Here is a 288,358-nt window from a genome sequence, read left to right on the forward strand (position 1 = left end):
CAGCCAGCTCAGTCAGGTCTTTGTCAGCAGCTGGGGAGGACTGCAAGTACATAGCTACCAGTTCATTTAGGACCAAACTGTGGTTCACTTATTCACAATGAGCAGGAATGTACTCTCCCTGAATTAGTTTTAATAGGAATTCATTAGGAGAAAATGCTGCAAAAGTCTGGTGCCCAGTTGACAAATTGATACATTTACCAAATATCAAACAGGTCTGCAAAACGCAACTCCAAAACAAAAGTGTCATATTTCATTGCAGTAGCCAAGAAGGTAACATTTCCTGATCTCTTGAGAGGAATTCTCAGCATTGTATGCAACTAACTTTTTACCTAACAGTACCCTAGAAACTACAATATTCCAATTTGAATGAACAGAAAGAAAATAAAGTCATGACAAGGGAAGAGCTGAAGACTAGCTCTCTTCCCAGCAGAGAAATACCTCCTGTAATTCTATTTTACTTCAGCAATGACTTCCTAACAATCTTTTCTCTATATTTCTCTCATGTGTATAAAGAGGAAGATAGACATAAAGAGAAATGTTTTACAGAAAAATCACTTGACCCAGGCTGCTCCATGACACAGACCCTGGAGAACCTCCCTGGCAGTGAAACACAGGGAGGAAACAGGTGCGGGAATGAGCCACGCACACACTTCCCTCAACAGTGGCCACAAAATTCAGACACAACAGCCATACCCCACTCCTGAAGAAGCAACGTCTGTGACATAATATAAAGTAGTGTTTGTGGTAGAATAGCAATAGTGTGAGAAACCTTTGAAAAATAAGAGTAGTGGAAGCTGAAGCAGTATTCCCCTAGAAGAGAGATGGCTAGATGGTTTTTAAAATTGGAAAGGAGATGGACCTTCTACACAGATGGTAGTTTCTAAGCCATAACAAATTAATTGACCAAACTGTGTAATATTCTCTGCATTCACTCCCTACATGATGATATTCATCACCCACCCTCTTCCTTCCTCCACAGACTCTCAGAAGATTCACACTATATCCATTTCCAGTCCTCCTCTCAGATTCCCCAGGCAAATGCCAATCAAAGCTTCCTTTGTTGGTGATATGTACATTCCTCCATGAGCTATAAAGGGTAAGAATGTCCCAACTTTCTACAGGCTATCATAGGCACGTGCAATATTATTGTCCCATAGTTTATCTTACCATACCCCAGAGAAATCTCATCATCCTGTTTTCTTTATATGGACTACAGATGTCTTAGCCAAGCTTCCTCACCACTGAGTCACCGACCAGGATTGTTTACGTCTTCATAATGAGTCACCTTCAGGATTTGGCTCATTGTCAATACATGGGCTGACAGCTTCAGCTAGTCTCTGTTTTGTCTTATTCTCCTTCATGTTGTCAATGTAGTTGTACCTGTTGGGAGTATGAACACAAAATGGCTCCCTCCTACTTTTCCTTTTGCTTTCTTTATGCCACTTCATGTAGACTGATGTCACTTTCTATCTCTAGATTGACTGCTGTTCCAAAACGATGACTTTCATGTTGTTCCAAGTTCCTGTGCCGTAGGAAATCCAATTCAGATTTCTTTTTTGCATCCAAGAATATCAGTCGAGATGCAAAATTGCTATATCTTTGGTCAGATATCAGACTACATTTAATATGTGTCTTTCATCCTCCTCATTTATAAATAGGAATATTGTGAATATTGCAAATATCTAGGATGCTTTAGAAGTCATGTTGCCTTTTTCCATATGATATCTTTTCACTTATTGGAATGTGTAAATGACTAGGAATTCTGCTGGCCCAATTCTGCTGTTCCTTTTTGCACTATCCATCACCTTGAAGGTTGATTTTATGAATGTTCTGCATTTATTAATTCTTTCCTTTTCTAATCACTATGTTTAGTATGTCCACTCAGCACCTAACTCCCCCTTAGATCTAAACTCCTTGCAATCAGTTGTTGGCCGGGCTCCCAGAGTTAGTCAGATTCATTTTCTCTTTCACCTTCAGGCTTTCATGTACTACTTCACAGCTATTATAGTTATGTTTCCAAAACAACAGAGTCATATTAATATTTTCATTATCTCATTATTTTCTAAATTTATATTGTAAATATGTTCTTATATTAGTGCCTTTCCTTCAAAAGATTTAAAAAAAAAAAAAAAGATTAAAGTGCTTGCTAAGATCCCTTTAAGAGTCTTTCGCAATTCCTTTTTTCTAAAGTGGCATTTGCTTTGTTGCTCAAAAAACCTTACAGCAACTAAATTGGGGTGAGAGGTAAAATACTGCCATGAATTAGAAACAGGCTAAGAAACTAAAAACAAAGAGTCAGAATTAATAATCAGGTTTCAAGGGAAAAGGTTAACAGGAAGGTGACCAGAACTGAACCCAGCTTGCCAGGTGAGGGCAGAATATAAAAATGTGAGTAAAAACATTATTGTGGTTAATTACTACTATCAATATAAATAAATTGTAACTAAGTGTTTTGCAACTAAATCTGTGGAAATCACACGCAAAAAATCTCTTTTAAAGATTCAGTCAGTAACTTCCAACATAAACCTGATTTTTATTCAAAACCACAACTTTTGTGGATAGAAACATGCCCTTATCTTGTTTTCAAATACTAAAGTCATTGTGTGAAGGGCAGAATATCTTTGAAAAGCTCCAAATACTGTGTATACAAGACACAGCCATTCTAAAAAGTTAATCAGTTATAATTCTTCTACTTTGTCTACTGATCTTAGCTATAGTTTCCTAGACATACTGTTTAACAGACCCACCCACCCAGAAAAATGTTTTTTTGTAAAACAGTGTAATACTGTACCAGTTCAGACTAATGGCCAGCCCTACGATCCTGTTTATTTTTGAATCAATCTAGATAAACAAGTCCTTCCATTTGTCATTATCGTTTCTCTTTTTGTAATTAGTCCTCCAAGAAGTTACAAATTAAACAGCACTTACTCAACCAAAATGGAAACTTCGTATAGTAGTTTCTTTCATAAAGCACAGATCAAATACAAATTCACATTTTTTTAATATGGAAATACTCATAGTGATGAAAGTTATACTTAGTACATGTGGAATGTGTCCTTCATTTTTTAAGCATGTTTTTTTTTTTTTAAATAACAACGATGCCAGTGAGCTTCAAGATGATGAAGTTTAATGGGTTCTGGAGCCTGCTCAGATCTAGCTGCCTCAATCCAAATGCTAATGTGCATTCAGAACTGTGAGCAGAAACACTCAGAGTCTGAAAGACTCATTGCCCTGGTGGGAAATATTATTTGTGCCAGTGAGAGGAGCTGCTGGCTGGTTTATGTGACTGAAGGGTTGAGAACATTGGCCCACATGAAGTGTAACTTGGTTGTAGACGGGATTCCACTATGAAACTCTTCCTGATATTATGATTGGGTTTAGATGACACCAAGAATAGCACTGTTTGTATTGCTTGAGCTGCCTGGGGTACTAATAAGGAGCAATAGACACTGTGCTGGATTCTGGAGGTGAAGAATGATCTAATAAGAATTTTTTGTTTTCAGATGCTGGACCTCATTTTGATGCTTTTCCCAGTGTGGTGCTGGGTCAGAGACCTGCAGTTGCAGCCAGCTAGCTGTTTGCACACGCTGACACACACAGCAGTAAAAGAAAGCAGGCTCATTATGGGTGTGACAGAGACAATATCCCAAATTCTGGAGGTTTTCTATTAAACTGCTATTCAGTGAGGATCTTGACGCGCTCCTGCCTTAAAAGAAATGGAAACTTGTGAACTCATATTGTTAACGACCAAACAACAACAACAACAACGAAATTGTATTCAGAGTAAGGAAAACACAATTTCCCCTGGACTTGGTTCCTCTGACAATATAGGACAAGATAGTCTCAGTCTTGCAGTTTAGCTGAGTGTTATGCTATCCATCAAAATCTGGGATGATACATGACCAAAATGTGGAACATCTGTATATTGTTGAGAGCCTCAGCATAATTTTTAATTAGAAGATGCATTTTGAATGTTTTCTCACTTAGTGTGCTAAACAAACCAGCGATTTTATGAACACAGAACCCAAATTATTTATGGCAAACCAATGAAATCCCCATTCCAAAACCAAAACCAACCCAGCATGAATGCTGACCTCACCTCTGCTACTGCAGCTAATAGGAAAACTGATGCATGACTTAGGCTAGGCATAGTTAAGAAGATAAAAAGTCTTCTAATGGATTTTTCAATTATTTGCCAGAAATCTGCCAGGGAGAAAGATGCTGATCCAGATTCTATTCCCAGGCCCAGTAACAGACTGCAGTCTCTAAATAAAGCATATGTTAGCATGAAGCCCAATACGTAAAAATGGAGAGAACATAAAAATGGAGAGAGTAAAGTGTAAAATTGAAAGGAAGGGTCAGGCTGGAGATGAGTTTACAAACAGTTTTACAAGGAATTGATTTTGTTTACTATTTTGATTAATGCCCTGGCTCTAGAACATGGGAGTACACTGATGGAGTCTGCCAGCAACACAGGCATACATCAACAGACAAGAGGACAAGGAAAACCCACTGAAAGAACTGGATATTTGTGAACTGAAATGAGATGACACTCAGTAGTGAAAATAACAAAACATGCATCGAAGGTTAAGAACTAAAACTCTGATTTGGAAAAGACTCAGTAGAGTCTGCTCTGGAACTACTAGAAGACTACAGGAGGCTACAAAAGCAATGCTTTGTTAAAGTAACACTAGAGGAAGAGTAGCAATTTCTTAGTGTCCAACTGTGCAACCTTTGGGAGACCTCATCTGCAATACTGCATACAACTTATGTTCAAGGAAAATGAATTCATCACTAGAACAGGGGTAGAGGTGGCATACTGGGATAGCCGGAGGAGTTAATAATCTATCATGTGAGAGGAAACTAAGAAACTTCTGCTGGTGTAGCCTTATAAAATTAATTTGGGGCGGGCAAGTAAACATCAGGAAAGCAGAATAGTGATATAAGCCAACAGACAGCGCTGGCACAATAGTAAGTCAGCAAACACTGGTCATAAATTACATGAGGCTGGAAAATTAAAAGATAGTGTCTAGCCATTACAGCGATAACCTTCTGAAGGAAGATCTATTCCAGAGTATAAGAGGCGAAAAACAACTGCTCTTCAGAAAAACTATGACAATATGGGGTAGTTATATTAAAGAGCTTGAACAGATAACTCAAGATTTCACTTCCATTCCTATGTTTCTGTCTGATCAATTCACCTGGAAAGATAAAAGCCTAGCTGGACACAATTCTTGGTTCTAGAGACCCATCAGCTCTCTGAGGAGAAAAGCTATATTACACAAGCAGCTTTTTCATTGTGACAGTGAAGTCCTCTCTAAATTAGAGACAGGGGCAACAGAATAAATAGGCTGACCATTTTCTATGGGATAAGTGTGCAGCCTTGCACACCAAAGGATGCCATATTGCCATCTGACCCAGCTAAAAGTCCATTACCTCTCAGTCATTATAACCTGGCAAAAGGAACTCTCATGAAAGGTGTTCAAATCTGAGGACCAAAACTGTCCTCAGGCTGTCTAAAATAGTGCTTGCCTAGTCTGAAATGAAGGTGAACTCAACATTAAAGAATCATACTGGTATAACTGAAAAAGTATTGAATTAAGTGTTTTACTTTTCGTTCCATACACTTTTGGGCTCCTTAAAAGGCTCCTAAGGCTCCTTGTAAGCTAACAATATTTTTCTACTTAAGCTCCTCTGATAAACAGGTTTCTCGGGTAATTTAATGTCACATAAATGAATATGGCTATAGTTAAGCAGGCTCACAGAAAAGTCCTCTAGAAGCATTTTATTCCAAGTTTACTTGAGTCTGCATGGTGGGATATATGCAGGAAATCTCTTTGAAGAAAACAGACTAACAGCCATCATATCTACTGAAGAATATTGTTTAATGCAAAAAGATGCAGGAAAAAAGATACCAGGATAAAATTATGTTTATAATAGATTGCATCAATGATAGAAACCATAACACAAGTCTATTTTCTTAACATTGCTAAAGAAGGGAAGAAAGTCATTCTCATTCCATACATTTTAACATTTTTCTGTGTCATTAATTCATTACATTTAAGCAATAGATTCTGGCTGAAATGCCCATATTTTCATTTGAACTCCTGAAGAAATTCATCACAGAAGAGGCCTTAGATCTTACTTTGCTAAATTCAAGAAAAGTCAGGATTCCTTCAAAACCCACAGCTCTTTCATAAGCAGTGAATTAAAAATATAAACATTGGCTCATTTCTGATCCTTTCCACTGCAAAGATTTTGTCTTACATGCTCAGATCATTCATTCATTCAAAAAAATACATGCTTAGTAACTTTTCAAAAAGTGGATTAAATCCTTTAACACATTATTACTGCACTGCCTCAATAAGCCCTTAGTTTACCAAAAAGGATATTTACTGTAAATATGGTACTAGAACCAGCTGCATCACATTTACACAAAAAGAAAACATACTGGATTGTTTAGAAAAAGAGACATAATATAGTGGCAATTGCTTTCCCCTATACTTCTGAATTAAGAGTTTGAAATACTGCGCTTGAAGTCCCATAAAGCTTGGTATGCCTTGGGAACAGCACTCCTAGCTTAATTTGGGCCAGGCTCCTTTTTCCACTTTGAAGGAACAAAATGAGACTTTAACAGTTCCAGGAGCCTCTAGGTAGTTGCGAACTGAGGGCTCGAAAGCATGCACATGGGCAGATCTCAGCCCATAGTATAAAGCATATTTTAGGAAGACTGACTTTTAGAACAAGATTGGACCATCTCCCCTCCTACCAATGCAGAAATAAAACCAAATCACTTTATTCCCCTCTCTGTCTCCTACACATATTTTAAGAATTATGAGACCCTTCTTGAAGTAATATATGCAAGTGAATTGCAGTTGAGATTCATATCTCATTTAGGGATGCCCATGACTCACAAGTCAAAGAAGATAAGCATTTGGAAAACAAAGTGCAAGACAGCAAGAGTGCAAAGAGTAAGTTTCATCATAAATGTTGGGAGCTATGTAATATTTAGGTACAAAAAGTATTTAGGTACAAAAGGCATAGAAGCCACCCCTCCTCCTCACTCACCACCCAAAACAATAGGGTTCGAATCCCAGCATGGAGCAATTTGAGAGATTCATGTCATGCAGAACTATGTAGTTCAGGGCTTTTAGCCAGGAAATTCTGCAAATTTGTCCTCAGATTAAATAGTGCCATGCAACCCAATCATATTACAGCTTTATTTTGAATGCTTGCACTTGGCAATGCCTCTAGCTGAAGATGTCTTGTATTTTTTGGCTCCTGCAGAGTTTGTACTAGAAAAACTTTTTGGCACTATTGGCATCTACTGTTTAATCTCTTAAAAGGGTATGGAAAGAAAATCCCTTTAATTGGTCTTAGGTATGCACATGTCTTGAAAGGTTTAAGACTAATTTTTATAACATGAACTAAATATACAGCCTGAAATAACTTCCTATCCAGCCAGGATGATCTTTCTAGATCAAAGATGAGGATGCAGAAAGAATGCAATAAAATTGCATCAGAGAAGAAGCTTACTGTCTGGCATTGCTATGCAGGGGTTAAAGACATGTCTACATGGCAGTCAAGAAGTACGATTTAAAGCTTGTTTGAGGATGTGTGCACAAGCTGCAACTAGCTGGTCAAGCGATGAAAAACATAGCCTTACCAGAGCAAAGCGTGGCTTGAAAACTTAACCTGAAAATTTGGGCAACCTGCACTGAACTCCAAGCTGCCACAGCTACCACTTCAGTCGTAGCTAGTCACTATCTAGCCACAATGAGCAAAAAAAATCTGACAAGACTTTGTTCTAAATATATTATTAATTCAAACAGTGGGAGTGAAATGGGGAATGGCAGTGTTACTGGACCTTTTAATCTGAAACTCTCTTTCATCAATAAAACTAAACTGCTAAGTTTCTGCGATAGTGGTGCTTCTAGCAAAATCTCTACCTTCTCTGATTTCTTGTTGCAGTTGCTGAGCGGTATTTGGTAAGTGTTTCTGGACTGGGGTTTTTCATGAGAAATTTCAGAGGAGAGTTTAGACGTGCTCTTCCTTAAATGACTGGATCCACAGACTGAAAAACAACCTTGAAAACCTGGAATAATAGTGCCTGCTTGCTTCAACAGACCCACCCATGATTGTGTGCTTTAATTTTTCAACAAGATGTAGAGGTAGGGCCTGAGGAAACCCATAAAAATGTTTGGTTTGGCTTTCTGGCAGTTTTCCCCAGCTAGAGCGCATGAAAAGCACTGAGGATGCAAGATCCTGTTAAGTTTCCATAGAGCGCCTGACTCGAACACCACAGAACATTCTGTACATCCCGGAGCAGAGGATCGTATTGCTCTGCTCACCCTGGGGACAGCAACAAGCAGCAGCAGCAGCAGCAGCAGGTCATCAACTGGAAACTGGAAACCTGCCATCTTTTAATTAGTTGCTCTCTACTTCACAGTAATCCTATTTGAAATCCTATATAACGCAAGGTCAGATTTGCTGTACAAGCTCAGATAATGCCAAGCCAAATTTTTAATTATGTAATTAGCCAGCAACACCTTTTTAGGTGGAATAAATATCATCTCCTCATTAAAATTAGGGAGTATAATATATAGCCAGGTTCTGTTCTTTCCTATTCTTAATCATTGTCCAGATGAACAAAAATGTTTCCCAACTGACTCTGAATTCAAGAACCACTTTGTTTTAACTACAGACAACTGCTTTCCATAAAACTTAACTTGGATTTGGTCTCAAATTCCATGTAGATGGTCTTTCAGATACCAGAACCCAATTCTCATTCATCTTATACCTTATGCAAAGGTATTTTAAGCCACTCCAGTTTTCAGTAATTCTAACCAAACTGCTTTGTGAGCGATCACCAGATGCAGTTGAGGAGCAAATAATACAACCTCATACAAACTGTACACAAGAACTTAAAGCAAAGGACACTAAAAGCATCAAAGTCGTATCGTCATTTCACAGACTGTTGCAGAACTGAATGAGAAAGATTAAGTTTTCCTTAGTCACACAGCGAATCAATTCCTGATTCAGGAGCAGAACACGGGTTTCGTAACTACTAATCCAATAGCATGGAGGAAAATGTTGTCCTCATCTGGATCTAAAAGGAAGATTTCTCACATCTGGTCCCTTCCCCACGTCCACCATCATACCACTTTGCTACTTGTTCAGGATGCTTGGTTGAAATGTGCTCCTTGCAGTGGCATTTAAAAAAAGAAGCAGTAATTTACAGTGGGTGGGTTCATATTAATACAAATTAATAAGGTGCTTCTGTAAATATGCTGCAGTATATTGTGTAATAGAATATAATCCTAGTAATCTGAGCCCTTGCTACAGCTCTCTCCTATTAAATCATTGCCAACAAGTGGGGAAAAACTGCCAACCTTATGTGCAAATTATGAAGTGTGTAGATTCACAAGATTCTGCCTTATTGACAAAAGTAAACTCTTTTTGAAATAGGCTGATTTAGATAGCTGATTTCTTTAAATGCATATATTTTACCTTGCAGGCGTCATCCATTTGGGCAGGAAATTAACTTTTCAGCCAGTGGTCTTTTTCACACCACCTCTTAAAATGATATTTTTATAGGGAATGCTAGCAAGAATAGCTCTGTACGAACACACCCCAAGAATAAGTTTACAAATCCTGACAATACCCCAAATATTTCAGTAGGTCCAGAGCATACAAGGCCTTGGCATTGAGTCAGAACTCCAAGTCCCAACTCACAAAACAGCACAGAGCTGCATGCAGAATTTGGCAGGTCTGGGGCGTCAATCTCACTCCAAACGGGCAGACAGGCAAGCAGCCAACCTTTCAAGAGCTACCTCCGGCTGCTATAGATCTCCCAGCTCTCAGCCTGGATCTTTCGTCGACCACTGGATCATCCGTCCTCTCCAGAGGATTCTGTTCTAATGGGACGTCTTGGGGGATTCCTCTCAACATTCTTCTCTCTCTTTAAAGCTCACTCTTTGATTCCACTCCTCTCTGCAGGATCCTGCTCTCCCTCATTCACCCACTCTGGGGAAAAGACATGAGTTCAAGCCTTCCCAGTCTTACAACAGGAGATTTCTTTCTCAAACTTAGAACATTCAAACCTATTTATCTAACCTACTACAGCTTAACACCCATGACTTATAGCGTAAATGTTGCCAGGGATAAACAAGATTAGTAAACAGGGAGGAAAGGGAGCTTTTTCCTTATGCATTCTCAGACAGGGGGAAAGAGAAGCAGTTCTACACCTGGAAATGATCCCACACCAAGAGACTCTACTAGCTCATCATCATCTCAACTCTGCACTCAGTTTAAAGGATATTTCTCATTGCACAGGCTATTTCTGCGACAGGATCTTCTCAGTTTTGTAATGGAAGCATTCTCTGGAAAGAGTTGACTATTATTTTTCCAAAAAGTGACGGAACGGAATATGCTCATGAAAAGTCGTTCTAGTGAAATGCTCCCCCCCCTCTTCATTTGCCATAAAGCAGTACGGTTTTGGTAAATGCTGTCAGTTGTTTATTTTAGGAAAAAAAAAATAATTCTCCACAAGTCATTTGCAAAACCAAGACACAGTTCAGGTTTCAAAACTTGTGGGAAGTTTTTAGTAGTTATTTCCACACTTCCCATAAAAGCTTTGATACCTGTATACATTCTTCTCATTTCTTATTAATAAGCAAAAGCAATGACATAGGAAATTGTTAAAGATTCAGCACATAAGACCTTAAAGACTTCTATACATAAAGAAAGGGAAAAGGAATGTAAACATTGACAAAGTGAGAAAGCAGCTATAGTGTTTTACCAGTGTCAATCCTAACAGAGTTTTCACTCGTTCCACTGAGAAAAATAGATTTCCTCATCATCCTTTCTTAGTTTTAACACATTTGCCAAAAGGATTCTTTTCATACTAGAAAACCACCTTCATTTTTCTTATATAGTGTACTGTAAACCCACCTATATTTAGTATCCCTTAATCAGTCTGGATTCCATGAAAGAAACTCTAGTCTCTTGAGAAGGGTTTGGTGTTTGGGGTTGGGTTTGGCTTTTTTCTGCAGATTCCAAAAGATATAAGTACATCCTAAAATTTGTCTTACTAACAAGTGCAACAAACACACATGACAACACATCTGAACTGACACTGCTTATACCATGTGGTGACCAGACATTGCTAGATAAATAAAACAAGCCTAAAACAAACATAGGAATCTGAAAGAAGAGAGAAAAAATGAAATGCATGAGATGGCTGGCAGGCCAAGAATGAGACATAATGGCTATATCTACACTAGTAATTTAGGCATGCCAGAATGATCCTGGCTGCTGTAAACAACTGGCGTGTCCTGGACCATATTATTAAATTCTCTCACCCTGCAAGCATGGGGCTGCATGTGACATACAATGTGGAAATGGTCAGTGGTGCGTGCTGACTCCTGCACTGTGCCCAGAAATTGTCTGGCAGTACTAAGTGCCCCAGGCCTAAAACCATGCTGGGGCAGCTGTAGCAATGTAACTGTACAGTTGATCAAATCCCAGCACCCAGGAACATTGCCTTGACTTATGAGTATGGATGCAGCCAGTGAAGCCACACTGATCATTAATAATAGGCGCACAGAGTTACTCTTCTCTTTCTGTGGAAAACACTAGCGATGTTTCAGAAATACAGCCCGTTGCATTACTAGCTCTTTATTTTCTCTTTATTTACTAGATTAAGGAAAAGGGCAAGTTAGTGGAAAGTTGTCCTCTGAATTGATGGAATCATTAGAAAGGAAAAAATAAACAAATGAAGCAGAATTGAAATGCAAGCTAAAGATGTCACTTTTCAGTTTTCTCCAGAGCTGCCCTGGAAAAGGTTATTTTGGGGATTATCTTTGTAGTCCTAAGTAGTACTTGCATGCCTTTTCTGCCTTTGCAGTTATATATTAAATGCATAAATACAAAACCAAAATAGAGGTTTCTTAGGCATTCCTTTGTACTCAAGGTCATGAGTTTTCTTAGCTATCTCCAAAACTCATTTGATTTGGGATTATTATAGGAGTTGAGTAGAAATACCTTTTTTCCTTTTAAACTTATATCACAAGGTAGATTTAGCAAACATCATTTTACTGGTTAGCAAAAAAAAAGTAGTGATGGATTTTAACTTATGGTTATATCATTAGGAATATATATTTCAGGGCTGCGACCTTACAGCTGCAAAATACAGAACTAGTTTTACTTCACAAGCATTTGTCCAAACATTTTTCTTTCATTTTGATCCAAATAGTTTCACACCCACTGAGTTAGACTTTGACTTTCAGGTTCGAGCAAACTGAAAATTTCAATCAGCTCCTCAGCTAGAGTAAATTGGTGTAGCTCCGCAACGGAGCAAAATATTGACTTCAATGGAGCTACACCGATTAACACTGGGTGAGGATCAGACCCTGATCAAATTGAAACTCAATTGAAATTGCTGTGCTTCACCTGGTGTTTATTCGCACCTCACATCAAAACCATGCAAAGCTATGAGTCCTGCATGATTCTGATCCAAAGCCACACACCATATATGCTTAAAATTGAGTTCAGGTCATTCAGAAGTTCCACAATGCTAAGGAAATCTTTTGATAAATATGGTTTGCGTTACTAGTTTGTAACAAAACTCTGCACCAGGTGACTTTTGTGTGGTCTGGTGTTTCATTGTGAACATTTTGCACTGCTCTAATGAAACATGATTTCTAAGACAACTAAAGGATAAAGAAAGAGTTTCTATTCAGTGTTTTACCCACGAGTTCTGCAATATGCACACAAACTGTGACCGCAACATTAAACTCCTGATGTCTAAAATTTGAAACCTAATTCCTTATTAAAGTACCTAAATAATGCTGGTGTGATCTTCCTGCAATTCTGTGCAGTGGACTGCAGCTCTCATTATTGGTAGAACTGCAAGTCAAAGCACTTTGCCTTTGTTCTTTTCATAGTTTGAGATTTCATCAGAGCTTGTAAAGGGATTGAGATTAGCTTTTCAGAGGTATTTATGCAAAAAAGTACCTGAAAGTGCAGGTGGCCATGTAAGGCTAGATCCAGTGTAGGCGTTGGGCTCTTTAGGAAGGGATGGGAAAGGCCCTGTGTGCAGAGCTCACCCAGTACTGGCCAAGAAATAACATGCTGACAGGAGCCCTTTCGCTCTCTCTGGAGCTTTGGTGGCAGTCACAGCTGCGGGCATGTGGGATCACAAGCCTGGAACATAAGGTTGCTTAACCTAGACAAAAGTATTTGCATACGGTCACACATTTGTTGCATGTACATGAATCTGCTGCCTTGCCTTTTCCATGCAAGAAATGTGTATGCCACATGCACAGTAGGCCAGATGCCTCCAAGAAGCTTTGAACTTATTGTGTTTGCCCTGCACAGCTGATTTGTGCATGTGGGGTAGATTTGATATGCACAGGCAAAATGCATGTCTGGGATTTCTGGACTGCTCCAGACAAAGTTTTTGGTAGAAAAAGAAGATATATCAAGGGAAACTGTGACAAATGGCAGCCTTATGTTAGTGAGGTGTACAACAATGCTTACAACTGCTTTCACTGTCCTTAGTCTACAAAGGACAAAGACAAGACAAGGGCAAGTATTCCCATCCAGATGAGTCCACAGTATGGTGGGCAGCAAGAGATCCCTTCACGTGAGGTGAGTATAGCATGTGGGTGCTTCCCTGGGGGAGAGCACTCTAAGCTATAGGCTCCTATATGCAGCCCTGCATGCTGAGCCTTTCAGAAGAGATGAGAAAGGAATGTATTATTTGATGCTTCTGATGAAGCTTTGGAGGAAGAAGTGTACCCACCTGCTCAGAGTTAGGCAGATGCAGCAATACAGACAACCAAAATTCTAGCACACGGAAAAATTAAAGTCTAAGGTGAGAGGCCACCTGAACTTAGACAATTCTAGGGTTAGATGGCACTAAGACAACTTCCAGGTTTCATGTGGCTCAGTTCTGTGCAACAAATTCCCTAATCTTTTGCCTACAATACATTGCATAGGATTTAAGAAGAGGTATGATACAGACAACTTAAACAGGGAAGTTCCTTACACCCCTGCAGTGTTGTTACTGCACCTTTCCCAGAACGCTGCCATCTTAACATGGCCGAGCTGTGCAGGATCTGTTTGTACCTGCCCCTCACTAAGCCACTTCAACTCAGCATTGCTTTCTAAATCACACAATCTGGCACAAGCCTGTACTCCTCATAAGGCACAGAGCCAAGACCATCTTAAAAAGCCTTATTGTGAGAGGAAATGTTATATTTTATATATAGTTCAATGTTTATATCACTCCCAAAGTACAGGATGCCTGAGGGAAACCCTTTCCTAATCTGTAAAACCTTGGATTTATGTATTCTGTCTTTTAGCATAGTGACAAATTATGAAAATCCTGCACATTCCTATCTCTTCATTTAAAGATGTATCAACGTGAAGTTCATCAGATGAGAGCAGATGACCAAACAGCTGCATTACTCCCCAGCTACCAATAAAGATAAACTCCTGGGAAAGGGCAAACCAAGGGAAGGAGTCTGTGGACTTCTACTGTCCAAAGCCTTTCAAATAACCCATGTGTCTCCTTTAGTGAGATTTTCAGCTATGCTCTCTTGTATCTTTGAGAGTCTTGTCTTTAGCACCCAATTCCCATCACATCTTGGCATTCAGTGGGTTTAAACATAAGCATTCACATCCTGGCTTATACACTGATTGGTTCCGTATTACTAGAATACTTTGAAAATCTCCAATGGTGCTCTGACCATTAAGTCAAGCTGTAAATTAGATAGATTGGATTAGCACTTTCCTATAGGGAAATAGCATGCTTCTTTATTCAGTATAAGGGCTTACTGCTGGCATGATTCTTTAGTCATGAAGACAAAAATGTATTATACTCAACAATACTACAGAGGGAACAAAACATTACAATAAGTCACTCATTTCTCTTGGAAGCATCTTGTGCTCTTTGGATTGTAGCCATACTGGTACTTGACTCTAACATCCACTGTCTTTCACAGAAGAAAGTGATGCAGGAACTGGGATACGGTAAGATCAAAATAGCAAAGCTTTCTTCATTGAAATTTCAAAATGTAAGAGAATGGAGAGAACGCTTCCTCCGCCCCTTGGGAAAATTAGTCCTGTTATTGCCAGCACCAAAACCAACATCTTCTTCTGTGGTCTGGAATAAAATACTTGTCTGGGTCAAAATTACTTGATGAAAATGTCTATTTCCAAAGGCTTTCTTTTTTGGGTCTTCAGTGTGCCCATTTACAGCCCAGGAGAGCCCTATAAGTTTTGCATACAGTGTTTAATTTTACTTAGGCTACCATCCCTTCCTAGTCCCGTAAAAAGGTTTACATACAATAGATCACAGAGACCATAAACTAAAGACAAAGACCTACATAATGCTGTTGAGGTAATCCTTTGTGCTCTGCACATACCAGTGCTGTATAATATTTGAGGAAAAGCACAATAAACTATTTCAGACATCTGTTTTTAAGGTTGCAGAACACTACAATGTAAAAAGCAGACGCTACAAAGCACTCACATTTCCACCAACTTCAAATGATCCTGGATATTCAGTGGAGAGCACCAAACTGAGTAACTGCTCTCCCAACTGACAACAATAGTATGATGTTAAATGAGACAGATTCATGCTGCCAGTATGTTGTACTGTCATGATTTCTTTGCTCTCCATATGATGAAATAGGTGGGAAGCAGAGTTTGACAACCGTGCATTTGCCTTATCATATTCGCTGCTAATTCCACTATTAGGTACTGTATCAGATTTCAGTGCCCTGTTTCAGAGCCCAGCATCTGCTTATTAGAATTTACACCGCTATCTCTAGTCAACAGACAGATAAATTCTAAATAAAACTGCTTATTACAGCTATAGTTCTGTGATTTCTTCCAATATATTAAATACTGTATAAAAAAACAGTTCAGGGATTATCTCACAATGAAGCTGAAACAAAGCAGCTTTCAGGCCGCTGCTTAGCATTCCTCCTTCTGCCTTGTTTTCTTTTCCCTAAATGAAAGGAAACAAAGGTTCCTGTTTGTTCTGTAAACCTCCTGCCCATAGCACAGCATCCTCCATTGCAAGCCAAAAGCACAGCGTTCAACAGCAAAGCTGGGCTTTGGTGAAAGCAAATGCTTCACTAAAGTACATTGTTCCCTTCAGGCAAGTAACAAATGCATTATATCACCTCCACAACTTTTAATAGTCACTCAAATTCTCTGTCATCTCGAGTAGGATGTTTTAAAAGCCTTCTCAAAGTCCACATCTGCAAATTCTGGAGAACACACTGAGGTGAGGGTGACTTGCATATTTTTGATCCGAAGAGGTCTAATTTTCCCATAGTGAGGAGAACTCTAAAACCCTTCAGCTCCGAGACACTTGCACAGAATTCAAAAGTGCTTTTTTGTCTGCTACCACTTTCTGCCATCTTTTGTATGTTCTGCATCTTAAGTTTGTGTCTCATGACAAAGACTGCTGCAAAGTATTTCAGGATTTTGTGAAGGCACTCTACCACCTACAAAGCAAAGATAGCATTCATCTCTTTTGCAGTATATGGCTCAGTAGTGGGCTTCCTGCCACAGCTCTGCATAGTGATCTTGCAGCACTGCAGATCCCAATAGGAAAACATTTGGGAGGTTGTTGTTGTTAGTTTTTGGTTGGGTTTTGTTTTTTTTTTTTTTTCTTAAAGGCTTCTGAAGTATCTTCTTGAAAGAGGGCCTGGCTTATGTTTTCTATACACTTCTCACAAGAAGTGTATAGAAAAAAAGCAGCAAAAACTAGAAAAATAAAGCAGTAGCCACCATATACCTAATCAGATGAAAAACATATTGCATTTTCTTTTTCTTCTTTCTTTTAGCTATCAAAGAAAACCTGCCAGTGTCTCTGCTTGTGTTATAAGTTGTCAGTCAACAGCTGTTTGCAAGCTAGATCACAGGAAGCTAAGGCCCTTCATACTGTGTTCCTTCAGATGAGGATTATAGCATTTAACTACAGCCTAGGTAATAATGCTTGAAACCTTGGCTTAATTCACCTTTATTCTGGGGCAGGTAAGTGCAAACCTAAAATGAGCACAGGTTGTGGCCATACCCTAGGTAATTTGGTAGTGAATAAGAATGTACTTTACAGCCTGCTCTCAGGGCTTGTCTTCTGGACAATTAAATGACTTGGGACTTTATAAAAGACTTCCATATGAGTTTTGCTCTGAGAACATGCTTAATCCATCCATATTCTGATGACAGTACACCAGTATGGGGACAGATCTGGCTGCCACCCTGTCCCCCACCCTTCCTCCTATGCACATATTCCTGGTGAAGAGCAGCTTGGAGGCAAGGGAAGTATATAAAATTTTTCTGAGCAAACTTACCACCAGTGAGACCTGTTTTGATAAAAAAGTAAGAATAATCCAGACATCAGCTTAACACAGGGCTAGCCTGGAAGGGACCCAATGTCTTTATGACCAATTATGGTCAAAGAAGCTTTTGTTTTGATAATAGTGGGTTTGACGATATCTGTCTTCAGAAGGAGGATGTAATGTTTCCTACATGACATACCTTCTGTATTGTGTCTTGTTTTCCTGTGTTCTCTCTTTTCCAGGTTCTATTTGCCTCTCAAATCTTTTCTTGGGTGATATCCCATTTTTGTTTCATTGCTTTTTGTCCTTAGAATAGCAGATCATTTATATTATGTGTTGGAAAAATGCTGGCTTTATGGATGTTCTGTCTGTCTTCTGTGCGAAGTAGCACATGAATGAATTTAGCAAACTAACAAAACTGAGACTAAAATGTAAAGGACCCTCTTAAATATCCAACATAAGTGAAAAAAATCTATGAAAGAAACCTTAGATGTTTGGCAGTAGGGTTTTTCTTGCTCAGTGTAAGTATATCTAGCCCCCTGCATAGTTCATCATGAATATTCATTTATATGTGAAACAGGGCATTTCAATCTAGGTTTTTTTCTTGTTATCCATCCTAGGTATTTTATATTCATACAGGCTATACATACCCAGAGTGAAGACAGGGAAGAGGGGTGCTCACCTACATATTCTGGAGAAGAAAAGTCAAATATGCCCAACCGCTGCCAGCTGAAGCTACCTCTGCTGTGCCTAGAGGAGGTGCTGCAGGTTCATTGTGGCTGCTGAACAATCACTACCAGCTGGAAGGAGTTAGTTACTAAGTGTCACAACAAAAAGCAGAAGTTGTGCCCAGCAGCCAAAATGTGCCAAGCCATCAAAGGATCTCACTGCAGTTCTGTCTCTGCAGGGTACACTCCAGGTACACAGACACTTTGCAAGCAATGGAAGAAAATCTACATGCTGCAAGATGCATTTCAAAGTTCATGCATATTTTTGCCTTGGAAAAGAGTTGTTTTTTTCTTTACATTCCAAGCTCTTCAAAACAGGTAACCTTTTAATACTGCACAAGTATCAGAGCAGATACAGCCATTAACTGAGCAGAGAAAAGAGAAGAGCTGCACAGCCACATGGATGCAACCACGCCATGGGGAACAGTTGTGTATGCCATCCAGCCAGTGCTTATGGACGGACCTCTCTAGAATGTCTCTACACATGTCATTAAATCTGTACTTGGTACAGCATGGTCTGGACTGAGTAAGGATCCTCATCTCTACACAGTTAAAATCAGAGATGCTAATTCTTTTGGAGGCAAATAAGGAAATATCAGTAAAGAGAATGATTTGTTAACCAGTAAAGGTGAATGTATCCCTGTGACAGTAATCATTCGATATGGAGTAGACTTGCATGGATGGGAATTGTTAGCAGTTCAGTTCTGTTTGAGAACCTCAATTAGTCAAATAAAGCTGCAATAAGGCTTTTTGGTGCTCAGGCACCACTTCTCACCATTACCACAGGGCACTGCCCTCACTTTCTTCCCAGTGTGGCCAACTTGCCCTGGCATGCTCTCCCTCTTGAGCCACTGGCAACTTCTTCCAGATGTTTTGTCTATAGCTGTCACAGCCCAGAAACCTGGGCAGCACTGGTAGCACATGAGAATCAGGCATGTTTGTACCCATGTGGCATCCTTTTTTTATTGCTTTTATTGAACACTTCTATATAAAAAACATATTTGTAGGAATCGAGTTTCATTTCTGAATAATTACATATATGAAAATGAACTGAGTAATTGAATTCCAATGAACAATTCAAGCAGCTGTAATATTTGAATCTATAATCTGCCAGAGTGTTATATGATCTTATTTCCATTTGATTCCTGAGAGGAAGTGCGTTACAAGCACTGGTACATAAAGTTGTCTCTAAACACAGACACCATCCATCGTAAATGTTTAATGTCCAATCATGAATTACAGCACCTGTTTTAAGTGATCAGCTACTAAAGGATATATAAAAAAAAGAGGACGGAAATAGGGGTTTCTTTCAAGGAAGATTATTTCCTGCTGTTGAATTTCTACATCTCAATAAATTGCCAAATTCAGTCTTTGTTCTTGCAACATCTACTGTGCATATAGCTGAAAACTGAAACAAAGATCTTAGCATGGAATTTCAGCTACAACACCAAATATTTCAACCTCATTTTGCATGCACAATGATTTAAAGCCTTGGCTCTCTGTGTACATGTGATATACTACAAAACAGGGCCCACAACCTTTGTTCACTTTCTCAATGATTTTTTCATCAATCTTGTCTACTATTACAATTGGTTTTAGCATTCCTGATAATTTGTAAAATGTCATTTTTATTACACACACTCATATTCACCTGCAAAAAATATATTCCATGGATCCTCTATAAAAAATTCTTTCTAATCAGGATAATACCTTAAGAGTTAAGTGACATGCAATGAACAATGAAGAGTCAGCAATAAGTGGTAAAAGTCAGTGCCTTACTAAAAATAAATAAAATACAGAGGAAAGTAAAAATAATAAGATTTTACAAGGGGGGCGGGGGGGGGGGGAGAACGGGGACGGGGGGACCTCACAGACTGTTTTGGAATTATTCACATGCAGAAAAATGGGGAAAAATTACCAGTGGATCTGGTTCTCAGGGCGTTTGGTCCAAGTCTCACTGGCAAGAGTGAAGAGGCAGACTTCAAAAATATGAAGCAAGGAGAAAGACATAAAAAAATGGAGTGAGGGGAAGGACTTCGTGCCACTTTTTCCTTCTGGCCTTTATACTCTACACACATTTTCCTTACCCTTACTCATACTTGTTCGTCTGGGGGAAATGTTGGGATTGGGAAGTGATCCATGAGAATGAAGCAGCTTGAAAAGCATTATATTAGTCTGTGGAATAAGTAATACTTCAACCAAGTGAAGTAATGGAAACCGTTTCACCCAAGTCATTTAAAATTGGACTGAATAAGGCACTGGAGATTATGCTGAAGGGAACAATTCGGCATTGGCAGGAGCATGGACAAGATGACTTAATAGATCTAGTGTCCATGTGCCAAATGCTGAGATCCGGATCCAGTTTTTATTACTCTATCGTTACTAAAGTTGAACTTCCATTCACGTTATTGGGAGCTCACCCTGACACAAGGGAAAAATAACCAAGAGCTTTAGGATTTATGCATAAAAACATGAATAAATACTACTTCCGTATCATTTTAAAACTTAACTTGCTACATAATAATTATAAAGTTTGAGAGCAAAAATAATAGATCTATATAGAGTACTCCATGAATTATTCCTAACAGCCTGCCGAGAAAAGTTACAGAGTTTATCTAGTTTAACTGGTTAAGACTTTCCAGTACCTTTGATCAGTGAAAACCTTACTGCTTACTTGAAATAAGCCTCTGTGTGTATGCTATGCTGTTCCTGAAATGGATGAAAATAAATGTGAATAAAATACTGCAATGAAAAGTAAAGTTTGCTTTGCCATTTAAGCATGGGAACAGTATCAGAAGCTGTTATTAAAAAGCACATAATGTAAATATAAGCAACAGCATTGTCACCTTTTCTTCATTAAATATCAGCGGGGCATTTCAATGTAAATGATAGAAGAATCAGGCTAAATGGAGTCTGTTTTCCTCGGTGTAAAAATGTGTGTAAAATGATCAAGGCTCTTCAGAGATTGTGTTAAATTTTTATTTGTTTTAGTTTTATTTTAAAAACAAAATAGTACTAATTAAACCAAAATTATTCCAGAAATGCTATTAACACATTTAAAATGAGAGAGTTGAGAGTGCTCTGGGGACAGAGATCTGTATGTCCTTGCATGTACGCAAGGGTTGGTTTAGATGCAGTTAAATAGTTCCAATTTTCACTTCATTCCCATTCACACCAACACCCATTGCCCACTGACATGGTAAAGGTGAATCAGTTCCCTCTGGCACACAATAGAATGATCACAGACAGAAAAATCAAAGGCCACATTGTATAAAAAAAAAGCAGTCAGAAAGACAGCTGCTTTATTTTGTGATGTACAGAGATATACATTAGTTATACTAAAGTTAAATCTTCCTAATATGGGGGAGAGGATTGGGAACTGTAGGAAGAGTGCAATTTCTCCCCTTCTAATAAAAAAAAGCCACGTTAAAAAGTTTGTTGGAGTCTTATTAAAGATTTTTACACTATACTGGAAATTTTCAGAGAAACTTTCCAAAATTTGTCTTTTTTGATATTCTTATTTGTGCTTATACTGAGCACTAGTCTGCATGAAGATATGAGTTTTTTCTTCTGTCTTTCTGGAATAAGGTTATCGCCCAACACTATAAGGCCACAAGAAGTTATGTGTGTTCCCACATTGGGAAGAACAGAAATCTTATCTGATTCTTTCTTTTCTCTTTTTTTTTCTTTTTTTTTTCTAGATCTACACAGAGGCTTTAGGAAATCTGGCGTATCGTCTTTAAAAATATGACTAAATCAAAGTGAAACTCATCAGTGAGCACATCCAGATATGGGAAAAAGAGCTACCGCAAGGCAGCAGCTGGAGAAGAGATGATGGCGATGAATTAACCTTGGAGGGATTCACAGTTGGCCCCTGGGTGTGCAGACAGAACGATGTGTAGCCTGATCCTGACCCTGCCCCTGTCCAGATGAAGTCATAAGCAGGAGGTCCCCTTTTCTAGAAGGTAAGACTCAGCTGTCGCAGCCAGCTGTACGGCTCCTAGCCACACAGGTCAAAGAAGTTTCCAAGGCTAAATAAAAACAGGTAAATCTGTCAAGTCTGAGCCATCAGTGGGACTTAGGCACTGGCTCCTCCCTTGCGTGCACCTGCAAATGAGGACACATTTTATAGCACATTGCAGTGCTTTTTCCTTCATGATCCCACATGTCCACCTGTCAAGGGCACAGCATTACAGCTGCAACGTATCAAGAGAAAAGAGAAAGGAAGCAATGCCCCCTGCCATGTCCCAAACTCAGTAGAGGAAAACCCCTAGCTTCAACTTAGCCTCAGCTAAGTTAAATCCACCCACATGGGACACAGTTTCTGCTTTTCACTGGCACAAACCCATTTTGCCAGGTACTTTGCTGGACACATTGAAAAGCTATCACATACAAGAGACAAAAAGGTATCGAAGAGGCTGAGCAGAAAACACAAGTGGTCTGACACTGCTGCTCTGATAAAACAAGATTTAGGCAGCTAATACTGATTGCACAATTTTAGAGGAGCACAAGGGCTGCTTTAATTTGCACCACCTACCTAAGCAGCTGCGGTTGACCATGGGCATGGGGAACAAGGACAGAAGATACGCAGAGACAGATATTGTTAATATTGTATTATTCCATTAGTACTTCATGAACACCAAAGCATGCATCAGGTCTTCCCCACTAAGCCGTTCAAGCATGAGAAAAAAGAGTAATTGCTGCCTAGAGAGGTTATGATCTATACAATGACCAGAACTTGTGCAGTCCTCCTCAGTTTCAGCTATGCCCTGTAGATGCACCTGATTGCTTGGCCCATCATTATTTTTAAATCAAATAAAATGTCTTTCTGCTTCTTTGGGTATGGAAGGCATCACTTTCACAGTATGCTTCACCTGGAACTGCATTTAAGTAAACTCAAGAGAGCATATTCTATATAAGCAATACAAAATCATGTGTGATTTTTTTGTTGTTTCAATAAACAGGGCTTGAGTAATGTCAGGGTTTATGGCTTTTATTTTATTTGGAGGGACTACTTTTTAACGGAAGCAGGAAGCGGTCCTTGGACACAGTAAGTCACAATGTATAAATAGCTCTACTGAGAGTATAACAAAGGCTCTTTTGTGCTTTTTTACCAGGAGAGCCAATCATATATGCAACTTCTTAACATAAAAATACCTCATCCCTACTTATGACACCTCTACGTTATAAAAAATTATTAAGACATCCATTTAGAATTTCTACCAAAAGCACATTATTTTCTGTGTATTGCTTAGGAGAAGTCACACAGAAGTTGAAATTATTTTCTTTAATAATTGTAGAGAATTTCAAGAAAATTTGCTGTTGTCTGATTACTAAATAGAGCATACAGTTAATTAATCTTGAATTGGAACACATTTGCAGAAATATGCTTCTGCATATGGTTTCATATTTATTTCTGCAAGGTGAATACAGTGACAGGATTTTTTCAAATTAGACTGCACAATTTTTTTATTAGATCTAAACCAGTAGAGTTCCTACTTAGCAAGCATTCTGGACCTCATTTTAAGCCATTTTAGGAGGTCTGAAGTTTATTGGATTTTAAATACATCCTTTTCTCCATCAAGGGTCTTTTAAAGGATAGTTTAATCTGTCTAATTCACATTCAGGAGTTTAATTTTACATGCCAGGCTCTGGGACTGTCAAATCCTTCGACTTTTCATTCTTATCAAACATAATAAAGTGATCATATATAATAAGCAAGATATATTTTTTTTATTTTCATCCAAATGCCATTTTCAAATCCAATTTAGGTCATATAGGATGCCAATTTTGTACAGTTAAGAAGTTATACAGGTTTTCCAAAGAAAGATTATCAGTAGTAAGCATAAACATATGTCAGTTCATTAACTCCTTAAAAATATCCAGCACATCAGACTTCATTCACTCCTACATATTCAAATAATACAGTAGGTCCTACCTGAGGCTCTGTAAGGTCCTGATACAAAGACTCCCCAAACCAGTGGAAATCTATTGTTTTCCTAGTGGGGTTTGTACTTAGGCAAACTCCAATACATCCAAACATTTTACTGAGTGGGCTTGATCACATCTTGAGATTTGGGACAGATAAGAGCCCTGTGCAGCCTATTCCAGCCACTGGCTAGAATAGCTTCCAGTGAAATATTCTCCAGCTGCTCCATAACTTAAAGAGCTATTACACCCTACTTAAAACCAGAGACAGAAGCTAAATTTACCTATTGTCAGTCAATCATCCCCTCTTGCCCCTCTCTCCCGCAAATGTAATAGTCCATTTTTATCTGTCTAATAAGAGAAGCTTTTTCCCATTTGGTTAAAAAAAAATCAATACAGCTTCTATACAAGGTGTTGATTTACATTTCTTAATCACGAATATTTTTTTTCCAGTGTTATGATAGAGCTTAGGAAGTATTTTTTTTTCCCTGTACTTTGAGAAAGAAAGGTTCTTTTATTTCCAACTCTAGGAGCAACCAAATATAAATCCATGCTAATCCCTAAAGTCAAGTAAATTCTAACAACTCCTTAGAAGTAGTACTAACATTACCAATTACTTTCTTCCTCTGGTTAGCGTGATGCAAATTGATACAGACCAATGAAAGTGAGTTTGATTTCCCTGTGCAAATGTATTAGTTGGTACACCAAAAATCAGTAATATACCCAACTTGTCTTATGTGCTAAGCAACTTATTCCTTGTATACACAGAATATTTAAGATTAATGAAGTATTCATATATTTCTTACACTTGCTGAAGAAGTGAGTCTGTCTTTAGTGAAGCTTTGTACTCTAATGGGGATAGATGAGGACTCTGCCAAATCTAGTACACAAGTTTCACTAACATAAGCAAGGTGAAGTTTCACTGTTGGCTATTGTTAAATAAAAGTTATGAGGTAGAATTTCTTATCTCATGTACATGAATATGTTTGGACATACAGAAGGAGGACAATCACTCCTTTCTTCAGTTTTCAAACAGAAGGGTAAAGAGCTTGAGGAGTCCCTTACTGTTGGTTCTTCAATCAACGGCTACGTCATTAAATCAATCTTTTTTTTTTTTAAATCCCTTTTTTTGCAGACAGACAGCCATACAGTACTCATTTGCTCATGAGCCTAGTCGATCCCATGTCTTATGAAGATAATGAAAAATCTGTTAGAAGTCTACACCACTTATTTTAAATTCAAGGATAGCATAATTAATAAAACATGTAACAGCACTTCTCAGCACGCTTTCACAGGAATGGAGCACAATTTTCAGTCTCAAAAACATTCAGATCCAAACATTCAAAAGCTTTCAAGCAACCACTTCTGTGCTTGTGAATAATAACTCGGAGAGCTAAGCCTTTTCCTCTAGCATGGCTCTATGTGAGAGGCACCTCATAGCAACATTTTCCCTAGGGCAAGCGAGAAAAGGGAACAGGATTCAAAACATCTTCCTGCCTCCTTCCATGAGCAATTCATCTGCTCCCCCTTCAGCAGTCAGCACACTAATCTTCATGATAGCTCATTTATAGCAGCTGGTCACTATGGTTGTCCACTGAAATCTGTGCTCGCCTCCAATTGCTATAAGCCAACTCCGGCCTCTGCCGACAGAGAGATCAGGAAAGCAGGCACCCAGGTCATGCTCACCTTTAACTGCCTGGGCTTGCATGGAGGTAGGGACGGACTCAATATTTTTCCACCTCTGGATCTATCCCAGTTCAAAGGCTGTTAGGATAGCATAGCATCAAACTCCCTTCAGAGGCCATGGGCCAATATACATCAAAGGTATCACGGTAAGTAAAAATATGACCTGGACTCACATTCAGTGGTATGGAGTCATCAGCAAACATATAGGGCTAGAGAGAATGCTCTTCCCAAATATATAACCTATGACTTTTGTATTGCACCTCCTGGGTATAGAAGTGCTTGACAAGATCTATAAAACTGAATACATCAGAGAAAGAGAACATAAAGCTTTAATAGCTTCTGGTCATGAGCAGGTCAGAAAGACATGGAGACTTGCTTGCAATCTCAGGGTAGGTAGTATCTGTGGTTCCTAACTGTGTTTCTAGCAGCTATCATTTCAAAATTCTATGCCACCTCCACCAAAACAGAAAGTAAATATAAAAAAAACCACTCCAGTATCCCACAATATCCACACTTCCACCACCAAGTAAATAAGATTCACTTTACATTCACACTTGAATTATTGTTATACAGCCAATAAAAACAAAATATGAAGCCCTACAGAAGAGCAGTTTTAATTTGACAGCATTTCTGAAGCATCTAGGGAAATCTGGTGTCTATGAATGCTGCATAAATTCTGCCGTTGTTTTCTACAGTACTGCAAAAGGAGAACTTCCAAGTGTCGTTCACAGCAGGAAATGCCTTCAGCCTATTTCTACCCACAACCAATAATTCTTAAGTTAATATCTGGTGGGCCCCTCCAAGCATTTCCAAATAGTATGCTTTCTGCAGTGGTCTGGTAAGAACTGTATGACCTACAAAAATCGGTAGCATGAGTTGTGCCATCTCATAATGACATGTTCTTATGTCAGTTCTGTTTACTATGTGAGCGATGCAAGTTGTGATTAGAAAAGAAGTAGCATATAGTGATTAAAAGAGACTTTTTCTTTTTATGCCTTTTTCTTCTTTCTTTGCAAAAGAAAAAGAAAAAATTCTACTCAGATTCCTGCTATCCTATACTTACTCCATTCCTCCTCAAATCCCTCCATCATGAAGTGTTGATGGTATTTATCAAGGTTTAGAACATAAGAATGAGATTTTCCATTCCACTTATCACTGCATTAAGCTTGCTTCCCTTTCATAAGAAAGTTTCATCCTATGTATTTATCATGTTATATATTATACAAGACCAGACTTAAAATATTCCTGTATTTACAAACTTTTTATATGCCATAAGACTAAAAGAGCTGCTTATAGACTATGCTATCAGACCATAAGTCGTCATTCTATTAATAGTAGCTAATAAGGGATATCTACAAAGAAATACAAAAATCAAGGCATATGTAGCATGTTTATACATTCAAATTGATATCACGATCCACACAAATGATAATGAAAGCTGCACTGATCATCTCATTTTCATCTTGTCCACCAGCTTTTTGCACCTTGCAAGCTGGCCTGTTTCTATTACTTGTATAGCTAGAATTTAAAGTGACTTTATGGCTGTAACAACTTATGCCAGCTGAGGATCTGGTTCTAACACACCTATTTGATATTATGAAAAGTGTATTAGGAAACTAAATTAGGTAGTGTTTGCTTTTTTTTTTTTTCTTTAAAGAAAGGTGCATGCTGGAAGATAATATTATTTATTAAAGTGCATTTTTTCTATGAACGTTTTAAAGTTCAAAGAAATAACAACACAAAAACCACAGAGTAAGAGATAGAGCATTAAAATCTCATTGTGGTGTACACTAGAGTCATTTGGATGATTATGCGAAAAATGAATTTTCAAGCTACTGTCCTGTTCTTTACATTTTAATATTAGCTTCGGAATTATGCATTTCAGAAGCAGACAATACCTACTCAGATAGAAAGAGATTACTTTAAGTCTTCTTTATGAAAAACCAGGGAGAAGTAGGAACCTTAAGCTCATAGCTATGTCTGTTTTTACTGTGCTGACCCCATTTGTGTTTCACTGCATCAATGCTGAGAGCCTTGCTCAGCTTTGAAAGGTCAGAGATTTGAGGAGCTATTCCTTACAGACTGTGTTCTTGTTTCTGGCTATTTGATGACAGTACTTTTTAAATGTTCAACAAATAGACCTGGGTTTACATTTTTCAAATTCCATTCTTTAGAAAAGAAAAATCATCTTCTCCCAATTCATAAGGCTAAAAAAGTCAAGTCAAAGTACAAAAGTACAATTTCTCAGTGTGTTTGCTCTATCCTTATTTGTTCCATTTTGAGTGACTGAGTATTTGATTCAGCTCAGGCAGCCACCACTCCCAGTTCCTGAGCCCCAGCCAGGTCTCTCAGGCCCATTCACAATTCCAGCACTAACTTTCCATAATTATTTTATTTCCTTAATCTTCCCAATGGCTGCTTCAGCCCCAGGTGGGCCTCATTCCTCTCCAAGTTCAATAAGACAGTCTCTTACTCCCTCTGCTCTCCTGTCTCCTCCAATTTTGATTTTTGCTGGCAGCCTCACAGTATCTCCTCTCTCTCATTTACACACACAAACACACACATACATGCACATACAATAGCATGGGAAATGCCTCAACCATTTGGAGAGAAACAAAGGCAAATTGCAATTTTTCACTCCTAGAAAAGAAGGGAATGAAAGGATGACAAAAAAAAGAGAGTATGAGGGAGAAAGGACCACAAAACTTCAAAACTTTAAATAGAGAAAATGGAAGGAAAACCCAGAAGAGTTTAAATATAACAGTAGAAAAACAGTGGAAAAAAATGTTACTGATATATGAAAGGATGAGAAAAAAACATAAGAGATATTGGAGGTGAACAGAGAATGTAAACCCAGAAAACCCTTAAGCCCCAAATAACTCAAAGCTCAATGTAGCTGCTGCAATTTCTACCTATCTGCCCAAAATATCTATCTCTACAAGTGTTTAAAAAGATGCAAAAACCCCAACCCATGTAATCTTTTTGATTTATTATTGTCTCAGTCTTAGCTTATCACACAGTATTCTTGAAGTTGAAAATGTTAACTGCTGAAGCCTTCCTTCGGCTTTTTCCACAAGATGTTAACCTGGAGCGCAATACATATTATTATGCAAGTGTAATGCTGCGTGCTACACCCTGGTGTAGCATCTAACTGTAGTCTACAGAGACTAAGTCTTTCGGCTGCAGCTTAATAAACTATTTAAATACGTGGCTGATTTAAAGCTATGGCTATGTTTAACCTGTGGAATCCAGGCGTGCTTCCCAGCTCCTACAGCCGTGTGTGTGTGCGCGTGTGTGTGTGTGTGTGCCCCAGCTGCACCCTGGCTCCAAGCTAACTCCCTTCCACCCTCCGCCCCCACACCTCGGTTTCCGGCCCAACCAGGTCCCCCCCGGGATGATCAGGGACATGGCTATGCTGCACACCCCACAGTTAAGACAGAGCCTCTGGGAGTCATCTAGCATTATGTTTGCAGCAGCCTGACGCACAGCTTTGACTTGGGGTAATTATTTTGTGAGCTGAGCCTTGTATGAATATTGTTCACTGATAGTGATAGTTTTGCTGTGAAAGAGCATATCTTTTCTCACTCTCAAAAGCAGAAATAAGTTCAGTTCATTTTCTAAAGAAATTACTTTAACAGCTTGTGCCATATTTAGGCAAAGGAATAGGCTCATAAAGCAGGGCCAATCTGGTAATAAAGGACACGCTGGTTTGGTAACAGCAACCAGAGCATTCACATGGCCACAACACCATGCACTTCACTGAAGTATACTCCTAGGTGTCACTAGTTCATGCTTGGCCATCTGTATTTTGTCAACAATAGCAATTCACTTTTTAATGAATGTTTAAAGTCTCAATTCCCCCAGGAGTAACAGCTATAGAGAGCATCAGCTCTTGCTGAAAGAACACGGATTCTAGGAATAAACAGAATATTGTAGAATGGCAAACAGGAACTGGTGATCTCATTATTCTGGAAAATATCTCCTTTTGAACCACAAGGAACTCTGACAATTGTAAGGGTTTAGTCTTGAACAATGGAGTTTCACAGAGATAGAGTGAAAGCAAAACTGAGCTCCCTGTGTACTTATGGCAGTTCTTTATTATGTGCCATATATTATCATGTTGTGTTGTGTTTTGCTTTATCGTTGTTGCATCTTTATTAAAGATGGGCCAGAAATAAAACCCAGATGTAAACATACCTGCACTTCCAAGGCACTTGGCTTTAGCTAAGAAGGCGGCAGCTGAAAACCATCCTCAGCACACTTTGTTCTAGAAGGTTTATATTCTTCTTCTCTTAAAAACAAAACCCAAGGAAAACACTTAAAATAGCAAATAAAATCTCAGTGTTGTAAAATAATTATGTATTGTGGTTTTGCTGTGGTTTAAAGGAATCTGGTCATGCAGGTACAGGGAATGACTGACTTTAAAGAGAAATGAAGGAGGATAGCAATTTTGCTCTCTAGTCTGCAGAATACTTAAGAACACAGGACACATTCTTGTCCTAAAGTCAAGGGATTTCCTTTGTTTAGGCTTATTAGGTGAATTACAGACTGGTGTCTTGCAGTCAGACGCTGAGGTCTGTACTGGATTATTGAGCTGTAGGACACAAAACCATATAAAGCAAGAGATGTCATTATTCCAATGACAATGGAGGAGAAAAATATCCACTGCTGACAGGCCTACTCACTCACAAGTCCATTGGTGTCAACATACATAGCAGTAGAGCCAGAATAGCTTAGGAAAGAGTTTGTTACATCTGGTTAAAAGGGAAGTGTAAGAGCTAAAGGGGAGCAAAATACTATATGTCAATATTTGCCCTACTGAGGAACAGCAGACACATACTGGAACTGAAGGATACCATATATAAAGAAGTAAGTAACCACATGTATTATTTCAGCCCTGTGCCCCAGCTGTAAAACATTATTTGAAGTTATAAGGTTATAATAGTTGCACAGCTGTGGGAAGGTGGGGGTCATCCATTTTACATACATATTCAAATTAAGAATGCAGGTCTGCTGGCACAGTGCAACAGCAATGATATGGACTCAAAGGTAGGAATCCACAGAAAGACAGTCAAAAATCTCTTTTCGTTTTCTCTTTTGGAGATGGATGTGAACTTTTTCACTCCTCTCTCGGTTGTTCCCGGTTAGGCCTGAAGATGGAAAACGAAGAACAACCTGGGCACTTAAAGTACAGATTCACAGAAAATTCAGGAACCTAAGTAAAAAAAACACATCCAAAAAGGCCTGATTTACACCTAAATCAGGTGATGCCTAAATCCCCTAAGTGCTTTCTTTTGCAATATTCAAATGTGTTTCTTGAATCACACATCTGTTCATGGCTAGAGCTGCCCTGGCTAGACTTTCCCTAAGCCCCATCTGGATCCAGAAACTAGATGTTTTCTGCATATGAATATGCCTGCACAGCAATACACAGGTCACATGTACCTCAACTAGCTCTTAATGAACTAGTCTGGGCACCAGAAGCTCATAATGTATCACTCCCCACAGATTAATTTATCCTGTTTTGATATGTCTTCATGACCTTCCACTACGTCAAAGAAAAACAAAATTGCTGAGGTTGGAAGGGGCCTCTGAAGATCATCTACTATGAACCCCTGCTCAAACCAAGATCAACTAGAGCAGGTTGCTCAGGATCATGTTCAGATGCATTTTGAAATATCTCCAAGTATAGAGACTCCACAAACTTTCTGGGTGTCCTGTTCTAGTGTTTGACTACCCTGACCACAGTGAAAGAGTTTTTTCTTATGTTTAAATGGAATTTCTTCTGTTTGAGTGTGTTGATTGCCTCTTGTGTTGCTGGGGCTCAGGCTCAGCAAGCTCAGGTTCTGCAGACCTGAAGGCAGAGCAGGAGCCATTTTCCTGATGCCAGAAGTCAAAAGCTTGCAGCCAGCACCATCATGGGGGTCTCTGAAATCAATGCCTCTGCCTGCCCCTCCCTTCATACAGTTGGAGTTCAGGCTCTTGCAGCTACAAGGGCTTGGAGAAGCTCTCTTCAAACTCGTTTTCTTGTATCTGATTCTACTTAGTCTGTAGACCTCCTCCTGCAGCTCTTCTACCTTGTGACACAGATTCTTGATCAGTACACACCTCCTGCAGCCAAGGACACAATCTCCCCCAGCCTCAGCGAGGCATCCCTGTGCCCATGGACCTGCAGAGCTGCACCCTCTCTTGGGAGCTCAGGTTCAGTTGATGCCAGAGGAAGTTGCTTTAGTTGCTGCCCCGTGATGGGCCACCACTGTTGCTGAGCTCATGTACACCATTTTCAACAGAGTTTCTGGTGCCCTTCTGTGCACCCCTCTGCCCAAACTGGCACAGACTGCTGCATCTGCTGGTTGCCTCTGTTAGCTACACTCTGTTACACATTTGTGTCACACAGGTATGTGTAAATCTCCTGAGGTACATAACCCAGCTGGTTCTCTTAATACAGGACCAACAAGACGTCTCCCTAAAAGTAAAATAACAGATGCTGTCTTCAACAATGCCAACAGAAACACTGGAGAAGCAATTCTTCTCCCTGGGATTTCACATTATTTGCTGAATATTGGTACAGTTCTAGCCGTGTTTAAAAACCAGACACTGCTATCCTGTATTTTTACTCTGGAGTGGTTCAAAAGACTCAAGTAAGCTCTGCTCATAGCATTGAAAATAGTTTAGAGGCATCCTTCAACCTGCAGGAAATGGGTACTTCCTATTCATTTGCTCTGGGCAGTTCACCATTTTCCTTTTGACTTTAGATGCTTCCTTGCTAGTTAACTATTCTAGATCCTAGTTTGAAGCACCTATGTACTGGGAATCCAGTTACTTAACTTAGGGACTGGACAGTCTCATACATACAGATCAGAAGAAAAATACTTAAAAGTAATTATAGTTTTAACCTATTGGAGTTTCTGGAATTTAGATTCAAAAACAAAAGCAATATCCCTAAATACTACTGATGGTATGAGCCCAAGTCCTTAAAGTTAGGCATTGTGGTATCTAACTCATGTTTATATTATGTCTGAATCTCCAAGGACTAGACGTTCAGATACTCAACACATCTGCTCAATGGATAAATGAATGCAGAGTTCATTGTAATCCACAATGAATAAGAGTTAGGAAGCTATCTCCTGATAATGGATTCACAATTATTCAGCACTCTCCATGAAAGTAATTCTATATGTCTTTCATTCCTGTTCTAGCAAAGATAGGAAATCAGTAACTATTAGCCACAAAGAGGAAGGATTTAAGGCCTTTAAGGAGCAAATTCTACTTTTAATTATGGCAAAGTGAGAAGAGTAAATTGAACACCACCAACATATAATAACCTGCAGTCAACAAGGAATAAAGATAAACTAAGAGCAGTGTCAGGATCAGAAATTCAGTCATTCCTTCTGTATTGGGAATTGTGTGACCCTCAAAAATAGATCCACCAGAAATAAATTATATAATATTATATTATATATAATAAATTATAAAAATTGAATTGTTTTAGTTCCATCTGGTAAAAGATGTCAAAGTCTGTACAAGTAACATTTAACAGGCAAATGACCATTCTTTCCCATTAAGGCAAACAATATGGAATGGAGAGTGTATATACATTTAAATGCTCTTTACTTGCAAAACTGCCTAATGAGAATGAACCGTGGTCTCTGGTAGCTTCCAAATCATGCCCACCTGCTCTTTCAGAGGTCAGTAATTGTATTAGGACAAAAATTTGCAGGGGTCTGTTCCAACAGTCCAGCAATAGAGCCAACCCATTCAGGCACTCATAACATTCCCTAGAACTGTCTGATTTTGCAGTCCAGGCATGACCTTAGAAACTCCTAAATCTAATATAGATTTTACACTTAAAAAGAGGAAAATAAATAAATATAAAATCTAAATTAATTTGTTTCTTTTTGTTAGGAAATGGACTTAAGGACATATATTTTAAATGGAAAATTAATATTTTTAGTTTGATTTTCCAAATATAAAACATCTGTAATAGTGCTGTTTGCCTATCCATCTGTCTGTTCAACCTGCCTATCAGTTCTCCTCAAAATCTTGCAAGGAAGTAAGTGAACATAGAATACAAATCCAAGGAGCCAGACTTCATTAGTATTCAAAACAATCTGTATTCCTTAAAGTCAAGTAACTATGCAAGATGTGTTCATCTCTCAAAAGGTTTATTTCAAAGGATAATGCTAGAATTTGATGTAGGAATTGTAATTACACAGCAAGAGGTCATTTAAAAATTGTATCTGCATTCAAGGCTATAGTAAAAGCAATCACCCTGTAAAAATCACAAGTATCCAAACCAGTAACCTGTTTTGTCTCTTACAGAACACTGCGGTTCTCAGATGTACACAGAGTGAGGACAGGAAGCAACAGGCACAAGTTGGAACACAGGAAATTTTGTCGAAATGTAGGAAGAAAACATTTACCACGAGAATTGTTGCCCAGCAAGTCTATGAAGTCTCCATCCTTGGTGATAAACAAAACATGACTGGACCAGGCCCTGAACAGCTCTATTTAATTGGACCTACTCCAAGAAGGAGGTTAGACTACACAGTCTCCAGAGGCTCCTTCCAGCCTATACAATTTTATGGCTACTTAAAGAGAGTCTATGAGCAGAAAAGGAAGAGTTGGTGAGAGAACTTAAATCGGGTCCAATTAGCTCATAAAATAAAAGTGAATCTTGAAATTGATTCATATTTCATTGGTAATTAACGTGTTAAAGAATGTCTGTACATCTTACTGGCTCGCTTAGATACTCTTTGCCTCTGTTCAATTGCATTCATTTGACTCTCCTGTAATCTCTATTTTAGTAATCTCTGAATTAGGCTTTCGAGACTCTCATCAATAGCCTGTCACTAATCTATATAAAGTCTCCAGATTCATCAAGTTAAATGAAAGATAAATTTACATAGGGAGATACCTGGAAATAGCGGAAAACAATGCCCAAGAACACAGGAAGTTCTAACTAACAGGGGTAATGGCTTCAAACTGGAAGTAGGTAGATTTAGAATAGATATCAGGAAGAAATTTTTCACTATGAGGGTGGTGAGGCACTGGAACAGGTTGTCCAGAGAAGTTGTGGAGGGCCCATCCCTGGAAGTCTTCAAGACTAGGCTGAATGGGGCTTTAAGCAACCTGGTCTAGTGGGAGGTGTCCCTGGCCATGACAGGGGGGTTGGGACTAGGTGATCTTTAAGGTCCCTTGCAGCTCTAACCATTCTATGATTCTATGATTACCCTAGGCAAAGAAGTCAAATGGGCTTAGAGATTCCTTGAATCTAATGCAGGGTTGAACGATGGACAAGTGGTATGCCTTAAGGACATCAAAAGAAATAAGAAAACAGAAGTCTTCAGAGGAAACAGTCACAAGAGTGCAGACTTGAGAAGAAATGTGGAACTTTAACCTGAGTGCAGAAAACCACTTAGTGCAGGTAAGCTAGAAATGTTATTGGTTCTTTCTACTGTTTTCTTAGGAAACAGTATTTTGTGCGCATCCTTTACAAATAAGCAGAATTGTACCAAAGTGGGTGTTGTACCTGACTTGTACTATGCTACTCTAAATTGAAACAAATCTGCAGGGCACAGACAATGAGAACCATAATGAAAGAAATTTGGTTTTCAACACAACTGCCAAACATATATTTTGTGGTATTTGAAATCCCTGAAGATACCTCATCAGCACACTAGCTGTCACTCTAGAAAGACAAATTTTCTTTATCTGTCAGCCCCATATAGGTGTCCCAGGTACCCTATTGTATCTCAAATGGCACCCACTGTCTATGTTTAGGCAAGTGAATTGAACCCAAGTTGTTCAGACCGAACACATAATTTGTGTAATCTTGTCCCAATTGCCATTATGGAGGCTAGAGCTGACTGCAGTCCCATATTATATTTCTCTTCTTACCCTCCTGACCCCTCATGCTATGGTGGGACAAAGTAAGGGCCTTTCAAAGGGAAAAGTGAATCCTCATCTGTCGTTCCAGACAGAAAGAAATAACCTGGCAATTCAGGCAGCCCAGCCAGTCCTAAGATTTCTACTTCCAAGCCAAATGATTTTGGATACAGAGGTGATCTCAGACACTTCCCTCTTTCTCTTTGGGTATTAAATAATACTATTCTTTGTTTTAAATAATACCCACTGAAGCACTGGGAAGAAGAGACTGACCACATGTTCCGTGGTCCGTGCTCCACTGGAGCATTCACCTTTTCTGAAACCAGAGGGCAAACCTTGCTTCAGGTAATATTTAAGTCTTTATTGACCCAAAAAAAACCACTGTCGCCTGATGTTAGACCACGCACTTTCGATATGGTACATACAAAAGACTGTACTGGAATTGTTTCAGATAAATTTCAGTGAAGCAGAAAGGTGTGGAGTATTTTCTATATGAAGGTTGGGCAGATCAGAACTGCTCTGCTTGGAGAACAGACCACGGAAGCAGGAATAAAGGTCTAAAAGAACACTGAATGACAAGAAGGTGGTGAATAGAAATCACGGTTCATGGATTCTTCCCATATAAGAACTAGAGATTATCAAATAACAGTAGTGGTTGACTCCAATGTTCATTGGGACAGAAAATTTCAGTATATGTTTGACCTTAAGCAGAAATGTTCCTTAAGCCTGTATTACTGCCAGACAGGCTGCTGGGCTGGAGAGGCCTTTGGTCTGTCTGATGCGACCATTCATATATTCTTAAATCCCTTACCTGAATGAAACAGAGCTGCACTTTGCAATGAGGCTGCTTCCAAAGAGCGAATCAGAAGATAACATATGGCTCTGTGATCTTCAGCAGAAACACCATTCTGGAGTTCCAAAACTCCTTCTGAAACTTGTTCATATATTCCCAGCATTATCTGATGAAAAGAACAATAAAAAAGAACACTTTGCTTAAAAAGTCCCAACCAGCTCCTCTGTTATCCAAACCAAAGCTCCACACTTTCCTGAGGTTTCCCTGCCAGAACCACAAAAGACATTGGCACGTTCTATAGCTCAGGCACCAGTAAAATCCAATACGTATCTAAAGAAGACTGATTGCCTGTCCTTACTGCAATGATTTTAAAGCCCAGTGCTCCACAGGGAAGAGACACAAGACAGCCAGGAAAGACATCGTGAAAACAGACTGTGAGCATATAAATCACTGGTGAAATTCAGACATGGAAGCTAGGAAGATGACTCCTATTTGGAAGATTAACTACACTGTACATGCTAAGGCCGAGCAAGCAAATCTTTTGATATAGATAAAATGCAGGATACTGCAGGGACAAGAAAGGAATCATCCTTCTGCCCCCAATGAAAACATTGGCTTTATTGAGCCAGGAACTGGAAAGGGTTATTTTTTCCTTGTGCTGAAATATAACCTCCAGACCATAGCTGGGAGGAGGACTGGGCACTTGCCTACAATGATTCAATCTAGTATGGAAAAAATATATGTTCTTATGATGATTTTCTAACACCAAAGAATTTGTCTATTTTAATAAGCCCAGAGAACCTAGGTGTCTGGTGATTTCTTGTCATAAATCAGGAGCTCATTAAAAAGAAAAAAGTATGAAAAGAAGGCAAAGTTTCTGGCAGGAGTCTTGAGAAAACAACTGAAAAGCATTTTTGAAGTTTCATTCATTTTGGTGCAATATGTGCAAAGGCTACAGCTCTGAGCACTAGTAGTTCTGAAGTCTGCCAACTAAGTACCTAAAAGCTCCTGAATTTACTGAATTTTGTACCATGGATTCAGTTTTCCGCCCGTGTCTGGATATTGCCTGCTTAGAACAAAGCGCAAAGCTGTGGTTGTGGGAGGGAGGTACAGAAAGTCATGCTACCTGACCAACAGGAAATTCAAAGTGCATCAATTGTAAGAGTCCAAAGAGCTGTTGAAAAGTAAGATAAGGTTCAGAAGGGGATTACTGTGTCCTAAATGTGATATTTTTATTGAGAGGGCAGTGCTTAAATTACATTTTTATGAGCCAGCGTGGCATACCATCACTTTTTCATTTTACTGGGAAGCTTGCTGGGACTTCTCTGGTTCACAGCTGCAGAACGGATTAATTTTATCCTCCCCTGAGTGAGACCTTCAGTCCCACCGTAGCTTCTAACTTGGAAGCAGCGTGCAAGGATACTACAAGACCAAAATTATTACATCATCAGACAGAGTAGAAGAGAAACAGGAACAAAAATGAATAAAACGCTAAGACTTGATTCAGCAAAAACATTTATGTGCATGTTAGCCTTAAGCATCCCTGTTTAGTGAAGCACTAAAACATGTTCTTGGACTTAATTGAAGTTAATGAGATTTACACAGGTCCTGAAGGTAATCACATGCTTCACTGCTTCATTAAATCAGAATACAAGTATTATAGGGCAAGGTTTATCCTCAGGGAATTCCATTGAAATACAGGGTGATACAAACCTATAAATCATTTTAAAGGTATTTATTATTAAAATGCATGTACAAAAATGTGCTAAGAGGAGCACAGGTTGCATGAGAGCTGAGCCTCAGAATAGCACTTTGTTTAACAAGATATCTGAGACATAAGACCTGTTTAAGTGTAAAATCAGAAGTAACTACAGTGAAGCCAAGGCCAATGCAGCTGAGATCAATATTAAACCCCAGAGAAGGGGATTTTCTAAAAGTATTGGGGGAGGGGAGAAAAATGGAGAACAGGTCCCCAGAGAACATGATAAATGATGATGGGTTAGGCAATATAGTTCTGCTTCCAAAAGCCAGGCTTAATCCTCACTCAGGAGTAGACATTGTGCCACGTATTTAATCTATCCCTTAGAGAGAGTCAAAAGGATCAAAAGCATCACACAGATACTTAAAGGGAAAGGTCATATTCCCATTGAGGACTAATGACTATATCCCTTCCTGCAAGCATGGGGATTTCTGGTGAGGCAACTAAAACTGCAATGTTTCCAGCGCTAACGCTGCCTGTAGGATGTCTGCTGTCACATCAGCTTCTTGAACCCTTCCCCTTTACTCCAAACTACCCTCATGCTGTGAGCTTGCAGCTCCCCGTGTTTCTCCTACAGCTTTTCCATACCTTTCAGCAAAGGGATTTCTTTAACGAAACTGAGCTCTGTGATCAGATCACCCGAAGCCACTGCAATGTCTCAAAACTACCAAAGCCTTTGTGGCTACAGAAGAATTGTAGAGAGCTGCTATAATTTAAGAGCAGGGATTTTTTTTCCACTGTAGTGGTTCAATGTGTGTTGTGTGCACACATGTGCTTCAGCACAGATGGAGATTCAAATGAATATCAGACCCTTTGGTGTGAGTTCAAATTTCCTGAAGGTGTTGGAATGTCTGTAAAACATCAGATGCCCTTTTGGTTGTTTTTTTATAAATACATTTTAATTCTCTGCTGATTTGACATTTCACTTTATTTAGGAAAAATGGGGGAAAAAATGACAACATATTGAAAAAAGTTATTACGGAAAAAAAGAAGAGGGAAAGGGAAGGAGGCTTGTATGTCCCTGGCAGCTACCTGCCTTTCTTATACAAAGCCACCTATGATTCTTCTACAACCACAAACAAGCCAGGTTTTCTTTGTGCTCTGTCCAGAAAGGAAGTTAAAAATATGTACATCTACTCCAAAGCTATTAATCTTTTTTACAAGATTATTGAGGAGAGCAGAGAACCATTGTCATCTTTCCTAAAATAAATTTTCCCTGAAGCTTCAGGAATCTTTTAAGTACGGTTTAAAATATTCTTTCTTTTTTCTCTCATAACACATTTACCGCCTAAAAAATAGTTACTTTATGATTATATATAATTATATCTATTTCTCTGTTTCTTCAGAAAAAAAGGAAAACTTTCCCAGCCTGTTGCATTTGTAGCCCTGCATAGCTAGCTTTAGTTTCAGCTTGCTACTGTCAACCCTGACCCACAGGTCCAGAGAGGTTGTGCATCCTAAAAGGCTGAAGGATATGTTGCATGAAAGAGTTTCTAAACGGTCAGTAAGACCAAAGAAACAACAATCTCTGAACCTTTAGATTTTCCAAAATGGTTTCAATTGCATATTGAAAGTAACATAAGGCAAAACAGCAACAAAAATCAGAGTCAGGCCCCTAAGCAAATGTCATCACTGCTTAAACTTCAGTGAGGGTGTTAATTATTATCACAAAGTGAGGAAACCACAGAATTGTTGGACCAAACACACGTTTCATGTGGAGAAAGTAGTACAAACAAACCAAAAACATACATCATTTTTCATGGAGCACAGAGAAGATCCATCTATTTATTCAACAAGCCTTAGGGATCCTCCTCCTGTACAAACTATCTAACCTACTACAATACAACTTGTATCCCAAGGCTATTACAGCCTTCCATATGCCTGTAATTTATTAACTATCTCAGCTATGAGATTACAACTGGAATAATTCTGAGTGCCTTTAAGAAGGAGCTGGTTGTATAAAATCTACATACACAGTATTATGACACTAACACCAGAGAATCAACCTTCTCCCATACACTCACATTTGCAATTCTTTAAGAAGACTTTTAAACTAAACTTAAGATATGCAAATATTCCACCTGGCTATGGGACTACAGGAAAGAGAGTATAAGCTATACCCTGTGGCTGAGCCATGCACATGGTGAAAAACATGTACTTTTCAGTGCAATATGGCATAGGAAACAATGACGCATATAGTTCAGAAGTTATCCCAGAGAATGACAAATACCAAGGATTTCACATTAAGGCAGCAGAAAGGCCACAGTAAATAGTTTTTGAATGATCTGTCTAGAAGGTATCCTCTGTCCCCATTTAATCTCAAGGTGGTTTGTTACCTGAAGCTGAATAAAAAATAACATATCCTAGTCTGTATCTAATACAGGAACATGATCTACCCATACCACAAAGATCTTGTTATTTATGGACCGAGCTAGCAATAAAATTACTTACAATATTGAGGGCAAAACAGAGATTAGGCAGTTCACTGATCTGTACCCTCAGAATTAAGGAGGGCAGATCCTTTCCTGGTATGCACTCATCCCAATAAGCAATTTTTAGAGCATCTTCTTGCTATATACGGGTGTCATAGATGATTAAAAAGCTAAGCTGACAAACTCAGGTTATGTCTCTATTACCATATTTACCTGAATCATAGCCACGCTGCCAGATCTTATTTTCAGACTGATAACCAGCAACATTTTAGAGATCTGCACAATGGTTGTGCACTGGTTTCAACAGACAAAATCTAGGTTGAGAGAAGGCAAGAGAAAATCTGCAAGTGCCTTACAAAGGCGATAGAACAGATTTCACAAATCGAAACTTCAACTCAACCTTATTGAACCCCTGGAAACTCCTAACAACTAAGTCCTAAAACTGGTGTACTGAATACAGTTAAACTGCTTTAGTTAAAGTAACTTTTAACTGCGGCCACTCAACATTAGCAATTTGAACCAACTTATCTAGTTTATCTTAAATCAGGTTTAATATGGTCTATTGTTCAACTGACCCTAAACAATTCCATTCCTATATTTTCTAATTGATGTACGAATTAATTTTTTTTAAATGTCTCATACTTAAAAATTTGTGAGCAAAGCCACTGCTGCACAAACCACACCTTTCCTTGAATTTATTGCCATCTTTTTAGAAAGTTTATTTAAAAGAATATAACCCAAATATGTGCTTTTCTATGAAATGTACTTTTCAAGTTCATTTATGCCAGAGAAAATACTCATTTTCCAGAATGGCATATTTCATTTGCTACCAAAGAGGACTGACTGTAACATAAAGCTAGTGGCTCCTTTAGAAGAAAGAGAAACAATTTGACATGGTAGGTCTGATATCCTTCTGCAATATCAAATGAAGCCCTACATTTTCAAAATGATGCATGGGAATTTAACCACGTGGTGCCCATTAAAGTGAATGCCAGCTCTCATGGTTTATGAGGTCACCAGAAGTCCTTGATGGAATTACACTCCTGTCCCACACGGCTGATTCTCTTGTATTACAGACAGAGTCTGACCAAAGCCCATAAAGTCAACAAAAATGTCTGCAGTCAGTTCAGTCAGGTTTAGATCAGGTATTTCCACTGGAAAGAGAGAAGAGAGAAATAAATTACTGAACAATTGTTAGTTTAACAGCATGGCATGGGTCCTATGTTGATACATATTCCTGTATAGCAGGGGGGAAATAATGTCTTCCTGTGGTCGTGCTGGAGGAATCTGATGGAAAAGAGAAGCACTGGGGAATATTCCTTGGAAAAACAAAAGAATATCCTGTGATAATCCAATTACAAAGTAATTCTTTAAGCATACCTAACAGCTATCATACAACATATCAAGTACAATATATTTGAGGAATAAATATCCTGGGGTCTTTGCGCATCACCTGCAGTTTTAGAATTTACTGTACTGGTGCATGTCTGTCAGTTTTGTATTTACTAGACTAAATCTTTCAATATCCATCACAGACTAATAACATTCAACTTCTAAAAGTGAAATATGGTTCCCAATTTGCACAAAAACTTTGCACATTGTGGTGTTTTAAAGCACTGTAGTTGATAAAGACTGCGGTCCTGCTACAGTCTCCTGAATCTGTGTATGTAAGATATAATAATTTTATTCAGAAAGTAGGGGTTTATCAAGCCATATGATGATATTCAACATTAAAACATGGACCTGCAGTTTCCAGGGGTCTGTGTGCATATCTACCATAGTTGGGATTTCATCAGAGTACAAAGTGTCCTAAGCTAGTTAAGAATTTAGGGACCAATTTGTATGCACACATTCATTAATACGTGCATACCTTGCAAAAATGGTCTAGAAAAAAGCAGACATGCTTATTGAAGGAGACTTGCACTGAGCAAATAAATAATCTCTCTGAGAGAAGTAGCAAATTTTGGAAACATAATAGCAGTGAGGTTAGGATTATCGCCTGGTGTTTACATGGATGCATGGTGCCTGTGGTTAACTTCTTAGGTTTCTGTTATCCAGGGCTATATAACATGAGTGGGGTACCCTGGGCAGCAAAAAACATAGACAGTGCAACACTTATATGCAGGAACACAGGTCAGATAGGATGGAGAGGAAAAAAAGCTGATGTTTTAATATGGCACCTCTCTGAACTAGAGAATATAGATGATACAAATATAGCTGTACTGCTTCTGGAATCAGGTGTCTTCATACTTACTGCCCTGTCTGTCCACAAGCTGGATAGGTCACCTATCAAATAAGTGTGAATTAACCATACAGGGAATGCAGTGCTGTATCAAATGCATTTCTGTAGCAGCTGTGGAGGCTATGGCAAAGGTTCAGATCCTTTGAATAGCTGATCCCAGTGGTACCACAGCTTTTCATTTTCCAAGAAAGATTCTTTTAACACAGGCTGGAGTATATTTTCTCCTGTCTTTTGTTTTGGTCTCTGTTATTACTATTCTTCAAAAAGAATAAAAAAGTCAGGAAAGTTCAGAGTGGGGCAACTTTTTCATTACAGAGGATTGAATCACCCAGTAAAGGATAAAGTTTACAGCAGGAATCCCGTGAAAGAAGCATTGTGTACCTATGTTCACATCCAAACCTTATGATATAGCCTGTAATATTTTACCTTTTGCAGCCAGGCTGCTCTCCTTGCCTTTGCTTAAATGAGCAGTCAGAATATGCACAGCTGGCCTGGGTTATTCCCCTCTCCCATCATCTCTTCACCCCTCTGAACATCAAGCTCCAGCTAAATTTTACTGATAAAGACAACACTATGCAGAAGGAAAAACATGCATTCTTCATGCTGTACAGCTGAGTAGGGCTAACTGGCTAAAAAACAGTCCCGGGCATCAACTTAAAAGGGGGAAAAGAAAGGGCTGGTGCCGTGGGTGTAGCTGGGAGGGGAGGGAGGCTGACGTGGTGGGCTGTGGAGGAGGAGGTGTCAGTCCTTGAGCTGGAGCCAATGCCAGTCATACTACACGGTTTGAACAGCACTACCTCAAAAGTGCGTGTTTATTTCTGCAAAGTGTTTGACTTCCATCTGAGGGCATTTTGTGTGATCTGAGAGGAAAGCGATTTGAAATTTTTTTATAAACAACTTAACTTAGATAAGTATTTGACATGGATAAATACTTTGCAAGCAGCACAGAATTATTAATTAGGAATCTGCAATCTCTCAGTTTACACTTACGCTGCAGTGCCCTGTTTCTGAGGAAGTGTTCGCAACACTGGTACAAAGGTTGGAACTAGATGATCTTTAAGGTCCCTTCCAACCTAAACCATTCTATGATTCTATTACAGACATGCAAGCACGGAGCCTGGGCTTTTAATACGCTTTTTAGAATGAAAAGACAAAAATAAGTACTTTGGGACTGTCACTTAAACTAAACCTTCCACGTCCTTTTATCCCTCACCCGCTGCAGGGGCTGTGTAAGGATACCCCTGCCATAACCATTGGCATGCTCACCCGTCCAGAGCTCCTCTTTCCTTCTGCGCCACCTTCAGCAGGCTGAAGCACTGCAGGAGCCTCATTTTGCTAACAAACCCTCCATGTTTCTTCAGCACAGCCTCGGGGAAGAAACAGGCCACCGTTCCCCATAGCAGATGTGTGACAGTCCTGCGCCAAAACGAGGGAGAAAGCTGGGAAGGCAGAGCTTAGCCGAAGCCGGTGAATACAGGGTTAAAGGGCCGGCAGCTTGGGCGGCCGGTAGGCACAGGGCTGAGGAGCCGCTTGAGGAGCGCGGGCGCTAGGGGGCGCTGCCATTGCCGCCCGGCGCCGCCGCGCAGGCCGCCGGAGGGCGGGCGGACTGCGCGTGCGCAACGGCTGCCGCGCGGGGAGCGCGGGAAGGGGGCGGCCTGGCGCGCGGGCGGCCCTGCTGAGGGGGCCAATGTGGAAAGCGTTAGGGAACCTCAATGTGGAGGGCAGATTGGGCGCGGCTCAGGGCGAAGGGATATCAGGGCAAAATCCAACACTCAGCCGGCACGTTCTGGAGGAGAACGCAGAAACTTAGGAAAGCTGTTGCTGAGGGTATCGCATTTAAAAGCTAATTAAAACAACCCCTTCCGTGCAAAGCGTTCAGGTTGCAAATGGAGCGGCTATTAGGAACACTTGTGAGGAATTCAGCAGAGATCTAAAAGAAAAATGGCTTTGGAATTCACAAGTAAAGGAAAAATAGCTGAGGAAAGGCTGGCTTTTTTTTATTATTTTTTTTCTGCCATTCTAAACCCATGTTTCTTTCTGAAATCTATCCACCCTTTTCTTAATATTTTTAGGTTAGTTTTACTTTTTTCTGCTTCAAATAATTGATGCATAATGGATTCATGAAAACTGATTGATGTAATCTTTGAGATTAAGATCCCAGGGCTATAGAATAGGAAAAACTGAATTAATTTTTCAGTTAAAAAAAAAAAAAAAAACAACACCAAAAACATAAAACCAACCATAACTCAAAAAGATATGATTTATTAGGAGGAAAAGTAACTCATGCTTTCCTGTTAAGTTATAATATGAATGGTAGCATTTTGAACTCTTGGCCTAAAATAGTTATATTGAGCTTTGATCCTTAGGACGTTAACAGACGGGAAGCAGAGGAGTGAATTGGGGTGAATTTAATAGTATCCAGAGATAGAATAATTAACTCTTATGGTGCCTATTAGCAGCTAGGGTCTGAAGGAAAAGGATTTAAAAAAATAAAACCAGGAAGGGAAAAGGGGCATTTCTGAATATTGTTACGTGTATAAGTTATTGGAGAGAACTATTACATCCTTCCTTAATATGAGTCATGAAATGAAGGCCAAGTTTGTCTTCCTTATCACCCACCAAAGCGGATAACTGTTTGCAAACAGGCTACCGGTTACTGTCACTGCTCATTTCTTGAGCTTTTATTCTCTTCTTATATTAGTGAACTTTTCACTAAATTGACTTTTTTCACAATACATGTATGAATATGTGGAATAACAAGCCTTCTTATGAGCCGTAAGAGCTACAGACGCTCTCCTTTCTTTCCAGCCTTGTTTGTAAACTAGGTATCAAATCCTGTTTGGTTAACACAGAGGCTAGGTCTGTGTAGGTTGGCCCGGCAGAGGACTTAGCACTATTATACTCCCTGATTTACGTCTGAGTGTCCACCTCACTTTATACTGCCCAACATAGCCCATCTTCCTTGTTGTAATAACAACCTGAGCTCAGGCTGTCCGGAAATGCAGCACCTTTGTGCCTGTTCAGTGGTATCAAGACCCTTCTAGGAAGGACTCTGAAAGTAGCTTTTTTGTCCAACAGAACATAGATGGGGCTCGGAAAGGGTGTGTTTGGCCACAGCACAGACAGGTTCAAGTGTAGATTCAGACCTGTGCTCAAAACACAGGGTGGCTGTACTCATGTGTACCTCCCTGTTTAATTGCTATGTTAAGCATTGGTCTGTTCCCACAAAAAACATCAAAGTGCCTGAAAACAACATGCAGGACATATTCCATAGCTAACAGAAAGCCTGTAGACTGAGAGGTAAAATAAAATGATTCCATAAATACCGGAGAGATGTTCTTTACATCAAAAGAAGAAACACTTCATTTTTCAAAGGCTAAGACATCAGCACAGGTGACAACGTCTTTCGAAGTGTAGAGTAGATATTAACCCACTTCACTAAAGCTATGCAAAAACTCAGAAAGATGTACTTCACTTGATTATGTATTATATACCAAAGGGGAAAGGAAGGAAGGAAGAAGAAATCTCCCCAGCCTTTCTGCAAATGCATACAATAGAAGTCATTGAAAAGCCTCTCAGTATTTTGCAGTACTGGACAGTAAATCAATGTAATCTGCATTTCTGCAGTAGCAGGAAACTTTCCAAATGATCGCTATAAATGGAGCACATGTTTTACGTATAGGTTACTATTTTTGGCAGTCCATCAAACCCCTTTGATCTGTAGACAGTGGGGTTTCATCCAGCCAGCAGGACAAGAATAAAAGGCCCATATTCTGCCTTGTGCCAAGATCTACTCAGAGCAGGAGATGGGGAGCCAGTTATGGTCACACAACTCGGCGGCTGCTTCTGCACCAGCCTGAACCACAGCAGAACTTAGATAAGCTTATGTAGTTCAAGTACACCCTAACTAATCCCAGCTCATTTCAGGTCTTGAGATGCTGTTAAGAGCCGAGAACACTCTGATCTGCTTCTGTGGGTCTCTCAGTCACTCCTTGTGCCAGCATGGGGACAAGAATTGGCACAAGAGCTGTTTATACCGCCTTGCTCTGGCTGCAAGGCTCCCTGCGCAGGGAGCATCCCCCGGGGGCCAGTTAAGCCAGCGCTCTGCAACACCTGCACAATACAAAGTGACGGAAACCAGCACAGAGAGTCTGGCCCGTGAGTCCTCAAAATGGAAAAAGGCAGATGAAAAAAAAAAAAAAAAAAACCAAACCAAAAACACACCAAGGCAAGGGAAACCAGGCAGCACAGGAGGATTAGAAAGAAAAGACCAGAACGAAAATTTATAAAATGGAGCAGATCACTTCCTGACTGCAACAGAGCTGAACTTCAAAAAAGATCTACTAAGCCCACAGTGCTGCTGCCCAGGACAGACAGTGTGTGAGTGTCCTCCCTCTCCTCTGGTTCCTCATCAAAGATGATGTCAAGATTTATGTCTCCCTTTCTGAACAGTTCTGGGAGTTTAAACTGGTCCTCAGTCCATTACAGCCCCTGTATAAAGGAGTGAGCAGCAAAGAGAAGTGTTTTGCCACATGTGGATAATGCACTATGGGACATGAGCGTCCAATATTCACGATTTTGTGGCTCTCCAAGTTGATTTCAACCATAGGGAGAAGCCAGTGTTGACAAAGAGAATTAAGAATATCTAATTTGCCCACTACATTTTATTTTTTTTTAACTCTGATATTCATTACACTCATGGCATATATATAAAATACATTTTAATTAGCCCATCATCAAAGCATGCAAATCTTAAAACCCCTCTGCTGTTCTGAGTGACATATTTCAGGAATAACTACTCAGAAATAACTGCTGTAGATGTGTCTGGCTGCTGAACATGAAAGTATGGGTGCTGCTGACTGCCTGGCAGCTGGCCCAGCATTTAACCCTGCTGTTTTAAAATGTCGTAAAATAAGCACAATTTAATCTTTTGAAACCTTTTGGTCAGTGACTGTGATTTCCGCAAAAAATGACTTCAAAGGAAAGACAGGCACCTTTGTTGATGCCTTTTTAAGCAGTCATGAGTTCCAAATTATTTTAAAAAAGGGAAGCAGAAACCTCAAAGTGTGTAACACCTCCTCAGGATTAGATGCTGAAGCGATATGTAAACTGGGCTGTAAAAATCGATCCTCCACTAGCGATGTGGCTCAGAATGATATAATTAAAAGATAATGTCAATGGAAAAAGAATATCATTATAGACTAATGGGCTCCTCCTGACACATAAATGCTGCAGCAAAGCCCCTATTTTAATGAAAAAATACCACTAAGAAGCCAAGTTATTTTATTTTCAAAGCAGGATGTGTTGAAAATGTTCTATTTCTGTTGCAATATTTCTGTTTTGCCAAATGTCTGACACAGAGTTAAAACTTCCACCTTGCAGTGTTCATATAACACACAGCATTCCTCCGTGCCCGGAAAGCACTGTGCTTTACCTGTGCAAAAAGCAGCCTACTTCTGCAAATAGTGTTCCTTTTTGTTAATAAGTTGTAATCTTAATATAGACTGAAGGTTTTCTTTCCAAACTTAGATGTGGGAAAAAACTCTCCGGATTTAATCATTTGACATAGATTCCATTCAACATGATTTAGGGAATGTGGACATTCCTAGGCATGAAACTAGGGATAAGGTGACTATTTTTCACCCCAGTCAAAGTTCAGTTAAAAATGCCCTTTAAATGCATAGGATGTGAAGATACCTTGAATAATTAAATATATTTTCAATCTACATAAAATTACTCTTTTTTTCCTTCACAAAAAGGTAGCCTTCTGTTCTTCTCAGATTTGGTTTGGAAGAAATGCCTTTTGGCATATTAGTATTAAAGCAGAGTGATATGAAGAGCATTTGATCCATCAGTGTATGCTAGGATGCTCTGAAAATGCCTACCAGATGTGGCCCTCAAAAGTCTTAGGCGTCTTCTGCTTAGTTCCTGGCTTTAGACCAGTCTGAGGAAAGAACTGACTGATGAGCTGCTTGGACCAGGCTGATCTGGACATGGTCTGGACAACTATTGTCACCCACAGAACTTTAAAATCGAAAAGGGAGGTGCCCTGCAAGACTAGGCGCCTCCAGGATTAGGCAGCAGCCAAGCACGGGTTTCTGGAGAGCACTTTTGGATACTGTTCGCTCTACATCCTGCCTTAGGTGCCTAAGTCCTTTGCTAGAGCTAGCCAGAAAGGCTAGATTCCCATTGAAGTCAAGAGAAGGATTTACATTAACTTAAGTGGATTGGTTCGGGCCTTAAAATGAGAACCATGTGTACATCCTTATGAAGAATCTGGTCCCTTCTGTTTATTCATTGTGACTTCATGCTATATTGAACCATTCACATGCACTAATCCACAAATAATTCGTCCAAAGACGTTTGGGAGAGTAAGAGTCTCGTGGACTTCCATGCCCATAGTCTGTGCTATTCTCAGCGGTTCTGGAAGCACGGCAGCCACCCTGGCTAATGGGCCAGTCAAGCCACATACGCCATTCAGGTCATACATAAGCTCTAATTGTATTACTCGTTTGGCTCGTCAATACTTTTCCACGGAGCTGAAGGAAAGGAGGGCATATGGAATATAGAAGCAGGAAAACTAATGAATGAGAGAAAATAACTTTCAGGGTTCTGGCAGTGTTTTCACATCCATTTTTTGCTCCACTCCCCTGAGGTCACAAAAAGCAAATGGCATATTCATTTCCTTCCATCTGTGCTATTCTGAACAGCAAACGGGAACTAATATCTAAACTTTCCTAATAAGCAGGGGTGGGAGGAGAGCTGGGTAATAATTAGCTACTGGCTAGCAATGCCTTGTAGATTATGTGACTCTCAGAGTGATATTCATTGTAGATGTATTTTTCTTCTTCCTTTTCCCACTTTGCAGTGCAATGACACTTTAAATTAAAAATTTAAAAAAGCCCCAATTCTACCCAAATCCCCCGCATCTCACATGAAGCAGCGGGAGCAGACCCGTGCAGAGCCAGGCCAGTGCTGTCCCATTTTCCTTTAAAATACATGCAATTCCTTGTAAACACTGGGACGAGGTGGCTGGCCAGGAAGCCCTGGTGGTGTCGGATGTGTGGTGATGGCCCCCCTTCCCTGGGGAGAGGGCTCAACTCCAGCTGCAGCTGCCTTTCTCCCCGCCGCTGGCTCCGCAGGAGGGGGCAGCTGGCAGGGTCTCCCCACCGCTGCGCCGCCCCGGCATCTCGCTTCCCCCCCACCCCCCCTCATCCCGTCCCGGGCCGCAGAAACCAGAATTTAGTGACCTGGCGATGCAGCAAATAAATAAATGACTGGAAGCTGGAGAGGTTTCTGGAGAGGGCTGCAGGCCGTGCTTCCCAGAGCAAAGGAGAGGAAAAGTGCTTCTGTAGGCGTCTGGCTGGCTGGGTTCCTGTCAGAATAATGATTTCAATGTTACCGTGATTTCACCGAGCAGCATGCTGGGGCACCTAGGGTCTTGGTAGGCAATTTTTTACAGTTGCGAATGTAAATAAGGCATTTATTCAAATTAACCCTCTATTATACAGAGAAAACACGAGCCTGGGAGGAAGCACTGCTGCTTGAGTACCGGTTTGCAATGCATTTATGCAGCAGGGAGCGGGACAGGTCCTGAGCATCACCCGGCCAATATTTGCATTTAAAAACAGGGTTCAGGGATAATAATTGTGCCACTGACCTGGTTAGCAAGGCAGCTCTACGTCTCGGGCTTCCAGTCTAAAATGTGCATAATGGTCATGCCTTTGACCAAGACCCAGAAAGCAAGCTTGTGTGATTTGAAAGTACTGGACGCACACTGGGCAGGAACCAGGTTTCTGCTCCAGAGCAACATTCACAATTCTGAGGAAGACTGTGTAAGAAAAGATAAACTGAAATCCTTAGCTATTTCTTTAACTAAAAGTATTCTCCTAAGCAGCATTGTACTTATCTCATCCTGAAAGATTTCATGTGAGAGACTGTTTACATTTTTTTATGCTTCAGTTGGTTTGTTTTCCAAAATGCAAAGTAATCCCAAGCCAGAGAACGGGGATGCTATTTTTTAAAGAAAATAATAAAAATGGAAAGTTTTGATCAATGAAAAATTCTTCCAGATTTTTTTGTGTCAAAAAATGCATCCAAACCCTTTTCTGTGGGGAAGTTTCATTTTCAACCAACTGGCATTTTTATAGAGATCCATTTCATTAAAAGTTTTCCACCTAGCCTGATCCAGTAGTACTACTTTGTACCTGGCTGCTGCCAAACCTCTGCTGGGCTCTCCTCTGATGTCCAGTGAGCCAAGGTCAGCTAGGAGACTCTTTTTGGGCTTGATGGGTTGCTGCCAGTTCCCTGATGCCTAGGAAACAGCACTTTACCGCTATGGCAAAGCCTTCCTGAGTTTAAAACGAAGGTGGTTCCTGCCTTTGGTTAGGCCACTTTTTTTTTTTTTTTTTTTAATTTTAAAAACATTTCCCCTTTATTTTCAGGGTAAAAGGTATTTTCAATATTTTACAAGAAAATACTGAATGTCCTTATTAGCTTTAGGCCATAAATGCCACAAAACAGATTTAAAAACTGGAATAAACCCAACATAAATGCTTACTATTGGTGAATATAAGGGCATACAAAACAGGGCAGTAAAGTCACTATACAATATCAGGAAAACCATTAAAAAAATCTGGAAAAGCATCAAGATGGCTGGCCTCTTTGTAGTTTCAGCACAAAAAAATTGAGCCTTATTTCTAAATATTTTCCCTAGTGGGAAATAACAGCTTGAAAATAATCCCAGATGTATTCATTTGTGTAACATTTTTCTGCTTGCAACATATAGGCATGGAAAAATTATTGAAGGTTTCAATTCTGGACTTGTATTTTAAAAATGTCAAGCTTTTGAAAAACAGCATCATTTTTCCTTAAAAGCTATTCATTTACCTGGAATGTTGGCCAGCAGGCGTACATTATGGACTTGGTTTAGTTAAGATTGAAAAATTGCCCAAAGGCAAAAGAGAAGTAGGCAATTTTTGTGGCTCAGACTATATACCAACACAAAATACAGCTGAGTTGATTTTTGCACTGGCATAGTAAAGAATTTTGCAAGTATGGGATCTTAAAGGTGATCAAAAGCTATCTGAGGTTTTTAAAAAGCTCAAGGGTTGTTTTTTTCCTGTTGTCTTTTTCACAACCAAAATCTGTATCCTGAGGTAAAACCAATTAGAAAGCTCTTATTAAATGGCTACTGAAAACAATAAAAAATAAAAGCAATCCAAGCCCATAAGTAACAATTTCCAAAGAAGGGTGGAGGAAAGTATGTTTCTGTTTGCTCTACAAAACAAGTTGTTTACTAAAAGGTTCCCATTTTGGGGTAGGTATTAAAAAACCCACCACATACAATCAAAGCTTCAGGAAGTTGTCTTGCTAAAGGAATCACAGTTTTCATTTGTATCGTATAATCTAGACAATCGTCTTGAAAACCTATTTGTCTGGATAGCATTTACAGCCCAGTATTTTCTGTGGCTCATTTTCTGTGGCATACAGTAAGTGGTGTTATCGTGACATAAGTGGCTACAAATAATTTTAACATGTTGGACTTATCAGGGTTTTTTCCCTCCCTCTATGTATATGAAATCTTTAATAAAAGGAAAGAAAAGTCAGTGGAAACTCAAGGAATTAAATTATTCCTTAAGAGCCAAAGGTATAGATGTGGGAACGGGTATAGTGGTCAAACCAGTGCACACCAACCCTATAGGGCTGAAGGAAATGCCTGTGCTCTGAAAGGAGGAGCCAAGCTCATGTTGAACCGGCCAGCTCCAAGACCAGACAGACTATAGCTGAATGAGTACAATGCTCTGTGTAAGTTGAGTAAGTGAACAAGGCTGAATACTGTGGACATAATGCCATATGGCCAGAGCTCCACTGGCTTGGTATGAGTCTCTTTGCACAGTGCCGCTCTCCTGCAGAGTTGTGCCAGCCTGCCTGGAGCCGGCCTGAGGAAGTCCAGTGCGACACAGATACAGCTGTAAGGAGCATGGTGAGCCAAGGGCCATACAGTCTATCCTGTTCCCACAAAGAATCATTGCCAAAACTTCTCTCTTTTTCTATTTGAGAAGCAAGTCTTTAGATGGTACCATAGAGGGTACCCTTCAGGAAATGTAGCCACTACATGGCTGGCAATATTCAGCTGGTTATTCCATGAAAGGGCCTCCGTTTCCTTCTGGGGTGCAGACTGCTGCTACACATGCAGCCTTCCTCAAATGCAGAGCGTGAGGAAGAGGTTCAGACACAACCTGAGCTCAACAAGAATGAGTCAGAGAGCTCCTAAGCTTTTGGTAGTACATGTCAACTTTGCCCTCATGGAGTGAATGTTCAGACTTGGGTCACATGTGGTATTGTAACATGGTCCATGTGCTGGGGGAACGGTGGTGGAAAGTGCCATAAGTGGTGTATTCTCTCTCTTCTTCACTAGTTTCAATAACTCCTCAATGACAGCAAAATTTATTTCTTGGATACTTCATGGTGCCCTCTGCATTATCCTACTGGCAACAAAGAGTGGCTCAGCCGTACCTCTCCTCCCCCACGTGCTTCAAGAAGTATCTGAAATAGCCAGCCAAAGTGGGAAGAGCAAGTTCAGGGACAGAGCTTCTATATCTGTAATACTGAATCTAGATTAAATGTGAAAGGAAGGACTTCTGATGTTTCTTCTAAATACTTTTCCTCTTCCTTAACAGAACTATGGTCCTCTCTCTCAAGAAGAAAATGTGAAGAAGACAGGCTGGTGTTTCTGTGCTACTGAGCTCTCCACCAGCATACAGTCAGAGAGGAAAAAAACACTGAAAAAGTACCATCAACAAGGTCTTAATGTACAGCTGGTGAAGCTGGCAGAGAAGTCCTACTGGATGCCCGGGAGAGCAGTCAGGCCACAAACTTGAGACCTGTGAAAATGATGGGTGCCCACAGCTCCCAGCTGCAGGTAATTAGCCTATCTGAAAAGTCAGATCAATAAATATCTCGTTGGAAATTAAAGAGAATTTGTTTAGACATCATTGTTGTTCCCCTGCAGAGCAGTTGCAGATGTCTTGGCAGATCGGGAAATCAGATACGTGGCCTCTGGTTATATTCTATGTACAACTTGTTTTACTTACACATATAAATAAGTCCTGGAACAGAGCTAATCAAACAGTGTGCAAACAATTCCCTTGTTCAGGAATGTCAGCCTATCACTAAAATTGGGATTACAAGCAACAATTCAACCTGAAGAACAGATTTTAATACGTGATCAAGGCAAATAGCAAACTTGCCTTCTGATGACACAACTTCCTTCGCACACAACTGTATGTAATGCAAATTAGAAAAATGAGTGTATTCTCTACGGAATGAATATTTACTTGCATGCTTAAATAAAAAAAAAAAAAGAAGAAAAAAGAGTCTGGAAGATTGAAATGGCACAACCTGGTGACACCTGCCACACAGTATAAGTGGTTGCACATTAGTACTCATGAAGCTACTTTTGTTGTTTGAAGTTTTGTTCAATAGCCTGGTGTATGACTGTAAAAGCCTTTAACAACAAATTTAATTAGCCGGTGCTTTTTTTTTAATTCTGTTGCTATAGTTTGCTGTGAAGACAATTGTAGACAGGCATGTGGATTCAGATACTTCATTCAGAAATTACCAGAGTAAATCAAGTTATATATAAGACTCACCTCACTCTAATTTATAGTTCAGCTCAGACCATTGAACTTGCAAGTAAAATTTATGGGGGAAGAGCAATAAATTAAATTGGGTAGAAACATAATTTTAGTCCTCCAGTTACTTGTACAGTTCGATTTAACACATAAAAAATTGAGTATAATACTAACTTGTTAATAAAATGTGCACAGCGCTGACATGTAAAAACAGTTTTATAATTGGTTGGTCCACTCTGTTAGCCTTGTTGACAACACTAAATTTTCAAAACCCTACATTAGTAACATTGAGCTAACATTATAAATGCAGAAAGCTCATAAATGCATACAACAGAAATTCATTTGGCCTTTGATTTTTTTGGGGGTGTCTTTAAAGTGAAAACTGTAAAATTACCACATAATAAAAGCCAGTACACTGAACACTAATTGCCCATTTATAAAAAGCTCTTTTCCTCCAATCATGTAGGTGTGAGGCATAAACTTCTTGGGTTTTACGGAGCTGCGATTTATACTTTCAGTTCTGTCTCTCTCTGTTGCATTTCATCTTAAGCTTATAAAAGACGAGCTGGATTTTATTAATCTGCATCAGCATTCATTGGACATTAAATCTATGAAGATCCCTACAGGGTTTTAATTGTGGCTGAATTGCCAACAATAATTGGGCCTACGACTAACCATAGAGAGCAGCCCACCCTCGCTGCTGGGCACAACTGCGAGCTCCAACACCAGCCACGATAGCCCACTTTGTCAGCCGCCCGAAGGGAAGTTGTCAAGTCTGGGACCCTGCTGCTTTATTCCTATAACTATGTTTTAGAAACACCTCACAAGTGGAATTGTGGTTGCCTCATCCAGAAAATGTGGAAAGGATTAATGTGGCATGTAAAACAAATCACTCCTGAGCTCAGCTGAGAAAGTGGGTATTAAAAGCACTCCAGTCAAAAGAGCTTTAGTGAAAGGGTCATGGTGATATACAGTCAGCACATGTTGGGCTGGTAAAGCTGCAGGGTGTTTGGAAATGGTAATGGTCCATGGGTGTAAATTCTTTCAAGACCTCTTAAAGGCACATGTGTTTCTTGAGCATGTTCTCCAAACAAGGACCTGTTATAGGTTAGATTCACTGGAGCTTTTAAACTTTATTGATTGGTTTGTGGTATTCCAGGTTCGCTTACTGTTTTTTTTTTTAATGCTGTTGATAAACACAGGAAAAGATCCTGGTTTAATCTAAATCTTACAAATCTATAAACTATGTGGTATGTAGCTGTATTGTAACATATTTCAGAATGTGTTGTTTCTTTTCTTTATGCCAGTAATCACTGGCTTCACAAGAGTTAAGGGTCTATCAACATTTCTTTTATGAACGCAGGTTGGTTAAAGCGTCTTTAGTTTTGAGGTTAAAAAAGTCAGACCCTTAACTTTGACATAACATTTAGTGTGCCTTTATATATATTTGTAACATAATATTTCCTAAAGTTATTAAAAAGATGGCTCAAGGCAGCTTTTCTTGTAAAGCTGGGAAGACTTACAGTGCTTAGCGAAAGCTTTATTTTACAAGTTGCACTGTTCCTTGTTCTTTTTTTTCATTCGGAGTTTCACTGCGATTTAGCATAAAGGATAAAAATGTGATAACATATATGTAGCATGTAGCCCTTTTCTACCTGAAGAATCACCACTACAAGATAGAAATGTCCAGGAAGGGGTTTTGAGCAACAACTCACCTTGACTTCCGTTAGAAAAGTGAGGGTTCAGTAATTTTGTAAATTAGGGCTTCTGTACAGGGATCACTTCACTTACACTTGAAATGGAGCCATTTCTGAGAAGCATGTGTCAGGTGTTGAGCAGAACACAGTCACATCTTTATACAGACTGAGTGGCTGAGAAGTGGAACTGAAAAAAAGCCCATGTATCTAGGTGCTGCAGTACTTGCTGTGATATAATTAAAATCACTAATAATCATTTCCAGCACGCGCCATTCAGTTGAGAACACATCCCTGCAGCAAGCGGCCTGCATTCAATTCTAGGGAAGCCTATCAGAGTCGTGGACCAAAAGCCAATGTTTTAGGATTTGGCCAGCAGAATGCTGCTTTGAGATTACGTTTTTTCAGCCTTATTTCTGAATGTATTTGTTTTTACACAAAGCCACTGTTAATTATTTTATGTGGTCATTTAACCTGTGTTCACTATGACAGACTTCACTGTAACAGAATCACACATTGGAGTTACATGATGCCGTAGGTGAAAACATTTGTTCTGAATAATTATATTTAATTGAAATCGTATTTAAACATACTGAAGAGTTGTTTTCTTGTAAACCCACAAGACTGTTATGAACAGGGATCATGGTTAAATTATCAAAACCCTACTTGGTCAAGTTAAAACAAATAAATAAAATAATGTGTGACCTTGGAAAAGTTTGGGTTCTATTTAGGTTCTGGTTCAGTGCCTCCGACTTTGGCTTCAGCTACAACCATGACTAAAAATATTTTTTCACAGGCTTCAGCAATGACACCATTTGTTACTTTTGCTTAGTATAGCGCTGGTGAAAGTCAAGATCAATCGTTCTCCTGCAACATTTCCACCATGCAATGAAGTTCCAGCCATAAAGCAAAGGGACACATGGTAGATATGATGTCATTGTCTGGCATCTTTATGGAAATCAGAAATCTTTGGCAATGCTGAACTTCAAAATTAAGTTTCCTGTCCTCTTCCCCTTCAGGAAGGTGAAATGTGATGTGCCTGTAACCTATCTTGAAACAGATGTCCTGTAGCTACTTAGGTAAACAGCTGAGGTAACTGGCCAAGACACATTTCAATGTTTTGTGAAGAGACACACAGTCTAAAAAGACCAAGTTAAAAAAAAAAAAAGGTTATTTGGAGAGGTGGCTTGTTGTAATGTCATTGTTCCACACTGCAATAACGTGCAGGAAACTAGACAACACTGTAATCTGTAAACCAAATTATTGGTGTTCTGCCCAAACATTTTAAAACCCAAACACCTGCAAGGAGCAGCCAAACACCCTGAACATAAAAGTAGTCCTTCTAGGCTTTTTTACCTTAAAAAAAGTATTAATAAATTTTAGGCTTAGGAAATGTTTTTCTTTAAGCTTGCAAAGCTAAAGACCATGAACAAAGGCATTTTTTTTCCAAGAGTGTACAGTTGCTCTGTTAAACCAAGTAAAAGTTTCCTGTACCTAGGAAGAAAGACACTGCTTACCTTTTTTTCAACTCTCATAACAGAATCAGTCTTGCTAGTCTTCATATTAAAACCTCAAATGATCTGTTTTGCTGAAACACTGGGGTTGTTTTAAATTGAAGTCTTAATAGTACCAACTTTCAAAGTTAAATTCTTAGTAGCACTGGCTCTCAAGTTTTGTTTCATTTTGAGAAGATTCTGCTCTGTCTCAGAACAAAATCTGTAGATTCAGATTCAAAGATGTTCATCAATATGTTCATCATCAACTCTGCAAGACTAGTCAAATTTGAAGAACAACCTAGAAGAAAACAAGGAGAATATTGCAGAAGCTCTCCTTTTGTTGTTTACTTTTTTCAGTTAGTAAGGCTATAATAGTTTGCTTTTAATTTAGTATAATTCATTGAAAACCCCAACTTTCCTGTTAGAAGACAATCCTGAAAATATCCAGTAAAGTCATATAAAGAGTAAGTAGATTTAAGAGGATGCCAATGGTTTATATCCTGAAGATGATCTCTTTGTTATCCAGAGCCAAATTTTAACTGTGTTATGTCAGTAACCTGAAGGTCTTCAGGTGGCTGGTATTTATCAGACATTTCACTGCCTAAAAGACTTAATTTTGACAGAAGAGGAGCCCAGGATAGGGAGGTAATGAGCTCTCTGTGCGGCTCATTACTCAGCTGTTCCAGTTCTGACCCACCACCCTCAGCCCCCCAAAACTGGTTTAGTGGAGTAGAGAAAGGTCTAAAGCACCAAGGTCTCCCTAAAATTACCCATCCTCTTTCTCTTCTCTGGAATTGCCTTAAACACTAGTAAGGACTTGGGCCTTACTGTGCTAGGAGATGTATAAACATTAAGAAAACAAATACAACTTGCTTTTTACCTGCTGTAGGTGACCCTGCCCTGGCAGGGGGGTTGGACTAGATGATCTCCAGAGGTCCCTTCCAACCCTGACCTTTCTGTGATTCTGTGAAGAGCAGAAAAATTTAAGAATCTTTAACAATAGCAGTCAGTGAGCTAACACCCTCCTAAATAGGAAATCAGGTAAGAAGAGAAAAAAACCAAACCAAAACAAAACCCCACAGGGTTTATTTCCCTCTCAAATTAGGAACAAATTGGGATGTGTTTTAATCTGTACCTAGTGAGATTAATTCAGCTTGTTCAACAAGGCTTTGACATGGGCAGACCAAGAGTCAAGGTTGAATTTTTGGTACACCTATGTGCAAAAACGAGTGGTACCAAGAAAAAAAGGAAAGAACAAAATACAGCAGAGTGCATAACAATAGGGGAGGGGGGGAAGAAGATGGGTAGAGAAGGAAAAAAATATTTAGCAACAATTATTCTGATTAAATAATTTACATTTGGGAGGGATATATTAAAAAACAGAAGAATCTACATTGTGCTTAATTTCTCCAAAAATTACCAAAATGTCATGTTTCAGTAAAGCCTTGTGCTTTGTTTTAAAGAGATTATAGAGAAATATGTAAATATTTGTCATGTTCCATGTTTTTGAATTTTAAATTTAAGACTTTTGACTGTATATTTCTTCTTCCTTCTTTTAAATTTTTCCAAGTTCATAGAGGAAAAAAAAGGCAAACCTGGGGAAATCTTCATCTGAAACTGAAAAATATCCTTTATACAGGAAATGGCACACTTTTTTCTCCACAAAGTTGAATAGAACTTTTTGTTCCTTGGAAAACATGAAAAAAAGGCAAAGATAAATTCATACCATCACACAAGCAGTGAAATGCATAAGCTGACTCACATTTTCTGTTGATGTAGGACTGTCCATGTGTGAGACATTTCATGAAGGGGATGGACACCACCTAGCAAACCCATCTAAACCAAAAGAGGAGAAAGGTAGGTGAGAAGGAGTCAAATGTCCACTTTTTTTCTTTGTTTTTGCTCATAAGCTACTGCCAGTGCTCACTTTCTGAACAGTTTTTTCTATGTGATCTTTTCCACACTTTCCATGCACTTGGCCACGTTTTCCCCACAAAATCTTCTCTCTACATTTCTGCAAAAAAAAGTTCTACGTGAAGGGCAATGAGCCCACATTATGTACATATGTCTGTGCACACACACGTGTTGAAAACATTTATCAGAGTCTTCCTGTGGCACTACTGCTTTCTTATTTGCAAGTGCCATACCAACCCCAGGCATAATATAAAAATTTACTTGCAGTTGAATTACCTGTATATTCTGCTATTTGTACGTTAAATACATCAGCAATGAAGCAATCTCAGAATGTTATTTTCTACCTCCTATTGGCTATGGATTTTGTCATCTTAAGAAACAAAAACCTAGTTAAGACTATGAACAGACTAACCAGCTCCATCTACTAAACAAAAGACAGCAGATACAGTGGGCAAGTGCCCCCACTAACATCTTTAAGCAGCAATTTTCAGGCAAACAAAAGGAAGCACTTTTCATTACAATGCACAATTAAATCATGGGACTCATTACCACAGGATGCTGCAGAAGCCAAAAGTATAACAGGGTTCAAAAGGAGATTAGACTAATTCATGAAGGATATGTCTATCAATGGCTATTAAGCACGGTGATCCGGATGCACCTCTGGTGAAGGAAGTCCCTAACCCACTGACTACTGGAAGCTGGGAGGGATACCATGGAAGGACTTTGTGCATAGTTTTTTGTTCGTATCTACAAAAAGATTATTTTAATTGAGCACCTTCGAGAATTGTTTTGTTCTCAGACCCACAGTTCTTATTCCTACTTGACTACTTAAATGTTTGCAATTCTTTTTTTTTTTTTTTAGGGCCCCTTTTTCGGCAACTTGAACATTATATTAGTTCTTTAGAGACAAAGCAGTAACTTCTTTTAGCAGATTTACTTGATGTTATTCATCCAACTTGTAGAAATTTCTCTACCTTTGTAAAGCTGCAACATCAGTTCCCAGAAACCTGGTAAGTATAACTGAAATAAAATGTGATATGTGCACACCTGTATAGCAGATGACTACGTTAAAAGTGATTAAACAGCGTTTCTTTTGGTTTCTTCTAATTTGAACCTTACTCCCTTATACTTCTACTAAGAAAATGTTAGAGCCAGGACCCCTCTGTGCAAACCAATTTACTGAAGCTGAGGATGCAGCCCTTGATTTTACAAACTGAGGACAGATAATGTTAAACCTCAAAGAACACATGTCATTGCAAAGCTTTTACAGTAACACTTCTCTTCCCGCGACCTTCCATTTGAAATGTGTTTGTGTCATTTATATTGCAATTATTTTCTAATGCAAGATACATTTGGGAGCGTAAATATCAAGATTAAATCTACCTTGAAAACTCAGGCTGAATCAGGTTTATAGCCTAAAGGCAAGTTGTGAATCCCATAAAGCATTGTTCAGGGGACCTGGTTAGTGTTCTGTACACCTGCTTAATGTTTTTTTTTCATAGTCACAAATGTCAGACTGCTCAGTAACGCATTGGGGTTTGAATGACAGCCATGCACTTGAGCACCAGTTATGTTTTTTCACTACCAAATTGGACTATAAATGATGAAAAAGAGGTCAGAAAGGAAGTATGGAAGCATACAAATTTGAAAGGGGAAACTGCTAATAGTCATAAACCGTGTGCAATCAAAGGACTGGCAAGTCATTGTGAATTACCTGCTCCATGAATTACTGATCTAACTGCATTATGATATGGAATTTTCTAACTCCTTTCATCTGTGGTGCAATGGCTCCTAACAGCTCCCAGATCAAAAGCAAGACTGCCAGCGAAACCATGGAAAAAAACCCCACAACACTGACTTTCATTAAGAGCACTTATTTGTTAAACTTTTCTTAATATGCAGGCTTCATTATTTATTGATTCACTGATTGGCTGTACTGTAAGTATGCCACCTACCAAATTTGAGGAAATAGCACAGAAATGATCAGCAGTGTGACACCTCAGTGCAAGTCAAAACTTGTAAGCATGTGCACATAAACACTCGTAGCTTATGCGTCTCTCCACAGGTGGTAAAACGCAGAACAAACATTGGGTTTATACGGCCTCCTTTTTTTTTTTTTAATCCAAAATACTTTACAAACAATTAGTTACATGTTAGTAGTTTTACTGACCATATAAAGTTAATGAGACAATTAGCTTGCACAAGCCAATAGCACCAACAGGAAGACACAGTCTAAGGCATATATGAGCAATGATGAGACGATTGATTTCTACAGGTGTCTGTCAAACATGTCCCAAAACAGAATTCTAAGCTCAAGTTATGACCATAACAACAAAGCTCAAGCCAGTAGATGTGTTAACCAAAATGTATAAATAGTTCTTTCAGCTGGGCTGAGAAATTCTTGTGGTGTGTATTACAATGTTTAAAAGACATTTCTAATTACACTTTTTTTGTTTGTTTGTTTGTTTTTTAAATCTGTCTTCCTAGACTGGATGAGAAAAAATGAGGTTAGTTGGTCACCTGCACAATTTTGAAAAAATAAAAAATAAATTAAAAAATTATATATATGTGTATACATTTTGACAGATAACTCTTTTGTTTGGTATGTTTCCACTGGCGCAACTCTGACTTCACCCACAGATGAAATTGTGAATTCATTTCATCATAATGACAGTCTGCACAGTGAATATGTCCTTTTTTGTGCCTACTATAGAGAATAAACACTTCAGGCATTGACAGCTGCATCACTATTTCAGTGTGAATGTACTGGATACTTTCCACCTAAGACCATATTTGTAAATATGTGATGCGTGAGCAAAGAGAAAGCAAAGACTAGCAGTATCCCCTCACTGGTAGACAGGCCTAGAAAATAGAATTTCTCTCCTGGGGAAATAAGTGATTGTAATTTTTCCTGAAGAATTCATATTTTTGTAAAGGAAAGAAAACTTCCCAAGAAATGCTACTGCAAGAGAGCCTACCTGAGGGCCAGTGCTCCTCCATTTCATGTTTCCGTCCCCCCAGTCACCCCACTGCCGAGGCAGAGGCCTGGTTGGGGTGTCTGGAAGCTGGAGAAGCAGCTGCCTGGGGAGCGTGGATCCAGGGGAGCCCGGGCTGGCACAAAACCAGGAGCACAGGCTTCCTGGACAGCCAGCCTGCCTGCTTTCCATTGAAACTTTCAATGGAATCAACATGTTCCTCTGAAATGTTTCAATTCTGTAAAATCAGCATTTTCCAACAGAGAAGTGTTCCGCTGGAAAATTTTCAACTACCTCTAATAATCAGGGCATCTCTAACAACTCACACAGAGATGGAGCTGAAGGACATTAAATTTCCATCTGAGAGACCATGAGCCAAATGCTGTCCTTGCCTACGTCCTACGTTGCTGCCATGGTCTTCACCTGAGCTCTCTGTGACAGCAGGCTGGTGGTTGTCCAATGAGCGTCACCGTACGACAGCACATTCTTACTCCATTGTTACAGCTTGACCAAAACGGTCAAACACCAGGCACCCTGTATTTGATGTGGCCAAACACAGAGCCATAGCAAAGACCACTTGTGAAACACTTGGGAAAAGCAAGTATTCTTTGAAGTTTGGAAGAAAGTTTAACAGTTTTAAACTATCATAGGAACTGTTCTCAGCTGCAGTCATGACCAGGTTTTTTCTTACGCATGTATGTATGTTGGAGCATTTGAGTTTAAATCTTTTCTTTGGTGAGTTATTTGGTTGATTTCCATGTCTTCTTTAGGGGTTGCACTCATAAACTTGACAAAAAGGTGTGGATTTTATACGAAGATTCCATTCAAGAAAAATTTTAGGAAGAGAGCAACAAGAATATCCAGCAAACCAGAAAATGAATGGTTCCTGACAGCTGACAGTCAAGCCACTGGTTAGAAACCTGTATTGACGATCACACCTCTCCATGTAACCTACCTTGTTTTCAGTGAGAGATTTCAGGAGCTTGTTTTATTAAGATGAGTTAATAGTTAGCTAGACAAAGGTCTACAAATGTAAGATAAATCACAGTAAACAATTATTCAACCAAGATTTTAAAGAAGTAAGTGAATTTGGATGACAGGACACTGATGCTTGATAGGGTTTTTTTTGCAGTGAGTATAACGGACCTAAATATGTTTCTTTAATGCAAGAAATAGATAAGAGAAAGATAAATAATATCTTTCTATAGCTGATGTTGGAACTCAAAAAGAGAATACAGAAATTATTGTTAGCAAGTGTAAAACAATCGAACTACACAATGGCAATCAGATCAAACCAGCTCTTTAAATTCTATTTTAGGACTCTTTTTTTAAGGATTGGATTTCAAACTACTGATGTCCTTCAATTTCAGTTTTGTGCAGCTGTAATATTTAGGAGCAAGAGTCATCCCGCAGCAAGTCATGCAATAGACCGGATCTTCTAGGGTGGAATTTCTCTTAGTCTAAAATCAGTCAAATCGCAGGAAGAATGTGCCGATTTCACTCTTTTAACCATAAAAGGAGGCTACGGTGACAAGCTTGGGGTAAACATCTATACTGTAGATGATTTAAGCTAGGTGAGATGAAACCAACCCAACTTTCTTTTAAGGTAACTTTTAATGGAATAATTATTGGTCAAACTTAGGTTGTAGATGACTAGTGTTTATGTTGATTTTAAATTTTGCAAAAGCATGTTTTAATAAACAGCATAGTGACATATGTGCTGTAAGATCTTGTCATGGTAGAGGAATTTGTAAACAGACCAGACTCTGAGGCTTAGTAAATATTTTACTAAGTGACCTCAAATTTAGGGTTTAAGTATTAGGAGTCTCAATCACGTCAACCCTTACAGTAGCAAGGCAAAGGAAAAACAGAAAATGAAAAAGCATGAAGGAAAAGGGAGAAATAGATGTGTGAAAAAACCCAAAACACAACAAAAAAAAAATAAGAGAAGAAGCCAAAAGACCAGAATAAAAATAGAAACAGAAATAAACTACAGAATTGCTAATCCTTTTTTTGTGTCTTAGAAAAACATGTATAAACCACAGCAGATAAGCTTCCCATCATTACAGGAGGCAGCCCTGAAACAAAACTCCAAATTTTGAAAGCTCAGCAGTTGGGGAAGCTGAACGTGGAGCTGTGCTTTGCATCTGGCACAGCCCTCGCTGTGGGGCTGTGCCAAGCCCCCAGACTCAAACGCTCCCCCAGGCTGCAGCAGGGGCACTGGGTGCCTGGCCCACCTCCAACCCAGCACCAGCTTTTCAAGCACTCCTCATCCTGCAGACACACAGTCACTTATATGTTGGAAGCTATATATCACATACACATCCAACATATAAAGTCACTTTCCATCCTGCATGTTTTGGTGGTTGTCATGAAATTATACATACTATTGCAAATTTCCCAGCTGATGCCTCTCAGCTAACCCCACTCCCAACACAAAGTATGGGGTTTTTTTAATATATAAAGACAGAAAAACGTAACAGCATTGCTGTCCCTTGGGTACTGTTTGGTGAAAGAGGGGAATACCACATGCAGGTAACTGTGGCTGAATAATGGTGACCACTGCTCTCCCTGCCACACAGTAAGAGGTTACGGTTTCAAGAGGGATATATTTTGGGAAGTATACCAGTGCCAGCCATAGAACATGTGAATATACACGTACAGTCAATGCATAAATACCTGTATATATTCATACATGTGTATATATCATGTAAGGTGTGAGGATCTTGGGAAAGATCCCAGAGTACATACACTTGAACTAGACATGAGTGTGTTTGTGTATATATGGGAAAGTGGGTAAGCACAGCTGCGCACATGTGCTCCTCATGTGCCCCCAGAATGCCTTATATTTCTGCTATTTTGGCTTGGTTACCTCAGTTCCTGAGTCTACAATAATGCATGTCACCCTTGTGGGTAACATTTTGTTATAAATCTAAGCATGCAAATATTTTTGTCAAAGCTGTCCATGCGTGCAACCAGTTGAGAAGCTGAAATGCCTTCAAGTTATGTAGCAACTGTTTTCATTTTCTCTCAAATGGTGTTTCTGTTATTTTCTAACCTCTGACTTTTTTTATTGTCTTTATTCTGCTCTAAAGCTTGACTGCCTTTCTCTTCTTTGCCTAACTTCTGGGCAGTGAGAAGAATGTGTAGGAGCCATCTCCAAATTTTAATACAAAGACAGCTAAAATTCCAGTCTGTATCAAAACAGTCCCTTGCAGAGCTGCTCAGCATTTCTTTTGTCTACACAAACCCTCTCAGAGAAGCTATAATGCAGCCCAAAGAAGCTACCAGCGACTCTGTAATAAGCACTTTCCTTCTAATGTGGCAAAGGCTTTGAAATTTAAGTTATAAACATGAAAGAAGGATTGAATTCAAGTTTGTCCTATAGTTATAGATGGGGTATTGCTGATGGGAGACTACGGAGAGGCTGGAGAGACAGTGGTTGACTGAACTCCTTCCTGGCTACCTTCACTACAAAGTACTTTCAGAAGTCCTGAGATCCCCTCAGGCAGCTCCCACTGTGCCTAGACCAACAGATAGGCATTATTGGTATGCTTTAATAGTTCATTAACACCCTGAGTGGAGAACCTGGACACTAAGGAGACACCCTCAGGCAATTCCTGCAGCAGAAGTGACCAAACTGTACATAGACAAGATACTTCTAAATAGTAGAAACTGCAGCTGCAGAAATGGTCACATAGGACAGCCTTTCGTACATAGTTAAAAGTAATTAGGAGATATTTTGCAAGTAGTTTAAGATAATCAATACCAATGGATCATGGACATGCTGGAGTGGTCACATAGGACCACAGCCCTCACAGTTTGGGAAGTGTCACCTGATCCAGCTAAAGATGTCATTGCAAGATACCTTGCAATGTAGACTACAATCACCATCTAGACAGTGACTGATCATCTTGTTTGGAAGATTTGGTTCCCCACACGGGTACTACGCCATACAGATAACCCCAGATCTTTGGGGGCTTTGGTTGGGTGTTTTTTGCTTGCTTTTTTTTTTTTTTTTAAACAAAATATCCATGAGTCAATATACAAACAACTTATATGTAGGAAATCTAAAAAAGAGATACTGGAAAGGGAGGTTTCTGCCAGGCATCTATCTACACGAAGCAACAACAGGAAAATATGGACTATGCTGGAATTCAAGGAAAATAAATAAGAAATTGGCAGGACTCAAAATAAGTCCACCTGTCTAAGGATGACTTCAACTGTAAACACTGTGGGGAACTCAGGCAGTTACCACCCACAGCAAAGAGGACTGGAGAAACCAAAGTTAACTCATGAAAACAGACCTGACCCTGACTTCCCCCTGTCCTTGCACTCCTTTTGCTTACTCTGTCTTAACCCACTTGCCAGTTTTTCTGAATTCAGTGGCCCAAAAGGGCACATGACCATTGCCTCCTTAGCTTTGCTCTATTTACTCAAACGCAAAGTAATAATAATAGCAACAATAATATCAACAATAATAATAATAGTAATCAGTCTTTCTTAACAAGGATCAATAGCATTCAGTTACCAGAATTTTCCTTTAAGACATTTTTCTGCAAGCGATGGAAGCTTGTGCAGAATAGATGAGCATCAAAGGTAGAATTCTTATCTTCCTTTTACTGCCATAAATTTGAAGCAACTTCATATACCTCCAAGGAATTAAACCAAGTTTACAGTTTCTAAAATGTGGTAAGAATTTGTCCCATACCATGTACAGTAACAGACTCTTTTAACAAAATGACATTAAGAGGACCTGGAGCAAATAAACAAAAATAAGTAGAACATGGTCCTTATGTGAACATCCGTAGTTAAAGAAAGGGTCTTCTGTGAGCCTATAGGAAGGGATATGCATTCATAAATTCTTGTCTCTTGCAAAGCGATGGGCCAAATTGTATTTAGCCACATCAGCAGCAAAGACTCACATAAGGAACAGCAGAAGCAATAAAATTCATATGGCTAGCTTTCATAGATATAAAGGTTTCTTGTACCACGTGTCACATATTCAGTTTGTAGGAATAAATATATTAACTATGTTTTTCTAACTGGAAACATTTTCCACATGCGAACAGACTTAAAAGCACATTTAAAAAGAAGATGCAATAATCAGATTTTAAACTTTGACTTTAAATTCAAAACAGAACTTGAAGTAAGCCTTTGGGGATGTTCCTTTTTTTGAAAGAATGCACAGTTCTTGTTACCTACTTCAAGCAATGAATGGCACTCAGTCACAAAAATGTAACAGAACTTCTTGGGAGTGGGAGGAGGCTCCATAAAACACATTTAAACACCAAGATCACAATAGCCAGCAATATTTGGAAAAGACTGAGGCAAAAGTGCATTTGAAAATTTAAATAATATCCTCAAATCTATGCTTATCAACTATTACTTTTTTCCAGAGAGATAAATAGTGTCAATTCCCATTCTCCAGCTACCACACAAAGGGGATAATTATTACTGAAAATAACTTATCTCAGAACTACAGGATCAATTATTTCATGGCCAATTAGGCAACGTGCAGAATGAATGTTGTTGATTGGATCTCTTTGTCAAGGACTGGCATAAAACAGTATACAGGAATGGCTAAACTGTGATCAGATGGTAAAAGAAAAAAACAGTTCTTCATCAGTGTTGTGCCCTTGATTTTTATTTGAGTGTGTGCATTGGGTCCACGTGGGCATGGGGGCCAGGCATACAGCATAAGGAAGAAATGGGAAGAAATGAAGCAAGGAGCCCTGGTGATGAGATGCACAGCCCATTTCATTCTCGGGAAGACGCCCATACGGACCTATCTATGAGTCTCCTCTCATTTTCCTTTTGTAGGGTTTGGCTTACACCTTCCTGGCTTTGCTGAGATGCAGGAATTTTCAGGAAAAATCAACCTCTGGTCATAGATAGGTAGTGTAAAAAATGCAGAGCGTGCTTTGAAGAACAACAGATGTTAGAGAAGTAGTTACTACTGCGAGAGTAGTAGTTCCCACTTGTAAGTAACATTTTGTTCTTCTTTGATGTGGTCTGTGTATATCCCCTGCTGCAGAAGCCTAGCTAGCAATAAAATACCATCAGAGGTAGGTCCAGGAACTGTAATAAGACAGTACAGGTACAAACTGAAAGGAGGTAAATGAAATCTTTTCCATCACTAGACTGCTTGGACTGGTGCCACAGAAAGAGTAACTGCCTAGGTCAAGAGAATTTTGTATACCTTATCTAGGAAAATGGGATGGAAGAACAAGCAGCAAACATATCAAGGACCTTATTATGAAACTACCAATCAAAGAGTGCCAACGTGCAATGATTTCCCTCTCTCTTCTTTTTGCACTCACATAATCATGTGCTATTGAGCTTCTTTGGCACTTAGGAACTGTTATATACCACCTCACACCAGTAGTGCTGGAAAGAGGAGTACCATTCCCTCTCCTGTTTCTGTATAAGAACAGAAGTGCATTGGGATATTTCTCACACATCTTTCTCAGATGATGTCTTTAAGGAGTTCTTGAGGTAAGAGTTTCTACCTTCATCTTTCATAGCCTGTGCTGGGATCTTCCCTGAATTAACTACTGTCTTTTTTAACCTGTGTAAAGTTTTGACATTCTACAACAATGAATCCCACAGACTGATGGTAAAATGAAGTGTTACTTTTTTCACTGATCCAACACAGTCAAAATGTTGTCATTTATTCTGTCTTCTTTGGCTGACAGTCATTAAAAGTGCGTGCCTACTCATTGGCCTCTAAGATAGTTCCAGTTACATGTTGACAGTTTTTAGTAGAACACTCAAGCACTACAGGCCTTGTGATTTCTATTCCTTCTATCCCTTTCCAAACAATTCTGAAGTGAGTGAGAAAACTATCACACAGGCTTTTCATAACATAATAGCATACAGAATGTTATCATAGTCTCTGTTGTTTGTAAAATCAGCATTAAAATAATTTTTACATCTTTGCTGTGTTATAACTAAACCAAACTATTGTTACAGTGGTGGGTTGTTTTGTTGGTGTTGGTTGGTGGTGTTTTTTTTTTTCTTTCTGCTATTTTTTTTTTAATCATTATTAAATGTAGGTAACAAGCTACAGCAAGAATTCCAGCTAATGTTTTCTTAATGTAATTATTTATCTTGACTTTTGAGACACTTCTTTTCAAAACCCTCCTGAACTGCATTGCCCTTAAGTACGCAAAACAGACAACCTGAATGAATACATAACTGGGGTATAGTGAAAATTAAAATAAAGCAAATGCCCTTTGGGAATACATTCATATCACAAATACCGTAACAGCTGGCACTGGTTGATCTAGCTTTTGGCAGTCTCCGTAGCAACGTCAAAGACACAATGTTTCAGAAACAACTGATGAGTCAGCTGCAAAAGGTTGAGAGATTTAGTCCAGAGAAGCCCATTTATTATATAATGAAATATTTCCGTAACATCCCATATTTGACATCCCATAAGAATACCAGTTACAGGCTGAGCTAATAATACCACCTATTATCGAAACTGCAATAACATACCCCAGTTTCTGACGCTCTTGCCAGCTGCTTATAGGCTTGTAAATCTTTAACCATTTGGGGCTGTAATTTTCCATTTTTTTCTGTTTTCCTATGACCCATTTTGGTGGTTTTTTTTTTTTTTTCAAACTAACAAAATACTGTGTTTCTTTCCAAGAAAAGCTCTTGGGAGGAAAAATGTTGTTTTGTTCCTGTGAAATAAGGCCTGATGAACTCTTATTGAGAATCTCTCTGACATTCATGCTTTGAAATAGGAATATGAAATTGGGGCTATAGGGAAGTTTTGAGGAGTTCTTTTGCAACTCTCATTGTGGTCTTTTATAATTGATCCATCAACTGTTTTGAACTTCCAGAACTAGTTCCTGACACCTGAAAATTTACTTGAGCTTCACACAGACAAAAAAAAAATGTTTGAAAGAACATAAATAATTTAAAAAAAAATTCTTTCACTTTTGGAAAACAAAAATATGTACAAAATAAGTAGTCTAAAGATAGTAAAACAGCAACAAAGGATTTAATAACAAAAGGAAGAAGTAGTGTTTCACGTTTCATTGTCTTTACAGTAAAAATGGAAACATGTTTGGTCACACATCACATACAATGTGCTTCAAGAGAATGTTTCTTAGCCTTATATGCTATACCCTGTGGAAGACAGGCATGCTCTGACCTCACAAATTTACTGCATTTTCACTGGCTAGACATTTTCAGCCCTTTTCCTAAGCTGGCAATTAAAGCCTCATTTGCAGCTGTGCTTGTGAAGCTGAGGCTTCCATTGTATCATTTTTGAAAGCCTGGGATTTATTTGATCTGTGGAATAGTAAAAATCTGCTTCTGAGAACATAAAAAGTACATAAAATATTAAAAACATAAGAAATAACTACTATCCCTGGACAAAAACTATTGCCCCACAGTGAGATGATGAACACAAGCAGCAAACATAAAGAAAGGAAGAGGAAGAAAAGCAATTGTAGTTTGTCCTTTTCTGGAAAGTCTGGCTTGCTAGCTGAGTGCATGGAATGAGTTGCAGGGGAAAACGAAACTAGAGAATATGTAAAGCTGGGAGATGAGATCATCCCCCCAAAACAATCCTTCAAATTCATAGACACTTCTGGATTCATGAGGTGAGAATAACCAGCACTGAGGACTGTAAAATTCATTTGTAGCATTTGAATTTGTTAACATGCATTTGCAAGCTGTCTCCTCCGGGGGGTGGGGGGGGGAGTTGGAGAGGGCAGGAGATGCCCTGGAAAACAAGGGCAGAGAAATGTAGCTGTTTAAAAAATGCTTGTTAAAATTAGAATGACAATACCTTGCATCCAGACAGCCTCTTTACCAACAGTCTACACCAATCCAATCAAGTGTTACAGCTACCTTTTAAGTTTTCAGCAGCATATTATTTTGCAACAGCCCGATCCTGCAATTGGTTGTCCCCAGGTGCATAATTATTCACACATGGAGCCCACTGAAAACAATGGGTGTCAGTGCATGAGTAACTACCTGGAGGGCTGAGAGTCCTGAAATTGTTTCTGCACATGATAGGTAAGTTGCATATTTACAAGGGGGTTTCCTTTCGTATGTGTATTTGGGGTTTTTTGTTTCCAAAACTAAAATGGCCCACGTCAAAATACCCAGACAAAACCTTCTGAACTTTGACAGTGGATAGATTCCAAACCGACAGCAATCTCAAAATTTTGCATATATAGTGGCTCTTTATAGTGGGCTAGTTCCAAACCTCACATTGAAAAAAAATCCCCAAGGCAGTAGAACTTGGATCTGTGCTTTCCGGTTTGAACCCAAACTATAAGTGTTGCAAGAAATGGCTCATTAGTTTATTCTGTAGCATTCGCCTCCAGAAATCTGTCATTGAACAAAGGCACATCAACATTTGAAAAAAAAAAGGACTAGTTATTTTTGGATAACCTCAAGGCCCTCTAAGTGTTGTAGCTCAATATTTTTTGGAAATCAAGGTCTGTTGCAGAGCTGTCTTAGATCTCTCTATCAGTGCAGACAAGACTGACTTTTGCCACAGTGAGAACATCAACATCACACTTGGGGTGGCCAAAGTTTATAAAGAGAGCAAAACAGATCCTCCTATGAGGTGAAAGTAAGGGCATGATGAAAAGAGTCAGTCAGATTTTGGGTGACTATCACTAAAAGCAGTAGCTCTTTTCTTTCTCTTTCAACTCTCCTCCATTATTTATGGTATGGTATTCCTCTACCCCACCTTCCAAGATAGGAAGAGTCCTTCCTCTTCCTCCTGCAGTTGTTCATTCCCTTTTGGTCTCAGGGAAGGGATAGGGGCTAGGGACAGGGTAGGCTAAGAGGAAGAGCCTGGACAAAACACTGTAACACAGAGCTTGCTGTGCTCATATCCCACCCTTACCTTGGTAACAACAAGCAGCTGTGCACGCCAGAGCTGTGAATTAGCTAGAACAGCCAATCTTTGTCATTTCAACTGTGGGCACAAATAGGCCACAGATAAGAGTAATAGGCTGAAAAATCTGTCCTCCTCCCCAGACCTCCTTCCTAGAGCCACAGGATGGAAAGTGAAGCTATTCAGCTAGGTCCAAGCTCCTTATGGAAAAACAAAGTGAAAAATCAAGTATTTGGCTGATTTCTTTTCTTGTAAAGGTAATTATAGATGTGGTTTATTTTGTCTCTTTCCTTGGGTCAAAAGCTGGTAATGTCAGAGCCAGAAAGGTGTCTTAAAGAAGTACCTACACTACCCTACAGTATGCATGTCTTGAGTCCTCTTAATGGACAAATGCAAGGCTTCTCCTGACTTGATGATGAAATTCAGAGACCAAAACATGGAAAGAGAGAGGGTTTTGTTACCTCATGTTTGTGTCTTCTAAGTCCTAAAACAGGCTACAGGTCTGTCTGAACTCCTGCACTGGTCATGGCCTCCGTAGCATTGATGGCTACAGGCTCAAAGCAGTATGTCAACAGCTGAGTGCTGCAGGGAAGAAGTATCTTTCAGCTGTGACTCTTGATCCATTGATATCATTCAGAGATTTCTCTTGGCTGTTCAAACCATCACCAGATTCAGTAAACCATTTAAAGATCCCCCCGTGCCAACCAGAGAGCAATGTTGAGGACCTGGCCCACCACTTGGCTGGGATTGGGTTGTATACAGCCTGCTGGTAATTTATTTATTTTCCTCCACTAAACTGAACTGAAACAAAGCACAATACTGTAAAGTGATGTAGAAGACATCCTGAATTGACATCCCTTTGAATTTTACGGAGAGTTTTCCACTAACCTTAAGCAGCTTTGGCCCTTGCATTGACCTGTAAAGAGCCTCAGCTCTTCTCCACTTGCATTCTCTATCAGTCGTTGTCTCCTTCATTTTCTAGGTGGCTAATATTTGTCTCCCTTCTTCCTATACGGGGCCACACTTGAGAACTAGAAAACAGAAAATAAATCAGTATTGGGAAATTAAAGCACATTTGGTTTTTACACTGTTGTGCAATTTTCTAAACAGAAATTTAGGCCTTATCTTTCAGTTCAGTCATCGTGCTTTATGAAGGAGTGCTGTTTGCAAAAATGGATTTGCTCACATACTGATTGCAAAGGGTTGATATTCTGTTTCTGAAGATGTGTGTTGTGTAAGGGTTTTGTTTGTTTTCTGTGGTTTTTTTATTATTATTTGAAAGGGAACCTTAAATAGACTTTCATAAAACACAAATCACTTTCAAGTTTTGGCGTAATGCCTACAAGTGTTTATAACTTGTGTAAGGAAGTAATCTATCTTAACCAGTGTAGGTCAAACATATTTTCCATGTTAATTAGATGTATTGGATCTGATATGTCAATGACAGTGCTTCATTTTAATCAGCAAAGAGAGGGCACTTTAACCTACACAATGCAGGTATAGCCTCTCCCAAACTAAATGTAACAAGTCTGGAAATTATAAAATCACAGGCACTCGTTCCAAGGCCCTAGAGATGCTGGACGCTGGCTTTCTCCATGGGCTCTCACTTGCAGTAATAGAACACTGGAATTCTACAGAGTAATTATCACTAAATTATAATTGCAATAATGGATGTGTTAAGTCACTCTAGCAAGACCAGTCTCCTGAATATAATCACCTAAAAAGGATGTATAGTTATTTTTGCTTTCACCCAGTGGAAATGTTCAAAATATCCCTGTGATTTTTGAAACAGTTACATGCAATTTTCGGTACTTTCCAGAACTGTGTTGATTAACCCAGTAATAACCAGAAGTTTTTTATATCATTTGCTTTTGGAATATGCCTCTGTGCACTGTAGTCTCTGCTTTTAAGTTATATGCTGCCAGATGAAGGGGTTTTCTTGAATATATTTTTTGAAGTAAATTCCCAGTGTTATGACAGCTGTTCTGAAATGTGTTGTGACAAAAATATCCACACAAAATGATTTTTTAAATACATTTTCCAGTTATTAGGGAATAACTACTGGAGCAATTTCTTTGGAGCCTGTATATTTCACGTACTAATATACATGTATTACATTCTGGTATCCATGTTTATACACATTAGCCCTTTCCTAAGCATATTCTACCACTGTGGAGATTTAAACTCTATGGACTCAAGACAAAATAGTCTTCTCAGGACTGAGAAAATTCAGTACTCGATTCAGCAGCTCAACAAATCCCAGCATGTCAGCTTGGTTTGCCTGGGGTCCCAACCCAATCCACCTCTGGGGCAGCCAGCTGTGTCTGGCTGAGCTCAGCTGTCACCAGCCTGTCCCACTCACTACAGCCGGTTCCTCCTTTCGCTCACATTGTCGCTCTGTGAAGGTCAGGGCTTATCAAGCTGCAGCAGTGCCTTTGGGCAGCATTAGTGGACGTATCATGCTGTGTCCCTGGCACACTCCACACTGAAAACTAGTGTTTTACACTGAAGAGTCCCTAGGGGTATTAAATAAACACTGCTCTCAAAGGTCACCATTGTAGCAACCTCCTCTCCCAACTTTTCAAAGACAGGTGCCGTGTTAGTCAAGAAAGCATCTCAGCAAAAGAACTTCCAATCATTTTTAAGTGAGACAACACTTATTAAAAGGAGATGGAGACAACAGAGATTATATTAAGCCACTCCAGACACAGACAGGCCTTCTCCTGGTCCTTCACACCTAGAGGTCTGATTCCTTTAACTTCAGTTTCTTACTGCCATTACTGCTAATTTCTGTTACTTCTATTTTATACTAGTGTGAGCCTAAAGGAGCCAGAGAAACTGAATATCATTACCAAGGGCAGAACCCCCTTCAACAGATGGGAAAATGATCCTGCTTGGCAAGAGGCAATGTTTGGTACTTAAAAAAAGGAAAAAGCTTTTGGATTTCAGCCACCAAATCCAGTCCCCAATCTTGGGCTGTGCAGAGTAATTCCCAGAGCTCAAAAATGTAATGTACTGCTGTGGATCATCCATTAAACTGTCTATTGAATGAGGTATAATGCTAAACAGGCTGAGGAGAGTCTATCATTCAGATTAATGCAACTCCAACTCACAAAACCTTTAGAAACGGCTTTTGTAGGCAGGGCAACTTGGTGCTAAATAAGTTTGTTTGCTGCAAGAGCCAAGATGTTAGAGCATTAGAAGCCCAGAAGAATATGGCTATTTCTAGGGGTCGAGTCATGACACAAGTATGCAACAAAATGGAAACAGAGTAAACACTAAGAAACAAAGAAAACTGCATGAATTTCTACCTCTATAATAAAACTTTAGCAACAACATACAAAGCCTTAAAAAAGTGCCTCAGATTTTTGTTCTGAAGGCAATTTTTAAAGAAGCATTTTACTCCAGTGAGAAGCCCACTCTGATTCTGCAATTCCGTTTGCAATAGTGTGAAACGTGTAATTTTCAGCTGCTGTCTGGGTGAAGTTTTAAGCAGCCACTGAATGTGTCTCTAATGTTGTCATCACAGTATGAAACACCATGCACACAGTATCATTAAAAAAGCATCCTAAATTATTGTGGAGAGTATGGATTTACTTAAAAAATAAGAAAAATATTGTGTATCTTAACCTTCTCAAACATTTAGACACTGAGAAAAAAAATTTAAAACCATCTTACCTTACCAAAAAGAGTATTTTTCCTCCAAAGGACTTGAACTCACTATGACTGGAATAGAGCACCATCATTAAGCTCATTGCCCTCATGCCTCAATTTATAGGTGCCAGAGTTGTACAAATGATAAAATGTTCCTGATATGAAACAATGAATTCAGACCTGCATTTCTCTTTTCTTTGCATTGCTTATGCCCCCAAAATAAAAATCTTAGTCATTAGATGAGTCATTTTAAATTTAACTTTAAGTCACATAGTTACCAATTTGCATATGAATACTCAAAAATCATTTTCTACTTACTCTTAAGTGTTGATGGTCTGTAAGCAGGGAGCAGAGAGGGACAGGAAGAAGGAAAGAGAATACACAGAACTCTTTATATGAAGTATTTGCAGTTACTGTATGTTGAAAACTCAATTATATTCTTCTTGGTCCACAGCCGTAATTTGTGACCCCGTAATAGCACAGTCTTACTCCTCCATGGTTCTGTTGGACTTAATTATTCGATCCCTCAATGTCCTGTGGTGCCTAAAGCAGAAGGGACACTGGAACATGTGTCTTAAAGACTTGGCCCACTTCTCTGCAGTGGACTATGTAACTATCATTTATTAGAATATTATTTCATGGTCATGCTTTGAAGCGAGAAACATGTGGCACCCAAAGATTGTATGCATATTAATTCAGCTTTTTTATTGCTGGTATTTTAGATAGCCAGATATGGGCATAAACAGTAGCTTTCTCAGTCTCTTTGTACCTCATGAGTCTCACTCAATTCCAATACAGCCTCAGGTATCTGGATGTTGGGTATTTGTAAAACATTGAAAATGAGTGCACAGTAAGTGAGAGTTCTGGCCTCAGGTTCCTCCCTTGAAAAACAAAATTGTTCTTTTTGGATGATGCTGAGAAGTGTTGAGACAAAAATTAGAAGAACTTAGTACCTTTGCCCTAGTGGAAGAAAATAGTAACAAGACAACCTGAACCAAACATGGACATAAGCAGTCTCAACCCCCAGTGGAGATTCACATCAAGGTCATCTGTCAAATAAGCAACAGTGAAGTACGTGTGCAGACTGTTTCTTGTGACATATGCCCTTTTCTGGCACTGAAAGTAAGTAGTCTTCATCAGACTGTGGGACAGTTTGTTTCAAATTGCAGCTAAAATAGATACATTGAATTTAAAGTGATAGGTCAAAAACAGAAAGAAAAGGTCTTACAAGCATGATTTGTGAGTTAAGCACAGTGAAGGGCTAATATAAAGTCTCTCAAGCAGCATGTGGAATCACTTACTTAAGATTCAGTCATTTGCTTGAAATGGTAAGCAGTATCCCTCAGCTTTCTGAATTATATTCAAATAGCAAAAACCTGCATAGAGAAGGCAGCAGACAGTAAATGTATAAAATCTACACCTCTTTCATCAACTTTTAGATGCCCTCTCCAGTGCAACAAAAGGATTCCACCATTATATATCCAAACCAGAGAAGAAATGTAACAAGTACTCTGTCCAGAAGCGAAGAGTTTTGCCAAAAAACCCTGACCCATCTCTCACGTGAGAAGTGTAAACCAGTAATTTAGGGTCCGTTTGCTTATATATGACAATCTCAGGAATCATCTGTTGTGACTATACACCTCTGTTTCACACTGTTACCAGATACATAACTTTCCCAGTCGTGTAGGAGACACTGAGAAAAAGAAATCAGGTTTTGTGGTGTTTTTTTTTTCTTTTTTTTTTTTTCTGTACAATTACAATGATACAAACATTAATATTGACATCTCATAGCTGCTCCTAAATATTGCATTATGAGAAATAGACCTCCAGGAATCTAACCAAGGAAGACTGAGGGACTTTTTACTTCCTCTAGGAAAAGCTTTGAATAATGAAATATTTTATTATGTCTATAGAGACATTTTTGTTATAATTCTCTCTCTTAAGAATCTTCCTTACAAAGAATTCAGGATTTCAAATTATTTAAACATCGTTAAAGTAAACCTTGAATTTGTAGCTTACTGGGTTCAGGCTGTGCTGTATAAAACTTTGTAGTAGCTAGTAGCTCTCCAAACAAAACAATTACCTTCTGTCAGTGAGAACTGTTCAACACTGAGGGAAAAAGTCTGATTACTAAAGATAGGTGTCTACTGCCAGCTTAACCCTGACATATCAGACATCCACACTGCAACAGCCTAGATAGCTGAAAGGGTATTAGATACCTTTGTTTAGGTACCTGAATTGCTCCTTATATATCAAAGATCACATCCCTACTGAAGATTCATGAAGTAGATGATTATCCACAATATATTTATAATTGACAATGTATAGGAGACTGTGGATGGATGCCTTTCAGGGGAGTATTGATCTGCCAACCAAAGATGCTCCCAGAAGGCTTGGGGTTCACCAGTGTGAAGCTGCCGCTCCTGGGCCCCAATGAGAAGACACTGTAGGAGCAATATTTCAAGTCCTCCAGCACGTCCTAACAGCAATGACCAATGGTTGGAACTAGAGCCAAATGACCTTGCCCTAGCCAGACTCAGAAACCCAAGTGAAGCCATGCAGAGCTATAGGGACAAGGGTCTTCAGCAAAATACTGGTAGCAAACAGCTGGGGATAGTAACATCTTAAACTAACACAGCTGTCTGCAAATTGAACATCTGTCCATGGGCTTAGTATTCAGCTGTATAAAAAATGGAACAAAAAAGACACACTTTAGATGACTTAAACATGTAATTCTTACAAGTAGATATTCTCTTAAATCTTACAAATACCCAAGTATTTCTTGCATTACAAATATGGCAGCCCTTATTTGCCTACTTTGTGTCACGATTCTCTGTCAACTCAAAGAGAAACAAAGGAGATGCAGAAATTCTACAAAGCTACCTGTACAGGATGTTACTTGCTATGGATTAACGCCGTTTACTTTCAAAGAAATAGTGGTAATGACACACACACACATATATATATGGAGATATACATATATCTTCAACTAAGGCCTCTTAAAACTGAGCGGCCTGTGTTGGACTACAAATATGCAATAAACGGAAAGTAAATTGAATGGATTGCTCGCTTTCTAAGACATGTTACTGAGACTATCCTAAAACCGATGGCTACCTTAATTTGGGCCAAGAGTTTGTGACATTAAGTTAGTGGAACAATTCTCAAATAGTGTCATATACCAAGAAAAATTACCTGTAAAAATGAGAATCTTTTGATGAATTGCACTAGGACATGACTGTTTTTATGATGCACAAACATTCTTCTCCTCCCACTCTGTGTGACCCTATTACTATGTGACCTCTATTTGAGATTAATACTAGGAAATAGGCTTATTCCATCACACAGACCCTGAATAGTATTTACAAATAAGACCTTGGGTGATGAAGAGGCAAAATGGTTGAATATCCCATTATCAGTCCCTGAATCATCAAGTATTCTTATTCTTTGCTACACATGCAAGTGCCAGTAAAGGATGAAAAGTGTGTACCAACAAAATTTTCAACATACAATAAGCACATAGAAATTCAGTAATATGTGCATCTGTATAAAAATCAGTGATTTAGTCAAATAACAGCAATAGCACTCTTTGCTAAGTATTTTAAGGCCATCTTTGATCTGACATATATATATACACAGACATACTCACATATATATCTACTTGAGTTAAATTCCTCTTTGTGCTACTGCAACTAAATTAATTGAATGACATTTGGGTGCCTTTGTCCCATTCTGATTACTTATGAAATATTCATAAGAAGGATTTCATAATATATAATGTGCAATTTTTAAGCTATTACTCATTGGTAATAACAGCACTTGTCAATAAGATTTCTGTCTTCAGAGCAATCTGTACACATCAGCCCTCACAACATCATTGTGAAATGGTTGTTTATGGCAGACTTGGACAAAACTCCCTCCTTGAAGACAGAGATGCATGGGTTTGTGCTGCTGTGTAGAAACAGTCACTTCACATGGTGAATGTGTGTCCTCCTCTTACCACCGTGACCAGTCCCATGATGTGAAGGTGCCTCTTCATTTGTCTCCTGTGATGGCAACAGGACCACAGCTAGAGAGCTTCTGTCCTTCAGACTCTTATACACCAAATGCAGAGTGGCTAAAGTTATCTTCACCCTTCCTGATGAAATTATGACTCTGCTAGAAACTATAAAAGGCATCAGGTGTGCTCACTTTGTGAATATAATCTATTACCAATGTATTATTATGTTAAATATGGCATTGAGTCTTCCTGACACTTTGGTGAGATACGAAAAAGCTAACCTTATATTAAAGGTGGGAACTGAAGATCAAGACAGATAGTGACCTATCTTCAAATCATTCAGAAAAAGAGTGGTGAAGCAAAAGATGTCCTGTGTGCTAGTCCATTTTCATCTGCATCAAGCTATCCCAGACCAGAAGTCAGAAGGGGGGTTAAAATGCCCCAAAGCCAAAATTCACAGGACTAGCTGGTGTTCCCTGGAAGAAATGCATCGGTTCCATGATTGTGACTCTATATTTATTTGTCCTTTCGTATTGTGTACAAGGAGTACTTTTCTTACACATTTTTCACAAAGGATAGTATTACAGCGAGGGTGCTACATAACAGCAATGCACAGATAGCCATTTTTGTGATTGTGGCTTGTGAGGTGAGATTGTTTGTGAACTGCAAGGTAGTCTTTCTTAAGAGACTCTGTTAAGTTCTGATTCCGAGCAAGTTCCATGCATTTTTTCAGGGTGTTCCAGTTTTATGCCCCTCACTGGCTCTGTCCCAGTGGCTCGAGTTGGCAACAGACCTTTCTGTTGTGTCTTCATCTCCCAGCCTCCTACTCACCAACCTGGCAGGACTTTCTGCTTTTCGGGGAAAGAAGCTCTTCAAGACTACCCTTCAGGGTCTATGGAAAATTAGCTCAACTCAGTCAGAGGAAGTTGCTGTCATTGTTCTGCTGTCATCTTCTCCCTTCAATGCTGCCGTTCATAATGGAATGCTGTGCTTTGGGGGCTTTGATTGCTACAGTTTTCTTCCAGATATATTCAGCTTTCTCAAAAAAATTTCAGTCATATCCTTCAGCATTACAGCTATTTGGTTCTGATTCAAATTACTCCCCGAGTATTCAGAAGGCTGACACCTCCATACATGTGCTTGTGCAGTTGTGAAATAAAAAGCTTGTAGTGCATAGTTTCTCCAGTTTGAGTTCCTGTCAACCTTGGCAGGCAGGTATGGGAATAGACCTGAAATTTGAGAGCTCTGGGGGAATTCTCCTTCCTAACCCTCTGAGCATCCACCCAAGGTTCAGGCAGCTACTTCATACAGCTTTTGTTAAACCATGCAGCAGGTGCCTCTTGCAATAAAATTTCAGCTTTAGTAGTTGGAATCTGCATCCTTAGCTGACCTCCAAGGTCAGCCTGGCAAGATGGTCAGAATTAGTCTGTACAGTAGACCACAAGGGGAAGAGAGTGTGCTTGCACTGGACATTAAAGCAGGACTGGGAGATCTATGTTTGCCAAAACAGTGCTTGGGGACAAGTTACTTCATTCCTTGCTCCTGCATATCCCTGTGTGACAAGTAAGGACATTCATTGCTTTCCACACAGAATACTGTGAGGTGGGGAATAACGTCCATTATATAACTCTTGAGACATAGACCATTAGACTTAAACATAGGTAGATTTGATAATAGTACTCATCCTGAAAGCCCCATGGGCTGGGGTCGGGGAGGCCAGTTCCTGGCAGGATCAAACTGGGACCTTTTTCAAAGGGATCTATTCTGTAAAGAAAGGTAGCGTGTACTGCTAGCTTTGCTGTCAATTAATATCTGCTATACACTTCCTGCACCTTGAGAAGCCCCTGCAGGGAACTGCCCCCAAAAAGTAAAGTTAGAAATACAGAAGATGAGTTCTTATAATTCATCTCAGAAGCAGCTGAACTAGTCTTCTCATCAATGCTAGGCTTTTTGTTTGAGCTCTTCAATGTTAGTTTCTCACTTGTACCCATTGCAGGAATACGTCATGACAACCAAACCTTCTGAGGCACACCAGGATAGTGATTGGCAATTTCCTATGATAAACACCGTGTGATTTATTTTTATTAGCTGTGGCATGAGTGTCTATTAAAATGCAAGGGCTATGGCCTCCTTTTGCTCTAGTATTATACAATATATGCTTCCAGTCACATTACAGAGAAATGATTAACAGCTGGACCATTTTCCTTCCCATCCTACCCCTGCAGCATAACTGTCTCCAACCCTGAGACCTCCTACTGCTCATTTTTTCACCCTGTTTTAAAAACAGAGCAGATCATCTCTTTTAGCTTATGAGCAGACAGAAAAAAGGCAGGAAAAAAACCAACCCCCAAAAAAATACAAAAAAACCCACCCCAGAAGTCCTGTAAATGTAGGTGATAGCATAAGGAGGAAGATAGAATCTAGCTATATCCAGAATCAAGTTACGTTGTTGTCCAGTGCTTTAGGAATTGTACTTTAAATATGATAGACTGGCTGGCTGGAATGTTACTAGATAGAGATCAAAAAGTTCAGCTGATGAAGCTAAATGGTAACTAGAGACCCTTCAAGTTTCTTTTAAGAAACACACAAATACGGTGGCTCAACATGCCACATTTTTGTCCTCTTTTGGATCTCTTTTGGATTTAGCTGTTGAGGAAAACTAGCAAATTAAGCATTTTTACTACCAGAAAACAGTATTTGTTCCACAACAAATGTTAACCATTGCCTAAGTTTGCTTCCCTCTTTTTCACTTGAATATTATTGATTACCCACAGGAACAGAAGAATCTTTGAGTACCAGCCCAAATTGTCTGGAAGCTTTTCTTGGTTTCCCAAACATGAATTCCACAGCACTTACTATAAAGAAAAACATTTACAAGCTGGGTGGTAGGAGACACCTGGGTGGAGTGAAATTGATAGTGGGAATAAAAGTCTGACTCAACTGTAGTTAGAGTGAAAAGCTTACCCAGAAAATACAAATGATAAGACATTAATAGAAACTGTGCTCTTGAGATTCATTCCACGAGTATGATAGTACAGCAAGGAAATTGCATCAGCGATGCCAACTGGCAGCAAAACAGAAAAACAAACATCAGCAGGGTATTAGAAATTGATCTGGGAGAAAAAATGCCACTTACAGGTAAGATATATTAGGTGAGATTTGTCCTGTGACTGCAGCTCTTTTATGCAGGAGAAAGGCCTGAGTAGTGAAAAAAGCGTCTGAATGGTCCAGATGCAACTGAAGGAAGACTTCCTCCAGCAACTATGAGGAAGGCTTTTGGCTCTTTCCCTCTAAAAGTCACCGGTGACCCCAGGCATCAAATAGGCCCCCAGTGGAGATGGGGGCCACAGAGCCAAACCACATGCGTTTCAGGCATGTTGAGAAACACTGTCAGCAGCAGAGCACGCAAGGCCTCTGGGCTACCTAAATGCTGCAAAAATCTGAAGACTGTCTTGATGCTTGCAGCAGCCTGAGCTAGGGAGGGGGCAGAAGTGGGCTAAAACTGCCTTTACTTCTCCCTCCTGTGGGGGCAGGAGTCCTGTGATATTTGGCAGGTGACCTAGGCTGTCACCCCTTATCTATTCTCACTGACACTGAGTTGCCTTTAAATTTAGACAGGCATCTTTTAAGAAAAGAAGTGAGAATAATAAAGCCAGAAGTTGCACTGGGGAAGACGCATGGGTGTACGTGCTCTGGTATCCCATGGGAACATCATAGAGCCTACTATCCATCTCCTCACGTCCCCATAAGGAGCTAAGCCATAAAGAACTGCCCCCATTGGGCCAGGCCCCAGCACACAGCTTCTTCCACGTGTGGGTTGCTTAAGCCATCATTGGGATAACATAGCCTCATGGGCTTCAGAGGCTTTGCCCACAGAAAGAAAAGGAACAGTTTATCCGCTACCTTAAAATCTCATATTTTAAGACTTAGTTCATGTCAAGTCACTTCCCATGACCATAAAACAAAGCCTAAATGGAACAAGGAGAAGGAGAAATAGAGGGATATTCTTATTCTAATGAAAAAATTAGTAGGCACATAAGCCTAAAGGGGCACATGAGAAGATGTCATAAACATTTCTTTGCTCTGACGAACTGCTTTAGCAGTGAGACCATCAGAGAAGAGGCTGTCAGTGGCTAAAAAGGAAAAATCCCCAAAGCAGCCACAGCATTCAAGGAAGTGTTCAGGCCTGAGTCAGCTGTTAATTAGGTAGCTTCATATGGGAGAAACCATTTATAGGAAGCCCTGATTCTGAAAAAAAATCCCATGTACTCCATCTGGCATCATGACAGGTCAGTGAATGTTAGATAGAAAAGACAGAAAGAAGTGAGGCAAAAGGTTTAACAGTGGCCGGGGAAAGGTCTTTAACTCCTTATCACCTTATCATTAACATCTGTCTTCTCCATCAGTTTGCAGCTCATCTAGATACATTAGATTAGCTGGTGGGATGATTCACTCATCGAGGTGAATAAACTCTTTTCACCAAAAAAGCGGAAGGTGACAAAATATTTACATTAGTGGCCGTGATGATCCTTCCTCCAGTGTTGCAGGGGCAGGACAGAGAATCAGATGCTATGATGGGCAGTTTTGTGGTGTCAGTACCATTTGAAACAAAAGTAAGTAAGGAGAACAATTCTGCAACCTTCTGATTTAAAATTTACTGCTGCTAGCATGATCTCGTCATTCCAAATTACTGGATTGGGTAAATAAACTCCCCGAAAATACAGCTGCTTTGATGGGTTCTTGCATTCTGTTGGCTTGTATCTAATTTATTTTATTCCCATTCAATTTGTAGAACAGACTCTTGCAAGTATTTCCCAATAACTTTTAAATTTCTACAATTGCTGAGATAGTGTCTCAGACAAAGACCTATAGGGCTGAAATAAAAATAGTGAAGGGTTCAAGATGACATCATGTTTTACGAACACAAGATGTGACCACAAATAACCTACAATAACCTTTAAAATTAGTTTTTTCCTGACTTCATAAAACAATATTTTATTTGGCAGGCCCTTATTGGCAAGCACTTTGAACAGTTCTATTTGTTTTCTGTAACCAGGAAGACACAACCAGTGTTTTCACATAGGTTTCCTCAGTACTGTGGTTTTGCCATTTTCTGCCTCTTTATTACTGCCTGCTGCTGTTGAATATTTTTCTTTGGGATGTTTATTAAGAACAAGGATATGAATTAAAAAAAAGAAACCAACAAGCTTTCCTTATAACAGCACTGGTGAGTCTCTCCCACTGTAATATTACTGTATCAAAAACACAGAAATAGATCATGGTATCTCGAATGATCTGGTTGCTTTAAGTCTAACGTTATGTAATAACATACAGCTGGCTACATGTATATTATGAGAAACTGAAGGAAATCAGCCCATGTGTCCTTTGATGCATTAACCAAGACCAAGATTTAGAAATCCACCATAACTTGTAACACCATATGAAATGGAGGAAGAGGCTTAGCCAGTCACTGAACTAAATAAAAGAATAAAATCTAAGTGTTCCAGTTAAAGTAAATTAGAAATTAATATCACAGAGTGCAAGAAATGCTCCTGTTTTCTTAGGGGATTTCACCTGGGATTAGTTGCTATTTCATTTCACTACCACCAGTTGTCGTGGTTGTGAGAACAACAACTTGAGAGGTGTGCTTTTCATAGTGCTGCCTGTAACTGAATGGGATTGGTCTCTGTATTTGACACTGATCAGGCTTTTGTTGTTTGGAGTTGTGCTGTCATGGAAAAATGGACCATTTTCCCACCACATCTGTAGGAGTAGTTATGCTGCTCTCAGTGCCTTAAATATATAATTTTGAGTCTTGGGTTTGTTTTTTTTTTTTCAATATTCTTTAAAAAGTCTCTGTAAGATTTTTATTCAGTGTATTTTGAACTAAGAAATTTAGTTTGCAGTCCAAAGTGCACCATTCAGCAAATCACCCCCCGCCGCAAACGTTTTGTATGTTTGAGCAGGACCATGCAATTAAGATGAGCTGTTCAGCTTCTGTACACAGTTTGGACTTCCTAGTAATCCCTCTTTCTTCTGTACAGTATGAAGCTTGAGTGAGTAAGGAAAGTTCCAATAATTAAACTTGCTCTATTGACCTAACCAAAATTAACTGGCTATGCAACAATGTAGCTGTCCATGTAAAAACAGGAAGTCAGATTTCCCCAAGTAACCCTTATTCACCATGAGAAAAACAGCTGGTGCTCTCCCTTTACATGCAAGTGTGTGGGGCATGGATAAAAGATGTATACTTCTGATATCCTCTCTTTTAAAAGGGTGTGTTTTTTTTTCCAGTGGAAGTTTTCCAGCACTCAGTTCCTGAGAGGTAGGGCCCCAAGACAGTCTGGTCAAAATAGTTAGAATCATATCTTTGTAAGGAGAAGTCTGTGAAAACGAACAAAGAACCCACATTAGTATAAAATGAATAATCATCCCTGACCTCCAAAGACAAAAATAATAAAGGATTTATTACGCTTTTTTTTCTCCCTAAGAAAGAGTAATAAGAAAAATCCTCCTTACAACAACAATAACCACTGTTTCAGAATCAGAGCTTTTGTGTCACTGTTTTTCAGTAGTTACGCTACATTTCTCCCAGTACACTGCTGGGATTTTTTATTCTTTATTTTGCTACGCATGCTCGCACATCTGCTCCACATGTGTGATCAGCAACTGGATTTTCTGAGCTGAACGTCCTGTTAAATGGACAGAGTGGGCAGATCATTCCTTAGAGAGCGGAGAATCTGCCTCTGGTGGATTGCCGCCAAATGCAATGGTGTAATAAAGAAAAGAAAGCTGCTCATTCGGATTGCTCTGAAATGAACTGTGTCCTCTCCTAAAATACCATCTGGTTAGGATCCCTGGAGGCGCAGTCCAACACACCTAGGTCTGGCAGCCTATATGTTTGATGGCTGTAAATGTCTCTGCGTAGGTCGACTGGGGGAAGGCAGGATCATTAAGAATTAGAAGAGGTGAAACAATTGTACTCTCATTCCCTTTCACCCACCCAGACAAAATTACGCACAAGGGTTGTGGAGGTGATTGTACTTTCTGTTGCTGAAGCTGACAGCTAATCTTTAAAATAGCTGTCTTAGGCTTTGACTTTCTCTGTATTGTCTGAAAGCTTTGTTTTCAGCTGGTGTAAACCAGCAGCAGTCTGGACTGATCGTCTCTCTTCAGATTTGGACCTCAGTGCATTAATCAAGGGTTTTATAGTAAACTGTATAAAGGAGTTTGAAGTGAGCCTTATGTTATGTGTGCAAGGAAATCCAGCTTCCAAAAATCAAATCACACCAGGGACTGATAACAGATGTACAAAGTAAGAGGAGAAATTAACAGATGCTTCCCAGTTTGGGCCATTATCACCAATGAAACCCAACTCATGTGGTCTATAGGTCACATTAAAGAGTCTGCTGCAGATGAATTTGGTTCTTTCCTGATGCTGGCAAAATTAAGACTGCTGTGACTGCACAGCACTGGATCTATCCTGAATACAAGTTGATTTTCTGAAGTACTAGCACTGCTGCTAAAAGGATCCCTCTGTGAGTTTAGCAGTTAGTTCTGCAACCAGACAAACAAATAGGATCACACTGGTTTAATCCATCTCTGTAATGGATGTCTTGTAAAGCAGGAAATGTGTCAGTTCTATTCTCAAGAAACCAAATATTTCATTTTAATTTTCTTCTTACTCTACATCTATCCTGGTGAATTAAACAGGGCCTGGGAACATTCCAGGGCACTGGATTATGATCATCTCTGGTGTTAAACAGCTAGGCAAGTCCCTAGCACCCTCAAGGCCACTGCCGACTACCCTTCAAACTGCTCCCAGGCACAAATCAGAAGCAGGGGACTTCCAGAACCATTCCCAATAGGCAATTTGCAAGCAGCCACCCAGTTTTGAAGGTTAAGAGTGTTTACTAGAGCTGAGCTGGCTGCTCTTGTTGGCCTTGGTTCCTGGGAACGCTCTGGGAATGTCTCAGCCGCCCATCCATGGCCCTGGACAACTCTCACCAGTGAGACTTTATTTTAAGCAGGGGCAGAGTCTACTGCTTTTTGAGGCAGAGGTTTTTTTCTGCCTGGGGAGACCATTTTCTTTGTAAACAAGCCCAAATTATAAAACTCTGGAGTTATTTTCAGGGCTTCCCTCTACAGCTACCACTTGACAGGATTTTGTTTCTCCAGTTGCCCTGGAAGTTGTTGGGCAACTGAGCCCCTGCAGTAGTGTCACTGATGGGGCGGATCTCACAGCCTCTAGCTAATGCAATCGCTCTATCCCATTGAAACCGCCCTAACAATGTTTTTGGTGGTTTGTTAGTTGTTTTTTTTTCAGAGGTGTTTTAAAATAGCTAGCTATTGGTTATATTGTGAGTTCCTATTGTTCTTGTTTATCCATCTGCTTGTAATTGTGCTGGGTTTGGTTCAAGATGATTTTTAACTAATTTGAAATCATTAATTTGATTATTGCTTACCACCCAGCAAAGAAATGGCCAAGAACCAGGATTCGGCCTTTGCAGGGCTTTTCAAGAACTTGGATTCAGCTCAAATACCAATGAATTATTATTATTTTATTAGTAGTAGTTGTTGTAGTAGTAGCATTAGTATTATTCAAATTTCTCTTGAGCCAGACATTTTTTAAAATTGCATTACAAACAATGACAGAGGGTGTATCTTAAAGAAATTACTCCTTTGGCTCAAGATGTTATTTTAGCAACTATGAAACTGAGAAAAACATCACTTTCACTAACAGCTGTGCTGGCTTATTGGGTCTCAGACCAGGTATTCCAGGGGAAGTCTCATGTTTAACTGGTACTTTCTGGGCTTCCCTGCATGAAGCTGCAACTTGGCAGGAATTCCTGAACTGACCACCTTCCAGTCCCATGGAGAGCTTTGTCTGAGCCCAGTGCCTCCAAGTACCAGGTCCAGGGGTGCCAGATGCAAAGAGCAGGACTAAGGGCTGGGACTCAGAGGGCTTCCAGCCAGCTGGGAGTAAGCCCTGATGCAAAAACCTGTGAAGCCAGCAGCTTTCAACCTTGACTTTCCACTGCTTGGGGTTTGAGAAATGCAAGGCCTTTGGTGTTCAGCATTCTAGAGACAGTGAACCAGCTTTCTTCAATTAGCAGTTTCTGAAAGACCATTCCCTTAGATAATTTCTAATAGAAATTCGCAGAATAGACATAGGGTAGAAAATAAAACAGTGAATGGATCTGTTTATTAACTAATCACTATGATTAATTAGTGATATATAAAAAAGCTGAACTCCTAAACCCAGGTGAAGGTTTTCCAGTTTGACAGTTGGAAATGGCTGGGATGGGGGTTAAAAGTTTTCAGCCAGACCTTAGATTAGGTTCAGAATAAAGCAGGATGCATCTAAGGAAATTGTAATTGCAAAATAACACTATTTAAGTAACATAAAGAGCTCTCCCTTTGTTTTAAATGCAGATCCTATCTTGATCAATTATTATGTACAAAAAGATGATTTAGCTATTGCTAGTTGAGATGGAACAGGAGCATTAAGGCAAATGCTGAAAAAAAAAGTTTTCATTCATTACATAAATCACGGTAACTGGGTAATAACTAATGATGAGGTGAAGCCATTTAGGCGATGAACTAGATGACTCAGACCCCACCATTTGAAATTAACCCATTTTGAAATTTGGTTAAGTTCATCTAAAGGTTTTCAGTATTTTCTGGTTGTCTTTCTGGGTCCTCAGTGATGCTCAGCTTTCTCCTCTGTTCCCCACAAACTCAAATCTCCCGGGACTGTGGCTCCCTTTTTAGTGACCACAGAATCATGCAGCAGCGACACGGATCCTGCCGCAGCCAGGCTGGGCAGATCTGCTCACACTGCCTGCACTAGCAGGGGTCTGCAGTACCTTCTGCAAACCAAAACTGTGGGGGAGGATGGGAGCAAAGAATCATTTGGAAGTATACATGAGAAATACGGAGTTGGTTTAAACAGAAAGGATTCCTTCTTTGAAACATTCTTAATCAGCTGAGCAAGGGACTTTGTTCTACATGACAATACTCTTCCTCATTCACAGAATCACAGAATCACAGAATGGTCAGGATTGGAAGGGAACTCTGGAAATCATCTAGTCCAACCCCCCTGCCAGAGCAGGGTCACCTACAGCAGGTTGCACAGGACAGCGTCCAGGTGGGTTTTGAATGTCTCCAGAGGAGGAGACTCCACAACCTCTCTGGGCAGCCTGTTCCAGTGCTCTGCCACCCTCAAAGTAAAGAAGTTCCTCCTCATGTTAGGATGGAACTTCCTATGTTCAAGTTTGTGCCTGTTGTTAACTCTTGCCTCTGTCACTGGGCACCACTGAAAAAAGACTGTTCCCATCCCCCTGGCACTCTCCCTTTAAGTATTTTGTAAGCGTTGATAAGATCCCCTCTCAGTCTACTTTTCTCTAGACTAAAAAGACCCAAGTCCCTCAGTCTTTCCTCATAAGAGAGATGTTCTAATCCCCTAATCATCTTTGTAGCCCTTTTCTGGACCCTCTACAGCAGATCCCTGTCTTTCTTGAACTGGGGAGCCCAGAAGTGGACACAGTACTCCAGATGCAGCTTCACCAGGGCAGAGTAGAGGGGGAGGATGACCTCCCTCGACCTGCTGGCCACACTTTTCTTGATGCACCCCAGGATGCCATTTGCTTTCTTGGCCACCAGGGCACATTGCTGGCTCATGGTCATCCTGTTGTCCACCAGGACTCCCAAGTCCCTTTCCACAGAGCTGCTCTCCAGGAGTTCAGCCCCCAACCTGTACTGATCCATGGGGTTATTCCTCCCCAGGTGCAGTACCCTACACTTGCCGTTGTTGAATTTTGTAAGGTTTCTCTCTGCCCAACTCTCCAGCCTGTCCAGGTCACGCTGTAAGGCGGCACAGCCTTCTGGCATGTCAGCCACTCCTCCCAGTTTTGTGTCATCAGCAAACTTGCTGATGGTACACTCTATGCCTTCATCCAGGTCATTGATGAATATATTGAACAGGACTGGACTGACCCCTGAGGGACACCACTCGTTACTGACCTCCAACCAGACTCTGCACCACTAACCACTAGCTACAACCCTCTGAGCTCTATCTGTCAGCCAGTTCTCAATCCACCCCACTGTCCATTCATCTAACCCACATTTCCTAAGCTTGCCTATGAGGATGATGTAGGAGACAGTGTCGAAAGCCTTGCCAAAGTCAAGGCAGACAACATCCACTGCCCTCCCCTCATCCACCCATCTAGTCACCCCATCATAGAAGGCTATCAGATTAGTCAGGCATGACTTCCCCTTGGTGAATCCGTGTTGACTACTTCTGATAACCTTCTTTTCTTACAGGTGCTTTGAGATGACACCAGAACAAGCTGTTCCATCATCTTTCCAGGGATGGAGGTGAGGCTGACCAGCCTGTAGTTTCCCAGGTCATCCTTCTTGCCCTTTTTGAAGACTGGAGTGACATTGGCTTTCCTCCAGTCCTCAGGCACCTCAACTATTCTCCAGGACCTTTCAAAGATGATGGAGAGTGGCCCAGCAATGACTTCCCCCAGCTCTCTCAGCACTCGAGGGTACATCCCATCAGGCCCCATGGACTTGTGGATATCCAGTTTATGTAACTGATCTCTAACTTGTTCCTCATCAACCAAGGGAAAGTCTTGCTTTCTCCAGACTTTCTCCGTTACCCACAAACTCTGGGTCTCCCGAGGACTGGCCCAAACAGTGAAGACAGAAGCAAAGAAGGCATTTAGCAACTCCGCCTTCTCTGCATCATCTGTCACCATGGCACCTGTCTCATTGAACAGTGGGCCCACATTTTCCACAGTTTTCCTTTTGTCTCCTATATACTTAAAGAAACCCTTCTTATTGGCCTTGACATCCTTTGCCAGTTCAATTCCAAGGCTGCCTTGGCTTTCCTTGTTTCCTCCCTGCATACCCTGACAGCATTCTTATACTCTTCCCAAACAGTCAGCACCTTCTTCCACCTCTTGTAAACTCCCTTCTTCCACCTGAGATTTTTCAGAAGGTCCCTGCTCAGCCATGCAGGTCTCCTTCCCTTGTCTGATTTCTTGCTCTTCAGGATGCACCGATCCTGAGCTTGGAGGAAGTGATGCTTAAATAGCAGCCAGCTCTCTTGAGACCCCTTACCCTCCAGAGCCCTCGCCCATGGGATTTGTCCAAGCAATTCCTTAAAGCGATCAAAGTTAGCCCTCCTGAAGTTTAAGGTTTCAACCCTACTTGTCATTTTGTGTATACTGCACTTAATCCTGAACTCAGTCTTCTCATGATCACTGCAGCCCAGTCTGCCCCCAACCTTAACATCCTCCACCAGTCCTTCTTTGTCAGTACTAGGTCTAGGAGTACACCTCTCCTGGTGGGCTCCTCCACCACCTGAGTCAAAAAGTTATCATCAATGCACTGGAGGAACCTCCTGGCCTGTACATGCCCAGCTGTGTGGCCTTCCCAGCAGAAAGACAGGAGAACTGAAAACCAGTGGTTGTCTGTACAAAACCACTGAATTTGAGGCTAATCATCTCACCCACCTTGGGAACTGATCTGCTGCCCTTTGAAGACCTGAAAAGTCTTCCTGCTTGCTCAAGTGGGTTTTTGCATTGGGTCCCACCTACAGGTACAGTAGAAAGCCCCTAACCAAGCAAATAAAGCTTTAAGAAATCAAACTATTACATACTTTGTAGCTCTGCTATAATGCATTTAATGATAATTCAAATCTTAGCCACTTTATAGGGTCACATAAAAAAATGGGAAGGGACATAGAGGAAGACACAGTGCGGGGCATAATAAATAGGCTCTTTCAGCAAACATGGTGATACAAAGGCAGAGCTCTTCAGAGCCACGCAATAAGCCATGGCAGCTGTCATCTTCTCTATCTGGTACATGGCTTTCTAGATCTCACAAAGCTTAAGAAAAGGACTCAGTAATACAGTACTATGCCATACCCCACCACATACCTCCTTATTTCACAAATACTATGACAGCATTATGGACTGGTGAGAAAAAAAAAAAAACTACTACCAGGGAAAAAAATGTTTGCCGACTTTGTCTGTTCAGTGTTGTCAATACAGTTTTTAATTGCCTCAGCAAGTTGTCGTTAGGTGAAAGATAACAGGCTGCCAAGTCTAGAGAGTAAACATTCTGTGTTGGTCTGCCTACAAAGCATTCAAATAAGAAACTGGAGCTTATTCAGCGTAACTCAGGTTTAACTATCTCATTTTCAACATAGTTCACTCTTCATGACCTTTCAGATCCTGGTCTCTTTATGTTTGTTCTCAGCCTCCTGAACCTTCCTGCCTGCTCTTTCATGTTCGACATCTGGCTTAATCAGACTTAGGTTATCATTACATTTGTGAACATGTCTGATGAAGGTGCCTCTTTTATTACTCACCTGCAGTCTGGTTTTAAACATTAACATCTTAAATGTTGATAGGTTTTATTCTCATTCCGCAAACTGCATATTGTTTACACGTGTTTCTCCTAGGTATGTAACATAGATATTAAAATGCAAACAAATATATATATGCATATATTTGCATCCACACAACATACATTTTTATATAGATAGATATACATGAGCATACTATATATAATGTATGCAATCTTTATGTATATATTTTTTACCAGGATTTGGCTCTAAAGTCGAATATTTCTTCAATTATAACAGCACCTATTGATGTATCTGTAAGTTTACTTAACAATCAGAATGGACTTGTGTCAACAGTACAGCAGCCCAGAAGCTCAGGGCACCATGTAATTGAGGGCCCTTTCCACATGTCATTGGTAAGTAAGATGTACCAGGTGGAAAAGAACTTGCCTGTGATATTGTAGAGCAGGGAAGGAAAAAAATTAAGGGTGCAGACAGTGTTGTTCTCAGAAATAGAAGATGGAGTTTCCAGAGGAGGTTTCTGGTCTTCTGTGGCAACTGGGGTCAATTAGATTTTTCAATTCAAAGAAGATCAGAACAGGGTAATCAGGGGTAGGAAGGAATCCTCATGTGGGAAAAGCACACCTGAAGCTCATGAAAGTATGGGGCTGGATAGGATGGATTTGAGGCTGACAACAACTGCCTATGAAGGGAAGAGGAACTTTGCAGCTGGTGCAGCAGAAGGGATTTTGGCCAGCAGGACGTGCAGCTGAGGCTGAGATACAATCTGGAAATAAAAGCACCATTCTACACACACTGGGCAAGTGTGTGTAGTGGTAAGTGCTGGCAGTGGGTTTCTCATTCTCTCCCTTCCTGAGACATAGCCCTGAAGCTACTGTTAGGTTTTTACCTCTGAACTGTGCACAGATCTCCAAAGTATGGAAATCCCTACAGCGTGGTAAGTCAAGCAAAGCAACACATAAGCCTTTATATTAAGATTTTTGCTCTTCTTATAGTAACCTGCCTGGAGATTACCGTATATGAGACTTCAATCCTGTTTCACTTCAGAAGACAAGAGTGCAATGTTTTTACTACCCACTACTGAGCTATATAGTTTCTTGGTCTCCATCCCTTAGCAGTAAATCTGATAAAGTATCTTGGACTATTTGTCAAAACTTCAGCTCTTGTTATCCTTTTGGACCTGAGAAACTGGCCAAAATTCAAGGGGTTTGGACTGTTCCAAAGAGGAGTAACTGGTGCAGGAATCAATACTTCTCTCAAACAATTTTGTAGACTTACAAGGAATGAATTGACCCTCTGTTCCTGAGGAGAAAAACCACAGTTATTTACCACATCAATGTCCTTCTAAGTTACCTCCCCGTGAGGACTCTCTTCGGGCTTTTCAGGGTTGTGCAACCAGCTGTTTGTTGGTTTCTGCTCCTTTTCGTTCTATATCACGCAAAGGAACGCGTTGCGGAGACATCACAAGTAACAGAAGCCAGGCAAATAGAAGAATCAAATTAACACAGTCATGTCAGATCTGTGTTGCATGTGAGCTACTAAGATTTGCAGAAGGTAGTGCTTATAAGTGCAAGCCCAGTACAATATGCAGGAAGCTGGTTTGTTTGGCGGATATTGTTTACAGCCTTCACAAAGCAAAACCTTGTATAGTGTGGCTGGACCACTGGGTTTCTGTGGGGTACCTAGGCATGTCTTCTTTTTGCTTCCATTTATTTCTTTTATATGCAACCTTTTTCAGCCCTGCAACCAGACAGCTGAGATTTCTCAGTTGTTTTCAATATATCCTTGTGTTAGTGTGGAGACCGGTGGCAGTCCATGAACAGTTTGTTTACTTGACTCCAGGCAGTCAAAACTGCCCACTTCAGGGGACCGTCACTGGACTGTCAATGGCTGAAAGTACTGGAAGAAGTCGCAACTTCAGCAGCTGTTTTTTTCTTCTATGCATATTATATACAAAGTGATAGGTATGCTGTGCACTACTTTGAGTTAAATCTGCAGTTAACTTCTGATCTTTAATGTGGACATTATGGATTTTAGTTGGAGTACCTGGCATCCAAACTTAGTAATTTTTATTTTTTTTAATGTAGCACCTAGCCAAATCCTTAAACAAGCTGGGTTGCCACCGTCTTCCATAGAAAACAGCCAATGAGCTATTATGGAGAGGACAGTCACAGTAGAAAGTTATTGTAAGGAAAGGTCAGAGAAGAGGCAGTAGCAATTCTTGAGTGTGTTCTGTTCTGCAGGAGAGGTGTAATTGTGTTATCTCACTGTCAAGGTTGTGGGTAACTGGAGACTAAGAAATTATGTCTCTCAGCAAAACGGGAGCAGCTCTCCCTAGCTAGTGCGCATTGCTTGCTGTCACCTTAAATGAATGTTTATAAGTACGTAGGGATCTTTGCATGCAAAGTGTTACATACGAGCCACTGATAATTAAATGTTTAAGCCAATGCTAACAGTAACTAGTGGAAAACTTCAATCTCTATGTCTCAAAAAGGTCAGAATAATTGGAAAGAGATGACTGTCTGGGTAAAATCTGTGAAATCTGAAAAAAGACTGAAGACTGCGGTGTGTTCTCACAAATGGGTGGAGAAAAGGAGTCTTTCATTTATCAGCACTTGTATTTAATCTAACATGAGGGATCAAGAACACAGCAAGCTGATACAGCCAGAATATTTTCTATTTTCAGAATATTTTCCCTGATAGCAGTCAGCACTTAAACTGGATGCAATGTCTAAAAGGATCTGGTATCTAAATTATATTCAAACATATTACATGTAAATGGCCATTAGACAACATTAACGTTCAGCAAAGGAATCTGGTCAACTTGTTAAGTTCTATGAATCTTCTCTGAACCAGGGTGAGGTGCTTATTATCCATACCTTTAGCGCTACTGCTTAAAACAAAAGGCAAGTGGATGCAACAGTCAGTGCAAAAGAATGAAGAGGCTGGTGACAACTGAGAATAAAACCAACTGGCCTTGGCTTAAATGCAGCACCTATAAATTAACATGTGTGCAGGTGCAATCCTGAACGTGCCTTTGAGCATGTGCGCAGACATTAAGTGTCTGCCAAACAGAGATCACAGGGAACTATTGCAGCTCCCTCAGTCTCTGCTTAGCCCTGGCAGTTGCGGAGCTGGTAGTTGTTTCCCAAAGCTATCCACCAGGTGCAACTCCCTTGGCTTTATACTGTCATTCACAGCACTCTGCTCCACTCACTTGGGAAGAACCCACACCTTCTGCTATCTTAAAAAATGAAGAACAAGAGAATAAGTACCGTAGTATTCAACAAAAATGTATCAACAGCCCTTGTTGGATCTATTGCTAGCTGTTAATATGTAATTGTACAACTTTATTTTTAAGATAATTTATTATCATAAATTTCATTAAAAAACAAACAAACAAACTAATATAAAAACCCCAAACAGTGTAGGATTGGCTGAACAACATCACAGAATCACAGAATGGTCAGGGTTGGAAGGGAACTCTGGAGATCATCTAGTCCAACCCCCCTGCCAGAGCAGGGTCACCTACAGCAGGTTAGGTTGCACAGGACAGCATCCAGGTGGGTTTTGAATGTCTCCAGAGAAGGAGACTCCACAACCTCTCTGGGCAGTCTGTTCCAGTGCTCTGCCACCCTCAAAGTAAAGAAGTTCCTCCTCATGTTAAGATGGAACTTCCTATGTTCAAGTTTGTGCCTGTTACCTCTTGTCCTGTCACTGGGCACCACTGAAAAAAGACTGTTCCCACCCCCCCGGCACCCTCCCTTTAAGTATTTGAAAGCATTAATAAGATCCCCCCTCAGTCTTCTTTCTTCTAGACTAAAAAGATGTACTCGCTTGTTTCTCCACACTTTAAGCTCCATGCAACTACCTGTGAAGCCTGGGGTTGACTGACTACATCGGCCGGCAGAGATTTTAGGCTCATGTTCCGCAGCTGGAAGTCCCGTGAACCTTGGTACATGTCGGGAGCCCTCATTCCCCTGCCCCGTTCACTTCATAATAACATAAACTACTTTACATTAGCTAAACCCATTAACCAACCTTTACGGTATACAGCGTATATATCATACCTAATAGAGCTAAGTTGCTAAAAAGGTCAACAGATGAAAACGCGTGCTTTACAAGTGGAAGTACGGACGGCGCAGTTACCTGCTGCACAGCCCCCGCCGGCACCCAGCCCAGCCCAGCCCAGCCCAGCCCAGCCCAGCCGCCGCCGCCGCCATTTCTGGTGTTATACTCCCTCTGCTGCCCGCCCGCCTGCCGCTCTGCCGCCTCTCTCCCCCCATGCCTCCCCCTCGCATCCAGGCACCTTCTCTTGCCGTCCCCTGCCGTTATCTGCCATTCGCCGGCACGGTAATCGGAGGAGTATCCCGCTGAAAAGGCTGTTAAGGGATAACGCTGTGTGTTTATCACAGGAACAACCTTAATCCCGTCATCACTCACTTTCTCTTCTCTTGCTCAGTGTTTTAGAGTTTCACCTCGTTTCTTTACGGATCTCAGGTGCTCCCAGGGATCCTGTTTTCTCTTTTCCTCCTGTTCTGCATGTCTCGGGGTAGACCCCCATCCTCCTGCTCCTGCACCGCTCCCCCCAAGCACACCTGGCCGTCATGTCACCTTGTTACTGCTGTGCTGTGAGAGCTGAGGGACACAGAGGGGTGGTGGGTTTTGTTTTTGTTTGTTTGTTGTTTTTTTTTTTTAATAGAATCATAGAATGTTTGGGGTTGGAAGGCACTTTAAAGATCATCTAGTTCCAACCCCCCTGCCATGTGCAGGGACACCTCCCACTAAGCCAGGTTGCTCAAAGCCCCATCCAGCCTGGCCTTGAACACTTCCAGGGATGGGGCATCCACAGCTTCTCTGGGCAACCTGTTCCAGTGCCTCACCACCCTCATAGTGAAAATTTTTGTCCTAATATCTATTCTAAATATATTGTCTTCCAGTTTGAAGCCATTGCCCCTCATCCTATCACTACATGCCCTTGTAAAAAGTCCCTCTCCAGCTTTCTTATAGGCCCCCTTCAGATACTGGAAAGCTGCTATAAGGTCTCCCTTATCCCTCCATGAATTCTGACATTTGAATGTCTTCAACCTAAATCAAAGCCAAAAAGTGACATTTGCTTTCTTTCTTGGTATGAATAGTGAGAGAAAAAAGAAATATTGAAACATCTGTTTAAGTATTTTCAAAGTAAAACATAGTTCAGCATCTAAATGCAGCTGGTTTCAAATGCTTTAACTGCTATTAAACTGCATTTCCCTGTAAGAGCGTATTGCCTTATGGAAGGAATACCTGCCACGTCTTTCCTGTGGAGTCCCCTTCCCAGCTGAATGTCTTTCACAAAGAGTCCAGAGTTGTGTGACTTCAGCCCTTGGCCCACGGCTGGCTTCCGAGGTAAGTCTGTGCTGCGTGGTGGAAGATGGCGCCCATCAGGTGCCTGGCTGGGCGTCCCCCGCAAGGATGGGGACAAGGCCCTGAGCTGCTCTCCTCTGAGGCCTACCCAGCCATAAAGAAATGCAAGGCAGTGGCTTTGGTGAATCAATTTAAGCCCTCATGTTTTAAGTCAGCTAAAGCCCCTTGAAATATGCCGATTTGGTTCCATGGATCATATCAACTTCGTAGACACTGTGTTTTCTTCCTAAAAATTCATTCAGGTGGAAGATTCCCAAGGGTTTTCTCCTCCTCATCTTACCAAATGCCTCTGGGCAGAGAGCAGGCAGCGGTGGAGAGAGATGTGGGGACCGTTCCCCACTGAGGGCCATTTTGGGGAGCACAATCCTGAGCTCAGCTGCCCTCCCAGCCCGCGGGCTGCGAGGCCTGGCTGCCGCACCGCCCCAGGGCTGGGCTGGGCCGAGCCGTGGGTATAACGCCTCTGCCATGTAGCCCGTGTGGGGAATCAAGAAGGAGGCTTGGCCTGGAAATGGCTGCCAGGCAGAGAGCAGGGGCAGCCTGTCCCCCAGCCCTCTCCTCAGGTGGGGAGCGAGCTGGCCTCCAGCAGGCCCCAGGCTGCCACGGTCGGGGGCACACTCGGGCCTGGGGGGGTTAAGCACACCCTGACAGGGCTGGGTACCCTGGCACTGAGCACAGATATTGGAAGTCCAGTTTCCTCCATTAAATGCGTTCAGAAAACCCCAGTTCTTAATAGCACAGTAATTGGTCTGAGTGACAATCCCAGGTCTGTCCAAGAGGGATTTGAGCTCAATTCATGTTGCTGATGCGGAACATAAACAGGGATGAGCGTTTGTAAATCTACCACATAAAATCAAATGGGTCAGATGAGAAACATGACTGGATAATTTTAACACACTGGTAAATTCTACCATCCAAGGTCCTTGCTTGTATTTCAGGTGCATGAGTAATACCATCTATTATCTCTAGAGCCACTGAAAAATGAATGCAGGCAAAGAGAGATTTCCATGGTTCAACTGGTTAATCAAGGGTTCCATGATACACAGAGGTGTTTTCACCACTTAAGTATTATCTCAGCAGTAATAAATTTTACAAGACCACACTTCTAAGCTTTTACGGTTTTCAATTTACAAAGAAATTCCTAAATATGAATACATTCACTGTACGCATACTGCTGTGAAGCAGCCATTATTCACATTGCACAGAGGGAGATGCTAAAGCATAGAGGTGTTTACTAACCTGCCAGCGCCTGTCTTCCCCTGAGCGGGGCTAGCACTCTCCTTGCTTTTCAGTCTGTACTTTAAACCTGGGACCACATGCACCATATGTGCTTTGCTCTTTTATGGGGAGAAAACAGGGCAGTGAGATATAGTGGGGGAGATCCTGCGATCTAGCATTGGCCTCACAGTCCTGGGACCTTGTCTTTCCTCAAGCATCCACTGGTTTCTTGGGTTTCTCCAGTCTCTTTCCAGCACCTGTGTCCAGCCTCACTCCTTGTGGTGTTTGGGCTATGAAGTTCCTTGGAGAGGAGGCACTATTTCAAAAGTGGCTGGCTCATTAATGTCTCAGTCAAGATCAGATACCTAAAGTAAACCATTTATCGCAATATATTAGTTTCTTCAGAAAATACTTTAATTAGAGCAGCATCTGTGTCCAAGTGTTGTACCTACCAATGAACATACACGACAGTGACAGCTGTTGCCCAGCAAGCTTACAGGAGGTGTTATTGTTCCAACTGCACGTATATATGCAGAGAACCTGAGGGAACAGGCCAGAAATCACCTGTTCTAGTCCATGTTGGAAGTTCATGCCAGAATCGGAAACAAGCAGTCACTCTTCAAAAATGTCATTGGTTGGAAAAATAACACATCTTTGATGTTTTAAACAGAAGATCATCCTCTCAGCACAGCTGACTTTTTTTCTTCCTCCAATTATATTTATTGTTATTGCTGCTGCTGTTATTGCTGTTAGTAATTCTTTGGCTTAATTAGATCATACTTTTTCTTTCCTCCCCAAAAGTCCTTTTCATTTGTATGTCAGGACTGATCTTCTTTTTCTTCAGTGCTACATGACTGTCCTTCTCTGGCACTGTAGAAATAAGGAAGAACATATTCCTCAGACTGCCTTTTGATACAACTTTTATTTTCATGCATGAGGCACCTATCTCCATGGATAATGAATATTGCATGCTTTGTTACATACATGCTAAAATGCTTTGCCAGAGTAAGACCTACAGGAAAGGAAGTTACAGTCCTCATTTTCATCAGGGTGACTATTTCTTCTCTCATCCAATGAAATTTTTTTGTGCACCTTTGCACATTTGTCTTCAAATGTGAACAGAAGGGGTACGATTCACTATAAACAACTTTATATGTCGAAAAGTTAGGCATCTATTTGAATTTAGTTGAATGTAATCAGAGTACAATCAATTGAAATAAGGCACTTTTTCTCACCTCTTTTTATAACTGTTTTGAGTAGGATTAATCGCTTCACATGTTTCTATGCATAAATGTGATACTCTGAAAGTGACCCAAAAAAAGTTACATGTAATTATGAAACTCACTTTTTTTTAAAGTAGTTCATACAGTCATCTATACATAACTCCTACTTAACAGCAAATATGCATGAAAATCCAAACCTGTGTAGAGATTGGTTGCGTGTGAGTGGTGAAACATACTGTGCAGCAGCAAAGGTCTCATCCAGGAGTGCACCTCTGTTTACTTCTGGGCTCTCAACTCTTGCTGTGAGCAGTACCACTGTGAAAGCACAAGATTATCTGCTTTACCATACTGCTTGCTAGATGTGAGTGATTAATCAAGGCCACAACCTAGCCTGCAGGCAACCAAAAAAATTTCCGACAGTATTTACTGCTCTACAGGTTTTCATTAACCGTAGGTACAACATTGCATAACCAGGAAAAAACACAATTTGACTGCACAGACACAAACAGCATTTTAACTGCAGAGGGCATGAAAGAGCTACTGAACAGCGCTGTGTTATACTTGCAAGGCGTTATTACTTGCAACATAATTTTCTACAAGTTTGATTTCTTCCACACTGGGTATGTAACATATTGCATTTTTGTCATGAAAGATCCTCTAAGGATCCGTCTGATCCAATTCTTGTTTTCTTGGAGTAAAATACAAACCTAAGGAACATAAATTATCAGTTTCATTCTAGAGGATATTTCTTTATGATAATCATGGACTAGAAATCATTCTGTCATCCTCACTGAATCTAATGGATGTCGCTTCTTACTGAAATATTATTGCTCATTTTACTTCACACTGAAATTATATTTCTTATTTTACTTCACACTCAAAATCACCTTTTTTTTTTTTTTTAGATTTGCATATAAGGCTGCTAATATAGGATAAGATGACATTTACCTGTTTCCCACTTAATGCCACTTGGAAAATGCCCAGATACTCATTAATGCTCTCTAGAGTCACTGACCACATGCAGCATAGTGTGGTCCAGCTATTTTTTAAAAGTCTTCTGATGTTTATAAGGCTTTCATCAAGTTGGGCTTAAGAGTCAAAACATTAATAATAATAAAAAAGTGTTGAGATTTTCATTAAAGTATAATTTTTCATTCAAAAAAGCAGTTGAAGATTCATAATTTGAACACAGAATTGTCCATAACTTGCCCATGTGGCCCATACTTTAGGGCTTTCTGGAAATCTGAAACAGATCTTACTCAGGGTGTGTTTTCAGAGGAATGAAAAACCACTGCAAAAACCGCTACCAAGAATCCAGCCTGAGGCAGGTACGTGCTGGCAGGAGCATTCCCAGCCGGTAACAAACGCTTTGCCATCCTCCACCCACACAACCTGATTAGCATGAATTCCCATTTTTCCATTAACCCACATGCTAAGTGTGTTTTCCAGCCTCCTGTTTAAGCTAGTCGCATCTTTGTGGTCCACTTTGTAGTCATAAGTAGGGGCTGATGTGGGGGCCGGTGGTGGTAGAGCCCACCATGCTCGGTATTTTTTCAGCCTGTCTCAGCACTGCAGGTTGTCACTGCTGGGAATTAGTGAAGATGGAGAGCAAAATATTGGCTCTCCCTCTGCCATTGGCAGTGCTCGTCTTTAGTTAACTTGGGGAAGATTTTTGATAAAACATTGACGAACACCACCAGAGGGTGCATTGCTGCCACTGTAATGCCTGTTCTTCCACAGTCAGTAACCATGTTCGGCTGTTGCAGAGCTTTGGACGAATCCTGCACCTTCGATTTCTGTGGAGCTGCCTACACAAAGGTGCACAATGGAAAGTAGGATTAAATACCGAAGTCAGTGAAGCCAATTGCTTTAAAGAAAAAGAAGAAGAAGAAGAAGAAGAAGAAGAAGAAGAAGAAGAAGAAGAAAAAAAAAAAAACAAACAAGGAGAAGTAATATGCCTTTTGTGCTGCGCACTCAAGGCATTTTGCAGTTTTTCTTGAAATATCCATCATAAGAGAACTTCTTTGATCTGCTGCTAGCAGCCACTCCCAGAAGGGGTGAGAGACACCTCGTTTCCTTCCTTCCTTTCCTTATCCTGACCTACCGTAAGTCTGGAATGCAGTTCACCTCTGAGCATTTTCAGATGTATCATTTTCAGAGAGGCTTGCATGTCACAACACACAACCGGGGCTTAATTCCCTGCTTCCAAAGCCTGCACATGACAGCCAGAGGAGACACAAGCTGCGTCTGACCCTCCCGTGCTTTGCCGACGTATAAAGCCCTTCTCTACAGAAGGGGCATAACACTGTTTATGTGTTAGAATAACAAATATTCACCTCGTCCTCAACACAGGCAGGACCCGAGACTGCAAAGTTAAAAAACTAGTGCCCCGAAGGTGCAGTTGAGCGGCAGTTTAGGCTGATCTATGCCTCTGTTGCTGCAGCCCGAGATGCCCCCGGCACATCTCGTTGCAACAGGGTTCCTGACATACCTCCTCCCCCAATGTCATCCCACCTGGTGACTCTGGTGAAAGCTAATTGCTTCTCACTGTGTTAGTTTCCAGCCAGGTAACAGGTGATTTTTCAGCTTCCTCAAGTGACCTGCTACACAGCAGCACAACCTTCCTTGTGAATGTACAGGAGAGAGGGAGAAAACACAGTGTCTGGAAGAGGCGAAGACTTTTTCTAGCCCTGCAGACTAGCTTGAACCAAGCACTAAAGTCATCCTTTTGCACCTACTGTGCTGTCATTGGATTCAGAGTGAGCCTTCAAAGAGGGATTTAAAACTCTGAATTGCCCTTTAGAGGTGCCCCTAATCCCCCCACGGACCATAGGCCTGTGGATGCTTAAGCTGGAGTCACAACTAAACTCCAAAAACATAGTTGGCATTAATCAAGACCATAATGTTCCCCCACTGAATGGCAAGGGAGTTGAGCACAGCATAAATACACACTTAAATCTGCAGCACAATAAAAATAATAATAATAAACCCCCCAGCGTAACCAGCATGGTTATGTGTGAGTTAGCTGAAGGTGGCCGGAGGGAGGAGATGCCACGCATTCTTGAGTGCACTGCAAGGAACTTTCAGTCCCATTGACTTCAATGGGGTTTCAATCAGGCTGTGTCTCTGCTGTGGAAAGGAACTGCTTAACACAGCATCGTGGGGTTCCTCGGTTTTTGTCTCTGAGCAACTCCTGGCAAAGCCACTGGTTGGTAAGTGAAAACATGCTTTTTCCAGTCGCCAGGACTGCGAGCCGTACCTGGATTTGGCTTCTTTTCTTTAGTTTGGCTTTTTGTTGTTGCTGAGACTCTGTAGATTTGCAAATCTGGCTCCTTGACTAGGTGCTGACTTTACAAACACAAGTTGGGCTACTGAAGGGGGGCCTGACCTTGGAGCGGATTATTTCCCCTCCTGCGGGATGGCTCTGCTTGCAGCTTGACTCCAGCTAATAAGCGGCATTCAGTGTCAGCCCAGCAGCTGCCATGCAGGAGGTCTGTCCCTTCGGGCAGCTGCTGCTCATCTGCCTGCAGCTGGCAGCGGAAGTGACATCTGTTCTTGGTCCCAGCTGTGAGCAGCACCGAGGTGCCAAAGCCCAAACGCCTCAGTTCTCGATCCAGGAGCAAGGAAGGGTTTCTGATGCCAGACCACGGCCTGGCTTGCAGGGGAAGGGGGGGGTGGGGGGGGGATAGTCTCCTTCAACGATGGTGGGCTGGGAGGAATGGAAAGAGAGTGACAAATAGGGAGAGAAAGAACAAGTAACAGAAGTAGGGGAAAGGATGTGAGATGAGCACAGGAGAAGACAGGAATGGCTGAAATGGAAACATGAAATTTGAATTGACAGGGCCAGTCTGAGGCAAGGAAACAAAGGGAAGTAGGCAGAGTAATGAAAAAGAAAGAGAGGCAGAAGTAGCAACGAATAACTATCCCAGGGAGGTGATTATCTAAAAAGGGTGCTGAATAGGGAAACGCCTTATCGAGCTGCCATCTCAGGCGCTACCAAGCCTGGGAGGCTTTCCTGCTCGCAGCCCTTAGCCTGCCCTGCCATTCAAGGGGGCTCCCCTGCAGATTTTGCCATCTGGAGGAGCTCTGGTGTATTCTCTCTTGCCTCCTTGCTTCTCCATCTTATTTAAATTCACATCACTTTTCGCTTGTCCATCTCTTACTCTCATTTATCTTTGTAACTGTGTTATAATCCAGTGTTGTGGCATTTTAACTGAATTATAATTCAGTGAGACAGGAATATGTGCAGGATGAAGGACAAGATCCGTTTCAATCTAAAAATTTAAAAGCATACTTAAATTAACCTGGGAATAAATATATTAAGAAATGCCACTTTGCTCCCCAGGTTGGTGTATGCAAGTTGAATATATTCTACCATAAACATATTTTCACAGTTGGGACTGTTTCCTCAGCACAGGCACTGAAATGATGTTTTTCAGATCTCTAAACTAATTGACTATCCCTGGAAGAAATAAGCAAGGAAAATGTCTGTTTGACAAGTGCTTTACAGCCCTGTCAATCAAAATCAACGTACACTGGGAAGAAGGCAGTGTCAGCAACTGCTTCTTCCTCTTGGTACTTGCCAGAAGCACAAGGCAAACTGAATCGTGGTAAAGAACCTGACTGAGGAACGGGCCGAGGGAGACAGACGTCATAAAAACTTACCAGTCTGAAGTCTGAAGGGAAGGGCAGGCATTGGGGGCACACGGATTTGAACTCATTTTGATACTGTGCCTCGGTATCTTACTGGAGGCACCCAGCGCAGGGCATTAGTCATCAAACCAGGTGCAAAAGATTGGATTGATTGAGTTGGGCAGGAATAATGAAAGCACTTTCTTAGTTTCTCCGAATTCAGCTCTTCGAGACTGGCTTTCAATAACGTAGTTATCACTTAACTTTTTATATCAGAATTGTATATTTCTGTAAGATATAGATATGTATTTATATCCTAATATTTCATGACAGATTTTCCCAATGGAAGCCCTTTAAGATATTATTCTTTTTACAAGTCTCAGCAGCTCTCCCTGTTTCAGTGAGAATTAGTTGTGGTTTTAGTAAGTGATCTTTGAAACAAACAAGAGGAAATTCCTCTGAATACCATTCTTTCACTACCTACACAAAGAGAAAAATCTGCCATCTCGTAAACTATGCATCTGATTAATCAATCTAATAACTACTTTTTTTTTTTTTTTCCAGTCAGACTGGAATAAGACTAGCACATCTATCATATGCGGCACAGCGAATAATCAGAAATCTTAAAAACCATAGGGTCGAGGCACTACTAATGCTCTGAAGTGCTCAATTCATCCCATAACACACAGTTTTTACAACTACCAGCCCTTTAGATGGCCCAGTCATCAGAGCGGGCACACTGGGCCAGGTCAAAGGCAGCTCTCGCCCACAATTCTGGCTCCTGTGGGAACACTGTTAACGTGAGCCTATGCCTGAACCCCAAAACCTTCCTTAACAGGAACAGAGGGAAGCACGCACTGCCTGCACATCTTGGTGGATGCTTGTTAATATGAACTAGCATTTTTCAGATCAAAGGTATAGATGAAGACAAAGGAGATATGAGATAAAAAAGCTTTTGCATATCTGTAGGTAAATGTGCTTTTCTTCAGAAATAAAACCTGAACAAAAAGCAGTGACCCGTAGGAGGTGTCTGAGACAGGGACAACAAACCACGACCCTTCTCTGGTGGAGTGATCCGCAGACAGGAAAAGTTGCTGTATCATCGGAAAGTGCTAAGCGGTAATTGGGAATCTTACGTGTCTTTGGAAGCTTCTGTTTGGGTGGCACCTAGAACAGCACTGTGGAGATGGCAAGGCTCTGGTGTCACACAGAAATACAAATATGAATGCACCAAAAGCTGCAAGGCATCCAGACACATTTTTTGTTCTGCAGCCTACATTAGTTATCAAGATGAGCTAAAAGCTTCATTGTGATATTTTAAAGTCAACTAGAGTTATGCCACTGATTACAATAGGGTCACATCTCACTTTGCTTCTCTTTGCTTTTTGGTTTGTTTTTTTTTTGTTGTTGGTGGTGGTTTTGGTGGGGTTTTCTTGGTTGTTGTTTTTGTTTTTAATTCCACCATCTTCTGTTCTTTTCATTCTTTCATCCTTTTTTAGAGGACCATCAAACCATCGTTTTCAAGCTAGGTAGCCTGGAAAGCTAAAGAAAAAAAGATTGTAACTAGAAATTCTTCTGCCAACTGATCTAAGACAAATGAAGTAATTTAATTTTCAGATTTTGCATTGTGCGTTGGTTTCAATATACAGATCTAATTCACTCAACTTTGCAGTTACGAAAAGCCATATTCTGTATTCTCTTTTCTGATGAACACTACCCAAGGAATACCAATTAGAGTGCTTGAGGAGTAAGGTAAGCAAGGCTGGCAGGGTCTGAGCTTTTATTTACTCTGTGTTATCTCTGTCCAAAAGTTCAAAGCAATATGGGTGGTGACTGAATCACTAGTTAAAATCAAAACAGCATATGTGTGCAAAAGGCTGCCAAGTTTCTCATGTATATAGCTATTTGTGAGAAGCTATGCACAGACAAAAAACAATCAACCAGATTCTTAATTTCATTTTATATCTTTATTCCCATTGTAAGCATTAACAATCATCCAAAGGACCATTTAAATTTGGTTTGGATGCACAATAGCATTAATCACAGTCCAGTTTTTTTGTTGTTTTTTTTTTTTTTTTTTTAACTGCAGTTCTAGTATTTCATTATCTGTTTTAGTAGTTCTGTTGTTGGTGTATTTGCTCCCAGCAAAATAGACTTTTCAGTTTCTATAGATTACTTAAAAAGACTATTAAAGATAAAAAAATCCATAATGCAATGATTAACGGTATATTAATAAAGTTTATTATCTTCCATTTAGGATTAGTATGTTTGATGACCTGAAACTTACTTTTTTGTGCATTGTCTGTTCTCTTTTCAAAATAAGTTCATAAACAACTGCAATATAATTTTTCATTACAGCAGTTCATTGCAGTAACATTTTTAATTGGATTGAAATCCTTTTAAGATAATGAGGTAAGTCGAACAACCCTACAAAAGTAAAAGGTTCTGTTTAAGCGAATGATAAGTTACACAGAATCCAATGCTAAGGCAGTATCACAATGTATAAATTAGCATGGACACAAAACATAAAGGGTTTTCTAAATTTCCTTCCTTATTATTATGTAGGGAAAACACATAACGGATTGTATTTTAGTCTTTGAGCAAAGAAGAATCACAAAATACAGTCAAAGAGACATCTTTCATTGTGTCTTTTAAAAAAGCCCGTGAGACAAATTACTTCATCAAATTCATTAATGTAAAAACAAATTCAGAAAACTTATTTGTGAATGCTGTCCTGTTAAATTATGAATACCAGTAATAAATTCTTTAGTTCCTCATTTATTTGCATACTCTGGATATGAACAGGCATGAATATATATATGAATAAAATATGCCTATTGTATCGCCATACAGAGAGCTAATATGAATGCTTCTGTTGTACAATGTCAGAAAAGGACAGATTATTAATCAAAGCAGAGAGGAGAGAGAAGCAAAGAAGAAAGCAGATCATGCACAAGAACTTTGTTAGTTGGTTTAGGATTCCTGACTTCTGTGTGACAGAAAATGTGTGCTTTGGATACAGAACAGTCAGCTAACAACTCTTTATTTTACTGTGTAATGAAGGAAGTTTGGGATCAACATCAGCTTCTAAAAGGGGTTTAAAACAGATATAGATAACCAGGTGAATGGAAAGAAGAAGGGGAAGGGGACCAAGTGTGCATCATGCTATCCTAAGTTTTGTCTGAGCACCAGAGGGAGTGTAACATGGTGGGAGTAAGGGGAGGAATGCTGGTTTCAGAAGGAAACTTGCTGAACTGAGTGCTCTCGCTCAGGACAGACCGAGTATCAGCCTCACTGGACACTTGTGGTGGGGATGTTTCCCTAAGACCCTGTTCCAGTCCTGACAGGTACATAAGACATTAACCTAGCCCCTTCACAAGTTGCAGGAAAGCTGGAATTCCTGAGTCTGAGACATAGGGAGGGACAGGTGTTTTCAGGGGCTGTCCTCTTCTTGTATTGCTCTTAGTGGTTGTGATACCTAGAGATACTCCACATAATAACCATTCACCATTTTACCTTCCTGTCCCAACTTTCCACACTTGAATATCAACGTAGCATATATTTGAACTCATAACACTCAGTTCTCTTCACTACTATTTAATACATACATATGCTAACCAGCAAGAAATGAAAACTGTGTTCTTGTAGGTGAGCTAACAGAATCTTCCTATTCCTTCATTATCTACAGATCAGGTTGTGACACATTTTTTTCAGTCTTAACTCTTCCTTTAAGCATGCATACGCACATACATGCATATATGTACACACACACGTGAACACAGAGTATGTGTAATACAGTACGCAGAGGAGCTATTAGAGCTACTTCAAAATGATGGCACATGGATACTGGAAGAAGTGCAGCACTAAGGAGTGCTACAGCCAGAGCATATTGCATCTGGAAAACTGGGGTTGAGCACCTCGTTGCCCCCATCCACACCTTTTCTTTGTTTCAAGGTTACCTTCATTACACGGAGGACGGGGATCTGACCCTTCCAACACTTCTTGCAATGTACGTTTCTGTTGATGTCAGGAAGGCTACACTGTATAATGAACTCTACATTCACTGATAGGTATAGCAGCAATTTTTAAATAATTTCGTATAAAAAACAAGAGCTGTGCTTTAGGATTATTTTATCTTAAATCAAATTTCGTTCATGCAGTCCTAGAGTATGATACACGTGCAAGGCTAAAGACAATTCTGCATGAAGACTGAATGCTTTGGTGTCCTCTCTGCACCTTGTTGAACGATCAGTACCTCACAAAAACATTTCAGTATCATTCCTCACAGTATGTACCCAGTGTATCTCAGAATGATTTGTATTTCATTTTACACTTTATACATAATATCATACTTGCAGTTTAAGTATCAAAAATATGTTGTTAAAAGATCTTAATAATAAATGTCATAAATCCAGAGTTTTCATCAAAGGGTAAAATGATTCAAGACCTTTAGTGAATGGACGATGAAAAAGAAATGTTTCCAAAAGCTACACATGATTTATGGTATTATGCTACCAACAGCTGCCCAATCAGCTCCGGGTTTCTGTCCTTTATTACTGCCATGATAAGGGCAGCAGCAGAATTTACTGTCTCCTGAAGCAGCAAATGGTCCTGGGAAGAAAAGAAAAAAGAAGCGGAAGAAACAATATATTAACAACAGTGGAAAAAGTAACTATTTAAAAACAATTTTCAAGTATGCAAAATTACCATATGATTGTTGAAAAAAAAATATTTGCACTTATTAGAAGAACTTCTAAAACTTATACTTTAAGGAAACACAATTTCATAGTAACATCCATTCTCCAATCTCCATGATGATTTAAAAAGCAAAATTGTTTTTTAAAATGGAATATATTTTAACTGCTAAAATTAATACCATCTCTCCAGAGATCACCAAAACAGAAGCTTGTTTCTGTCACTTGCTTCCTAACTGATTTTTAAAATCTAAAAGGTAGTCAAAATTTTGGGTTTGAAAACATCGGAACAAAATTGAAGATTTAATTGAGTAGCGTAGTTAAAGACCTATAACTTTAAGCACCTACTGAATCCCATGTGTAGTTTACAAACTACTTTTAAACTCAGAAAGGCATTTAAGCACTGGGACTTCAGTGGTTTAGGCTGATCTTTGTATCACATAATGTTAAAAAGTAGTCTGGCTTTGACAGGCAAATATAGAGACCAACATAGGAAGAAGTAATAAAATGAGACTTTGATTCTGTGCTTCTCACTGAGCACTCCAGCTCACATTTGAAAGAGTCCTTTGTCTAATTGCCAAGTTTTCTTAATTGTATTGACTATAAAAGGTTGGCCTCTTGCTACCAGTAACATTTTAATTTGCACACTGGGAAAACATCAATAGGTGTAGCCAGGCATAGACACACCCCTGAGGAGAGAAATAGGAGGGAACAATTTCTGTGAAGCAACAGAGAAAAAGAAAGGTCTACAAAACTCTAGGGAGAATCTAGAAGAGTTTCCAATACAGAAGGGGAGAGACAAAGAGAAAGCAATAGCTGTTCTCCGTATCCACAATGGATAAAACTGTAAGCTATAGGCTTAAGGGAACTTAAACTGGGATACAAGAAGTCAGGAAAGTGTTTTGACAGTAAGGACCGGTATACAATAGAACAGATTATTGGACAGATCAAGGAAACTCCATCATTAGGGTCCTCCCACATGAGACCCGCATACATGTAAAACAGGATGCAGGTACAGTGTCCACAACTTTTCCAAGATGCTGCATCAAGGAATAATTTGTAGATGACATGTTTAAGACACTTGGATTAATGGAGAAAGAGGAAATGGTTTCAACAACTTACACAGAAACATAATGTTAATCACTGCTTTTTAAGGCCCCTGCTGAAGGGACCTACCTGTTCAACTCGTACAGAGCGGAACTGGAGAGTAAAATGCTGGGGTAGAAGGAAAAATTGATAGGGGAAAAGTACTGCTGGAACACTCTAAAATATGTAGCATCATATTTTATAACGCTCTTATTAGCATTCTGCTTTATGTAAGTGACAGGAAAAATGCTAGAGAGGTAAATGGATAGCATTAGAAATAGCTAGTTTATACACGATTCTTTTATCATTCCTGGAAAAACGATATTTGCATGTGACTAAATTTTTATCTGAAAAAATGATAGCAGCTTTCAGTACTCAAAGGGGGCCTACAGGAAAGATGGGGAGGGACTCTTTATCAGGGAGTGTGGTGATAGGATGAGGGGTAACGGTTTTAAACTGAAAGAGGGCAGATTCAGAGTAGACGTTAAGAAGAAATTCTTTACTCTGAGGGTGGTGAGACACTGGCACAGGTTGCCCAGAGAAGCTGTGGATGCCCCATCCCTGGAAGTGTTTAAGGCCAGGCTGAATGGCGCTTCGAACAACCTGGTCTAGTGGGAGGTGTCCCTGCCCATGGCAGCAGGGTTGGAACTAGATGATCTTGAAGGTCCCTTCCAATCCAAACCATTCTATGATCTAAGTAAGCTGTTACAATTTGTAAACCCACCAAAAGATTACACCCCTCATAAACTCATGTTACGTATTTTAATATGCAGTAAAATTATTTACTAGTGGTCTAAAAGATTGTCTTGGAGTAAAAATGTTCACCACAGCTGTGTCTTGCTGTTCACTGAGTGACACCTCCCATTCAGTTCAGCAAGGAGTCCTGCTCCTTCAGTATCTTTTGTGGTGGACCGAGGGTGCAAAGAGGAACTCGGAATGCGCTACTTCAATTTGGTAGGGGTTTCACACCCTCATTCCCATGGGTACAAATTGCTGTACAATCTACAAGGAGAGCAGAAGTCCTGCGCATGCACCCACTCAGACGGCAAACGCTGCAGTCGCTTTCAAGATCGAGCAACACATTTATTGATACTCAGCAGTGCTGATCTCTTTGCGCCCCTCATTGCTTTTTGTTCAGTTGGTCTTGAGAAGCACTTCACAATTACAGACGCTGTTTTCCAAATGGGCTTCCAGCCATATCTGAAGTTGGCTGGTGGTGTGTATTTTTTTTTTTTCCCATTTCACAAAAAAGAAAAAAATTACACCTGGCCAGGAATGCTCTTAATGTTTCTTCCAATAAATCTTTCCACATCCTCTGTTGGTTACTGGATTCAGTACACATTCCTTTGCAGTAATAAATTATTTAAGTTTTTGAACATAAAAGGAAGCAAGAGAAAGAAACTTAACTTTCACAGGAGAGAATGAAAGTGACACCGTAAGATTCCTTTAGACTGAAAAAAGCTTTTTCTAAAGCTAAACCTAAGGCTTTAGCGCCAATTTCTATCTTCTGAAGGCACAAAAAATTATGAACCATATTTGTGACCCAAGCAACGCGGCACAGTAATGTGTACAGAAATCCGCATGCAGAAGTGATCTATAAACCACACTGAAATCAACTGGTGAATTGCAATTTGTTCAAAAAGAGAAACACAAAAACTAAGCAGCACAAATTAAAATAATTAATAATCTGATTATTAATACGATTCTGGTTCCTGTCTGTCTTAGAATCAATCAATGACAGGAACAATGAACTGTCATACAGGATTGGCCCCTGTGCAGGATTGGTCCCTGTACGTCTGTTTTTTGGAAATAGCCAGAAGTTTATTCTTTAAGTGAATATACATTATCTTATTTAAGATAACAAATGTAATAGAAAAGATAGTCTTAATTTTATACAGTTGCCGTTGATGGTTAAATGACGTCACGAAGCATGTACTGAAGTGTTCAAAAGGGCAATCCTTTACAGTATTTATCATAGGGGTTACTGATTTTTAGATTTACGCTGTTGCTCCTTCCCAGTATCACTGTCCCAGTTTGATCTCAGGGTCACCTGTTCATTGAGCAGTGTCCCACACCTGGCCTACGAGCCAGCCTCTGTGCGCAGGAGAGATCAGTGCCACAAAGGTCAAGTACGTGCCATTTTTAACTTGCTTTATTTTCCCAGCCACAGCCTCACTGGAAAGAGATAGTAAATAATGCAAAAAACGGGACTCTTCCAGGAATTTAGAAATCATTGTATATCCTGTATCTTTCTGAGAATCAAAACTCACTCTTATACTAGGAACCATTATTGTAGTATCTGATGGTCATAGCCTGTGCATAATTGATCATTTTTGTTGATCATTTCTAGTCTTTATTACCAAGAAAAAGAGAACAGACAAAGAAATGTTAGCAACTGAAAGAGAAGACACTGTTCAAGGTGTAGGCATAATGCTGACTGACGCAATAGTTAAGATATATCTTATGAAGAACATTTAAAAGAATTTAAATGACAGAATTCAACAACAACCCAGGAAATAAAAGGAATCTTGTGGGTCTTTATTAATTTAAACAAATAAGTGAACACTTTAAGTCCCCTGGCTATGCCCTTAAAACACTCATGTTTCTGACACTGCAATGTTATTTCTGGCAACAGTGCTGATTACAGCTGATAGTGCCTACAGGGAGGCTTCAATAAGAATGCCAGGACAAATTTAATCTACCACACCTAACTCCATTGCACACACAGGCCTCCGACCCTCTTTTCTATTCAACGGCACAGCACTAAATCTTTCAAAAAACTCATTATTAGTTGCAGGAAGTCAAATAATCCAGCCGAACCAGGTCTTCACATGTCTAATTGCCCGACGTGTTTGCATATATTGTAACCACGATAAAAAACAGGATGTAAGAACAGAATGATCAATACAAATCCTCATGTAGCCCACAAGAGCTCTTGCACGTTACTGCCCACCCACTGCTCAGCGTTGCAAATTCCAAGCAGAGAACATACTTCAGCACGCTAGTCAGCGAGCACATATCCGTGCACATGCTGGATGGATCAAACACGAATAGTTCTCTCCCTCATTAACGAAATCCTTAAAAAAGACCGTGACCTTTAAATAAGACTCGGAGGCAGTAACGATTTTAATGGATTAATGACTGAATTTCCACATGATCGACTGGTGTGCCATGATCCCCCCCTAAACCATTGTGATATTCACTGTCTATTCATTCCATCCAGTGATTAAAATGACTCTTGTAAAAAAGAAAAACCAAAAACCCCTAACATTTCTTGGCCATTAATAAATAGAATTTTTTATTGTTTGAACAGATGATTAACTGCATTTATAAGCTAAAAACAAAACTTTTACCACTTTATATTTATGTACTTTGGAAAAGAAAGTACTCAGAAACACTGCCAACCTTATAAACCATAAATCCACATAACAGCACTTTGATTCCAAAATAAAATATCCACTTTGTCTGTTATTAAATAGTAAAAATATTCCAACATAACCATATTGTGTGATGGTTGTAACTCATATTCAGAATTTATTTGATGTAGAGTTACTGACTGTAGGGGGTTTCTGGTCTGCAGAATAAGACTGGGAATGGATACAGGGACACAGTTAAAGTTGTGTTTGGAATATGCAATCTGATATTTTACAAATGTGCATTTATTTAGGAAACTGTGAGGATATCTGAATATTTACTGACATTCCCCTAACGATTCATTTCCTTGCTTCAATCCGTTTAGGATTTTTTTTTTCCCCCCAGCTGGAACTACACATATATGCATGCTTCAATTTACATATGTACTAGTTCAGTTTAAGCATCGCTTGAAAAACACATACTACCCTTTTTAGATAAAAAAAGTAAAAATAAAAGCCTGTGCAGGTATTACCTCTGCCTTTTACTGCAGCCCTCCAAAAGAATAAAACAGCTGTGTTCCATTATTTACACTCTGTTTTGCTGTAATATTACTTGACTTTCCATTTAACACAGTTTTTAAAAATGAATAGAACTGTAATGTCAGCCCAGACTATATGGCTGACGGGAAACTTGAAAACATGATTTAAAGATGCTGCTGAACGTAGGGAACGTCAATATTAATACGGTTACATTCGTACCAGGAATGGAAAGAGGGCCAGAGCATGCACTGGGATGCCCCTGCCCTTGCTGTTCCATTGTAAGCCCAGTCCCTGGCACAGTTTTGGCTCCTGCCAGCTAACATGTTCCCAAACAATGGCTGGGCATGGTTCAGGGGACAGCACAGGCCAGGGACTGCTCCCAAGGGACAGGCTGAATGAGGCCACCCTCTTTTGGGAAAACGAGAACTTAGCCATATGGACATGAGGCATGCTGTGCTTTTTAGCCCTAGGACAAGAGAACCATCCCTGGCCTGTTTTACTTCACAGTATAGACGTAGCCTAAGTATCGCTGGGAAGCGACAGTTGTGCCTTTCCCTACCCAGATGCATCAAGGATACATAGAGCGACAATCAAATAATCCCCCCCCAGAATTAGGCATGAATCCCACATAGCTACCACATAAACACAGTCATTTAAAACAAAAAAGATTAACTGCTCCATAGACACCTTTCCAACCAAAACAGAGAAGGAGAGAGGGACGAACCACACCACAGGACAGCACTCATGCTGTATTGCACATTCCTGCCACCTTACGGAAAAACGCTGGAGCCAGCAGAAGGACTGCGTGATGGAGCATGTCCTCTGCTCCCTTTCGCAGGGTGAGCCCTGAGTCCACAGCAGGCACAGCACAAGGCATAAGCAGAAAAGAAAAGGGCTGAAATAGTCTGTGTTCATAGAATCCTAGAATGGTTAGAGCTGGAAGGGACCTTAAAGCTAGTTCCAACCCCCCTGCCATGGGCAGGGACACCTTCCACTAGACCAGGTTGCTCAAAGCCCCATCCAGCCTGGCCTTGAACTCTTCCAGGAATGGGGCATCCACAGCTTCCCTGGAAGTTGTGTTCTGGCAAGCATCTTGCAAAACACTACATTGGCAGTACAAGAGGAGCTGTTGTTAATTTAGAACTCCACGGGATGCTGCAACTTATACTAAGGCTATACGAGGTGTCTCCAAAACTCGCCTGATGTCACATACTGACTGTTTTATTTGCACTCAGAGAAACTAAGTAGAGAATCTAGCCTCAAAAACCACAATACTTGAAATTTTAATCTTCAACTTTTTTTTTTTTAACTTAAAAAGATGACCTGAGGAGGGACTGAGGTTTTTCCACTACTAAAAATTAATCGTGTAATATGGTTTGGTGTTTATTCTAATTTCACCATGAGGAATTCTCTGGTAGATTCATGAAGAAGCATTTTTTCCTACTCTAGTTATGTAGTGGCATGCATCCACATACTAAAGCAACCTCCATTTCTGTAACAGTAAAAATTAAGCTGAACTCTCCTTTCTTCTTAAAATGCTTCCACATCACATTTTTAAATCCATGTGCCAAAGGATCTTATTGATAAGTGACATCTCATACATAATATCAATGCAGCAAGTTATCTCTATAAGAAGATAGCTATGCAGATCATTCTAAAAGATAAGAAAACTATTTCTCAAATATTTTTGGCTTTCCTTTCAAGTAATACAGAAATAATTAAGGTAGCATTTGAGTTCAGATAGGTAGCTGGCTTCAAATTTATCCAGTAGATTCACAATTGAACCTCTGTATACGCAGCCTTGCACCTTTTTCTGAACTAAGAAAATGAAATCAATTCTTCATTAGTGGATACTCCTCAAAATAGAAATAATTTAGGAATCTGGAGACTCAGGATGCAATGGAGAATTGAGAAAAGATGAATGGTGCTGGAAGAACCAAATTGTCTCTGTGCTAACGGAGCCTAGTGGACCTCTTAGTCCATGAACACTGACAGATCTGAATTAATTCCCTGCAGAGAAATGGTTGTACATCCATGCTACAGTCAAACTCAGATAAATCGTGCATAAATATGTAATACTGTACTGTATCTCTCTCTCCTGTACCATTGCTCATGCCTCTTATAGTTTGTCACAAGAAAATGTAGAGCCATCAACATTTAAAATGACTGCGTGGATACACAGAGGACAGACAAGTATTTTAAATCTCCGCAAGTCTGTAAGGATTATGTCCCTAATGCTATTGCGTGTATCTTTTCACCTAAGATTCACAGATTTTAAACTCAAGGTAAACATCTCTCTTTTGTTAAAAAAGCCCCAACAAAACAGCACAAACGAAAACCCAAATAGGATTAATTCTTTTCGCTATTATCAACAGGAGAGATAGAATTCCCCTAAACCAACAGTTTTTAAATAGCTCCATTACCTACATGTTCTGCAACAAGTAGGTGATGAGGGTTCAGTTCCCTTCTTTGTGTGAGGTCATTACTCCACCCCCAGCTCACACTTTTTTGTTTTTTTTCGATTGGGGTTAGAATTCCTTTGGAAGAATACCCGTTCTACATATAGTTGCTGTATCACAACAGAAAGATGACATGATGCCAGTCTAGATGCTAATCCGGACCCCTGGGGAGCAAGTGAAAGCTCTGTTCTAACTTTTGCTCCAAAAGGTTGCTCTTTTGGTGTAAAATAGACAAACAATGTTTGGAACAGACATGAGCTTGGTGCCAATGCCTCTGTCATCTGCAGAGCTAGACTTTGTATTTCCCTCTTCTTGTCCTCTCCAAGACTTTTTTTCGTCCCTGTAAGAAAAATTGTTAGTGTGATCATACTGAATAATCAATAAAAATTCCCGGAACAAAAAATTGTCTGAAGAGTTTGTTATAAAGAGCTTTTTCAGCACATTCAGTCATTGCAGCTTAAATAAGAGTTTTCATTCACCACCTACTATCTGAGCTAAGCTCTTGGCAAGAGCGAGTATGCCAGTAGTGCTGGCACAACTGTCTGTCAACCATTTTTCCCTCTAAATTGTTCAAAAAGCTACCTAATGCTTGAGTTAGCAGCCAATTCTGCCACCTGTATGGGACTGGTACAAAAATACTGGCAGAAATAAGCCATTTAACAGATGTGGTTGCCTGCAAAGGTATATTACTTGTTTGAGGTTTCTTAGAGGTGGTCTCTTAATACAGTATGTTACTAAATAAGACTATAAGATGAAATGTATTCACGTTAATATATGTTACTGTACTACTTACAGGCCCTATTAGGTATCACTCTGGTAACCTTGTAAAACACACCATAAGGGTTTTTCGGGGGCAGGAAAAAATGTTTCTTACTATCAATATAGGGAAAGTGAAATGCTCCTGAGGCACAAGAGACGCGCTTTCTCCTCTGACACGCAGCACTACAAGCTGCTGAAAATCTAAGATTGGGCTGAAGTTGAGTGAAGCTGTGGCAAGTCTTTCTTCTGGTTTCAGAAAGCTTTGGATCAATCCAATGGCACTGACAAATTCATGGGGGAGTGGGATTCAAGCCTTCCACGCAGCAGCAGCATCCTATGGCTTTTCCTTCCATGTGTATGTGTGGTGGATCCTCTGCTGCCTGTTCCACTGTGAGAGTCTATAAATACTTTGATGGGCTGCGGTGTTAAGTTTTGCAGGCGGCCAGGAGTACATAGCAGACCCACCACACACAAACACACAGAAAAAATGGGTTAAGTAGTGCTGGCCTCCTGCGAAACATAACACTGCAATCATGCAAATCATTTACAGACTGTTGCAGTACACAAGGCACCAGAAGACGGAGCAGCTACGAATCACATATGAATGCATTTGACATATGGGGCTAGTAACAGAGCAAAAGCGCTTCAGCACAGTTTAGCTGGTCTTCCCCTATTATAAGCTGAGAAATACAGCACTTTCAAGCTCACTTTCACTCGATGACTAGTGTTTTAGCCCAAGTCAGCAGTAAGTAGGAAGGCAACCGTGTATGTAGGGAAGACTGAAAGAAGTGGTGGGGGAACAAGGTAGGAGAAAGGGGAAAAGAAGAAATGACAGAGATAAAAGAACAAGTACACACCCATCTCAATCCTCAAAATACATAAATACATGCCATTGCTAAAGATCAGGAGAGATTAGTATCAATGCCAGAGGCTCTATCTGATAGGCAAACTGTGCCATACACTGCAGGTAAAAAAAAAAAAATCTTCAAAGAACCGAGTAGGACACTTCTACCCAGTGAGACCTGAGGTCACCAGTGTAATTGTAAAGGTATAAGAACACAAGTACCGCATACCTGAATTTTTCTCTTTACTTTTAGAGCACTATGCCATCCTTACGATCTGACAAAACCTACCTAATGGGGACACAGAAAACAATACAGCACTTCTTCCTGTAAACTTCTAGCAAGAGAAAAAAAAGTACATATTTTATGGCAAATTTAACACTGTCTATTTTGATATTACAGGTTTTTCCTTTCTGTCCCATATTGTATTGACAACATAGACTGGTTGTTGCACTTTTCAAGAAAAATATGAACACATTAGTTGGCAAACATACGTTCCTAATATGCAGTACAAGGCATTAAACACATTAGCTATCACAGGTTACAGAATTTTGCATACAAAGGTGCAGGAGCAGTTTCATATAATTTGTGACATACAGTTTGTGATTATGATTATCAGTGTTATACAGAAAGACTGGGCAAATTTTAATTAGTGACTGTGACAAAATGGGAATGTCTTTGGAAAGCATAAGTGATGCATGTGAATCTCCTGGGGGATGCTGAAAATCAGTGCAGAGGAAATGTGAGCATTTTTTCCACTCTTTCAGTCTAAAGCACACTTTTCTCCCCTCCTATAGGTGCTAACTTCATATGGAATATTACGCATAATGGACATCCAGCTCTTCATAATAAGAAGAGGCATGCTTCCACCATTTCAATATAAGCGTTCAGTCATTAAAATCTTCATTATACAACTCCTACAGACTGTGAAGAATCTGAAATACAAGCACACGGCTGCAGTAACTAATTGATTGGAAACATTCCTCTTGATTACAGATAATTTCTTTGAGATGGTCCAGAGGAAAAACTGTATAGCCTACTAAAAAACAAAATTAAAACTTCTCCTTTGGGAAAAGAAAGAAACAAAACCCAAGAGATTCTGAGGGGCAAAGTATGCGCACACATGTGCTGGGCTATTGTTCACATCCCAGTCCTGTGGCTTCCAAACTTTTAGGATGATAATATCAGTTCAGTGGGGTAAAGGCCACATTCCAGTCTTGGTTACAGAAATACAAACCAAAATAACTACAGTACTACAAGCCCCGTTGCTTTCCAGTTGCAGAGACTGAAATCCAACTTTAAACTCTGTATTTTGCTACAGAAGACCTAGTATTTAACTGTTTTTAAACTGTTCTCTTCAAATCTCAAAAGCAGCTTTAAAGTAACTCAGATGTCAGTGTTTCGGGCAGTAAGACACAGTGAGAGGGCGTGGCTGTGCAGAACCTCATCATTAAGCATTTGATATCACAGATGTCCCTGATTTGATACTCTTAATTGAATCTAGCTAGTTGCTTGCAAGTGGCTCTCGAGTTGCATCATCTCATCGTTCCGTGAGGAGGGACTGATTGCAGAATAAATCATAAAAACTTGATGTTTAGGTTACACACTGAAATTTGAAAACATCCTTAACATTTAAAATTGAATGTCCATCCTACATCTTTCATCTCATCACTCAAATTCTAGTTCTTTGACCACATGTGCATGAAGTTTAGGCATAGTTTATATCCCATCTCTGACTTCTTTTCCTGTCTACAGCTGAGGGTCTGTAGCCTACTGGAAGGCAAGAAAAAAAAAAATTCCTTACAACTCAAGTCTTTTATGTAAGGCCAAGCTAGTCTACTTTCCCCAAAAAATAAAAATACCAGACTGATGAAGAAGTGTCCAGAAATGAGACAAAAAGTTACAAGGACATGAGGTGACAGGGGAAAAACAAGTTACAACACAAGTTGTTATTAAAGACTAATTTCCTTTGTCTCTCACACCAATATGACATTTTAATACATTAATTTTGTGGTAATTCTGATTGTTCTCAACATCCCTTTGCACAGAACATGAACTTGTTCCCTGCTCCAAAGCAGTCTTCATGCAGTGGATGCAATAAGCAGGACAGGAACTTGCATTGCTTGCAAGCACAAATATGTCTATGAGCAAAGGAGCTCTAAACACAGTCAAGTACACTCAAATATACTCAAATACACTCAAAACTGCTGTGAGTAGAGAAAGTGTATTTGCCTCTATTGTTTTCTTTCAGGTATGTTGCCTACACAGTGTTTACCTACACACTGAGGACTGGACAGTTATCTGAGCAGCACCCCAGGACATGAACTGAATGAAACCTTACCCAGTACACATGAGGAAATAATAATAAGTTCTAAAAATGTTGATCCACACTCCTAATTTATTTGTTCTCTATTTCTTTGTCCTGCTTAGTTCATAGCCTAAAGCCAGTGCATACAAAGCACTTGCCCATGTCAAAGTTTTCAGCTAAGCAATGAAGGGAGCACGTAAATTTAGAATAATTAATCTTAAAGAAAAGATGGTCCTTGAAGTCTGGTGTGAGCAGAGCCACTGGGTTCAGAAAGCAGCTTCAAACAGGCCGTGTCCAATCCAACAGATGGGTCAGAGAAGAATCATAAAAACACACCAAGAAACCACTGTGGCAAAATCCTCACTTTTCACCGAGTGGCTGAGAGGAGTGGCGAGTACCGGACACATCGTGACTGATGGACAGGGCTGAGGGGTATAGTGCAATTTTTAAAGATACAACTGAAGTAACCTCAAGCCAGCTAACTTGCCAGCAGTATGACTAGAGCAGCACAAAATGTCAGCATGGACTAATCACACGTGCATTTACTCACTTTCTCAGCTGGTTTTTGCAGCCCCTTAGTAGCTCACGCTGTGATGGCTGTTCTGAGTCTGGGCTTCCACCTGATCATCCCTCCACAGCCTGAATCACATGGAGAAGTCTCTCCTGCCACTAACTACTGATTAAACCATCACATAGTTGGAGGGCAAATAGCCAGTTTCCAAAAAAACCCCTTTGAGTACAAAGCCCAGTGAAAGGAAGGCAGAAGGCGGCCCATAGCTTGCCTTGTAGCTAAAACGCAGCAAACCTATAAAGCAGTTAGTACCGTTCCTCAGGGTTCACCAGCAAATCCTTATCCTTAAACTCAAAACGTATAATCTTTACAAATTTATGCTCGTGTTTAGATTCTAGCTTTCTTTTAGGCTATGGGAGTCTAGCTACACCACAATGATAGAGCTCACAGATGTTCTCTTACATAAAAATCAGGGTTTGCCAAGACAGGCTTCTCTTTCTTTCTGCCAACTAATATCTGCCCAAACCATCTAACACAATAGCCTGTCTATATACAAACAAAGGCACTCAACATGAAAATATATCCAAGTGATAAACTCTTGTAAAATAACAAAAAAAAAAAAAAATGTTTTGTGCTTTTAGAAAAATGGCTATTTTAAAACTGTTAAAAGAAAGAAAGAATTAGAATAAAAAGGAGAAAGAAAAAGAATAAAGAAATAAAGGAACAAGTTTGCTTTAGCAGATGGCTAACTGTACTCCATAATTAAGATGTTTTATTAAAAATGAAACAGATGAAATATTTTGTTAGCTATGAACACATCTCTTTTTATGAGATTGGCATTCAGTGTTAAGCTTATCCTTCAGGTATGTTGCATCTTGAGTTGCATAACAGAAGAGTCTATGTTTTACAGCCTTTAACACTTTCAATTAAATTGTTACCAAAGTTTCCTTTCAAAACATCCTAAAGCCATCTTGTGCCTACTTGTAACTTTAAATATGTCTGTGACTGTCTGCAAAGATAAGTTCAGTTCTCCCTAGTATCTTCTTGTAATAGGCATTTGATTAAGAAACTATTTATCACAGTTTCCAAGGGCATGACTAAACACGATGTGTAACAGTTTACCACATCACTTACTCCTCACTTTAAAATTTGGGTCATCCAAAGCTAATTGAAATCAGTGGGCTGAGAACAAGTGTGACCAGTGCTGTTTGCACGGTGATGGGCACTAGTCTTTATCATAAGAAAGGGGATTGCCATTCTTCCAAGACAGTAAGGTAAAAGAAGTGATATTAACGTTTTGTAGATGGCCTGCATGCGGAGTGTTTTGGTTTTTCAGCTTTCTCTAAAAAAGCTGAATATTCAGCTAAATATTACTGTTGCCAATATTTAGAAGTGATGCAAGAATCATGATATTGGATATTAAGTAAATACCTGTATAATTCACTTGCAGGATCTCTATAAAGTGTTTTAAAATGTGTTAATTGGCAATAATATTTAAAATAAACTCCAGAATAATTTAGAGGACTTAACAAAATTGTTGGATTATTTTCTGAATATAACTGTCAAAAATGAAAGCAAGCAGAACACTAAGTAGGTTTCAATCCGATAGTAATTTTGACAGCAGTCAATCATTACAGATCCTGGACATAAGACTACAGAGGAATTTTAAATTGATTTTAAAAAGTCATTACTTTTTTGTAAAAACTGTATTGTAACAACAACATTTATGTCTAAGGGAAACATAGTAGCTTAATTTTGTTGGGTTCTGGTCTTGATATCCACAGCTCCTGAGCAATTAACTCCCATGAAATCGTACAGTTACTCAAGTGAGAACACTGGATGGCACAGATACAAATCTGAGCACCCACTGTGTGAGCCCAGCTATTACAGCCTGCAGAGGTGTTATATCATAGATTTGTTTGGTTAAAAAGAACAGGAATGTAGCTCTGTTTAAGCCTTATCCAGAATTAAAAACGAGTTCAGCTGCTCAAATAAGTTAGGTGTTAGTTAAAAGCGAATCTCCTTGTGCTTTAACTAGAAAGCACAACTTTTACTCTTTTCTCTGTCTTCTACTCACTTTTCTTTTCCTTCCACCTTCGGTATTTGCTTCCAAGTTCACAGCTGCATTTAGAACTGCATGTATCTTTTTACATGAGCAACGATTTCACATTGTTCATCTCCTCAGCCTGTACTGATTAGATGAATGTGTGGTTTGGCTTTTCATGGACATGTTTTAAAAGTTTCCTCTGGACAAAAGAAGTAATCTCAAACTCCATTTCCACTAATTCCTTTCTTGACTCAATTTCTCTTTTGTCTTCAACAAACTTTATTCCCTTGTGCCTGCTCTTGGCCTCAGCTTTTACCCTGCATGCTCTACTTCCATAAATCTGCTGTCTATTCAGTGAGCAGAACTACGTCTGCAGCACAACGTACGTGCCACAGCCTCATCTCTTAACACTCCTAGTTGTCCTCAGTCACAATGTCTCCTTCACATTAACTACTGAGATTAACTTTCTATTATTTTCTTGAAGCTTACTGTATTAGGAACTTTTGCGTTAACGTTTGCTGCTGAATACCCTTTTATATGCACAAAGTAAGATTCCATTCTGGTCAAACAAGTCTACTAAGAAACAGAGCTACATGTTCCCTTCAAGATCCATTAAGCAAAATGCAGGCTGTCTTGTGCACGAGACTGTCTATGGACCTGCTCTAGTCCAAAGATGGGCATTTAAAATCCTCATTCTCTCAGTTACTGCTTTCTGATTATTTCCTACTGGTTTCCACGTATCCTCTCCTTTAACCAGATCTGACACTAGCAGAAAGGATTTCCTGAATTGTTTTGCCTAACCTTCATCTGAAAAAGTATTTTTGTCTTCATGCCTCATTTATTTTACTCTTCTTATAACACTGATGTTGCAGCACACATTTTTATGTGAACGGCATATTATAATAGAAACATCCATTAGAAAAAAACTTCCTGTCTTCCACTCTCCTTAAACTTTTGAAATGTTTTTCAAATCTTTGCTGTCTTTACCAATATCATGGTCAATATAAGCAAGTAGTTCAGCTTTTCCCAAGAATCCAAAACCTACACTTTCAAGCCATACACCTTGCTTTTATATAGAGACTCATTTGGTCCAAACCCACTAGTGAAATCTTTCATAGTAGTTATGCTTATACAACACACCAAGAGTAGTATTCTGACCGATACTAGAATATCTGACTTATTTTTCCATTTTTTAAAATGTTTCAAATACAATTTATATTATTCTATTATTAGGATAGAAATTTGAAGTGTCAATTTTAACTTTTGTGTATCTGTTCATGACCATCTCAAAGCCTTATGAATATACACTAGAATGAATTCGTTTAAACAAACTCAAAAGACAAAAAGTGGTTGTATAAGATGGTAATAAGTATCAGTTAGGGGCATTATTACTAATTTTGCAATGACATTTAAAATGATAAATTAGGAAGTTTTGTCTCTCTAAAATACAACGCAAATATCAGAAAGAACATATTTTAAAATGCAGAGCTATTTATAAAATAAAATGTAATTGGGCCAAAATCATCTTTCCCCAAACATTTCTAGATTCACTCCATGTCATTAGGATTCATTTAGGGAAATAATGAATTTAAAGAGTTTGTATAGGAAACCTTGTTTCTGCGGCTATCATCACAATGAGTAAATATACGTGGCAATGAAATTCATATTCTGCAGCCAGCAAATATCAGGAGGTGTAAAGCCAATCAGTCAATAGAAGCAATCCTTTAATGTGCTTAACTGATAATGTTCTGAGAAAGCTGCCACGGACCCTAGAATTTTCCAAGTCCTAGCGTTGGCCACTGTGATGTTACTTTCTGCTGTGACTTCACTATGTGTTTAAAGGAACCAATATTGTATTTACACAATAGATAATACATAAACTGTAATAAGTTATGACAGGCATTGTATTTCAAGACAATTATAGTTTGCCTCTAGTAGCTTTATAAGGCATGAGACTAAATACCTATTGAGTTTTACCACCCAAGAAGTACTGTTTTGGACTGGAATGCCTGGATTATATTACCGATATAAAATAGAAAATAAACCTCAGAATAAGGAAAACGGGCTACATATTTATTTGTGAATGATCTCATTGCACACCAGCTCCAGAACATTAATTTTATCAAGAACCCTGAAGCTATTTGTAATGGCAATTGCTATCAGTTCATTTTCAAATTCTTAACCTGCTAGGCAAAGAAAAGCACTGTTCAGATGAAAAGAACTAGAAAAAAATCTCATAAACAGCATTACCAAGCAGAAGTACTGCGTGATTGTGAGATTCTGCCAGCACCTACTGTTTATAGATCATGCACTAATATGGTCTGTTAACTTAGAATCTGAATATAACATTTTAAAATTTCAAATTTACGAAACAGTGCTAATGCATGACCAAAGGGACAAGAAGCATATTCACACGTGTTCATTAAAAAAAAGGCAGTCCGTGAATCCTTGTATCGCAGTTAGACTTTGCATGGTAATTCAAACTGCTATGCAATTTGCAATTGCAGTTAAGGTTTGTTACTTGTGAAATCTTCTGAAGTTTATTTTGGAATCAGTTCCTTCTCTTGCAAGAACTGTAAAAACATGAAAAGCACCACATGTAACTAAAATTAGATAATAATTACATTATTTAGTTACTGCCCAGGTTGTCAGCCCAACCTCATCTAGAGAGAAACACCCAAGAATCAACATCAACGGAACAGCAAGACTTTTGGACGAAACAAACTACCAGCAAAGACTGTTGGTAATAACACACTCAATCAACCTTACAGCAGGTAGATACGTACTCTGAAGTCGCACATAATGAAGGTTGCAGTCATGTATTTCAGGTGCAATAACTGAGGAAGCATTTTTGGCAAGTGCATTGCAAGGCTCTGATGGCATCCCATAAACATCAGCTTTCTTGGAGAAGTATAAATATTTCTGATACGAATTGCTCGTTTGTCACAAATATGTCCATACTGTACTTAAGCTAGGATTCTAAATCTCTTATTGGCTTTAAGACACAAAGCATTATTGGTAAGTATCTGTACCTCAAAAATATTTTAAATTAGTCTTGATAAAACATGTAAAAGCATACCTGTGGTTTCTACTGTAAGCAGTTTCTACTGCATCTTCAAATGCTAGATCATCAAAAGGAGACAGCATGAACAATACAATACACCCAAAGTACGTTTTGTTCACCACTTCTGCTAGTTGTCTACTCTGTTCTCTCTCCTTTGCAAATTCTGCTTTGCAACTGTGGCTTGAGACATCATGTGAAAACTAAAGAATGAAAAACAGAGGGTAGAACAGTACTGTGCAGCTGAAACAGGTGAACTGTATAATCCAATTGCATAAATAAAAGTAGGAATCGAATTCCAAAGCCAACATAAAAAAGTGAGAGATCTGACTTATATACCAGTTAGAGGTACTCTTTCATATTTCATTTAATGTGAAAGGAGTTGAAAGTAACAGCGAACTACAGCCTCCTGGGGTATATGTATAAATGGTGATTAAATGACAGCAGAATTTACTGATAAGGATAATATATCCATCCATGTATATATCCTTATACATAAAACAGGTTAATAAATGAATTATAGTAAGAATAAAGTCAACTTTTGAATACAAGACCACCATTATTTCATAAGGATCCCCTTGTTAATACTTATTCCATGTCCAATAATGATTATTCCAGAATTGTTTGCGATAGTATTTGGAAGAGAAGGTAAACAACTGGACAGTTATAGATAAAGGCTTAATACCGAGTTGATACAACCTCACAGATAATTCCTAACAAACCCTATGTAATTATTTGACCTTAAATATATGGAAAAATGCTTTAAAATTAAAGTTTTTAAAATATCCTTCTGTATATCACAAGGAGCTCTCAGTGTCTATTGTGATGAGAGATATGTGACCACAAAAGCTTTATTTAAAATCAGACAGATTGACACAATCCACAAGAAAGTCAGAATCACAAAATCAGGGAATGGGAGAACAGCCCTCAACATGGTTTCTAAAATTCACTTCTACATCAGATGACAAGATCGAAAAACATATCAAATTTAGACATGGATTCAGAGAAGGGCTTTATGACTTTCAGTAGGACTTGGACAGAAAAAGGGTGCTCAAGTCCAGAAGTATAACTTTCAAAATCCAAGGACACCTGCAAGTCAAGTAGTTCACACATTTTTAACATTATGCTCCTGATATACTCTGGTTCAGAAGCACCAAACTGTTACAACGCAGAATCACTAAACCTTAAATCTGCTAAAACTCTACAATCCTTCTCTAAGTTGTCTAACTTACTCTCCTCTAACATTACATGCAAAAAATGGATAACTAAATCAGGAAGCCTGTTTCCCCTAATGCCCCCTTTACAGGTATAAATGAACCTTTCCTTCTCTAGAAAGTGAATCAGATCAGGAGCCTAATGCCTACAACTCGTTTAGATATTGTAGCTGGATATCCTAATTAAGTGACTGTAACATGGAAAAGAATGATTTTTTTTTTTTTTTTCAGATTCCATACAGAACTTTGAATTTGTTACAAACTCTCATTTAGCTGAGGAAAATTCTTGTGTGGGAGAGAGGCATTTTAAAAAACCTATTCTAAAGGCAAACATAACCTGAGATACAGAGACAGATATATGCATCTATATATAAAAGCAGCAAAACACTAAACCACGTCCCACATATTCTTGTTTTTCATAAAAACTGCACTTAATCTGTCTGTGGTAATAGAAGATAACTTATGAAATTATCACTTGAATAGTCACTGAAAATAAAAGCAATATATTGCGAAGTGTTGTTCCATTAGAAAATTATATGTAATTCTGTGCCTGCATTCACCCATGCACAGAAAATTACAATAGAACTTGATAGATTTAAATTGCTATACATGATACCCAAATAAAGTTTTTTTTTTTTTTAATTTTACTTCTGAGCAGTTGTAATAACTCATCACTAAAATAAGTCCGTATTTTCTGCCTGCCTTTGTCTTGCAGGTTTGTTTTCAATTTCCCATTTACTTAGTGTCTGGGTAAAAGTCCTACAGGTTAAGTAACAGATAATTTCTTAAAGACCTGTGACGAATTATTTGTCTTCAATTTTTTTTTTTTTGTTTAGAAGCTTTGTATACTATACAAACAAACATAAGGAAATTCAAATGCCAGGCTACCTGGTTCCAAAGATATTTTGGTGTAGCAAAGAAAGTTCTGCAACACAAAGTGCTAAATTCAAAGATACAGTGGTTTAGTATATCAAAAAAGAGCGAATTCTTGGAGGAAATTTTATATTTTTTCAATTATATTCTATTGTTATTTTTACAACCTCCATAGACTATCAATATGTAGAAAAATTTTTAACTGAAAACACAGAACTGAGTATTTATATCTAGTAAGAATTAAGCAGAATTTGAAATACCTAAATAATAGGATGGAGATAAACAAATTAAGAATCTTGAAATTGGAAAAAGTTTTCTTTCCATTCTTCCTTGTGGTCAGTAACAGGGGTGGCACTGCACATTAGTAGTCTTTGTTTGCAGTATTTACTACACCAATCCCCCAACATAAAGTAAACCAATTAAACAGGAATGTTTAAGAGTCCTAACAACTAATTGAGCATAATTGAAATGAAAAGAGAAGTTCCATAAACTTCAGCAATAGTCAACATAATACTAATCTCATTTGCATTTGTTAAATGCCCAGATTTAGTAAGTTGAGGACAGAGCATATCAGAAAAATGAAAGATGCCTGCCAGATACTGTTGCTTAATTCATTGGAAGGTATACAGTGAAGAAACAGATGAATGACACATATTGTATGCAGTTCACGGATACTGCCAGTTCACTTAAAAGTTAACTTTAACAAATGAACAAAAGCACTCTAAAAATGTCAGCTACATTATCTGTAACTGCATGAGTTTATTGCATCTATTCCCAAGCTGTACCTATCACACCCACTCACTTATACAAAGACAATTGTTAATGAAGAAATATATTCTAGTTCAATCTACTGAACCCCTGCTACAAATCTGTATTCAACACAGCACTTCCAATTTGCCTAAAGTCAAGTTTTCAAATTGCGTGCATACATGCTGGAGGAAAGAAACTCCACTCTTCCTGTGGCATACCTTGGTTCCCCATACTTCAAAGTTTGAACCATTTCTCAGTGAAGTTTTTTTGAGTACCACCACCTCCTTATATCCACACTTAAATTGCTTTGTTTTAAAAACTACTTTTTGTTTGACCACTCATACCAGGCAGCTGCCGTTATTATTTTTTTTTTTTTCTAGGAGTATTTTCTCCAAAGGTCTAGAAAAATTTTTAAGCAGGTAAGTGCTACAAAGCCTACCATTGCTTACAGGGTAGTATTGCTGAAGAAATACCTTCTTGCTTGAAGCTGTATAGGTGTATACATATGATTCCACTCACAGATTATTGACACTACTGAGCAATATCAGTATATAAATATACTGTACAAATATTTTAGGCAAAACACGTCTGTACACTGACTATAATGTGGAGTAAATTCCAAGTATCAATTCTTGATTTCTTGGATATAAAACCACATACAATGTTAATAAACATATTGATTATATTTTTGTAAATGCACACATATTTATAAAAAGGGATGCTTTAAGCAAATTTCTTGAACTAATAAACATTTTTGAAAAAACCTGTTGAGTATAAGACTAAAATCTGTATGAAATCCTCCTCTTTGTTTTGTAGCATCTCTGCTTTTGATTAATTCAAATATGAGAGCACATTTACCATAGCAACAAATTAATTTTTAGACACAAGTAACTATGTGAAGAAGCCCATCACCCATCAGAGAACAAGCTTTCCCACTATCTCTTTCTCGGTAATAATTACAGAAAGATCCCATCTATTGATTTTTCTGTTAATTCATAAACCTGAATGCTCTAACATGTTCAGATGGTGGGACAAGAACAGACACATCTCTCTTTTACCATTCCCAAGAGTTTCTTGTCGGTTTTCATTCTCTAATTTTGATTGTCGAATTAATTTAAAAAGCACCTTTTAAAAATAACTCTCTATCCTACTTTCCACTCTGTTCCTATGATTTGTTTAGAACACAGCAGGACTTGGTTGCGCTGCCTTTCAGAAGGACCTGGACAGGGTGGAGAATTGGCCCAAGAGGAATCTTATGAAGTTCACAACAGGGAAAAATGGAAAGTCCCGCACCCAGGGAGGAACAACCCCATGCAGCAGTACAGGCTGGGGACTGACTGGCTGGAAAGCAGCTTTGGGGTCCTTGTGGACAACAACTTGTACAGGAGCCAGCAATGTGCCCTCTCAGCAAAGGATGAACAGCTCCCCTCGGCTGAATTAAGCAGAGCATCACCAGCAGGTTGAGGGAGGTGACTTCCCCACTACAATACGAAGATGATTCAGGGAACTGAGCATCTTTCCTATGAGGAGAAGCTGAGAGAGCTGGGACTCTTCAGCCTGAAGAAAAGAAAGCTTAGGGGGGTCCTAGCAGAGAAATAACTGATGGATGAGAATGAAGATGTAGTAGTCAGATTCCTCTCAGCATTGACCACTGAAACAAGAGGCAGTGGGCACAAATTTAAGAAAAGACAGGAAACTCAATCTCAACACAAGAGAACACTGTTGTTTTGTTTTTTGGTTTTGGGTTTTTTTTTACTTTCAACATGAACAATTTGTGATTCTGTGACTTGAAACTACAGGAGAATCATTTCTGATACTGCCGTTACAGGCATCAACCTGTGGGTACGACTGACAACATTTACCAGAATATGATGCAGAACTGGGGGCAAAAAGCCAGTACAAAAGGACAATGTACCTTATTATCATACTTTCTAAGCAGCATCACTCTTGGCTGCATAATATGTCTCAGTGCACTAGTGAAATCACTGTACATATCCTCACTGTTCTCTTAACAGACTTCGTGCAATTACCTACCTCTCTTTTAATCTTTAGAAAACTATTTTGCATACAGGTGTCAAGTCTGAAATTTCATATCAAACACAGTCCTGCGTGTTTAAGTTGGAGTGTGTGTGTGTTTCAAAAATGTGGTATTTGCAGTGTAAGTAAGAGTATCGGTGGAGATACTGTATATTGCTGAACAATCAGTCTTCAGTATTATATTACCACACAAAGATGTTAAAGTTTTAGCTTTCCCGAAATAACTGGTTATTGTGCTTAACCTGGGCACAGTAGTATTTTGTAAGGTATACGCATATCGCAGCATTAACTTAACATTCCAAGAGTAAACCTCTCAAAACAGCAGCATATGTAACGTTCAACTTGGACAGTAAAGTTAACAGCTATCGACACACTTTTGTTACAGCCTCACCTATGGAGTGCAGTCCCCACCATCACCAGGTTTCAGCAAAACTTTCCACGTGAGACAGGAACAAAGTTTAAAGGGTATTTATGATGAAGTTGTTTAACAAACATCTGATAGAATACGTTATTCCCAGATGAGGCTTAAAGCGTTCATCAAATCAGAAAGTCACAATCACTTGTCTTGTATACATTGTGATATAGGTGTTTAAACTTAAAAGAAAAACACAGTATGAAGTTTGAGCAATAGAATCGACAGAGTGTATAAAACTACAAAATTGCTGTGTTAATAACAGTTGACTTTATCTTTCAACGCATACTGTGATAAAATGCTTTTTTGCTAAGCGCATTCCCAACGCTTCCAATTTTAAAACATTATCTATTTAATAACCAAAATACTACTTAGCAATAATAATGGTTATTGTTTCCACATTCTTTTCATCTTTGGTCTATCAAAATAAATTGCAATGAGAAAAACAATCAGATGATGAAGTCTGTTCCTACTGAGAGAAGATCCTTATCGACATAAAATTTTTTAATGATGAATTGAACTTCGTGAAGCATTTCCAAAGCAGTTTGCTTTGTACTCGGTTTTAGGCACACAGTACCTTTACTACCCGCGGTGCTGCCCTCCGTGTAACTGCATTAAGCAAGCACAACCCCAGATATCCGCTAGGCAACTTGGGCGTGCGTAGGCTGCTTGTCTCACTGTAGAAGTATGCGAGCAGCGCTGAAATGGAGCCACCGGCTCTCCTTTGGATCGGGCTGCTCTTGGCTACACTGCAGAATGGCTCAAATTACCTCCCGTACTCAGTGGAGAGGGCTCACTGCACTTTGGGATATGTCAGGGAGTATTTCTAATTACCGGTATTTGAGCAATACTACCTGTTCGGGCCAGCCTGCTCAGGGTATTTTCTTTTGACGAGGGACATGGCCTAAATAACATCTGGAGGTCTTTTACAGCCCCGACCCCCTTTTTTAAAAAATGATTGTCTGACTTGATGATTCACTGTTGTAATTTTTCCAGGAACTGGCAACTTTCTGTTGCCAATTATTTAAGTATCAAAATAATAATATATTCGCCTAAAGCAATAAAAATAAGAGTTGGCAGTTATTACTTACATTATAAAAATTTTGATCCGAAGAGTTCATCCAATTAGCAAAAGAATAAATTAGCTAAGAGGTACACTATGCAAAGTGTTTAATGCTGTTTTCATTTAGATTATATTTGTGTTCAAGTCCAAAAACAAGTAGCGAGAGTGACAGGGATCCATTTTGCGGATCCTGCCATCTGGCACAGGATCCCTTGGAAGAGCCACAGAACAAATGTTTCAGCACCAGATGCTGTCGAGGGAGACAGACTACTGTGAGGGGCACGGAAGGTAAAAGAACAGCCAGATGGGGAGCTCACTGGGCTGGAAGATGCACAGCCTCTGGACTAGCAGCATCCAGGCTTTCCATGTTTCACTTAACCACACCACCCATTCCAGACTGCCACTGCTCAGTACCAGTAGCCAGAGACATAAGAGCTGAGTGGGAACTTCTGGGTAGGGGTAAGAACGTAAGGGAAATTAAGATAACGTAGAGTAAATGTAATGCCTTCTAGGAGTCTCTACCACCATTGCTGCTTTACCTCTAGTCCGACACCACCTGGAGGTACCAGATGCTCTGGATGAGACTACATCATCTTAGGCCACGGGATGACACAGACAGTATAGGCAGGACTTTCAGATGCAGAAACACACAGTCAAAGCCTTCTGCCGTGAGCTGGCATCACGATTTCACCATACTCAAAATAAATTTTAGGTGCCTGTAATTGTGTTCAGTTACAGTGGGCTAGCCCAGTGTGGGCACAGTCATAATCAAGATCTCTGAGGGCATTTTGCTAACCATAGTCTTTAAACAGCTTATACATAACTCTATATGGAGAATAACCCTTTCTTACATGAAGCAATGTGATACGATCACATCTTGAAACTGGAGACTTTCAGATTACATATGAAACCTGCAGTGCAGTATCTTCTTGAGGGACAGTGATCACTTGCATTGAAGTCAGCGGCAAAGACTATGAGGTTTTATTAGTCTATGATGGTGCGAGCAGAACATCCTGACAGTATATTCTATATGCAGCAATACAATACATTATGATTCCACAGAGGTTCCCTTTGTTGTACTAATGTTAAAATTTAAAAAAAGAAAAAAAAGAGAGGCAAAATACTGTTAATATACTTAACATTTGTTAACTATGCTAATGTGCTACAACACTAATACCAGCTGATTATGTTGCAATGACCCACCTAGGGCTCCACCCTCTATTCTGCTCAAGCATGGATATGGCCTGAAAACATTTACATTTTGCCAGCCTAAAGCAGCAAGGAGTAACTAAAAAACTTGTCCAAGCCCTGTTCTGGTGTACCACAGTATAACACTGGAATTTTGCAGTAAATACGTCCAGAAAGCATCACCTACAATTCTTAAGGGAGAACCTTCTTATTCTTGCAAGTTTTAGCAAACCTGCATATTTATTTTAATGGACCTGGATTTTATAATTTTACTTTGCAATTTTAAAGAAGTAGATTTCTCTGCCATTGCTTTATTTCACCTTTATAATCTTGCATTAAAATGCTGTTAACTTTAATAATGAAGTCTCTACTTTCTTCCAAATTAAGTATTTTACTTTGCTAATCTCTATTTTTACAGTATTATCAACCGGTCTGCAAGCTCGGCAAGTTTTCTCTTTTGACTGGATATATCAGCGTCATTGCAGAACTTGGTTAATTGACACTGAAATTATTTTTCCTCAGCATCTCAGAAAATAACTGGGTCTCCACTGAACATCTTCATCAGTCATTGAGAAATGCTTTTTAATATGCAAATGCAGTGAAATATGAGTAGTCTGGCATGATCATTTTCATAATTGAGTTGCTGTTAGGAATTCCATTTTCTTAAATGGAAGCATAAAACTGGCAGAAATCTTCAAACTCTTGCTCCTGAGCTATCTACGAACAGGACTGCTGAAAAAAATGAAGTACCATTACTATGACAACACGGACCATAACACGAACTAAACCCTGTTTCTCACAAGCAGACATGCAGACAAACCCTCCATTCTCCTAGGACTCCTAAGTTCCAGGCTTCTACCCAGCCTACTTTAAATTCAACTTTCTGGAGTATAATTAACCAAAACCAACACTGTTTATATACACTTATACATACTAAAATAAGGTACCAAAATAAGTTCTGAAATACTGCATAATTAATTTGCATGCCACAAAGAGAACATATTTTTAAATAACTGTTCTCTTTAAAGACCATGACTGTGGAATATCAAAAGGATAGAATAAAGCAAAATAATACAAGGTAAAAAAAACACCCAACAAAAAATGCTATTCACCTAAAAGCTCAGCATGAGGTAGAACCTTTACCTCTATTCCAACCTTAAGATGAAGAATTCCTCACCACTTTTTCTTTCTTGCAAATCTGATACTGTGTGTTCACTCCTCCCAGATCTTCTTACAAAAGATGACAGAGACTAAGATCTGTATCTCCAGATCTGGCCAGACACAGCATTCCCTAGAATGTGTTCCCCCACACAGAGCAAAGCATCAGTGGTACTGTCATCAATCACAGATGCAGAGAAAGGAATATAAATATGCTTATTTCTAAACCTGATAGCTTGTTGATACTTGAAAAGAGATAAATCACTCCACGAGTATCTCATGAACAGTGTTCACTCACAATGAAAGCATTAATAATTCTAACAGTGTACACAAAGAGCTACGCAGAAGGCTATTTACCTATCCCAGGGTATGGGAAGGAAAAACTAATACAATGAACAGTTCAAAATCTCGAAGGAGGTACAATAAACTTCAAAGCCATAAAACACTGTTGGAGAAAAATGTGGAATCACACTAAGATCTTGTGAACTAGAGCTCTGAATCCATAGGCATTCCACTCCTCTGCAGATACTTGCCCCGGGCTACTATATTTGTGAAAGAAAGTGTCTGTGTAGAGATTTACAAACTAACTTCACTTGATTTTCAAAAAGTGCTATTCATCATTGCATGGTGTTCTCAATGAGGGCAGTTAAAGAAGCTAAAATGCTTCAGCTGAAGCCACTAAGTATTTGCTAACTTGATACTGATGCCCATTCCAGGGTGGAGAAAAGCCTAGAAATTAAGGATCAGGGTAGGCCCACTTCACAAGAATTTTGAAGAGAACACTGTTTGCTTTCTCACTTTTAAAACTCCTTTCTGCTACTTGAATTTTTACGGGAGCTCTTCCCTTATGAATTTCTTCTCTACTGAAAGATGCTGATAAACCCTAGTGAGCAGGAAAGATGGGATAACTAGAACATAATCTGCATTGCTGGTACTTTTATTTATATCTGACAGTTTGAGCAAAAAAGAACAGTTTTGCAGTGGCTCACACTTTACTCTTCAATATGTCATAATGAACAGATACTGTTAACAACAATAATAAAATATTTTACCCATCTAGGAAATAACTGTAGTTTAGAAAGTAAGACATTCAATCCATTTAAAAAATACTACGCACACACCATGTTTCTTCGATATAGAGTGCACTTGTAACTCCTTATAGGCCTTCAGTGCTCCTGCACGCATAAGCATGCGTAGGAATGTCTTGTTTCAAAATAAACGTTAGAAACTTGGGTAATAAATATATAATTATCATCTGGATAAAATCAGATGTCTATAATCTTATTGCCTCTGAGTATAATTATAGTAATAAAAGTATTGCTGACTGATGAAGAAATGTACTATTTATGCTGCAGGGATTGCAAATCAACACTTTTTTATACTGAGCCAGTTAAAAAATCCAGTCTGCATTATAAAACTTCATTGGTATATAAAATAATTCACCTCTGGACTGTAGTGATTAATCCTTCTGGCTTTCTCTTCCTGTATTATCTCTTTCTTATGATTTCTATTATTGTCATGATAATAAATTCATCAATTCAAGATAATACTTGGTCTTTACTGGATAAAACATGTTTATATAAAATGCATGTTCATTGTCCTAAATCACATCTTTAAGATATCTTTCATATGTAGTAAAACATTGTTTCAGTAGATTAGAGCAAGTATTTCCAAACATGTCTACAAAGCACAACCCTCTGAAATTTCCTATCTTACTTTAAAATCATATCTTTAATCTTATATTGCTCACTATATCCCTGGAGTGAATATTAAAAAGAAGGCCTATTTTACAGTTGCCAAGTGGGGATACATCATCTGAACTGCAGATTTAAATTTAAATGCCTTAGATCTTCTAGAAAGATTAAAAGTGTCAGTAGTGTTTTCATCTATATTTATGAAGTACTTATTGATAGAATTTCCAAATTCTGTCAGCAGGGGTAGAAGAGCCTTCTGTCCTTCAGAGATGATGTGGATATTGCAATGCCTTTCCTGCTGTGGGAAGTGGTCTACATTGAATTGAGCCAGTTCATAATTAATTTTACATTAGATCACTTTTTGAGAAAATAGAGAGGAAATATACTGCTCACTATATCCATTTTCTATTTTGAAATACAAAGATACACTCAATAAAATACAAAGATTTTGGGGTTGGACTTGATGACCTTTAAAGATCCCTTCCAACTCAAATGATTCTATGATTCTATGAAATGTCAGAACTCTAAGAATTAAGGTTTCTCTGTGCAGCCTTTTTCAGGATACTTTTACGTAAAACGTTTTAATACCATATGATTACTCACTTTTTCGCCCCACAAGACCCATTGGGAACAGCACTGACAAGTGCTGCAGACTACTAGGACTGGTAAAATGATTGTGGACCCCGTGATTTACTCCACTCGTGCCATAAAAAGCTAAGATCATTGCCGGTGCCTTGCTCCCAGCCTTTTTCCTTTCCACCTCCTGCAATGTTCACTCCCGTCTTGCCTTTTTTCTGCCCCTCCAATTAAAATGTCTGTTTAGCCCTTATCCTCTCTTCTTGACACCAGGTGCCCAAGCTGAGGGGGACTGTGAGCACGCAAAAATCATTCCACCCCATCTCAACTAATTGTACAGCAGTACCAAATGGGCATAATGAGCTGCAAAGTGTTCTGGTGGGAAAACAAACAAACAAACAAACAAAAAAAAACAGGAAAAAACCCAAAACAGAGCCTGTGTGGGGTCTACTCAGAGGCTTTGTGGAAGTGACAGACACAGGGAAAGCTGGAACCCCAGAACAATAAAGCATGATCAGTGCAGAGGAATGTCAGAAAATTTCAGGGCTGTAGTCTTCACTAGCATCGACAGCGTATGTACAAGAGAGAATATTTATATAGCTGTATCACTTGGCTAAATCTCGATTACTGTTTACAGGAAAAGAGAAAAGATATTCCTGATATTACAGTGACCCTCCCTACCAGGATGTAGCTTATCTTCCTCACTAAATAAAAGTGGGAAAGAAGAATTTAAAATAAAATTTAATTCATTTACTGTATCTTCCAATTCAAGCTTAGCTCATGGCTCAGACTGGAAGGAGACTCCATCAGCACAGACTCTATCAAGGACCCATATGAGGGGACAGAAGCTAGGACACTTCACAGTTGCGGCACAGGAGGTGGCAATAATCTGATTCACTAGAGAGTACACCTAATGAACGTAAAAACAGGATTTTGCTTATTCTTCACAAAACACAATGCTAGGACAGGCTACAACTATTTGCTAAGTAAGTGCCTAAACCACACTGCATACAGTAAATCTGCTTTCATGTGCTAAGAGAATTATACAAATAAGAACATTCCTTTCTTAACCGGAGAACCATCTTTATGCATAGCCAAGAGAGTTTTTCCTAATCTTACCCAACAAAAGCATCCGATGTTTACGTGAGAATTTTTTGGTCAGTTTTACATTCATCTTGTACTTAACCTTAGTTACTAAATAAAATCAAATCCTAGAGATAACATAAATTTAGACTAAACACAATGTGTAAGGATATCAACTTCCTTACAGTGCTCACTAAAGCTTGTAGAAATAATAATCATACTGTTACCAATGATAAAATCATAGTAACAAAAAGAGCCCATTGGACCAACACCTTAGGAGTATACCAGCCAAGACTAATTAACACCAAAGTACCCAATGATAACACTTATACTATAAATTAGCGCTCCCTAAGCTATTCTGCCTAGCGTTCCCATCCCAAGTTAGCGTTCACATCCCTAATTATGCTGGCAAGTACTATCTTAAACACAGCTATACTGCTTCTAGAAAACACTTCTTACTTGCAGGTCCTGCATATTTACATGTGGGTAACCACCCCCCACCCCCAGTTTGAGAAACACTCATACAAGCCTTCTGGATAATTCCTTGCACGTTTTCCAGTATCCATATCAAATATGGAATATTGACAGAGAATCTCTGAAAAAACACTTTGATGGTTTCACCAGTGCTACTACTTTTTTTTAGGAAAAACTCTTATTTTAAAATAAGTTTCCTGTTCCACTTTTTTCTGTGAAGCAAAAAGCTACCTTAGGTCTGCCCTGCGGTTATGCTTTAGTCTGTGATAGACTTTGATCTGAGGCAAGAGTGAACACCATTTTCAAAAGGCAACATGAAGAAAGATCTTGACTTATGAAATAAGATGTAACTGAACGTTAGTGTGATTTGGGCAGACAACTGGAGAGGAGAAAAGGCTGCTTTTCAATAATAACCCTAAACATTTCTGTATTGTCTGTGTGTTTGAAAAGATACTGCTCATGTCCCACTTAACCAAGAATATGTAGGCAGCAATTAGGCACTGAGCCAGAGAGCCTCGAAGCAGTTTCTCTTAATGCTGTAATATTAATTAGTACAGAATATGTCCTTGCTGAATAGAAAGGGAGAATGGCCTAATTCACACCACAAAGAATTAGAAGAGGAAAAATATCCAGAGTTAATTACATAACATTTTTTGCCAAGCAGTGAAAAGCTGAAATAGACGGGTATAAAAAACAAATACGCATTTCAGATGACCTATATCAAGTCATCTATGCAAGATGGATAAAGGTACTAAAAACCAACACAGAAGGAAGGCAAAGAATAATGTTTGCGTAAAGGAATGATTTTGCATGTAGAGTGGAGGAAGCTGGATGATCATTTTTCCTGTCTCTAATTTCTAACTTTATATGTATGAAGAGGAAGAAACATTATTAGCTACTCGTTTTGTTCAGCACTGAACACTCAAATCCATCTCTCCTAGAAACAGACCAGTTTCAAGCTCTTACAGACAGATTTACAAGGAGCTGTTGGCCCCTGAAACCATACCTGTTCTTCCACTAGACATACAGGCTCTGTTAACAACAGCATCACTGCAGCTGACCCAACTTCCCACTTGCTAAAGTCGGCATGCCTTTGCTATTGCTGTGTGTCTGACACGCAATCTGACGATGAAAAGCTCTATTAGAATAATTAGAACCTTTTGGCAGTTCCTTTCTTACACCACTGAATTTTATCCCCGTTTTCATTCTTGGGATGAATTATTTCAGCAAAGAGAATACATTGTTTAGGAAAATTATTTTATCCAAGTGATAGAAAGCCATGTTGATCCAATTCGTGCTTGCAAAAGTGGGGTGGCAAGGTATCTTGTAGCAAAGCTTTGACCAGTCAGAGAGAGATGGAACTAAGAAAAATAAGGAAATAATCCATGTTCACTAGCCAAATCATTCTGTAAGATCTAGAAAAACCATCATTAACATTTGTTGGATGATTCTAGGTAGTGAAATGCATTTTTCTCAATCATCAGGGAAAAAAAAAGAAAAACATCAGGTCACTTAAGCCTTCAGTAGAAAGCTAAAAAGCTAAGAGGCTGCATCTATGGACAACTATAATTGTTATCTCTTCCAAATTTTGTATCTGTTGAAAATTTATGCAAAATTTGCAAAACTACTGTGACATTTGCCTTCTCTTCCTGTAACACGCCCGTAAGAGTTAATCAGCAAAGATCTTACATCAACTGGATTTAATAAATGCATGGTTAGCTGTTATTTAGTAACACAGGTAACTCCTTAAAATTGGTTTTGGAGTAAAATTTAGTAAGTGGAATTTTGACATACAAACAAACATGTTTCATGGAACTTCAGAAGCTCAGAAAGAGCACAGTAAATCACTCCAAAACCTTTTGAAGCTTTATAAACAGACTCATCTCCTCTCCAAAAGATTTAGAAACAGGAAATGCAGAAGACATTTTATATTATTGCATAAAAAATTAACTCTACATGCTATTTCTTCCAGAGAAATCCTAGTTAAAGTTATTCTCATGGGAAGAGTGTAGAGGGCATAGAAGCAGTACTGCCACGTTCAGTATAACTTTTACACAAGGATTTACTGCTTTATGAGAATGGTCTTAAAATTTACTATTGAGCTACACTGTATCATGAGCCATGTCAGGGCAAACTATTTTTTAAATGCCTGAGTCAAATATAGAAGGCACTAACAAAATTCTCCTTTAAATTAGGCACGTAACTAGTACCAAGCAGAGATTGCTGTTCAGAAGCAAGTTTTCACCAGTAAACTCTTAGTAACAATTTAGCAGTTGAGTCCTGTTGCAGAAATGTTAGTTTTAGAGCAGTTTTAAAGCTGACAAAGATTTATTCTCAGCTCAAAACTAAGCAGGTATTAGCTACAGGCGTCTCTCTGAGCATTTTCATTAGTTAAGAGATTACTCTCACTGAAATTTCAACTTTGCTTACTAAAAGCAAAGAGCTTCTAAACTGCATATCTATCACAGTACCGGAGTAATCATAAACTGATCTTCTACTTTTATGTACGCAGATGATGGCACAATTTCTGTCAGACCAAACCTGACTGGCCAGAGACGAAGTGTGGAATCTCAGAAGCAACCCACAGCCTCACACGGGTCTGCTATGATGACAGACCTAAAACCATCCCCTGTTTAGAGTTTCATTTACTTCACCCTCTCCTGTGGGATCAAACACCTGTATACAAATTTACTAGATTATATGTACAGCATTAGTAATCTGCCTTACCTACCTTTATGGTCCTGAAAACGTACATGTGATAAAGCCAGTACACTAAGCTTCTCCTAAAGATGCATTTGCAGGAGTGCATAACAAAATGAATACACAGTTTGGGAGAAAACATGTCACAAAATCCTTTCCTATCCTAAATTATCTCCCCTCTTAGACCCACATTCCCTAATGGGATACTAATACTATTAAGAATTTTTTCTTTCCTGATGGGTAACAATGTTTAAATAATGTTTTCAGCACAAAACGTTTTCTCTAGAACAAATGTCATATGCTCCGCTTACGTAATTTGAAAATACTATGAATTCAAACTTTTCACTGGAAACCATTCAAATTTTCAGGTAACTAGATCCTTCATACCAACCACTGTTGAACAGGTTCTGAAAAATCAAAATCAGCAAGGTTTATTTGCAGTATTATGTACTTATTTAAACCTCAGTATTTTGATCTCTTTGCAGGAATGTAATTGTTTTAAGCTGTAATTATTTCAGTGTGTTAATTATTCATCAGGAAGCAGAATAAAAGTTACATCCCTGTCTAATGCAAACATCTGGAGCATTTTTTGGATGGTTTTAAAAATCCAAGAAATAAATGCAAACTCTGAAACGTCAATACATTTGCTTCAGGTTTTCTTCTGCCCAAACATAAAGTGCCAAGGGCAGACTCCTCCTCAGCTACTGCCACTACTTTTAGAAACAAAGTTCAGGATGTTTCATCTCTACCCCAGGTAACTGCATCATGTTTTGCCCAGTTGTCCCATACCTTACACAACAACGAAAACCTCCAAAAGGTATGTCACTATGTAACATATACATCTAGTAGAGAAGAAGGGAAAATGTTTTAATTAAAATTTCTTATCAACAGAATGAGGAAAAGGTGAACATGATCAGGAGCCAGCACAAGAAATGGAGCTTCACCCCAACCCAGACAGGGTAATCCTTGAAATAAGTACTTTACCTTTTACAGAAGGAACTAACACCCCCTCTTCCGCCAACAGCAGAACCAAAAGAGGGAGGAAGGTTACTCGACTTCAGAGGAAAAGGCACATGCTGTCCCTTTTGACAAGACCAACAGTTTTGGTTCATGAACTCCATGAGCTCATAATGATAGTTATGCCATAATTCCACAGACTAATCTTTGCGCCTTGAACATTGCAAGGATAGAGCATGCTTCAAGGACAAAAATCAACAGCTGAACTATGGAATTTGTATCTGATCTAGGCAAGAGAGAGCTCTGAAGCCATTTTACCTCATTTTGGATAATGAAAGATCTCACAGGACAGGGAGAAGCTTCTAAAAATGCACAGCTCAGGGAATGAGTGGACATAAAGCACTGTGTGTAGTCAGGCTTACAAAGCGTACTTCATTTTACTGCTGTCGTTTAAGCAGCAATCATACATTATCTCTGTCTCTCAGATGTTTTGCTAAAAATTTTGCCGACAAAATTCAACACCTGGCCTGATAAATTTAAGCAGAGAACACTGGAATTAAATACAGAAGTAAGAGATACTTCAGCATGTATCCGCATAAGAATGGAAAAACTGAGTCAAGGAAAAAGTTGAAGGCAGAGACTCTGCCAAAAATGAGCATTCACGCTGCTGCCAGTACCACACAGGTTGAATAAAACTCAAATGTAAACAATCCCATTTTTTAAAAGATTCTGCTTGGTGGAAACTTCAGAGATCAAAACAGTTATAAATCAAGCAGATTTATTTAAGCACATTGTGAAGTAATGGGCTCTGCCTCTCAATAGGAAGTACGATTTTTCTGAGCTAGTGGGAAATTACACTTGGAATATAGTTAAAATATTATTTAGGAGGATGAATAAAAAATGGCTTAGGAAAACAACAGCTCAAAGAATGCCATAAAATCAAATATAATTAGTTCAGACTGCAAATGCTGGAAATTCTATAATGGTGACATTTTCACCTTTTTTTAATCCAAGCATACAATAGGAAAATAACTTTCTGAAATTACTTCACAGCAAAATTCAGATGAAAATGACTACCCAAGGCAGCTTCCTATGATCTATATGTCTTTCTCTAAATTACGGTATTTTGTTTATAAAATATAAAAATACCTAATTCTACCTCTGTTAATCCTAAATTCATGCATTCCTCTGTCTTATGAGAATACTCCCAGTAGAAATTAATCTAACTTCAATCACTGCGCATCTCACACTGTCTTGAGAAATGAACATATCCTCATACCCAGATATTGCAAAACATATTTAGATGAAAGCCAGCAGAAATATTGAGACTTAACATTAGCGAGATGAAGTTTCCACAAGATTTGCTCCTGTTATCTTTAAATGTTAAAAAGTAAATAGGTCTCGGCAACCAGAAGCAAGCAGTAGAATGCACCCAGAGATTGTTCTGGTTTTATCCTTGGTGAAGAGAAACAACATGTGTTTATTGGCTGTAAGCGAATTTGTAATTTGTTTGCTTGTTTCTTGCTTGGTGGCTGGTTGGATTAGATGCTGCTTGCAGCACGGTCTGTGAGCTAGTTGGTGTGAATATGGGTAGGCAACACTGAAGGAGCAATGGCATATTTGCACGTTTGCACACAGTGACTGAACAGGTAACACGACGCAAATGGCCAGATGAGAAACCATGGCTGACAAGGGTGTGAGAGCACGCTCAAAGCTCTTCATAGACATCACAGGAGATTGCATGAGAATGTTCCTTTATCATCCCTCTATAAAGGCAGAGATATGCACGAGATGTAAACAATACATAGCAAAAGAAACAGACACTGAAGCTGAAAGATAGTCAATATGCATGAAATATGTTGTGCTAGAAATCTTATAAGAGAAGATTCAGCTAGGACATGAAGTTATGGCTGAAGAAAGAAGAAAAAAGCCTGTCTAGACAAGACAAAATTTGCAAATATCTGCTGAATAACAAATCCATGGTGATGGGCCACAACAGGAGCAGGAAGATCCAGAGAAGCATAGGACAATAAAGACAAAGGAGAGAAAGAAAAAAGATAACGGGAGAGAAACAGAACTGAAAGATAGGTTTCATGTTCCAGTAAACACAAAAGAAACAGGTCAAAATATAAGAAATCTTGCAACAAGAATCAGGTAAAGCAGCTAGACCTAAAAGAAGAATGAAGGTCCTGTCTTCCGAAAGAGCCAGGATCAAAAGCCAAGAAAGAGGAGAGCAACACCGCAGACTGAGAGAAAAAACAGACAGAACAAATTGCAGATGAGGGAGTGGGGAAGAGAGAGTAAGGAAATCAAACCGACACAAGAAGAAACAAAGTTTTGTATTATATTTTGAATTTAGAATACAGATCTGTCACAGAGTGGATCAAAGCTAAGGAAGAGAGCCTGGATTACATATACTGAATATAAAATGCCAAAGGGACAGAAATGGAAACTACATAATGAAAAATTGAGGAAACTTGTTAAAAAGAAGATAAACGAGCAGCTAAGAGAATTAAATCCTCACAGGAAATATGGAAGCTACTAAGGATGACCATATTGAAAGCACAAAGTCAATGGATGCTGCCTGGGGGGGGGGGCGGCTCGAGTAAGGCTAGAAATAGGGTGGTATAGTTAAACAGCAGGGTAAGAGAGGTTTTAAGAACAAGAAGGCATCCTTCAAAAAGATGCAGACATGCCCAAATAGAAAAACTAGAGAGAATCCTAAATTTTGGCATAGTAAATATAAAAACACAGTAAAGGCAAACAAACAAAGAAGATTTTGAAGAGAACCAGCAAAAAGAATCAAAACCAGTAACAAATCTTCCCTCAGACACACTACAAGCGGGAAAGTCTGCTAGAGAGCCTGTCGGCCAGCTGACGATCAGCGTATACAGCAAGCGCTCAGGAAAGACACAGCTATCGCAGGGAAACTAAACTAATTCTCTGAATCGGTGCAGGGAAATTCTCATGCTGGTTCTCCTCTTTGTTAACAGCCAAATAACCTGTAAAATTGCAGTGAACTGCAGAAGACGCATGGAAGAAATTAAAGAAAGGAATGTAACAAATCCTCGGGACTATATGGCATTCACCCAACTTTTCCGAAGCTCAGCTCCTAACGGTGGTGCATAATCTCTAGTTTAAAAATTGCCTTAGTAGGCGTGACTGGGTGGTAGTAGTTGCCAATTCAAAACAAGAAAAATCTGGAAAGATACAGAGAACTACAGAATCGAAAGTCTTAAGTCTGTATCAGGCAATTTAACAAAAAAAAAATGAAATACTGGATAGTAATAGTGGACATCAAGTTAAAGATGATGGTAGAGTCAATGTGTCTTTCTTTTGAAGTTTCACTTTGCAATCTTACTGGATTTCTTCAAAGGAGTGGGCAATGGTTGATTGAATTTACTGGGATTTCCAAGAATTTCAACAAAATTCTTTGCCAAAGGTTTTTAAGAAAACTAAGGTGCCATGACATAAGACAACTCCTGGCATGGATAAATACTTGCTCAATAAACAGAGTGGAAAGGGTAGGAGTACACAGTCAGTTCTCAGAATAGAACCCTCATAGTTTAGGTGGGATCTCTTATAGGATCTATGTTGTTCAACACATTCATAAACAAACTGGAAAAATGAGTAAGCAATAAAATGTTTGCTTATGGTAAAAAAATTCATTAAGGTAGGGCTGACTGAAACGAAATGCAGAGACCATTATAAACTGAGTAACCAGGCAATAAAATTATAAATGAAATTCAATATAAATGAATGTAAAATAATGCATGTGTATTTCACATTTTAAATGATGGGATCTCAGACCATTATTACTCAGAAGCAAAACACTGTACTTTGGACATTATTTTGTGAAGAACCACCTTACTTTCTTCTCCGGTCTATGTCCTTGTTTGTAGTAGATGCAGTAGATGCTAAAAGTTTATGTGGACCTCAGAAGACTAGACAAGAACATGGAACAGAAATCTATTAGGGTTAATACTTCTACAGAAAACAGCTTTGGCTCAGGAAATATTTAATAATAATTGAATATAGACAGAGAATTAGGGGTGTCACATATGCTTGCCATGATCTGATTATCTCCTAGGCATTTCCTTACAGCTACTGTTGGACACAAGAGAATGGCCTAGGTAAACTTCTGATCTGATCCATTATGTCCAACTTTGATAGTAATATATTGTAGCATAATAAAGCCCACGCCAAAGAAACCCAAACCTGGGATGTATCAGGTACTTCCAGATGAGATGGATAAGTACAAATCTCAAAAATGTTCAAGTACACAAAGGAGTTACTAGGATAGATAGGGTATCATACAATGGGAGAATGGAAGAGCTTGAATTTTAAGTTCTATAAAAATAATTGAGAAGGATATGACTGTACTGTGAATGCAGAACGAGATAAAACACAACCAATCTTGCAGTAAGAATGAGGGATGCAAAAAAAAATCTAAGTTATTTCAGAAGAGCATTGACTGGTTAATGAGAGTCAGTGTCAGACACTTTCTTCCAGTTCTGTTTTCTTAATGCTCTAGCTTTAGCAATTTTTAACTGCAATTTTTAATGTAACAAAGGGTATATAAGTGTTGTTAGTTGTATTAAAAGAAGCATTCTTAACTAGTTGCAGAAATAACGTGTGAAAAGGAAAGCTCTCGCTCATCCTATGTATGGATGCATCATCTTTCATTCAAAGAAAAATCCTACTGCAGTCAAGAAACACAGCTCTAGTATAAGAGAAGAAAGTAAATGGGGGCTGGATTAATTCACATTTCTTAAAACCCAGAATCAAAAAGAGAAGAAGTCTCATTTGAAGACAATAGAAAACACATGATGGGAAAGATCTAGAGTAGCAAGTGCAGGTTTTCCTATTGTTTCTACCAGTTATGCTGGGAAAACAGACATTATTTTAAATAAACTACAAAAGTCATTGATTTTCTGATATTTTCAATCCAAATGTCTGTTATGTTTTATTTTTATCTCCCAAAATATTTTTTTAAAGTTCATTGGGACCTGAAGGCTGTGCACAAGCTGGAGAGTAAAGGGCATTTTTCATTCTTGACATTATAGGGCTTTTGCCGTAAAGGGTAATATCACATACTTTTATATACTTCAGCACTGGGTATGTTCCATAATGGATGACTTTCATGTAAACAATCTGACTTAAGCAACAGATAAGATTCGGGTCTTAGTATCTCAAATCCGTACAGAAACCTCAAGCACTGCTTCCAACCCATGTAAAGAAATCCCCCGAAGTCAGCCAGGGGCTGGATTACTTGATTCCTGCTTGTAATAGCAGAAGAGGGTGAAAGTAGAAATTAATACTCCCAACATAGATTCGATGGCCACTGCCTCTGCTGCACAAATTTTAGATGCTCCCACACCTTGAGGACTGCAGCAAAAGCCACAGAATGGTTTCAGTTACTAACAATGTACAGCTTGATGGGGATTTCTTCTTGTGTTTATATGGCTGCAGAACTTTGTAAGTTTTCCTGGCCAAATACAGTGATGAAAACATGCTACAAACTGAGGAAGTTGTATGGTTGAAGGGGAACATTACAGGGCATAGTAAAAAAAAATATTAAAGCACGGCTGATATCTTTATCATTGGATACAAATAAATTAATGGAGCAGAAATTACTGATCTTTGCCTGTAGAAACCCTAAATTCCACAGAAATGTTACATATCTTTGCCATGTGATTAAATGTAAAACCTATAAGGCAACAGAGAACACATCTTTCAGAGAAGGTGACTCTACAGTAAAATACTGATCACTGACTCTATAAACTCCTATTTTAGAGTTGTTTAATATTTCAGATATAAAATTAAAATTTGCACTGAAACTGGAAAAAGTTACCTGAAAAATTTCAGCCATATTTTTCACTAAAAAAGTGCATCCAAAATACAAAAGATCATTAGGAAACTAACACAACAGAAAGCTGGCAACATTTTCAAAATGCCTCTTAGGCACACATAACACTTTTAGTAAGCTTCTTTTTTATTGTTGTTTCATGTATTCAGAGCTAAGCTAGAAAAAATAGATGTACTCTCTACTATAGGTGAGTATCTTGGTTACCTGCTAAATGAAGCCTCTGGGGGATAGCATGGAACCAAGGCGAGAAGACTAATTTTTGATGCCCAACTTAGCCAGTAAAAGAGTACAAGTATTGCTTTAAATTGAGAACCGCAGCACTAACAATTCAGAAGTGCAACAGCCCATAAATAGATACAACGGACTTCCCGGGTTTCTGTTAGGCAAGCTAGCAATGGAAAAAAGAAGTGAAAAGCAGTTTGTTTGCAAACCAAATTTTGTGTCAAAATCCTTTCATCTTTATATGTTTCCACTAAGAAATAGCAGGTCAAAATCAAAGCTTTCATAAGACAGAAAAAAATTCAGAATATCTCATACTAACAGATTTGAAGATGAAACTCAGATTTCATGCTTATAGTATTTGTTTTTGCAAATGGTTCCCATTCAATGTTTACTTCCTATCACATTACAGTATCTAGCATAATTAATGCATACGCACTTTTCAAAGTTGTATGTTATATACTGTTGTATATTACATATCTTCCTTTCCTCTAGAGAGCTTGGCATTTCACCTTTTGAATCCACTTGTTCCCCCAAACTCCACTCCATACTATTAAGCTATTTTAAAGTAATATATTTTATACAATTAAAACATCCATAAAAAAAAAAAGCCAGCTGGCAACCTTTATTGACTAACTGTATTGGGTTTGCATGGCAAGGTTTTGGTAGCCAGGGGGCTACAGGGGTGGCTTCTGTAAGAAGCTGCTAGAACCTTCCCCTATGTCTTACAGAGTCAATGCCAGCCGGCTCCAAGTCGGACCCGCTGCTGGCCAAGGCTGAGCCCATCAGCAACGGTTGGAGCACCTCTGAGATAACATATTTAAGAAGGGGAGGGGGGAGACACACAACACACCAACCTGTGCAACTACAGCCAGCAAGAGGAGTATGAATGTGTGAGAGAAAAAACTCTTCAGACACTAAGGTCAGTAAAGAAGGAGGGGGAGGAGGTACTCCAGCCGCCAGAGCAAAGATTCCCCTGCAGCCTGTGGTGAAGACCATGGTGAGGCAGGTTGTCCCCCTGTAGCCCATGAAGGTTAACGATGGAGCAGATATCCACCTGCAGCCTGTGGAGAACCCCATGCTGGTGCAGGTGGATGCCCAAAGGAGACTGCAACCCCATGGAAAGCCTGTGCTGGTGCAGGCTCCTGGCAAGACCTGTGGCCCCTTGGAGAGAGGAGCCTACATCGGATCAGGTTTGCTGGCAGGACTTGTGACCTTATGGGGGACCCACGCTGGATCACTCTGTTCCTGAAGGACTACACCCCATGGAAGGGACCCATGCCAGAGCAGTTAGAATCACAGAATGGTTTGGGTTGGAAGGGACCCTGAAGATCATCTAGTTCCAACCCCTCTGCCATGGGCAGGGACACCTCCTACTAGACCAGGTTGCTCAAAGCCCCATCCAACCTGGCCTTGCTACAGTCCTTGAAGAACTGTAGCCTGTGGGAAGGACTCACGTTGGAGAAGTTCATGGAGGACTGTCTCATATGGGAGAGACCCCACGCTGGAGCAGGGGAAAAGCGTGAATAGTCCTCCTCCTAAGGAGTAAGGAGCGGCAGAAATGATGTGTGATGAACTGACCGCAACCACCATTCCCAGTCCCCCTGCACCACCTGGCGGGGAGGATGAAGAGAAAACAAGAGTGAAGTTAAGCCCAGGAAAGAAGGAGGGATGGGGGGAAGGTGTCTTTAAGATTTTGGTTTATTTCTCATTACCCTAGTCTGATCGGATTGGTAATTAAACAAACTAATTTCCCCAACTCGCATCTGTTTTGCCTGTGATGGTAATTGCTGAGTGATCTCCCTGTACTTATCTTGACCCAAGAGCCTCATGTTATATTTTCTCTCCTCTGTCCAGCTGAGGAGGGGAGTAATAAAGCGACTTTGGTGGGCACCTGGTATCCAGCCAAGAACAACTCACCACACTAACATTGCCAGAATGGCTGAAATGGGCTATAAAAGCAAGGCAGATTAAAGATTGTTTTATGAAGACACGACTTAAGTCTACATGACTTGATCATTTTGGCTGATAAAGGTGATGGGAGAACTCTGATTTCTCCAATTATAAGTTCAATAGCTGAAATGTCTAAAAAGGTCATATGTAAAAGGCATAAAACATTAATCTCATCATTTTCTGCGCAGCTTGTTAAACTCCTAGAGGCTGTAATAGCAGAGACAAATTGAGCAACTTTCTGACCTTTCTCTGATGAAGACCTATGCAGTTATTTAATAAAAACCCAAAAGGTTACCAATTATTTTTCTAAAAAGCTCATATTCCTCAAACTGGGAATTTGGTACTGCCCTGCAAAGTTAGTTTGTGAAAAGACTTCATTTGAGTACCTTTACTAAAGTTGCACAGTTGTAATAAATCCACTCATTTATTACCTGTTTTGGCTAGGAGAGGAGGAAGAATTGAGGAGAAGCGAGGAAAGGCAAGGGAGAGAGAACAACAGAGAGAAAACGAGCAAGCAAATATAAGAGCACATATGCATGCACTCAAGGAAGACACACTAAAACCCTGAAAAAAAAGAGTAACAATCACAATTTGTTGATCAATATGATCCAGTATCAGGCTTCAGGATATCTAAAATCAGGAGCAGTACAGGCAAGCAGCTGTGCTTCCCACAGCAGTATGCACCAGAGCCTTCCAAGCAAAAGTGAGATTTCCAGGTTTTGTGTTAAATAATTTAACACTTAAATGCTTATGACCTTTCCTGACTCAAAGCCCAAAGTTTAGCCAACATTTTGGTAAACTTGGAAGTAATATATTTCTTAATTGACTCGTGTTCCATGGTTTTTAATTTCTTGACATGCTTTGAGTGGTACCAAACAGATGCAGAAGGCTGGTTTGGTCAAGCAGATTTCAGTTCAAAATACAAAGCCACCTAGCTGGTTTATTATTTGTGTATATACTACAAAGAAGAAAAAAAACACACAAAGAAGTAATTCTTTGGAACTACTCAGCTGTCTGTCTTTCAAACATTAAATTTAGAACCGATTTTCTGTAGTTCAGTAATATAAATATTTCATTGACAGAAATCTTAAGAGAACTCTCACACAATTTTTATACTAACATTTAAAATTACAGAAATATGTTGTGCTAACAGGCAGTTGTTACAAACAGCATGACTAAATCTATATTTTAAAACCATGCTAATTTCAGAAGTTCCTGTAAACATGCTTTCATGTAAGCAAGTCTGACAGACAAAAAATTCTGATGATCTAATCAACCGGATGGACCAATGGTTTTGATCATACACTTTCTGAACAAAGCATCTTAAGATTTCCACACATTCACACAGTAAAATATATAAATGAATGATGAGCTGTTGGAGCTTTCAAAATAAAATCAAAGCCAAAACTATCAAGGTGGGTCAGAAAGTTATCTGTAATTCTGTGTGTGAAAATACTGATAGAACACAATGATTCGTCTCCATGAAACTATAACCTTTTTCACCAAAGCAAGTGAATCTGCTCCAAATCTCCACCCAACTGCAAAATTAAAATATGAAGATAACCTAAATACTACTAAAATTACCGAAGATCTGAAAATTGATATATGCAAAATTTCACCTATAAACACTTTATTCCATAAATTCTACTACCATCTTTTGCGGGCATGAGAAGGCGATACGGCCCATTCAGAATATCGTCCTTAATGAGCAACCTTACTATTTTTGTGTGAACCATTCCCAAGGGAAAAGGACAGTTTTACATTTGATTTCTTGAGTATCAAGTTAATAGATCCTCCAGTTCTGCATCTTTTATTCACTGAAAATTCCATCAAGAGTTACTTGTAGTTTTATTTTAGAAGTCAGGGTTTGTAAATCTTTTTCATCATGTCAGTTCTACCTAGTGCAAAATATGCAGTCACGACTGTATCATTCTAATCAGACTGCAATCATTTGACTAATTCTATGCTGAATATTAACTGAATTGAGAAGCATGCAGGGGTCACATAGGGCACGGTGATTTGTTTTCAACAAGTTATCAAATTTTTAATTTGTGATTTTACTTCATTTGCCCTTCAGGCTCTTTATCTCACTACTGCTTGCCAAACCACCTTCTGCTTTGCCACCTGGCCAATCCCATATGGGGTTGTGATCCCTGTTTTGAGAACCACTGCCTTAATGTCTCCACATAATACTATTTTTAAGGGATCTTTGATGAAAAAGAAGCCATAAACGTTTACCAAGTCAGACAGCAAACACATTTAGCACTCTAAGTATTTCTTGAGCCATCAAGCAGCACGCTGTGTCTGTCAAGCACACTGTAGATGGGCCTCTTGTCTTCAGAAAGTCTTAATGACTACAATAAATGTCCAGTATGTTTGCATAAGAAATCACCTACAGTTCAGTTTCCTTTTAGTTTCAAGCAGCTGCATAACAATTATTCTATTGTGTCATTTGTCTCTTTTTAGTGTATGGACTGTGATTTTTCTGGCCATCAGTCAATAGTTCCTTTATCTTAATCAAATAGCAGTTTCAGAGGCAAAAGTATTTGGGGCCACCTTACCCCAGGCAAGCCTTAGCACATATTTGCTTTTCTGACCCAACATTCTGTCAGTGCGTCTCTGAAGTGGGATTATTTAAAATTAATATAGTTCTATAACCAAGATATATTAGTAATACTTTCATATTTTAAAACCTTCTGTGGCTTCCTATGTCCATCCACACATGCTTTATTTTGGATGATAATCATTCCTTTTTATTTGCTTTAAAAAGTAACAAAGTTATTACTGAAACTTCTAGACCAAGACTTTATTACTGCAATCTCTACAAGCTTCTGAATTTGCACTCCCATGTTAGGAAATGCTGCTTATATTTTCTTTTTATATATGTTGACTATTTTATGTAATTCAGTCTTAAGACATTATTATTATAAAAGGGAGAATAGCAGTAAATAAAGAAAATATTTTTTTTTAAAACATTCCTGACATATTTGAGTATAAAACCATTAACGTAGGATATGTTTAAAGATAATAATGCATGTGTTTGTGAGATCAAGGCACAAGTTTAGTAGTATTCCATTGCAAAAAACACAGATCAACAAATAGCTACCACAGGCAGCTGAGGTCCCCTCTCAAATCTTGCAGTTTGATCGACATAAACCAATGCCTGTAAGATTAATATATTTTCTAGCCCTGCATGGATGAAATGTCTTGACATTACCTTTTGTATTCTTTGCTTTCTTAGCAATTCTTAACACCCCTTTTAAGTAAAACTTTGTTTATTTAAGAATAACTTGGCTTGGTTTTATAGCTTTTCCTCCTAACATTCAAAATCGGTTGTTCTACATTACACCTTGCTAGACTAACTACTACTAAAAAAACTTCTTATTCTGATACATAATAATACCATACCAGTCACTGCTATTTTCAAGGTGAAGTACTCGTTAAATCAAAACAGTTGGAATTTTATTAACATTGTCATCAACATATGCTGGTTATACCTTCCATATTTTTCATTCACCTTGCTTATCAGCTATTTCCTTCAACTCATCTGAAAAACCCCTCAAAAGCTAACGCCACAAGTTCAGACTCCGGAATTTACTGAATACTCTTTTCCCCTCTGTTTCTCGAATATGTAAACCATTTCTAACATTGAGGAACTGTTTTAGAAAAGAACTGTCTTTAAAAATATTTTCATAAGTAAAATTTAAACCAACAATATTTTCAGGACGCAAACAAGAGCTGTTATGAAGTGGATCCAATCTTTGTATTATCATCAGTAATTTGGTATTCCATGCATGGTGCTTATGAAAGAAATAGCTATTTGTGTACAAGCAGTGAACATGCACTCATTTTGAGCAAATGGAAGGTATAAAGCACATTAAAGCCTTTGCCTTTAGTTTTCCTGATTAGCTACTTGGAGTATCAAATATTCATAGAAGTACTTGATATATTTTTCTAAATGCCAAATAAACACTGCATTTAAGAAATTAAAATTAAGACTTATACTTTTTCTTAGGGCTTCACATCTCCTCTAATACTGTCAAACGTACTCATAGGCTCCAAAAGCATTTCACTTCCACTTCCAAAACATAAAAACACAATTATATGTCTCAAAAATATTTATTTAAACAAATTTACTTTTTTAATGCAGAATCTTAAAGAGTGCCCCCATAATCCTTTATATCAACAGATCATCACACCCACTTAATCACATAACCCTTCTAAACATAACATAATTTCACCTCAGCATTGCCATGGTCATGTGTCTCTAAATTCTTCATCCCTTACATTTTATCCCTGTTTTTGAATTAGTAAACGTGTGTATATCAACCGTGCGTGTCTGACAGTGATGATATAAACCTGTCAGCTAGTGGGAAGCTCCATGAAGTATTCTGTCAGCACTCTTTTCCTGAAATAAACTATAGCTTTCAGGGACTTCTGGAAAGCTGATACTGACAAAAGTTATTGCAACAACAGGCTGAGTAACCTGCAATACAGCAGCAGGTGCTTTTTGTGTTTCCACATCCTCTGGACCCCCCATCATGCCTGTATGAAATTCACTTTTCCATCCTCAAGCATGGAATTCCTCTATGGATTCACGTATTAAAATAAAAAAAAAAAACCTTGGTGACCCTCAAACCATGCTTTAGAATTTGAAAAAAATGAAACTGTTCAAAAGATGTCTTTTCACTTAAACTGCTTTTGATCACAGTGCCCCCGTCTCACCCTCCCCCAGACCAGCAATAATGTTTGGGTTATGTTATTTCTAGATTCATGTTAGGTTTTTCCATAGGCCTCCACCTAGAAACAATTATGTTCTTTGTAGATCTGCAGCCAAAAGAAAACTTGATACATATATCACATATATACACATTACCTGTATAATCTATTTGTTAGCCATCTATCAAAATACTGACAAGCAGGAACTCAGGACTATATCCCCATCTTTGTGAGAAAGACATAGTTTAAAGCCATTTTAATACAAGATAGCTGGAAGTAGTTTGCTTACTTTGCAAAGTGTTTTACTCTATATAATACTTCTTCTATGCTAATAAATGACAACTCTGCCTGCAGTGATCTTACATAATCATTCTAGCTTTTTATTTTCAAAAAAGGGAGGCAGCATTCCGGTGCAATTCTCTTACCACCAAGGATCAAGAATTTCCATTCAGATCTCATATTGTTGAGGGTCAATGGGGTTTGATAGTACCAGAGGGAAGATCAAAAATAGCTGTATGCCCTTCTGTGTTGTACGAACAAGAGACAAGCTAGTGTCATATAATAGCATTATTCATATTCTGTTGGCATCAGAAGTCTGTAAAAGCATAAACTGATAGGTGTTGATACTTAGAGCTCTTAATAAAGCCATATCATTTCGAGGGAAAAATAACTATAGCCTTGATCAATCAGTTATATATGAACCCAAGCACCTAACTAAAAAAAAAAAAAAAAAAAATCAGTTGAGATTACATTTGTTCTTTTTTATTAAAATTTCCATTGAATATCCAGCTTATTTCTTCCTTCACTGTTGACTAAATTAAGAAGCTGTAAAGACTGTATCTACACTGAAGGCAAGGAAGCCCACTTTTCTGTTGGCAGAACATGTTTCCAAGGTAAACCAGTTTATTTTAAATAGCTTTCGTGAGTACAAAGGATGCTGAAGTCCTAGCCCTTTCTGCTTCCAGCTGAGGCAATTTACTGCTATTGCAGACATGGACACCATTTGTTTCAACACATGTATGCTATGCCCTTTCTGTCATAGCAAACACTGTCTTGACAAGGAAGGTACAATTCTGCAGAACCACTGATCAAATGTACTTTTACTATTTCTTACTTTTTTAATGCTGCAAGTTTCAAAGCAGAAAAGCAAAAAGAAAAAGGCCCTAAACATTTTCATGTGCTTCTAAAAAATGTTTACAATTTATTCCTCTCTAACCAAAATGCTTACACTTTTGCCTATAACTACAGGCTCTTCAGAATTTTGGACAAGAACAGGCAAGAATCTTCCAAAATCATCTTTCTCATGTAATATTTTTTCCCTTTGATTTTGTTTTAAATGAAGATTCTATCATTAATCATATAAATCACAAAAGATGATGTTTCGAACATAGTAAAAGAAATACATACCTTATATTGGATAAGCAGACCATAAACCAAAATATTTTTCTTTTTCACTTCCTTTGCAAATTTCTTGATCCTAGTTAGTTCTTCCATCCCAATGCTGAAAGAAATATCTCCTGAAACATCCAAGTGCACCTGCCAAGGAACAAAGAAGGAAAAAAAAAAAAAAAAAAAAAAGAAAAAAATCAACTTTTTCCATAGTGTGTTATTTTAGACTGCCAGTTTTTAGTGTCTTGTTTACTGTCTAGCAAAGGTTTTTCTTAGTTACCTTCTATTATATTAAATTCCACTACTTATATATTTACTGACATGAAAATTATTTCTTTTCAAAGTACAGTGAAACCAATGCACCAAAACACACCAGAACACAATGTTCTAACTGCATATTAAAAATATTTAATTAAATCAGAAACTAAAAAAGTTATTTTGTAAGCTCCAACTTTCACATATATTTATTTTTTTTACTATCAGGATAGTAAAGAAATACAGGTGGTTTTCTTAAGTTTCTTAGAGGTTTTCAAAACGGAACTGCATTCAACTTACTACCTTTTCAGTATAGCATATTAGTGCCCTAAACTGGATTAATTTCAAGATAACACTTCAAATTTAAAAAGCAGAAACTACTTCAAAAGAAGATAGGGATATGACTATTCTGACGTCTTGGGCAGGGAAAGGCAGGTGTCATATCCAGCTGGGATGCTGCACAAACAATGGTGGGTCTACAGGACCTGAGCTGGTATCTCCAGGGAGGTATCAACTAGCTCAACCCTTTCCCAAGGCTTACGTGTTCCCTGGTCTAATCAGTTCACTTTACAAAGTTTGTATTAACTGTAGAAATCAAAATTAAGGACAACGGTTTGTACATATAAAGTTTTGGCATATATTCATAGCAGAAATACATCTCCCCTTAAAAGAAAGAGAAAATATTTTTCTGTCTGAATGATTCCATCGATATAAAACTTATCTGTAAGTACTACAGAGATGTAGAAGTATAGCAGTAGCCCCGAGATCCATGCTCGGGAAAATTACTTCAAATTCCCTTTGTACCTTATGTCCAATTTATCCGGACAGTAATAGGTTTTTACTGATTTTCCTTTACAACACTTTTAAAAAAGCTGTTTACTGTCTAAGTGCATATTCACCAGGAGCAAAGCTATTGTCTTCTACTACACAGGCAGAGACGAATTTTCAAACACTCATTATTTTGTTATTTTTTACCCCAAACGAGGCTAAGTACTGCTCATTTACAGCTATTTACAAGAATTTTTAAAACCTATTATTTTGAGACAACACAGCCTAACACCTCTTTACCATTAACCTACTCCACAGCTTTAAAAAGAGATTTTTCTCAAACTTACTTTTGTACTGAAATGCAAATAATGGCAACTACAGAGCTGAAGTACTAGCATTCCTTTCTTTCTAACCCTAAGTAATAACAAAAAATAAAAATCATATCCATTCATAGTATCTACAAACATGAACATGTATTACTTATAAAAGTAATGTCAAACAATATGATTCTTCTGGTTATAGCAGAGTTGGAGAGGGTATTGGTTTGATGCAGACAAATAACAGCATGGAGTTTACCTCTGTGCTTCCTATTTGTCCTGTAACATTAATCTTCCCTCTTCTGTTATGTCCAGATACAATAGTCCAATTGCTGCTTCAACTTGCAGATGCCACAAAAAACTCCAGGATAAACGACTGACTTTGAAATCTGTGGCAATTTATAGGCAGGAATATGGACGAAGCCATCACGTCCAGTGCAAGCTCACCCTTTTACTGGGATAATTCTCCCCAGGCTGGTTAAACAGACAGTCTGGCACAATAATAACACCTGTCATTTCTACAACTAAAGCAGCTGAATATCAGAAGGAAAACCAAAACTGACTCTCTTAATTATCAGACTTATGAAAAAATTACACGTGTCCAGAAATCAAAGAATAGCCAAGAACTTTCCAATTACACAAAAGTCTACATGAAACTGTTCCTGATTATGAGGTTAGAATGTAAGCAGCTGGCTGCTCTCCTCATTTCTCCTATCAATTCTTCACTACCAGCAACAGTTTTACTTTTGAGAGTGGAAAAGAATAATGTTTCCCAAACAGCTAGTACCTAAAACCTATGCATTTAAATGCCATCATATTGCTTACAACTCTGAGTCACGTTTGCCTGAGAAATATTAATGTGCCCTTTACATCAAAAGAAAGTGTCTTGTCGGACTTTTCAGTAATAACGCATTCAGGTTTTATGTTAAATGAAGTATGTAGCAAAGAATAAAGCGGCAGAGAATCCCAATCACAAGCCTTAGTGAAGAGGACACCCAAGACTGAATTTAATTAGACTCCTAAAGGAAGATTCTGTCCCCCAGCCCTACCATCTGTAATGAGTTTCAGGGATCGGAAGTTTAAAGGACTTAAGTAGCTCCCAGTGATTAATATGAGACAATGATTTGTTTAGCTAATTCTTTAGTCATTTAAAACATACTTTCCAGTCCCCCTATATTTTCCTTCTTGTATTTCTAAAAGATAGAGTGGTTACTCCATAAAATTTGGATGGGTAGCATAAAATGCCTTTTCATAGTTAGGGTACTTCATTTTTTAAAGATACTTTTACCAAATATATGCGTATCACTGTTTTGAATGTTAGCAACTGTTTCCACCTAGTTATAAGACTTTTCTCCCACTGTCTAGTTTTGGGAAATTTCTAGTAGTTGTCAGGAACAACTGAAGGGCCTGCAGTACAGTAAAGGGATTAAATGTATCCTTTTCTCCTGAGGCTATTTTAAAAGATGTCCACCTAAATAATTTGTGCATGCTGCAGGCTGCTCAAGCAAGTACACTTTCTTTAAAAATGGTGCTGGATTCTACAATGACTTCAAGATCTAGTATATTAGAGGCAGAACTTGAGTTTCATGGTAAGCTTGTGTAAGCATTATTTGCATTCATACCTATTTCTCAGGAAATATTAAGCCCAGAATATTTATAGCTACAATTACTAAAACAAAGCTCTCATGTGTCACACTAAAAAAGCACTTAAATTCCAAGTCCAGAGTTGAGATCAACTACGAATTTGGCACAAAATAAGCATGCTTTTAACACTGTAGTATTACCTAGTTGATTAACATGTCTAACTTTGTCTGCGCACCTGCAAACTTTAAGAGACAGAAATGCTTTTTATATTCTTGACAAAGGGCTTATGAAAACATTCACGGTCCAGAAAAGAACATTCTGCACATCCAGTAGCCTTGTAAATGGGCGACGGAATTGAAGGTGTATCACTACTCTGATTATCAAAGGCAGAAGTAATCTATCTTTAAAAATTCAGGAAAATTAAAGCTCTACTCTGAACTTCCTCAGAAATAGGGTCTAGAAATAAAGTGCTAAATATTGATGTTCATAGAATCACAGTAGCTCACTCCAAGACAACAGCATACAACAGGTAAGGATATAACTTTTTTCATTTGTAAAAGTAATTGATCTTCATATCTCATTTATTTGTTAGATCAGTAATAAAATTTCATTACATGTCAGATTAAGCCTAAAATTGAGAAGTAAATGCTCAGATTTACCTCCAGATCACTAGACTATGCACTTCAGAAAGTATCCAGGCCCCAGGTAAAATAAATATTTATTCCTTTTTCAAGAGCTTCATACAGGGCATTATATTTTAAAATCACAACATATTATCTTGCATTATTGCTGGAGAGTATAATAAATATATTCCAGAGGCACAATCCTTGGTGACATATGGCAGTAATGACACTCATTTCACCCAATACTTCTCTTCCCTACCTATTAAGCCAGAAAACATAATGACAGAATTAATTGGATCTGCTTACATCGCATGGAGACTTTTAAGAAACTACTCATAGTTTCTCCTTTTTAACGGTCTGAATAAAATAATAGTCACGTACACTTTCAGCTGTCATCCACATGAACTGTTAAATTATTCTGGCAGCAATATTCAAATAATGAGAATTTCAGTCAAAAATACACTTTAAAAATTCTACCAGAATAGATTTTTCAGTCTTGTAACATCTCATTAAGTACAGTATGTATTAAAGTTATACTGCAAAGTACTTCAAAGTTAATTTTTAATACTTGGACCAGAAAAGCAACACTAATTTTAAACCTTTCAATAAAACACACTGCACAGAAAAAAACAAAGCCACTTAATTCCGTTTCAACTGAGCATTCAAGCAGAGTACATCATTTGCAGCATCCACAGCAGAGATAAAGCACAACAGCAAAGCAGGAGTTAACAATTCAATATGACTAGCCACAACGAGTCTTTTACAGAAATATATAACTCATAAATTGTCATTTGCTAGTGTTGGCTTATTTCCTGACAGCATGCAGTACATTTGCTGAACTGTAAATGCTCTTTACAGTCCAATTTACGTTAAATTTTACAGCTGTATTCAGAGCTAGCAGTGTCTCTTGAAATAGTTTAAAACTAGTCTAACATTTAAAAAATATTTCATTAGATGCTTTTTACAGTAACTTAAAGGAGTTACCTACCAAAATAAGGACAACTGGATATAAAAGAGGAATATCTGATTTTTCCAACATATCCACTAGTTGCTGGGTTTCTTGAATGGCACACTTTTGGTCCTAAATGAAAATAAATGTTTAGAATTACTGAAAACATCAAATAGTGATTTCATAAAAACAGAATTCAAAGACCTGTTATTTGCCAAATAAAGATACATCACTTTTTTTTTTTTTTTATTTGGTTGGTTGGTTTTAATATATTTGTAATACTTTTGTCTGGTAAAGTTATAGTTGTTTAAAAATAATTGAGATTAATGATATTACCCTTAAGAAATATATATATGTTTGTGTGTGTAAATAACAAGCTTAAGTGTCTTGATTGGTCTCAGATACGGTTCATCTAAAACCTTCCTGTTTCCACACAGGGACCCAAATACAGATTGCATGGCACGCATGTGTCCAAAATGGGAAAAGCTCATTTAGACCATGGTAGCAATGCAGAGCTGGATGACCACACATATGACATACCTCTTCTTGAGACAATTCACCTCAATACAATATCTATGAAAGGAAATTTTAAACTACTTTCAGTTGCACCCCTCTTGTTCCAGAACTCATGGCTGGTTTAACAACATACTGACAGAAGTGCAGAACCAGGAGAGAAAGAACAGACCAGTATCTCAAAGGTCTAGTTTGGTGCACATCAGAACACCAAAGATCAGAAGGGATACACCAAGAGAATAGAAATAACAAACAACTTATTCAAATATGTAATAATTATTTACCATTACTAATAAGTTTAAGTGTAAAACTAAAAGCATGCATTGTTACTACTTACATTTACGCAAACAAAATTGTAGCACTGTCCTGAAAGGATGTTTTGTAGATGGCTATCATTTTTGCTTAGAGATATTGATATAGCTTCAACCTGATTTAAAAAAAAAAATTACTATATCACAAATTTGACTTCAAGCTTAACTATCTGCTAAAGCTTACACCATTATGGCACAGTTTGTGTATTCAAATGATTTAAACGTGGCAATTATTATTTCCACCATAAGAATGAAAAATTGCTCCAATTTTTAGGTGACTCAACAGTGCAACATGGAGTCCAACACCCTGCAGAGTTTTCTGCAAGTTTTTGCTGAAGCGTACTGCTGGGGGGACCCACTCCAGAAACAGCTCTGGAACGATCAGATACCAGCCCTGATGCCTGGGTTAGGATGTTCAACTCTTCCCAGAGGTGAAACGCTGTTCATGGGATCAAGAGGATCTAATGATTTCAGACCTCTAATTCTGAGAAAATCTCTATAATGTTCAAATACATATATATATTGTCTTCATGCAACTAAGAAAATAAATTAAGTACATATGAACAGGTGTTCTAAGATTCTGCATATGACAAGATTCATTTAGAATTTCTCCTGAAAAGCGTTTCCTCAATGAATACTTTAAAATAGACACTAGATTTATTTATTTTGCAACCTTTAATTGTAACATCAGCTAAGTAATGATCTTAACCTAATTAAAATTAAAAGTAGATTCTACTACCTTATTTGTTCACTAAGAGAAGATAACACTTTGAAGCCAATTAAAAAAATTTTAAAATAAGGCAAAAAAATATTCATGTTGCTTCTATTAAACTAGCAAACCTCACTGTTCCACTGCTTAAACAAGCTTCATTTCTGCCCAGAAGACATATTATATACAGCAGCAAAAACCAGAAGCAATACACTGCTGTGTTCCCTCGAAATGTCACTTAATCCACAATCCAACAGAAGTACCAAACCCAACATTTAAAAAGGCTTTGTACTGTTATCTAAAGCTGTATTTGTTTATTTCTGTAATGCTTGGGGAGCCAAGTTGTTTGCAAAGAAGGTGGTTTGAAACCCAAAAGTTGATATTTATGCATTAAAGATTTTAGAAACACTCTGGGCTGAAAATTTGATAACACAGTCCCAAATAGTTGACACTTAACATTTTACAGAGATTTAAAAAGAAAAAAAAAAAAAATCACAGAAGGCAAGAATTACTTAAAATACTTTAAAAATGCAATACTCCAGAGGTCTTCTGGCTTGAACTTCTGCAGAAGTCAGAAATCCCCAGTCCCTTCGCAACCTTGTGCATACTTAGATGAACAGGAGCATATTGCATACCAGCTTTTTCAGAAGGTAAATGGAACATGACCCAAGGGAGAAGACCTAGATTTTCTTTTTCCTTGAGATGTTACAACAGATGATGCTTAAGTATTCCTGAACATTTAAAAATTAATTTAATGTATCGGAATTTTGATTTAACTTGAACAATTTGATAAAGCGCTATACTTAGCCTTTGTTTTACAGCTATATTATCCAGCAAAAATTAAATCAGATTTCTCTCTTGGAAAAGTAAGCTAGGCTGCCAAACTAGAAGTGTCAATACATCACCAACTAACTAAAATTAATCCTTATTCTATTTGGTATGACCGTAACCTATGCAAAAGTATTTTTTATTAAAATTAATATTAATCAAAGTTATCAGCTACTTGAGAGAGCAAAAATAACCTAAAAATGCCACCTCAGTAAAAAGCGTTTGTCACATAATGTTTCAGTGTTTCAACAGAAAATAGCATACGGATTTGCTTAATCATTTCTGGTCATTGTAGCAATTGATATTTACCTAGTGTAAAGAAGCAAAGATGGTAAGTTTTTATGAACATGAGGACAGGAATTAAAAAAAAAGTTTTCTTTAATGTTTTTCTACTTATCAGATGCCCTGTGCTGAATTTTCAACTTTATTCAACATCTATTTTCATAAAATCAGACAATAATACCAGGACATTGGGAATCTCTAAGAGGTAGTTAAATTATACCAGAATCTAAAATCACAACTCATACTAATCTGGGCAGACAGACAATGCAATGGTTAAGAAATTAGTGAATTTCTACTAGTGAAACTCTAGTTCATTTCCTAATTTAAAACAACCAAATATTTTTATATACTGCTTGTGGATATTTATCCAGTCACAAAAATAACACTCAACTTCAGCCATTTGATTACATTTCACGTGACAGGAGCACCTTGTCACTGAATAAGGAGTACATCATTTCCAGTCACAGAGGAAAACACCTTCAGCCCCCATTTGGATTTTCTTGCTTCAAAAGAGAAGGCTAAATAAACTTAAGGAGAGACTCAACTTATGTCTTTCACAGTAAGATACCTTTTTCAAAACATTCACTTATTAGTTATACAGTTTACAGTAACACTGATTAAAATATTTACTCTGAAAGTACTTTGCAAGCAATAACTGTTGCTTTAATTTTTTTCTTTTAGAAAAGCTTTTATTTTCATTTTCTTTGTATCAGTTTAATTTTTAGGTCTTTTTTCTCCTGTTATTGGCATTATCATGTTATTAGAGTCTCTCTCGGAAAGCCCTCTAACAAAATTTCTCTTGAATTCTTCTTTAAGGATTCTTTAAGTTAACAAATATCTTAAAAATAAATATGGCTGCTACTAAGAACTGAAGTGTCAAAACTACCTAAAATGCTAAAATACTGACCATAGTTGGTTTAAATTTCAGATAATATATACTCTACTGAATTACCGCCAATTAGTGTCTTATTTAGATTGATTACCATCCAATTAGCCCTTTGAAAAGGCCCAGTTTTCAGTGTGATACATTTAATGTGCTTAAAATAATTATCACATTGTACAGAGTCAAATCTCTCTCACAAAAGTTTATTGTGCTTCTCTTGAGAAATCATACACCAGGTATATTCTTTCTAAGGTGCTTCAAATTTAGAAGTTCTGCATCTTGGTAACCTTAAATATTAACTCTTAGAGATTTTACTGTTTGAAAAACAGGACAATACATAAATATTATGTTTTATAAATTTTCAATCTAAGGGTTCATAAAATGAATGACTAAGGATGTTTTGAGGAACAATACAAGACGGTCTCTGATGGAGTTCTTTGGCAGGTGTCGCTTTGCAGGAACATTTTGAGTGTTGAAGAGAAATTTAACAATCAACCTCATTATGATGAATGACAACATGGATCAAAAAAGAGAAGAATGGTGCAAGAAATCATCCACTAAGTAAACTGATTTACTAGAGCCATCAAAAAAATTTTGCCCCGTATCAGTAGAAACACCTTCATTTTATGCCCTCATTACCTTGTTTGTGGTCATTTTATATGTGTTTTATTAAAATGCACCACAGGTTCAGGTGCCTGACCAACCCAACAGTTAACTAGTTTTGCAGTGAAACTTCGGAATTATGTTGTAAATTTTAAATAGTTTTGGTGCCAGCCTGATTTGAGGTTGCTAAGTTTGGGGTCAGTGTTGGTTGACTGAACGTAGTGCACTCTCTGACATTTCTAGATATAAAATAGCAATACAGTTTGCTACAGAAAAACATTCTACTATTAACTAAGTACACAACGTAGAAGATCAATAGACATGAATAAAACCATCACAGAAGTAACACAAAACTTGTATTTTTGAACAGCTATTCCCCGTCTGTTTCTCTGGGTAACAGAAAGATGTGATATCACATAAGATATAATTAAGAATCACCCCAAGATCAGTCAAGTTTTAAGCAATTACCAAATGTTAATCACCTTTGGGAAAATGAAAACATGACATAGTTCTATTAGTAGGAATAATGAAAAAGGAAAAGATAGTTAAATGCCAGTAGAAAACTCCATCAATACGCTAGAGCAAAGGCTTCAATAAGCACTCACTATGAGGGAAACGTACCCCTACCTCTCTGCAAAGAGGCTGATTAATTTGACTTTGCATTCACAGCTCTGCAGGAATACAACTTACTCTTTAACTAATGGTTCAGAGTTTAATGCAAACTTCAAAGTAACGAAAGCATTTCCTCTGTAACATATTTGTAACAATTTAGGTTTACCGAATTTATAAAATCTAAAGAAATGGCCTCTCTGTTGTCTGGATCCAATTTCTCCTCTAATCTAATATATACATTTTAAGAGGATATGTAAGATCTCCCTCTAGAGCATAATTGGGCAGAAGATGCTTCTCTCTTAGTAACTTCCACACCTGGTGTTAATCCTTTGTAATAAATACTACAGTGACACAGGAGGTCTCAGTTTCCGCATTCACATTTTTTAGACCATTTTTTAAGAGTTGTGACAACCAGAAACATTAAATTAATCATACAGTTTACAGCCATAGAGTTGTACTTACTTTTATTTGGCTTTTCAGAGATTCACGAAGGAGAAAACCTACTTGTGCAACCGCATCCTTCACATTGGTAATAACACAAACTTGTTGTGATAGGTTGTCTGTGATCAAGAAAAAAGCCTTAGTATTTCATGCAAAGATAAATCAATCAAAATTACTAATCTGCTAAACATTACCTTCAATTCATAATAATGCTGTCTCTTGACAGAACCTTTTCAACAGCTGTAAATTCAATTTTAAGATGACTTATTTCAAGGCACAGTTACTGTAACTACATAATTTATATAAAATACATCTCAGATATAAAATTCATATTATATTTTACATGATTTTGTACAACGTGAAAACATCACATAAGGCCTGCACCCAAAGTCCATTTAAATATGGGACTTCTATGAAAAGGTATTTGTTCAGGTCCACGTTATTGCCATTAGATGATAACCAAGAAAATAACTTTTTGAAATCTTATCTCCAACAGATCACTAAATGCCATGTCAGCAATATTGAGAAAAGCAAAAAAAACCCAGGAGACACCGGTTAACATAAATCCTCTTCCCAACAATATATACTACAAGATATAAAAAAGAAAGTATTGAAGATACTATTCAGGGAGACAGCAGATATAGCCGTTCCCCTCAATATAAAAAAAAAAAAAAAAAATGCAGTCAGTGACAAAGATCTTGGCATGGGGAAAAACTTAGACCTTTTACTGGTGAGGGACAGAAAAATATACTATCTCGTTGGTACCAAGAACAATAGTTTCAAGTTATTGCCTGATCTGCTCCATAAAACAAGCATTTCAGAAAATTAGTAGTCAATAGCAAGAGAGAATACAATTTCAAGATTCAGTGAGCATTTTCTTTTCTTTAAGCAAACAAATAAAATAATCCAAGTCTGGAACTCTCACTTCTAATTCAGGATTTTATCCTTTAGATGTTGAATTCATATGCAGACAAAAACATAAGATTTCCAATATTTCTGGGCTAGCCATTCCATAAGCAGCTAGAAAATTCATAACTATAAAGTCTAATTATATTTAAAGCAGACTTCAATGTGACTTCAGGCACAGAAATATACCAAACACCGCCACAAAATAAATTACTAGTGAAAGACATAAAAGAAATTATAAAAATATGGCCTAACTGCTCTTCAAACAAGTCTGAATATAAAGATACATATTTGTTGCATGTGGAAAGTTTTTTTTATAATTACATACCACACAATAAGTTAAATCAGATGCATTACTTAAGCAAGCATCTCACTTTCTATTGTAAACTCAAGGACTTCTTTACAAAAACCCCATACAGATCTGAAACGTGATTTTAAAGCTGCTGTAGAGTTAACATTATTGGAAAGTGACTTGTGATTTTTAAACACAATTTTTTTTGTGAGCAGGAAAAGTGAATTAACCCCTGAGGATCCCAAAAGATAATTAAAATGATATTATGAATCACGGGCAATTATTATGCCCAAGATTTTAAAGTGACAATGAAAACAGTGGTAGCAACTGGCTTTGTATTAAGATTGCAAGAATGGGGAGGGGGGAAGAAAGAAAGAGAACAATAAACATCTGCTTATAAACCATCACAACCAGATGAAAGCGAGAATTAAAAAAATGCATGGCCAGTTCTCACAGGACTGGAAATCACAGGATACCACAACTGTGGGAGAAATTATCTTCCCATAGATTCACTGGGCAAAAAAAATATACTGAACATGCATCAAAGTAGGCTTCTACTTAATACAGAATAACTTTACAGTCTCAAAAATGGGTCAATGGGAAACATATTGAATTAATTTCTTATCAACAGAAAGAAACTGGTGGTAGATTGAAATCAGAGAGCAAAAGCCACTTGAATTTGGTACTGTACACGGAATGCAGATACACCGCAGATACTAGATAGATGTACATAATAAACCAGACTGGCATATCGGATTTCAAGAACTCAGATTCTATGGAACTAAGTAATTTAATGAAGAAGGTCAGATTGGAGCTATTACAAAAATCCACATGTGGAAGAAGGCTGTGGAATCCAAAAAGGCACCATAACTTACCCTCAGACAGTTCTTTTTAAAAAGAAGTCAGTTATCAACAGCAAGTGTCAAAATTAACCTCACAAGAGGCTGCTCAAAGACTGCAACTATAAAAGCTCATCTTACTCCTTTCCCCAGCCCCCTTAAGCCTCTAACTTCCTGTGATGTAAATGAGAAAGGAGAGAAGACTACAAAAAAGGTGACTAAGATATGCAGGTTGAATTTACTAAAGAAGAAAGCAAAGCTGAACCAAGTGCGAAAAAACGTATTTTTAATCTGGAGGTGGAATGCAATGTTAGAGGGGATAAAGTATGAAAAAATGAAAGTAATGATAATACACACATGCAAAAGATGCTGCATGCTTTTAAATGATCAAGAAAAAAGTATAAAGGAAGCCTGGGAAACTTGTTTATGAAATCATCATAGCAAAGCAACAGTGCTGTTCTAGCTGAGGTTTAAAATTCAATTTCAATTTAAATACCAACTTTTTCAAGTGGCCAAAAAAATCTTTATGTTTATTTAGACTGCTGGATAATTCAGGCTAGAAGGGACCTCTGGAGGTCTGTAGTCCAAACTCCTGCTCAAAGCAGGATCACCATGAGGTCAGGCCTGGCCGTCCATCCCTTTGCCCCGCCCTCCCCCCGCCTCTTGAAAACCTTTGACGACAGAGACTGCACCACCTCTCCAGGCAACCTGTTCACTCCTCGATTGTCCTCATGGTGAAAGAATTTTTCCTATTATTGAGCTCGAACTTCCCTTGGTTCAATTTTGCCCGTTACCTCCTGTCCTCCCACCATGCACCACTGTTCCACTTTTCTTCCCTACTTTCACACCATACCTTCCTTTCCGTCTGCCCAACTTTTTATTTTTTCTTCCTCTCATTATTACATTACCTATCAAAATCTCTCTCTTTGGCTTCCTCTTCCTCTACTTACTTTAAACTTATTATTTCCCTGGAAATCTCCTCTTCCCAATACATGTCTCCCTTTTATTCTCGGCTTCTTCCCAGCCATACTGGATTATGGAGTTACCCTCCCCATAGTGCGTCATATTTAACATCCACTCAGAGCATATTTTTTTGCATAAAATGAAAAACAGTTAAGACTTAACCAAATTCTTTTAGGTTAAACATTAATTTTCTCTATAAGGAAAGGGGTGGGAATTTTCTTCATTAAAGATAAAGCGGATACAGGATTTCAGAATTTGTTCCATTAAACTTCCTGCTCTCTGCAGCAGAAAACTGAATTTTCAATTTTTCTGTGCCCTTCTTTGATATCCTGAAAGCTTTAGATCATATTGTTATTCAGTAACACCTGTTACAGTCTTTATTCTGGGATCTCACCCAAAATTAGAAATGAAAATGTGTGCATGTTTATGGAACTACCTTTCTTAGATAACGTATTAAGTATACTCTAACAACTGACTTAAAAGTTTACCCTGAAAAGCATGCTACAAACAAACAGCAATTAAAATAATACTTTGTTTGAATAAATACCATATCCTAGGGAATTAAGACCATAAGAATAATAATGCATCTGAGTGGTAAACAGGTTTTAGCCTACAGACGTAAATTTTTTCTCTTAATTGCACATATACATGTATACATACATTTATTTTTGTAAAAATATGTTCATACCATGCCATTCTGTCATTATAATTTCTACTATTTTGGAAGCATATCCTATTCATCAAAATACTTTTGAAGAATGCAGTGAATTCAAAATAGTAAATTAATTTATCAGAATTCCATTTTCACTTTCTACACTGCAAAGCTTGACTGATCTAGAAAGTCAGCATGGTTCTCCCTGGCATTTTTAGTATCTCATAACAGAGACGTTTACCACTGTAAACACAAGAACAATGACACAAGTACTGCCAAGAATTTTGTTCATTCATGCTCAACAGAATGAATGGAAATTGTTATTCGTATAACATAGGTAACCAAAAATATCTACCAATTTTCTGTTTATACATTCCACATTTCTCTGTAGCCACAAAAACCAAAAGCCAAATTTGACACTGCCCCTACCAATATTAGCACACAAGAAAGAGAGGAAGCTTTTGTGGTAGAAGACAAGGAAGAGGGTTGTTTTCACGTGACAAAACTCTTCTCGGGAGTACCTTCTCTCCTGCCAGTCTATTTCTTCGCCTCACAGCGGAGAACAGCCACTGATTAATGAGAGTGCCCGTGAAACTGCAGCCTACCCCGAGTAACATATATGTCCTTTGATACACAAGGCTTATGTCATATTTTGTCATATTTCTTGGGGTTTTTTTACAAAAAGTCGTATGGGTTCTTCATATAACACAAAATATAGTATGTAGCTCCCAACAGTCAGAAACAGTTTGAAGGCATTACAATATTTTTTCTTGGCACTTTCAAAATGTAAATGTATCTACATCAGCAGATGCTTATTTAGGCAAATATGAGGGCAAAATATCCAATCTGCAAACACACTTTCTTGTGATAAAGTTTTTGCAGAAGAGCCCTTAAGAAAAGAAAAAGGAGGAGAGTCAAACCCTAAGTTACAAAGTTCTACTGAGACACACCATTTAAAGTTTACATGTTGGAACTAGAGTTCAAAGATACCTACCCTGAGGGCAGTAGTCCTAATGGAAATTTTTTAGGATGTTTTGTATTAGCCTGATCTTAACTACATTTCTAGATGAGTCACCCTTATTGTAAGATGATGTTTTCTTCAAGACTATTAAAAATAGGCGTGTGCCACCTTGTCTGCATACTCTACAAGTTCATACCTGCTTAACTAAAGCATTAAATTTACTGTTTATAAAACAAATTATATTAGGACTCAGACTTTCATAATATAGTCGTAAAAGAGACTTGTAGAAGTAAGCAAATAAGAGATGTTTTAAGAAAAAAGTCTCAAAAGAAAAATATCTCCTTAGTCTATTTACATTAGTAAAGTGTTTCTTTGTATTGCCTTTAATACGAATGCTATATATACATATAAATATCTACAGTACAAAAAAGTATGCAAGCATGTATGTTTTTCTTCCTTCCACCTGATTCAACTTAAGCAAGCTGAAATTTGCCAGTTATTACGTCTCAATAGGCCATCAGTTAAAAATCTAGCTGTGCTTCTATGAAACATTTGGGACATGTTACATAGTTAGAATTACATTTGTAACATTGCAGACTATAGAAACAGTCTCATAATTTAGTGACTAATTTTATTTTTTCAGATATTTAATTGCCAAACACATATTACCATAATAATTTTTCTTGTATTTAATTTGAATATTTACAGAATTATAATTTAATACATGAACAATAGACAGAAATGCAAGACTACCTCAAAAATAAACAGGATAGCAAAACAATATGTCAAACTGAACTACAAGGAATGTGTTCCTTAGCAAAACTGTCTATAGGCACAAGTGTAACCTTAATATTCTAGTATAAAAATTTAAGTATTTCAAGATCTGTTGAAGTTCATAATTCAAAGCAAAATAACTACTATTTAAAACCAGAAAGGGAAAAGTTGGCTGAATATTTCTCATCAGCACAAATATTTTTAATATAGCCTAAACGGATTTTCTAAATAAAACAAACAGGTTAACAGAAAAGATAACTGTCATTCTCTGAAGTTGAAGGAAAACAAGTTTCAGTCACTAGTAAGGATAACCGTAGAGGATATGAAAATTGGAACTGTGGTCATAAAATTAAATATGTATACTCAAATGTTCTTTATCACTTCTGAATTCATCCAGTGATAAAATGTGCATTCAGCAAAGTAAATTGGATCACTTAATAATAAAGAAATCAATTGTGAAGACTTAAACAGTAGTGGGCAGCCCGTGTGAGGCCAGTGCCCTCAGTACCCTATACCCTCTCAGGCCATACATTTAGCTTCTGGGACAACTCCAGAGGACCTTGACAGCACGCAAGTTGGCATGCCAAAAGTTGATACCTTGCAACCCAGCCTTACGGCATCATGCAGGACTTCCCCTTCAGACACCCTACATTGCCTGAACCTCATGTCTGAATCCACCCAAGTATGCGATACAGGACTGTATTACCCAGTGAGTAATGCTGTATTTCAGTCTTGTGTCCTCTTCAACAATTTGACACAAAGAACCATCATGTAGACCACCATCCCATCAGTAACACCATTTATACCCAAAGTGATATATAGTGTCAGGAACAGGCACCCTCTTTTCCATATAGGTAGGAAAGATTGCTGCCAGCTATGCTCAGCAAGGTCACAGACACACTACCAGCCAGTGCCAACCAAAAGTAAAAGAAAGGGATTTTAACAAGGCAAAACACAGTCAATTCCACACGGGAAGGCAGGTATTCCTTTCTGGAGTTTCTGGCATCTTGCATTTATCCCAAAGAAAGAAAAGGAAAAGGGAAGGAAAAGAAAGGAAAAAGAGGAGGTAGATATCCAGAAAACCCGTCCCTAAGGATGCCTGCCTCCAAGGGGAAATAGTATGTGAAAATCCACAAGCACGTGGGTCTTGTGCAAGCCACAAATAGCACACTAGTTCACTAGGGACTTCTGCTAGACAAGTTTGTATCTCTAGACCGTTCAGAATCAGCAGAAGGCCCTTCTTCTCTCCAGAGACTGTTACTGAAACCCTCAGAAGAAACACTGCATGGGAACTGCCACTTTCTTGCAGGGGTTGCTTCTCCATCAGTCTCTATAACATGCTTCTGTGACACTAGCAGGTCCCTAATGCAGAAGCTCACAAACAGCAGTGAGTAGCTACCACACAGCAGATAGCTACCTAAGCCGTGGGAGAAAACACAAAAGGGTAACAACAAATAGCAGCACTTCATATAGCACCATGTAGTGGGTTCTGAACCCTCAAGAAAAGCGGACACTGTGATACATTCAATTATTCAGCTAGTAAGACAGGCCTAACTGAGCATGCCTTGGCTTATAGGATGGTTGCCATTCTGGGAGGTGATCTGTCCTTGAAGGTTTTCCATAGGCACAGCACAACACAGTAGAACGTAACTATTAAGACTACTTTTGTAAAACTAACAACAACCATAAGACTGAACGATGCAGCATGAAGGTACAACAGGATGATGCTCAATAGGTCAAAAAAGATATTCTCCCCTTAAATATGCTTTCCTTTAACTGTGAATAAAATGCTTACCTAATACTAATTTATATGGCTAACTGTCCACTACAGAAGTGAATCATATTGTATCAACCTGAAGATCTGGTATTTGAAGCCTTTTGAAGGGCATAGAATAGGCAAGGCACAACATTCAAAGTGCAGACTTGGAGTGCTAACAGTGTCTATTCAAAACCTCATTAAAGATAATGCATTATGTAAGATAAATCTGTTATAGGGTGTCCAAATTAGCTATGGAGGACTCTTATTACACTGCTTGCATAAGGACTAAAGAACATGTAAGGCTTTCCCTTCCTGAAATCATGCAATGCAGCACAAAGCAAATCTAAACTTCGAGCAACCTAAAGTACAGTTTTTCATAGAGATTATTGTGGTTACTGAAGCAGATATATTGCATGCTGCCATAGTAACAGAACATTAGATAAGTAAGATCAAGTAAGGGATTAGCCTGATTTACCACCATGCAAGTCTTCATTTTTACTTTAAGCTACATAGACTTTTTATCAGGACCAACAGCTGCAAAAGATTGTACTGGCTTTAGTGAAAACACAAAATGTGATAACATGATGAAATACACATGTAAAATATGTATCTATGAGCAGCACGAAGAGAAGGACTGGTCATTTACAGCATTCTTGCTCCAGTTATAAAAAGAAATAGTTAAACTTACTGAATGTTCCTTTCATTTGAATAAGCTGCATCCAAGCCGTTTTAGAGAAAGCTAGTTGGAATAGATCTTATTTTTTAAATAAATTATAAATAATTTTCTTTAACGACTTACGAGACTAATGAAGCCCTTATATACACAGGAATGTGGAAATTCATTTGCATGAAGGTTTCAGTATTGTTTCAGATTTATATTTTTTTCTGTAGGAAATAATACTGTGTATTTTTACATAAAATTAGCACAAAATACTATAAAAACATTTTTTAGCAAAGTGTTTCAAAATATTACAAATCTATTCGTTTTTCTTTTAAATAATCTATAAAGAAGAAAGACTAGCACTGATTTAAGAATACAAGGAATCACCTTTACAAGGATGGGAGGGCAGCAGAGGGAGAGCACAGAAACCATTTTTTCACATTGTATTCGTTTCTAGTTTCCCCACAAGAAGCGTGATGACTCAGTTCCCACCTTCACAAGAGCTGCTCTGTAATAATGGGGACGTGTGAGGAAGGAGGCATAAGCAAACTGGACAGCTGAATGAAGGGAGCAGGGTGCTGTCTCCTTCTCCAGCTACCTAAAGCAACAGATTTCACATAAGGTGTCCACCTGGCTTTCTCCTTGCCCACTACAGAAGAACATATCTAGTAAAGGATCAAATAAACTGCAAGAAGATGAACAAGAACTTTAAAAAAAAATATAAATTAGCACTGGTTTTGATTTTTCTTTTCCTTTAAAGTTTACACATCCTCAGTACATCCTGAAGGTCTTTTAAACTAAATAACTCTTAAATATTTGAGTAATACTGAACGATACAGTTAAATAAACTGGCCTTTGCATTACAAAAGTAGTACAGTCTACAGTTAAGTACCAGGAACGTGGAAATGAAAATGGATCTACTTGATCCACTAATGACTGATAAATTTTCATTAAATACTAAGAACATACATGGTAAATAAATATGAAAAATGCATAGGAAAGAGGAAAATAAGATCAAAGTTAACATAGAACTATGAGTTTGCTGAGATTTTTTCCAACTCGAATATTGAATCTTTTGTCAAGATGTAATCAACAAAGTATACTCATTGAGCGGATTCATGGCATTTACATCGGTTTATGCTGGCATTACTGGCTTCAGCAAGCTTGACTGACAGAAGTACAACAATTCTTATTACAGCAAATATTTACAAATACTGTAACAAAACAGCACATCCAAGCAGTTGAATCAGCTTTCTACATTTCCTTATTAACGTTACCATCAGAGGGAATTTTTCTTTGAATGTCTCTGCTATATAGATAATACTTTAAATTACAGACAATACTTAAAAGAAGTCTGTATTGTAAAAGCATGCATACACTCTATTATAATTAGGAATTCAGTGAGAACTCCTATCATGGAGGTACGGATTTGCATCTTGCTAGATGAAATAAACTGGATGCTGGCAGTGCAAAAAGGGTCTCGGAAGTCAGGGGAGGCTGTAATTTTTTTTTTTAAATATTTAACTGCCATTCTGACTCTGCAAAAACTTATTTACTTGATTTAACTGAAATTAAGTCAACAGGACAAGTCAGATCATTACTTAGTTAAGTAAGGACAAGCAAAATGATTGCTGTAAAGGGATCTATATTTAGACTGGAAAAAGTGAACGTCATTTTTTCATATAATTACTTTTGCACTCCTCAAAGATTGGAAGCTTCCCTTTTTTCCACTGAACTACCATTCAAGGTAAAGTATTAGTTCCAATTCCTATTCATCAAGGAGATAAAAATCATTGCTTAATTGTATATCATACCGCACCATGAAATTCCTCCTTTGCATACTGATTCATTCTATTAACTATTTTTTGTCTTGTGAGTCATTTTGCTCATGTGACAACCACAGTAACAATATTTGAGCTTTTAAAATTTATATTCAAACTAAATTGTTTAATACAAGGAAAGATCACAAAATTAAACGAAAACTACTATGTACTTTTCCAAGAGCACAAGAATTTCAGAAAATTTTTAAAAAAATGCTTTGATAATCACTGGGCCAACTCAAGAACTTCTTATCTAGATTTTATTTGCGAAAAACTCTTAATGGCAGAATGAATTCTGTTTGCATAAAGTTTGTAAATATCCAATAGCTATCAAAAAATAAGTGGACAAAATGGAGATACTGCATATTTTGAAAATATTTTTCCAGTTTAAGTCAGATCACACCCCCATTTTCAAAGCTTCCCATAAGCTTGAATAAGTTAAAAATACGTTTCTGAAAATATTAACCCAAGTAATTTCTGAGATAAAATATTCTTTTCAGTAACTGAATAAAAGCTGCTAAAAACAGCATTTATAAGCCAAGAGATGCTCATATTGGCAATCTAAGCTGAACGAATGTTTCCTAGGAAATCAAGGACAGAGAGTCTCCCTTCCAATCTCCCAGCTTTGTAATAAAACCCTGAGAATCCTAAGAATTTCCAGGCTTTCCAAATGTATAAATGGAATTTTCTGTATTTCAGTTTGTGACCATTGCCCGTTCTCTTTTCCCTGAACACCACTGAGGAAGAGTCTGGCTCCATTTTCTTCACTTCAACCCATCTGGCATTTATACACATTGCTAAGATCCCCCCGAGCCTTCTCCTCTGCAGGCATAAGAGTCCAAGCTCTCACAGCATCTCCTCATAAGACAAATGCTCCACTACCTTAATCATCATCACGGCCCTTCGCTCGACTCTCTCCAGTATGACCACGTCTCTCCTGCGCAGGGGAGCTCAGAATTGGACCCAACACTCTAGATGTGAGCTCACCAGTGCTGAGCAGAGGCGAAGGGTCACCTCCCTTGACCTGCTGGCAATGCTCTGCCTACCATAGCTGTTGGCTTTCTTTGCCATAAGGATGCATCGCCAGGTCCTGTTCAACTTGTTGTCCATCAGTACTCCCTGGGGCCTTTTCTGCAGAGCTGCTTTCCAGGCAGTCAGCCCCAGCCTGCAATGGTGCCTTGCTTCCCAAGTGCAGGAGTTTGCACTTCCCCTTGATGAATCATGAGAGTCCTGTTCACCCATTTCTCCAGCCTGTCAAGGTCCTTCTGAACAGCTGTACAACCACCTGGTCTATCAACCACTCCTCCCAGTTTTACATCATCTGCAGACTTGCTGAAGGTGTACTCTGCCCTATCACTCAGATCATTAGCAAAGATTTTAACCAGCATCGACTTCTAGGGTAGACTACTGTGACTGCACTCCAGCTGGACTTTATATTTGAGCCTGTCAGTTCAACCAGTTTTCAGTCCACCTCACTGTCTACTTTTCTAGTCTGTACTTAGTCATTTTGTCAATGAGAATGTTATGGGACATAGTGTAAACAGCCTTGCTGACATCAAGACAAACCATATCCATTGCTCTCCTCTCATCCATCAAGCTAGTCATTTCATTGTAGAGGCTATCAGGTTAGTCAGGCATAATTTCCCCTTAGTAAATTCATGCCGACTATTCCAAGCTACCTTCTTGTCTTTAACATGTTTGGAAATCCTAGGCTTGAAAGCTAGAGGAGTGTGGAACCTCTAAGAATCCTACGCAAAACAAAATTTAAAAAAATTCCAGGCCTCTAGCTACAGAGATGAGAGCCCAGTCCCTGTCAAAACTAGAACTCCCAAGGTTTCACAGCCTTATCTCCTTGGTCTGTGCCTGAAAAATTCTATCAGGTAGTTCCAGAAGTGCATATAACATGCCATATTTGCCCACTGTAATAACCAGAATCTTCAAACTTGTTGCATTCCTGGAGGTCTAGAAAAGCAACATGCAGAATACCACAGCAATACCTGAGCTCTGTTTAAGCTTTCTAGTTGTCTACAGTGATGGAGCTGAGCTCAACATGGTCTAATTTACCCAAACCAGAAGCTAAACCAATACTGGACCTAGTATACAACACAAACGACCTAAGTGAACAACTAGTCAGTCACTCACCGTGCCCTAATAGGACTCTTTTTTTTCCTCTGTTTTTCTTAAATAGGAACTACGATCTTTTCTCTGGAAAGATATTTTTAATCCAAAAGGAAGTCCCTTTCTCTTCATCAGTTTCCAGGCTTTTATCCTTCAGTTCTCAACACTGAGTCAAGCAAAAGTCCCCTGAATCAGTGCCTATCAGTTTACAATAACCATCAGTGGGCTTATACCGTACTTAAGAGTTCTTCCTTTCTTCATTGTTTTAGGCAGACACAATCTAGATAAAGACTAAATCTAGCCTTTATGTTAAACTGCTATGAAACCACTATTACCAGTACAGGAAAAGGTTAAAAACTAATTCAATAGAGTAATTATAAATTAATGGTGTATCTCAATAACATGTAATTGCTATATCACTTAGGTAACAAGTTTCTGTAAGTAAAGAGCCTTAAAGAGTTAATATTTAATTTCCATTCTACTACTTGGGTTAGAAAGATGGAACATATTCACAACTGAAGTGGAAATGAAAGAAAAGAATTGTTTATTCCTTATAAAATCATTCAAAATTAATCTCTGTTTGACTCTGTAATATACACAGCTTTTTACCAGGTTCTCTATTCTAAGAGAAGTAAATAAAGGTAAATAATGCATAATATAAGTATTCCAGTGAACCAGCAAAACCAACTTGCCTAAGCACATTTTATTTATCATAAAACTTTTCTTAAACACATTTAAAACTACAGCACACCAGATTCTAAATTAGACTGAGGAATATGAAAAATGACAGCCACAAGGACAAACACATACCCTTAATAATCGATTCAGCTGCATACAGATCCCGCTTGTAGGTCACCTAAAGGACAGACAAGCCTCATTAGATTTTACACAGCAGGAAGGAATGTAAAACCAATAAAACAATGCCCTGAAGGCAATCCTTTACATTTGAAATACCATAAACAAATGATATTGTCAATTTCTAAATTCTGGTAAAATATCACTGGCAAGTCATGAGAACAGAAGCTACAGAAATTACTGGAGACACAAGAGAAACCTTTTTTTAAATACTTAGATCTGCTTAGAACTCATTTGAAACCTAAAACTATTTTTAACCCTTTAAAGAATCATAAAAACATGACATTTCATCTATTTTCACACCCCCATTTTTCTAATTCCTTAAAAACAGTATTTGTCCTCTATAATTTTATTGTGAAATAGGTTCATTTTTTATAGGACTTGTGATCATAAAAATGACAGCCAGGGAGAAGCCTCATTATTTATTTTACTTATATAGGTGTAATTTTTCAGTAGTGCAAGACTATTACTGTTAATGAGAGTTCAATTAATCAGTGGGACTTAGTGAGACTATAGTAGGCTTTGTATGAGCTTTCAGAGGATTAAAAGCAATGTCTTGAAGACATTATTCAGATCAAGTTAGATGGATAATAAGATGCTGAATATCAATTTGGTACTTGCAAAAGACACACCTTTCATATCTGCCTTTGTACCCTCACGGTGGTTGACAATCCCAGTATTAGGCTTTGCAAATAAAATAACAGAAAGCTAAAGCCAGCATCTACCCAAGATGCTAAGTCTCTGCTAGCAATGTCTTTGCAGTGACGTGCAGTGACATGAACTGATATAAGAATATCCGCTAAATATTTGGGTTTGGTTTTACTGCAACTTCCTTTTATGTTAAATATTACTGGATTTTCTGCATCTGTTTCTCTAGAGTCTGAATAACTTTTTTCTTCCTTTTTGAAATGGACTGAATAGGATTCCAAAAGCTTTAGTGCTGCAAGGTAAATCTTACAGCAGAAACACACTACTGTAGGTATCAGCATTTTAGTCTCCAAGTAAATTACTATTTCATTTTAACATAAGGACTCTTGTAACTGCTTTCCTTTCCATCTCATAAACGAAGCTGTGTATTTTAGTCGGAAACAGATGAATATTACCTTTCTCATTACTCACCATTTTTCCAAGGAATGATATTCTTTTAAAATTAAAAATTAAACTTATTTCACCACAGATTTTCCTGCAGGAGAAGCAGTCAGAGAACGAATCTAGCCTGCGAAAACTTAGCTGTCTGTTTATATACTGTTAGGAAGAATCAATGTCTTGAATTTAAAATTTAAGGATAAAGAATCATTAAGTCACCAATTCTGTTGCAAGGTTTCTTTCTAATTACCTGTTTCTAAAGGGCTTTTATACCGAAATTTCAGTAAACCTGTAACAGATTACCATCTAAAAACCTTTCAAAAAACAAGACTATCAAAGCTCTGTCAAAAGTGGTCTCACATACTAAGGTTCACAGTTTCTTTAAGAAGCAACAGTATGTTTAAATAGTCTGATTTTAAAAGGAAGTAACTTCATAAAGTAGGGTCAGTCTTAAAGAAAACAGCACAGAAAAATAAAAAAAATAAGAATGAAGCTTTAAAATCACTTCTGAAATTCTGAGCCAGACATCAGCAAATACTTCAGGGTTTTCCTAGAGAAATAAAACATCTGAGACTATATCACACTATCCATATATATTTCCTTCACAATCTTTGATCCTATAAGCTAGTTTCAGACAAAAGCTCCTATAAGCTTTATGAAGACAGTAAAGTTGAAAGAAAGAAAACCCTGCCAGCTACCACAGGTGACCACAACTTACCAGTCAGGGAGGGAGGGATTCTCTACACCTCTTTCAATACTGAATAAGATGCCAAATCCAACAAAGGTTTCTCTTAAGTTATGGATATTTATAATGTCTCTGAAATTTCTTGTGTTGATTAAAAGGTGTTCTTGCAATTCAGATGGGGCTTATTCAAAAGACAAAACATTGTCCCAAAACATTTAAGGTCATTTTGTTTCAAAGGTGTCAAGCACAGAGAAACTGAAAAAGTGGTGTTGATAGCGTGATTTTGTTTCCTTTTTCATCATCCTGATCTAAATATGTTATAAATAATTATAACAGCTACATTTATAATAGAACTTATAAATATTTATAACACCAAAGTAATGTGAATGTTCCTGCCTGCTTGTTGTTGTCACTACAAAGAATGATTTTAATTTTGTAATTTGTTACCAGAAAGTAAACAAACTATCTCTTGCTTTAGCTCCAACCATGAATGACTTTAAAACATTACTTTTTCTCATGCACTACGAGTAGACAGCACTCCAGCAGAATAGAGTTAATTCAAGGAGATAATACACATGCACACAAAAGTAACTTTTTCCTATAGCTTTGAGTCATTTCATGTTATGCAGCACCTAATAAGTAAACTGAATTCTTACAAATATCAGATCTTCTCTGTAAAGATTCAAGGTCCACATAGAATGAAACTGGTTTGTAATACTCGACTTCAGAAGCTCTTCGCCTGTTAGCTGACTGCAGTTTTTCTGTTACACATCCTCTGAAGCCTCAACTGAACAGTGATTATTTATTTCAATTCTCATTTATCTGGAGATGGAGTATCTTTTCCCCTCTTGTTTTGCCTCTTGGAGCCATTGGGAGCACAGCAGTTCTTAGCTTACAGAACATAATTTATCTCAGCATTGAAAAGCCTTACAGAAAAACAAACCAACATTTTACAAATTACATTATTATGACTGCTAAGGAAAGAGAATTCTGCTTCTGAAAGGTGATTAGTAACAAACAGCAACAGCTCCTAAGCATTTTTAAGGCAAGCATTACTTGAGAAAATTGGCAGTCTTCTGCACTTTATCAAACTGCACAGACTGAGCACAACTGTTCTCTTCTTTAATGGTACTGCCCCAAGTCAACTGCCAAACACCGTGGTACAGAGTGACCAACAACTGGGTGCTATTCAATCAGGAAGGAGCCATCCTCCTCTCTAGCCTCTAAGCTGATGTCAGTATTGTATGTATTGATATACAGACCTCACTATTTTTATGCCTTTGACTTTGAATGCCTTCACAAGCCACAGAAGACACCAATGAGTTTTAGCTACAAAATAAGGCAGGGAATAGGATGTGAGAAGGTACGGGTACTTTAATGATACAGCACCAGCATCTTTGTGTATTCTATATATAGCATATTCACTGCTCTGCACTGCCTGCAGGACAGTATCTGTGCATAAACGGGTGCTGTTGCTGCTGTCACACACAGCGCCATACTATCAACACTGAGACTCTTTCACCTGGTCCACAGTATTTTCATCTTTTCCAACTGAATCTCCTTCTCCATTATATTCTACAGTATGCCACAAGCTCAAAAAGTCCTCTGTCCAATATCCGAGCACCTACGAGGAATTCACTCTTCACCTGTTACTATTTTTCATGTGTTTACAGGCCTCTTTAAAGTCCAGTGATACTGCAAAGGGTTCCACATGCTAAAAAGTTAACAGCATCAGGATTTTATTGTACCAACAACATTGGAGTGGCACTAACACTTCAACAGTGAAATGTTTGAAAACAGAGACGTGCACAAGCTCAATTCTGAAGTGTAACTGGGGGCTAGTTACTAGTGCTATTCTTCAGGGGCTGATACTGTGGACAATACTGTCTAATATCTTTATTAATAACCTGGAAAATGGGAGATACCATCAGCAAACTAGTAGATGACAACAAATGGGAGAGTATTCAATATGCTCAAGGGGACAACACTCATTTAGAGGGATTCTGAAAGGCTGGAGAAAGGGGCTGACAGAAACCTTGTGAAATATAACAAACAAATACAGCATCCTGCGTGTGAGATAGAATAACGCTGTGCAGCAGTCCATACTGATGCCAAAATATAGAAAACAGATTTGCAGAAAAGGACCTTCCAGACAAGCTGAACACGAGTCAGCAGTGTGCAGCAGTGAAGAAAAGGAGTCCAGCTGCCTGAGCTGTATTAGTAAGGGAGCAGACTTCATTACAGAGAATACAGGGAATATTCTCCTGTATTTGCCCCTTTTGAGAACACGCTGGAGTACTCTTTCTAGTTTGGGGTCCCCAGTACAATGCAGTGAGGAACAGGAGGAAGCCCAGGCTGCTAAGATGCTGTGAGAGAACTCGGCTTGTTCAGCCCGATGAACAGAAGATGAAGGGTGGCAAAAGGTCATAATTAACAGCTATATCAAAGAGGAAACTGGACTTTTCTTGCAGATCTTTCTGTTGGCCTTACATAATTTCCCAGTGGAAGAGGCAGTAAGGGAAATGAAGACCAAATATTATGAAAAAATCTCCTCCAGAGTGATAAGCATTGGCCCCACTTTCAGCAAGGTGTTGGACCAGATGACATCTAGGTAATTCCTTCAGTCATAATTATTCTGTCATTCTAGGTCCAAAGGCTACATTTCATCTCCTGGGCATCAGCAGTATCTACAGATAGTAAAGAACTAAATAAACAATATAAAGAACTAAACAAACATTATGGGCTTATTTTGTTATCCTTCGCGTAAGCACCATGCTTTGCAATGAGAACAATGAAACCACCCAAAATGTGATGTAATGCAAATATGCATGACAATCTGTCCCTTAGAAGACTGAACAGGAAAACAGACAATATATTTTTTCGGAAAGACCATGTCCCCAGAAAGATATTCAAAGAAGTTTATGCAACCAACACATAAGCAAATTTTGCTGCTAAATTGCACAGGAAATTTGCACTGCAGATTCAGGAAATTACCTTCCTGTGTAAGATTTACTGTCATATTATTAGAAATCATGTCCCATTGAAGTAATTTACTGTCAAAGACAGCTGGAGTGATTTGAGCTGCTTCCAGATCCTTCAATGTGGTAATGAATAAAATAACAAAAAAAAAAAAAAATAAAAATAAGGAAACACTTAAAAATTGCATGACAGAACAGTTACTGAGAAAGAGTAATGTCCCACCATCCAAACCAATTAAATGGGATATTTTTAAGCAGCAGGGATGTATCCTTTGGCACCTGTATACACACCTGCTTTGTCAGTCATCAGGAACCTACAGATCATGAGACAAAGTGAATGATGCTTAAAAAATTTTAAAAAAATTGATTGAAAAGGACAAAACATTACAGTGTTACTGAATGTAATGAACTGCTCTAAAAAAAAGAGAAAAATCAAACTGTGGTTAGCCAGGTATTTGGCATCAGAGAAAAAGTGATGTCCTCATAGGAAGCAGAGCAAAACAGCCGAAAGATACAGAAATAGCAAGAGAAATCTCATTTCATAAAAGAATATTCTTCGTTTTAGAGATTATGGATTTATAGTTTTACAGATTCAAGCACCTAGTTGGTTTTCCTACTTCCAGATAAATACTGTCTTCATTGATTACCTCAGGTAACATCTGCCCAAGGCTGTCTACAACAGAGCTCTAGAAGAAGCTCACGATAATCCAAAACCAATTCAGAAATCTGGAAGAGAAAGGCCTAACTATTACAACTGAAAACACATCTGAATTTTATGGTAATATGTTAATTTTATTAATTTTTAAAGACATATATAAAAGTAGAGAATATTATTGCCTTTACCTTCCAGAGGTCAGCTGTTCCTTCAACAAGTTTGGCATTTGTTTTACAGTATTTCAGAGCCAGATGCAAACATTCAGTTCCATAATCCAGGTCATAGTCTGTACACTGTAGTAATTAAAAAAGAATAAATATTCTTAATCAGTTCTAAAGAAATCGTACTTTTAAGCAATAACAGATTTTCTTTCATTAATTAAACCTTATATCTCAATAGTCCTGTCCAGAATAATACATTCTGTATTAGGGAGGCAGGTTCAGGATGGATCAGAAATAAAACCCTTCCAAGAAGCTTATGCCAAATTCTAGCTATCCAGCAAAGTGTTACAGAAGTAAATATACACTTTATAACCACAAATTAATTCAATTAGGTGTTGCAAGTATCTTGCGACACCTTTATGTTCTTAACTAAATCAATGAGAAGTTACATGTACAAAAAAATTTTTGATGGAGTTGAGACCCCACCAAAAGAAATCATCAACCTCCTAGTGACAAACTTTTAGAGAATGTCATGAGAACAAGTGAATAAATTATAGAAGCATGACTCTTCAAATGCCTTGTCTATTTTGGTTTCTGCAGCATCAAAAAAGGATAGTAGTAACTAAGAACATCTGTATTCCTTACATGTTTCCCTCTATATTTTCCTCCAGTTATACACATACAAAATAGCAAAGTTTCATGCTGCTCCACGAGCCCTCCAGACTTAAAAAAAAAAAGTTTTTCCACTTTTTAGTCATCTAGAAGAGGCATTCTTCTCTCAACACACCCTTCCCAAGCAGTTTGGCTTCCTATAGTTAGTCATTATAATAATCCAAATTAATGGAAAACTGAGTAGGGAGCAGAATCTGTCGAGCCAAAACATAGGGAGGTACAAAAACAAGAACTGGGAGCTTATCAGACAGGACTACCTTAAGGTGAATTGGCCTGATTAAGATAAGAAAGTTCTGGTATATTTTCATATTGATAAATTACCAGTCCATCCAGAAATATGAATTACATGTAATAAGGAAGGATAATTTAAGATAGGGTCTTTCATAGAAATTGATGTACTTGACAAGACCACACACCGTCTGGCCCAGTATCCAGTCCTTAGTAGAGGCTGACAGTGAATAGTCAAGGACAAGTAAATAAGAACAAGGCAATCTTGTCTTCTTACTTTCCCAGAATACTCCCTTGGCCTCATATGAAGCTATTATACTGGCTTGGGAATTTTCTAAATTAAGACATCCCTGAGGGATGCATTGAACCAGATGCGATTGCCTCAACAGTCCTCAGTGAATTACAGGAATCTTTAATTCACCAATTATTTCTGAATAGCAGTATTACTTCAGCACCTGCATCAGGGAGCATCTGATTCATCACTCTTTTCATCACATGCTCTGCTGTTGTGACAGAAAAGGGAGTGCAAAACCACCTTCAAAAAGCTCCACCACATCTCTTCTCACATCTTTCCACAGGTAGAGAGATCAACACCTATTCAGTCATTTCATATGTGGGAGCTACATCAAAACTTTGATCAGCCCCTTTGCCTTCCTTTACATTTATCTACACTTACCTATCAATTTTATCATAACAACCTTCTACAAACCTTCTCAGTTAGCCCTCATCTCTACTACCCAGGAAAAAAAAAAAAAAAAAAAATGGGTATCTCCCTTTTCTGTTCCAAATTATTTATGAACAAAATAAACTGCACAGGTCCCAGCACAGATCTTCACAAAACTCCATTGGTGATTTACTGCTATGAAAACCAGTCATGCACTTTACCTTGTTTTTTATTGTCTAACAAATAATCTATTCTGGTAAGTCCTTACTCTTATCCCAAATCTGTTCAGCCTTTTTAAAGAACCTCCAGTAAAAACTCCAGTGAAACATTTCATTATGCAAGTAGGCAGTTATCGGCTTCAGCAACCTCAAAGAAGATGCCGGTTAACTCCTTAAAGAACAACAATTAGCTCTGCAATGCATAAGCTTTCCTTTACAAAAGCTGAAATAACCCTTCCGCTGTGTCAAATTTAACAACGTGTCTACAAATTCACGTTTCGAATAAAACATGACAGCCCAGATACTGTAATTCCCAGCCTCCTCCAGGATTCAAAATTGTCAAGAATGCAAAAGTTTAAATGGGTTAAAGAAGATCCAAATAAGAGTGCTGCAGTACAACTTGACCTTTTTTCTTTTAAAATTTCCTCAAGAAGTTTAGTAAAAAAAGTGAAGAAAATTTTTAGTTTCTATTCTTGTTTCATAATGACTCAGTGAAATTCAAGGAATTAATAATTATTATACATCTGAATTGTGTAACTTAACGCACATCTTGGGAAAAATCTCTTATCACTTTTATATTATTAAAATCAATAATTTTTGTCATTTTTGTTTGTCATGACTGCAATCCAAAAGATCACTTTACACAGTCCACTTAGAAAGAAAAATAATTTGTGTTATACTTCTCTTTTTGTGTTATTCTTCTCTTTCAGAAGTTTTTCAACACTTTGAGTAACAAAACAAAACAGACACAAGAAGGTAGAATAACTTAAAAAGAAAGGTTTCTTTCAGAATACTAAAGAAAACAGGGGTTTCAAAAAGACACAGTGGAATATTTTTTATATTAAGCATAAATTATTTATATTCTTTAAAAATTCAATATACAAAAAAGGTCAACAAAAACTATAAAGGAACAGGGAACCCTAGCTCCAAAATATGTAAAATGGAGCAATCTCTCGAATAAAGACGTCCAGAGATAAATTGCCAATGAAACCAGAAATGGCCTAGTAACTTTCAATTCCAAATACTTATTACCAAAATGTTTCCTTTATTTGTTTCGTTTTTAAAGAAAATTTTCTGGTAGAATGCAAACTATTTCCTACTAATGTGAATAACATACAGATTAAAAAAAAACATATATTTTTCTTTTGCCTCAGAATGGAAGAGAAAATTTCAGAAAAATTTATCTGTGAAAGAATTTACTTTGAATTAAAATTAAGTTACATTTTTAAATAGATGGGTAACGAATGGTACTAGGAAAAGACTAAGCAATCCCAACTTTTTAGCAAGGTGTTAATTACAGATAATTAGTAGGGGGTGGAGAAGTTCCGTAAGTGGGCTAAAGCATCTTGAGGGTACTGCTGGCTTCAAGGGATGAAATATGACACAAAGCAAAGTAATAATTAAAAGCATATTTCACTAACACTTGTACATCGTGACATTTACCACTCTAATTATCTGTAATTGTTTAAACCTAAACATATTGTCACATTGTACTCTTCTGCAAATCTGATACACTGATGTCAGAGGAGAACAATGAAATGGAAGTATCAACTCAAGACCAGCTTAGTTTATATATTATCTATATGCTAAACAGCTCCACAAGAAAAGTTTTAAATCCATATTTCAGGTGCAGAATTTGAAAGCTTCTATATTACTCTACGAAATTCAGTTAACAAATTAAGCATTATCAGGGAGTGCCTACAACAAAAAGTTGTAGAATATCTAGGAGAAAAACTCTTACTGACCCAGGCATGAAAACATTCTCATATTAAGCCTTCTGTATGCATTTCATTGTACATCTAGAGCCAATTTACATTACAACAATCTGCTTAAAACTTTTACTATTTCTAAAGTCTTTTTTTGACTGAAGGGCTTTTTACCATAAAGTTTGACAGAGTAAAGTTAACTGAACTTGACATGTGCTCATAGCTTTGTGAAACAATAGACATACTTTAAGTTTCAGACCACAGATTTGAAATGGTGGAAACAACTGGAAATGTTGGCACAAAACATATCCACAAAAGAAAGAAAACAGATTAGTTTAGCACTTTAAATAACACAAAAGGAAATATGTTATTTAAAAATGCTTTTGAACTGTTGAGCGTTCAAAGGCATTCTAACAGGTAGTATTAGAATTTTTTGTGGGCGATTTCTTGTTTGTTTGTTTTCCAATAGCAGATTTTTCAGTAAAGTGCTATGGGTGGAGTGGGATCCAGGTTTTACCATAACACCAATTCTTCTTCCCCTGCCCCCTAGATTAGTTTGAAAATATTTTCATAAACGATACTACTTCCTAAAATGCAAGCTATGCTGCTGTTGCTTAGCCGTAAACATGGAAGAATGGGTTAGAGAAAAAAAAGCAGCTACGCAGCCTGTATCGCCCTGGTACTTACTAATAGACCACGAGCTAACTTGTTTTCAATATAGTACTTTGAACAAGTAAAATTTCTTTTACTGTTAACATACACTATTTTACTGTATCTTTATACTGATAAAAGATTTTGAATGAATATATGGGACCTGGAGGAGCAGAACACACACAGATGCAAGAAAAAAAAAAATTGTTACAGCACTGTCATTTTTTTATTTTTTCATCATTCCTTAGTTTTATAATAAGGAAACAAAAATCATTATTCTTTATGTATTAACTGAAAGAAAATCTTCAGATTTGCTCCTTTACACAGATACCTTTAAAGCCTTTATAGAGCCAGTCTTTTACACTTCTGTAACCACTGACTGTGTCATCTTTAGTACTTTTTCCATTGCCATCAGTGTCTCCATTTTATTCTCTCATGTAAATCCATTCTATAACAACATCAGAACACTTGCAATTAAAATGTATAACTAATTAAACAATAGCAGAGCTTTATGATTTTTCCAGATCCTTGCAAATCAAGTTTTCACTACTGAAGTGCCAGAGTACATCAGGAACATTCATCATCAGGAACATTTTACTAAGTTAGAAAAGAAGCAGACCCAAGATCCGCTGAATCTGAATTGGCCTATTTTTATCATATTTTACAAAGAATGTTTTTTGACATGTTCATTACCAAGGAAACCAAAAAATGCTGAATCCAACAGTGCACAGCAAGCACTTGGTCTACTTCAATACACCACAGATAAATGAGAAATAACAGAAGCAGCAAACAGAAGGAGAAAACCAGTGAATGAGGAAACAGTGAGAAGTGTCCAGTTCTGGGCTCCTCAGATCAAGAAAGACGGGGATCTGCTGGAGAGGGTCCAGCAAAAGGCTACAAAGATGTTTAGGGGATTGGAGCATCTTATGAGGAAAAGCTGAGGGACTTGGGTCTTTTTAGTCTAGAGAAAAGAAGACTGAGAGGGGATCTTATCAGTACTTATAAATACTTAAAGGGAGGGTGCCAGGGGGGTGGGAACAGTCTTTTTTCAGTGGTGCCCAGTGACAGGACAAGAGGTAACAGGCACAAACTTGAACATAGGAAGTTCCATCTTAACATGAGGAGGAACGTCTTTCCTTTGAGGGTGGCAGAGCACTGGAAAATGCTGCCCAGAGAGGTTGGTGGAGTCTCCCACTCTGGAGACATTCAAAACCCGCCTGGACACCATCCTGTGCAACCTCCTGTAGGTGACCCTGCTCTGGCAGGGGGGTTGGACTAGATGATCTCCAGAGGTGCCTTCCAACCCTGACCGTTCTGCGATTATTGTGAGTTCACATAAGCTCATCTCCAAAACAATTTCTACTGTAGTTAATTATTAAAACTGCTGCGACATACATCCAGATGCAGTAGTGTTTCACAGTGAAGAGAATGAAGATAAAGCAATTTACGCTGTTACAGAATTAAGCAAGCCTGTTTTTCTGAAGATCGGTATCTACATCCCAATGCCTTTCACTGCAGCAACTGCAAATGCCTGCTCTGTACAGGCCATGATTTCCCTGCACTCTGCCATCAGATCCCCGGAATACTTCCTGACTGCCCGCTGAAATATTTTGGTACTTAAGTTGCTTTTAAGTCCATTAAATACCCATTAAAGAACTTATGCATTGGTTGTTTCCAAGATCCCGTGTGCTAAAAGGTGTACGACCAAGAAAAACAGAAGATAACAGCTGAATTCACATTTCAGCCATGGAGCTGAAGGCCTAAGATCCTGAAGGCTCTGAGGCTCCAGCCTCCTCTCAGTGAAGGCATTCATTTGGGTTTCCCTCCTCCTCAATTGCTGATTTTTCAAAAATTATACAGGGACTTATCATCACTGAAATCTCTATGCCTCCGTCAAGGTTGACTGAATTCATGATCTTAAGGGTCTTTTCCAACCTAAATGATTCTATGAAATTGAACAAAATGTGCAATTAAAGGTTTAAAATATTATTGAGACAAGTGTTAAAAACAAGTAGTGCTTTCAAGTATCTTTTCAATAGTAAAAGTTGAAAGAGTAATTTTGCTTCTTCCCTTTCCGGAATAAATGTCCCAAGTCAATGAATGCAGTCCACGCTGCCATCACCAGCAGGCACGTTCCATGCTCCTGCTGTAGGAATATGAGCTCCCAAGTCAAGTCAACTGTGCATTTTCTTCCTATTAGCCTTATTTGAAAGCAGTTTATAACCTCTCTTTATGTTGAAGCTGACAATTACTTTTCACTGTACACAACTTGCTGCTGGGCAGTAGGAGTCCCATAGGCAAGAAAGCAGAGCATGAACACACAGTGTAGGCAACAGGAAATCTGCTTTCCCTATCACTGTTTAAAGATTTAGCTACTGGCTAAAGCTGGGGATAACTCCACTCTTTTTTTCTTTTTCTTTAAACACAAACTTGCTTGAAAAACTCACTGTCACAATATGTAAAAGCAGAAAGTCAGTCGTATTCAGAAATGCACATAAATGCAGAGAACAAATACTTATATCAAAGTTTGCCCTTCTGAGCATAAACTAAGCAAAATCATTGTGTAAGATACAGGAACAAATTTTTTATGTGGATATTCCTGTCCATTTTGGACAGGTTCCCTCAACTTTCTTCTAAGCAACAAATCACACATGATTCTGTGACCAAAAGATAGGATCTAGGACTAACAAACTCAATTGAAAAACCCCCATGTTTTCAGTGTCCCATTCTACCAAAACTACTACGAAAAAATGTAATTTATTTTGACTTAAATACATCAAGGAATTACTACAACAAAACCATTGAAATAAGGTAACTAGACAATTAGAAAAGATAACCATTTTATTGATTGTCATTGTCTAGCTCTGACCTCAAAATGAAACAGAAGCTGAAGTATAACCACAAGACTAGGTTGTAGCCACAGCATCCTTAAGTGTGACTCTGGATAAAAGAAATAGAAAGAACAAGTTTTAAAATTCTTTTGTGAAAGCGTAAGAGCTATCTTTTCTGTTCTTAAATCCATACCTTAAGACACCTACAGATGTCCTACAGGATTATCATCATAGTGTTTGTGTTATTGCCTCAAGTTATGCCAGGGGAGGTTTAGATTGGATATTATGAAAAATGTATTCACCAAAAGGGTTGTCAAGCACTGGAACAGGCTGCCCAGGGAAGTGGTTGAGTCACCATCCCTGGAAGGGGATTTATTGACACTTAGGGACATGGTTTAGTGGTGGACTTGGCAGTGCTAGCTTAAAGGTTGGACTCAATCTTAAAGGTCTTTTCCAACCTAAATGATTCTATCATTAAAGCCTACTCTTTCAGTCTTAGCCTTATTCTGACTGCTACTGCTTCTGTCTCTGCAAAAGGAGAGGTCCAAACAAACCAATCACCCTGTAAAAGAAGTACATGTGCTCGACCTTACACCAAAATCATAAAAACACTAATACTATCGTTTTGAAAAACCATAGTTCTCTTTGAAAATGAGATGTAGAGCCCTAACCCCTACATACCCAGAGTAATCCATAATTCAGTCCTTCCAGAGCATGAGGTCTGCCATGTTCTCCTAGACGAATCACGATCAATCTGTAGAGACAGGGGGAAAAGCGCAGCTTTGCTATTGAGGAATAAAAACTTAAGCAAGAATAACTGGAGATGCTTTGCCAAGGAAAGAAGGGAACCAGTAGGCACAAACAAGAAATGTCTAGGGTTGTGTCTGCATTACCAATTTAGTGGGCAGGAGAGGTTGTTTTTGGTGCAAGTCTTTCCTGCATCCCTACTCAGAATCATACAAAATGCACTTGACTGTGCTGCTGGTGAAATCAAAGTCATTTCCCTTCTGGTGGAATTAAGTGAAAGTCACATGCAAGGGCACCTGCTAGAGCACATCATTTGCAGTGTGGACACAAGGTGCCCTAGCAGCCAGGGCTCCAGACATGCACCATGTCCATATGACTGGCAACTGGGATGAATATCACTGCTGGTAAAGTCCCAGTTTACACATACAATCCTCAAACAGTAACAGATCACCAAAAAAAAAAAAAAAAATATCAAACTTCAGTCTTTCCCTTTCAGTGCCACACCAACAGATACATTCCTAGTGTTACTCCAACAAAGTCCACACAAACTAGTATAATGAAAATGAGAATACAAACTAGGTGAGAATAAACAACATACTGGTATGAAGATGAAATACCTGATGCAACTAAGAGCTAGTTATTAATGAGACTGACTTCGTAAAACAGGTCCTGAGTAACCATGTATTGATTTTTCTGATGTCAGAAAAGGATACAGGAATCATTTTGAGCTGAACATGGAATTTGAACACAGTAGTAGTCAAAATATTTTGTTAGGACTCATTGTTTACACTTAAAAAATTATCTTGTAAATTGGAAAAATACTTGGAAAAAAGTTATAAGGACAAGACAAAGACAAAAATATCTTGTACCAATGTAGAAAACTAGAGATTATTTAGGCTATTCTAAGAAAATGTAAAGTGATTGTTCACATTCTCCCAGTAAAGAGATTTCTAAATATATCCAGTTCTAAAATGAAGCAACCAACAGAGAATTTAATCAGGCTTAGAAGCAGAGGTGAGCCAAATTCAGGTCAAGGTAAAATGCATGTTTTATTTTTAAACGTTTTTGAACAGATGAGATTATTTGCTCATGGAAAAATTTACTTAAAAGAATCACCTCTTGACATTATTCAAGATCATAAACAATCCTTTTCCTGGCTTTTTCATACACTAACCTGTCATAGCTAAGAGATTAAAACCTCTAGCATCACTACCTTGTTTTCTTTCTTGCTCTCTCAACAAGCAGCAGATGACAATTTAGATGGGTGGTCTCTCATATGCTGGATACAAGTGATCCTTGCTCAGTATTCAGCATTTTTTTGAGCCTGTGCCAAATGGGTGATTCTTATGGATACAGTACACTTAGGGTAAATCCAGTAACACTTACAACAATACTCTCATAATCCAGTCTGATTTCCAACTTGAGTAGTTGCAGTGTGTCTCATTAACATACACCCTGCAAATTATATCTGAAGACAAAATGCCTTTTCACTGCTACAGAGATGCCAGATTTCACCCAGGGTGTGGCAGCTTTGTACCACCACACCAACAGTTACAAGAGCTAATATGTGAATTTGTGAAGTGCTTTGATATCCTACAGGATAAGGAGTGCCATAAAATGGAAGTAATTATCCCATTAGCAAAAAAACTTTTAATTTTTTTCTTATGCAAGGCATTAGAATTTCTCCAAACATTCTTGTGGCAGAAATTAATTGGGGCAAGGTGGGGGATTCATACAATATCCTGGCTCTACCATTGTGCCAAAGAACTAATCAAATACAGAGCTATCTAAACTAGCATAGTTTTCTCAACAGACCACCAATCTAGCTTCAGGTTTTGAATAAATGAAAGCATTACTGACAAAATTCATTTAGTGTATTTATCCTGAAAAGAATTCTGTAGAATTGGGTAGGTTTTAAGGATATGGAAAGGGAAGAAAAAAAAATTATTCCTCTGAATCTCAGGACAAAAGTGCTAGGCTAAAAAGATGTCAGATGAAGTAACTGTAAAATCTCTTTGGAAAACATCTCTGAACTACAACCTGAAGACTTTACAAATTTAAGATATTCATTTAGGTGAGGTTGACAATCCTGTATTTGTTAACAGTCTGTGTGCATCAGCCTGAAGATGAATGGAGAAAGGCAGATCAAAATCCTCTGCAAAACTGCATTATGAAAAAGTTAGCTCCAATGTAATTTTGCATCAAAACCAAAAAATTAACTATTTTCGGCAGGAATGAAATGACACAGAACTCAGGTTCTACTGAAGTTCCAAAGAAATAACTTTTTTAATGGGACTAAAGCCAGAGATAAAATCCAAGCTGAAATGGACCACAACAAAGAAGTGCTGTTAATAAAGGAAAAACTTCTCATATAAGGAGAAATGAGATACTAGGTTTTCTTTCCACATTTGGGAGATACACAGATTTCCCTGTCAATCAGTCAGATCTAAAATCCTAATGACCCACAGACAAATCAGCAGAAAGATTTCCTTTGTTCGGCTATTTCACATGCTTAGATTGCACATTGAAAAACTCACAGATATTCCCCATCTTGATACTAGTATAGAGCTTATTAAAATCTGTATTATTATACCATTAAAGAAACTGGAGTAGGAATTTTAACAAACTGAAAAAATGCATGCTACTTTACTATTCAGCCAAGTAGGTTGACTGGGAAAAAAATAAAGTAGGTAGTTACACTGAAACTGTAATTACTATTGTGTTTCATAAGCAGGTGGAAGTATACTGCCTTCAGGACTTTGTACAAAGAGGAGCACTGGCTTGTATGATTTGTATGAGGACAGTAGCTACAAGTAGTAGATTACTATTATTTTAGCTAGCTCTTGCCTGATTCACGAATCACAGTTGATGAGAAGGAAGAAAACCTCTAGACACAAACTGGAAGGCAGAATTAGGAAAAAACACAACAATGATGTTACATGGCATACATTTAGAAGACCTAAACATATAACTACAAAATACAAAAGTAAAGTGGGTGACCAAAGCTGGGAATGGTGGGAAAGGACGTGGATCTCCATAAAGCTCCACAGAGCACGCAGAAACCACAAATTACATTTGAAGAAGAATAAGGTAAACTGATCATCCTTACATGATACACTTAAAAGATGTCTGATGCTTTTTTAAAAAGATGAAGGCCAAGAAACAACCCATTACAGCTTATGATAAAATCTCTCTTAGCTACTTCTTGTCATATGCTAAAAGCAATGGTGATCTCTTTTTCAGTGTTCTTACACCACAAAAACACACAGCTCTGACCCCTATCACCAATCCATGATTAAATAGCATCTGGCAAAAATTTTGTTCTCCAAGTGAATGTTAACAGGACGTAAATATTAAGCTGTTCAGCCTTGCCACAACTTAGATGCCTTGGCATACTTGAAGTTTCATATTTGGTGAATATTCAAAATAAAATCTGAGGTGCCTTGAAGATTCAACTATCTTTAGTCTTAGGAGGGAGGTGGGCAGTGGTTTGTTTTTTTTTTTCAGGATTCCAGCATTACACTTAAATGCCCAAATTCTGCCTCACCTACATTTTGACCCTTCAGTCCTTTTCCTGAATCTGACCCTTGATCCCAAAGTTGCCAAGGTTTTAGTCAACAATTTGTCTGCTACTGTTCATTCAATTGCCTATTGCTCCTGGCAATGTTAATTTGACAGACATTGATTTCTTTAACAAAGAACGAACCCACAGGAAAATCCCCAAATCAGTCTAGACATTTTGCCTCGAAGGACTTGCCTGACCTATGCCAAAATATTACTGAACTGCTACAGCTGACTCCACTTCCCTGCTCCAGAGGATACTAAAATGCTTCACACATGTTTGAAGAAGAATCCCAGTAATGTTGTGCCCTTTCAAAAAGCACTTTAGAAGTTTACAAAATCCACATGGAATACACCCCCTATTATTTACATACAGAAAAGACAATAATTTGAGCAAATACTTCTACAATGGACTTAACAATAGCCAACTTCCTTTCTTACTCTGGCAAAATCTTTGCTGAACATTCTCAGGGGTTTGTTAGAGGAGAACAGTTTGGGGATTTCCTTTTCTTCTACTGAGGACCAGGTTGGACAGTTTGCAGAATATCTCTTCTCCCCATCTCAACCCCATCTGAGGACATCTTGTAATGATTTTTTGGGAGAGTGGAAGAACATCTGCCTCCCAGAATTTAGCATCAAAGTATTTGCATGATTCTCCCTGACACACTATTATTTTGTGTCTTGTCTTTACTATGTTTATATATAGCAGCTCACTCCTATGCAGGCAGATACTGTAAAGTCCTATAAGTAAATGTAACTGCTTATTATCCAAAAAGTGGGTAATGTTGGCTACAAACAGATGTATTAATTCAGTGTAGTGCCCAAAAGTACTAATCTCTACCTAGTTTCTACACAGATTAGATAGAATCCCTAAAGTCAGTCTGTTCTGTGTGGATATCTGTTAAGAAGGTTACAGACATGCATCAGAGAAACATCTCTAAACGTGCTGAAGCTCATCCTCCTTCAATGAATACTCCTGTTCCTGTTCCTATTTTTTTTTATTTCAGCTTCATTGTTTTGATTAACTAAATATAAACCTCCATAATCTACAAAAAGTCTACTATCTACAGGATTCCTGCAGAACAGGCTTCTAACATGTCCCACCCTTTATTCAGCTGTGTGGAGCTCTTACCTCTTACAAGGTCCTCTGTTTCACCAGACTGGTCACAAAGGTGAGCAATTCTATTGTACCCCCAGCATTCATGCTGACAACTCTCTAACCATCATATCATCTTCCCTAGACTTTTATTTACACCTCTGACATAGAAGCTAGTCAGGATCTTCTACATACCACTCCTCTTCTGCTTCCATTTTCAGTTGTTTTTCTGCCAGATCAGGAAAAGCAAAACTTTTTAATTGTTCCTGCTACCTTCCTTCCTTCGGCAGATACATTTCAAATACACAATGTTTTGTTAAGTTCGGGTATTTCAACCCTTGCATATTGTGGTTCTGTTACTTTGTACACTAACGTAACATAACACAACAAGATGCTTTGCGTTAAAGACAAAAGATCTCCGAGATCTCTGCATTTCACAATACGTCAGAAACAGGTATTACAGAAATCAGTCTCAGCCTACTCTGATTAAAGGAAAAAGGTAGTCTACCCGATTTCCTGATACTCTAATTCCTAAAAGACACTGCTCCAGGGGAACACTTGACTTCCAGTAAGTGAAGTCTTCCCCCCACCCTCCTCCTCCCTGGCCTACAGGATCATACTTCACATTTGCTCCTATTTAATTTAAAAAGCTGAACAGAAACATGAAACTACCTTAAACAAAAATGAACAAGTCTGGTCTAAGGAGTTTATCCTTTATTTGCTATCTTTGGAAAGGGTGGATTTTCAATTAACAATTAAACTTTTCTGATTTCCCTTAAGGCTGATAAGAACAGAAAAGAAACATTGATTGAAGTAAATAATGGGTTCTGCAATTTTACAACTTTTCCACAAGTTTTACTAGTTACTAGAGATTTGCATTTTTGATTTTTAAAAGTTTAACTTGTCCACTACTAATATTTACGGAATATTAATGGCATGGTTCATTACATTGTGCAGGAAACAAGAATTCACAAATGAGGACATACCAGAACTAAAAGCACTGATGCACCATTGCATTTATCCTCTTTAACACATTTAAATGGCCTTTTACCTAACACCTTAGGGAAAATCCCTGGCTAAGATAAAGCCTCCTGCCTGCAAGATACCACATGCATTATAAATAAAGTTCTTTCTCCCCTTGCAGTTGTTTGCATCTGTCACTTGTCCACCTTGTGTCAAGTATGCATCACACAAATAAAAGCTGCAACTTTTACAAATTTTAACAATATATAAATTTTGTAGCTTTTATAAATTTCATAAATTTAACAAATTGAAGAGCATGAAAGCAGTGCTCTACTTCATAAGAATACGAGATGAGGAGGCATATATATGATGAGTGACACAGTAACACTCATAGGCATATGTAAGGAGGTCTGTATAATTCATCCTTTTCTCACCTCAGGAACAACCCAACACCAAACTCCAAAGTCCTACTACAAAGTGGAGGCATCAGAATACTTCACTGAAACAGAAGTAAACAGCTGTTTTCCCATGCTTCATGTAACCAACTGAACACAGAGACTTGCAAGAGAAACCGTTAAGCAGTGTTACATACAGGGGTAGGTGCCCGTATCTATCAAAATCCCATTACGCCCATTCATTTATTATGCCTAAGTGCTAATGACACATAAGTCAGAGTAGCGAGGCCTTTTAATATCAAGACATCATTTTAGCTTCATTGGCTGTTGTAGGCTTCAACAATTGCTTAATTTCAATATTGATTGTCAACGTTCTTAGTCTGGCTTATGGGATGTCCAATACAGGGGTCAAGAGCTACCCTGACTTAAAAGTAAAATGTATAACAATGTTACATAAACTTTATAAAAATGTTAAAATCACCATCTCTATTCTGGAGTGGAAGGAGTAGCTAGTCCCTGAACAGTGGTTTCTGATCCAGCTGCACTGTAGCAATTATTATTTGAGGTAGAATACCACAAAGCTTTCCTTTCCCTGTTGCACCTGCACTTACCTGCAGCATCACAAAAAGGCAGACACAAAGTACTCCCAATCCTTCTTTCACCAACTAACAACAATGGTTCTCAAACTGCTTGCATTCCCCCGATTAAAAAAAAAAGTAAAAATATGTGACATATGAATGTCTGGGATTTTTTCTTGTCAAGCATACACACACACACATATCAAAAAAAGTTGCTTCCACCACTAATTGATGTTAAAATTGACGCTAACTGAAAAAGTCTGAGATTATTTTGAAGGAAATGTTTTCATAAATCTATACTATTGTTTCAGTATGGTTAAAAAAAAAAAATATTCAAAGTTAACCATCAGAAGACCGAGCACCATCCAGTACCTCATCAACTTTTTTTGGATTGCTCTTACATAGGAAGTTCCGTTCAAATACACGGAGAAACTTCTTTACGGTGAGGGTGACAGAGCACTGGCACAGGCTGCCCAGGGAGGTTGTGGAGTCCCCTTCTCTGAAGATTTTCAAGACCCGCCTGGATGCAGTCCTGAGTAATGTGCTCTGGGCAGTCCTGCTTTAGCAGGGGAGTTGGGCTAGATGATCTCTAGAGGTCCCTTCCAACTCTCCGTGATTCCGTGATTCCTTGATTCCCGTTTCAGATTTACTTACTTCTCTGGGGATTAAAATCAAACAAAACAACCAACCCATCCTACTTTGCAGATAGAAGTCCTTGGCTACCTTACAACAGCAGAGCAGAAAGATTAATTCATTTCCCTACCAGAATCAAAAAACACTATGGAATTGTGAGAGGAGGACCACCTCAAAGAACATAAGATTTCAAGTTACTATGCCTAGCAAAAGGAGATGTGACTAGTGCTAACAAGAAAAAACAATATAATGCATACCTTCTTGCAGAACCTAATTCTCTCACACAATACAAGCAAAAATTAGAAACACAATGGAAATTATTTCATAGCATACTTGAGAGGTAATGGATGGAATACTTAACCCTGTTTCTGGGTAACTGACCAGTCACTTCCAGTCCAAATTTTTTTCTTGTTTTGACAACTGTGACTGTAATAAGGAAAACCCAAAGCCAGAAAAATCACATTAATAAAAAATACAAGTACTGTTTTTTAACCTTTGAAAGCCTTGTTAAAGGGGGCTTAAATATCAGATATGGTAGCAATGAAGAATGTTTCAATGAGCTCTCAAAGTCATTATAAAGACAACGGAGTGCATACAATTTTTGAGCAACAAAATTTAAAAGGTTTCAACAGCACTACCCTAAAGCTGAGAATTTAATAGTTATGACATCAGAAATCTTGACAACATCACAGTTAAATCAGAAAGCAACATATACCTGAACAAAAAAAGATCTGTTTGGAATACGCATGTTCTAGACAACAGAGAAGAGGTAAGAGTGAAAACTAAATTGAGATCCAGCACACAAATGAGATACATCACAATGAAATGCATGTGAACAACCTTGCTGAATGTCCTCAAAATCTATGCCAGATTTTTGGCACCAAATGTAAAGGGAATTCACTGTAGTACACATATATTTTAAGATAATATTGTGAACCAATCTTTGGCATTTGTTGTATCTACTTCAATTAATTTTATGTACAAAGCATGTATTTTTCCCCCAAACATTGCTATCATTTTTTTAAATCAAGCAAGAAATGGAAAAAGTTTTATAAGGAAATTACTTTCACCTTTCTAAAGAGCATACAAAAATATTTTTGCATATTTTAATAGTGTTAATAGCTTATACATTTTGGTTCAAAATACATTCAAAACAGTAATAAAAGGAGAAGGAGCACTAGTCTGCTCTGCCCAGATGGGTACCAGACAGGAGAAGCAGAAAAGACTATGGATGGCAAACCTGTAAGGATCAGAAAACTGACATTTAATTGAATATTGCAACTTAGTAGCCAAGATACTCGGAGATCTTACACTCATGAAAAAGAACACATCTGGAATTAAACTCTCTAAATCAACCTACTCACATCAGATGATGCATTTAAACAGAGACAGAGTTTAAAAGCAGTATCCCACACTACCCACAATATAACTGAAAAGCCTATGTTATTTGAAGCAATAATTCAAACAGACAGTTTCTTTCTAAGGAATGCATGTTTGACTGTTTGTTTTTCCCCACACTGCTGTTGCATAAAGGTCACAACTGTATAAAATACACAGGAGTGGGGATCACGATCCCATGCCAAGTCAGCCAAAATGAATTCCATTCCCAGCTTTGTGAATGACTTGCAACATGAGTAACAAGATTATTTTATCTTTTTTTGTTCAGCTGTACAATGATACTTAACTACTTCACCAGGCTGTTGTGGGAACTAAGGATGGGTATGTTAAGATTTAGGAAGCATCACAAGCTGCTTCCATTTCTACAAAAATCTGTCCTACAGTAGCTTGACTAAGTTCTTCAGGACAACCATTATCTATCTTTTTTTATTTACTTGTACAGTTCCCAGAACAATAGGGTCTTAATCCTTGACTTGGACAGCTAGGCACCATTGAAACATAAATAATTAGCAAACAATATGAGTTGAGAGGTTTAGCGAAGTGTTATCCTTCCCAGAGCTCCAAGGCACAGAGCATTTAAATGACCAGAATTTAGCCAATGCAAAGGGAACTGGGGACAAGGAACCATAGCCTTGGTTGCTTGCTAACAACTTTGGTGGCTTGTTCTTGAAAGAGCAGGGATACAAAAAAGAAGACTGATGGAATGCATATGTGAGAAGAGAACACTATTCAGAAGAGCATAGGGACTGCAAATACAGTTGCCTTTTGAGCAAGGCATTTAGGGCAAAAGCTTTTTATGTATTTGCCAGCTGTACCGTATCTGCAAACTAAGAGCAAACACAGCAGGAAAAAATACGGGTTTGTTTTTGAGGTTTTTCTTGAGAAACAACACATAAACATGCAATTTGCCAAAAGAGATACCCATCAACAAGAAACAGTTGTACAACCAACGGTAGCTGCTGCCTCTTGAGATGTGTTCTGTGCACATATATGCTGCCTTTATCACAAGTATGCCTGCTACATTCAAGCTAGAGTCTCACTTAGAAGTATCAACTGTGTGTTATCATACACACCAAGAACATTCCCCTGCTTCCCATCAGAAGTAAAAAGGTTGGAGCTAGTCCAATCACTTCAGTAGCTCTTCATCTTGGACAGCACTTCATCTTCAGCATCTAAGAATAGCTTCAAGTATCAAGCATAAAGGGTATAACATGGAATTCATGCCAACGTTTCTAAGTAAAACAATTACCAAAAAATTAACCAACTGTTTCTTCTTCCTTGCCTGTCCATGCATTTGTTCTGTTTCTAAGCTACATACTCTCTGAAGGTGGATATCAGTAATTCGGGCTTATTTCCTCTAGAAATGAAAGACTGATGGGAAGCATGACTGTCAGCATTACTGGCGTGAAAAAAAATTCCTTCCAAGTGACAAATGAATAAATACTCTGCTTCCAGTCAGTCTGGAAGATACCTGGAGGACAGACAATTTCCACAAGGTGATGAATGAAAAGGAAGTAGAATGCTGAGACGAAAGCCTGGAGTGTTTCCAGTAAACTTTGAATGCAGGGTGGGGCAAATTAAAGCAGTTTTCAAGAGGGATAAAGGCAAAAGAATCAGGGTTTAATAAACTACCCATGATTTTTATTTTCTTAAATAAAGATGATGTTAAAGCAATATATTAGGGAAAAAAATGGATAATTACAACAGAGACTAAGTAAATATTATTTTCAGCCACTAATTAAAGTACATACAATACACACACAACACATTAAACACTTACCTAGATGTATCAAGTTAATATTATCCCAATATTTCAGAACAGCCTCTATCCCATCTTATTATTATATGTCATTATTACACTGTGCATCCAAAATTTTTTTATACTGTTAGTCAACAACACATACTTAATACATACCTAACTTCAAACATATTAACCCACTCAAATGAGTAATCTATTTAACGTGCAGTAAAAATTAAAGCAAATCTTTCTTTCCAATAGCTTAGACCCCTCACCCCCTCTTGTATTTGGCAGTTTGACAATTGAAAAACTTGAATAGATTAGAATGATAAAGCATCTTCATCAAAAGACTACAGAGAAGCAATAGGCATACAGTCTGATGTCATCTGAAATAGATGCTGAATCTCTATTTTTGAAAGAAAACCAGTTTTTTTTATTTGTTGCCTTTTTTTTTTTTTTTAAACTAAAGCAAACGGAAAAAAGTCTTAGAAAGTCTCAGTGTCTTACCTGTTGGTATGCTTCATAGATTATATCAAACAAGAAAGCCTGAGGCATTTCACTCGCTCTGTATCTGGCACGTTCCAATGAGTGGTCTAAAGAGCCATCTGCAGCAGAGGCAATAACAGTAGAAACCAGAGGACGAATTGCTCCTGCTGCCTGTGGAACAAAACATAGAGAGAGGCCTAAATGCTATTAATATTAATGTATATCAGATAGTTGCAGTCAAAAAAAAGTAAGAGCTTTAAAATACATTTTCTACTTATTTATCTTTTATATATCTCATAATGCATAAGTCATACTACTTAGTCTGTATGAGACTTTTAACATGAATATAGCAATGGAAGACTGTAGAAGCACACACTGAGGGCCGATTTACAAAAAAAATAAGTATCTTAAATCCTTCATCTACTGCAAATACATACACAGATCTGAGATGTTCTTTTTTCAGACTTTCTTTCACACACATCTTAGGTAGTTTCTGTGAGGACAGTTCTAGGCCTATTAAGATATCAAACAGCAGGAGACACACCTGAGAGGTCTTGACAATCTACAACTACTGCTTTTACAGATTTCAATTTGGTTAAACTGATTAGAAATAAGCAACAAGAAAAGTTTCAGAAAACTGAGCTTGCTCCGTGTTGAATTCACTGTGTGAAATACTAAGCAACCACCCTTACCAGTGAATTCACTAGGAACACAGAATACACATCAGAAAGTATTCAATATCCAGCAGCAGTGTCCCCCAGAACAGGTATTTAAATGCTTACCTTTCAGTTTTGGTTTTGCTTAGATTTGAAACCAGTTAAACATTTATCTTATCTTTTCACCAATACACAGTATTAAAGATCTACGACATTTGTGAAATAGAGCTCTCCCAGCTGGTTTTAGTCATTTTGATACCAGAAAGTTACCCACGCTTCATCAGTCAGTTACGACACAAATGCGCAGATGAACTTCGTATGAAGCTAAAGGCAAGTGGAACAAGTGTTGTCCATACAATAATGAAGAAAAGGATGCAATGACAGAACATTGCTTATCAAGTCACAGGGCAAAAAACATGCTCCCTAAATTCTAACCCCTGAGAATGACGTCCTTACACTATACTGTTTATTACCTATTTTTAAGAATAATGAAATAGAACAATTGATGCTGTTCCAAAACATTTAAATTATCCAACATCTTAAAACAGTATACCTAGAAAACCACTCCCAATGGCGAATTCTGACATTTTTCACGGCAGCCACAGAAGATCTGAGGTCTAGTGTGCTTTGACACAGGAAGAAAAAAATAGGTCTCATCACATAAAGTAAGAGCACTGTTATTGTTGATTTCATTTATCTTCTGTTTGCAAATGTCTATTCTTACAAGATTTCTGACCTCAGATAAGCAAACAGTGGCAGAATGAGACACCAGAAGTGAGCCCAAAGTTTTCTTCCTCTCAGAGAAGAAAGAACTAGTTGTCTTCCCTCCCCCTTTCGCACTACTGAACAATAAAACAGAGGAATGCAGTCAGTGTGTTGAGCACTTTATGAGCTCTAAAATACAGCTTCTTACTTCATTCTTTTACAGAATGAGGACAGAGATGTGAACCAATTTCTTATGTCCAAGGAGTTCTTATATGCATGAGCTATCGGGGCAGGGAGAGAAAAGATTCAAAAGATTCCTGTGACAAGAGATATATCTGAACCACTTTCTCCAAATCTGAAAGCACTTTCTCTTTCTAATACATGGGAAGAGATATTTATATAAAACACTACATGGAGCAAAATACTATCATCCAAAGGCAAAACACAGTACAGAAAGATCAGTGAGAACTATGAAATCACAGAACTGTCTGTAAAGGATCTTGAGAGGCCATCTAGTCCATCTTTCTGTCCTAGGCAGGATCAATTTTACTTCTGTAATAGAAAAGACAAACTGACAAAACTAAATACCACTATCATTTTAGTAATACGTCAATGTATTAAACGAGGAGTAAATTTAACAGATGTACTTTGAGGAAAAGCTGTGCATAAGCAGTAGAGAGACTAAATTATCTGCAACTTGTCCCCTCTCTATTTCCTATGATTCCAGGACATGGATTATTACCTCTATATCCCAGCTGCTGGGCATTTGGACTATGTTATTTTGCTCTGCCATCATATTTTAATTGGTCACACATACACACAAAATTATAAAATTAGAAGGTCATGGGAAAAGAGACAGAGCAGTATGCTAGCCACAGCTTTTCTGTAATTAGTTAAGTCTATTTGATTTTTTTTTTCCTGAAACAGTTACCATTCCAAAAAAACAGTTAGTGAAAGAGGATTTCTTAGGCTAATCCAATATTTTATTACAGTTTTAACAATCATGCCATGTTACTTTTTAAGTATAAAACAGGCCAAGAGAATACAATGTGACTTGCGTAACCAAATCTCACAAGTGAAACATGTACTCTGAGGAACAAAAAACCAAACTGCAATTCTAAATAAAATTGAAATACTCAAAATTATAGTCTTAAAAGAGCCCTGAAACACATTGTTTTCTTGACATCTGGTTTCTTGCACAATAAAAATTCATGAATGTCTGTATCTTTGTGACAATACTGAACCACATCTCCTGCTCTGCTGAGGCCTAGCTTTTCCAAAAGATTCAGGAAGATCTAATTTCTAATAAATCCAAACATGTCCTTTTTTTAAAACATCCTATTAACTTCTCAAATATTTTAAAGATTCATGGCACCTAAAATTTAACAAATGGCATTTTTCAACCAACTACAGTTTTGCTTTACATTAGCCCAGAACTGAGCTCAGTGTGGCAGACTGAGAATTTCTCACCTGTCTTCCCTCGGTTTCAATGAGAAATCAAAAGTTGGGCATAATAAGATGTCTTCTGCAGCAAGTCCACTCAAACTATACCTCACACTGACTGAAAACATAGAATCATAGAATCAGTGAGGTTGGAAGGGACCTTTAAGATCATCAAGTCCAACCATTAACCTACCCTGATAAAAACACCACCACTTCTAAACCATGTCCCTAAGCACCTCATCTACCCTTTTCTTAAACACCTCCAGGGATGGTGAATCCACCACCTTTCTGGGCAGCTTATTCCAATGCTCAATAACCCTTTCAGTGAAAAAATGCTTCCTAATATCCAATCTAAACCTGCCCTGACATAACTTGAACCCGTTTCCTCTTGTCCTATCACTTGTCACCAGGGAGAAGAGGTCAGCTCCCATCTCTCTAAAACCTCCTTTCAGGCAGTTGTAGAGGGTGATAAGGTCTCCCCTCAGCCTCCTCTTCTCCAGGCTAAACAACCCCAGATCCCTCAGTCGTTCCTCATAAGGTTTGTCCTCCAGACCCTTCACCAGCTTTGTAGCCCTTCTCTGGACATGAAGTTTAATACAAAGAATAAGACCTACAGCTAACTTCTGATCATGCAAGGAAGAGAAATTCTAACTATGTATGCAGTAACAGGACAATTAGCAGTCATTTGTTTAAAAAAAAGGCAGCTTTTATTCCAAAAAAGGACAACTCAGTCCATTACTGCTCTACGGTCCAAAAGCCGAATGCAGAGCTCTAGTACTTACTAAAGCCAGAGAGTTTCTACTGCACAGAAAACCTTCATATGATGAACAGTTGAAGTCCAAAAGCTGTGAATCCATGAGCTAGAGCCTACTTGCTAAGGTGCAGCACTGAGTTGAAACCTTAAAATCCTGAGACAAGATACAGAAACTGGTTGTTTATTTTGCTTAGTACTGGTTCACCTTTCTGCAGGACCTTTCTCTGTCTCAGCACACAAAGGGCTCCCTCAACTAGCTGATGTGACTCAACACCGGGCTGAGTTTACCACCTCAGTGACGCAAGAACTACATTAGTTCCTAAGGTCACTTTCAGACTGGGTGAAACTGGGATCAAACAAAGGAAAATACTGGGCTGTGTATGCCTTGCATTGTTTTCATATGGGACAAGACAGCTGAGTCCCTAAAACAGGAAACGTTGCATCTGCAGTACTTCTGGTGACACCCTCTAGCTGGCATATGCCGACACAGCTGCCAAGCCCAAGTTGGCTTACACAGACCTCACCGCACGTGCTTCTGCTTCCAAAATTGGCTCATGGGTATCTTCATTCATGGCATAAACATAATATTTGGCATGTAAAAACAGAAGAATTGAGCTGTGAACTTTGTTCTCATATACAGGCCAAAGAAGGGCACAGTTTAAGATGTATGGCTCACTCTGTGGTATTTCCTTCTGGTTAGCACAAGCATCCTCCCTACTTAGCACAAAGCCTTTCCTGAATTCCAACTCCTAGCAGTCTTGCAATGAACTGAATAGGGAAATTAGGTACTTAAGATGGGGCTACAGACTACCATTTTTAGTTCAGGAACTTAAACATTCAGGCACAGTAGGGCAAATAATACAATAAGGTACTACTGTATCTAAAGGGGCTTTTGCCCCTGATGATCATGGGGTGCAAGTGAAGAACACAATCACCCAGCTAGTCTGTGTCTACTGAGTTACACCACCAAATATTTTATTCTTTGCAAGGAATTTCCATATTGTTTTTCTGGTTATAAATCAGTAACAAAGAACCATTTCCATATTAGTAAAGAGAGTATACACTTAGTCTCAGGTATTTGAATTTTATTTGTTCTAATTTGAAAAGCTTTGACTTGCTATTTATGTCTGGAACGTACAGGTATTTGGCTCGGTTCTCAGGCAAGAGGTTCAGCATTAATTCAAAACACAAATAAAACAAAGAAAATCTGTCCTCATTTATAATTATAAATACTTGTTAATGTCACTATAGTTTTATAGAACTTTTTTACACTTTGAATTAGCCTACCACAAAATTCAAATACTGTGACTTTAAAGCAAGTGTCTGGGCCTTATACTAATGTTTCCCTACCCAGAGTACTTGTCTTTCAATTTCTAATCATTTTGACCCAAATTTCAAGTAGATTTGCTTTTAAAAGTCATAAACAAAATCCACCATATACCCTTCCCAAATGTGAAGTGGACAGTTAAACTGAATTTCTTTAAATGTCCACTTTACAGCCTTCAAGCTACTCTACTTCAAAGACAATCCAGCACTAGTTTTAGTGAACCTGGCATGTCCAGATAACGCATACACTTCCCCCCCCCCCCCTTTTTTGCTTATTTTGTTAAATAAGTAAGTATCAAAATATCTGGGGGCAAGCTCTTAAAATATTATTTCATAGCATAACAGACATTGAAACAAATACTGTTAAATGTTTAATTTTCTTTTGCAGACAAAATATTGGAACAAAAAAATATCCTTTTAATCTATAATTTCCCTAAAACAATCTAAAATGTCCTGAGAATGGAGAATTCCACCAACTTCAGTGGAAGTGACAGACCGGTATCTCTCAGAAGTAAGCTCATTCATCCATTTGCTAAAAACTGAACCAGCCTCTAGATGCTTTTAGAAACAACTGGTGTCTTTTATGACCCATTTTAAACAGCACAAATAAAAAACATTTACTAACAGGCTCTCAGTTTTGTAGTCAGTTTTTTGCATAACTGCATAGAGCAGAGCATACATTCAAGAACAAAGATTTGATGGTGACTGAAAAAAGGTAGAGAATGAAGTGCATCACGCAGGTCAGTATACTAGAGTATCATAAGTATTTTCAATAGATTCAAGGCCTACTAATCTGCCTTTCCACTAGAGTAACACCGCATCATTCTCAATTTTATCATACTTTTATTCTGACAAGGAATTGTTTAGATGATTGTATTCAGTGAATACATAACCAGGGCGTGTTTTAAGATCAGACAATACAGTCAGTTCAAGTAAAGTCCAAGCAGTATTGATGACACCTTTTATTACAAAATGAATTATGAACGTTTAGGCCACAGAAGCCTACACACAACATAGCAACCTGGCTAATACAATACAGTATAGCTTATTTTTACTAAATATTCATAAAAACTGACAAAGCCTCATTTTATTTAAAAAACCAGAACCCATTAAACTTTCAAAAAAGGATTGGTGGGGAGAGATGGAGGTTATATCATAAGCAAGGTATCACCCAGGTTACAAGTACCTCCAACACGGAGTACATTATTCAGCTGAGACCAACACTCCACATCTAGAATACAACCTACCAAGAACATGTTATCAAAGAGCCAGAAGCTCCAAAAGGCATGAAAATCAACACACCCGCATCACTGATCTGGTCATTTTTGGTAGCCAGAGTTGAGACAGAACAATACTAAATAGCTGCAAAGCTCAACAAGTTGAATGATATGCACTAGGAAGAGGAAAAAAAAATTGCAGTGGCACAAATCCTTACAAAAAAAATACCACAACTACAATTCCTTTTGTTTTACAACAGCGTGGTAAGAAGCTCAGACAACCACAGATCCTGCAGGCTGGCATACTAAAAAAAAAAAAAAAAAAAAAAAAAAGTATGCTATGTCTTTGGCATGGCCCTGTCCCCAGTGGGCCCCAAGGACTAATGCAGACCCACAAAGTTCACTTATGCAGCCAATTCGCAACCCTGAACTTCAAGTAAGTGGGAGTCAGAGCCTAAAACTTTACAGAGTCTAGTCCTAAATGAGCAGACTCTCCCATCCCTCTAGCACGACTCCTTTCTACTTTTTAATTACACCAACAATACTTTTCTTCTCCATTCACAGCCTCTATCTCCCCTATGCTTTCTATCTTCTCGGCTTTCTAGCAGCATTAAGTAAATGTACATTTTATATTTCAAATAATCCTGACTGCATTAGCTTCAGTGTTTTAAAATTACTTAAGAATAGGCCTGATGTCAAACTATCTTTACAAGAATGTCCCTATTCTCATGTTTTTACATTTTTTCCTCGATATTCATATTTATTAATTTATTAATTTAAATTCTTTAAATCAGAGTTGTTTTCAACTCTGACAAGCAAGATAGTGCTGAACCAACTCCCAAATGATTTAGTCACCCTGCCTTAGACAAAATGAATTCGTCTTGCATATATACACTGGAAATATAAGTATACTAGAAATATATTTTCACCACTTCAAAGCAGCTAACTTCTTTGAAACTTTATGCTGGAGATTGTGGGGCTAGTCACACTTAGCAGGAAAATTACATCCACCTTGGAAGTCCATTAAAGTCAATTTTGTAGAGGTGAATTTGGTAAATATACAAATAATTTTATCTTGCTTTTCCATGAAGAAAAGGATTGCATTAGGACACTGTTCAACTACGTAACAATAACGATGAATGTTAATTTAGACAAGCTAGGTATCTCACAGTTTACAAATATGTCCTGGAATGTTTTGTATTAGGTGAAAGATTATTTATATGTTACCAAACACTACCATCTCCTAAGAATTTCAGTCTAAATTACGTCTGGCTATGAACCAGAGAAAGAAGCTCAGAATAACTATGATTAATTTCTTCTCCTTTTATTCCACCAAACTGTTTCCACATGTTACTACAGGGAAAGTATTCTTTTACACAGATCAAACTACTTGCCATGAAGGGCATTCACAGCCATCTACAGTATGAAAAAATACAGAAAGAAATGCAGTACTTGTGATGCATGAAACAGGTAGAAACATGCATTTTTATTCAGACATCTGCACTCAAGCTAATTGTATCTAGAGTAATCAACTTGCTTCAGCCACACTCAGTAATTACCATTTAAATTAGAAGAATTGTGTCTACTGAAAGATTTCTTATTTTGAATTTATCAAACAGGATCCTCAAAAGTTCAATTATAAAGTGAAAATGTTTCATATATTTAAGAGGATGTTCTTTTCAAATCTTTTATATTGCAAATCTGAATGGGAGAATATCCAACAAAGTCATATAACTATCTTTGTAAAACAAAGCAATTAGATAGTTTCTTCCAATGCACATTCAAGGTATCACATTGAATTAATTCATCTTTTTAATGGTTTGTTTTTTTCTTTTCCTTTTCTGCCTTTTGTATCCAGCTGTTGTCTACGGCTACATTTGTCTTCTCTATAACCAAAAGTTGTAATCTACAGGAATTTTTATGCTGCAAAGATGGAAGACCTGGAGTATTTCCTCCTCCAACCTACAAAAATCCTGGCAAAACAATTATTTGGATAGAAAAGATTGGAGCATAGACAAAGTAATGACATAAACTAGAAGCTATCACTCCTATACAGAAATACAGCTGATAATTAAAATTTGGCTATTTGTGCAAAGTTTTTTAAACTTAGGTGTGAACACATGCTCAAGCCCAAACTAGCCAAACTTCCAAACCGAACTGATTCAAACCTGCACATAGTCCACAGAGCTGATAAGCTCATTCTACACACACAATCCACCTCCTTGCTGTACAGCCAGACGAGACAGCAGTCTGGCCACATGGGTTCAACTCAAACCTGTCACCACCTGCCCTCATAACTCCTTCTGGTAATGTCATGTACGAAAGACGCCCCTAAACCAATATGTCAGCTGCACACTTCTCTTGAAGAACCAGATATGGCACGCAGTCAGGACTGCAGGACAACCAGGATGACTCAGTAAAGAACAGCAGACCACAATAAAGGTAGAGGTACTCTCATTATCATGCATAAACACAAATTTGAGTCTAGGGCATATCATACTTTCACCCACACTCACACCCAGACTCTACTGTGTAGCATAGACATAATTTGTGTGGTAGTGCTGCGGTAGGGACGGGATTCTTTCTACTGCCAAACAAGTACAACCCACAACCTGGGCTGTGTATCCATTAGAAATTAAGGCTGAAGAAAAAAAGGTTACTTTCTTTCTGTCAGGTATTTTCCTTTTTATAAACAAGAATAATTCTGAAGTTACCTTATTTTGAATTTTATTTAAAAAATGTTAAAATTCATAGTTATTATCGGCACACCATCTTTGATTCTCATTAGTGAGATACCCACTAAAATATCTTCTATGTAGCAGAAGTATCATCAACCAGTCCAATTCCAGCTATCTTGACATATTTATACTGGCAGCTTTTAATTGCCCAAGGACAGCACCAGTTGAAATGTTAAACAAGCCCAGTGTAACACAGATATTAAACCTAATCATCAGCCAGACAAAAAGAAGGTTAATTAGAACAGATGTAAGGAGTTTTGAACACTATGAAAAAAGGCTTGTATGCTAAACTTCACCTAATTTCCTTAAAGCCTGTTTACCCAGCTGGCTAGGGGCAACAGTCAAACTTGCTAAAATTAGGCACATGTTAATCTTAAACCAACACCAGGAAGGAAGAAGTTATAATTGTGTTTATTCCTAGCTGCAAAAGAGGGGATGTTTAATCAGAAATTTAATATACACTTTGATCCAATGTTAATGAGCTGACACTACATTGTACATTGAACTGACTTCAAAGACACAGGATGCCTTAAACAAATGTAATGTATATTTATGACACTGCTTAAGAAAAATAAAACATTTCTTCTAATGAGGTCACCTTTATCAGAACATACTATCTGAGTAGATGGGGATAGTACATGTATAGCAAGACATGTCAGAGCCCCAATTAGCTATAGCAAACTAAAGGAGATTACTGATAACAGAAAGTGTTGCTCAAAAATTAAGACCGCACGTGTTCACTGGGCAGTGAAAGTGAGTTGTGTCATTGTTATTAATTGTTCCTTTCCTTTTCTGTTCTATTAAACTGTCTTTATCTCAACCCACAAGATCTTTTTTTCTTTCCCCTCCTTTTCTCCCTCTTCTCCCTACCTTTGACGGGGGGCGGGAAGGGGCAGGAAGGCAAAGGGAAGGTGAGGGAGCAAGTGAGCAGCTGCGTGGCCATAGCTGCCGGCTGGGGTTAAACCACAACACTCTTCTATCATGAATTACTGCTGTAAACTAGATGAACTATTTTTAAGGCAATAAAGAAATCACAAAACTTAGCAGGATTAAACCAAAATATATGTTTTAACAGCGTCATACAATTGATATAGCATTTCTTTTAGTGCATTCCTTATCTGTGCATTCCTTGAGAGAAATTCAAGAATGGTCTCAGAAGTTTGTGTTCTCCATAAATACAATAGTACTGTATATTCAATAACATACATTTTATCTTATTATTAGCCAAATAAAGTCTCATTACTTTAGTCAGCATATTCAGCTAATTCTTGTCACAGTGCAATAACTGGTAATGTTTAACACCATGTTCTCACTTATTAAGGTTTTGTTTTCTTCTTAATAGATTTAAGTACTTCAAAGTTTGTACAAAGTCTACCAAAGATCCATACTAAGTGCATGATCCAGACCACACATAGCATCCCCAACCTAAAGAGCAGCACATGCTGGTACAGAGCTTGAAGATTCTCTTATGACATATTTAATCTCTTCAGTTGTCTGCTACAGTTGTATATTATACACAATTACGATGGACTCTGTAACATGTAAAACTCAATCTAAGCAATTTAACCATTCCAAAACAAATCATGTGACCAGTATGCTATCACTAGTTTTCAATATTTCTATAAATAAAGTATACTTACAACTTTAAATTTTGGCATTCATTCGACATGACAATAAGATGAGCTACCAGCACTTTCTTGTTCTAACTAGTCCTATACTGCAAATCTATATGGCAAAAATTAAACACAATATTTGTGATAAAAATTAATGAATCATGAAAACAATCATTTTCGCCTGTAAAATTAACAAGACTATTTATTTTACTTTGACTGCATAGTATTATCTTGCATTAACAAGTAATGAAACACATCTTTCGGTCAGCAAGCCATCTTTCATACCCTAATTACTGATTTACATTGCAAAAAGCAATCAGTGAAAGTGCACTGTGCCACAAAGGGTTTTGCATATTAGAGTAAATCAACATAAAGGAGTTAACATTTGTATTCAGTGGAGTAGAAATCTTGAAGCTACTGCCATAGGAGTTACAATTACAGTTAAGAAGTTATATTTTACCTCCAGAAAGTCTACATCATTATAAAATCAACAATATCATGATGTGAATGCAACTGATCCACTGCATATCATTAAGCACATGATTCGCCTCATATAATGAAGAATGAAGAAAAAAAAACATCTTGAGGTGTTGTAGGAAAACTCTTGCACAATTTAATCAACCAAATGCAAAACTGCAATGTTTAATTAGTAATTCTTTCCCATACACACAGTCCTGAGCAACCAAAACCACCGGCACTACACTTTGTGGTCATGCAGTTCCCTAAGCAACTGTGCACCTGCTTATCAAGTGTCTTTGCCTTCTGTATTTGCTCACCTGCTTCTCCTGCAACTGTTTGTGTCCTCTCCTTGCAGGAAACCTTGCACCAGAGCTTCTTTCTCTTACAACCCATTAGATTCAAAATTTCAAGTCACCTCTTTATATGAGCTTCATCTAAGACCTTCTGTTATCAAGGGCCTTGTAAAATGGATCGTTATACCTTACCATGCGAGTTTGGCTTGAATAGTAACTCTAATACATGTATGTATGAATTTGATACCTCATGAATTCTCTCCTACATGCTCCAATGCTCCTCAAGGCAGTTTTAGTTCTATCTATCCGTACCACAATTCACTTACCTTCTTGGAAACAGGAGGATAAGCACAAAACCAGTCGAGCAAACTATTACAGCATATGAAACAAGCCAAGTTGGCTTTCAGAAGCTTCACCTGACCTGCAGGGCTGGTCGTGTCCTTGCCGCAACCACCCAGACCACAAACTGAGCCAAAATGCAACTGAGGGCATTGCTGGAAGAAAACTCAGATTTCTTTTCAGTGCAATATTTGGTGAAAAAGGGAAAAACTCAGGGAGGTGTGCATGCCAATCCTTAGTCAAAGAGATATGGCTAAAAATCTCTTCCAGCTCTTACCATGTAGAAGTGGCTAAGATGATCCAAGGCCTTTATTCAGCTCCTCACACACGCTGGACAGGCTGATATTTCCCTAATTGCAAGGAACTACTCTCTACCCCTTTGATCTAGTGCAGGAAACAGAAATCTGAGTGACTAAATAGACACATCTTCGCTAAAGGCTGTTTCATTTTCCAAAGTCCTATTGTTTCTTCAGATGAAGCACACAGATATTAATTAGCCTCAAATCAACAGCAGTGTCATATACGTAATTTCTCTAAATTTAAAGGAGGTACATTTTATAGACATTACATAAAAATAACCTCAGCAACCACTCAAGTACAGGAAGTTATACTCAAAAATTTATTTCCAGGATAACCAAATCCTACCTAAAACAAAGTAAGGTAAAAATTATGTGTAGACTTCCAGAAACTAAAAAATGTGGGATTAAGTCACCTTTTCAAAAAGGATTAAACAGTATTTGTGTTAGGCACAGCTGGCTCTGTTAGTGCAACACAGAAATGCTGCAAAGAAGAAAGGGAGATTATAATTTAAGTTTCTGTCTATGATTTACATATTTCAGTTGGTCGAGTTGCATCCTTCCTAATAAATGCAATGCATCATCTAAATCACTTAAATTGAGATTGGGAAGTGACAGTTGTTTCTCCCCTTACCAGTGCCTTCCCACCACCAAACACTACATCTTGTTAGGACAAAGACTTCAAGTATTTACTAACGATGCATTAGTTTTCCATTCAACACAGAAAACAATTAACGACTTGGCTGAGAAGATTATAACTTTCTATGGGACCAATAATGCCATGTGCTGTGGAAGCATCAGTGTATTTCCGATAGTTACCCATTACTGCAGAGTTGAAAAAAGGAATAACGTGTTGTATAACTATTTTCCAGACAGCAGCAAAACCACATTTGATATCTTCACACATGCAGAAAAGTTTCAGGGCTACTGAACAGATTCTGACCTTCATAATAATGTAGCTCTTCAAATGTTTTCTTCTAAAACTACTACGTAACAGCCCTACAATTCATTAATATATATTTTTCAAATTGACATAAGTCAGAGTCTCCTAAACTACAGGACTCATTCCATCAGTAGTATAAAAATGATGCCAAGATGGTAATTTGTCATCAGTTCTTGATTCTGCATTTGCACAAGTGTCTGACAGAGTAACAAGCATACAATGAGAGCAGAACCTCTGAGAACATAGCACATGACAACTTCAGATGACTGAGTGTATAAATATGAATCAAAAATGGTCTGTTACTGATGCATTCCTTACAGCTGGCTGAAATGAGTCTTTGAGTATAACATAAAGGACAAATATCGTGTGTAAAATATTCCATATATGGTGAGAACAGAGGTGACAATAGAAAAAGATAATTGCTTCTAAGAGAAAAAGAACAAAGGAAGGACAGAGTGAGCAGAACTGATCCAGCATGACCATCATGCACACCAGATCAGCCTATTTATCTACCCAAGTCCTCCTTCACCCTCAGTGGAGAAAAAGAAATGTTTTTCGGTTTGCCACCCACCGTATTTTGCCAATGCAACTCAATCATACATAAAGCATTTTATTTTGCTATCTCACTGAGTGAAAGAACAGTGTGTGTATGGGTGCATGTTTTCTGCTTCAGCCTTCCGATACAGTAAGACTGATTACTCAGACTCAGTGCTGCATTTAACGCAGAGACAGGAACAGCCTGAGCATAATGTGTAGCCTTTCCTGTCGGGGGCTATTATTTTGACTGATTGTGTATGTGAATAAGAGTCCATGAGACTGATTAGCACTACACATCTGTATTGGCATATATGCTTTGTTCAGAACTTTGCTAAAGCCAAGAATAAAGTAATGATGTTAGACAGCTTCCAGAAACCAGCTTTTAAGAATGCCATTTCGATTCAGTCCTTTCAAAGAAATAAACTATACTTTCAAATCTAGTTTATGTTAGAGAGTCTTTGACGGTATGTGCCTTTTTTTAACTCCCAACAGCAGAACTGACAAGTGCCCCCCCACCTTCCTGATTTTTTTTCTTGTAAGCATTTTTTTTTTTCAGTTATGTTGTTTAAAATGTAATGTTGGCAATGAGATATTGCTAGAGGCTTTGGACTGATGCCTTCTGAAGCTTCCACTTTTCCCAACTTTTACTAGCAATAAAGAATTTTTTTCTATAAACATCTAATTTAAATTATAAAATTACCCCCAAAACATAAATGGAATTTAATTGGTTACAAAGTAATATTTTCACATAATCAAGGGATTGTTTAGGGGATTTAAGGCATAATTTATTAGTTCTGGATAAGGTGCACATTTTGATTCCTACAGGCAAATAACAAACTGATTAGTAAGTGTAATAAAGCAATTTATTTGTCTGAAAATTGGCAGCTAGAAGTGCAATAACTTACTTGATCAATTGCCATTTTAAAGAACATTAAAGCTTCTCATAATTATGCTATCTATATGGTATGCAGCTGAACAACAATACAGCATTACCCCTATTACACTAGTGATTTAATATGATGTTTCTGCCAGGTTTTGTACCTTTCTACATAATGCAAAAGGAAGTAATTACTTTTTGTACTGAAAGATTGAAGAATTTGCTCTCTTTTAGATATGCAAAGAATTTGACTATAGGAAGAACTAAAGATAATAGCTTCTCTCCATTAATTTTTTTTCTGATATTCAAAACCATGAATGTCAGTCATTTAGTTCTTCAGAATTCTGTAGTTGTCAAGTGAAGATAGACATGCATCAAAAGAAACGTGGCCAGCAGGTCAAGGGAGATGATTCTGCCCCTCTACTCTGCTCTGGCGAGATCCCACCTGGAGTACTGCATCCAGCTCTAGAGCCCCCAATGTATGAATAACATGGACCTGTTGGAGCGCATCCAGAAGAGGGCCACAAAAATGATCAGGGGGCTGGAGTACCTCTCCTATAGAGGACAGGCTGAGAGAACAGGGGTTATTCAGCCTGGAGAAGACAAGGCTCCAGGGAGACCTTATTGCAGCCTTTCAATACCTAAAGGGGGTCTACAGGAAAGACGGGGACAAACTTTTTAGCAGGGCCTGTTACAACAGGACAAGGGATACTGGTTTTAAACTAAAAGAGGGAAGATTAGACTAAATACAAGGGGCTCTGAGCAACCTGATCTAGTTGAAGATGTCCCTGCTCATTGCAGTGGGGTTGGACTAGATGACCTTTAAAGGTCCCTTCCAACCCAAACTATTCTATGATTCTACCTCTCTCTGGCAGGAAGCTTTTCCGATTTGTTACATAAAATGAAGTTCTTCTCATGTTCTTTAATTCAATTACTTTGTCAGGTAACATCAATAGCTAACAGCTTTTTTGAGTCCAGTTCCCTGATGGCCTAACCTGACTGCATTCAGTGGACCTAAGCCAACACAGGAAACCACTGCAGAGCCAATAAATACCATGCACATTTAAGACAGACATTATACAATGGAAAAGACTATGACAAATGTATAAAATCACCTTTTTGAGATCCAATAATACTTCAGCTATCCAGGTAAGGAAATATTTACCAGTCAGAAGTTCAGATGAACTAGAGTACACTGCCTTGAGAAGGCCAATGGAGACTGTTTTGGTTCCCTACTGTTTGTTATGGTTTGAGGAACCCATAACAATTTATTGTCATTTAGATAATCATTCTATCACCTGATGACCCCTCCCGACCTGGGAAAGGGAATCGGGGAAAAAACAAGGAAACATGGGAGCTGAAGTATAAACAGATTTAATAGAGTAAGATTACATAATTAACATTAATAGCACTAAAGAACCAATATCGATCCCCATACCAACACTCAGCTGATTCTATCCATAGGAAGCTGTGCACTCCCAGTGGTGGACAGCAAATGTTGATCACTGCAAGCACTACAGCTTTAGGAGGAAGGGAAGGCCTCAGGAGTCTGGCACTGGGGCACGAAGTTATCAGGATGGCAGCCATCAAGGAAGAGAGAGAACTTCACAGCAAACTTTTTAATTTATAGTGAATGTGACGTTGATGGTATGAAATAATCCTGATGGCCAGCTTGGGTCAAGTGCTCAGGTCTCGCTCCTCCTCATCCCTGCACCTGGCAAGCTCGAAAACACCAAGACCTTGAAACCCACACACCATAGCTGGCTAAAAAGTAAATATTTTCAGAAATTCAGACACTAGAGTCTTCTAAAAGTGCACTCTTCCCAAGTATCAGAAGAGAGATTAGTCTTGTGTCACTCAAACCAGGACATTGTTTTACTGAAAGTCTTACACTCAATTAAAAAGAAAACCAGGGAAAAAAATCACATTAAAATCACAAGTTTCAAGAAAAAGTGAACAAGTTAAAAAACTTAAACATGAAGACAAATGAGATATGACATACCATAACATGCAAAGAAACCTAAACACAAACACATACAGAAAAAGTTTTCATTTCAACTCAACAACAGTACAATTAACTCCATTCTTCTACTACTCTCAAAGAATCTCCTTTAAAACAGATTGACAAAGAGGATCTAGTTTAAACTCTTTGGCAGAGAATCAATTCGGGAAAGCTATTTTGTGCTATATGAGAAAGGTCAAAAATGTTACAATTCTAACGGAATTTAAGTTTTAATGACTGGAAACTTATGTATCACTGAAAATTATAGAGCATAGTTTCCATTTTATTATCATTTCTCATTAAGCCAGTCTACAAAGTACAGGCCTACTGGTAAGAAGCTCAATATATTTAGATTTCTAACAATGTTCTGAGAGACCTTACATAATTTAATTTTCATAATAACTATTTTAACAAGTCATACATTCCCTTCTATACTATGAGCTTTCAAAAAGAGGTGGAGAAGTGCTAAGGAAATACCACAATTCATCTTTGGACTCTTTATTCCATTGTCAAAGCTGCAAATCATCTGTCATTTAGCTTATCTTTTACCTCATTTCCCAAAAAAGACAAGCAGTGGTAGGTTTTCCTAGCTTTCTAATACCAAAACAATCTGCTGCCACTAATGACTTCTACCTCAAATCATCTCCTATCTTAGCATTCTACAATCTTATTAATGGAGAACTGAAATACAAGGTAAAGATAGCAAATTGTACCAACAAGCCTGTGGTTGTCATGATTTCTTACGTCTCTGTCTTAGCCAGTTTATTCACCAGTTCCTCTTCTTGCTAGTGCATGCCTTTAATAACTCTACCATTCTACTTGCATAACACAACTTGTACCAACTTTCCCCCTTCACATATCACTTACTTTCTCATAAATCTTTCCAGTTCCTGTGAATATCCCCAGTCCTCACATGCAGTGATGACCAGGAGGATGTCCAATCTATGGCTGGAGGTTCCCCAGTTCCCCTTTTTCCCCAGCAGTTTGCAATGCTTACAGATTCCAGAAAAAATTAGCATTAATACAGAGAAGCTCCCTAGCCACCTTATTCAGGATTTGCATACAAGTTTGAGCTGAAAATAAAGTTTGCGAGTCAACCAATGCAGTACTATCTTTGGCTATTATTATTAGTCACTAACTAAACTACTCTAGCATTAGGTGAGAATTCCTCATGGAAAAAAAGGTAAACTATCATTATGTAATCTACGTTTCAACTAACAAATTGCTGGTTAATTAAATCTCTTACTGGTAGTCTCTGTGGCAATAATTATTCCCTGTAGCAAATAACGCCTGCAGCATTTAAAAATGTCTCCGGCCCCTATCTGACCTCTCTGCATAATAGGGATTCTGAATCTGTTCTACTCAAAAATCAACACAATGCATTAACACAAATGCTAGAAAAATCCTTATTTATCTATCATTATTTTACACAGTACAGTCTAAAGAACAGTGCAGAGTTGCATTGCTGTATAGTACATACCCCATGTTCTTTAGCAGCCATAACTACTTTTGAAAGAATATCTTCTTCAACAAATGGCCTCACAGCATCATGGATAATCACCACTTCTGGTTTCTGGAGCAGGTGGTTGGAAAATTCATTCTCTGCAAATACTTTCAGTCCATTGAAAATTGACCGGTGACGAGTTATTCCACCTTTAACTATCATAACTCTTTTGTGGCCATATTTCTCAATGATAGACTTCATTGTTTCAATATTTTCAGGAGAGACCACCACAATAATGTCGGATATCCAACCTACCCTAGAAGAAACAGTACAAAAACAGAGAAAGTAGACATGAATATCTAAATAAAAGTACAGATCTCTCCATAAAACAAATAAATTTGTATCAAAAGAAATTCAAGATGGCTAAACAAAGCATCACTCAATATACTTAAGTGTATGTTTTTGTGTGTGTATTAGCACTCCAGCCCTAAAAGGAGAGCTACATGAGAGGATCTCTACCGATACACAGGTGTCAACCAAAGTAACTGGAATTCTGGAAAGTGACTTGCAAAAACCAGTTTGGGGGAAGGGGGAAGCACCTTCTGATAACCCTTTGAAAAGCCTTCAAAACATTTCTTACTCCAGCCTCCTACCTTCAAACATAACTTTTAAATCAATCAGCTACAGTCTGTTATTTTAGCTTGCTCTAAATTCAGTCTCCAATAAATCGGTAAATCCTGTGGTACCTGGAATACTCCATGTGCTACCCTGCAGTACGCTGTGTACAAGTGAATAAGAGGATCAAGAAAAACTCTGAACAAGGATGACTATCAAAACAGGCATGAGCAGTAATTGAAAGATTGCTAATGAATCAGAACTGTGACTCTTGAATATTGACAAAAACATTATACTTTTAGTTTGCAAAAAATAAAAATAATATATACACAAACAAAGGTTTCTACTCTGGGAAGCTAGCAAAGTGTAAACCATAGCATATTTTCAGCGAACTTCAAGCTTCTACTGTTGGTTGCAGCCTAGCTCTACAATTGAGGGGTGGTATAGGGGCAGAATGACCCACAACCCACAAGATTAAAACCAGCGATAACTGAAGTTTGGCTAAAGTCATACTTATGTCAAAGGACCTAGGAATATAAATTATAGTCACATGTGGCATACTGTACTTCAAAATAATGGCAGTACCGTAATTCAAATCCAGCAATTTGAGTGTCTTATTTCCTTAATGTTATGTAGAGAGCATAAAAAAAGGATTTTAAAATGTTTTGTTTCCTTCCTGTGTCTCCACAGATGACAGTAGGGTTTTTTAGCATGACAGAGAAGAAATTCATCAGATGAGCAATGATTACAAAAACAATTTACTATTTACTGTAGTAAGATCCCTCATGTGTAGCCTACACATCCAACTAAGAAGGAAGAGACAAGTACAGTATGTTCTTTCTACTAAAACCAGTAAAGCTATCGAAACTAATTTCGCAGACACAAGACGGACTAAGGTACTGAATACTTCCAGTTAAAAAAATAAGAGTAAGAAATTTACAGTTCAGAAATATACAGGCTCAAGCTATTGGTTTCTGCAAAAACACATGAGAAGGTATTGCCTAGGAAATATGCTTACTCCAAAGCGAAGTCATCTGTGATACAAACCACTCCCCTAGAAATACGCAAAACAACAGAGCATCCTCCACCTTCTGTACATTGTGGGGTTTTTTGTAACTAATAGAACTCCATGGAAATTATTTCAATGAATTTTAAAATAACCATTAAAAATAAAACAAGTGGAAGTGCTATTAGAATTCTTCAAAGAAAAATATTTGTCCTTATGTTTATTTCATTATTAACAAAGGCAGAAAATACAGCCAAACCAACATATTCTCAGCATTTTTTAAGTATTGAAGTTGTTCAGATGTAAAATCTGAAGTCATATGGTTTCAAGTTTCATTTCAACTTGTCACTCAGCACAGGTTCATTAAAAGGTTTTCAAATCTCTCAAATGAGTCCTGGCATAGTCTTACATCTAACCACAAAACTTAGCACCTCTGCATGACTTAAACTCATAACTAGGGCAAACTAATTGGATTCATCTCAGTTGTTCTTTTGAATATTGAGAGTCAGTCATTTAAATAACGCAAAATTCAAGAAGAGCTATTTCACACTACTCGAGACTAAAAGCTCTGCACTTCTGCTTGCAGAAAGACTATAGCCTTGCACAGTTCCCAGAAACAGTGGACAGTCTGCACATTCACTAGTGACTGTGTAAGAAGAACACTGACATTTCCCATTGTGGAGTCAAATGAAACAGATTATGAGACAACTGGGTAGTACACAGCGTCTTCTGAGAAGAAGGGAAGAGAACAGAAGTACTGGCCAGCCTATGATAAATCTCTGCACGGCAGGGGGGTAGAATGGCTCAAGGCCTCCAGTGGTACAATACACCAAAAAGTGACAGGATGCGGTCACAGCTCCACCCTGTGTCTGGATAAACACATTTATAAACTTGAGTATGTCCTCAAACTCATTCTGGACTAATGTTGTATAATTAGACCTTGGATTTAGAGATGGAACCTATTGATATAAGAGTATAAATATTGATTAGATACAGGAACAGCTTAGGCTTTGAAGCCTAACATGTCCCATCAAAACTGATTTACGAAACTCATGAAAAGTACTAATTCAGTAAAGTATGCTACAAATTCTCATGAATGAGAACTGTGCACCACACAGGTGCTTACTCTCTTAAAGATCTGCTTACAGAAATGTTGCAAAGGGTTTTAATGAAGTAGGAAGATATTAGAATACACTCAATCTGTCAATGAATAGATTTTTTTTTTCCCCCTCTCAATTTGTTACACCCTTTTCTTCAGAAAGATTTCATACTAAAATAATAAGAGGCCCAGGATCTGCTCAAAACTAGTTTCAAAAAGCAAACACCTTTTCCATCTTATAACTGTAATATTAGATCAAGATAATGCAAGCTTCAGAAAGAATCAGCACAAAGCATTAAAAAGATCAGAATACTGTGCCCCAATGTGCTCTAAGAAGCACTAAATAGAGAACCTCTAGTGCTTCCATAGAACATAGGCTGTAGTTCTAAAGTGGAAAATCAGGTCTGATCAAATGAAACTACAGCAACAACCCCGTTATAATCACTTTACAACTGCCTTGGGAAGACTTCAGTATTAGTAGAAGGCAAACAATAAGGCAGAAAAGGGCTCTATGTTTATTTCCTGTGACTGTCCTCCTCAGCACCTACAGACAGACCAGCTACCAAGTAGAAAATAGCATTGTTTCATTAAATTTCAAACAAAAGTACATACACTTATATTAGCTGAGCCAGAACTCAAAGTAAAGGAGCTCATTAACTCAGCAACAGATTAAGCTATTACTTCACAACACAGACTGTGGGAGAAATGAAATAATCAATGAGTTATGCTCTGAGACTGTATCACCTAAATGGCATGCTGAGGTTCAGATGTGACTGAGGTTTAACCCTCTATCAGTTCACGCACATACAAATCAGTGCTGAGCCTTAAATCTGACACAAGGCTTAAATATTCACACTCAGTTTCTTGCAACTCTTACTCAGAACAGTAAGAACCTATTTAACATATAACCTACTAAAACTGGCAGTTGTATCAGCAAAACAAGGCCAGAACCAGGCAGTCACTGGTGAGATGGCTTTAGTAGTGTAAGATATGATCTTTCACTGCCACAGACTCTTCAGAGGTACAAGATAAAGAATTACATTACTTTTAATGATCTTATTATTCAAGCATCAAATGAGGAAAAGAACTGTCAAGAACAAAATTCATTTGCAGAATGCAAGTATAACTTCCTTTAGCTCCATAACAGCTTTGCTAGGACTTTATTAATATATGAAAAAATATATGAATACATATGTAACTTTTACAGTACAAAAATGGAAGCAAGGATCTTTCAAGTCTGAAAAGTTTCATAAGTACATTAAGGAAGTTTTGAGCATCTCATGTACAGAAGACATCTATTTTTTTTCCTGAAAAAACATGTTCCTTCTTAGTCGGACAAGATAACAAAGATAACTTCATAAAGTTAAAACTACTGGACTGTTTGATATGATTATTTTTAGCTCATAAGCAATTTCAAGAATAAGCTAATGATAACTGGACCAAAAGAACTATCACAATAGATACATTGAACAAAACTGTAATTGTGTGACCTGTAGAGCCACAGAACATGCATCAGCCAACGGGGAAAAATACTTGGCAAATAAAGTACACAAGACACTTCTGAAGAGGCGATTCTTTGGACGCTTACCCCGGGTGATGGTTTTTTGGTATCAGGCCACCTGTTTTAAGAGACTACATTACAGTAAACAAAGTAAACAAAGCTGTCTGAAACCTTTATGGAAAATTTTTATTCTGCTAGTAAACATATTAACTCTGCTTTCCTCTTTCATAACTTCTCACTGTACTTTCAACAACTGGTGAAATATGAGCACAGCAAGAATACCAGCGGCTCATTTGTCCCACAGTGATTTTTAAAATGAACTTTTACCTTAGTCTGTTTTGGTCTCTATAACTTTAGTAAAATGTGTGTACATGTGCACGAGATTCCTCCCTGTCTCAGAGAAGGAATTGGAAAGGTTCTATTCTAAACAAACATACACAAAAAAGGAAGAACCCTACTAGCTTGCACAGAAGCAAAAAGGCTAAATGGCATTCTAGCTCTGTTTAACTTAATGCAAAAGCCTTGCACAGTTCAACAAAAGCAGAAATAAATTCAATGGGAAAAAACAGACATTTAAGTTCTCTAACACACTTTTTACCCCCAAGGTAGGACACGACCTTCCTATCAGAGCCACTGTATTCACAATAAAAACCAATCATTTCTCCTCACCCTATTTTTTCTCACCTCCTCTTCCTAAGGGCATCATCTTTGATTATTATTGGCAGGCCAACGTTCTACATGCTGTCATCCTATGCAACAGAATGCACTGCTTATTCATTCATGCCTGCTCTTGTCTTGTCTGCCATCAATATTTAAGATTCTCGCTACTTTCAGCTGAACAGTATAAAAATCTTTTTCTTCTGACTTTCAAAAAGCACATACAAAGTACCCACAAATTCTTGATTTGCTCACGTATTTCTGTCTATATGTTGCTATGTTTCTTCCAGATTAAAAAAGCTCAAAAATAGTTGCAGTAGCTGAGATAATCAGTTCAGTAGAAGTCATTACAGCGTAATGAGTCAATGATTCATTCAACTACAGCAGGTAAACAATAGACAGAAGATAGTATCAAGCTAAACACAGAAAAACTGCCACTTCTGGGTGACAGATTAAGTGACAAACTGCAGTTCCTCAATATTACATTTTTGCGTGTACATTTGCACAAAGTAATAACAAGGTACCTCCTTTGCAGTTTCAGAGTCAGAAGTAAAAGTCTTAAGATGAAAGTGAAAGTCATTCTGAGCTTTAGAGTGCATCTGTTCCCAACTCCCCATACACATACATACCAGCCAACACTCCAATTCAGTACAGAGATGGCAGAAAGCTCTGCCTGTGAGAGCACTGGCACCAGTTATTGCACTCCTGAAGCTAAGCAAAAGCACTAGGTTGTTACTCTCACAATGAACTTGGGATCACATGCCTGGTTGGACTGTACAATTAGAATTCAACCTTCTAATTTTTTGCAGCTTTAGGACATAAATATAATATTGTTCCTCAAAGAACTGTTATTTTCCCAGAGCTCACTGGCAGCAAAAATGAAAGTTTGGGTTTTTTTTTAAATGAATAATGTTTTATTTTCCTATGAATATCATTTCCTTCCCAAACCTCACTCTGTTCTCTTTTCCAGGTCTCCAATACACTAAGTGAGAATATTATTCTTCTCTGTAGATTCCCATGACATTTTGGCAGAAATTACAGCTGCGACAAGCTTTGGATTGGAGGTTTTGCTTACTGACGTGTTTAGCTTTGTGACTGGCTGCTGTTGAAAATTAAATAAAGAAAACAAGCAATATTTCTTTCATAAAGTAACAAGTGACCTGAGGAAAGCCTCTCTGGGTGGGAATGGAAAAAGTCTGAATTTTGATGTTGTACAAGTTTCCATGAGTTAAGAACTTTGGGAGATGTTGGCGATTCCACTTCTTTTCACCACTCTCCACTCCTCCCCATTTATTCTCTCTAAACTCTAAAGGTTTGTTTTTCTACAAGTTACTGCAAAACACACAGAATACATCTGACACTCCACTCCTACCTGCAGTGTTTCAAGTGACATTAGATACAAGACTTACATTATGTTAACATTTGACAATAATATATTAACTGTCAGTCACATGCCTAGAACTCAACAGTCTTATGAAAAGGAAGAACCTGACTGCTAACATATCCCATTACTTAAATTCTTTGCTCCAACATAAACAAAGTAAAGCTACACACGCAGCGTCATGCTGTGTGAGCTATCAGCTTCCGGCCCAGTAAACTATATCTTAAATAAAGCCAAGGGGGTATTTAAGCTTCCCGCTGAGGCAAGGTGTTCCACTATGGACTATAATGGTGAAGTGTAACGCAGCGCTGTAGACCACCAAATTCATCCCGCTATGAAGAGCTGATCTTTTTTTGATGTTTCTGGACAGCTGAAACCATGGCTATGACAGATTAGATCTTTTTTCAGGGCTGCTGAATAGTTTTATGACTGCCTCCAAGAGCTATGGTAGGCTTGTAGCTCACCAAACCAGGCACTGCAGCTGCAGAAACCCTCGAGCTTCAAGGTTGCGGGCCTCTGAACGGATCTCCAGCAGCAATGGAAAGCGACACAGCTTCAAGGCACCAGCAGCTGTGGGGACAGGAAAGCCACCCGGGGACAGCGGTGACAGAGCCGGGCTGGGCTGGGGGGAGCACGCCCGGCTCTCGCCCGGTACCTCTCCCCAGGTGAGGCGGCCCAGTCCCAGCTCAGAGCACCCCGGCCCTGCACCAGGCCTCCGTCTTGCCCGCCGCCCAGTCACTGATGTCACGTTGTGACTGGCCGGGGAGGGAAGTAAACCCCACCGAATCGCAAAAAAAACCAAACCCTCCGCGGGGCGGCCGCGCCGGGGGACGCCCAGGGCCTGAGGGCGGCGGGCGGCTGCCAGCGGCTTTCTGGGGACTGGGGGCACGGCCAGGGCCGGCGGCCTGGCCTCAAGCGGCGGGGAGGGGGAGGCCCGCAGGGCGCGGACGGGAGCCGAGCGGCGCCTGCCTCGTTACCTCTCCATCGCCCGCACCGTGTAGCTGACGAGCGGCCTCCCTTGCACGGCGCAGAACTGCTTGGGGGTGGCGCCACCCAGGCGCTCCCCGCTCCCGCCCGCCGGCAGCACAGCCGCCACCGGCGGAACGACGGGCCTGGCGTCGCGGCTCCCGCTGCTGGGCTCCATCTGCGCGGGGCGCCGCGGCTGCTCCGCTCCTCGCCCTCCCCGCCCACCCGCCAGCAGCAGGAACGCGGCCGGGACGGCGCAACCGCCCGCGTGTTTTAATTGCCCGCGACGTCCGCAATCCAAAGAATCCAGCGCCCGCCCGCTCGCTCGCCTGCCCCCAGCGGGGACCGGGCCCTACTCCTCGCCCACCCCGCGCTACGCGAGGCCCCGCAGGAGCGTGCGGGCCCAGGCGCGGCCGGGCAGCCCCGCGGCATACGCCTAGACCCCAGTGGCGGGCGGGAGGAGGGCACCCACCCCCCTAGGACACCCCGTAAGGGAGACCGCAACCATAAGCGGGGTACGGCGGCCATTGGCCCTTTAAATGCCCGGCGCGCGGGTGCTCTTCCCATAGCGCATGCGCGGCCGGGCCGGGCTGCTCCCACCTGCGGCGAGCGCGGGGTGGGTGGTGCCGGCCGCGGGGAACGCGCGCGGCTGAGGGGCTTTAGGGCGCTATGTCCGCGCGAGCGGGGCCGGGCCGGGCCGCTTCGGGCCACTCGCCACCGCTCGCCATGTCTTGTCCCCGTCCGTTCCACACACACCCCCCCGCCGGCGGCTGGAGAGGAGGGGAGCCGCTGCCGCGGCGTGGGCCGCTTCGGGCTCCGCGGATGGGGGCGGGATGTCCTCTTTCTATGAGGAGATAAGTACCTCGTGTTTGGAGCCGAGGGGAAGGCGGGCCGAAGCGCGGTCCTGCGTTTTCACGCGAGCCCCGGCCGTGAGAGGACTGCTTCTCCACAGGCCGGCTGGGGACGCCTGCCAAAATCTGGTGTGTGTTGCCCTTAATCCTGGGAGGGAGACGTTGAAGTAGCAGCAGTGAGTTCCCTGGGAGAAGTCGGGATGTTGCAGCTCATTTTACAGTGTTACTGTACACAGTAGCTGAGACAGGTTGATTGGAAAATTCACAGGGCTGATACCCATTAGAATCATAAAATCATAGAATTATTTAGGTTGAAAAAGACCTTTAAGATCGAGTCCAGCCTTTATCCTAGCACTGCCAAGTCCACCACTAAACCATGTCCCTCAGTGCTACATCTACCCATGTTTTAAGTACCTCCAGGGATCATGACTCAACCACTGCCCTGGGCAGCCTGTTCCAGTGCTTGACAACCCTTTCGGTGAAGAAATTTTTTCTAATACCCATCCTAAACTTCCCCTGACGCAACTTGAGGCCGTTTCCTCGTGTCCTACGGCCTGTTACTTGGGAGAAGAGATCAACCTCCACCTTGCTACAGTCTCCTTTCAGGTAGCTGTGTAGAGAGAGATAAGGTCTCCCCTCAGCCTCCTTTTCTCCAGGCTAAACAACCCCAGTTCCCTCAGCTGCTCCTCATAAGACTTGTGCTCCAGACCCCTCACCAGCTTCGTTGCCCTTCTCTGGACACACTCCAGCACTTCAGTTGGGTGCCAGAGGAGGCACAGTCCAAGAAGGAGGTGGCTGGCTAAGCCAGGTAACACATTTGTAATCAGCAAAGTAGGTGTCAGGTTGATATGTCTGGCTTCACTGTACATCTTAGGCTGTAACTTGAGTGTATTTAAATACTGTTGCTACACTCTGTCCTCATCTGAAAGTTTTGGACATCTAACTGTAAAGATAGCCTTGCAAATATAAAAGAACTGTTGTGAGCTTGTTGCTGTTTATCAGGGAGCAGCGAGGGCTACAAAAGGGAGGGGGAGCCAGGAGCGGAGCACAATATCAAGGCAGGCAAGAGCAATAGCCTCAGCAACAAGGAGGCAACATGCTAAGCATGTGTCACGGTCAGGATCGGGCCCTCAGGGTCAGGCGCAGTCCCGTGATCAGCTGGCAAGGTCTCAGTGAGGTGGCAGGTCTCAGGGCAAGCGAGGAAGTGGAGCCAGTCTGTGCAGGTCAGGGAGGCACCAGACCAGGTGCAGACACAGGAGGACATCAGTAACAGCTCTGCTTAAAAGTAGCTCCCAAGGGAAAAGGAGGGTCAGGCCCTTGCTTCTAGCTTGCTTCACAACAACTCTTATCAGTGGAAGAGCTGACTTTGGATGTAGCAAGCTAAACTCCTTAACTCAGCCAACTAAACTCCTTGGATGTGGGTGCCCTCAGGGCCCTAACACTGTCTTCTTCATCATTAGTTTTAGGAAAAAAACAGTGTCTTATATGCAGGCTGTCCTAAAATGACCAGAGGCTTTAGAGTCTGTGGGATTTTTTTTTTATCTATTCTTTATATCTTTGAGAAGCTGACTTATTTACAGCTTTTTGGATTTCTCTTAGTTGTGTCAAGAGAAACCTAAGTAGAAAACATATGGGGAATTTTCTGAGGAGTACATCTGGTCGAAAAAGCAGCATGGAAGGAAGTTTTATATGTCCCAGCTGGGCTGCTTTGCCAGTGCCAGCTGTGGACTGGGGTAAAATGATCATCTGGGATTGCAGAGGTGTCATAAGTAGGAGTCATACCATAGAAGTGAAGTGATCCCTGCTAGCAAAGGCAAAGTTCGCAGGTATCCTTGATACCTGTAATAGCAGGAAAGTCCTGGAAAATTGGACAGTACAGTGGAGAACATAGGCACTTTACACACAGTGGTGCCTTTACAGTTAAGATAATGGACAGAAATCACATCAGCTAGTACCACACAATGAAACATGAGAGGGACTGATGGCAAAAAGAAGGAAAACATGTTAAATGAAAACACACAGATGTGCCTTCTAGATAATAATGTCTCCAAAAGCTCCTGTAAGCAACAAATGTACTATCATGGGCATTGAAGGAAATGGGCATGTAAAAAAGGGGAAAGAATCCGAGTTATACAGATTGCTGAAGAACTTCTGGAATGGAGATCCATTTCACCAGTAAACGCATTAGCTAGAAGTTGAACTGCCTTCCTCCTGACAAGTGTTGGTCTCATTGTCTTCAAGACTGTTAATTGTGGGATTTATTTTAGAAAATCTATGGGCTCAGGAAGTGTGTTTACCTGTTTCTTTTCCTTTTCAGTGGATCTTATATTTTTTTTTCTTTGTAGGTATTTCTCTACACCTAATTACTGACTAATGACAGAGGTTTGTCTGTTATCTCTTTTCAGAACTTCCAAGTTTACCTTGACTCTTCGCCTCTGTGCTGTCCATTCAGCATCACTTCTTTGTTATCAGAGGCCCAAAATGAAATTTTCATCTTAAGGTAGGCACCTCCAGCATCCACAATCACTTTGGATCCTATAGGCTATGTTATTCTGACTTTTTCTTGCATCAGTTCTATACAAACATATTCATGGCAGGTTGTTCTGCAGCATTCCTACTTTTTCTTTTTTTTCAGTGTAATAGAAATTCTGAATTCATGACTCAGGTCTTCATACTTCCATTCGTAAAGAGCACAGACATTAATCTAGTTAACTGTAGCTGATTTTCCAGACTTTTTTCTTGTTGGCATTATTATAAACAGCAAAATAAGGTATTTTTAGTTCCCCATAGCTCCTCCCACTGTACATTGGTTCTGAGAGTAAGTAAGTAGGACGTTCCCAAACATAAACACAACCTTCAGAACTATTTTCCCCTTCCTTCATGACATTATGGTTTTGTACTTCTTCCTCCACACCAACAGTCTGTTGTGCTTACTATCTTCTCTCTTGCCCAGCCAGTGTTTCCCACTTCATTTCTTCCACACATATTCATTTCTTCTGTGAAAGATAAAAAGGTAAGAGAGATTGAGGAAAAAGGATCACATGCAAAAATTGTTTCTGCTATTGTTCTGAAAGCCATTTTCCTTATTATGCTAGGTCAGCGAGGCTTAATCTGTCAAAAAGAAATTATGTTTCGTAATAACTTTGATGGACGCAGACTTCAGTGTCCTCAAATATGTTGTATATTTATGGTGAGATTTGACGATCCAGCCAAACAGCACTTTGAAGCTGCTTTTGTCTGCACTTGAATGTCAGACGCTTCAGAAGTTTTCATGCTTTCCACAGTCCCTGTGGAATCAAAATATTCTTGTCTTGTGTTGATAACACCTGTTAGTTCTTCAAGAAGCCCTTCAGTATAGATTCTTGAGGTCTTGGTTAGACTGAGCTTCTTACTACTATTTTTTTTTTGTACTTTTATTATTTGTTTTCTTAGACAATGACATGGAAGGAAGAGCATATTTAACATCATTATCAATTTATGCTGTGTCTTAGCATGAGTTAAGAAAATTGGGATTTTTGGTTTTACATCTTTTAAATATTCGCTTGATAGTAATGTGATGAAACACAGTGGCCTTTCGTGAATACATAATTTGCTTCAGTTCCATTCCATTTTGCATTTTTAATTGACTTAATCTAATAATTTGCTTACTGTGTATATATGTGCATGCATGGAAATATTTGAAGTGGAGTAAAAAGTAAATTCACAGATATTGAGAGAACAGTTTTACACAGTTTTTATTTGGATAAAGAAGGATGGAGGCAACATTTTTGCCTCAAAGCAAGTAAAGAGCAGGCTAATCCATCATTTCTGTGCAGGGGTATAACATCTGAAACCACAGTAGTAGTTTGCAATTACGCAGTAAAGATGCCAATCATGTTTGAGAAGAAAAGTGTGCTTTTTTCTTTTTTATTGAAGAAAGAAGATATGTACAAATTGGAATCAAATTACAGAAGTGAAATTCACCTGAAAATTTAACTGCTGGGGAAAAAAAAATCCGTACGTTTCTATGACTGAAACTCATAATAGTGTTTCCACAGAACATTAAGTTATTGTAGTCGTAAAAATCATACTGAAAGTTTTTTGTGAAAAATGAGTGAGAGAGTAAAATTTCTTAATTAAAAATTGCATTTGAGTCTTCTTTGGATGTGGTATAAATTAACTGAGAAATTGTCTGTCCTTTTTTCCAAGTCATTTCTAAGCTCTTGAAGAATTTTGGTTTTAATGCAGGCAAAATAAGATTAATGTACCTTTTCTTGTCCAGCAGCAAGGTTCACTACTGTGTGTTTTAAAGGAAAATGCACGCAATCAAGGAACATTTTGCAAATTAAAATGAATTGTAAAAGCAAAATTACAAAAAAAAAAACCACAATACTTACTACTATGGAAGTGCAAGATCTGTGAAAGACAATATAAAGCTAAAAATATTTAAAATCTTGAGAGCCATTCTTGCAGCTAACACGGTGGATACAGCATTCTGAGTAGTGGTGCAGGCTTTTAGCCAGAACCTTGTGTTTGCAGGATTGTATTTCACTAATTTTATCCAGATATATAAGTTATTACTTCAGTGGTGGCAAGCCATAAAATGAACATCCAGAGCTGTAAGTAAGCAAGTGGAATGTCAGTTCTCCTTAGAGAGTTTTTCTGTTCAAGTAGGATAACAGTCTTGGCTTTCTTTAACTCACCAATAACTGTCTGTAATTGTTGAAGTCACTGTTTGCAGAGACAGACACAGGTTCTTTGCGTATCTAAAGAGATTAGAAAGTCCTCAGAAAGACAGTATTTCAGGTTTTATCTTGCATGTCTATTGCTATTTGTAGCACTTTATGCAAGATCTCAAAGTCTTAGGCTTCATCATCATTTCTACATGTGTATACAAAAAAAAAAAAGAGAAAGCATAGTCTGGGTAGGTATTTTGTTTCCAGATACTTTATTTCAGTTCTGACTGATCACTAGAAAAAAAAAAATCGTGTGACAGTTTTCTTTTATGCTCTTCACAATCTTTTACTTGTTGCCTGCTACTGAGACCTAATCGACCCTCCACATAGTCCATTTGGACTGACTTACATCTTTGCTGTTTCAGTCTTTGTTGCACAGCAGCTGCCTCAGAGTATTTGCTCTGTGGTGACAGTGGTTCCCAAGTCAGTATCATGTCACAGGGAACATATAGCTTGAGGCAGTATAACAGATAGTGAAATGTTGAAAAAGGCAAAACTATTTTCTCTCCAAATCATAATTAACACCTTTGGGGAAATCTTATCTTATTTCATTTCATATTAGCATATTTTTATATTAGTATTTTTACAAATATGATTGCAAAGGCTTCTTTCTTTCTTTGATGAAAGATGCTATAGATGTGCGGAATACTTTACATAAAGTGTTGCGCTATTGATTTGCTCCTATCACTTTGTGGAACTAAGATCAAAACAGCCTGTATTCAGCAAGGGAGTTATGCACGTGCATAACTTAAATGATGTAAATTGTTGACTATCAAATATCAAAAAGTACTTACATGCTTAATATACAGTGTGCATAGAACCACCTATAGATCAGATTCCTAAGGGGAATTCTAAGAGCTATTGTCTTCATATGCAGTTCTGCAAAGTATTGCTGATGTATGTTTTTGATTTTTGACAAAATGGTGTAACAAGCTGTAAAGTAGAGGTGTTCCATGATTTTTGGTTTGTTAATAGTTGAAGCGTAAATAGAGAATATGAATGCTACAAATGTAAAGGAAATGTGGTCTCTGAACACAATGGAGTGTTTTCATACTTTCACATCATTGTAGGTAAGTGTTGAAAAACATATGTTGAGTTTCACCTGTTGTATCATGTGTTTTATGTCACACCTTTGGCATTGTTTTACACCATTCTGGTAGACAAATTTCTTCTAGAGTCTATGAATACTTGATGCACAGAGGAAGCATCTTGCTTATGTTCTGTGCAAGTGCTGGAAAACAAACTGACAGAGATTTTGTTTGATGTTTCACACACATTTTAAAGCTTCACTCTAAAATGTTATATTCTCCCTGAAGTGTTTATCCATTCTGTACTCAATAATCCTTTAGGCTATTTCTCTGGGGTCTGGAAGGTTAGTTCAAGAGCTTATGAGTATTTTGTGTACACAAAGTAAAAGAACTTAAAGATAAGAGAATTACCTCATAGTATCTAATCCAATAATTCATGAGAGTGAGAGTCTATGACTGCAGGAGTCTTTGTGAAATTCAGAAAGGTTAAAGACATGAAGAAAGTCCTTTACTGCTTTAGAGAGTACTTTGGCAAGTAGGTGATCAGGTGGACGCCTCGTGTAATTTTTCATTAGAAATAAACACTTGGCTCCAGGAGGGTCTTCATGGTTCTAGGTACATTGGTCAGATGTTAAGTAAACGCCAGGGTTGGGTAGGTCTGTCTGCTCAGCTTTACCATCACTATTCATTATGCTGGTTTATAGGGATTGTGTTTTAGGGTGTTTGACTGTCAGAGTGCATTGTATGGTGACCCTAACAAAGATTAAATATGGAAATTGAGGGACAGAAATCCCAGAGGCTGTTTTCCACTGTCACTGTGACTTAACAGCAGGCACCAGCCATTAGGATAGCGCCTTATCATCTCAGTAAAAAAAGAAATGTTTTATTTATTCTTTTTTGACAGGTGTCCAATCGTGACTGGAGAAACAGTTACTTCTGAGGAAAGACTAATGGTAGTTTCCTTTTCCCAAAATGATTCAAAGCAGAGATGGTCTATGAACTGGTTAAATATGTGGTATTAAACCACAAGTTTGTTTTAATTTTGGTGTGTGCATATTAGCATGCCGTGTTTTATTGCTTTACTATATTCTGTGTTATCTCCATGGAATGTTTGTGAAGGAATGTGAAACAATGCACCAAACTTAAAATGATGGAGAGAATCAAATAACACCAATGAAAATTTTCAGATTTGCTATGAATAGTAGTACAAGCTTTATTATTCATTACTACACTGAAAGTATTGCTTCTGCATCTCTCATGTTAATGGTCCTTACCCTTAGAATGTCAGGAATGTTATTCATTAGTCTCATGCCTGAAGAACATACATGCATCCAGTTTGCCAGACTTCATATAGGAGGGATTCCATCCATGTAAGTTTTTACTTAACAAATGAAGACTGTTCCTAGCTATACCATCAGGGACTGAAATTGCAGCAGGTAAGAGAAGATACTATCCAACACAAAAGTTGGACTTTGCCTTCATTGTGGATTTGTATGGTACACATTAGACAAAAAAATTTATGGAGCTGGTTCATTTTTCTTCTCTTCTTTTGAAATGTTAGTGTTATGTTCTAACCTTTTTGGCAGTTTATAAAGGAAGTGCACTAAAATGCAGCCTGCCTTGTGGAAAGTTTTGCAAATATTTTTTCTGTTTCTAAACAGTTGCTTTATAGTGAGCAAAACCTGCAGGATGATGAAAAATGGTAGTCCTGTCCTAATCCTTTGCCTCATCCTTTGCTGGCTTGTCCAGTTCTAGCATGAAAATGTCAGATTGGAAAGGGTCAGTCCTTTGATCTCGTTCAGTTTTTAGAAAGATCAAGGTTACAGATTTTTCCCAACTGGAACAATGTGGCTACCTGTTATCCAGCAATTATATAGAGAATCACCCTGTTTAACACTTACCGCTGAGCAACCATCAAAGGTTAACCATTTTCCAACATACTAATCTAGCTGGATGTAAACCAACTACTTTATGAAAAATGTTCTGTATCCTGTTGCTGTTTCTTTTACTTTAAAAATTTTTCCTTACACTTACGTGTGCCAGTACACTTGTGTTTCCAAATACATTTTTTTCTTCAGTACTGAACACTTTAGAAAATGGATTAAGTAATGAATCCTTTTCTGGTTTTTGGGTTTGTTTTTTTTTTTTTTATTATTATTTTTGTGCCAGAACAGAATTGTGGGAGAAGTAACCTAACTCTGGAAAGAAAAGATTTTGGTCACTGAGGCACCATGGGAAAGAGGATTTAGTTTTTGCCAGAGCCAGCAGTTTCAAAGTGGAGGGCAGAAGTAGGCAGCTTTGCAACAGGCTGTAGTATTTGAGTAGATAAAGAGTACCACAAAGTACTGCATTTGTAAGTTAAGATTCAGACAGTGACTTGAATGGTCTGTCTAATGAGGGTTTTTATGGAAGAAGTATGCAAAAAAGTAATTAAGCAAATAAACATGGAAATCCATCTTAATATTTACTTTATTCTTGGCAAAGGATGTTGCAAACATTTTCTTCTGGCAGAAGTGTCAAGATTCGTAACTGATTAAAAGTTCAAAAGAAAATATGGGGACAATAGTTGCAGAGCACATATAAGAGGTTTTATGGATAACTTGCTACCTCTATTCTTAATGGTCTTGTTCACAAAATCAGATTAGTCTAATTTTTTAAGGGTAACACTGAGAGGGAATCTACTGATAGATTTTATGTAGGTTGTAAGCAGGATTTGGAGCCAAATTCCTCAACAAGGAAGTCCGATAGTGTGGTAGACTAATAGCTTTCTAAGAAACCTGTATGTGAACCTTTTCAGCTTAAGCAGTATTCTTTCTCCTCAGAAAGAGGAGGCTGTGGTTGCCCACCAGAAGATACGACCAATGCAGTGAAACATGAATTTCTGTGAAGGTGTCAGATTCTGAAGTCTCCTTGACTTGTTCTGGTTCTGTATGGAATGCGTGGATGGTACAAACACACTGCGCTGTGCATTCTTTCCTTTGTATGGGAAGAGAAGACACAGAGATAGTCAGAAATGGTTATCTACCATGTGAACTTAGACTTAGCAGTCTACTAAATCCCAAGGGTAGCATGTGCATTGGCTAATGTTTGGCTTGGCAATCTGCAGACAGAACAAGTCTTTTGAAGTCTCATGCAAAGTTGTGATGATCAGAGGAAAATGAAGGACATGCAGCACATGCTGTTCTCCACATGTCATTTTGTTCCATTTTTTTGATCCATTTTCTCTTCTTTCTCCTCTTCTAGACACACCCAGATTCAGACATTTCAATATCTGAAAACAAAAGATGCAGTGCAACGATATAACCTGTTCCCCACTGCTATAAGCTGTTCTGGCTATCATCCTGAAAATTGCAATAAAGATGTACAAAAGCAAAAGTTTCAGCAGGCATTTTCAGTGGAAAAAAAAAAGCGAGTGATCCTTGCTAAAACCAAAATCTTTGCAGCTTTACATTTTAGAAACACTCAGACCTCTGTTCTCCATCCCAGCTTAATGGCCATAGGGAATCTAAAAGAGCTTTCTTCAACCCATCCAAAAAATAAATGAATAAATAAATAAGTAAATAAATAAAATAATAATCTAACAAGCAACAGATGTTTAAACTTGCTTCAGCTGCAATTAAAACAAAGTCTTTGTGCTACAGCGTCTGTTTTAAAGCTCTGCATAGTCCCTCCATTTCTCATTGGCTGTTCTTGTGGTAGGGCTAGACAAGTACTTTTCTCCTTAGGCCCTCTCCCTCAACTCTCCAGTGTTTCATATAAAAGAACTTTAATGAATGTGCCTGGTTAGCTTTTCTTTAGCCCACCAAAGCATCAGACTTCACAGACTGGTTCATGCTTTTACTAAGTTTCTTTGCAATTTCCTCACTAAGTCACTTCTCACTGGGGCTAAGAAAACAAATCAAATGTGGAACTCCTAGGTCAAGTCAGAGCATGACTTTTCCTCTCAGTCATCAAAATTAAAAATTGATGCATCCAGTCATTCTAAAAAGAGATTTGAAATATTTCTGTATCAAAAAGCAAGTGTGCTGTAGTAAGTATAGTTCAGAACAGCTAAGGGTTTAAACAATGAGACAATACACTATTGTACAACTACTGAAGTAGGGCAGGGGACAAGAAATAGACAAAGCATTCAGCAAAAAATTTTTAGGTGATTCAATATTTTTAACTTGAGTAGATGGTAACAAAGGTCACTTTTTGACAGCAGTTGTCTTTGTGGTTTAGTAAAGAGAACGACATTATTGTTGCAGTGTATTCTGATTTAGGCATTTTTTCCAGGGAGCAGAAATTTTTTATTTTCCTTTACATTCATGAAGCACCATATTCCACAGACACCCCTATTAAAATCAGTGGTCCTGATTTTCATTTATATTAAGACATCCTCTGTATTTCTTTGCAGTTGTATAGAGGCATTAAGAAGGCCTGAACTCTAGCTACGTAATGTAATATGTTGTCAAACCAAAGTGAATTAAGAAAAAACAAACCCTCAAAATGGAGTCACAGTCCAGTGTTTGTACAGATTTTTCTCAGCAATTAATGGAGACTAGTTATTTTCATGGCATGTAGTTTGATGACCATTAATTAAGAATGAAGAGTATTTTCTTGTCATGGAAGTACTGAGGAAGGTCGATGTTTGAATATTAACTCAGTGGTAGGCAATATCACTTGTAAATCACACTTTTCTAGTGTGTCAGTCCACATATATCATACAATGAGTGAGCTGAAAGGCTGGATGTCTTTCAGAAAGATGCATGGGCAGGCTTTTTGTTGTGGGGGCGACGTTCAGGCAAAATTAACAAATCCAGTGACAGAATGTCTGCTTAACTCATAAATCTCTAGAGAATTTTCAGTTTTAGCCTGGAGCTATGTTTATATGTATGTCAATGAACTTAAAATCAAAGCCCCTTGCCTGGCCTAAGGGAAAGGAAATGCATCATGAGAATAGGATACCTTCCAACACTAAGGATTCCTTATAATTTTCCACTAAACACCTCCAGGTTAATACTGTAGCAACAAGTCTCTCACAGTGGAATGTGTTGAACAGTCCTTTCTTGATTAATGCTGTACTTCTTCAGGAAGGATATAAAGGTCAAGGTTAGGAGGACTACAGTGATTTACTAGCAGAAATCTGTTAGGTATTTTGCAGGGTGTTATTCAAATGTCTGCTTTATTTCCAAACAAATGACTGAACTCGGATTGGGTGGGTTTGATTCCAAGGCTGCTGGAAAGGAGAGCAACAGATTTGTTACTATTACTAAAGAACTGAATAAATAAACTTTTCCTTTCTAGTATAGACTGTAAGTGTCAGGCCCTTCTGACTTCCGGAGTTGATAATGTCTTAATGACACAAACTATCTACAACTGTGTTATGGTTTGAAGAACCCACAACAATTTATTGTCATTCAGGCAATTATTCTATCATCCGATGACCCCTCCCCACCTGGAAAAGGGAATTGGGGAAAAAAAAGGAAATGTGGGAGCTAAAGTATAAACAGATTTAATAGAGTAAGATTACATAATTAACATTAATAGCACTAAAGAACCAATATTGATCCCCATACCAATATAAAATATACAAGGATTATACTCAGCCAATTATATCAGTAGGAAGCTGTGCACTTCCAGCAGTGGACAGTAAATGTCAGACACTGCAAGCACTACAGCTTTGGGAGGAAGGGAAGGCTTCAGGGGTCTGGCACTGGGACAAGAAGTTATCAGGACAGCAGCCATCATGGAAGAGAGAAAACTCCTCAGCAAACTTTCTAATTTATAGTGAATGTGATGTTGATGGTATAAAATAATCCTGTTGGCCATCTTGGGTCAAGTGCCCAGGTCTCACTTCTCGTCCCCACACCTGGCTAACTCGAAAACATTGAGACCTTAAAACCTGCATACCATAGGTGGCTACAGAGTAAATATTTTCAGAAATTCAGACACCAGAGTCTTCTAAAAATGTGTTTTTTCCTAGGATTAGGAGAGACCTTACTGAAAAGTAAAATTACTGAAAGAGCAATTAGTCCTGTGTTGCTCAAAGCAGGACACACTGCCTCTACGAAGTGTGCCTCTGACTGCTACCATGCTATCAAAACAATCAGCATCTGGCTAAGTTTGTTTCTAGTAATGTCTAAGGAAAATTGATTTCCATTCATTATAAAACAATCTGCCCCTTAGCTGGGGGCAGTTTTCATCAACTCAAGAGTAATGAAATAATGATGGCACATTAACAGATTATTTATAATTTATTCACTTTTAGTTTTCTAAAGAAGCAAGTAGGGGAACTTATAAAATTATTCAGTTCTTTTAAAGATGTTTGAAATGCTTTTTAAGAAGCCCCTGGACTTAGTGATCTGCCCATACAATGGGATATTATTGAGAAAGTCAACTTCTATATATTCTTATTGTAATAAATCCAGACTATTTAGTGGTCTAATTTGTGTAAAAACTTACCTGATCTGCCTCTACATTGTACTTTTTCAAAACATTTACATGCTTCTTATATCTATTTGGCTTAATATTTCAGGTGAAAACTAGAAAATTCTTACCTTTTTAATTCTGAAACAAACATAAGATATATCATACTTAAAATTACTTCAGTTTAAGCAGTACAATTTTTTCATTGAATCTTTGAGAAACTTTGGCAAGATTCTCCACTGTAGATACAAGAGCAATGGCCCATATCCTACCCACTGCAACTTTGCATGTTGGAGACTCTCCATATAGAAAAAACCTAGTTGGATGTACTCGTATAATGCCTTTTGTCTGGATCTTGGATAGACCCCTGTGAGTTCACATTTAACAGGGTGAAACAGAAGGCAGATTGTATAGGCCAGATTGAAGCATTCAGAGCTAGGAGGTGAGTCACAGAATAACATTATTCCTCAAGAAAAGTCAAGATTAACATAATTCTAACACTGCTTTCCTTCAGATCTCCCCCACAAAATGCCAGAGTTGTGGCCAAAGAAGAGACCATGGTTAACTCAGGTGGCACTTCATAGTTAAGTTGCTGCTGTTGAACAAAGCTCCGACTGGCTTCCCTCATGTTCCCTCAAATATGCCAGACTTAGAGGTGGGCCCCGTGGTCTTTCTATAGCATATCCAGCAAAATTTCATGAAGTCATCTTAGTGCAAGTGTGTCAAATTATTCCCCTTCGGGTAGTTCTGTGTAAAAAGACAAACTAGGAGTTATTGTCTCTATTGCTAAAGGCAAACTCTTATTAAATGTGCTTGTTCCTACAGTCAAACTTCAGTGACTGTAGACAAGTCATGAGCAAGTTGTGTGGATGTTTTCACTGTTCTTACTTCTAGCAGTCAAATACAGAACATGCAGGGCAGCTTTACTGATGTGTAGTGACAATCGGCTTTGAAAATAATTTTGGTTGAATTTTGGTCCATTATCTCAATCTTTTCTGCTTTGTCATCCTGAAGAAGCAGCTGGAGAAAAAATTAAAAATTGATAGATGTTTGGCATTTGGGAATAATCTTTTCCTCATAAAATGGTTTGGATAAGACTATAATGTCTGTTAAAATAAAAAACTAGGATATCTGTACGTCCACTGGACTTATATGCCTAGGAGCAATGTCATGTCACCTTTCTCCCTGCTAACTCCTTTATTCATCATCTATCCTCTCAGGCTTACGAGAAGCATCTTTAAGATCAGAGAATATAAGAATAAATGGTCTCTGATCTCATCGTTCTGATATTTTCATGATTACGGAACTAAACTTGAAACAACTAAGTCATTAACGCAATGTTTTTTAACTGTACCACCATGTAGATCACTTAAAATATTTTTTTTTTTTAAAGTATCTACTTTTCTTACATATAGAAGATTTTAAAGAGAGTTCTTGAAAGTAGCTTTGTGGAAAAATTGTTAAATTTAAGATTCAGTAAGTCAAGCAGTAGCAGTGGTTTTCAAACAGTTCTACATTAACAACCAAGGAGGATCTCTGCCAAGAACTTAATGATGAATCTTTCAGAATGAAAATGCAAAATGGAATGAGATAAAGAGAAGGTCAAATAGAACTTGTGTGAGGCCTTATCAGGCAAGACTCTCTTCTAGTGTCATCTTTTCTTTGGGTGCAAATGGGTTGTAAAATTTAATGATTTAAGAACAGCAGAATCCCATGATGAAATCTTGCCCATAGTATTTCAATATAGTTTGAAAGATTAAGAACATGTGATTTGTGGACTGTGTTGAAAGGTGGATTGCTTACTATATATTTCCTGATACATTCTATAAGAATTTGTGGATAATGAGCAGGTCTCTATTGGCTTTATGGGAAAGATGAAATTGCATGTTATTTTTACCACTAGTCTTTGACTTGATCATCACTAATGAAAAGAAAAAAAAAATTGTGGTGTCTTACTAGCTTGTAAAACTTCCCAAATATGCACTTCTTCTGCAATGTATAACTTGATAATTGTTAAATAAGAACCTGGCTTGGACCATTAATAAGCACCATCTGTTAAACAGCCATATAAGATTTTTACATTCAAAAAGAATACACAGAAAGATTGTTTTAATGTTAAATATTATGGATAGATTTTTTTAACCAAATAATGTTCTCCCATTTTTTAAGATTAAATGTTGTGACTGATAAAAATGTGTGCATTTTCATACATAGAGCCAGACAATAGTTTTTTGGCAGTGTTTATTTTTGTAAAAAAAAAAAACAACGATGAATTTGAAAGGAAATAGTCATATCTGTCTTTTGATTGCACACTTTTAAACAAAAATAATACAGAGTAGAGAATGAAAAACAATTTTTATGTTGCTATTTCAAAATAACACCTAAGTCTATGAATGTTCAAAATGAAAATATATATACCAAGAATGCTAAAACGTCTATTTTACATTATCTACAAAATGTATGTTCTAATCCAGCCACAAATCATAGGAAAATACTTTGATACATGAGAAAAGCTATAAACATAAGAACATTTTGGAGGGAAATAACACACATAAAGCTCATTAAATAATTACAACAAATAAATAGTTTGTTCAGCTTTACTTTTTGATTGCTGCCATGCATATTTTAATTTTTGGTATACTGAGATAAGAGAAAGATCAGCATGCAAGGCATTTTTTTTAGAATGAATCTGAAAGCAGATAGTAGGTGTATTTTTAAGCTGTTGTCAGAAGTTCATAAAACATGATATAGAAGGCAATAGACTTGATAACTGTTCTCATGAAAACACACAACAAAGCATCTTTTTACAAAATAGACTTCAGTGAATATTCACGGCAAATTTTCTTTGCCTCCATGGCTGGAGAAAATGTAAAAGTTTTTAGTATGGGTTTGGCAGGCTTTTGTTATTCCCCATCTTGAGCATTTGGAAAATCACCCAAAAGGTCCATATGCTGAGAATGCCCCTTTTCATTTTGGTCAAAGCAATACACATGTAGTGTCAACTGAGAACACAGCAATGGCAGACTTGTCTTTAAGCAGTCAGAACAATAAAGCAAATGGTTACAGGTGAGTTCAATTTTGGCAGGAGGAGAGGAAGATGAGAGAGGAGAGAATGTCTGACTTCTAACTTGTGCTATGTTTGCTGGATTTACTGGCTCTTTTCCTCTCTTTGTGATGCTGGATAGGTTTTGCTTGGGAGGTTCCCTCAAAGTTGTGGCTAGACTCATTGTGCTGCCTGGTGTATCGCTTGCACTTGCAGGCTGTGACCACAGTTATTTTGTAGGTTCTTATACTTCCATCCTGGCACTGAAGCTGGATCCTCTGGGTGCGAGTTTTGTCATTGACACATCTCCACTCTTGCGAGCTCCGCCTGCTCCAGTACTTGGTTCCATAACCTCCTCCAATCCAGTTGGGGAGCAGTGGCAAAGGGAGGCATTCACCAGCACACACCAGCTCCTTCAGTGGATTGATGCTGGTGCATTGGCCATCTGAAATGTACTTGGTGGATCTCAGTTCCCGACAGCCAACTTGAACACGATCTGCAGAATGCACAGAATAATAAACACTGAGATTCAGAATGGAGAGATTTCCTTAACCAGTCATTTTCACATTAACAAGCTATGTTTTGCAGAAGTTAAAGTAGGCTGTAATCTTTACAGGACATCTCTTTACTGTTGTGTCCCCCAACACAAGGGCCTCAAGCACTGATGGTATCTCTGGGTATTACCACAGCATAAAGAAATCATAACGATATGCACTTCAGCAATTGTGGTAGAAGAGGCAATTTTATTCTCTATCCTTCTCAGGGACATACCTTTTAGAAGAGAAAAAATGCCCCAAGGGAAGAAATGTTTCCTGCTTGTTCTCAGTCTAGGGAATCTGCTCTCTGATGTTTACAACAATTATGTTGGATCATTAACAGGGGGGAAAATAGTGCTTGGAAACTGTTTCTATGCTTTTAAATGAATTTCAAATAGTGTGTTTCTTCTCATTCCACAGTTACAGTGGACTGAGTCTCCCATGAGCGCTGCTGCTCTGAACACAGATACTGCAGAAGTGGTAACAGCTGAAGTTACCAGTGAATGGTGTTCTGCATGCAAAGTATAAATAATTAGCAGTAACAATTTCAGAGTGGTCATTTTTTTCCTTAGGGTAACACCATCTTTGTATCTGTAGTAGTCTTTATATTATATGTAACATAGAGGATCCTGCAAATTCTCTCAGACAACTGACATAGAATCAACATGCAGAGCTTCTCATACAGGCATGTTTGTACCCGTCTGTATGTGCAGCTCTGCGCCCTGCAATAAACACAACTGTTTATTTCAGTAATTACACTTTGAAATAAACGCCCACAGTGCGCTTAATTTTAATAAGCAATCTTTACTGGCTATGCTCTCCCTCTTTCTGAAGGACAATTACGGCGCAGATTCTACACACAATGCAATTAACTAACGCCTTTAAAATAGAAGTAATTACTAGAAACATTTTAGAGTGAATCATAAAAGGCTTTGAAGGTACATCTACATATCACAGCTACAGGCTGCTTTTGTTTCTACTTGGATTTTTGGAAGCAAGTTCTGAACAGAGACACTGAGTTAAGATTACTTCATCCTGTCCCCTGTGTTTCAGGGTGGGCAGTCAGAGGGACTGTAAATCTGCGGGCTGATCGGAGGGACAGTTTACAGGACTGTTCACAGGACTGTTCTCCTGCCTGCCTTGCAGAAAAGACTCAAGCTTGCCTGCCTGCAGCTGCGCTTAGGAATGTACCTGGAAGCAGCTGGTCACAGATTTGAGCTTGTCTTTCCTTCTGGTTTTATGTCTTTCCAGGCTCAGCTTTTCTCCAGTGACAGCTCATTGACGATGAATACCTACTGGGCTGCTCCAGTAATCTCATAATGATGAGATGTTTCCTGTGCACTTAAACCCTGAGCATTCATAGAAGCTGACACACCTGGCTTAGCTGAAAGGTATCCGTGTCACTTTTTGCCTTCACTTTCCAGGGATGACGCTATTTTTATCAAATCGTTGTGGGTGGGTTGGGGGGTGTGTGTGTCTATTTGGATTTCTTTAATTTTAAGGAGACGGGCAGGGGAGGGAACAGATAGTCAGCAAAAGGTTTCCAGATCCCCCTGTATCTGACATACAGACATAAAACTCAGCAGGAAAAGACAAGATATAAAAGGGCAAGTTAGAGCAGAGATCATAGGTAAATTACGAGCTGATTTGTTTACTTTTGCTGGAGGTGTTAAGCAGGTAAGTGCTACAGCAGGAAGTAAAACTAAACAGCGGGAACAAAATTCAGAGTTTTTTATTGCATTTGAAAAATAGCCCAGACACCTCCCCTGCCCACAGTGGGAGGGTGAGTTAAGAAAGCGAGCGCTTTGAAAATGCCTCTCGCTCCTTTTCCTTTATCTAGCTTCCCTGCCCGGATAACCCATAAACCCCGGCGTTCCTGGATGAACCTCCCTCAGGAAGTAACCTGCCAGAGAGAGCCGGTCCTACAGGACTCGCAGGGGGGTGGGAGGCTTGCTCGGGGGCCGCCAGGCGAGGCAGATCCCAACCAGGAACCAGCAGCAGCATCTTCCCTTGCCCCAGCTTCCCCGAGGCGCCGGTTCCCTACAGTGCCGCACCGGGGGGGCAAATGCGCGCTGCAGCGGGGCGCCGCGGCCGGGGCCGGGGGGCTCCGCTCCCGGAGGGGACCGGGCCGGGAGGGGCCGCCGCCGGAGGGCTACGGGCTACGGGAGGCGGTGGAAGTGCCGCCGGTAGGATACTCACTGTTACGGTCGGATCCAGTGCCGGTGTAGTGCCTGCCTCCATTCCTGGCTTGATTCAACGTGCTATTGCTGCTTGGGCTCGCTGCAGCAGGTTTAACAACGTGTGAATAAAGTATCTCTGTGGCATCGTTCTTGAAAGCCAAGTAGCTTTTCGTGAAGATGCAAGCTAGGAGAAAGCCATAGAAGTGAATGGCAGGGAGAAGCATGGTTGGTTCAGTCTCTGTCTGACAGAGCTGGATGAAATCTTTTTCTGCTGCTTCTTCTGGGTAACTCTGAAATTGCTCTTGAAGGTTTCCTTTATATATTCAGAGAGGCTTGGCATTCATTCAGGTGTAAAGTTGTGGATAGCTTCAGAATGAAAACCCACAAAAGGGGTGGGATCCCTACATGAGCCTGTGAAGACCTTTTACCAATAGGAGAGAAGACTGCAGTAAAGGAGGAGTTAGATACACTAATTGCAGGATTCCTCTTTGGGGCTTTGGAGGGTATCAGAAAACTCTGAGGCACCACACAGCAGCATTCGGGCTGAGACCTAGAGGCTGCCGGCTCTGCCCTGCCATTCCGTATTGCCCTGCATGCTTGGCATTTTTGTGCAATGTGACTAACACGATGTCAGAATGAGTCTCTCTTGCCCCTGTAATGCAAAGTTATGTCACCTCTTCTCGGATGTGACTTTCAGAAAAGTTGCCAGCTCTGCAAGGATGCAAAAGTTTGTAGAATTTATGAAAGACTGATAGTTACACAAATACTGTCTGCTATATACCAAGATCACTTAAAAACAAAATTGTGAATAATTTAAAGCTGCCTCTAGATGCTTTAAATTATGCAGCTTTGATCAACAAGGAGCACTGCTAGAGAAACTGCTTGTTTTAGGGGAATATTCTTTCCCTGGTGTGCAGTTACAAGTATGTATTTCTGTATCACCACACATAAAAAGCATCTCCTCTAGGCTCCTTAGTACAAACATATCCATATTCATAGCCTCTCACTATGCTCATTCACCAAACTAGTCTTTTTTAGTTTTGTACATTGCCTAGAGCATTCTTATATTTGTAGTGTATTATTTCATGTGACAAAGAAAACAAAGAGGAAAGAGTAATCCTTACTTTGGCATACTATTTTACTGTGTCACACACTTATTTGATTTTACATAAAATTACATGGCCCAAATCCAAACCTTAGTGTAAGTTGAGATGTGTCTGTAGGCCAATGCTTGTCTGCATCATGGCAAATACTCTATAGATTTTCATTAGAAATAAAACAACGGTGATCAACACTGAAAGCTATAGTGTTCTAGTTAAAAGGAAACCTTTTTCCTGGGAAAAAGCACAACCATGAAGGAGGCCACCTTATGTAAAGGTTAGACTCTAATCTTACACTCTTTGTTACTGAGTTGATATCTATAGGGTCATCCTGGATTTTATTTGCGGTAATGAAAGCAGAACTGGAACACAGGTCAGTTACCTCTACTGTCAGGGTCAAAATCTCAGTCATTCAGAGACGACGACTTTGTTTCATCCTAGTCAGAAGTAGACATTTGTCTGTATCAGCAACACTTCCCTCTTGGATCACTAAGAAAGTTATTGTGGATTTCAGCAGGAGTAAGGACAGACCCACAGTTAAGTGCCAAATTGATAGCCTTTGCTTAAAAGACACAGGAAAAACAGGAGTGTTGCAAGGTGAAGTGAGTTTTACTGGCAGAGCTGTGTGTGGGGAAGTTGATTGCCTGCATCTATTATGACTAGCCCAACCCAGTTCTGGAATAACAAGAATGTTGCAAGGCAGAGTGAGATCTTTCAGCAGAGTAAAGTATGGAGGAGTGGGATCACTGCTAACCCCTGACAAAGCTCCAAGTTCCATTCTCATGGAACGTCTCATTAAATCACAAAAGCAAAGATGTGCATTTTAACTTCCCTTTAAAATAAAGTAGAAAGTGGAAGTTTCCTTAAGCAAATTATCAAAGAAGATATGTACATTACAGACCATTAATATTTGAGCATTATTTTTCTTCAGCAGCAGCTAACCAAAGGTCTACTTTGCCTATGTTCAAGTCCTACTTCATTTTTTCTCATATTCACAGATCATACAGATCTTCACACCTCACCTTCCCTGCAGGATAGTCTCTGTGCTGAACTGAGCCAATACAATTAAAAACATGGAACCCATTTTTCAATTATCCACAGTACCTGTGGAAATCAGTCAAGGGACCTCTTCCTAGTAGAAAGATTTTCCCACATCAGGTGGGACTTAAGAAAGTCAGAAGTTTCCCTGAGAGCTGTTTTCTTTGAAATAAGGCACATAATTTTTTCACAGGAAAAATGAATGGGACCTTGGAGTGGCTATAGGACTGAGTCTGCGAGGAGCTTGCCACACCTCAACATTTTCAGCTTTCAATGAAAGCCAAAAATCATCCTTTCAAATTTGGGCTATATGAAACTGTTAATTTTGTCACGTATTTCTCTTGGTCTTGTCACTTAAAGAAGGAAGACCTCAAGACAAGCGTCTTACAGACCTTGTAAAGGAAAAGTTTGGCCCTGAATCTGTCATAGGAAAGATAATATAGATGACCTCATTTCTCTGTGTGTTAGAGACAGAGTAGACATCATTTTAATTTCATTCATATTTTCCACTTGTTACAAATATTGTGGGAAAACTTCATTGTTTCAGTTCCTTGGTCAGTACTGTCAACCTCCCCACTTTAAAAGATAAGCAGGCTTCTGAGGAGTTTGTCAGCTAATTTGATTTATACTTTCTGTTGTCAAATCTACAGCTTGCTATCTTTCACTTTTTCTGAGTCTTCCTGAGAGAGAGGTTAGAAGTTGCGTGAGGGGAAAGGGTGCTGGTCAGTCAGATTTGGTTATTCTTCCTGAGTGAACCTTTCAACAAAAGGTGTTACTTAATGCTTAGCTCAGAATGGGTTCCTAGACATAAAATATTTTTTGCTATTTTTAGTTAGATGATTGTGATAAGTTCTTAAAGGTGAAGGCTATGAGTTACCTTAGTAGACTCCAAAATAGACTTATACAATGTCTGTCCTTATTCTAGTCAGATTTGATGGCTTGTGTAGAACATCACTCTGTGCTTAATCTGTAATATTGGCCATAAGGAATATATTACACAATGTCTTTGAAGTGTATACTGGCTTCCTTTTTGCCTCTGGGCATAACTCAGGATGTTCTTATTGATCTATAAAACCCTATATGCTTTGAGTCCTAGGCAATAAATTCTCTCTCCTTTATCTTCCATTATGACTCTTGAGATCAGCCAGGACACACTGACTATACCTGAGTGTCTGGTGAGGCTGAATGCTCAACGTAAAGGGCCCAGAAGACTGGATTTCACTGCTCCCAAGGGTCCACAAGAGCTCTGTTCTGCTGCTTGGCATGGTGTGAAGGCCATTATTTAGTCAGATCCTTGAAAGGTGACTGTGGGGAAGGCACAGGGAAAAAATCCGTTAACCAGATTAATTTAAATGTTTGTGCGTGTACCTAGGGATAAAGTGTTACTTTTAACTGCAGGCTTTTTTCAACCTAACTGCTTTATATACCTTAACAGCCTTGCTTCTGAATGAACCTAAGCACAGTGGTAAAGCCATCCATCACTCTTCAGAAAGAATGGTATCCAGAGTTATCCACACCTTAAATCTTGCTTTGTCCATTTTCTGTAATGAAAAAAACCCACACTTCTCAATGGATGCAGAATAATACAAGTAAAGTTCCCCAAAGAGAATTCCCTTCTTCATGGTCATTTATAAGTCTGTCAGGATCCCATCCTCCATGTTTCTTAGCCACTATAATGATATCCAAAGGGCAGAGTTTTGTGTGGAGTGCACACACCTGTCTAGCAGCACAAAACAGCCGCAGGGAATAGAAGGGTATGCACTGACAAGTACAAATGACTGTCAGAGAGCCTTGTCTTTGCAACCCACATGATCACTGAACATACACAAAATAAGAAGGAATTACCAATTTTTCATAAAACTTGGGCCTGCCCAGTTTTAATAATGACAGGGAAAGGCCAGAATTAGAATGAAGGCTGCAAGGAAAGAAAGGCTCAAAATTCATCTTTATATTTTTATTGTTAGTCCCAAAGAGAAGACCATTAGGGCACTGCACTTCTGACTTGTTTCCAAAGGCAGATACTTTGAGAATAAGTACAGGCTCAGATAAATGACTGCAAAAAAAGAAACTGACATTTATTACTTTGCACCTTAAAACAGAAATGACTGTCAGGCTATTTTCTGTTAAGCAATAAGCATATTAGTAATGTACTTCAAAGCAGCATAAAATGTGATTTGGAGCATGATAAGAGAACTTGTCTGAAAGTGAGGTAAAATTGTAATAAATGCAACTGTTGAGAACTTGTAAGCTGTTGTGCAACAAGTCAGCATAGTTTTAAAGCTCATACAGAAAACATGTTAGAGAACCAAGATACACACCCCCCTGCAAATTCTCAAACCAAAGATTTTTTGAATACTGAGGTTTTTCTATACTAAGTGGTACTTTTAAATTTTCTTAGCAAATTACATTTGAGAGATTCAATGGAAAACATAACATATATTCTCATTAATGAGAATGATTAATTAGTTCTGATTTGTCTTCTTCATCTCCTTAAGATTTCGTATTACAATTTTTTTTTTCTACTTGCTGTTATACATAACATAGACAGAATAATTTAGGTCAGGCTGTAGCTTCAAAGGAGTAATTTATCACTTTTATCGAAAAAGACATTAAATACGGACTGAAAAGGAGGAAATATTTAAGTTTATTTTTAAATTCTATGAAAATTTACAGTAGAGTGAAGAACTGTCTGCACTAATTATAATTGCCACCTCTTCTTGAGCATTTGCAGTAAGATTTTAAGACCAATTTGAAGACAATGTGGCTTATTATTATCCAAAATACGTTTTATTATTTTCTGCATATGTTGAAGAAGAAAGAAAAGCAAACCAGGGGTTCACAAGTGAAAAAAAAAAAAAAAAGAGAATAACAGCTTGTTTATTCAGGGTTACTTTTTCAGAAACTCTAAGGTGACCTTGAAATGTAACACATATTTTAAAGAGATTTAGGGCAATAAAGCAGGATTTTTTTAATATGCATAGACACTGAAGTCAACTGGACTTCTGCATCTACATACTTTCTAAAATGTTGCCCTAAGGAGTGAAAGTCCTATTGATTTTCAGTAAGCCAGTTGCTTAAATGCTTTTGAAAATTTTACCCTCAGGTTAAAATTCTGAAACTCCTACTCAATGTTAAGCAGGCAAAGTCCCATCAACATGCCCCAGTTGCAAATAAAATAGAAACTGAGTAAAGGTTTTGAAGTCTGTCTTGTTTCTTTACATGTAATTAACTGAGCTCTTAATATATCACTATGTTTCAGTAAACTGCTTTGTGTTTCTAATTACGTGGTTTGAAATGATTACAGTGTATTTAAAAAATGCACACTCTACAACAAACCAGCTAAGAAAATCTGGCATAGTTTCAGGATTTCCTAGGCAAACACTTGCCAAACCTGTTGTTAGATCCAAAGGCGTAATTTAAAAACAAGCCTACAAGGTATCTGGAAGAAAATCTCTCTTTCCTTCCTTCTGCTCCATCTTCCACTCCCTTACAAGGAAATCACTTTACCTCATCAAATCAGAACAGTTACTGACATTTGTCTCCTGGTAAGAAACCTATCCCTGCTACATTCAGATTTTAGATTTGGCTAGTGCATATTCTTGCTAAAGGAAAAAGTTGTCTTCACCAAGAATGTCAGTGTCCAAATTCTTCAATCAGATAAACATGCACAACTCCCTGCTGAAATTAAGGAAGTGCCTGAGGGCAAAACCTGGCCCCAAATTAGAATTTTAATAATTGTAATACTGTATAATCCTTTCCCTGCCAAGAGACAGAAATGGCCCATCCTGCACAACAAATTCACAGACTTACCGCGCGCTCTGTATCAGGGTTTCACTTATAACCCATGAACCAGAATGTAATTAAACAAAGTGTATTCAGCTTTTTTTATTAAATTTAATCCATCCAATATTATGGTGCATTTGTACAGTACTGAAAATATCTTATTTGCACACATAGGATCTGCTGTAATCCAGCAAATGTTTCCACATTATGACCCCAAACGTTTTAAACACTGGGAACCTTAATTAAAATGGAGATCTGCCTCTCTCTCAAAGGATCTATAAGAACATCATTTCATGTGTTGGTTTTTACTCTGTGCTACTATTTCTTCCTACCTGAAGTTAGTTTCAATCACTTAGTTCTCTTTTAAGTCCCAAACTCTTTCATGCAATCAATGAGTGAGACAGGCTGAATGAAATTAAGACACAGAACCAAGTATCACCTGCTGACGCAGACACTACAGCCCATTCCAGACTTCCTTTCCAGCAATTTTAATTACCTTGAATTCACATGTAAAAGAAAATGTAACAGAAAGAGCCAATAAATCCCTTCCAATTGAAGATCTCCTCCCTGGGATGCTCTTTTAAAACAATAAAATGGCATTTTTACCAAACTAAGGTTTAGTAAAACTTGCTATGACTACAGTACAGCCCTAACTAATAAAGTGGCAAATGCACACTGGGAGTCAAGTTTCCAAAATCCTAGGGCTAAGTGCTGAACAATTTTTCAGGTGGTTTTGCAACGAGAACATTTTGTTGTTGCTCTTGACTCACGTACACAAATACAATCTATAGAAACACATGGCTAAGAGTGTGAAAAATGCTATTGCCATAAAGTTGAGAGATGGGAATGACTATTCAGTACATTCCACCCATTCTCCAGGTTGTATGTAAAATTTAATATCAAAACACTTCAGGGAAGAACAAAGAATGGAAATTCTTTGCAGCAGTAGGTGTCAAGATTTCTAAGTCTTTTCTTCAATCCAAGTCAGGAAAAAAAATCCTCACATTCTGAGACTATTGACAGAAGAAATTTCAGAGTAAAAAGAAAATCTAACCTGATGTTACTGCTCAGTTTTGATTTTTTCTTTGATTAACCTTGACTTTTAATAATAAAGGTTCAACAGCAGCAGGATAATCCCTGCCTTAAGCATGACATTAGGTTTTAAAGGATTATTTTCTCTTATTTTATTTAATCTTAGAACTCTCTCAGTATACCTTTATGGTAATAAACAAATATTAGCTGTACTTGCTTAATCACTGAGTTTTAGCAAAACCATTCTCTAGCCTGAAGTGTGGTGGGATTTCAGTCTTCAGCTAATGCTCTATATATCTATATGATCACAACAGATTAGTATTTAGAATTAAAATGTAGTTAAAGTAATATGGTTACAAAACAACTTAACAACGAGGCTGCTGTCAGCAGAGATGATGAGCAACGACTTTAAAATTACTACTTCTCCAAAGATTAAACTTTGTCCATCCTGTTCATAACTGAGCATAACAGTAATTCTTGTCACTATTGCACCTGACATCAGCGTCCAGAAACTGAATAAGTTCCACAACAAACCTTGTCACTGTTTCATAGAATCATGAATCATAGAATGGGTTGAGTTGGAGGGGACCTTGAAGATCATCTAGCTCCAACCCCCCTGCCCTGGGCAGGGACACCTTCCACCAGACCAGGTTACTCAAAGCCCCATCCAACCTGGCCTTGAACACCTCCAGGAATGCGGCACCCACTATTTCTCTGGGCAACCCGTTCCAGTGTCACACCACCCTCAGAGTAAAGAATTCCTTCCTAATATCTAATCTATGTCTACCCTCTTTCGGTTTGAAGCCATTCCCCCTCATCATATCACTACATGCCCTTGTAAAAAGTATTTCCCCAGCTTTCCTGTAGGCCAACTTCAGATACTGGAAGGCTGCCATAAGGTCTCCCTGGAGCCTTGTCTTCTCCAGGCTGAATAACCCCTGCTCTCTCAGCCTCTCCTCTATAGGAGAGGTGCTCCAGCCCTCTGATCATCTTCATGGCCCTCCTCTGGACCCGCTCCAGCAGGTCCATGTCTTTCCTATGCTGGGGGCTCCAGAGCTGGATGCAGTACTCGAGGTGGTGTTTCACAAGAGCAGAGTAGAGGGGAAGAATCACCTCCCTTGACCTGCTGGTAATGCTTCTTTTGATGCAGCCCAGGATACAGTTGGTTTTCTGGGCCTGTACCAGAGTTGGCCTGTACTGTTTATGTCTGTAATCTTCAGGCAATGAAGACGTTTTCCAATGCAAAACATGGTTGTGAGAGACATTTATTTTGGGACATCATTCTTAAGTCTATTTGGAATTACAAACTGGTTTAGATGACATATAAACAGTATTCAAGAAAGGAAATGTCAGAACATTCTGTTTGTTCACTTGGCCTTTCTGCAATTCTTCAAAGCTTTTCACAGGGTTGCTTTTCTAAAATGTATCCTAACATGGAAACATTATACAAATAAAGCTTTCATAACTGTCAACATCTGAATTTGTTTTTCAGGAGGAATATTTCCAATAAATTTTCACTCTGAGGAAAAACAGAATAGTGCCCTCCCTTCTGGTAGTTTTCATCTAAAATGCAGTTCACACCCCTCACATTCATGCCTACCTGATTAGAACAACATAACAATTTTTACTGTAAATGGAAAATCCTGCAGGTGAAAATCCCTAGCATGATTCTTCCCTTTTGGTAACCAGATTGGCCTCCTGTAAGTCCAGGAGATGCATGTTTGCTTTTTAAGGTTGGATGTAGCAAACCACCTTTGTATAATCAGCCAGTAAGAGATGTGTTTTGATTTGTGCCTCTGACCTGCATAATTTTTGTTTTTCTCTTGACTTGCTACCGCTCCTACCTCTTGGGAGGGTAGCATCATGAAATCTTGCCTTCCAGCTTCCCTTCAGAGTTTTGTGTCACAGATGCTTATTTCCATTCACCTATTGTGTAGCTGAAGGGAATTAGCATCCCATACTGACTCCCTCCTTTACTTTTTTGGTTGCAAACTCTGTCAAGCTGTTGGAGCTTAAGAGGTGTAATAAGGAATGCCTGGCATTTCCATGTCTGTCCACCTGGTTCCTCTGTGCAGGAAGCATCTTTAGCAACCAACAGAGGAGAGAGAGAATTGGGTGGGTATCTCTCCAGAGATTTTTTTTTCACAGTTGAAGCTTCAAGAGAGAAAAAGTATTTGAGATTCTTATTAAAGCTGCGTACTTGCACAATGTCATAAGGAGCTAGTAAATCAGGCAAGTCCAGGAGAAAATTTGGGGACAAATTTTATAAGATAGGTATTCTGAGGAGATTCTGTTAACTAGTAGGGGCAATCCATTTCATACCCATTTATGTAAAAAATGAGTGGAAAAGAATTTTAGTAGCTTCTATGACAGATGAAAGTACGTGTTGCTGTAGAGCTCCTTACAATAGTAAAGAACTATATCTGTGAAGGCTTTTTTTTTTTTCCTTTAAATAAATTACTTAAAGGAAAACTACTTCAAAATTCTACAAAGTTATAGCATAATTTCTGCTTCATAGCTGTAGAAAATGTCAGTAAATGCTGTTATATCTCAAATGCCTACATGAACTTTTAGGTCCACTCTAGCCTATATACAGTTTTACATCTGCTTCTTACATGAACTGTACCGCATTTACATATGTAGCATGTTATAAATTGTGCATAGAATAGATATTTTGTGCTCCTTTAAAAAAGTAATACAGAGAACATAAAAGAAGGATATCTTACTCAGAATAAAATATTTTGTTCTAGGCAACCTAACACGTAATTCTTGTCAACACTCAGTATCATTATAAGGTCTGTTAAAAAAGCACTAAAACTGAACTACTGGAACTAATTTACTCAATAAGACTTTAATGACTTTCTCTGTTCTTAAGTGAAGTGAGGAAAGGGGTTATTTTATTACTATTAATTTAGTCAACAATTATAAACAAAAACGAATGGATATGATTGTTACTAAGGACAGAGGTATATATGGCCATGAAAGACTTCTTATATTACATCCCAGAAAACACTTACTGTCATGAATAAACTATTCAAGGTAGATCATTTGTGTTATAAATTGCCAGAAGGAAGCACAATACATACTTTTGCTGTAGCATTAACTTTCTTTAAGGGTCCAATTCAAACCTTGTTGAAGTCAAGAGAAATCTTTCAGTTGTCTTAAAGGGAGTTGGGTATAGAGCCTCCATGCAGTAAAACAATCACCAAGAGACTAGCTGGCAGCGTTCCGATAATCTGTGTTCATAGCATGCACATTAAATTAACTTAAAACATCTGTCCAGTAGGTGGCATATGAGATCTCGTAGTCTAAAATGTAAACAAAGCAATGGCATGTCACCACCAACACAGGAAAACGGTATTTCACCAGTTAGGTCTAAAAGGCCAATATGAACTATAACTGTCTATATGCAGCAACCAATGCAGTCCTTTTATTAGCTTTTATTTAGTTAGCATTATTAGATTCACATTTCAGTGTTAAAAAGAACTCATCATATTTATGAACAGCATGGTTATAAAATGTTTGATTTATCCAGCTTGTTAAAAATAGTTTACATTTTTCAGTTTTTCCATTAGTTAATGTTTACTACTAATGTCAGAACACTTGTGCTTATAATGTAGTGGCAGTCTTTCCCAAGTCCTCATTCCAAACATCTGAGGGAGGACTTTTTCTCATTCTTCCTAACAGAAGTTTAGTCTGCTTAGAGGTCAGTAGTGAATGCATCAATCCCTAGAAGCCCCCTTCCCCTCCTATATGCATTGCTTCCTGTGGACCTTCAGCACTGAGACTCCAAATTCAACCTCGTGCCACATGTAGTAATGCCACTGTAAGAAGTCTGGGATTGTCCTTGGAAGGCAGCCTTGGAAATCCTCCATTCCCATTTGAGTCCTCTTTGTACCACTAACTGTTCTTTATTTTGATACAAGAGGTAATGTAACAGGGACTTAATACCACATAACCGCATAAGACTAAACACCACTTTGTGAAACTACAATACCTGAAATAATTTCAAAATATCTTAATTATTCCCCACACAAAGATTAAAGGAAGGAAGACAGTCCCAGGAATAGAGAAGCTGCTTAATGTAATCATACCTCAGGATTACTCTTGGTTATTAAGGTCCTTTTTGGCTAGGGATGTTGCAGAGGATTGAAGTCACTGATTGTTTGCCTTATTACCTTCAGCAAAACATCTGAGGGGCAGGAACACTGAGTTTGCTTTCCAAATCTAGCCTTCAGCTTTGTGGTGCACATAATCTTTGCATGGTAAAAGTTCAGGCTGTATCCTGAACCCTAATAGGTTTGGGCTCCAGCATCAAAAGTTGGCAGTGTACTTGAAAATATCTCATTAATCTAATCTCCTGATTTTGAGGGCATTACAATGTTTTTTATGTCTAGGATTTGCATCTATACTGTCAAGCATGTGTGGATCTCAGAATATTCTCAAGACCTAACTCTCCCATAATTCACACCACAAACCCTTAAACTAATACCAAGGCGTTACTTTAGCGTGAGTGCCAGGAGGTAGAAAAACTCTCGCTATACTCAGGAACACTGATTATACTCAGTGGCTTTGTGTGGGCCAAGCTTTTGTTCAGGCCGTCTGCCTGGCCTGCAGCCAGGCAAAATCAATCATAGTAATGGTTCATCAGCTCGTACTGGGAGGTTGTTTTTCTTTATAACAGTGTAGATTATTTAAAACCAAGCTGTGAGTGGGCTACGTACAAAAGTATTGATGGAAAATTTGTGGGACATGTGGCTTAGCATGCGCATGTGTGCAGTCAAACCCACTTTGCAGTTTGCAGTCTAGACATGGCCTTATGGCTTGGATTTGGAAATACTGAACCTCACAGAGATGAAAGTGGGGTTTAATACCCTAAGGCAGATGGGTTGGAATGTGGAGAAAACCTAATAACGCAGGTTACTTTAAAGTCTCAGTATGACTGTGGTCAATCCTGCTCTTTTAAATGGGGAGGGGGGAATTTCATCTCATCAAAATTTGGCAGGTACAATTCAAGATAAATAGTTTGAATCTCTAGTGGCTGTGGTTTGGAAACAAAATTAAGCTTCTAATAAATTTCTGTAAATTTTCTTTCCGAATGTTCTGCTAAACACAACTTCTCTCTTGGAGGCAGCTGTAATAATACAATATTTCACATTTATAAAGTGCCTTTAATCCTGAAAATTCCCAACAGACTTTGCAAACTGCATTCATTCAAAATCACCTAGATGTGACTAAACTGCATGGGGAGCAACAACCAGACATGGAGGCACAACACATACTTTGGACCATGGAAGTTTTGGCCCAAACCGCTAGACTAAAATTCTAACACTATTGAAAGAATAATACTTTTTTTTTTACCGACATGGAATGGCCAGGAACCTGGATTTTCAAAATACTCAGTTGACTGTAGACTTTACCAGTCCACTAAGTACCTGAGAAGGTAGAAACAGTGAAATGATTTGGTTGGGACTGGAATAGTAATAGCCAGGTGTCTTAAAACTAATGCTTAGAGTGTTAGGCTTTCCCTGCCAGATATAAGCTGGATATAAGTTCCAGCTTTCTATGTTTTGCATGCAGATGAGACAGTTGTCGGGTCAAGCAAAAGCACTTCCCTACAAGAGGGTGGTGAACTGAACGTTACAAGCAATCTTTTGCCAGGCTGCTATGCTCTCTTAAAAATAGAAAATACTAAACATAGCAGTAACTTAGGAAGAAAAGAAGTCCTGCCCGCAAGCAACTAATGCAAGTAATAGTATTAGGTGAATGTGTATGTTCAGTTCATGAGGTTTTTGTTACAGTAGAAATAAAATGGAGGATGTAGTAAGTGCTCATTTACAAATTACAAAACTGTCATACAGCATTATATTTTGGCATCAAGCATGTTGAAAGATCCAAAAATGCTCGATACAAGTTAGAACTCAAACGTTTACTTCTTTAGAAGAAAGAACTCTCATGGAGTTCAACTGAAATTGTGCATAAGTGAGGCAGGATCTAGCTTGCTGAAGAGTAGCTGCACCATTCACTGAAATGTTGTTAGCTAAGACTGGAAGAGTAATGGACTTAGTACGTGGCATTAGAAATATTAAAAGAAATTGAAACTGCATTTTTGTACATTGAGACAAAAGTCTCAACAAAATAAAACTGCATTTCACCAGAAAAAACAGATTACACTGATTCTTGTTTTATGTACTCTATGCTACTTCACTCCTGCCAAGGGCCCAGTTCTTATCCAAGCATTTTAAGTAAATTATCAATAGAACACTTATGGACAAAGCACAACTCATATGGTACAGATAATAAACATGCATATAAAACATTTTTAAATGTACATTTTCTTTCTAATTGTAAACTATAATCTACATACTTTCCAGGTTTTTTGTATAAGTTTTTGGAAGAATTCTCTTAAAACTGGACCATTTTAATTTTAAAAGAAGGTAATGATAACAATTGATGTTGTTTCTTGGGACCTATTGTTCATTAAAATTGTTTTTTTCTTTTCCACACATGGTCTACTGGCCAAGTTGTGTGTTGTTCTGTGCCACAGGCTGTAAAGTCTTTTATGCAGTATTTCTTTGTTCCAAGGATAACTGTTTAGAAAAACAGAAGGAAAATAGTCTTTTTTTTTTTAAGTGTAGGGAATGTAAATTTTTCTTGTTTCTGAGATTTTATTTGCAGGAGAAACATTAAAAAAGGAAAACTGATTTGGCTGAAGGCTTTCAAAGAGCTAAAGAAAATCAGGTGTCCACTTTAGTTGGTTCATGAGGATGGTTTAGTTTCTATAAGCTTTGCATATTTCTGAAAAAGACAGCCACTAAATGAAGGCGTTATTTTTCATTACAACCCGAGAATAAGAGACTATGGAAGCCACAAAAAATTATGCAAATTATTCACTCTAAAGGCTACAGATATGCCAAAATATTTGATGCACACATGAAAAGTATTTAAATGTTATTTGTTACTGTTTTTTAAACGGAAAGGTAAGCAGAGCATGGATCCAATTTTACTGCATTTCCCAAAGCTTTTTTAATACGGGAAGGCCAGAGGAGATTGCTAGATGATTATATACAATGCATCCAGGTACTTTCATACTTACCTTTATAACCTGTATTTGACTAAAGAATATAGTTCAGAAAGGCACTGAAATGTGAAGGAAGACTTCATCAGATGCAGAATCCATCTCTTCTGCTAACTTGGACATTTACCCTTGCTATTAAGAATGTATGTCTTCTTCTGTAGTCTGAAGGTTTGGGCTTTCATTTTTTGGCCGCAAAAAGATTTCTTATCTATAATACTACCTGGTACTTTCCCTTGTAAAGATGCAGGCACACTAGGTTTCAGTAATCTCTGTCTTCTTTTATTTCTCTCTCATTTATCACTGTTCAGTCTCTCAGACAGCTACCAAGGTACTCAGCTGAACATAAAGGAGTTATTTTTGTCTCTAAGAATATGGCATGAGGCCTGCTATACACAGAGTACAAAACTTGAAGGCATTCATGACAAAAATCTAATTTAAGAACAGTGCTGTCGAATTCTCAGCAGTATCAAAGTGAAGAATACTTCAGTAAAAACAGTTATATGTGTTCCCACCTTTTACAAGCTTTGCTTCATTGTGGAAATAGATACTGCTGGAAAATGAATTCGTTGAAGCAGACCCTCTTTGCCCCTGTTTTTTTTTGACATATAAGGAACATATAACAAGAAGTGTGCCTGTTTCAGGCTGGTCAATGGTTTTTCATTGAATGCTGGCCATTTGTACCTCCACACAGTCCAATTATGCATTCTTTCTAGAAACATCTTACAGTAGAAATTCCAGAATCATTAGACTGATGAATAAGTAATACAGATAATGTATAATAAGTAATACAGATATTGACTCTGATTCTAAAGCTAAAGACAAATCAAGAGGTTGGTGCTTTCATGGACAGGGAACTAATGTGTTCCTAGAACTTGTGGGATGAAGGTTGGTGTCATTTGATGTGAACTGGGGGCTAGGTTACGTGTTCAGGCGAGTACTGTGTTTTCAGACCAAAATTTCCATCCCCTAGAGGTATATTTCTTCTGTATTTCATCAGGCCAGAGTCTTGAATCTGCAGAAGGCCTTAGCAATTATACTGATGCCCCACATACCAGCAGAGTGCTACAGTCCAGGTGCATACCAACGAATAAAGGCAATGAATGATGACATTTTAAAACACTTAAGGGTACATATAGTTGCTCCTCATGTTTCATAAGTGCTGTAGAAGTCCTGAAAAGTAAAAAAACAAAAACAAAAACTTTTACTAATAAACAAGGATTAAATACAAAGATTGGAAACTAATTAGAAAATTGGAGACAGACTATAGTGAATAAAAAGGTGGAGCATACTATTAGAGTTCCTAATAGCAGCACATCATTACTAATCTCTTTTATATCAAGTTATGAGCTCTACCTCAACCATTTCATAGAAATCTATGACTTGAAGCCAAAAGAAACCTGAGTTCTTAGGTTTTTTGCTCTTTGCGTAACTGTTACTTATTTGTCATTCTGAGCCAGTTCTCCACATAGGAGGTCACTCCCCACAAATCACGCTGCTTGAGAAGTGGCTAAAAGATGGATGAGGCCAAGGCAAAGATCTGTGCTGAGGGAATGTCTGCTGGGAGGAGGACTGATATGCACAGGGCAGGAGCAGAGGGAGGCCATGGAGCAGTGAAACCACCTCCTGAACCATGGTAGCTTCAGAACCTTCCTCCTCATCCAAAGCAGATGCTGGAAAGGACACCAGGAAAAGAAACATTGACACTCTTCAAAGTGAACTGAATCCGTCAAAACTGTGATCACATGGTATGGGGTCAACTTTTCTTTGCTGGTGATTATATATCTACTTGTCCAACAGAGAAATTGCCTCCTGGCAACAGTTCTCATACTGCAAAGGAAAGAGGAAACAGCAAGGAAGAATATCTTGGTGAAAGCAGTGGCGAAGGTGAAGGGAAAAATTTACAAACCTATGTAAGTTCTATTAAAATGTTGAGCACTGTGGTTCTTACTGACTTAGCAGGTATGGTTGGGCACTTGATACAACTGAGAATCAGACCATCGATTTAAGAGCCAGCTTTAGACTCCTGATTTTGAAAAAGTATTGGAAATGTTGGCTTAAATATGGAGAATTTATGAAGCATTTTGTACAGATGGTAATATAGCCTATTACCATGAGGTCTTTCAGTTTAGTCAACAGATACATAAGGAACTACATACTACAGGAACCACAGATTGTATTTTTATTTTCTTTTATTTTTTCCTGTCTTGCTATTCTACTAGTAGAAAAATTAAAGTGATAGTATATACTTTTGTAAACACAGAACCAAATTCCACTCAATTTCAGACCTGTAGCCCTATTCACTAAAAAACTTAAATTCTCATCTTCTGCCTTTCTGTGAGATTTTTTTTAGTCTGTCACGTTTACTTTCCCTATTGTTACGACAGAATCCATGGGAACCATAAGCGAAGATTCACCAGAATTCTCCATTGTAAGATCTTTTTGTGTTGGCTTTTGTCCTGGCAGGAGATAAACCATCTCCTTCACTTTGTCTGGGACACAGATGTGTATGGGCAACATTCTTCCACTACTGAGTCATTAATCAAAAGGATCTATTTTTCCACTTTTTAGTGGCCTCCGTTTTTCAAAATTTTGTCATTGAGTAGGCTGTTGAGTATTTTTCTGTTTATATAAACCTGACCTTTTCCTAAACCAGCTTGAATTGATTAGTTTAGTGTCAATATTCTCTAAACCACGCAGTTTTTCTACACGTCTAATAAAATATGAATACTTGAGAGATTCCCGCCTCCATGGCTCATTGAAAGATGAAAATGGGCAAAATGTAATGGAGCAATAGAGCATCGTTTACTTCTTCCAGATTTGGCATTTTTATAAAATTTAAAATTTTTGCTTGAACATTCAAATATTGAAAAATATTTGTGAGTTTCAAAAATCCAGTGTTGGTATCTGTGAAATAGATGTAGAACCATTCCTCATTCTTTCAGGCAGCTCCGAAAGGATATGTTGTGGGACACCATCTGGTGGATAAATGTAGTTAAAGCAAATATTTATATTTGCAAACAAGTTCTTATTTTTGTTCTATGAAGTTCCTATTTGTTCAGATATCTTACAGTTTCCATAGCCTTATCTAGTCTCATACTAGAGGAAGGTTAGAAGTACTATTCTGATGGAAATCCTTCACAAGCGTGGCCTCTAAGTCACCCAGACCGTGAAAGACCTTTGTGCTTAAAGTACTGAAATGTAACTCATTTTGAATGTTGATGATAAGGATGTCGGCATTTCACCGTTAACATTTTAGCGTGTGCTTCTGGAGTATTTATCATGCTTTTATTCACATCACAAAGCAATCTCAATGCATAGGAACTAGGTTGCTTTTGGATGAGATCAACTAGAAGATATGGTCCAAAAGCACACCTAATGCTCTCCAGCCACAGGACCAGGCTAGAATACCCCTAAGTAAACCTTCCTGAAATGTATGGTGTGGAAGTTAAGCTCTCAGCACTAACTCTTTCATGCCACAATTCTTTTCCTATTAGCCTGCGGTAGTTACTAATGTAGACATCATTCCTATGGCTAACCTGAACCTGCGTGCAGAACCTACATAGATGGGCTTTGTGAATCTGACTGGAAACTTCAGTCCTTCCAGCGAAGTGAACTTCAAAATGGAAACACAGATGGGGCAGGCTCCTGTATGCTTGAAGATTTGTTCTATGGATCTAAGGTATGTAATGTAGGTAAGCAAGAAGCCCTGCATCAAAACTTTTCTCCTTAGTCAAATCGAGTCCAGAACAATTAATTTTCAGAACATGGTTTAGTTTTTTTTCCCTTGGTGTGATAGGATGAATATTTTGAGAGATTTCCTTAGACACGGGGTATTCTATTGAATTTCTTAGCATTTTGAAGACAGCATTACCGATATATATGTTATATATTTGCTTGAAAAATGCATTTTGTCTGCTACTTTTATATTACTCATGAAGCAAGCAAATAGAGAGATAGGGTGTCTTTTTTAAAATAAGGAAAAAATGGAGACAGAGAATCACATCTGTGTATAATTATAGCTGATGTGCCGAAAATTTACAGATCTTCTGTGAGCTCATCCTCAACAAAACCTCACACAATCATCCCCATGCCAACAAAATGAGTTTTATAGCCTGGATTTTCTACATCATAAATGTAAAAATAAAGCAGTGTGTTGGGAAGTGTTATAGCTTTCTAACAAGCTATAATACATCGCTGTATGCTGGTTTCTAGGTTAAGCCTGGCTGTAAATTTGTAAGCACATACAACCATGTAGTACTTTCACCTTATATGATACAATATAGAATCTTAAAATATACAAGCTGTATATTTAAAACAAAGTAACCACAAATTCTTACAATTCAGAAAGAAGCACTATTCCTGTAAAGAGAGGACAGCATTTACTGAAATTGTTTTTACTAGGCACACCCAATTTTTATTTTTATGAGGCCAAGATAAGTAACACTTATTTCTTAAGTTATTTTAGCAACAAACTTAACTATTCAAGTTTCACATTCACTTTTAGAATCAGTAATGCCTATCAGATTGATGCTTACATTTAAATAGAGCTCTTAATTTTATTTTAAAAATGTAAGAAAGGCTTTATTAGGTCACACCCCCCCAGTGTTCTGTCTCCAGCGGTGGTGATAGGAGAGGCTATTCACAGAGAATAACAAGCCCAGCTGTTTTCAGAAGTCCATTCCTCTTTAACTTCCCACGATACACCATTGTTGCGTCCGGGATGCCAGAGGTACATCCTGACCCTATGGCGATATTGTCCATCCATTTGTCTAATCCCTTCTTGAACCTGTTGACACAGTTTGTCTCTACAATCTCCTTGGATTGTGAGTGCCAGAATTCTACTACTTTGTGTTTAAAGAATTGCTTTGTTTTATCTGTTTTAAGCTGATGTTCTATTATTTTAAATTAAGTTATTGTATTACAGGATAGAGTGAACAGTTCTGCCTTCACCTTATGCACTATTTTCATGTCTTCATAACCCTTCATCACTTTTCTTCCTAACTTCTCCTTTCACTGCTGGAGACTCTCAGCCTTTTTAGTCTCTCCTCATGAGGTAGCTGCTCAATCCCTTATTCATTTAAGTTGCCCTTAGAGCTACATGTTGTTACACAGAATGCCAAGACATTTTAAATTTTTTTTCAGAGTTTCTCAGCAAATTCTGGGATCCAGTTGCCATACTGGTGAAAAGAAAACTCAAGGCTTCCGCATTATCAATCTGATAGTTGCTTTTCTAGTAAGACAGGTTACTTTTCCTTATTGCTTACTCCTAAGGGTTCAAAAAAAAAAATTCTGGAGAACATAATTTGATTTTTCTCCTTACTAATTTCAACCTACTATTTATATGTAATGCTATTCATTAACTTCCAATTTAAAATTTTAAGAGTACCTTATTTTTCCTATAGCAGGCAAATAGATTTAGCTGTGTTTCAGTAATACTTACACTTTCCTCTAATGTGCTATTTGGTTATTCCTTTAATGCATTTATCTATCTACAGCTCTTTTAATTATGTTAGGCTCTTCTGGAATGTCTTTAAAGTTTTCCTCAAAGACTCTGAATCATATATATTGTTGCCTTCTCTGGCACCCAGCATTTCTCCTGCTCTAGCAACTTAGGCTGAACACTGGTTTTGAAAACTTTGCTTTTTGGTTTCGAGGGGTGTTTTTGCCACCTCATATGTTAGAGGTTTAATTTTGCATTAGTAACAAGTATTACGTGCAAGTACAGAAGCTTATGGCCACAGGTAGCTATCTTCTTTTCTCCCAGGAGAAAAATACAAGTGTTGTGCTGTTACTGATTTATAGAACACAAAGGCCTCATTCATTCTCATTTCAAGGTCATCGCTATGTGATCTTCTTGACAAGTTTGAACAACTTGCAGATAAGCATCAAGAAGTCCTCATGAATAACAATGACTAAACTGTCAAGACAGTAATAGTATGATTGAAGAGAGCATCCTCTAAATGCAACATATACTAAGGAATGTGGTGAAAACTTCCATGCCTTACAGTTGTGATAAAATGGGATGTGCCATTTTTAATGTAATAGTGAACTAAATTACTGATTGGAATCAAGTCTTAAACGAACGGCTTATTTAGCTAAGAAGAGACGGGTTTTGACATTTTGAAGAAAGCAGAGTGATGTGCAGGAAGCTCAGAGAATATAATATCTTTCTCTGGCTCCTTTGTTCCTCTGTGGGAGGTCACTTTGTAGCATTCAAGGAAATTCTGTGATGCTGCTGAGTTTCATAGGATCAGATTGACAGGATGCAAAGTTTGGCACAATTGTTTATTTCTGATCAGGATTACAAATAGCAAGGGTGGCAAAGATCCAAACTGACCTATACTGGCAGAATAATTCAAGTAATTATTTGAGTGAACCGAACTGCAAACACATTTAGTCCTTTACTTTCATGCGGGGTTGAAAATGCTGCAAAAATCTCATGGTATGCTGCACAATTGTGAGTTCCATGCTGCGCATGTTGATTAATAACATGGTGAGGTACCACGTAAGACTGAGACAAGAAGATATATACAACAAGGTTCTAAAGACTGATAAACTAGGTGTATTTAATTCCTAGATAAATTTCATAAATAAAATTCATAAATTTCATACTTGATAAATTTCAAGTAGGACGCATATGTGAAAATTGGACGGTAAAGATTCCCATGCCCAATACAACTCGGAATGTCATGTATACTAATTAAGCAAACAGAAACAAGAAAATAGTTTGTATTTATTTTTGAGGTGCATACAATTCACAATAGAACAGGTTTCCAGTCTCAGTGCCAGATAAGCCTAGCCAAAAAGGATAATTGATTTGGTTTATGCACCATTGCACAGTGTCTAAAGACATTCATAATCTATGGTTGATTGCATTTTGAATATTGCCAAATTGAATACAATCCCCTCACTGTTGAACAAGATCATAATATTTATATTGACAATTGAGAACTTCTTTGAATAATACATAGTCCCATCACATCTTTTCTATAAAATTAAGACCCTTTTATGTCCGAAATAAAAAACAGATTGCACAGACCAAATAGTTAGCATTTTGTCAGCATTTTTCAATTAAAGTTGCTTATTTGTATAAGTTGTGTCTTCATCATATAAATATGAAAATACATTCTCACAGTATGGACTTGGATTCAATTCAACCTCCAGTTTTTCTTGTATTTTCTTATAGTAAGCTATCCTCCCTCACAGAATGAGATATAAAGGAAGTTCTTAGTTTGTGAGGCTGACAGAATAAAACAATGTTCCCATTTTAAAATTGTCTCAAAACTTAGTATTAAATACGGAGACATCTTTCAAGAAGAGTGACTAGATTGACTTTGAGAAAGCAGAGGCTAAGGGAGAGTAGGTTCTCCCTCTGAAAAACATCCCACTTTTCAGCTAAAATTTGGAATACAAAGTTATTTCAAAATTTCTGATGGAACATGGAAACAATAAGTATATTCTGTGCGTGTCTCAGTAAACCAAGAATGTAGGATCGCTTTTAACATACCAATTTTCAGGCACATCAAAACATTCTTCTCAGACTCATCTTCACTGTACGCATTTAAGTATTTTAAAAGTTTTAAGATCTATGTTTTTAAAATATCTTTAAATCCACTTTCTTTTTTTTTCTTTTTAATTGCAGGGAGCCCTGCTATTTTGGCATAGAGTTGAGAGTCAGTAGATCTTAATTTTATTTCCATCACTCCCGTTGTGTGCTTTTAGAATTCTGTGCTTTGAATTCTCCATGAGTAAAACATAGATAAAAATAATTTCCTTGGTATAAATCCTCAAGATTTATTGATGAAAGTACCTCTTCACACAAACCAATGAGATTAATTTTGGTTGCTGGGCTTACAAAAAAGCTGTAAGGTATCTAGATATCCTAGAACAATTTTGAGACTCGAAATGATTGATCTTTCTTTAAGGGGACAGTTTATCAAGCTTTCACCTGCATGGAAGGCAAACAGGCTATCCCAGGCCAAGGCAAAGACAGCACCAGCCACACTCGTCTTTTTTTTTAAGGGAAGTTTTTGTTGTCAACAAAAATTAGGGGGGAAAAAAAAAAAAGGTAAGTGGAATAGCCTCACCATTGCAGTATATCCAGGGGACCAGCAGTTACATTTTGCTTATGGAAGGCTTAGATGATTGAAATTCCTGCCACAAATTTGGCAGAGGAGTGATTTGGGGCCCTCTGTACTCACTGGATTTGGGCATAGAAGACCTTCTCAGAAGAAAGCGCATACAGAAAAATTGATGCAACAGGCATGTTGTGCTGATGCAGGACAGTGTCTGGCACAAGGGAAGCTGCTTTGAGTACAATGGCCCTGCCCATAAATTACCTCTGAATGTTCTCTTCATTCTTTACAGGCAGAGGAAAAGGGCACTGGGCTGCTTTGGGCACCTAACTCCCACAGAAGTCACAGCTGCAAATTGCATTTTCTGTTGGCTAGCTTAGTTTACAATCTGCTCCGCAAACAGATTTCAATTAATCCCCTTCTAGAACCTAATTATTCCAGGGCATTGAGCATGACATGTTCAGTCAAAATTCTGAATTTCTGTGAGAGGCTTTCCAGGAGTAAGGCACAATAATACTAAGTTTTAGAACTCACATGTCTCGCTTTTAAATCTAGATAAAGGTCTTCTGCTTTTGAGTGTTAGATAAAAAGGAGATAATCTTTCCTGTGTGAAGAATGCCACTGAAGGGAGGCATTGCTTTCCCCTAATTTTCACACAGTTACATTTCATAATGGGATTGTTAAGACAGGGGCACTTATTTCTATTTTTTTTTTAATTTACCTTTATGTCTCTATGATTCCACAACTTAATATTTTTCTTTCTTCTTGTCTACTGTTCCTGTATCCTTGTGACACAAAATGGCATAGGCTATACAACGTAAGTGATACTGGATCACTGATGTATATGCATCTGCTGAGAGTCAGAGTACAATGAGAAGCTGCACAATTAAGAACTTTAAAGACCAACGGTGAAGTCCTGAAGGTAATCAGGGCCTTGAAGACAGAGGTGTCGTGCTGTGTTGTTGTCAGGAGGGCTACAAAGGCACTTGTCCACGCTGGCTCTTCTGCGAAGGTCATGAGGTCTGACTGCTTTGCTGAGGTGACTGAGGATGCTTTGAGGTTACGGAGCACCATTTTCGAATTTTACTGTGGGATGTCCCAGGTACCAGTTCCAAATATTCATTTGTGTCATTTTTGAAGTTCTGTGAGAATGCTGCAGAACTACTTTCTACCTTTGTTGAAGCTATTTCTAAAGCATTAATTGGGACTTCCTCAATCCTTTTAGGCAGTATGGGAGAAGATCAGAGAAAATTGTTCAGCGCATGCTGTTTAATTTTAGCACACACATTGTGTGCCAAAGCTGTTTATGTATGTGGTTAGCACAGTAATAGAGAGCGGAAAAAAAACAAAACAAAACAAACAAAAAAACCCAACCAGAAAGCCAGTTGCAATGAATGGCAGTTTATCTTGTTCTTATTTGTGGTGGGGTTTTTTTGCAAGTGACTATTTGGGGAAAAAAACAGTATTTAACTACAATCCCATCTACCCAGGAAATAAATATTCAACACTGCCTACTAGTGACCTAGCATTAGCATTAAAAAACGATTTACTGGCAGTTATTAGTGTTCTAATACTATGTGTTTTAGACTGTTCTGAGAGTTAAGATGGTACTGTATAAAAAGCTTGCAGATATACATCCAACTTCAGTAAATTCCCAACAACGCACTAGCAGACACAGAAAAATTGTAGAAAACTATCCCAGTGCAGACTAGGCAATATTTTAATCAAGGCATTTACATATATAATGTGTAGTTTCAGAAACTGTGTACCATTTTTTGTTGTCTTTCAAGCTGAAACCAAGGACTAGATTTAAAAGCTATTAAGATGTCTACAGTTACAAGCATCTAATGCCACCTTCCAAAATACCTACCATAAATCAGTTTTCTTAGTCAATCAGATTGCTAAACATTAATTTTTAGGATTTTTAAACAACTTACTAGAACCGCACTTTGTCCCAGAACACCAAAGGGAAACTGCAATACTGGAGAATTTTTTGAGAGATCCCTAATTTTATCCCAAGCTACTGTATTTTTCCCTTGGGGACATCAGTAACTAAGGTTGAAGAATGAATACAATTTGTTGAAGCTGGGTTCACACTTTCAGCTTAGAAATCTGACTTTTTTCTTCCCACTTGCACATATTCACAGTTCAGAGAGAGGAATCTGGAACAGGGTGTGAAAACTAAATTCCCGGATGTAAAGAATGAATTCAGCCTTGAGAAAAGAAAGCTTAGGGGAGACCTTATCACCAGGTTCCAGTATTTAAAGGATGGCTACGAAGAAGATGGAGACTCCCTTTTTACAAGGAGTCACGTGGCAACAATGAGGGGTAATGGGTACAAGTTACTCCAGGCGAGGTTCTGCTTGGACACAAGAGGAAAATTTTTTCACAATGAAAACAATGAACCATTGGAATAATCTCCCCAGTGAAGTTGTGGTTCCCCCAACATTGGACACTTCTAAGATTCAGCTGGACAGGGTGCTGGGCCTCCTTGTCTAGACTGTGCTTTTGCCATGAAAGGTTGGACCAGATGATCCTTGAGGTCCCTTCCAACCTGGTATTCTATGATTCTATGAATTTGAAAGTAACAAGGACTAGAGGATTCTCAAAGGATGGATGTTTGTTACTTTCTGAAAATCTGAAAATTTTAAGTGCATCAAATTGAGAAGCAAAACTGTTTAAATACAGTGATAGGTAGTTTGGCACGAACTTCATAGAATATATGTTCTTTGCTTAGATTTAAAAAATTGGGGGAACTGAGGATTAAGGTTACTCTTCTAGATACACTAATTTCTTCTTGATTATGTGGGCTAGTTTAACCAGGGTGGGTTTTATGTATCTTACACAGTTAAAGTGAATCAATAATAAATATTACAGCATTCCACCTTAAATTTAATCTATCATTTTTTGTTGTAACCAGGGAAAAGAATTTTGAGATAGAATAATTGGAAGGCAAATACACCCCAGCTGTATTCTGAACTGTCTGACAAAATGGTGATGGTCCTGGAAAACAGAATTACAGTAAGTGAGATCAAACTTATGTCACTACTAAAGGATAGTAAGAAAACCAAGAAATAACTAGAAGGCATCCACTCCATTTTGCAAAAGTATTTCAAAATTCTGAACTATGTCCATGTTGAACAGAATATTTTAAACATTATTTGAAATGCTTTGTTTCAAAGTAGTATTTTTTAAATCCAAAAGTTCACCTCTTACAATTCTCCTTTCCATTCAGAAGTTACAGAAGTTCCCTGGATCACTAGAACTTCCTAAAAATGTTTGACTTTAACAGAACAGTATATTTGAGTAATATTTTTAGGTGACAATCTTCTTATACCCTTGAATAAGCTAAAATAACAAAAGCCAATGCTATGTATGTATGTGTATGAGATTAGAATATTTTTTTTATCATATCAGACATACACCTTTTAAGGGAAAGTTATTCCTACTCATCAATAAGCAGACACACAGAACAGGGAACTTCTTTGTATCAATAATCTTTAACTAACACCAAATCTTCTGTTTCCTCAAGGCAAACAATCAGGTTGCTCTGACACCTGCAGCTACTGGAAACATTTGTGTAAGAAGTAATCAAACTAGTGGGAGCCTGGGGAAATATAAATACAGTAAATGGATTGCAAATGCTTCAGCTGGTGCTTAGAAATTGTATAATTATGAAGTACTACTCTTTGCTAATAAAAATACCCTACAACTCACCACAAGTTAGCTTACTGTGGTGTTGGAGCAATTACCAAATATATTTAGAAGAGGAGAAAGCTATATTATGGATTAAAGCAGTGTTTATACATGGAATTATATGAAGGTAGAACAGATCTCTAAGATGACCTTTTAAGGTCTGCTGATATACTTTGAAGAACACACATATCACTACATTTCAAAACAGATATTTCTGTAAAAGTAGAAGTGGACTCTACCCATATATGATTTTATAACTGTGCATGTCTTTTTAAAAAGAAATCACAAACTCAGCCTGACAGGCATAAAAGCCAAATTCTCAAAGGTACCAGTGTAGCTTCAAGTACAAGTTGTTATCTAAAAGCATTTTATAGTTCACATAGTTTCAGTAATTCCTCTGTGTTTGACAGTTCCAAAGAGTCCACATTGGATTCAAATTGTGCTCTGCCACAATGACTGTTACTTGTTCAAGTTCCCTACCATTTTACAAACATACTCTCAAGTATTTTTGTCCCCAGTACAGTTCTGTGAACTTGAATGCATATCTTTATTAGTCATGGGCCTAAACAGTGCCAATACAGATCAGTATACATACCAAGATAGTAATATGAAAAATGAGAGCATGGGCATAAGAAAACTTTTAATCTGAATTTATTAAACTGTTCCTACATGACAGAGAAATCATCATGCCTATCAGATGTAGAAAACCCTCAAAAGTTAATCACAACCATGCAGTTTGTGAGAATCTTGCACTTCACGAAGGTGCTCTTCAAGCACCTTCTCCAGCCCTTTGTCATTGTCACCTGCTCCCTTTTTCTCAAGCATGATAGCAAGAAAGAAGAAACAGAATTAGAAACAGTTGTAGAACATAATTATGTTATTTTCATTCTGCTGCTAATTGGCAATAACGTAAGAAATTTATGAATGTGATTATATAAATGAAACAGGAAACTAGTGGACTTGATCTAGAAGGTCTGTTCCAGGCCTAGATCCTATTTTCTGTGCAGGATGGTATGGTAGTGGTGGCTTTTGCCACACAGATTCAAGAGACAGACAACTGAGAATTAATCTATTGCCTTTGATACACTACTACAGTGTCCAGATGGCATTTCATCCTAACTCTTTTAGCAGCTTTAGCTAGTTTTTAGTACTTTTAGCTTAGGTACAGTACTAAGTATGTGGTAATCAGCAGAAAATAAGAATAGTAGTGGTAGTAACATAGTGTATAATTCATTCATTCACACAGCTTAGATCAGTAAAGCGTTGACAGACTAAGCAGAAGTTACAGGATCCTAAAATATCAAATCTGTGAGACAGGTGAGTCAGTGTTTTTCCCAGGGCCGAAGGTATCAAGAAACAATTTCAGTGCCAGGTAGCCAATAAACATAATTTATCCCATATTTAGATTAGGATGTATGATCAGTATTATATAAATCAAGACTTCCTGTATGATTAAGATAATTATTTTAAGAGTTCTGGTATTGTGATTGCACTCCTTTTCCCTTCAATCGATGTACATGCAAGTTCTTACACATATAAACTCAAACTCTCCTTCAGACTTTAGTTTTATTTTGTATTTGCATATATTAATTTGCATTTATTTCATATTACAGTATGAATTCACCACAGGACATGTATTTGCCATGTTATATCTTCATGGCATTAACTGAACAATTAAGTTATTGCACTTTTGTTGTTCTTATTGTTACTGGGAAAGCCTATGTTCTCTGAACGTGTTCCCTGAACCCTCATGGTTCCAGATTGTGTTTAGAAGCCAGCAATAGATACAAACCTTCCGATACCCAAGGTAATTAACTTAGAACTGCTTTTGTGCATCTCTGCATGGCACAGTCTTGCACCTTGTAAACATAGCCTCATTGACAACATATTAAAGAGACGGAATACCAAAAGTTTACATCTGAAAATTACTTGGGCAGCCATCACAATTAAAAAATTATTTGAAAATGAGAAGTTAAAAGCTTTTTTCAATATCTGTAGTTTATGAAACCAGCCCAGTGACAAAGATTTCTCTGAATTAATAGGTACACTGCCATCAGACATTTGTAAGAATAGTATTGACTTCTACTTGCAGAGAGCTCTGCAGACATTATCTTTTAAGAAAGTTACTAAAAGGCTAAGGTGGTGAATTTTGTTAGGAAGCAGTATTAAAAGTTTTAAACATGCATAATATATTGAAAAATAGCAACAATGTTAGTAACAATTTAATGTACTGAATACAGAAGTTTTACTTATGTGACTAACAGCGACACTTTTATAATAACTTCTCTATTAAAATATCTTCCCATGAAGCCTCAAAAGTTCCAAATTTGCACATTATAGACCAAAATTTTCAGTTATTGCATTCTGGAAAGCACATGTGATCATAGCAATGGTGATTATTTTTTAAATATACGTTAGCATAAATACAAACAATTGTGGAAGTACACATACAACATTTGTTGTATGTTGTAATGTAGATTTCTCAGACTAGAGAAATAGGATCATTTGACGTAATGATGTTTACATATCCATAAAAGAGCTGCAGCAAACAACAATTTATTTTGTGACCGTTGATCAGACTTGGAAGCTGAACTGCAGGAACACTCCAGCACGCAGAATGTCCAGAGAACAAAGTTAAGAGTTGGTTATGCTGAAATGAATGACACATCCAAATTATGCTGATAGAAAAATAAGATAAAGTATTTATATACCTGTTGGAACACTTCTCCATCAGGCCTGTCACATTTGTGGTAGTGGTCTTCTGTATTCTCCAGGGTAGTATTCAGATGTCAAGTCAGACTGAAGCTGTATTTGAATGAGCTAGTTCATCCATATGATGTCAGTCTGCTGGGAAAATTTGGCCACAGGCTACACGTGGACTATTATGCCTTCTTCCCTTATACTCACCATTATGTAACATATATTAATTTATATTACACATAATACTAGAAAAACTAAATTCAGATCTCTTGTTTCCCAGGCAGTAGTCTAACCATTTTAGTTAATCACTAGCTTCAAACTCAAAATAGTCTGTTTAAATATAGGGTCAAGCTTGTATTATTTATTGGAAAAATAACCATTCTCCTAAAATTCTGCTCCTGAACTTGTTAAGGTCACTGCGATGTCGTCAATGTCATCAGCAAGATTAATAGTATGAGCGAAAGAAGTCATTCAGATGCCCGAATGCTTTAGACAGCGTGGAGTATTTGAAACATCTGCACAGGGCTTGCAGCTACTGGACCTACAGAGACCTGCACTCTTCGGAGCAATAGCTGGAATGCAGGTGGGATATCCTACTGATCTTTCCTCAGGCTCCTGCGTTTCACCTGATAAACACTGATAAAATATTTCCGGTAACAAGAAGAAAAAAGGAAATATACATTTACCTACAATATTTTGCATTTACTTCACACCTTTCCAAGTGAAAGTCATTTACAACCTCAAAAGCAAGTTAATTGTACTAGTTTCGATGTACTATTAGTATAACATATGCAATTTTAAATACGTCCCAGATAATTCTCTTATTTTTTGATGGATGTTCTGTAGGTATGCAGAACTGTACAAACATGTGAGATGGAAAATAATTCTGTAGTAGGATCTGCTTTCTTTTGGGGGGTTGGACTAGATGACCTCCAGAGATCCCTTCCAACATAAACCAGTTGATTCAATAAAATGAAGATGCAGTTTTTAAAAATACCTTTCATAAAAAAGTCATGCAGCACGGTACCTTTGATGATAAGTATTTAACTACAGAAGATAGTAAATGAAAGAACTGTGCAAGCACCATACTGTAATAGTATATATTGTAGCCATTTATTCAAAAAGCAGTGAGTGCAATTTTGCGATTATATTTTTCATTATTATTTTTCTTTTTACACTAAATAAACGTGCTGTAAAAATGCAGGCCTTGCCAGGGAGATGCACTGAAACACGATCAACATTAAATTGGGCGTCAGTAAGACTAGAAAGGTGAGACTAACATGCAAGTAGCTTAAATTATCTATATGAAAATGAAAATAGATTTTACTTAAAATATTTGGGACATTGCATGAAACAAAAATCTTACTAGTATAATATAGGGAGAAATGGAGACCTTCAAAACTGTAATTTTTAGAAATTATGAGACTTCAAAACCAAAAATTGAATATAAACCCTGAAAAATGAAGAATGTAGTTCTAGTTATCTTAGGCAAAGAACAACTGAATTTTGAAGATTATAAACTTTGGTGACTAAAAATATCACATATTAGACATTGGCTTTAGCATGTTGCATCTTTCAGAACTATTAAACAATAGGTTAAGTTACAAGAGAGCCATTGCGCTATCAATTTTTCAGTAAAGCCCTATCAAAATCATTGGGAAGTAAAAAAACAAACTAAAAAACAGTGGAATGATTTAGCCCATCACCTAATTACTGTCCAAGTGTCACTTGCTAGACTGTGACAAAACCCTTCGCACCATATTTTCCCCAGAGAGGATGCAAAATGTGGGAGACTGGACCAGACGGCATCCAAGCCCATAGACAGGGGCTCAGCAATGTGGACAGAGACAGGTTACATTTTAAACCAGGTTTAATCTGAACTTTATTATCCAAAGCACACCTATGTTTCTGTAATGTGGTCTCTAAAGCGGGCCAGTGGCAATCGCCTCCACCTACCTGTGGGGTTGAAGTATGGACGTAGTCAAATGCACTAGGAGGCTTCTGAAGTACTTCAGGGAATAAAAGGTGTTACTCTGTGTTGCAGATGAAGTCCTCTAGGCATCTGCAGTCCTGGTGGTTTACAAAATGAATCATCTCCTGTTCTGTCCTACCATGTTTGTAGCTAAAAACAGAAGATCTGTGCTTTGCCCGATTTTCATGTTCCGTTATCACATACTATAAGATCACACTGTCTTGTTACAACTGCATATCCATGTATAAGAAAATGATGTATTTTGAGCACAGAAGTATAACGAGGACTTTTTGGAAAAATATGCATAGCAAGTAAGTCATTATTCTGAATATCACAAAGGATAAGTGATCATTTATTAGTGTATGCACAGCAATCCAGGAATAGGATTAAACAGGTGATAGGTTACGTATTTTGGAAAAGGACAACACCTAGTCAGTGTAAAATACGGTGATGGTTCAGTCTGAATACAAAAATATTCATTTTCTGCCCAAGTTTCTTTAAACTTAGTGGGAATTTTAAGTGTCGCCTTGCAGATGCAGAATGAAAAACAGATTAACTTTATTTAATTTTAAACAGTTTAGTTTTCAGACTAAGTCTGTAGCTAACAGTTACTAATAGAGACAACACCTCAAAAAAACCAAAACATATCAAAACAAACCTCAACCCATGTATGTCACACCTCTGTGTTGGGATGCAACAAAATATGTTCTAGAGTTTCCCTCTCTTTCTCCCATACTTTAGATTACTGAATTTTCTTGTCATAGCATGTTAATTGGACTACCTTATAAGACAATTTTATTATTAAAGTTGACTTTTTCTTTAATAACCATCTCACCTTTCACAGTTCTGAAGCAGTAGCTTTATCTTGTTGATTGAAAACATAGAACTCAAATGTAAAAAAAAAAAATAAATGCATCTGTGTACCAGTTTCTTCTTCTTCTGTACATTTCCTCTTTTTAATACCCTAGAGATACTTTTAGAAGCTAAAATAAGTGATTAAAGACATTTTTGTTGTCAGCTTTATACTTTTAAGATGTCTAGCCTTTTTGAGTTTTCTATTTGTTTAAAGCAACCTAGCTGAAATGCAAGCCACCCACACAATTTTTCTATGAAAGTTAGACATTTGCAATAAAATACTTGTACTGTAGTTCCATTTCTCCATCACACACAACGTCTAGTTTCAGTGGTCTGAACAAGCAAGGGCATGCACATAATTAATTCCATGAGGGACAGCATATTCATGTTTGCACACACATTTGCTCTTCGTGTATCAGTTGCACGTAATTTACAATGACTATTTCTTCTAATTTGAGTAGTCTGTGTAAATTAAATTCTAAGTAAACCTCCAAGTTTTCAGACATGTTTTTGTTGTAGCTCGATCAAACATTTTCTATTGTCCTACACACACAGAAGTGTGCACGCACACACCCTGGAAATGGCTTTTTCTATTCTTCAACTTGTGCAATGCAGTAAAATGGGTATAAAAATAGCAACATGGCAACAGCTGCTTGCACATGTGGATATCATAAACGTTTTGTGTTACTTTATAACCAAACACAGAGTCGCAGCAGCAGCGGGACCCGAACGCGTTTTCTCAGGCACCAAGGCGACCTGCAAGTTGCAAATGAGTAATGTCTACGGTGTAAATTAGTTGTAACTTAAGGTCACGAGGGTTTTCCTGATAGGTGACATACAGACATACATGTACATAGGATTTGCGCTTAAAAAAAAACCAACCAAACAAACAAAAACAAACAAACAAAAAAACAAACGCCCAAAACCCCAAACCAAACACAAAACCCCTAAACCCACACAGGAATGTAGCTTAAAACAAATAAACAAACAGACAAATAAATAAATAAAAGGTAGCTGAGTTTTTCAGGACTGTGAGGAAATACGAGTTCCCAGGAGAGTTCCCAGGGGAGAAGCACGTCTCTCCCGTTTCCCTCAGCCGCCGCTATCCGGACGCTCCCGCAAGGCCACCCGGGGCCTTCCCGCGCCCCGGCTGCCCGCGCTCTGCGAGGCCCTGTCCGGTCTAACGCTCGGGCGCGGGCTGCCCAGCAGCGGCCTAGGCTCACATTTCGCTGTTCAGAGCGGTGCCGCCGCTTCGAAGGGAGCGCTAGGGCCGGGCTGTCCCCGCCGCACCCATCCACCCTCTGTCACCCCCTCCCCCGCGGCCCGCGCTCCATCCTGCCGCCGCCCGCCCTACGAACTGCACTCTAAAATGGCGGCGGCCGCCAGCGCCGGCGGGCAGGTGAGCGGAGCGGCAGCCTCCCCCCTTCTCACCCCGCCCCGCCGGCCTCCGCGCTGCTCTCCCGCCTCCCGCCCGGCGCCGCCGCCGCTCTGAACGGCGGCCGCCCCTGGCGCGGCCCCTCGCGGCCCGCCCGCCCCCGCAGCGCCCCCGGCCCGGCCCCGCAGGCGGGCGGCGCCGGCCTCGCCCCCTCCCTCTGCCGGGCCGGGGCCGCGGAGGCGAGGGGAAGGCTGGCCGCCCCGCACCAAGCGAAGGCCTGCTCGGCTCCTCCAGCGGCAGCGGAAGGAGCGAACCGCCCCCGCTCGCCCCGGTTGCGCGGGGCCGACCTCGGCTTCCACCCCCGTCGGCCCTGGGGCGGGCGCGGGCGGCTCGGTTCGGCTCGGTTCGGCTCGGCTCGGCTCGGCTCGGCTCGGCTCGGCTCTTCCGAGGCAGCCTGTCCTTCGTGGGAAGGATTTGGCCGACAGAGGCCGCACACCTGAAGCCGCACACCTGAGCCCGCGGGAGCGGCCGGAGGGCCCGATCGGAGCCTTGGGCCGCGGGGTGGTGTGGTGGAGAGCCGGGGCTGAGGGAGAGGGAGGCTCCCGGGGTGAGGGGGGGTCGAGGCCATCTCAAATAAGGGAGTTTGAGAAACACAAATCTTGGGGCACAGCCGACTTAAGGGTGACTGTGGAGCGCAGTAGGTCTGCATTCCCCGTGGGTATGTCTGGCAGCCACCCGCCTTCTGCAGTCCCGGGGGCAGATGGTGACATGCCCGTGGTTGTCACACAGCTGTTTTTCTCCATACAGCACCGCTTGTTCTGTCTGTGCAGAAAGGAAAATACGGCCATTTGTCCCAGATTTTTCCCTTACCTGACAGCTGCAGTCAGGCTGGTGGCCGTATCGAGTTCCTGGGCAAATGGCCGCTATCCCAACGTGAGCTGTGTGGAGCAAGCAGCTAGTACGCACTACGAGTCGCGTGAGCTCTGTGCTTCCTCCGTTCAGCAGCTGTCACAGCTCTGGCACGTTTGCAAGTGCACCCACAGTTACTGTATGTATACTCCGCGTGCCCAGAACGCGCTGGCGTCATTGCGCAGCCAGGACAGACAGCTCTAGACGCGCCCGTCGGCGCTTCCAAGCCATTCTATGTTTGCCAAGTTATACCAATTTTGTGTTTTAAACAGTGGTGATCTTAAGGATGTTGGACATAACTCATGTAGTAAACCCACTTTTTTCTGATAGACATTTTACTTTTTATCAACCGTTAGTAAGTGAGATCCATAATCCTTACGTTACTAGGGTTCATTGCTTTTACAAATTATAGGACATCAGTAATATACTCTGAAAATCAAAATTGTGTCTACCTTTTTCAACACTAAATGTACAAGCAGGGTTTTCTGGGTGCATAATTTTAAAATGTCATGTGCATAAAGTAAAGTTTCATAAAATAAGGTTGCAGCTGTATTGCAAGGTAAGCTGTTTTCTTGTTGATCACCTGTACTGGGTTAGCTGACCTGAGAAGCCTATTCTCCAGCCAAGAAACATTACTTTTTTACTTCATGTCTGTGAACTCTGATTCTCCACAGGAAAATTAGCGTAAGTGTAACATATCTGTTGGAGTATTTTTATCAATTTAAGATAGAAACTGCTAATTTGATATCTCTTTATGTCTGTTAGACTGCATTATAGTTTGCAAGATGCTGTGATGCATATATTAATTTTGGTGTGCGTATTAATTTAGACACTGAATATGCATATGTTATAATGTAATGAATCTATAGTTATGCAGTATATTATGCTGACAAATGTACTGTGTGCTGTCAGGCAGTAGAAAAACAGCTGAAGATCTGTGGCTTTAAGAGGAATGTGGATGTCTTAGTATTGTATCTGGCTGGACAGTAAGTAAAATATTTTTGTCTTTGGCTTTCACTAAAAGTAAAGCACACTAAATGGTAACCTTTCATAGCGCTTTCTGTATCAGATACTCTCTGAACATAATTTATATGTGAAATATCAATAAATCATATCTATATCTAGTCCATACATGTTGTGTAGGAAGAAATGGTGACACAGACAGCAGAGCTGTACTCACAGTGAAGTAGTTAACTGCCTCAACCCTAGATACACAATCCTTCTCCAGCAGCCCAGAATCGCTCGAGGGTCTGTAAGTTCACAGAGTTGTGCATGAACTTCTACCACAGGGAGCAGAGGAGTGAGGCTTAATGGGCTGATCTCTGCCTGTTCTAACTAGCTCGTAAGGCTGGGTGGAAAGAGTATCAAGAAGGAAAATGAAAAAACACAGGACCTGCCCAGTCTAAGAACTGCCAAATTTCTGACCTCCCTGAAGAAATCTGTTATTGCAACAGTAAACTCATTGGTAGCACCCTTGAAATTACCTGCATCTCTACTGTTGAGAATTGAAGGGAGGGCAGGGCAACATGAAGCGAGTACAAGAACACTTGTTTGGGGCTGCCAGTACTGATCAGAGGACTGATCTCCTCTGAGAGCTTTATGAAACAGCTTAAGATGTAGGGCAGATGAGGAGAAGAAACCCTGCTAAGTGAAGGAAGGCAAAGCTTTCATGAACCTGTGGGTGATCTAGGTTGATAGAGGTGTGTGTTGTAGAATGAACATGCTGAGAGGCTACCATAACAAGACGGATACGTGACAGGGCATACTTCAAAGTTTTTGAAAAGCATACTTTGAATTTCTGGCCAGGGCATAATGCCAAGTGTTGCATACCTGTCTGCAGTCTCACAAGTGCATCTAGTGTTTCTATGGTTGATACCATATATGAAGAACTAATCTAGTTTAATAATTCAGGGACAAGATTTTCAAGGTCTCTAGGTCCTACGAATGCAAAAAAAAAAAAACCAAAACAAAATGTTGTTAAGGAATTTCAGTGTTGTCTAGCCTGTTCTTAGTGGAAGTCAGGCTGTCTTGAAAATCTCATGGGCCCACTATTATCTTTAAATTCCGTAGCATGTCTCCTGATTTACACTCAGAAAGCATTTGATGATTTGTGAAAAGAAAATGTAAAACATATTTACTGTCAAAATTATTAAAATTTTTATTTTAGAAAGAAGAAAACATACGTAAAATCTAAGGGAGAAGTTTAAATAATGAGAAAATTACAAGATGCATATATGTATTTTCTAAACAATACAAGAAAATTATTTTCATGCATACACGTGAAAGAATTAAGACTGTGTATGCATATTTTAAATTCTTAAATGTTGCCCTCACTGGCTTTGAAATTTCTTTTGGTATGGAATAAAAAGAAATGTTCAGATGGCAGATACAGAAACAATCTGTCTTCCCATGAAACCATTTTGAGAAAGATGATGCAAGCTGACTTCTTTGATGATTGGAGAGAAGTGAATTCCTTTTATTCTATACCAATTTATATGAACCTTGAACCTCAGCCAATCTCAGTATCAGATCATGCCTCCTTAACTGTTGGTTTGACATAGTTTTCTGCTGGCTAAAATAAGAAAATGAAAAAATAATAATTAAAGTCAATCAAATAAGAGGCAATGAGATTATATTTTTAAACCACTACTATTAAAGGGACATGAAAAAATGTACCTTTGGACACCGAAAGCTGTCATCCTCAGAAAACTGATTAACTTAGCAGTAGGTATGAAAAGAGTGCTGCAGGCCAAAAGGAATCAGTTTGTAAGAGACATGCAAAGTCTGGAAGGCATACAGAAAAGGACAGGCTCTTTTAAAATGTTAGAGGAATTAAGCTCTACCTGGGGCAAATTAAATGCCTTAATACCAGAAAAAAAAAAAAAAAAGAAAGAAAAAACCCCAACAGATCAAGGTTGGAGATAGTCAAGATGAGGCTGTTACGAGAGAGGGAGTAAAGCCAATTAAAATGTAAACCTGTAAACTAGGTGTAGAACTGCAGTGACAAAGAATATGAGGAAATTTTGGCTTTGCTACCTGAAAAATAGTTGAGGGGTATACAGGTAGAACTATACAGAAGAATTAGATAGTAGCTCTGTATGAGCTCTGTATGTCCTGTCAACACTTACCTGCTTGTCTTTACTACTTGCAGGGATGTATTTTCTGGTTACTTGTGACAATAGACACATAAATATATATTTGCTGGGTTCATTTCTATGGAAGCCAAATAAACAAAGTTTAACAAAGTAGCAGCATGGGATAATCTGGCTTTCAGTAATATAGGAGAATAAAAGTACAGTACCTCAACTTTGTAGGGTTTGCTCTTGACAGTTTTGGTGGTTTTTTGTTTTGTTTTGTTTTGTTTGGGGTTTTTGTTTGTTTTTGTTTTTTGTTTTTTGTTTTTTTCAAATACACAATCAGAAAAGGTGTCTGCTCCCTCTTTGTCTGTATCTGGAGGGTTTGTTGAAAAAACAAACAAACAAACCAACCCATGAGAAACTAGAGACTAGGCTTTGAGGTGGATCATTTTAGGCTGATATTGTGAGGTTACTTTTTATCAATCCTGTTAGTTCTTTCTGAAACACTGGCCCTAGTCTTGCAACATACTAAAATCCACAAAGAAAGTTTCATTAAGTCAGTTAAAATTTGTCATGTAAAGGTCATCTATAATTATTCTAGAGGAAATCAAGAACATTTATTTAAAGCAATGAAAAATAAGGAGGAGTAATTAGTAAAAATTATTTGGCAGCTCACTAATATTCTCTGGTTAGTGGGTAATTTGTTATTTATAGCACACTAGCAAGCTTAAAGTGCTGGATACACAATTGAACAAAAAACCTTACCAGCACATAGGAGAGAGTTCCAGCCTCAGTGGATGTGCAGTTTTATTTAAAACAAGACAGTTAATGATTATGAGTATATACTAAGTTTATATGAGGACAGAAGAGGCATGAAAAAAAGGGCAAAAGATTTCACAGTATACACTGATATGGGGGGGAGGGGGGGGGGGAAGAAATGTACATTGATGTGCTTGGTGTCTGCTATTGGCTTCTCTGGCATTGTGGCTGGATAAGCCATGCTGTGCCTTCAAAGCAGTTTTCCTTTTAGGTTTGTATCCCCAGGGTGCCAAACTTCTCAGCTTATTTTCTGAGCAGTTTCTACAAACTGCAAAGTACATGGGACTCATACTTTCTGGGAAAATAAATGGGAAAAAAACATTTGTTCCCATTGCTTTACCACCTGCTGCTTTGTTATGCTTTCAGGCGTGTAGAATGCTTACACTGTCTCCTTCTTTGCATCTTTCTCTGCTATGATTTGTACAGAAGTGTAATTTTTTAGTGTTTATGTTATTTAGAAAAGATTCAACTGTTTATAAAGTGATTAAGCACCATTAATGTTAAGAAATAAGTTACTTTTTTTTTTCTTCCACCAGAGGACTAAGAATTATCCCAAGTCTATCACGATTTCATAGGTTAAGGTATTTGTGGATTAACAACAATAAGGTAATAAGGTATTCCTTTAAAGAGAAGAACAATGCATCTATACTGCCTGATTATTATTTTGTAATTTTTCTAACGTAGTATTATATAATTGTCTAGCTAATAAATTATTTTTAATTTCCAGACAAATTTAACTGATTTAAATATGTCAGTTTTGAAGAAACAGTATTTTGTTTTACATTACAGAGTACAAGGTGATACATTTTCCTTTAGATTCACGTCATTTATAAATTTTGTGCATTTAAGAAGCTGAGGGGTTTTGCCAATACATTAGCAATAAAAAGAAAGATTGGATATATTTAGAACTAAGTTATGGCAAAATTACCTGATAGCATACCGATACTTGAGGTCTGGGATAGCAGTTTTCAGTGTAGCTCATAGCAAGTATACCCTGCCCACCGGGGTGTGAAGCTCTCGGAACAGACCACGGGGTGATATGGCTGTAAGTTGTTCTAATAACAACTTCTGGGCTTCCTAGTATTTTGGGAAAGGAGTGGACTGCAGGAAATGCGTAGCTCTTTTTTTTTTATGCCCTTGCAGACATGCATAGTTTATTTCCTGGCAGGCTGGTGGTTGAGGTGAGGCTCCGTTTTGCCATCATGCACACAAGAGTGACAACATATCACTCTTTCAAATGTGCTTCTCCCTGTGCACAGGAAATAGCACTGCAATGCTAGGGCTGATGGGGTGTCTTCTGCCATTATGCAGGCTGTTGTGCCACCTAAACATGTTTGATTTAGGAAAGATTTCCAGGCGCGTGATTAGAGTATGACATTGGGCCACATTAATTTCTCTTGTTTCCAATGCACTGTATGGTCCTAAATCAGTTACACAAACCATGTGCCTTACTTACTTCATCTGTACAAATATAGATTATAGTATTTATCATATCCTGTAGGGGTTTTAAGACAATGCTCTGTCAAAATCTCTGGGCACTACAGTTTCCAACCAAGTCTAGGCATATTGTATCTTACACAAAATCATCTACTTGACAGTGGAATTATCTGATTTAGAAACCTCCAAATACATAGCCAACCATTAGTAAATGGTTGAATTGAATCCAAACCTTCACCATTAGCCACTGGTAATTAAAAAGCAAGAAAAGTGATACAACCCATGAATTTCTAACCTGTTTTTAAATATCCTACTGTACAGTAGTTTACATGACTTTCACAAGGAGCTCAAGTTTTTAAAGCACCAGAATTGCCTGCTCAGGTAAATAAGTAGCTCTGTGAGCAGCAGAAAAAATAAATTTACATTCCATGTCACTTAGAAGTGTATGTATATCTGCTGCCCCAGGCTAACATCAATTATATAGCATCTTATGTCGACTTCATTGAAAGACCTGTGGTTATCCAACTATTTTCAAAAAAAGCAAAAATATGGATACATTAAAAGGTTGAACTAAAATCACAGATATAATAAGGTTTTCCCTTGTATTTCTAAAGGACACTAAAGAATAAGAGGAAATGGCCTGTTGACCAAGCAGAACTGATCTTGCTGACCATAAAAGAGAAATAAATCTGGTTTTTGCATAGATCTAACTTTCCTACCTAAGCAGTATCAAAGAGCATTCTTCTGTTTTCTATATAACTTGTGTGGAAATGTCATTTTCTATGTAACTTGTTTGGAGAAGCCACTCAGTGGCTTTTCTTAGCAGAAGTATCAGCTAAATGCTATAATAGGGGGAGGATATTTTTCTGAACTTAGAAGATCTGATATCTTTTTTTCTTTCCTTAAAAATACATTGCAATAATTTTATCACAAAAAAGTATATGTCATTTGATCCTAAAAACCCCAAACTTGTCAACGACAGAGAAACACCACTGTATACAAGTGGTGTGTGTGGGCTGTGCACTATACAAGATACAGTAATCACTGTGAAGAATAGGATTATTTTATTTGTAGGATATTGCTGTTTTCACCGAACCAGGTTTTTCTGAGATGAAACAAAACTCAGAGAATGGTATTATTTTGGACTTTAAAGTATCTTTTCTCAGAGGATTTAAGAGAACTTTAGGAATGGAAAAACCTCTGTTTTACTCTCCTCCTTCCAACTTTCAGATAGTGTTAATACAGAGTGCAAATCACGTTTGTTTTAAAATCAGTGGCACAATTCAAGGACTGAAATCATTCCCCCACTAACAAGTGGCTTTGCATCACAGAAATCAAAGTAGTGTCAGAAACAAACTTCTGTGTTGTTCTTGCATTTAAACTGTAGGATAAATACTTAGGCACCATTAGTACTCTCAGTTCTCAACTGTTACAATGGTCAGCTTGATATCCCATTGCATATACTTTACCTT

At 38.5% G+C, this 288,358-nt stretch overlaps 3 protein-coding genes across 3 annotated transcripts in view; 1 reads left to right on the top strand and 2 right to left on the bottom strand.

The window, feature by feature from the left end:
• Nucleotides 1–110,301: 110,301 nt before the first annotated feature.
• CRPPA (CDP-L-ribitol pyrophosphorylase A) lies at nt 110,302–229,357 on the bottom strand (the record flags this gene model as incomplete). The annotated part of the gene is made up of 10 exons (XM_082499700.1): nt 110,302–110,527; nt 157,923–158,051; nt 162,440–162,532; nt 163,251–163,340; nt 167,604–167,701; nt 180,138–180,183; nt 185,775–185,879; nt 204,334–204,483; nt 221,991–222,270; nt 229,191–229,357. 10 exons carry the CDS (start codon nt 229,355–229,357, stop codon nt 110,423–110,425), a joined length of 1,263 nt encoding a protein of 420 aa, XP_082355826.1. The 3' UTR covers nt 110,302–110,422.
• A 15,891-nt stretch (nt 229,358–245,248) lies between these two features.
• On the bottom strand, nt 245,249–248,179 carry SOSTDC1 (sclerostin domain containing 1). The gene is made up of 2 exons (XM_082499335.1): nt 247,960–248,179; nt 245,249–245,720 (listed from the first exon to the last, which is right to left on the bottom strand). Exons 1-2 carry the CDS (start codon nt 248,162–248,164, stop codon nt 245,305–245,307), a joined length of 621 nt encoding a protein of 206 aa, XP_082355461.1. The 5' UTR covers nt 248,165–248,179; the 3' UTR covers nt 245,249–245,304.
• Nucleotides 248,180–280,638: 32,459 nt separating this feature from the next.
• LRRC72 (leucine rich repeat containing 72) overlaps nt 280,639–288,358 on the top strand; it is a gene marked incomplete at its 5' end in the record, with an annotated part of 19,614 nt that continues 11,894 nt past the window's right edge. Inside the window, 3 exons of the mRNA XM_082479474.1 lie at nt 280,639–280,668; nt 282,466–282,539; nt 285,986–286,055. Of these exons, the coding sequence (XP_082335600.1) occupies nt 280,639–280,668; nt 282,466–282,539; nt 285,986–286,055 (174 nt within the window). The remainder of the gene's footprint in view (nt 280,669–282,465; nt 282,540–285,985; nt 286,056–288,358) is intronic.

The sequence above is a fragment of the Vanellus vanellus genome, assembly GCF_965231255.1.
Source record: "Vanellus vanellus genome assembly, chromosome: 2".
Classification (NCBI taxonomy): domain Eukaryota; kingdom Metazoa; phylum Chordata; class Aves; order Charadriiformes; family Charadriidae; genus Vanellus; species Vanellus vanellus.

Bases quoted from the DNA above. Each gene is read 5' to 3' on its own strand.
- SOSTDC1 (XM_082499335.1), bottom strand. From the start codon at position 248,164: ATGCTTCTCCCTGCCATTCACTTCTATGGCTTTCTCCTAGCTTGCATC. The intron at 245,721-247,959 runs GTGAGTATCCTA...TGCATTCTGCAG, and splicing joins CACTGGATCCGACCGTAACA to ATCGTGTTCAAGTTGGCTGT.